Raw genomic sequence first — 225282 nt, 5'->3', positions numbered from 1 at the left:
TTTCCCCCTCATGGATTTCGTGTTACTATGAACTGTAGGGTCTTATATAGACAGGTGTGCCTTCCCAAACTATTTAGTTCAACACAGCTGGACTCAAACGAAGGTGTAGAACCATCTCAAAGTGAATAAAAGAAATTGACGGCCCCTGAATGTCACAGCAAATGGTCTGATTACGCATGTTCTCATGATATTTCAACTTTTCTTCTTTAATTTATTTGCAAAAAATTCTAGAGTTCTGGGTTTGTGCTGTCATTGTGGGGTGCTGAGTGTAGATTAATGAGGAAAATAAATCAATTATATGGATTTTAACATAAAGCTGCAACATAAAAAATGGTGAAAAATTGAAGAGGGTCTGAATACTTTTTGTATGCACTGTATACGTATCATTAATACTGTCAGACACTCTCAGATGCTGATGACAAAGCTTTTAAGATATTTCCTAAATGAGTTTATCAAGACATTGTTCATTATAAGTTTGTATAGAAAAAAGAGGGAATTAGAGGAAACTAAATATAAGAATCTATAGCTGCTCAAAAAAATGAGGTAATCAATTGGAATTGGATCAATGTGTACAAAGAAACAACAGTAGATAAGGCATATGAATTACTGTTAGATACATTCACAGATCTATATGATAAGCACTGCCCATGGATGACCAAGGGGCTTCAAAATGCATGTAAAAAAAAAGATTTGCATTTTACAAAAAAGAGTCATAAGGATGGTTCATCATGCTGGGTACCTTGCTCTTACAAATCCGTTGTTTTTAAAATCGGGTATTTTAAGATTTGAGGACCTAGTCAAATTCAAAACAGGTCAGATTTTGTTTAAAGCCTGGAACAGGTTGCTACCAATAAACATCCAAAAAATGTTTATGGTCAGAGAAAGCACATATGATTTAAGAGGGAACTGTAACTTTAAACAATCTACCATCCATTCTACCTTGAAAAGTTTTAGCATCTCTTTTTGTGGTGTAAAAATGTGGAATAGATTAAGATATAAAAATGTGCAATAACTTAAAACAATTGTACAAACATACACTCTTGGTCAGCTATAAAGAACTGGACAGCTAATTTGACTCTTTTTATTTATATGTAGGCTATAGTCATGGCCTTATTTCATATTAAAGCAATATGTTTTTAATCTTCTAAATTGTATGGAACTACAGATGTATGACATGAATCACAATGTAAGGGGGGGTGAACTTGATAAGGCAAGGAAAGGCAAGGCCATTTTATTTGTATAGCCCGTTTTTATAAACAGTTCGTCTCAAAGGGCTTTACATGAGCTTTGCTTCCTTCAGCCCCTTCTCAAACTTGCACAGTATAATAATTGTTTTTTTTTCTTTCTTTCTTTTTTTTTACATTATACTGTTTGTCTTTTGATGTGCTTGTTTGAGACAAATAAAAATCAAATCAAATCAAATCAAAATTAATACTGTGATCATTTAGAATATAATTATTGTAACTGCTACTGCAACGCATCAACCTGTCATTTGCAGGGTTAGTTATAGTTGTGCTCTAACAGTTGTTACTGTAGCCTCATACTCTTCACTTCATCTTGTAGAATAAATCCCTCCTCTTCCTGGTATGGTTCAGCACACAATAGCTCCTCCTATCTCTTCCAGCACAGCCAGTCCCATTCGTTCCAGATGTTTCCTGTTTCCCGCCTCTGTCACAGATCTGACTGTGTATGGATGGGTTTAATCAACATGCTGGTGAAACCCCCATTCACTGCAGATTAGCAGGCGGACATGAAGGGAGGGAAGTAAAGCTATCGTTATAGGATCAGTTCTTAGTTCCTACCCTGTCTGAGAAAGTGAAACTATTATACAGCCACAGTTTTTCTTTTGTGTTGAAATGACGCAGCAACAAAACCTGATGGATCATAAAAGACTCTGCTGTTCCATCTGTTTGGATCTACTGACGGACCCGGTGACCATTCCCTGTGGACACAACTACTGCATCAAGTGTATAAACAGCCACTGGGATGAAGAGGATCAGAGGGACGTCCACAGCTGTCCTCAGTGCAGACAGACCTTCAGACCCAGACCTGTCCTGGTGAAAAACACCATGTTGGCAGATTTAGTGGAGGAAGTGAAGAGGAGCGGGCTCAGAGCCGCTCCAGCTGATCACCGCTACGCCGGACCAGGAGACGTGGTCTGGGATTTCTCAAAGAGGATTGAGGAGAACATCTGTGCATCTCATCGTGGTGGAGCGACGAAGAGTTTCTGCCACACGGATCAACGGTGTATCTGTTACCCCCGCTCCATGGATAAACAGAAAGAACGGTGGGACGGGCAGGGCAAGTCTGGAACGAGTCAGAGAATCCAGGACAGAGAGAAAGACGTGGAGCAGCTTCAGCGGGAGGTGGAGGCCATCGATCGCTCTGCTGATGAAGCGGTGAGGAACACGGAGAAGATCTTCTCTCAGCTGCTCCGGCTTCTTAATAATACAAGTCTGGATGTGAAGGAGCAGATCAGGTCCAGGCAGAAACATGAGGTCAGTCGGGCCAAACGGTACGAGGAGAAGCTGCAGCAGGAGATCACCAGGCTGAGGAGGGAAGACACAGGGTCCTACCCCACATGTCTGAGAAAACATGCAAACACCCCCACCAGCAACATCTGTCCTCTGAGCTACTTTGAGGATGTGATGGCAGCTGTGTCAGAAGTCAAAGATCAACTGCAGGACGTCCTCAGAGATGTTTGGAGCAAGATCTCACCGACAGAGACAGAAGACATGGACGTCTCACCGCCACCGGCAGAGGCCAAGACCAGAGCTGCATTCCTCACATATTCACAACAAATCACACTGGATTCAAACACAGCAAACGCCTGGCTGCTGTTATCCGAAGGGAACAGAAAAGCAACTGTGATGAGTGAGAAACAGACGTACTTAAGCCACCCAGACAGATTCAGCGACATGTTTCAGGTGCTGAGTACGGAGAGTCTGAGTGGACGTCACTACTGGGAGGTGGAGAAGGGCAGATACGAGGTTTCAGTCGCTGTCACGTACAAGGACATCAGCAGAACGGGATATGAAAGCGGATTTGGAAATGATGACAAGTCGTGGGCTTTGGAGTGTTTCAACAACAGCTATGAATTCAGACATAAGAGTATTGTTACTTTTATCTCTGGACCCCAGTCCTCCAGAGTAGGAGTGTACCTGGACTACAGGGCCGGTGTTGTGTCCTTCTACAGTGTCTCTGAGACCATGACTCTGCTCCACAGAGTCCACACCACATTCACTCAGCCACTCTATCAGGGACTTGGTGTTTTTGGTTCACACGGTGGTGGATCTGCTGCTGAGATCTGCAGGCATTGAGCAGACAGAGGGGAAAAGGCAGTGAGTGCTGGAGCATGAATTAAAGGGATAGTAGTATTTTTTTAAAGTGGGGTTGTATGATCTACAAATAGCCCCTAAGTACTTTAATTGCAGTAGCAGACTCTCTGCACTCCTCCCGTTAGCAATGCCAGCCCATAGCCCCAAATAAAAACTGTGTTCTTCCTGCACTTTGAAGGGCTGGAAAAAATTATATTATAGCGAACAATGGAACTGTGTATTTTTTTTTCAGGTAAAACCTCTTTTAGGCCGTGAAAATAGGCCGTTTCTTTGGGTCTGTTCACAACAATGTATGTTGTAAATCTCTGGGCAGGGCTATGGGCTGGCGTTGCTAACGGGAGGAGTGCAGAGAGTCTTCTACTGCAATTAAAGTACTTAGGGGCTATTTGTAGATCATACAACCCCACTTTAAAAAAAAATGCTACTATCCCTTTAACGATTTGAGATAATTTCAGGCGTAACTTTATGTCATTAATTATTAAATTCAGGATGTAGAAATAAAGTTAAATCACTAAATCACCAAAGAGCCATACGAATACACATGTCAGTAGATATATTGTAATGGTTTTGGCTCACAACATACATGTACTCCAGGGGAATTTTACTTTGTTTGAATATTGCAGCAGTTCCTCTTTCTTTGAAACAACCTCCTTTAATGGGAGGGAGCATATTCATTTCATTTCGATTTATTCCATTCATGGTTTACATTTCACACGATTGCACATATTTACATGATGTACATATCACCATAAATGAAAAAGAGCAGGATGAAGAAAAACTTATAGTACCTGCCCCTTTCTATAGTTATAATTGCACTGACTTAATATCAACACCATACCATGTAGCTCACCAACACTATTTCAAAAAAGATGATGAAACTAATAATAACAAGAAAACAAACAAGCAAAATAGCAGTGGGACACAGCTCATCTATCTTTCTTTTCTTTTTTCCCCCTTTCTTTTTCTCTTTATCCTTTTTTGTAAGCACTTTTTTTTTCTTTTTTAAACATTTTCTTAAACTGAGATATACTTGTACAACTTGCTTTGTGAATGGCATAGTTTTACACCTGCAACAGAAATACACATTTGTTTTAAGCTTAACCTTGCAAATGTATGTTTAAAATCAATCATATTCATAAAAACACTCATGATTTCTCTAGTCTGTTGTCTGTATCTTTTTTTACTATTCAGCATTCTTTTCTGCAGAACTTTAAATGGATTGACTTTATTCATTTACTTGAACTAAATTTTATTAAGTTATAGGCATTAGGCCTATTATTATATAGCCTACAGTTAGAGCATAGTTGTTGTTATAGTGATTTAGTTGAAGGTGCAGAAACGTATCAATCAGAGGTGATTCAGTTTCACTAATAAACTCTTCTACTACAAAGTGTGAGTTTCAGGGATAAACTTGGAACTCGATGGGTATACTTTCAACAGAGCAAAAGCTTTGGTAAAGCGGTAATGATCAAATGACCATTCACACTTTCCTTTTCAAATGAAGTGATTCATTTTCATGATTTCTTTTTTGTATTAACTCAGATTTCAGTGTCTAAAAATCACACATCACAAATAAATTCAGTACTGACTTATGACTATGACATTCAAATTCCACTGTGTGAAAGACAATGAACAATGTGAAAAACAGTGAACAGTGGCCTTAAAGCTGTCAATTTAAGTTTTAAGACTTTACCTGAGGGGATTACCCACAATTCATAGTTCTGCTATGATAGAAATACAGTAGGAGATTGTGTGGAATATTTAGACACTTCAATATATGACTGTACATTGACAGGAGAAACAAAAATAAAGTTCTGTTTCTGGTCCGAACCCTCCCTGTCAGTCAGCTGTGAGTGTTATATTTCCTGGTTCAATGAAAAGCTTTGTCTTCAGATGAATCACCACATGTTGATGTCCTTTACAGCAGCTGCTGCTCAACCTCAGACTCAGAGACCAACAGAGAGACCAGGACCAGAGAGCTGGGGGAGGATTGGACTGTATATTGGACTGCCATTAGCAGCAGTATAGTATTAGCAATAGTAACAGTTGAACTGGTCAAACAAACATCTGCTACAAATCTTGAATGTTATGTTCATGTTACTGTGATTTTTCAATTAATTGTATAAATAATGTGCCTTTCATAAATAAACCTTTATTTTTGTGTGAGAAGTTATTTGATTCCTGTGTGTTAATATTTTAATGTCAGACCCCAAATTTCTCAAAGAAAAGACTTTGTCCTCAAACACAATGTATAAACTGGTAAATGTGTGTGAATGTTAAATGCTGAATCAGATCGTTAAAGCAATGTGGAAATAGCTGAAAACCTGCTGAAGAAATGCTGAAAACTGTGATCAAGACCTTCCCAAAAACATACAGGTCTTTTAGGAGTTTCTAGAGTAGAACGTGTGGATTTTTGATGGAAAACACTTAAGATGTGGATTCATTCTCCATTTTCAACATTCCAGTAGTTTGATATCTATCTGATTTCCTTTCTCTCCAGTCCTCAGCTAAAGAAGCTCCGTCCCCGGGTGGGCTGAAACCACCAACCTTTTAGTTAACAGGCAACTAACACTAACCGATTGACCCACAGAGTCACATCCAGGGGGCGTGGCCTTCATGTTCAATACCAACACCACCTGAATAGAGTGCCGAAGCGGAAGCAGGAAGTAACGGCGCCATGGGTCCTCAATTTGAAAAAAGTCTCCATAGAAAAGAACGGGAGTCCAAGTTTTATTTCGTGATCCGTTTGAATTGTGCCATGAGAAAAAAATGTCCTCTACCTGTTTAAAACATCACGTTTCATGAAGAGAAATCAGAAGTTTGTTGTAAAACTATTGTAGAATAAAATTCCAAAGAGTCCGTAACCAGAAAGACTACAAGTCGCGTAGGTGACGTCACCATGGCGACCACATGCCGCCCTTTCCCGTGTCAGTTGGTGACGTATTTTTTGTGGGACACAGATCTGTAGTCCGTAGAGCGTCGTCACACAAAATACATTCTTCTGTTGCCGTTTTACGATAAACTGCTGATTTCTCTTCATGAAACGTGATGTTTTAAACAGGTAGAGAACATGTTTTTTTCTCATGGCGCAATTCAAACGGATCACGAAATAAAACTTGGAGTCTCGTTCATTTGTATGGAGACTTTTTTCGAATTGAGGTCCCATGGCGACGTTACTTCCTGCTTCCGCTTCGGCACTATATATTGGATCTATATTCTAAAGTGTCTCTCTGTCTCCTGACATCACCTCTCCATGTCTCTGTCTTCATAACTCAGCTCAGACCTTGTAGCGGCTGGAGGAACAAACTAGAGGAGCTGCAGTCACGTGTTTCTGTCACAAGATGGTGCCACTGCTGTTCACACTGGAGTCACCTCACAGCTCCATGAACAGCTTCTCTCTGTCCACTCAGCCAGGGCCGTACGCAGGATATTTTGGCTATTTTATATTAAAAGGCTTCAATCTGGTGCACTTTGACGGATAAAGAACTACACACATCATATTAGATAAATCCCATCTTTATGATATTATCATCACTTGTGATCATCCAGAGAAGACCCAACTTCAGTGAATTCTGATGAGAACACACCATCTATTACAAACAGGAGACTAGCTCCTCACACTCCTAGCAGCCAATATATAACAATTATAATATAATATGTTTGCTACTCAAACATATTATATTATAAAGTTATATTCCAGCTCAAAAAAAAAAGTCTGAAATGCAATGTGAAGGTCCTGGTTGTTAACTCTTTGACTGCCAAAGACGAGTTATCTCGTCTTAGCGAATCCAAGCGTAGTCTGCCAAAGACGAGATAACTCGTCTTAGCGTTTTTTTAATGGCAACGCCATGTTGAATGTCTTGCCCTACTCCTCTGTGAAGATCAGACTTGTATCATCAAAATAAAGTGCAGAAAAACACATTTGGATTGAGAGATGTAAAAAATATAGCGTGTCCCCCCCCCCTCACGGAGCGGAGCGGGTGTCTGACTGCAGCGGCGCCGCTCCGTGACTCTGGCCGCTGGTGAGAGCTTCGGGGGCGGCGGCGGGGCTCATGGCGGCTCGGCAGCTCGTCGAAGCTCCGTGCAGCTCCGTGATACAAAGCACACACGTTAGTAACAACAACCCCGTTGATCGCTCGTCGTTAGTCGTCAAGAGCATTTGGAAAGTCGCCAGATTTTGCGAGAAATCACTCAGATAGCAGCTTGAAAACCCCGCGATCTACAGTAGTGTGGATGAGGAGCGGACGGCGCCGGCGAACGTGAGGAGAGGAGAGCTGAAGATGGTGTCTGTCTGTTGTGAGCGCACATGTCTGTGGCTGTGAGTTCAGGGGGCGTCAGCCAGAGCTGCAGGCTGTGTGTGTGTGTAGATGTGTGTGTGTGTAGATGTGTGTGTGAGACAGAGAGAGAGAGTGAGACCGCTGCCTGCTGACCAGAGGAAGCTGATCTGATCTAAAGCGCCGTGTTTCTGCTACAAAAACCTGTCGAACTGATCCGCGCACGCGCGCGCGTGCACACACACACACACACACACAGACACGCACGCACACACACACGTATGCACACGCACACGTCACGTACGCACACACACTAAAAAAAGGAAAGAAAAAGTTGTAACTCAAAGAAAAGAAGGAAAAAAGGCTGCAGTAGTGTGTGTCAGTAGCTAAATATTTTGTCTTTTGTCATCAAAAGTCATTTGTCAGTGTTGATTTTGTTGTTGTTTACAAGAGAACAACTGTACAGATGTTGAGGCATCACTAAGGCAAAATATAAAGGAGCCAATTGTACTGGTTCACCTGAAAATGACACCAGACACAAAAACCTCTTTTTCTCAAGATTTTGGTGCCAAAATGGCATTTTGGGCTAAAGTAACCTATATTCAACCGCCAATTTCACAAGACTGGAACAAGATAGAAACAAACAGTTTTTTTTGCTGGAAACTAGAGACCCTCATCTTTCCTTTGATGGGTTGAATGTGTATGTAGTAACAGTACATAATATAATGGTGGGCCTACGGAAATCAGTCAAAAAGCTGGAAAATGCCTGGCAAGCTGGAGGAAGCTGCTGTGAGAATGGCTGGCAGTCAAAGAGTTAACATAAAGATGAATGGGTTTCTAGGGTGAAGTGTGCACTCCTTTTATTTTATTTTATTTTATTTTTTTACCATAGCTTTAGTTAAGTTTAGTTTAGTGGTTTAAATATACAGAGACAATGCACATTAATAAACATTTCTGTAAACATGCCGGTTTAGCCAAGTTGGCTAATTTTCAACCGTATCTCTGGGGCAGGTGACTTGAGCACTACACTGTCTTTGGGGTGACTTCCTTCTGTGGTTCTCATTTTGAAACAGGCCCAGGAAGTTTGTTTGTTTTTCCCTTAGTTACCACAAACATACATCTGACTGCTCCTAGTTGCAGCAAATTTGGGTTTGTGTTATAGTACTTGGTTATTCACGTTGTTTAGCCTAGCTATGTAGTATTTCACATTTCTAAGCATATTTATTAGTAAAATATTGTAGAGATATACTAGCGTATTGCAAGCGCCTCGGTCCTGACCACATCACCGTCGTGCTAAAATGACGTTAAAGCACACCCTCTCGGGTAATATTGCTTAAATATACACCTGGGAAAAGGAATACAAATCAATCAATCAATCAATCTTTATTTATATAGCACCTTTCATACATGGAAATGCAACACAAAGTGCTTTACACACATAGAAAAATAGAAACAGAAAAAACAATTACAAGTAAAAACCCCTCCCTCCCACACTCCATACTGCACACACACACACACACACACACACACACACACACACACACACACACACACACACACACACACACACACACACACACACACACACACACACACACACACACACTCACTACTGACACTAGGGAGACATGGCATGACGCTGAGGATTGAGGAAGCGCTATCTTTGGGGCCGTCCACACTGGGAGGAGTCGCAGGCCGTGCCACAGGGGGCACCAGCGCCCAGGCCCCCCGATCCCGACAGACCACAGCCAGCCGAGCCGAAGGGACCCAGGGACAGCGCCCCCAGCAGCAGCCCAGACACAGCTCCCAGCGTGGAAGACCCCCCTGAGGAAACACTGGAGTTAAAGCTAAAAACTAAAAACATAAGATAGGATAAAAACCCTGAAAAAATAAGTTAACAGAGTAAACAGCTTAAAAGGATAAAAAATATTTACAGTAAGATAATAAATAAAATAAGTAAAACAAGTACAATTATTTAAGGTTAATAACAACTTTAAAAGCAAGATAGAAGCAGAAATAAAAACCAACTGGAAACAGAATTCAGCAACATGAACACCAAGCAAGCTTTTCAGAAGGTGAAAATCCTGACAGGATGTGAACCCAAATCCACATGCACAGTCAGTGATCCAGAAACCTTCACCAAAGAGCTGAACACATTCTTCATCCGTCACGACAACCAGGACTTCTCATCCGAGTGTCAGGTCTTGCTGAGAGCCCTCCCACCACCAGACCCTGAAGAACCGGCCCCTTTCACAGAGGAGGAGGTACGGCGCCAGCTGAGCCGTTGCAAGCCCGGCAAAGCTCCAGGGCCTGATGGCATCTCAGCCAGGGTGCTTAAGACCTGTGCCATGGAGCTCTCTCCAATACTGCACTCACTTTTCTGCCAATCTTACCGGACTGCCACAATACCCATACTATGGAAAACCGCCACCATAATCCCAATACCAAAGAAACCCAGACCCACAGAACCTAACCACTACCGCCCCATAGCCTTAACATCCATCATCATGAAATGCCTGGAGAGACTGCTGCTGAACATCATTCTCCCACTTGTCACCCCACATCTGGACTCCCTCCAATTTGCCTACAAGGCAAAAAGAGGCACAGAGGACGCTGTGGCCTGCCTGCTGCACCTCCTCCTCCAGCACCTGGACTCCCCAGGCAACTTCGCCAGGATCCTCTTCGTGGACTTCAGCTCCGCCTTCGACTCCCTACAGAAACACCTGCTGATCCGGAAGCTACACCACTTCAACATCCCCCCCCATCTGATCCACCTCACCCACAACTTCCTGACCGACAGACTGCAAGCAGTAAGGGTAGGCTCAACCACATCCCCTGTACTCACCATCAACACCGGGGTCCCACAGGGATGTGTGTTGAGCCCTTTCCTGTACACCCTTTACACCAATGACTGTCTTAGCATTTCACCCACCACATCATATCTCAAATACTCTGACGACACAGCCATCCTTGCACTTCTCTCAGACAACCAATCCACTCTGGACTATCACAACACAGTCACCCATTTCACCAAATGGTGCGCAGACAATCATCTCCAAATCAATGTCAATAAAACAAAGGAATTACTGTTCAGCCCCCCCTCACCCCAGCACCCCACCACCATAAACACCCAAACAGTCGAGACAGTGGACACATTCAAATACCTGGGAATAACTATGGACAACAAACTCACCTTTGATCAGCACACCACGGACATTCAAAAAAGAAGCCAACAAAGACTGTCAGCCATCCGCAAACTCAAAGGACTATACGTTGCACCTCACCTCCTGTTACTACTCTATCAAAGCATTATTCAACCCATCCTTCTGTACTGCTCCACATGCTTCTTCACCATGCTTTCTGTCACAAATCGGACCAAACTCACACGCATCACAAACACAGCTGCTAAAATCATTGGTCTCCCCACACCCAACCTCACAGAACTAAATGAAAAATCCATCAACCGCCTTGCAAACTCCATAGTCCAAGACACCACTCACCCACTGCACAAATACATCACCCCACTACCCTCAGGACGAAGATACAGAACCCTCAAATTCAGGAGGGCTCGCCTGGGAAAAAGCCTGATCCCTGCAGCTATAGCGGCCCTGAACAGCAGGCCCCGCTGATCAGTCTGTCCAATATTGAATCTGTCTGTCTGCTGTTTCACTGTGTCGTCATGTACTGTATGTTGTCACTGGTGCTGTGGATGTTGTATGTTGTGTATACCATTGTCTGTCTTGTGATGTATTGTCTCTCATTGTGCAGCCTGTGAAAACAAATTTCCCCATGGGGACAAATAAAACTTAAACTTAAAACTTAAAAAAACTTAGAAACATAAAATAAGATAGAACCATTAGAAGAATTTAAAATCTAGATAAAAGCCTGACTAAAAAGGTGTGTTTTTAACCTTCCCTTAAAATATTGCAAAGAAAATGAAATGACTGATTATGTATGTGAAAGTTGATGCCTTGCAATAAAGTATTTAAAAAAAAGAGTTGAGCTGATGTTCTCTGCTGAAGTTGAAGGCAACTGACTTCTTTTGGTTCTTTCGACGTTTCTAAAAAACCAGTGAGAGAGTCCCAGGTGTTTAACCCTTTAGGTGGAGACGACACCTTGGAGGTTAGAACTGAAGAAGTCTTTTGGATGAGAGGTGAGATGTCTTCAGGAATCAAAAGAAGTCCAGTTACCTTTAATACCAGCACTTAATGACTTCTGTTGACTTGTTCTGTCAGTGCGAGGGTCCAGTTGGTTCTGATGGATCCTTCTTTAAGGAGGTCAAAGGTCAAAGGTCAGACTTTTTGTGCAGTGAAAGCAGAGGGAGGTCTGTTCACTGAGGAACAGAGTTTCTACAGCAGTGGTTCCCAACCTTTTTTGGCTCGTGACCCCATTTTCACATCACAAATTTCTGGCGACCCCCGTCAATCAAGATGCACCAGCTCAGATATTTATATATGCTGCATTTTATTTGAACTCAATTTATATTTGAGAATGTGAAAGCATAGAATACTGTTGTTTAAGATTGTGTGTGATGTTTTTAATCATAATTTAAAAAAGAAGAATCATTAGTTTAAAAAAAAAAAGTGTTATTAGTCATTTTATTTGATCAAATACTGGACGTTTCAGGCGACCCAAGGTTGAAAAACACTGTTCTACAGGTTTTATCACTGGATCTATGAATTGAGGAGCAGCAGAGTTTGACCAGTAGAACTATTGTTACTACTGCTGCTACTACTAATACCAGTCCAACATAGAGGGCAGTCCTTCCTTGACTCGCTGGTCCTGGTCTCTCAGTTGGTCTCTGAGTCTCAGGTTGATCGACAGTTGCTGTAAAGAACATCAACATGTGGTGATTCATCTGAGGAGGAAACTTTTCACTTTTCAGAACAAATATTACACTGAATTTTATTTTATGCCTGTTTTTAAACACTTCTGCTGTTATCTTCAGTGATGTGGACTTACAGAATGTGTCTATAAATATTTAAAATGTGTTGAGAGGACAGTCTCACAGAGCCGTTAGCATGACTCTAGATGAACTGATCCAACTCACCAGTGACGTTCAGTCGACATCCATCAGAGCTCCTCTCATATTCAGTGTTGACGTGACACCAGTACCGTCCTGAGTCGTCGGTCCTGAGTCTGGACACATGAAGTCTGACTCGTCCGACTCTGAGGGCATCTCTGTCACACTGGACTCGTCCTGAAAACCTTTCATCTTGAATCCCTGAGACCTCAACACCTTCACGTAGATGATACAGGACTTTGGGGTCACTGTGATCATCAGCGTAGAGTTCACAGGTCACAATGAGTTTGTCTGCTGAACCCTGAGTGGTGAAGGTCCACTCCAGTGTGATGTTGTGGTTCTCCTCTGCCTGATAGGAGCTCTGTGTCACCTTCACTACAAATGTTGGTTCTGAGGAGACAGAGGGAAGTGAGGAGCAGACTAACTGAGGACTTGTATCAGTTTGTAGAGAATAAAGTGAAGGAGTCAACTCACCACAGACACAGGAGGTCAGTGTGAGGAGCAGCAGGAAGCAGCACATCATCTTCTCCCTGTCACAGGAGAAACTCACACATCAACAACTACATCTACACTGACTTCATCCAGTCAGGACCAGGCTGCTTCATCTTCATCATCCTGCTGCTACAACCTGACCATCAGAGGACAGGACGTCAGACCTCCATGCTGATGGAGCAACAACCAGATACAGGGACTTTACATTCACAAAAATAAACGGTCTGTTTCTACACCGTTACACATGCCACAAAAACTGACAGTAAAAAACATAAACCCTGGGGTTACTGGTTGTTGGCTGACTACCAAGATGCCAATAAAGACAATAAAGTCTTCTTATCTTTACAGCAGTAAAACATTATAAATGCACATCAGGCCTATAAACCTGTAAACCCTACATCTACACATCATTATAATAAATATACAGTGTTTTAAATGTTATTGTAATTCTAGCTGTGCATGATGTAGAGAACTTGTTAAAGCTTATTGTGAATGAGCAGATTGATTGATGATTACGATTACGAAAACGTTATTATCCACAGAGTGGAAATTCCTCTTTGGTGTCACCACATGTCTCCCAACAACAGAACACATAGCGACACAATAAAAACATTTCAAGGATAGAAAAATATATAAAATAGCCTACGACAGTAACTTTACTTCACACATCACACATTCAAGTACATCATTTCATAAAGCACACCACAGTACGAATGAAGTTTATAATTGTGGGTCTAAGACCTGCCTCATTCAGAGAAACCCTCAGGGTACCTAGCTACCGCATTCTGATTTATTGCGTTGACAGCTTCTGGGACAAAGGACTTTTTGTAAAGGTTCTTCCTTGCCATCGGTAGTCTATACCGCTTCCGGAGCTTCAGTCGTGTGTAGAGGAGCAAAAGAACACTGCAAAAACTCAAAATCTTTCCAAGAATATTTGTCTTATTTCTTGTCAAAATGTCTAATTTCTAGTCAAAACTAATCTCTTTCCCCTTTAAATAAGATTCATTATCTAAAAATGAACTTGTTTCAGATCATTTTCACTTGAAATAAGTAGAAAAATCTGCCAGTGAAAGTAAGTTTTTTGTGTTGTAATAAGAAAGAAAAACTTGTTCAGATTTTTCTACTTATTTCCATTGAAAATCTGCTTGAAAGAAGTAAAAAGTGTCTAAAAACAAGCTGCTTTTTATGTGATGAGTCTTATTCTAAGTAGAATTTGATTTGTTTTGACTAGAAATAAGACAAATATTCTTGGTAAGATTTTGAGTTTTTGCAGTGAACTGACTGAGACTCACCGCCTCACCTTGGAAATAAAACCATGTTTGTTTGTTCAGTCAATCACAGCGACATGTGCGCGTTTTCCTTTAAATAATCATTAAATCATCGTCATTAAACATTAAACACAGGTAGAAATTCAACTTCAACATCAAAACAGACTTTTTTTCCTTCACGTTCATTCATGACAACATCTTCGAAGATGAATGTATCTGATTGTCTGTCTAAAGTTGATCGATGTTGTTGTAATTATTATCAATAAATCAATCAATACGATGCTGACGTGTTTAAGTCATGAAGCTAAAAATGTTCTTACCAACGTTAGGAGCTGGTCCTGGATCCTCCAGCTTCCCTGGTCCCCGGTCCTCGGATCTTTGGCTCAAAGAATTAGAGGTGTGGATGAACAGCAACTGACTGTTCTACTGAAACGAATGGGAAGTGAGTATGTGTGGCAGGTGGGAGTGGGAGTGGGAGGGGGAGGGGGGCATCCTCTCAAGGAAAGAACAGGAATCTACCGACCAGAACAACCAGGACATCTCACCCTACTAGTTCTCCTCACTCTCTGCACACAGGTATGACTCTTACCGCACATACACACCTCTCTCTTTCTCTCTGTCTCAGTTCAGTTTCGCAAGCTCTCTTGGTATGACTGTTAATACAATAACGCCAAAGCATTACAACAATGGGACAAGAACACACTAATAAGTAAATCAACTTAATTTCTGGGGGGATTAAGTCATATCATTGGTAGGAAACTAAGTGAATTTTTCACATTCAAAGTTTAGTCTTAAGTCTAAGTCTAAACTTTGATACACTATGTTTGGAACTAAATTCTTTTTAAAGTGGTTAACAACACAGGCAGACAGACTTTATTGACGGGAACAGACACGCCCACAGAAACAGCCGGGGTGGAGACGTGTGGTCTCGGTATCGACCAAAAATAGTGCGAGCAGTTATCAATCCCGGGCAATGTGTTTTTTTTTGCTTTTTTCTTGTAAATGTTTAAAGATAGTCCAGTTCTTGATACAATATGTTTGGAACATTTTTTTTTGAATGGTTAAAGAAACACTCTCATTAAAGTGTTCCAGTTCCTACTGTCCAGATGTCACCTCCATGAGCTTCATAAAGAAACTTTGGCCTTTGTGTGTCTCTGTCTCATGTGTGTGTGTCTGTAATTCTCCACCACAGTAAGTTGTGATCATTGATCCTGGTTTGTTAAATGTTGTGTTGACTCTCTGAGACTCAGTGTGTTGATTCTGCTTGATCAATATCCATATTGATCTTTATTTCACTGAACAGAGAGAATCACATTTGACGTTTGACAGGTGTAACTTTGTGGTAATGAATGAGTGATGATCAACAGAAACAGTTGGTGAGCCTAGGATCTGCTCTGCCCAGCCTCCAGGACATCTACACTGGGCCATGCAGATCATCACGTTGCACAGTATGGGCACTTGCCTTTTTAATTGAATTGTTGAATGTTGTTGTTGTCTGTTGTTAAGTGTGTGTTCTTTAGCCTATGTCAGTGTGTTTTTTCAGTTTCCTTTAGTCAGATGTCTAAATGTCTTGTCATGTTTCTTGTTTTTCTGGAGTATTGCACATATCATTTCACTGCAATGATCTTGTAATAAATTCTCTTGAACTCTTGAACTTCTGAACCTTCATGCCACCCTGACTGCAAATTTGATTTAACTTTAGTTTTCAGATGCAATAGCGAAAGTCTGATGATTAGGCTACCACCTGATTCACCTGCAGTTTCTGAGCTGACTGTGGTTGCTTAGTCACGGGGAAACGTTGAGTCAGAAGAACAGCGGGGTATTGCACAAAAGTAGAATAAAGAAATCCAGGACAACTGGACGCACACAGGGCTTACGTAGGCTATAAATGGGAAACATCCCACAGGTAATTGTAGAAGTTTAGAAGAGTGTAAAGAGTATGAGAGGGGAGAGGAGGGAGTTAATAAGCAGCCCTGCAAAGGGAGAAAATTGGGTTTACGTTAGGAAACCTGTTGCAAAGGTCAGAAAATATTAGTTAGCATGTAAGGAAATACTTAAAGCAGTAGCCTACTAAAGAACTTTCAGTTTTGGTTGAGTTTGGCGGCGCCTGTGGACCAAAGCGGTAGTGTTTTGCCTGAAGGAAGACTCCATTTCCCATGAACACTAGCGTGAAGCCCTGTAAATATCCTGCATAACAGAAGACATCAAAACTAAGTTTCTGTTTCCAGTGGATCATTTCAAAGTGAAAACACAAACATAATCCATTGCTAAAGTGCCGTTTTGCCTGTTCCCTCCTTGTTGTGACTCGCAAAAGTGAAAGTGAAAGTAAAGTGAGAGCAGGGTTCCTACCATGCTCCTCAAAGCTGCTTAGTGCCAGAGAAAGATATACAGACCCCCTAAGGCCATAGACCGAGTCGGCAAGCAAGGAAACGTCACTTCCGGTCAGGGCCGTGGGGGATAACAAACCGCTTTCCCCATACACACTCATGCAAAAAGGCGGTATTTTAAACCTTTGTCAAACGCTTGTCCGCTGTCATTTCTTGGTTTGAATCACTTGTATATGCTGTCAAAGGGCTATATATTAAAAAACTTATCATGATCGGGTCGATTGTTGTCGTAATATAAATATAAATATAAATATACGGACAACAATCGACCCGATCATGATACGTTTTTTAATATATAGCCCTTTGACAGCATATACAAGTGATTCAAACCAAGAAATGACAGCGGACAAGCGTTTGACAAAGGTTTAAAATACCGCCTTTTTGCATGAGTGTGTATGGGGAAAACGGTTTGTTTTCCCCCACGGCCCTGACCGGAAGTGACGTTTCCTTGCTTGCCGACTCGGTCTATGACAGAGGTGTCATTCAACTTGTTGTAAGTCGATGTATCATCACAAAAGTTATGAAAATATTTTATGAAGGTTGAAAAGTTACTTAGTGCTGGTTCAATACTTAAGGATTTAATTTTTGTTTTGTTTTGGGGGGGGGGGGGGGGTGATTCTTTTCTTTTCTTTTGTTTCCTGACTGTTCCACACTCCAGTCCGGTAGGTGGCGGCAATGCACCTATAAGTTCGATGCCAGCCGCCAATCAAAATCAAAAGAAGAGGAAGTAGAAGCAGAAGGCGGAAGTGAAGCAGTGTTTTGCTCCTCTTCTCCTCTCAGCTGGTCAACATGGCGGTGAGCTCCGTGCACCTGGAGTCGGACGCCTTCCTGGTGTGTATGAACCACGCGCTGAGCACGGAGAAGGAGGAGGTGATGGGGCTGTGCATCGGGGAGGTGGAGCCCACGCGGATCGTCCACATCCACTCCGTCATCATCCTCCGCCGCTCCGACAAGAGGAAGGACCGGGTGGAGATCTCCCCGGAGCAGCTGTCCGCGGCCTCCACGGAGGCGGAGCGGCTGGCCGACGAGACCGGCAGACCGATGCGCGTGGTGGGCTGGTACCACTCCCACCCGCACATCACCGTGTGGCCGTCTCACGTGGACGTGCGGACCCAGGCCATGTACCAGATGCTGGATCAGTGCTTCGTGGGCCTGATCTTCTCCTGCTTCATCGAGGACAAGAACACCAAGACCGGCAGGGTCCTGTACACCTGCTTCCAGTCCGTGCAGGCGCAGAAGGGCTCCGAGTACGAGCGCGTGGAGATCCCGGTCCACGTCGTGCCCCGCGAGGCCATCGGGAAGGTGTGTCTGGAGTCCGCCGTGGAGCTGCCGCGGATCCTGTGTCAGGAAGAGCAGGACACGTACCGCAAGATCCACAGCCTGGCCTACCTGGACCCCGTCACCAAGATCCACAACGGCTCCGTGTTCACCAAGAACCTGTGCAGCCAGATGTCCGCGGTGAGCGGCCCGCTGCTGCAGTGGCTGGAGGACCGGCTGCAGCACAACCAGCACAGCGTGGTGCAGCTGCAGAGAGAGAAGGAGCTGCTGCTGCAGGAGCTGGCTGCTCTGTGAGCCGCTGCTGCTGCTGCTGTCACACCTCAATGGAACTCAGTTGGGTTTTGGTACCACACAAAAAGTCTTTCACCTAATGATCATTTACCTTACTGATATGTAGTAGCCTACAGAAGAGGATTAGGGCTACTGTGGGGAAAAAAAGTGAGTTCTGACTTTTTTTCCCCCTCAGAATTCTGAAAGAAAACCAGAATTCACTTTGTTTTTCACGGTGTCCCTAATCCTAAACTTCTGATTGCTGTTGGGTTTTTTTCCCTTCTTGTGTAAATGCCAGAACCAAACTGCCCATCATAACCTCTCAGAACATGACTTGTTTTTCTCTGGTGATGAGCTCAGTTGATCAGCTTGCTGTTTCAACCCTGTCAGCCTTGAAGCTGTTAACTATCAGAGCTGTTGTTGTTGTTTTTTTTATGTTATTCTTTGATCAGAAAATGGTTGATTTAAATACATTAAAGGGATAGTATCATTTTTTTTTAAGTGGGGTTGTATGATCTACAAATAGCCCCTAAGTACTTTAATTGCAGTAGAAGACTCTCTGCACTCCTCCCGTTAGCAACGCCAGCCCATAGCCCTGCCCAGAGATTTACAACATACATTGTTGTGAACAGACCCAAAGAAACGGCCTATTTTCACGGCCTAAAAGAGGTTTTACCTGAAAAAAAATACACAGTTCCATTGTTCGCTGTAATATAATTTTTTCCAGCCCCTCAAAGTGCAGTGAGTTGGTTAGGTCCAAATAAAAACTGTGTTTTTCCTGCACTTTGAGGGGCTGGAAAAAATTATATTACAGCGAACAATGGAACTGTGTATTTTTTTTCAGGTAAAACCTCTTTTAGAAAATAGGCCGTTTCTTTGGGTCTGTTCACAACACTGTATGTTTTAAATCTCTGGGCAGGGCTATGGGCTGGCGTTGCTAACGGGAGGAGTGCAGAGAGTCTTCTACTGCAATTAAAGTATAGGGGCTATTTGTAGATCATACAACCCCACTTTAAAAAAAAAAATGCTACTATCCCTTTAAAACATGGGTTAGGTTAATTATTCTGCTGATTATTTTATCATTTATCTGATCATTACTTGACATGGAAAGGAAAAAAAAAACCTTTACAATGTACCAGTGTGACCTCTGCATTTGCTTTTTTTTTGTCACATCTGGAAGCTAAAACTATGATGGTGTTTGATCCTCTCCTTTAGAAATAACTATAACTTCTAAAAAAGTGTTCTCACAATAGTCCAACGTTTGTGACTCTGTTTGGTCTGTAGCCTCAAACTGTTAGTTTCATGCCGGGGGAAGTTTAATGCTTCATAGTCTAGTTCTATTTGAGAATATTGTGCTTCCAACATTGTGCCAGCACAAGCCAAGTACACAAAGAAACAGTTTCCCTGTTTGTTTCCTTTCTCCAGTTAGTCCTGATGACCTCACTCAGTGGGAGAAAAACCTGCAGCCAGGATCAGTTTAGTTTGTTGTTGTTCAGTCAGTTCTTAACTAGTCACAGATTTAATTCTTCCAAAACTTCCTGGTTTCAGGTGGATGGAAGATGTTAACTGCATCACACACACACCCCTGTAGAAAGAAAACTGTAAAACATGAAGCAGTTTATGGTAAATGGATGTAAATAGTGAAAATTAGAGTTGTTCACCTAAAGATTTCTCTATCTCTCTGAATCAGAGGCTGGTGATGGACAAAGACAATGTGCCTTTGGACTAATGAAAGAGTTGATTGTAGATACTGTAAAATGTATATGAAGGTTATTTGTGTGGGTGGTTGTCTATCATAAAATCTATTTGACTTCACTGTTCATGCGTTCACTGTTGGTGTGCTTTGCCTTTTTGAGCTGCCTGGTCTCTTGACAGAGTCCAAATCCTGTGTTGTTTCTTTGTGAAATGTTCCTATCTGTAAAATAAAACCTATTTTGTTACTGAACCAGGACCCAGAGACCGACTTCACTGACTTCACTACAAATATGTGTATTAAAGCCACTTCATTATGCAGGCCTCCATACCTCACCTCCACAACACTGCAACACTAGACAGTGTCACTCATAATAACACACTGACAGAATTCATGATAACAGATGATTAATGAGCTCTTATCTTTGAGGTTTCAGTGATTTTCACACAAAGGAGTATGATAATACTATAACACTATATAATTATTTGGTTAAACAAAAAATACAACATTTTCAAACCCAGCAGGCATGTGTTTTACTTTGAAATTCAAGAATAATTTATAAGAAAGAAGTACAGCTCTGTGTCTTTCTGCACTCTGTTACATAGCTCCTTGTCTGCTCTGTGAGGTCTTTGTTTTGGCTGGCATCCTGGATGGACTCCTTGATCCCTGTCTGCCGGTGTTGGAGCAGGCTATGGAGGTGTGTAAGGGGGGCAGCGGGGGCAGCGGGGCCTGGCCGGGCAGCAGGACGTGGCCTCCCTCATGGTACAGCAGGTCGATCTCTCTCCTCAGGGCCTCGGCGTGCTGCGACTGGCTCTTCACCAGCTTCGTCAGTCTCAGAATCTGCTCCTGGTCTGCAAGTCTCCTGTAATCCTGGAACTGTTTGTCCTGGGGAGACACACACAAACACCTATTGGGGCATACAGTGTGTGTATGTGTGTGTGTGTGTGTGTACACGTGTGTGCAGGTTAAAGGGATAGTTCAACATTTTGGCAAATTGGCCCATTGCCATAATCCCTATAGTCATAGCAGTAGGTTTGTTACCTTTATTTGTCACTGCAAGCTATTTTTAGAACGGCAGAGCAGAGCCGTGAGCTGGGATTTCTTGGTTTTCCTCATCAAACTCATCAAAACACAATCCAACAACTCCAAAACGTTCTGGTGGACAAGTTGTGAGCTGCACATTCACCACGCTATGAGATAATAACACAACGTTACCAGACAGAGTTGTTTTAGAGGGAAATTCATGCAAAACCGCTGATGGCGTAGCCTTCAGGGACAGTTTTTCAGCAAGCAGACTCTGTATTTACCTCGAAAACAACTCTGTCTGGTAACGTTCTGTTATTATCTCATAGCGTGGTGAATACTTGACAACGTTGCTCTGTGGCTACTACATATGTAAATGTGTTACAATCTTCAGATGGTCATATGTCAAAGCTGTATGTCCATTGGTTTATTTTGGAATCTTCTACCTTCTACTGTACCCATTGGCCAAAAGATCTGTTGCCCCACTGTTCAACTGGAGAATCTACTGAGCTGAGAATTTGCACAGAAATTACCATTTTCTTCCGTCTGGTGTTGAGTTTCTGCTCCAGGCTCCTCTTCTGCTCTAAGAGGTTTGTCATGCTGAGGAGACGTTCTGTGTTGGTTTTGGTCACATCCATCAGTTTCTGACGAGCCTCCTCCACCTTCACCTGAACATTAGAAACATTTTGACTTTCAAGAAGTTTAGGGCAGACATCATCATCATCATCATATCATTATGTATCATTTCTAGTAAACCACTTGTATTGTCTACTGATGCGTACATCCCACTGTTGGATTTCCTTGGCGTATGCAGCTTCTCGAAGGAGCTTCTCCTGCTTCAGCTCCTCCAGGACCCGGTTTCCTGTTAACGTCTGCAGAGCCTCCAGATCCACCAGCCTCCCATACTTCATCATCATCAGCTCATCACACTGCTTCTCCAGAACTGCAATATCACACAGACACACAACAACAACAACGTACAAATCAATGAACAATGATTGAACCTACGATGTTGCTTTGTGGCTTTGGGAACTATCCCACTGACCACTGAAGGAAGTTTTCCTCTGCCATTTTCTGGTGTAACTTTACCACAAGACTAACATAGGGTTCCTACAGGTTTCTTCAAGTTAAATTCAAGTCTTTTTAAGACCTTTTTAAGACCATTTATATCAAAAATTAATATCTATTTCTATGTTTCTATGTTCTATGTCACTGCCCTATCAGCAAAGAAAAATAAAATCCTTGAATTTCGCGTTTACTTTAGATTAACGGTATCATCCCACTATTTTACTGCTCTTTGTGCTCTGCTAGGGATGTAACAATATCAAATTCTCACAACGGGAACCCTGTAACATTGTGTGTCTGTGGCTTGTTTGTGTTCATGTGGCGTCTGGATTTTGTGTTACAGTGAGTCTGACCCTGCATCTTAGTGTTCAACTCCTTGCGGTTGTGGCGGAGCCTGACGTGCTGCTGACGGGCCTGAAGGTAGAGATCTCTCTGCTGGTTCTTCTCCACGTGTAACTCTTTAATTCGCTCCTGCAGCCTGTTGACTTCCATCCTGTCCACCACCAACGCTGGGCTCAGATCAGATGGCACCAAACTGTTATCAACAAACTCAATCTGGTGAAAGAGGCAGAGAAGGTGAGAGGCAAAGGGGATTATTATTTGATGAATCAGGAATTCAATATTTAATTTTGGAACACAAAATTTAAAATTGAAATTCATTGTCATGTTTTAAAATGCAGAACCCTAGCATGATGATAGACACATTTTAAACTCGATCAAACTATATGATGATATTAAAGAAAAAGTCATTCATGATGGTCATTTTCATAATTGCAAGAAGAATTTTGCTGAAGATGTGCATTAAAATATATAAAATGGCTTTCCTCCATGTTGAAGTTCACAGATGTGTTGACAAATCAGACATAAAGGGATAGTTCAACATTTTGGCAAATTGCCATAATCCCTATAGTCATAGCAGTAGGTTCGTTACCTTTAATTGTCGGTGCAAGCTATTTTTAGAACGGCGGAGCAGAGCGGCGAGCTGCTCAGAGCTACGCTACGGAGGCTCATGGGATTTCTTGGTTTCCCTCTTCAAACTCATCAAATACACAATCCAACAACTCCACAACGCTGTCGTGGACAAGTTGTGACCTGCACATTCACCACGCTATGAGATAATAACAGAACATTACGAAACTGAGCCGTTTTAGAGGTAAATACAGAGACTGCTTGATGAAAAACTGTCCCTGAAGGCAACGCGTATCAGCGGTTTTGTATGAATTTACCTCTAAAACAACTCTGTCTAGTAACGTTCTGTTATTATCTCATAGCGTGGTGAATGTGCAGGTCACAACTTGTCCACCAGAGCATTTTGGAGTTGTTGGATTGTGTATTTGATGAGTTTGAAGAGGGAAACCAAGAAATCCCATGAGCCTCCATAGCGTAGCTCTGAGCAGCTCGCTGCTCTGCTCCGCTGTTCTAAAAATAGCTTGCACCGACAAATAAAGGTAACGAACCTACTGCTAGGACTATAGCGATTATGGCAATGGGCCAATTTGCCAAAATGTCGAACTATCCCTTTAAGCTTGAATTGGTTTTGTCTTGACTCTGTGGTTGAATGATCAGTGTTGTTCACCTGGTGCAGTCTCAGGGGAACCACCACGTGCAGTTCATTCATTCTCTGTTGCTTCTCTCTGTTGACTAACTCCAGGTCATCCTCTGCTGCCTTCAGACTGCTCTTCACTGCTTTCACCTGCAAAGCAAAACACATTGAACACACACAATCATACACACACACGAGGATTTTCCGGAAAAATGGAGCCATGAGGTGAGCATTGACCTTCTTGGTGAGGGCGTCACACTCCTTCTTCAGAACGTCAACACTCCTCTTCTCCTCCACCAGCAGTTCCTCCAAATCCTGACGACGCTCACGCAGCTGCAGTGTGTTCTCAAACAGCTCTGGCTCACATCCTGAGGCACACACACACACACACACACACACACACACACACACACACACGCTTAAAGATTAAGATACAGTTGAAGCCTGTCTCGGGCAGCATTCAGCTGTTATACCACATAAGACTCTTTACATTACCATAATAATCATTATTTGCACACCTGCACTTATACATTAAATTAGATTGCACAGTTGTTCATCCTGCACTAAATATAATTAATTACTGTAAATATGTTTTTATGTCTCCTTGTAATTTTATACAGATTTTGATATCCTTTTGTTATCTTTAATATTATTGCTAGCCCAAGTTATTTTATTCTCCTAATTATCGTATCTGTATTTTTATTCTATTCTATTATAGCTGCTGTGACACAATATTTTTCCCGCCAAGGATAAAGTACTACTCTATTCTATTCTTTACTAGTTGGGTCTATGTGGGTCCTCCCATCATGTCAAAAATACACAAAATGACAGAGATGAGACATGGAACAAAAAAAAAGCCTAATCTCCACTACAACAGTTCACCATGAATAGAAACAGATGAGAGGTACTGAGGCACTTGCTTGTGATACTTGCATTACGAGTCAGTTGACCTGTCACTACAGTTTCACCAGTTGTGCTGCATTACGGATGCATGAATTGCCTAATGTTATTATCAGTAAACTGTTGTTAGTTTAGCTTAGCTTAGCTTGGTTTGGTTTGGTTTGGTTAAGTTTAGTTTAGTTTGGTCTTGACATGGCACCTCATTGTACAATAGGAATCTCAACATAAATACAGCAGCTAGACGAGGTCTGGGGGAAAAGGTAAGACCAATAAGTAAATAAAGAAAGTGCACAATAAAAGGTGTCGGCTGAAGCTTAGCTTATTTTGCCTACCCTATTATAAATCAAGTTATATTAAAAACTATCAGCAAATAAACAGAGTAAAAAAAAGAAAAGCGGGAAAAAGAGAGAGAGAGAAAAAAAAGCAGTTCATTGCTCTAACTTATATGAATTGATCATCCTATTTTTGAGTGTTTTAAAAAAAAAATGAGATTATGGTACTGCATGTTTTTAAATCATTATCTAGATTATTCCATAGATTGACAGCTGTTACCTTTGTACAACTTAGTTTAGAGTTGGTTCAGATTTTTAACTTTCTAAATATACACACCCATCTGAAGTTGTAATGTCTTTGTCGTTTATTGAACATTTTCTGAATACAGTCGGGCAGCATGTTGGTAATCTTGAACATAAACTGTGCAGTTTTGAAGTCCACTAGTTCTTTGAATTTGAGTTCATATGTATTTATAAATAAATGATTGGTTGGTTGCTTATAGTCAGCTTTGTTATGAGCATAGAAAGATGCACTAAAGACTGATCAATGGAGATCATTATTATTTGTCTATATTTTTGCTGGATCTCACAGTCTGGTAGCAAACTTGACATCAAAGCATTTAACAGCACTGCCTGTTTACAGCAGGCGTACCACAGAATCAGACAGGAAGTGCTGTTTACTGCTTGGATACGTGATGTTGTCTGGACTGCATCATCTTTTCCATTGTTCCATGAGAAAGTGAAAGGCATGATGAGTATTTGTTACCACCATAGTTCCTGACCTGGAGGACAAACGTTGTCATCTTGGACGCCACCTCCTTCCTCTGTGTCGCTGTCATAAACATCATCATCATCGTCCGAGTCATCATCTTCATCAGAGTCTTCATCACTGTTTTCTTCTTCTGCAAACACACATTGGGACAATTAAAGGTACATTGTGTAGGAATTCCTCCCATCTAGCATCGCGGCGGTTGTTTATCACAAGCAACTCAGTTGTATTTTTCATGCTGCATTCACCTGAAATTGGACAGACGGCAGACGGACGACAGCCGCTGCAGGTAACGGCATAAACAAGCCTCTATGTAAACAAGTGGTCCGTCAGCACGAGGCAAAACAATACACGTGACAATATGTTGTCATGGCGATGTTGGATTGTTGACCTGACCCACGTTTTACCGGCTTTCTCTGGACTTCTGTGACTAAAATGACATCTGGTTTGTTAGCGACGGCCGTCTGCCCGACTGCAGGTGAATGCAGCATCAGTGTAACGCTCCGTTCCTCCTCACTGCGTTACCGCGGTGACTTTTCACAGACGCCACCTCCACCTGAGCCGACAGCTCCGGTGTCTCCGCTGAGTTTCCATGGTTTCCTACCGTCACGCTGCCACTGAACGTAAAAACATGGAGACACCACATGGCAGCAGCACCGAGCTTACCCGCTCCATGGAGATATGAATGATATGAACGGCTCATTCAGAGCTGAAAGGAACCCTTCAGTTTGTTGATGGGGGGGATTACTGGTTAATGAAAAACAGACTTTTGAATGAAATAATCGATTTTCCTGAATACATAGATAACAGGAGAAGTTACACAATGTCCCTTTAAGGACACATGGATACAAACTGTGTGAGTTCTCCTCACCTTCCTGTCCGCTCTGTTCCTTCTTCTTCACACGTTTGATCCTCTTCCTGAAGACTTTGGTCAGAAACTCTTCAAACTTGTGGTCTTCCCCCAGTGAAGCGTGGAAGGCTGTGATCAGAGCCTTCTCTCTCTCCTGCAGCTTGGCCATCTCTCTCTGTTTCAGCTCCAGCTGCTCCTTCCTCTCCTCCAGCTCCGACTGTCAGGAGACAAGAAATCATGTGTGAACAAACAAGCACGACGGCGTCTGCCAACAAACACGATTAACACCAACCCAAACATAAAACATAAATAAACAAACAAATAAATGTAAGAAAAAAGATGTGAAATATAACTAAGACTATTTATGTTGGTGGCATTCTGTCTTGTCAAAGTTGTAGTGTTGTTGTTGTTGTTGTTGTTGTTGTGAGCACTATCTGCTGCAGACTGGCTGTGATCCTATTGATTTTAATTATACCATGATAGACAGTTATAATTAGCTTCTGCCACTGACAATGCATGGGCAATTTAATGAATTAATTTGTCTTTGCAGAAAGCACGAGATCACTTGTATGATGTTTTTGTTGGAAATAGAACGTGGTGCTCAGAATTATAAAACTAAAGTTGTGGTTTCAAAAACTCGATATCAGCAAGCTCAAGTTTGTATGTCATTGTGATTGTGAGACTGCTTTATAATGACTCTTTTAAGACTATCATTCAATTCACCCCAGGGCTACAATAAGTGTGCTCTCATCAGCACATGTAGAAAATATGATTATGAAAATAATATCAGATCTCCATTCAGTTTACTATTCCAAAAGAATAATAACTAACTAAACTCAACAGTCCTGTCTTCTCTATTTCTCAGTCAGAGAGTGGGATCACATTTAACAAACTCTTGAGCAGCAGTTGAAAGATCAGTCTGCTCAGAAACACATCAGTGTGTGTGTGGTCTGTATGTAATTCAAACTGGAATTGCAGCTATTAGTATAGTGGTATATATAAAAGGAAGAATCTAGATAATAGAGGATCTGACAGTATTCTGGAGATCAGTATCATGGTTTGGTTTGAATGTGAAAGTACAAACATTGTTCAGGGTCAGTGAAGTTTATCCCATCTTGTCTGAAGTGAAAGGAAGTCTATTCATGGCACTGTAACAAACAACTAAGGACAAAAGTACACCAAATACTAGGGCTGGGCCGATTTTTATATTAATCGCAATTTTTTTCTGGCAATTTTTTTTTTTACATTTTTTTAAATTGTATTTTATTTTATTTTTGGGATCATGTATTCTGTGCCATTACACTCAACAAAGTCAAACCGGCCTGTTGTGTTCGTTTGTTCACAGATATCTATGTGAACAAACGAACACAACAGACAAACTGATGTGATGTGTGTATTGTTTTTGTAAATATGACTAATGATGTATAAGTGTTTGGTTCAACCTGCTCTTGTTTAAGGAAAGAAAATCACAATAATTGAAATATAAAATCGCAATACTTGGTAAAATCGAATCGCAATACTTGTTTAATAAGAATCGCAATTTAAATCAAATCGGGACCCAAAAATCGTTAGCGAATCGAATCGGCACAAAAGCATATCGGCCCAGCCCTACCAAATACCAAATATAGTAGTATTGTAGTATGCAAGTATCTAAGTAGGTATATAATTAGTGACTACAATGTAAAAAAAGACTGGTATGGATCTTTTAACAGAAACAGTTCCTCCCCCCACCATGATGCTGCTCTCCTCTTTCAGCCGTGTGTTGAACTTCTCCTGCAGGCTGTCCTCCCTCCTTTCAAACTCCCGGAGCAGCAGCAGCTCCTGGTAGAGAGTCAGCTGACGGAGGTCGGCCATCTTCAGTTGCCAGTCCAGACGTAACTTCTGGTGTCGCAGCAGCATCAGCTCTGCATTGAACCGACACACTGAACTCTCCATCTGATGATTTAAAAACCCACCAGCAGTAAATCACACTGTTACACAATGAGAGGTTAGATGTGCAGTTCATACCAGATGATATTCTGTACATACTTAAAACAACTTAAAGGGATAGTAGCATTTTTTTTAAAAGTGGGGTTATATGATCTACAAATAGCCCCTAAGTACTTTAATTGCAGTAGAAGACTCTCTGCACTCCTCCCGTTAGCAACGCCAGCCCATAGCCCTGCCCTGAGATTTACAACATACAGTGTTGTGAACAGACCCAAAGAAACAGCCTATTTTCGTGGCCTAAAAGAGGATTTAGAGAGGGATACCTGAGTTGGTTAGGTCCAAATAAAAACTGTGTTCTTCCTGCACTTTAAAGGGCTGGAAAAAATTATATTATAGCGAACAATGGAACTGTGTATTTTTTTTTCAGGTAAAACCTCTTTTAGGCCACGAAAATAGGCCGTTTCTTTGGGTCTGTTCACAACACTGTATGTTGTAAATCTCTGGGCAGGGCTATGGGCTGGCGTTGCTAACGGGAGGAGTGCAGAGAGTCTTCTACTGCAATTAAAGTACTTAGGGGCTATTTGTAGATCATACAACCCCACTTTAAAAAAAATGCTACTATCCCTTTAATGGCATTTTATCTGATTGACTCTTTGATGATGGTGACAGACCTGCTGCAGCAGAGAGTCCTGCTCGTACAACAGTCTGATCTCCTTCTCCCCTCGGAGCTCCTCCTCCAAGTCACTCAGCTCTGTTCCCTCCTCCACCACTGTGTTGTCTTCTTCTCTGCTTCTTCCTTGGGGGCTGGAGGTTGTCTCTTCTCCCCCCTCTTGATCATCTTCCTCCTCTCCTTTCATCCCTTTTTTCAGTTGTTCCAGAAAATCTGTTGATCCCCCTGGCTCCTCTGACTGCACTGTAAATCTATTGAAAAACTAAAGGTTAATACTGTATCTTGTGTATCATCAGCAGACAGTTATTTTTCTGCCTATTTTTCAATCAAAAGTCCCTAGTTGACTATATAAGGAAGGAATTTGGCTTCCACAGATGGAAAGCCTGCAATATATGCAGTTAAGGGTGTGGATGGATAGAAATAGTGCATTCCCAGGAAGAAGAAAAAGCAATACCATTATCCAAAATGTGTTTGTGGATGTAACTTATTTTTATTTCCAAAAAAAGAAACCCATTTAAAGGGATAGTTCACCCAAAATTGATTTTTCTTTTTTTTAATCTACTCACCCTCATGTGGACTAAGGGCTGGGAGAAGTTTCAGAGTCCTCCGTGGCTTCTCTGAGTTACAGGGGGTCTCGGCGTAGCAGTGCATGTCCATATAACGGTTGCAAATGGATACCAACTGTCTTCGTAACAAAAAGACACACCAAAAAACATCCAAATACCTCCATAGTGCTCATTTGTAATGTCCGTCTTGTATTGAAGTGTCTATATTTCAAGCTTGTTTGTAGCGGAAGCTCCTCCTCCCAGTTCGTCCAAATTTGATGAACCGGTAAGAGGAGCTTTGAGAAGCTTCCGCTACAAAACAAGCTTGAAATATAGACTTATTTAATTTTTTTCAGGACAATTTCACATTTCGGGGCTTCAATACAAGACGGACATTACATACGAGCAGCATGGAGGTATTTGGATGTTTTTTGGTGTGTCTTTTGTTACGAAGACAGTTGGTATCCATTTGCAACCGTTATATGGACATGCACTGCTACGCCGAGACCCCCTGTGACTCAGAGAAGCTACGGAGGACTCTGAAACTTCTCCCAGCCCTTAGTCCACATGAGGGGGAGGAGATAATAAGTGAAATTTCAATTTTGGGTGAACTATCCCTTTAAGGCCATCTTGCGCCGCCATGTTTGTACAACAGCCGGAACAGAGAATCCAGCCAGCCAGAGAGCACGTTTCAAGAGTTTGGTGTTCATAAATAAACCAACGAAGAAGAGGGAGGAAGGAAAGAAGAAGGAGGAGGAAACAGCAGACGTATGGTAAAATGGTTTAGGGGAGGGGTGAGTGCGAGCGAGTAAACACTGCAAACTAGAATCTGAACGCTGCATATCACGGTTTTACACCCATTTTACACACTGGACCTTTAATCACTACTATTGTATTATGATTGTTAAATTGGTTAGGTCAGAGAAATGACAGAATTTATTGGGAACTTTGGTCTTGGCTCATACTAAAACCTGGCTGCTGTACCTCTGTTCCCGTAGAGCTCTGTATTGCTCCAGGATGGAGCGGCTGCACTGCAGACTCTTCTCCGGAGTTTCTTCTGGCAGCACGGTTGGCAGGGTGGGTGGCGAGCGGTGGAGATGGGCAGCCAGGTGCTGCTGGACCTTGTGGAGCTGCTGAACTTTAGCATGCAACTGAGACACCAGGCAAACCTTGGAGTCCCGCAATGCCACAATAAGTCCATTCATCTCAGTCTGTTTCTTATGGATCTGACAAGATGGAGTGAAAAAAAAGGCATTAGTGCCCATCATCACCACCCCAAACCTCAACTTTCCTTCCAGTTCCACTTTGTTTTGTCTGAGTGAAGAGACTAAATTGCATATTTGCTTAACAAATTCAAATTCACAACTAATGAATCAAAACAAAAAATGATTAATGATTAATAAACAAATGGGAAACCACAGTTTCTTCAACAGGTTGAAAGACAAAAATATGGAAAATGTCTCTAAAAATATTGTTTTGGGTAACTTTATATGTATTTTGCATCCAGATTTGAATAATTTTTGCTTTGAGGGTGATTTATTTTTTCAGTCAACACAGAAGCTTTTAACTGGTCACTATGAATCCAGACCATCAGCAGAGGAACAACCATAAATCATTACTATATATCACTAAGAGAAGTTCATACTGTGAATTAGCTCAGATATCTATGAGCACATGTCTTTGTGTATGTGTAGGTGTAGGTGTGTACATTTTCCTCCAGGCGAATCAGCTCGGCCCTCTTGCTGTCAGTGTTCATTCTCAGCTGTTTGGGAACCATGAAGTCTTTGGCTGACTTCAGTTTTAAGTCTCCGATTTTCTCCTTGGCTTCATGGATGGCCTGCACGTCCAGCGGATCCTCACAGCCTTCATCTGGCTCCTCTGCGTATCTGAATAAATGATCATAAATGCATCACAGTTTTTCTTTCATTGCATTGTTTGCATTGCTTCACTTCATTATAGTCCAGAGAATCCAGGGAACACCATGAAGCACAAATGTCACATATCTTTAATTAGTAAAGAGGTAATGTTGCTGATCATGACACTCACAGTTGTTCCCATTCTTGCTTCCTTTTCTCTATTTTAGCTCGAGCTTGTTCAGCTTTCTCTGCAGCCTTTCGGAGCCTCTCCACTTGCCGATCTCCTAATTTAACCCCCGCTGCACGAGCCAGTTTAGGGTGTACTACCTCCTCCTCTGGAGAACACACAGGTGATATGGTGATATTTGACAGGTGAAACAAATGAAGCATGTGTCTGCAGACCCAGAGACCTGCACCCGCACATTCATACCCCTTGTTTTTTTTGCTACAGCGCCACCTGTTTTGTATGCTAATGGATACAGATGGCCTAATGTATACGAAATATGGACAATACGGATGGCAGTAGGCCCGTGAGTATCGAACGTGAATCACATTGTTCGTTTAATGTCATAAAACTTCTTGTTGAAAATGTATCTGACAGTGTAACGACCGTTTGACTATAATAAGTTTACAATTATCTTTTTGGAAGCTCGCTTGGCCGGCACATTTTGTTTAAGTTAATGAAACCGAGATACTTTTCATACTGTGTGCTTAAATTAAACAGAAATAAAATTATAGGCTATATGTGGGCCAACGTGTTCATAAAATATGAAATGTCATATTTTTGTGGAAACATTGGCCCACACTGTCACATACATTTTCTTTTTTCTTTTTTTTTTAATTCATAACATTATTTATTTTTTATTTTTTATTTTTTATATTTATAGTGCAATGCAGGTGATAAACAATACAAGTGTGAAAGTGTGTAAGACGGGTGAAAAACAAACATATATAGCAACACAGGACAAGACAATACACAGTGATAACTACTATAACCAATCAAATGAAATAACAACACATACACTTTCGACAAAAACTTTAATGACATTAAACGAACAATGTGATTCGCGTTCGATACTCACGTTCCTACTGCCATCCATATTGTCCATATTTCGTATCTGTCATATCTGTATCCAAAACCAATAGTAACCCCATCCAATAGAACATTTAAAAGCATTTTATTTCATTATAGACTATTAAAAAAAGTTGTTCACAAACAATTAGATCTTGCCGTTTTGTTTGGATTTTGCCCTGTCAAAAAAACATAGTGCGGATCCAGACTATGCAGTTGCAAATTTACAGTCAACCACTAGGTGGCATTAAGGGATCTGAAAGTGCGGGTCCACAAGTGCGGGGGTCTGACTGTGCAGGTCTCCGGGTCTGCAGCCATATACTATTGAAACAAACACACAAACACCTACTTCCTTCTTTCGTACCTTCTATCCTACTGCTGTCTTTTGCCGGCTCGGCTCTGGATTTCCTCCGTTCTGTTGCAGCGTTTCTGTCAATGTCAAGCTGGCTGTGTTTGCTCTGATGTTTGAGCTGGGCTGAAGGCTCGGCCAGCGTTGGCAAACGATAGGTAGAGACTCTGTGGTTGTTGTGGATGCCGATCACAGTGACCACGTTGGCCTCTAGAGAGTCCTTGAACCTGCAAACAAATAACACAAAGAAGTGTTTCATTTTGGTTGGAGGCTGGTTACCTCAACTGGTTAGCTGACTTTGTACATACAAGGGCAAAATGACAATTCAATCAAAATCCCAAGTTCAGAAAAGTCACCATGCTCCACTACTGGCTGTGTCCCCTCACCCTTACTTTTGGTCATCAATACTTTTATTGAGTTTTAGAGTAAAATGTATCCGAAACAAAGAATGTGATTTTTCATTACTGTACAAAGTTTCTTCCACAATCATCAAAGGCCTGTAACCCTCTTGGGACAGTCGTTGACGCCACATTAACCTTTAAGAACAACTGTGAGAGTTTGCAAAAAAGTCCCTCCTAAGAAAGTTGTCCCATTTCAACATTGATGTGACCACTGCAACACTCTTTTACTGAATCTGTGTTGTCCTTTTCCCTTGTCTCTTGGTTCAGTGACCCGTCTGTGCCAGAGAAAGCAGTGGGCTTATAGGTGGGTCATTGGTCAAATGTGGTCACTAAAGGGACGTTGTGTAACTTCTCCTGTTATCTATTCACGAAAATCGATTATTTGGTTCAAAAGTCTGTTTTTCATTAGTCTCGCTCGCCAGACCCTCCTCCAGAGAAGAAGAGTCTGGCTGGTCCGCCTATGATTCTGCGATCAGAGAAAAAAACGCTCCAGCCGTTTGGAATTTTTTCAACCAGTCACGATCGTTGCGGTCGGCGCCGTAGCAACGGTGCGCTTGCAAAATATTGCCGGTTGGAACCTGGATTTGGGTCCGCGGTGTAACGATGGCCGGCAACCATTGACGGTTATTTATTCTTTTGTTGGGTTTAACGGCGGTTGACAACCGCTGACGGATATTTCTTCCTCTGTTCAGTTCAAGACACGGATGTATAATAGATCCATGGTTCGGTTCCTGTTGTTGTTTGTGGATGTTTCCCTTTACCGGGCGACTGTGAAAGCTGCAGCACGGAGGCGGGACTTTCGCCGGGTGGTTCCGACCAATCAGAGGCTAATCACAGCAACACACTTCCGTCAGGCCAGACTAGTTTTTATCAGTAAGTAATCAGCCCCATCAACAAAGTGAAGTGTTCCTTTCAGCTCTGAATGAGCCGTTCATATCATTCATATCTCCATGGAGCGGGTAAGCTCGGTGCTGCTGCCATGTGGTGTCTCCATGTTTTTACGTTCAGTGGCAGCGTGACGGTAGGAAACCACGGAAACTCAGCGGAGACACCGGAGCTGTCGGCTCAGGTCGAGGTGGCGTCTGTGAAAAGTCACCGTGGTAACGCAGTGAGGAGGAATGGAGCGTTACACTGATGCTGCATTCACCTGCAGTCGGGCAGACGGCCGTCGCTAACAAACCAGATGTCATTTTAGTCACAGAAGTCCAGAGAAAGCCGGTAAAACGTGGGTCAGGTAAACAATGCGACATCGCCATGACAACATATCGTCACGTGTATTGTTTTGCCTCGTGCTGACGGACCACTTGTTTACATAGAGGCTTGTTTATGCCGTTACATGCAGCGGCTGTCGTCCGTCTGCCGTCTGCCCAATTTCACGTGAATGCAGCATGAAAAATACGATTGAGTTGCTTGCGATATACAACCACAACGCTAGATGGGAGGAATTCCTACACAATGTACCTTTAAGGGAAGCACCAAGTGCCACAGAGATAGTTTTGTACCAACAGTGATCGCACTGCTGGACAAATTGGAAGGAAAGATGCTGGTTTTCTGTCCCACTAAGGCTCCCGTAGAAGGACAGGGTGCAAGGGGGGAAGGTAAAGCACTCGTGGCTGCACTAGATTTTGCTCCTGTTTGCTGTATTGTATTGTGGTCTGTTTGAGAGTGTTTGTTCCGTATGTATCATGAATTGATAAGGTTGTGATGCCCTCTTTTTAACTAATGTTGTGTGTCTTTTGTTTCCTTTAATTGCTGGCCCCTCTTATTTACACACTACTAATTAAATAACTGAGTTCATTACTGATGAGGAAACATCTGACAAAAAAAAAAGAAAAAAGTCAAATGATGTCAGTACCAGTCCTGTAATTTGCTGTGTGATATGTGGGCGTGCTCCTCCTCCCAGGCCAGCTGCTTTCTGACATCCATCACCCGCTGGGACTTCTCCTTCTCTGCCTCTTTGCTAAAACACTGGTCCAGCTGCAGCTCCTTCACAAACACACACCATGATGAAAAGCATCTTGATTAACCTACTTCTGATTACCTGAGATAAAAAAAATTTGAACTGTAAGATGGAGACAACTTTCCATCAGTCCGGTATATTGTCAAACATACTGTATAAAGAGAGTGAGGAATACTAAAAATAACAATAACAGTGCAATTAACCACACTAATCGTTTTGCCTGTGAGTAGAGGTGGTCATAGTCAGCTGTTATAAGACATATGAAACACTGATTTTTCACTTCTGCTGTGTCTTAAGGTGAATCTCTAGGTTTTAGTGGTGTTCTGAAACAGAATCAGAGCAGCTACAGTGGAAAACAGCATGAACTTTTCGACCAGTGGATTTGATCCAGGTGTGTGTGTGTGTACCTCAGGTTTCAAGCGAACATGCTCAGGCAGACTCTGGTTTATATCCACCATCTCTTTAAACTTCTTCTGGAGCTCGGCTAGCTTCTTTTGCTTCTCTGCTATCTTCAACTCGGCCTCCCGCTGCAGACGGTCCTTCTCTAGTTTCTGTTTAGCTGTCTCTATGCTGAGGGCAGGGAAGAAAGTGGGGTTGAAGGAACTTTCAACATTTTCTGGAGTCAGAGCAACCCCAAGAACACTAGCATGTATTTTCTGAAGTGGTAACTGAAAAAAAATCTTTCATATGAATAATAATACAGTACAGTTGTCTACTTGAGAAAAAACACGGTAGCTGCACAGAGTAAGACAAGAAAGAGGCCAAATTATTGCTAAAGAGTGCTTTTGTATTCACCTGTAAGCTGCCGAGTCCACAATGTCCTGAGCCCCCGCTTTGTCAAGACCTACCTGTTGGAATAACATGTGAACAAAATGGCGCAACTTTATATTGGATTTTAGGCTTCGGTCTTCCAGTTTGCAACAGGCACTATATTGTTTGTTTTTACATGCCATTAATAATGGTGCCCTGCTTTTTCTGTAAAAAAAAGAAAAGAAAATAATAATCTTTTTTTTCTCCATCAAAAACATGTAAAAGCTGTGATACCTGGGTTAACACTTGACAGCACAGGCAGATTCCTTTTTAATTCAGTTTTAATTTGTTTGTTTGAATAGATAAAGAAGTGTGAAAACAAAGTGTTAATAAGATGTGTACTGACCCTTGGTGAAGGAACCTTGGCCTTTTTTCTCTGGAGGCTTTTCTGCAACTCTTCTGGAGGAAGCAGACTGAAGGAGAAGATGTTCCCATCATCTCCTGCAGTCAGCACAAAGAGGTCGTCATGGCTACAGCGAATGTGCCGCAGGTGTCCGTACTGGTTGTCGTGGACACTGAGAGACCAGTAGGCCTGCATGGAGGTGAGGCTGTGGTCAGCCGGTTCCAGCAGGTAAACTCTAATGGTACCAGAGTGCATGCCAAGGAACATCAGCTGCCTGTTGGAACTATGAGACAACAACGCACCAAGTTGAATATTTCGACTTCCACCTTAAACACATGATGCTGTTGTAGTTTAAAGGGATAGTTCAACATTTTAGCAAATTTGGCTCATTGCCATAATCCCTATAGTCATAGCAGTAGGTTCATTACCTTTAATTGTCGGTGCAAGCTGTTTTTAGAACGGCGGAGCAGAGCCGCGAGCTGCTCAGAGCTACGCTATGGAGGCGAATGGGATTTCTTGGTTTCCCTCATCAAACTCATTAAATACACAATCTAAAACGCTTTCGTGGACAAGCTGTGACCTGCACATTCACCACGCTATGAGATAATAATGGAACGTTACGAAGCCGTTTTCGAGGTAAAGACAGAGTCTGCTTGCTGAAAAACTGTCCCTGAACGCAACGCGCATCAGCGGTTTTGCATGAATTTCCCTCTAAAACAACTCTGTCTGGTAACGTTGTGTTATTATCTCATAGCGTGGTGAATGTGCAGGTCACAACTTGTCCACCAGAGCGTTGTGGAGTTGTTGGATTGTGTATTTGATGAGTTTGATGAGGGAAACCAAGAAATCCCATGAGCCTCCGTAGCGTAGCTCTGAGCAGCTCATGGCTCTGCGTTCTAAAAATAGCTTACACTGTCAATTAAAGGTAACAAACCTACTGCTATGACTATAGCGATTATGGCAATGGGCCAGTTTGCCAAAATGTTGAACTATCCCTTTAATATGTGAAGTTAAAAGAATACTGATTTGTTTGTTTTCCCTCCAGCTACCTGAAGGTGATGGAGCGAACAGGATCATCATCTGTGTTGTCAACAGGTCTGAAGTCAAAGGGCTCATCCTGCCGCTGATCTGGATCCTCATCCTGCTTCTCAGAGAACTTACAGTGATACAAGAAACCTGAGTCGTAGCCTCCCTACACAAGAGACAGAAAAGAGAAACAATCTGCCCTTAGATCTCATTCCTGGATAATGTCACTTTTATCAGCTGTTAAAACATCCTTTCATCAGCTACTAGTCATTTTTAGGCTGGTGGTAAGAGGGCAGCGATGTAGAGTTGTAAATCATGGACAATGTTTACTATCTACAGAATAGTTTTGTCATCATGATGCTATATCTCATAACTGTGCTCCATTGGTCTGTTCTGTCTGTTCATGCTGCCCTGTTAAAGGGATAGTTCACTCAAAATTGAAATTTCACTATCTACTCCCCCCTCATGTCGACTAAGGGCTGGGAGAAGTTTCAGAGTCCTCCGTGCCTTCTCTGAGTTACAGCGGGGACATATAACGGTTGTAAATGGATACCACTTTTCTTCATCCAAAAAGACACACCAAAAAACATCCAAATACCTCCATGCTGCTCGTATGTAATGTCCCTCTTGTATTGAAGCCCCGAAATGCGAAATTGTTCCGAAAAAAATTAAATAAGTATATATTTCAAGCTTGTTTGTAGCGGAAGCTCCTCTTCCTGGTCCATCCAAATCTCGCGAAATTTGCACCGGAGTCAGTGCGATTACTGACACCGGCAAATCCCGGCTTCAATACAAGACGGACATTACATACGTACGAAGGAGTATTAGGGCCAACCAAAAAAAAAAAAAAAAGCCAGCCAAAAAAAAAAATTCCAGGAAAAGGGGAAAAAAGCAGGCAAAAAAAAAAAATTCGGCACAAGAAAAAAAAAAATCAGCCAAAAAGGAAAAAAAATCCAGACCAAAAAAAAAAAAAGCCAGGAAAAAAAAAAAAAAAAATCCAGAACAAAAAAAAAAAAGAACCAGGTGAAAAAAAAAAAAAAAATGCAGAGGCTTGACCACGTACCACAACAAAGCGACAAGCGACTGACAGCTCAATGGCAGCAGCAGAGTGACAGACAGGCTGCCAAACTTTGCAGCGCCATAAAAGTGAACAATAAAGCCGATTAACTTTGATTCAATGCCGGAGTATGACAATGAAAACAAGAAAACTTAAGCGGTAGTCCTACTTCAGAATCGGCACACAAATCACTTCCGTGTCCAACCCCTGCTGCTAACGTACAGCAATCAGCAATGCATGTTCTTCATTGCTGTCCCCCATATCTATGGCTGCCCCCCCCCCCCCCCCCCCCCCAAAACAAACACACACAATCATTTATAAGTTACATAGAGACGTTATGAGCTAACGTTTAGCGTGACTAAACGTGACTGGAGACACCTCCGTGACTGGACCGCGATCCAGGTCTCTGCCTCCTCCTGTAGTATTTACAAATACAAATACTACACAGGATAGGCCTATCTCCTCTCCTCCTCTCCTGTAGTATTTGTAGTATTTACAAATACTACTACAAGAGCCTGTCTGTCACTCTGCTGCTGTCATAGAGCTGTCAGTCGCTTGTCGCTTTGTTGTGGTACGTGGTCATGCCTGCAGTTTTTTTTTTTTCGCCTGACTTTTTTTTTTTCTTGTGCTGGTTTTTTTTTTTTTTTTTGCCTGAAATTTTTTTTTTTTTTGTGCCAGATTTTTTTTTTTTACCTGACTTTTTTTTTTCTTGTGCCGGATTTTTTTTTTTTGCTTGCTTTTTTCCCTTGCGCCGGATTTTTTTTTTTTTTTTGGCTGTTTTTTTTTTTTTTTTGGCTGGCCCTAATACTCCTTCGTACATACGAGCAGCATGGAGGTATTTGGATGTTTTTTGGTGTGTCTTTTTGTTACGAAGACAGTTGGTATCCATTTGCAACCGTTATATGGACATGCACTGCTACGCCGAGACCCCCTGTAACTCAGAGAAGCCACTGAGGACTCTGAAACTTCTCCCAGCCCTTAGTCCACATGAGGGTGAGTAGATAATGAGTGAAATTTGAATTTTGGGTGAACTATTCTTTTAATGAAGAGTTCATGTTTTTGGGTAGTGTTGAATCAAGGGTCTATGGATAGAGTGTACAGATATGAAGCCCCTTGTGGCAAATGATGTGATATAGTGCTACGTGAATATAACTGACCTCACCCCTTGGACCTCCTTGTAAAAGTCCCCTCTTTATTGTGATGTGATGTGTTTAGAAATGTACTGATTCAGTTGGTTTGAGGTAACTGCCTCCAACATCCTAGGTGTTATTAGGTACATTAGAGACATATTTATGCACTGACAGGACACCTCTGCTTTGTGTGTATACCATGGAGAGCCAGAACTGGCCAGGTTGTGAGTAGAATCCACAGTAGAGAGGACTTGGAGGATCAGGGATGTAGATGGCTGGTAGTTCTTCCTCTTTCTCCTCTTCCTCTTGCTCTGCATCTGGCTGCTCTTTCAACCTCTCTTCTCTCTCTTTCTTCTTCTTCTTCTTTACAGCTTCACGTCTTTCAAGTTCTTCTTTTCTCTGCAACACAAACACACAAATATAACACCATAATATGCAATGGTCATTTTAAATAACACAACACATTAGACAGCAGGAAAAAAAGGACAGAAAAATGATTCAATGACATAAGGTAGTGTGGCATCTGCAACAACAATGTAGATTAAAATGTCTCTGTTGTCTAAAGTTACTGACTGGTCACGTGTTTCCTCTCTGGGGTGCAATAATCTTTGCCTATAGGCTCCCTTCATACATACTACGTATATACAATTTATATGTAGTTTGCTACTCTTCAATACAAGAGGTGGGAGCATGTCAGCGTGCGCCCAAAGCTAAATGCAATCCCCCCGCCAGTGAGATAACATCACAGCTGTCTTTAGTAAGGTCCGGCAGAGTGACAGTTCTACAGTCTATATCCACCAAATCAAATCAAATTAAACTTCTCAAAGAAGAAAGCGCTTCTTGGAGATCAGTAAAAGTTCAGTTTTTGTTTAAAGTTAAATGTGCTTTATAAATAAATTGATTTGATTTGTTTCTGCAGCTTTTCTTAAATATGTCCTGGACAGAGGGGAGTGATTGACCAATGATCTTCTCATATGCCTATTTTGGTGTTTGATACCCCCCCCCCCCCCCCTAGAGAAAACTACAATAGCCTCCACTGATGACATCATGAGTAACAATAATGTAGATTCCAAACACATCATATATTTAAAGGGACAACGAGGAGTTTCTCCATCGGCAGAACGAAAAATTCCGCGACAATAAAAAAGTCTCATGTTAATGTGGATGAATCTACGTTACCACTTGTTAATGGGCCCATTTTCGATAAATATATAGTTTTGTCTCTATCATTATTTTGTTATTATTAGTGGTGGCGGAGCATTTCCTTACTTTCGGTTTTGCGGACGCTGCCTGGCGAGTTATGAGAATAACGCCGCCGAATCACCGTTTATGGTCGGAACTACGACGGTATCTGAACCTCTTTGAACCTCTGACTTTAATTCTTGATGAATGAAAACATGAGTCTGTCTTGCGCCGGTCAAAGAATTTCACGGTGCGCGGAGGCTCATAAATGTAGTGTGAAAACGCTTTGCTTTTCCAAAACTCCTCGTTGTCCCTTTAAAGTCTGATAGATAGATAGATAGATAGATAGATTGATAGATAAACTGAGCAAGGACCTTGATTTCAGATTTGATGCTCCTGAACGTGAAGCATCTGCTGGGCAGCTGGGGCAGGTGGAAGGTTTTGGTTGGCTTCTGGGCCTCTGGGTCAGGACACTGCACCTCAAGCACGTGTCCAGTCTGACACAGGATGAGCAGGCTGCTTTCACTCTGGGTTCAAATATAAAAGGCATCAAAATAGTAACCTTCCATCAGAGAGATATTTGGGTGAAAGGGAATTAGGTAAATCATATTTGTCAGTGTTTCCTTCTCTGAGGGCAGTGATGTCCAGAGAACAGACTTACATGGAACTGAGGGGACCACTCCAGCCCCTGCACAGGCCCAGGGACATGGACAAAGCCAATGGGGTTATATTCTTCCCCAACAGTAAAGAAGAACACAGTGCAATCTGAACTCTGACGAACAAAAAGATAACAAAAACAGGAATATAAAAACCAAGTAAAATAATACATTACAGTATGTCACCCTTGTCTATAAACTTGATCAGAAAGTGAGAGAAATCCTCTACACTAGGAGCAGTGGCAGATTCATATCAAACCTTTAAGCGGGTATTTTAAAAACCAGACTGAGCAAGTTGTTATTCATGAGAGTAAACAAGCATTTTGACAAGCTGTCTCTCACAGAGTTAAAGGGATAGTAGCATTTTTTTAAAGTGGGGTTGTATGATCTACAAATAGCCCCTAAGTACTTTAATTGCAGTAAAAGACTCTCTGCACTCCTCCCTTTAGCAACCAACTCACATACCCCTCCGCCCAGGGTTAGCGCCCGCCAATCAGCAGTTGGTTAGGTCCAAATAAAAACTGTGTTTTTCCTGCACTTTGAAGGGCTGGAAAAAATTATATTATAGTGAACAATGGACTGTGTATTTTTTTTCAGGTAAAACCTATTTTAGGCTGCAAAAATAGGCCGTTTCTTTGGGTCCATTCACAACACTCTATGTTGTAAATCTCTGTGCAGGGCTATGGGCTGGCGTTGCTAACGGAAGGAGTGCAGAGAGTCTTCTACTGCAATTAAAGTACTTAGGGGCTATTTGTAGATCATACAACCCCACTTTTTAAAAAAATGCTACTATCCCTTTAAACATAGTTTTCCAGGAAAACCTCTTACCCCTGTGGCTAAAATGTGTCCGTTTCGCTCATATGCCAAAGCAGTGACCGGGGCATTGTGGGGTTTTAAAGCCTGTTTAAGGCGCAGTTCTGCGTTTCCTTTGGAGCCGAGCCCAGTGACCACATGCAGTCTCTGGGGGTTGTACAGCTCCAACAAGCGGACCACCCCGTCTTCAAAACCTGTGACCAGTAATCCTCCACTCTGGTCCACCTAAAGACAAACTCCAAAGGTCAGTTTTCTGTCACTATACAGATGATTGCATTATTCAGATTTCATACCATACCCAGGGGGCAAAATCCCAGTTTTTTGGAAAACAGACACAGAGCGTTGTAAAAGGTTTGACACCAGAAATGATATCTAGGAACTTCAAGGATTAGGCTAAAACCTGGGTGGACAACCCGGTCAACTAGCTGCTGGAAAGCTACAGGGGCCAAAACCCCTTTCTTGGGTCATTTTGCTGGCAAAATGATGTAAATGCAAATATTTAGGTACTACAATGGCATAAATAGTCATACTACTATAACATTTGGCAGAGAGTATCTTGACACATAGGGGCAGGCATGAAAAAAAGATTCTGGGGTTTGTTTAAGATATCACCCTCAACATCCCAAAAAAGACAAAAAAAAAGTACTGTTCGCCTGACAAATTCTCATGAAAATTATTATTTTTCAGCACTTTATGGAGAATATCTATGCTTAACATGTATATAGAAAATGTCCTCAATTCATAAGCTTCCATTTGAGTCCAAGATAGCCTTTCTATCTCCAAAGCCCCACTTGCTGTGGCCAACGGTCTTCTCTATCTATCTGTTCACTTTGGGGAGACCAGGAATAGAATGTTTTCTGATCATGTCAGTTAACATGGAGTTTTTCACAATAGGTGTTGCATTGTTTGGAGACAGCCTGTAGCTTTCCAGTAGCTAGTAGAAAGGCTATCTTGGACTCAAATGGAAGCTTATGAATTAAGGACATTTTCTATTCATGGGTTGCAGTGACGTCACGTCGAAGGGACCGCCGCCATATTTGTGTCCGATTTGACAGGTCTCCTCATATGACAGCATGCAAACCGCAGGATGGAAATGACAGTTTCTTGACAAAATGACAGGGTTTCATACATCCTGTCTGGGTTTATATCTCTATAACAACAGACAAACTCTATATTATCCCACTTATTACACAGTTTATGAATTCATTAATTAATTTTAGACGTAATGTTGATCAAAGTCCTTATTAGTCCGGTCACTTCTCCGCTGTTTGCTCCTCACCCTCCCCCCGGTCGACTCGTGTGTAGTTGTTTTCAACGAGCTTTTGATAATCAATCAGTAGATTGATGAATTATCATGTAAATGTTACAATGTGCGCATTTATGTCGTCCTGTCTGTCATAAGAGATGACGGTTACGGGACACGTTTGTGTCACAGACTCGCGGTGGCACAGACACAGCTGGTCACAGCTGTGACACTGCGCTGGCCCGTCCGCTCTGTCTGCTCTGATCGCAGGTTTGGTTCCAGCAGCGGTGAGGGAGGCAGAGAGCCTCCACTCTCCCTCTAACAAGCTACAAGTCATTTTTCTAACATCACAATTAGTCTGAAGAGCTGGTAAAAATGAAACACAAGGTAAAAATCCTTGATAGTTCTTCTGCCCTGCTCTGCTGATCAGAGCGGCGTCCCTAGCAACGGCCCCTTTTACTTAGCAACGGTCTGTTATAGGCTACAGAAATAAAAGACCCTAAATGCAGAATCAGTGAGTAATTAATAGGAAAGTAATCAAAATGCAGAATTCAATATATCCATGTTATTTAAAAAAAAAAGTGAATCCCCTCTTTTTGTGAGACTTGTCACAGCCCATGCTGTCACTGATAGACTGCCTGCAGTCAACTATTTATTCCGCCTATAACTTTACGTCTTTTGGGATGGGATAAAACTGCAGTCCGGGTTTTTTTTGGCGACTGCTATCACAGTCAACAGCACAATATAATCCTGGCATCTTTCAAATAACGTCAATTTTCGGTCTCTTGCTGATTTCCTCCTACTACTCCACTTGTTCTGGTAACGTGACGCTGTGATCTGTGCCCAGATTGCCCTGATTCGGACACAAATATGGCGGCGCAGAAACACAGTGACGTCATGTGAATCTAATGAATATACATGTTAGGCATAGATATTCTCCATAAAGTGCTGAAAAATAATAATTTTCATGAGAATTTGTCAGGCGAACAGTACTTTTTTTGGTCTTTTTTGGGATGTTGAGGGTGATATCTTAAAATTGAGTTGCAACAAACCCCAGAATCTTTTTGGCATGCCTCCCCCTATGTGTCAAGATACTCTCTGCCAAATTTTATAGTTGTTTGACTATTTATGCCATTGTAGTACCTAAATATTTGCATTTACATCATTTTGCCAGCAAAATGACCCACGAAGAGGAGTTTTGGCCCCTGTAGCTTTCCAGCAGCTAGTTGACCGGGTTGTCCACCCAGGTTTTAGCCTAATCCTTGAAGTTCCTAGATATCATTTCTGGTGTCAAACCTTTTACACCGCTCCGTGTCCGTTATTTTTGGTTTGCCCCCTGGGTACCAACACGCTTACCAAAGGTGGGGCCCAGATGAGAGTACTTCCACCGTGATTGTAGCGGCTAACAGTCAGTTCTGCCTTTGCCAAGAAATCAAAAACTCTGACTGAACCTAGAGAGCAGGGGGCGATGCAGAATCTGTTATTGCATGTGTGTGCTTGTGTGCGTGTATGTGTGTGTGTGTGTGTGACTTACGGTCGAGTGCAGTTGTGGCCATAAGGTAGGATTTGTTAGACACATCCAGACCCTGAATGGCTCCAGCATGGAAGGAAAACAGGCACTCTGGATCAGGGCTCTTCACACACAGTAAACATATCAACTGTCATCAGGCTGTGAGAGTGAACTGTACTTTTTACAATTTATTAACAACTTTAACAATTTATTATATTATATAAAATGGTATGTAGCGCTACATTGTGTAATAACACCACATTATGTAATAATGTAATACATTTTCACCTTATGATATAATAACGCCACATTTTGTAGTAATCTGCCACATTTTGTAATAAAATTCTTGAACACAATGTGTAATAAACTTTGCCGCATTTTGTAATAACTTGTTACATAATAAAAAAAAGTGCAACACCTGCATTTTGTAACAATTCAGTGCATTTTGTAACAAGTTATTACAAATTGCAGCGTTATTACATCATGTGGTGAAAATGTATTACATGGGCTGGCGTTTAGCTCACTTGGTAGAGCTGCTGCCCCATGTTGAGGCTACAGTCCTCACTGCAGTTGGCCCCGGTTCAAATCCCGCATTGGGCAGCCCTTTCCTGCATGTCATTCCCCCCCTCTGCCTCCCCATTTCCTGTCTCTATACTGATTAAAGGCAATAAAAAGCCCCAAAATATATTTTAAAAAAAGAAAAAGGAAAATGTATTACGTTATTACATAATGTGGCGCTACATGGTATGATTTCTGTTTTATTCAAGACATTGAATGGGTATTTAAACACACAAATAGTGACTTGCCATGGAGGAAAGATGCAGCTTCCAGATGGCGCCATTGGAATCCTACAGTGCAAGACCATATCAAGATTGAACTAAGACTTGATCATGTAAAACAAACGGGTTTAATAAGTCACATCTGTCCACCGACCTGAGCAAACCAGATGAAGGAGTCGGGCAGGGAGCTCTTCACTGCAGAGGAGAGGCAGACATTGTGTCCAACCATCACCTCATTCATGGGCTCAATCTCAAAAATGCTGGAGTCAATGCTACTGTCGGCAGCATCGATGCTCTCGAAGTCCCAACCCTGGACGGGGCAGAGGGAGTTTGTTACAAAGTCATGCTGAGTGTACAGGCACATGATCTTCCCTGTTCAGTCAGTGTTACTAGGAATGTGATAAAGAATCAACCATCTCTTCAAAATCTAAATCAGATTTCCTAACTTCTGTTGTGATTTGTCTAATTTCTATATACAGTACATCCAAATCTGTAATCATCTAATCAGCCAATTTTTCTTTAGCCTAAATATTTCTTTCCTTCCCTGTAATTCTTTAATTATAACAGTTTATATCCACATATTTGTCATATAATTCTATGTGCCTGTGTGTGTTTGTGTGTCTTTGTGTGTGTGTAGACTTAATCTGCCAGTGTTTTTGGTATCCAGCACTGCTGGTGCATCTGATCTGCTGAAATTGTCTAAATGTTAGTACCCAGCGGTTTAGGACATTACTGAGTTCTTAGAAAAACACAACAAAACACATAATAAATACATGTTAGCTATTAAATAAGTTATTGTAAGCAATGAAGACTGCTGCCATCAATTGGTCCAAAATGGCTCAAAATAAAAAAAAATCATCAGTAATGTGGAAACATTGACCATGGAAAAAGAATATTACCCGGACAGCTCCATCAGAGCCAATCGTCATCAGCTGTCCATCGTCAAGGACAAATGGCTGAACCATCCCAGCGTGGCAGCTGCGTCCGTCCTTTTGACAAATCTCCACCTTAATGGCATTTCCATCCCATAGCAACATGTTGCCCCGATCAGTTCCAGACACCACCTGAAAGAAGACACAGAGTGAGGTGAAAACACAGCTGGAAACACACTTCGATCTTGTTTGATACATTTTATACACACTGACCTTTCCATCAGGAAGTTCCACGTAGCCCTCAATATCAGTCACTGCAGTCTTTCCAAAATGTCCCATCAGCCCTTGCAATTTAGTACCTGTGAATGTGCTGGCCATTTTCCAGAACCTGATAATCAGAAGGAGAGACAATATTTTCACGTTATATGAACAACATAGGGGAATAATTCAACATCTGCAGTTCATTTACGTGACAGCTGTAGGGAGCTGTGCACTGGTAATGACAAGACTGCAGGAAGTCACTGACTCTAACCTGGAATAGTCACATTACAAAGTGTAAAACTATGATTCATTTGATCGTGTCTTATTATCATCTGGCTGCCAATAAAAGTTTAAATGACAACAAGTGTAAAATAATTTTTATACTTTTCTTGTCAACATTTTTACACAAATAAAAATGTCAAATATTGAACTTAAAGGGATAGTTCACCCAAAATTGAAATTTCACTCATTATCGACTCACCCTCATGTCGACTAAGGGCTGGGAGAAGTTTCAGAGTTATCTGTGGCTTCTCCGAGTTACAGGGGGTCTCCATGTCCATATAACGGTTGCAAATGGATACCAACTGTCTTCGTAACAAAAAGACACACCAAAAAACATCCAAATACCTCCATGCTGCTCGTATGTAATGTCCGTCTTGTATTGAAGCCCGAAATGCGAAATTGTCCCGAAAAAAATGTAATAAGTCTATGGTTCAAGCTTGTTTGTAGCGGAAGCTTCTCTTCCCTGTTCGTCCAAATTTGACGAACCAGGAAGAGGAGCTTCGAGAAAACAAAACAAAAACAAGCTTGAAATATAGACTTATTTAATTTTTTCGGGACAATTTCACATTTCGGGGCTTCAATACAAGACGGACATTACATACGAGCAGCATGGAGGTATTTGGATGTTTTTTGGTCTGTCTTTTTGTTACGAAGACAGTTGGTATCCATTTGCAACCGTTATATGGACATGCACTGCTACGCCGAGACCTCCTGTAACTCAGAGAAGGCACGGAGGACTCTGAAACTTCTCCCAGCCCTTAGTCCACATGAGGGGGAGTAGATAATGAGTGAAATTTCAATTTTGGGTGAACTATCCCTTTAAGAGGTGCTAGAAGCTGACCTCTGGACAAGCTAGAGTAGCAACACCTGGATAAATTGGGATGTGCTGGGATTTGAGGGTGATTCAGTAATTAGTTTACTTGATGTGGCCGGATCCTGATGATGTGAGCAGCTCTGGGTTGTACGGTGAGAAACTGGCTCGGTAAACCTCTTGAGAAACGGCCTTGCAGCTCAGCATCACTTCCTCCTGCCTCCAGTGCCAGAGCGTTAGCATGTAATCAGGTGCGCCACCAACGCTAACCAGCAGATTCCCATCACGGTTAAAGTTCACAGAGCTGTACATTCTCTCTGTGCCACCTAAAGACAGGACAATTAAGTGATAACCACCATGACAGTTCCCTGCCTGGTTTGTTATCCCTTCACCGAGGCCATGACATGAGTAATACACAACAGTAGAACAACAGAAGTGATTGCAACTGGGTCCCATTTACCTCTGAGGATGCGGTATGGTTGTAACGAGGGATATTCATACACTATGATGTTGGGTTGGTGTCCTTTCTCTGCTGCAACAAAGTAGGTTTTTCGAGGGTGTACCTTAACACACACACACACATACACACACATATATTAGTTAGCTGTGATCTAAAGTATATGTAATATCTAGTAATTGCCTGAAACACACAAAACCACTTTCATTGTCTACTTAGAAATACTACATGACAAATTTCAGTTTGAAAAATAACTAGTGCTGTGTTCACTTTGTGCAGGTATTCAGTAAAATAGCACAAAGTACCTTGTTATACTGCAGTGAATCCTTAAAGGGATAGTTCACCCAAAATTCAAATTTCACTCATTACTTACCCTCATGTCCACTAAGAGCTGTGAGTCCTCCGTTCTTTCTCTGAGTTACGGGGGGGTTTGCCCAGCAGTATTTGTCCATATAATGGTTGTCAATGGATACCAACTTTCTTCGTCCAAAAAGACACACCAAAAAACATCCAAATACCTCCATAGTGCTCGTCTGTAATGTCCCTCTTGTATTGAAGCCCCGACATGAGAAATTGTTCTGCCTGTGTCAGTGCAAATCAGGAAAAGCAGTGAACCGAGACACTGGGAGCTTCCACTACAAACAAGCTTAAAATATAGACTTATTTAATTTTTTTCGGAACAATTTCTCATGTCTGGGCTTCAATACAAGAGGGACATTACAGATGAGCAGTATGGAGGTATTTGGATGTTTTTTGGTGTGTCTTTTTGGACGAAGAAAGTTGGTATCCATTCACAACCATTATATGGACAAATACTGCTGCACGGACCCCCCCCGTAACTCAGAGAAGGAACGGAGGACTCTGAAAATTCTCACAGCTCTTAGTCGACATGAGGGTGAGTAGATAATGAGTGAAATTTGAATTTTGGGTGAACTATCCCTTTAAACAGCTTCTCAAGTGTGACTTCAAAGCTATTCTTCAGTAAATGTAAATAGACATTTCAGTGTTTTCTGATGTCACAAACAGCCATGAACCTCTTGTACATAACATCTCACCGTGATGGAGCCGATTCCTCCTCCGCTGCAGGAGCGGAGGTATCTCTGCTCCTTGGTGGAAACATCCAGCAGGATGAGCAGGTTACCTGCTATAAAGATCAGAGTTCTGTCATCCAGAAGCTGCAGGTTTGCTCTGCGCCCACTGTCGTAGCCAAAGGAGTGACTAGATGTAAAATGAATTAAGGATCGAGAGCAAATTCACTGTATTATATTACTATGTATTCAGTGTGGCTTGCAAGGTGTCTTACATTAGAATGTGCACCTGGTATTACATTGTAGTAAGTGGAGGATTACTGTTGTATTATAATCACCCATAGAGACAGGTTGTGATACTACATAACCACTTTTATCCCTGGAGTCATGCATCCATCAATCATCAATTATTGGCATTAGAACGTCAGTACCGGTACCTTACACTTCCAACTCCTCTTGCTCATGGTGTCATGCGTCTCTTTCTCTTGCAAACTAAGGCCCCATCCACACGAAAACGCGGCTTCACTGAATCCGATCTTTTTCTTAATCGTTTTGAAAAAAATCTCCGTAAACACGGCATCGTTTTCAGAAATATCTGCGTCCACACTGATCCAGTGAAAACGACCCAAAACGCTGTAGTACCTACATACTGCAGGCGTGTGTGTGGAGCTGCAGCGCTGCCTGCCACACATAAACACTTAAGACAGCTGAAGAAGACGGGAAGTCCCCACTGTAATTCAATAGAAGAAGAAGTCCCCCCGCTGTATTCAAACTCAAACATGGATTAAATGTTGACAGGGAGTCGTGTCAGAGTAAATATGATGATCAGTGATGATTAAACATGCGCGATTCAGCCGCAGCGTCTGAGCGACCTGACGGGAGTCGGCCGTTGTTGTTGTTACGTTACGTCCATAGACTGTCTGCGTGCAGCAGCTGCTGCAGCGGTGTGTGTCAGTGTGTGTGTGTGTGTGTCTCAGGTTACAGGTAGAGCGGCGGGGGGCATGACATCATCGTTTCTGAAAAAGTCCGTATTGGCCGTCCAGACGGATACGCTGGGGCGGCGTTTTCAAATTTTCCCACTCTGGGACCCGTTTTCAAAAAATACCGTTTTCACCCCCCGAAAACGCCGGATCCATGTGGACGCGAGGCCAATCCGATAAAGTATTTATCCGGATTCGAAAAAAACGAATTCGTCTGGACGGGGCCTCAGGCAACACAACAACGTTGAACAGTTCTCTAATGCAGGACTAATCAGTGCTCTGGAACATTTGGAGTACAACCTGGCTCTGTTCATTCGGGATCAACCGATTATCAGCATGGTCAATAATATCGGCTGATATTTGGAATTTCTATGATTCTATGAAGAATTGGCAGTACCAATACAATTAATTTATCTTTAAATATGCGCCTTTGGCACTGACTGGTTACACAGCACAAGTGATAGCCTAATGATAGCTTAAAGTCCATTATATACTCACTAAGAGCTTGCTGGGATAGCTCACCCACACAACCCCCAGCATGTCGGTTATGTCAGTTTGTTGCAGACCTCTTCTGTGCACCTTCTACCAGACAGCGGTAAATATGTTTTATGTCTCCTTATTAAACTTATCTCCTACGTTATTTTATTCTCCTAATTATCGTATCTGTGTCTTTTATTCCATTCTATTGGAGCTGTTGTGACAAAATAATTTCCTCCAAAGGATTAATAAAGTACTAGTCTATTCTATTCTATTAGGCTTCATGTGCCATGTATAGTAGGGGAATGTGAGAAATATAATGTGAGATGTTTCTCTTAAAGGATACGCGAGGAACAGGAGGTTCTCTGGGATTTCAGAGTCAGGCGTGATGGACGGTCTGGAGTGAATATCCTCATACTTGTAGTAGGTGTCTGCACAGAGCTGCTCCTCCTCAGTCTGCTGCTGCAGCACTGAGTGCTGAGGTTCACATACTGTAAAAGGAGGAAAGATTTGACAGCAGAGTTCATCAGCAACAACTTGTGCTCTTAGATAACAATTCTCTTGACATATTCTTTCGCCGAAGTAAGCGGAATATTTGTGTTAGTATAAGTCTTAAATAGTTGTATCTTCCGACAGCAATCACTTCTATAGAGTGTTTGGTCTGAAACACGGGTCTGTCAGTCACTCTGCTCTGCTGTAAGCCGAGGAGAAAACTTTCCTTGTATCCCACAACCTTTAGCCAATGAGGAGAGAGAACGGCATAAAGGGGCAGTTCTCTCTGTGTGTGCAGCCAAGGGATGTGCGTGCATGTGGTGACGTAGGGACGAGGGCGGGGACTGCTAACTCCATCTGCTGATAAGAAGTTAGCCAAAACGACCGGATGGCTTACTTCTGCTTTAAAAACGACAACCAGAGATTATTTGGTTTCTCAGAATGCACTATAAGGAGTTGCACTCCTACTTCCCACAATTGTTGCTTTCCAGTCAATTGTGATATGTTTTGGCATTTCAATTTGTCTGATTGTCACATTAAAATCACACTCAGCTCTCTATCTTTCTCTCTGATTGATAGTTGTTGAGGGTCACAGAGGTTAATCTCTACTGACATTTAAATTGACACCTATTTGAGAAATTGCATTTTGCTGTGCTTCGTCCGTCGCTGTGCTGCTCACTCTCACTTCAGCTGTCCCAGTCCCGTTTCAGAGGCAGTTTCCCAGAGCCTTCAGCAAAGTGTAACGTTTACCTACCTTTAGTGTTTTCCTCACATTGTTCACCGATATTTGCTTCTTCCGCCATTTATACACTGATCCGTGTCCTTAGTCTGTTAAATAAGCACATAATGATGCATGATTCAATTGTATGTTCAACTCGTCCGCATACTACCTAAAGCTCGTAAAGTGCAGGGTAAGTTATAGATGCAACATCTACAACGTTAGTAAGTAAATGTTAGATAATAAGTTAACACTTACACTCACATTTTAACAGTTACTACCATCTTTAAATTAAGTCTGGCTCGAACTTAATGGTTATTACCTTCGACGTGTATCTAACAACAACTCCGCTTTAGTTTGGAGGCGTTGCTAGGTAACAAGGGAAGTAACCAAGACTGTAAAAGAGGTAACCATTGGAAGTAGCCGCTGCTGGCTGACGCACAGAAAAATAATCATGATGATACTTATATTTATCTTTCAGTGAGCCAAAATGAAAATAAAAATAAAACGGCCGAAGACTTGGACTCGCCGCCCTGATCCCCGTTTAGGGGGGTAACGCTGCGTCGCAGAGCAGCCTACTGAATGAGTTGGTTAGTTCTAGATAAACGGCTTTTTCCGACTAACTTAGTTGAAGGACTGAAAAAATGTGTATAACGTACACTTAAACGGGTGTATGGCACTTCTTGAGTCAAGTAACGGCGCATTATATTGTCAGTAACGGTAAGGGCGTTATATAGGGGGAAACTGTAAATTTTTTGATTACTCGTTGCTGAAAAAAGTAGCACCGCAACGCCGTTATTCGCATCACTGCTAGTAACGTGGTTTATGGTCCGGCTGTCCCTTTAAATATCATCACCACGTAAACAAACATGGCGGCCTCATCATAGTCGCCGGAGGAACATGGATGTAGGAACCGTGAGAAACAACACTGTCAGAGTTTTAGGGCATTGAACTGAATCCAGTCGGTAAAGTGTTGGACTGCAGCGGCGACCGGACACTTTAAATGTGGTGATACCATAGACTGTAAAAGGAGACAGTAGAGCGTCCATGCCCTTTTAGCTCATAGCTTAGCCAAAGATATTTAGCCTACTTGACGTTAGCTCAAGAGTTGTCGTAACGTTTACGATTTACGACAGCTGAAGTTGAAGGTGATTGGACAGTTTGTACCGTAAACCGAATTTGTAACAGAACGCATGGGACATCGCTGTGGCAGCGTGTGTGTACATCTGATATGTAAGTTACCATAAAACAACAGTTTAAAACGATGTAACTATTACATTACCAGCAGAGAGAAACACCAGGGCCGCTTTGTGTTCGTGAACGTTAAGTAACATGTATTGATAAGCATCTTTTACAGCATTAACGGAGCAGTTTGGGCTGAAGTATCGATGGCTTAGTAAAGCTAGTCACACTGAAGTAAATACGTAGCATTAAAATGTAAAATAAATGATACGTCACACACTGATACTAATGTGGAATTTGTAGAAGCACTGCTCAGCCGCTGCTGCTTACTTGTATGTCTTTCTGACTGTTGTTGCCCTCATTTGACATTTCTCTCCCACTGTAGAATGGAGGCCAAATCAAAAAAAAACTTTTCTCCCAAAAGTGGAAACAAGCAGAGGCTACCACTGAAAGGAAAAGGTAAGTTTCACATTAAACAGCAATGTACAGCATCCGTTTCAACCAGGCTTGTCATTACTGGCTAATGAATGTGTCACTCTGGACAGATTCCATAGGGACAAAATTTGGTGGAAAACCGGGAGGAAAACCAGGCGGAAAACCAGGCGGTAAGAAGCCTTTCAAGCCATACAACAACACAGACAAGACGAGAAAGCTGAAAGGAAGAGATGGCGGCAAGAAAGAACAGAAATTTGCTTTCTCCAAAGCTGGGAAGGGGCAGACCAAGAGGAAAGTAAAAGATCTGGAAGAGGGTGAAGGTGAGAAAACATTTGTTAGTGGCTCTTTATTTTTGTAGAGGCTGTCTGATTACAACACCTGTGTAATAAAGAGGAATTAGTTAAAGTTAAAGAGGAATTTTGTAATATGATTGATTTTATTCTACCTAACTGTCAACACAACTCACCGTATGCAGTGGTCTATGTACCTCTAGCATCTAATGGGCAGGATGTCGATAACAGAGTGTGTCAAATCCCATATTACATTCTGTTCTTTAGTTCAATTATATTTTTCACTACTAATTATTCTGTCTTCCTGCATTTGGCACTAAAGATTGCCCTCCGGTGAAAATCTTTTTGCTGCATAATGCTACATTATGAACCGGATTTCTAGGGTTCCTGTCAATTTTGTGGATATAACGATAAAAGAAAATTACTAATCCAAAAATGTTGAACACATTAAAGGGATATTAGCATTTTTTTTTAGGGATACGTGAGTTGGTTAGCTCCACATATAAACAGAGTTTTTTCTGCACTTTGAAGGGCTGGAAAAAATTATATTCTAGCGAACAATGGAACTGTGTATTTTTTTTCCAGGTGAAACCTCTTTTAGGTCGTGAAAATAGGCTGTGAAAATAGGGTCTAAGGGAAAAGGATGTTTTTATGATGCCATGTAAAGCCCTTTGAGACAAACTGTTTGTAAAAATGGGCTATACAAATCAAATGGCCTTGCCTTGCCTTTACCTAAAGTTGAATTGACATTACATCAGCTGTTTATTGTCTCTGTGGTTTGTTTAAACAGGTCCAGTGGCCAAGAAGATGAAGAAAGGTGAGTTTAAGCCTAAGAAGGAGCTGACGGAGGAGGAGCTGAAGAAGAACAGGCAGCAGAGGAAGAAGGATCTGAAGACGAGCCGTCAGCAGGCGGAGAGGAAGGACATGTTCCAGATCATCTGTCAGTCCAAACAAGTGTGGGAAAATCTCAGGAGGTACACACACACACACACACACACACACACACACACACACACACACACACACACACACACACACCGACTTGGTCTTCCCATAAACCGTCCAAATAGATGTGAAAGTATGAACTGAATTTTGACAGGAGAGAAGGAATGTCCGTTTGAAGTTAAAATACATTGCAGTACTAGAGGACCAGAGGACTAAATGTTTTCCTGTCTCTGTGTGTGTGTGTCTGTGTGTGTTTTAAAAGGAAAAACTGTGACAATGACTTGAAAAAGAAACTTATGAAGGGCCTTCATGATCTGATCCGTGGAAAAGTCAAACAGGTGAGTCTCAGTCTGTGAATCTATCGGCTTACTGAAGCATCTTGTAAGGTGTTGTGTGAGCACTGCAAGTCAAAATGTTGAGATGTTTTGTCTCTATGGCAGAGGAGCATTGAAATGTCCCTCATGTCCTCCATTCAGTCTGAGCCCAGTCCTTCACTGACAGTGGTTACTGTACTATTTTTTTTGTCTAGCTAACAGAATACAGTTGTGTATAAAACTAAGGCTGCGATTATTTTCATTATCAATTAATGTGTCGATTATTTAAACGATGAATAGATTAGTTGTTTGGTCAATAAAATGCTGAAAAATGTCAATCAGTGTTTTTCAAACTACAAGACGACGTCCTCAAATGTCTTGTTAGGTCCACAAACCAAAGAGAGACTCAGTTTATTGTCATAAAGGAACAAAGAAACCAGAAATATTCACATTTAAAAAGCTGAAATCAATTTGGAGAATTTTGACTTTTTTTCTTTAAAAAACTACTCAAACAGATTATTTGATTATCAGATAGGTGGAGGATAATTTAATAATAGATTATTGTGCGATTAATCAATTATTGTTGCAGCTCTATATAAAACTGGGGAGAAAAAAATGATTTTAGGGTAAGAGTAGCCTCCAAGGTTGGACATCACACATTGCACTCATACTGCCAAGGAGATTGTAACCATTGTTATTCACACACATAAAGTAACTTCCATACATCAGAGTAAAAAGAAAATGTATACAGCCATGGATGCAAACAGCGCGCCGAAAAGCGAAACTCGCTTTTTTCATGACCAATTAGGTGACTTGTGTGAATCGTTCAGATCCGAAGAGTTTTTGTTTTTGGGGGGTGGGGGGGGGGGGGCTCAGCGTCTCAGCTGGGGTCAGTAAAATGTTTTTCTAACAGGCTGACAGTGACAATCACGTGAAACTGAGGCGAACTCATTCATGGCTGTCTCTGATTATACTGATAACAGCCTACCAGCTTGGACGCACTAGACGCGGAACCGAAGCGCAGCGCCCTGGAGCGGAGGGAGTTTCAGTTCGGCGCACATGTTAACCGGTCTGCCTGGCCGCACATCTCGCGCCGTGGAGCGCAGTGCGCGCGCCTGGAGCGCTTCAGTTCGGTTCATTTCTATTTTTCACGCGAGCCGCGCGCTCGAGACAAGCTGGACAGACGTGGTCGTACCAGACAGGAAGTCGGGCACAGAAAAGGCGAGAGAATCCGGTCAATTTTCAAAATAAAATAATTAAATGATGATTAATTAAGTTGTTGCTTGTCCATCTATACATATTTGACCGTTGCGTCTGCACATGAGACACACAGACGCATGTTTAAAATGACGTGTGTGTGGAAAACCGAGTGAATACGAGTATGAACGACTGCAGTCGATGTCTGACCGGCGCGGAGAGAGAAGTATGCTCCCAGTGCGACCACCCAAGCGCCCGAGAAGCCGCGCGCAGTGCGCGCGCCCAGCTTCCGCGTGCAGTGCGTCCAAGGGGTACCTCCGCTCCAATGTTGACGCGCGACGTGCGCGCTCATTAAAGCGGCGCGTATCCGCGTGCAGTCGGTGCGACGGCGTTTTTTTCCCCCCCGTGCGTGGTGGAGCTGTGCGCCGCGGACGTGCACGGTTCCCTACGTTGCTGTGTCAGGTTCACACCGGACGCGGAAGCGCCGTGAAGCGAAGCGGCTGCGGAAATCGCGCGCGAGCCGCGTCCCTCCAGTTCACACCAGACGCTGATTTCTCCGCGGCGGTCGCGAGCGCCTCTGCTCCTCAGCTGTTGTTTACTCACATTCAGAGCTGTGTTTTTTACATCATGGATAAGTAAATAACCTCATATAATTATAACACCGTGTGCTGTGGGTCAAACAACTCCCTGTACTTCACTTCCAAGATGAATTTCACGTCGTCCTTCACTTGACAACAACTCGTCTCTGCCTCTCTCTCTCTCTCTCTCTTTCCCTGTTTGTTTGTGTGTTTTGACCCCCCCCCCCTCCTCCCTCCTGCAGCCAGCCCACTCCGTGTCTCCCTATCCTGTGTGTGTGTGTGTGTGTGTGTTTTCATCTCTCTTGCTCTCTGTTGAGAGTCTGACATAATACGGTCGCATTTGTCAATCGCTGAATTTTATTTTGAAAAGTGTTTTATTTTGAAAATTGACCGGATTCTCTCGTTGTTTCATGTGTGACTTCCTGCCAAGATTGACGCGATTGCTCGCGGCTCGCGCACAAAATAGAACAGACGCCGAAACGATAAATGCACGGCGCGAGCAATCGCGGCGCTTCGCGGCGCGTCGCCTCTGGTCTGAACTACACAACCTGTTAACTTGGGCGCCGAAGGGAAGCGGTCTCCGTTCCGCGGCTATTCGCGGCGCTTCGGCGTCCGGTGTGAACCCGGCAGATGTCTCCCACGGAGCTCTGCCCCGTTTCAGAGGTGAAGGAAGCCCTGTGGAAAGACGTCTCCTCCGCGATGTAGAATGTGTTCAGTTCAACACATTATATAGGCCTATATGTCCATTACACACTGAATGAAACATCATATGTCTTTATTTATTCAGTTTATTTTAATAGTAATAATTATGACTAACATTCAGTGAAGACCTAAAAATCAGTATCTCCAAAATGGAAATAATGCAAAGGAATTTTTTTTTTTTAAGCATTTTTAATATAGAAATGTTGGCCTTCTGAAAACTATGTCCATCTATATGCACTCAATACTTGGTTGGGGTTGAACTACTGGAAATTGACTTTTCCGTGATATTGTAATGTACTTATTTGTTAATGGTGAGCACCCCCCCCCCCCCCCCCCCCCCGGGAAATTCCTCTCTTTTTTGGTCCTGACCCGTTTGCATCCCTGACAGCATAATATACTGAAATATTAACACATAAACAAAAACAAGAATCAACAATCAGTTTAGATCAATAAGATCATTGTGCTACTGCAGCTATCTGTACTGAATCATTTACAAAGATGTACGAAGACATTTGCGATTTGATGAAATCAATGAGAAATTCAGTTCTGTTGTGAAAGTTGCCAAGTAGTTTGGAGGTTTGTCCGTGTTGTTTCTGTCTGAAGAAATGAGCCAAACCACTGGAGAACAAGTGTAATGAAACTGCTGTGCATCACTCTTCCATCTTGTGTCTGCCTCCAGATGGCGTTTGCTCATGATTCAGTGCGAGTGCTGCAGTGTTTCATCCAGTTTGGCAGCCACGAGCAGAGACAGGAAGTGTTTGATGAACTTAAAGGTGAGGGCCAAGGTTTTCTTCTTCATGTGTGCTGTTTCTCTTTGTGTCTGTGATTCTCCTGTTTACCTTCTGCAGCTCATCAGTTGTTAATGAGTTTAAATGTAACACTGACTACAGAAGAAATAATTCCTCCACTACAGCAGTTACACCACTGGCCAACTTATGTTGGCAGCGTTGTCCCTCTTACATAACAGAAAAATTTCCAGTAAATTTCCAGAAACTTTCCATGGGAAGTTAAGCTGGGGAATTTAGGAAATATTCCAAATTGGAAACCTTCCTTGGGAATTATGGGAATTTATGGGAAGTAACTGGAAATTGGGGCCGATTTAAACAAACTGTATCATATCCAAACATAAATGTAAATATTTAGTTTTGTCATAAGCAGACATCCATGCAAAATAATACAATTAAAAAACATGACGTTTCAACTAGGGCTGACCCAAAAATGTCAAAGTTTCGAAGCTTTGTTCGTTGCCATGGTAATCGATCATGAAGTCCGGCTCATCATTGAAATGAGTATAGGCTACTTGGCCTGATAAATTTTGGAGACATGCAGTGTTTGTTTGCCATACATTCATTATGTACATACATTCGGATTTATTCCCATTTATTCCCGTTAATTCCCATATATTCCTGTTAATTCCCATGGAAAGTTTCCAACTTTGAAAATTCCCGGAATTTTGCAACCCTATGTGGCTGTGTGAGCTCAGCAGGGATCGTTCAACACAGTCACACTGTTGCTGCATGTTTGTGGGTTTTGAATCAATTGTACAAGTTTTATCTTTATTGATTTGTTTTTGTATTGGCATCGTAGAGCTCACTGGGTTGAGCAGGCGAGGCTGTTGTCCTCACTGGAGCGCTTTGATTCCCCAGCAGCCCTTTGCTGCATGTTATTCCCTCTCTCTCTGTCTCTCTAAACTGTCCTGTCAATTAAAGGCAGAGACCCCCAAAAAACATTTAAAAAAAAAACAAAAGAGTACAAGTTTTTAAGGTGCTGTGATGATACTTTGATGTGTGATTTAGAGTTTCCTTGGTGCCTGATCAGGAATATTTGTCTTTATTGACATACCCTCTCAAACCTTGGCCAATAGTGACTGTCGTTGAAAAACATTTCTAATGCCAACAACTTGTGTGAATTTACATCTGGAGCTGAGCTGTAGTTTAACTTCTGCTTCTGTCTTTGCAGCTATTTAAGTATTAAGTGTCTGTACTTGTATTGTCGTTTCCTCCAGATGACGTCATCGGTCTGTGTAAGTCTCAGTACGGCAAACATGTGGTGAAAAAGCTGCTGATGTACGGGTGAGTCGGCTCACTGATCTCTTCCTCTCGGTCCACAGACACACATCATGTTGAGTTGTACTGAGTGTTGGTCTCATTTTGTAAATGGGGCCAAATGACTAAAAGGAACAGAGCACCTCTGCAGTAGAGATGTCACGATTCTAAATTTTCTTGGTACGATTATTGTCAGAGAAATAATCATGGTGTTACTATTATTATATTAATAATATTTCAAGTGTCTATTAATATATGACAAATCAGTGTTTCCCCCAGAAAATGTGTTAGTTAAGGTGGTGTCTGTCCTGTTGGCGAGGGGCGGGGGGGGGGGGGGGGGGGGGGGGGGGGTGCGCTGTATTAAGTTTCGCTTTCACCATGCGCGCTGCTGTTATGCATGCGCGCTTCTCTGTGGTGTGTAGAGCAGGGGTCTTCAACGTTTTCCAGGCCAAGGACCCCCAAACTGATGGAGAGATGGAGCGGGGACCCCCTACTTATATATAGGCTATTGTATAAAATTGTGTTTTATATTTAACTGGTCCTGTAGTGCCATACAGGGCCGTTGTATAGGGGAGAAAGGTGATGATCATTATAGGGGCCCAGCGCCCAGTGGGGCCCACAAAAACCCCAGTAGTCTATCTTTGTATGACTGAATTATTCTGCATAAGACCCTGACTGATACTCATAGTAATGCTGCATTAGCATCAAAACAAAGTAGGCTAAATAAGAAATGATAATAGATACGTAAAAGTGGAAAAGTCAGGGGGCAGGGGCCCACTTTAGTATACTTTCAGGAGGCCCAGGATTCCTAGCAACGGCCCTGGTGCCATATGCCAAAAGTACCATGTTATGAACTATAAATCACGCTTTTTTTAGGAGTTTGGCTGGTCATGGGACTTTTCGAAGGGACTTACATAAAAAACATATGCCATGCCATCTATGATCACAACAGGTCACAACTACGCTCATGGTAACTGAACGCTGCTGCTAATGAAAGAATTACTAAACCATAAAAAGACAGAAAACACAAAGCAGTGTTTCCCCTACTTTGTTGTTTTCTCTGGCTTTTTATTCATTTATTTTGAAAGGGCAGCTGGAGAGAGACGAGGGCGCGGAGAGAAAGTGAGAGGGGGGGTTGACACCATAGACTGTAAAAAGAAAGGTTGACACGCAGCGATGGGACCGTCGGAGGGTCGCTGCAGCCGTGCTCTACCAAGACATATGACGCTCGCGACTCACCCCCAGTCGTCAGCGCCGCGGTCACCGGGGCTGATTCTGAGAACTTTTACACCGGGCGCGCCGTGTCATGTCTCGGTTCCACGGAGCGTTTCAGTGACGGCCTGACGCTGTTGCATTGTTGCTGCGCTATGAGCAGACGTGGCGGCGCGCGTTAATGTCACCGTCGTGTGTGTGTGCTGTGAATATCGCTACATTTTAATTTTTTTAAGACGTTAGTTTAGGCGGCAGCTCCTTGTTGTTAAGGCGGCCGCCTTAACAGGAAAGCGCTGCGGGAAACCCTGCAAATTATTAACCCCCAGGGGAAGAGTTTGAAATATTCAGGTCATAAATTATCATCTATACCAAATGTTTACATTTATTTTAATCGTGTTTTGTTTTGTTTTTTAATACAAATGACACTAACATTTAAATTCCTACCAATTCAATGTTATATTAGTTAAATGGACCAGTATCTGAGCATTTACCTTTATTTTGGAGCACATCTGCCGATATGGTTCCTACATAATCTTATTTGGGAAGTGATGGTATTTAGGAATCTTTGCGTTCTTTGCTTGGCGTTTAATATCACGAATAATTGTGAAAACCAGTAATGGTGACATCCCTACTCTGCAGTATTAAATGAAGTGCCTACTGTGTGAGTACAGCTCGTCTGTACATGTTTGTAAACGTGGCTGCGTGTTCGTTCTCTCCTCAGCAACAAGGAGCTGTTGGCGGGCGTGATGCAGACATTTAAAGGTCACGTGAGGTCGATGCTCCGCCACGCCGCCGCCTCGTCCATCATCGAGTACGCCTACAACGACAAAGCCGTGCTGGCACAGAGACTCATGCTGTCTGAGGAGCTGTATGGGAACACCTATGCTGTCTGCAAGGTACACACACACACACATGTGGAAGCAACAGTGTTGGCTGCAGTGAAATGTCTCAGTCTGCCATAGAGGTTAGAGATTATTGAACTGAACGTTTCCCTCTGTGTGCAGTCGACCGTGTGCAACACCATAGAGAAAGTGGCAGAGATGAATCCAGACAAGCTGAACGGCATCATCGATGAGATGAAGCAGATTCTCACTCCCATGGCCCAGAAGTAAGACCACTAACATCAAACATGTTGGAAAGCTGCATTAACATGAAATATTCAGTAAAAGTGGAAACTGTTTTAGATCAGATATATAGTGTTGTCTTGTTTAAAGATAACAAGAGCCCATTCTAGCTCCTGTTCTGTCTCATCTCACTGTGTCTTTAGTCACAAGACAAACTTGTGGCTTTCATTGTCAAGGAAGTGGATGAATAGAAAACTTCCTGTAGCTCATGCAGGAATCTTTACAATATCATGCTGGAAAAATAGACATTGAAGGTGGGAACACATTTGAAAGCTGCAGCGGTTGAAAAGCTTTGAGTTTGTAAAACAGTTAATTCAAGCTTCAAGTGAGTCAGATGAGCATTGAACCCCCCGTTTTCTGACTAACAAAGCGTTAAAGGGGACCTATTATGCTCCTTTTTGCACCAACTAAAATAGTTCCTGGGTGTCTTTAAGACATGTCTGTGACGTGCTTCGGTCAAAATACCCCAAAGATCAAACATCACAGCATTCACAAAAACAGGGCTCTGCAAAACGGTCTGTTTCAGTGGCCCCTCCCTTTAAATGCAAATGAACCACTCCCTCAGCATTGCGTTACCATGACGATGTCTACTACTAGTACCTATACTGATTTGGCCAAAATGTAGCATGCAAACAAAAGCTAAATCTGCAGTAGGCAAAGTGCCAGATCTCCAGTATGTATCTGACCAGTCTACACTGTGTAATGAAATGTGCCCATGACCTAGTCTCACCCTAACCAAAGATGGTATAGAGTAGTCTTTGCCATGTAGGCTACTGTAACCATGTAACATGTAATATAAAAATGCAAAAATAAATATAGCCTATAAAATAAATTAAAAATGTATGCAGAATGGTCAGTTCATTGTAAAACTGTTATTTATTGATGTAAATGTGGTGATTTGTGCACATAGACTACAGAGCTCCGCAGCACTGCTCCTCCTCTCCTCCTCCTTCTCACAGCTTCACTTTTCATTCAAACTGATTCAACTGCCACAAGATTTCATCAATGAGACCAACATTCTGCTAAATAGACTAACCACACGGCGGTAAACGTCTAAAAAACCTGCGGGTATGTTTATTAGCGATGGTTTTCTCTACCGCGATGAGCACGGGCGTCTGCCCGGCCAAGGAGGCCTGCAGACGGGCTCTGCCTGTGTGAGGAGCCGCTGCAGCTCCGGAGCTCCGGTGCTCCGTCGGTCCAGCCTTACGTCGGTCCGGCGAACAACGTCGCCCCGGCGGTACGTCGCTCCTCACACAGGTACAGCTTCACTTACATGAAACGTCCTACATAAAACTCAGTAAAGTGGCGCGACCGCGCTAAAACAGGCAGGGAAGAAGCAGGAAGTGCTCTCCTCCGCTCTCCGCTGTGACACCAGGCACAACAGAGCAGCATGGGAGGAGGCGGGGCCGGCTGGAGCAGAGACCTCGGCATGACCATGTAGGGGAGTCCGGCACGCATCGACGTAGACGCGAGCTCATGTCAAAAAAAACTCAGCGCAACCGAGTGTAACAGGTGTGCAGAGAAATCCCAATTATCTAGCAGGGTTTACCTCCAAATGCATTAACCTCAGGAAATGACACTTCCACGGCCTCTAGAACCATTATCCAACATTTTAAACACATATAAAAGTCTGAAAAGCTGGAAAAGCATAATAGGTCCCCTTTAAAAAGAAAATGGAAAGGCTCACACACCGCAGGGCTCCTGAATGCAGTCCATTTAATGTCAGGAACAATGTAACGTTTCGAGCAAAAGCTCTTCGTCAGACAAAGCGTAATTCAGTATCTTTCATTTTTCCCAGTAAATTTCTCTTTTTTTTTCTTTCTATTTTTTATGTTATGAATTTCTGTATTATCTTCTTACTTTGAAGAACACCACTGTTGTTTTCTTTTTACATAGGGGAGGGTATTTTCATAAGCCTTTTTTGGCTTCCACCTCTCCTGCACAATGTTTAATTTCACTATTTTCATTGTTTATGCAGGTTATATAATGTGCAAATAAAAAAAGTAAAGTAAAAGTAAAAGCTACATGTGATCAAGTTCCTCCACTCTGACATCTATTTAAATATTTACATTATGACATACATGACATACGTTTTGTTCATTTTTTATTCAAACCATGTGAAAACTGTGTTTCAGGGAACAGGTGATCAAACACTCTCTGGTTCACAAAATCTTCCTGGACTTCTTCCTGTTTGCACCGGACAAGCAGAGGACGGTGAGCACATCTCACATCATGTTGTTTACCACCAGAACATTTGTATAGTGGTGCATTTCCCTGCTGATGCTCTTAACACAGCTACAGTCAGGTGTAGAATGAGGACAAGACTCTTTAACTAAATGGAACTTGAAGTCAGACACATTTCTGAATGAAGCAAAAGTGTGAGTGTGTGTGATGGCACCACTGACGTGTCCTTGTGTGTGTTCCAACGGGGCAGGAGATGATCGAGTCCATCAGGGAGGCCGTCGTCTACATGGCTCACACACATGACGGAGCACGAGTAGCAATGAACTGTCTGTGGCACGGCACAGCCAAGGTCTGTAGACACACACACACACACACACCAACAGACACACTGATGACTGTACACAAGCAAAAACAATGAGATGAACTAATATTAACCCTATGTCGCCATTTGTATCAAATTTGACACATGAAAATACATGAGTTTTTCAGACCTCTACATCCTCACTGTGATTTTTGTTTTCCTGAAAAAACAGAATGTACAATCAGATACATGCAATGATCAGACAAACCACCAGGGTGCAGTTATCAGGGATGCAAACAGCGCGCCGAAAAGCGAAACTCGCTTTTTTCATGACCAATTAGGTGACTTGTGTGAATCGTTCAGATCCAAAGAGTTTTTGTTTTGGGGGGGAGGGGTCTCAGCGTCTCAGCTGGGGTCAGTAAAATGTTTTTCTAACAGGCCGACAGTGACAATCACGTGAAACTGAGGCGAACTCATTCATGGTTGTCTCTGATTATACTGATAACAGCCTACCTCCAATGTAGACGCACGACATGCGCGCTCATTAAAGCGGCGCGTATCCGCGTGCAGTCGGTGCGACGGCGATGCCGTTTTTCTCCCCGTGCATGTCCGTGGAGCTGTGCGCCGCGGACATGCACGGTTCCCTACGTTGCTGTGTCAGGCAGGTGTTTACCACGGAGCTCTGCCCCGTTTCAGAGGTGAAGGAAGCCCTAAGTGGAAAGACGTCGCCTCCGTGATGTAGAATGTGTTCAATTCAAAAAGTGAAACTAAACTAACACATTATATAGGCCTATATGTCCATTACACACTGAATGAAACATCCCATGTCTTTATTTATTCAGTTTATTTTAATAGTAATAATTATGACTAACATGCAGTGAAGACCTAAAAATCTAAATGGAAATAATGCAAAGGAATTTTTTTTTTAAAGCATTTTTAATATAGAAATGTTGGCCTTCTGAAAACTATGTCCATCTATATGCACTCAATACTTGGTTGGGGTTGAACGCCTGGAAATGGACTTTTCCGTGATATTGTAATGTACTTATTTGTTAATGGTGAGCAACCCCCCCCCCCCCGGGAAATTCCTCTCTTTTTTTGGTCCTGACCCGTTTGCATCCCTGAGTTATTTATGAAATTATAATTTCAAATTTTATAAAAACGAAGACATTCATCAGACTACACACACACACACTCCTCTTCCTCCTCTTCTACTGAAATATAATAGTCTGGTGTGCAGTGTCTAAGCTCTTGTTTTTCGTGTTTCAGGACAGAAAAGTCATCATCAAATCGATGAAGACGTACATGCAGAAGTTTGCTACGGTAAGTTCTCAGCACCAAGTAAAGACTAGAACCTTGTAAAGATAAAAGTTCTCCTAAGGAGTTTATTTTAGGTTTCTTGCCTCTCTATAAAATTGAGTAAATACTCTCTTTATTTCCTCAAACCACTGCTGTGGGAGCTTGAGAGGGATTGCAGACATGAGGAGCGATCATCTCGGCAATATATTCATTTTCATTACAATGTCCCACAATGATAAAGGCGGTGTTGTCCATCTCCAAGTCGTCCAAGGTCTTTCTTTCTAGAAGAAGTGGAATGGTCTCACTCTTAGACCAGTTTACTTTGTATCCATTCATCACTAGGAGTGCATTTGGTTTTTCTTTCTTTCTTTCTTTCTTTCTTTCTTTCTTTCTTTCTTTCTTTCTTTCTTTCTTTCTCTCTTCTGAGTTCTGCCTAGCAACAGGGTCAACCACACCTCCTCACTAAGACGACAGTTTGTGTCCAGTCTTGGATGTGAGTTGCTGTAATGTTTGTCTCTACGTTGTGTAGTAGATTGTGTTTAACTGCTGCTGTCGGTCCACAGGGGGAGTACGGTCACCTGGTTCTTCTGGCCATATTCGACTGTGTGGACGACACCAAGCTGGTCAAACAGGCCGTGCTGTCTGTAAGTGTGTTACCATGGGGCTCCATGATCATTCTCATCATTTATTTACATGGATTATATACAGTATACCATATGAAGTCACTGTCTACAAATGTGTTCTCTCTGGTCTCCGTGTGAGCAGGAGATTCTGTCGTCTCTGGACGAGGTCATCACTAACAAATATGGGAAGAAGGTTCTGCTCTACCTGCTGAGCCCCAGAGACCCAGCTCACCTGCTGCCGGAGATCATCAAGGTGCTGGAGCGAGGAGACGGGAACACTCACAGGTAACGGCTCTGTGACTGCTGATGGTTTGACTACAGACAGAACAATGTTTGACTTGTTGCATTTGCACACATAAGACACCACAGCTGACTGTTCTAGTGGACATGCAGCTGAGGTGTGTTTGTCAGCATCAGAGTGAAGAGGTTAGTTCAGAGTTACCAGGACTGTGTTGTGTTGTAAGGCTGATGAAGCCCAGCTGTGTCTGGAATGTAGTCATTTGCCAAAATGTTGAACTATCCCTTTAAAGCTGCAAGCAGCATTGAACAGGCCCTCGTACTCCTGCTCACTTGCAGCACCCACCAACAGTGTCTCCTTCACGATTGATTGATTTATTTTATAGATGACTTCCTGTATCCAGTAGTCATGACAGCGATTTGTTTTACCTCAGGATATTGTGTTTATCTGGTTAAAGCAGAAGTAAGCGATATTTTTGTGTTAATATAAGTCTTAAATAGTTGTATCTTCCGACAGCAATCACTTCTATAGAGTGTTTGGTCTGAAACACGGGTCTGTCAGTCACTCTGCTCTGCTGTAAGCCGAGGAGAAAACTTTCCTTGTATCCTACAAACTTTATCCAATGAGGAGAGAGAACGGCATAAAGGGCCGGTCCTCTCTGTGTGTGCAGCCAAGGGATGCACGTGAATGTGGTGACGTAGGGACGAGGGCGGGGACTGCTAACTCCATCTGCTGACAGGAAGTTAGACAAAACCACCGGATCGCTTACTTCTGCTTTAAGATGTCTGTGAAATCATTTCAGTTTCTATTGTTATTTGTGTGAGTTATTCTCACTCTGTTGAGCTGTTTTTATGGACGATAGAAATACTTCTAAATACAGTAGAATCCCTGCACCCTTTGACTCTCAGACCGTTATAGTTTCAAGAGTCTTTGCATCTTCTATTTGCACTCAGGCCCTAATAAAAACGTATATAAATTACAAAAAGGGTAATATTTCTTAAAGCTGTACAGAAAAGAAAATTGAAGCCCACTGTGGGTCTTAACATTAGTGTAATAACTCATCTTTCAGACGATGTAGGCCAAACTTTGTGCAAAGTTCTATTTTTGAGTAAATCCGGGATGAAAGTGTGTATTTTTTTTCTCACATTGGATAATGCAGGTGCACGGATTATACGTCACATTGCTCACGATTCATCAGCCACTGATATTGGATCGTCATCTGTCAATCAAACGTCTGAGACAACACACACACACGGAGCTCGGTCTCGCCCCAAACATTGAATATCCCGCCCACTCGATAACGACCAATCAAATTTGTTTTCCTTACTCGGGTAAACTCGTGTTGCAGCTCGTGACAACTCGGCGCGACAAACAGGACAAACGGCCATTTCTGTACACCTTTAAATTATCTTACAATGTATTGGTTAATTTACATAATTTACACATTGTGTTCAGTTGTAGTAATATGATTATTCATTTATAATCATTAATGGAATTATTTTATTTAAAATGTTTCAGTCTATGTCAGTGAAATGTGCATCTAAGGATGTTTCCATCTGCTCAGTTGTTCTGCTGTAGCTCCACCGCTGACCAGTAGAGAGCAGTAGCCGTCATGAATGGAACTGCAGTGTGTTGACGCGTGTGTTTTGTGGTGTTTTGTGTGGATGTTTGTAGCGGTACAACACAGTAACAGTTGTGTGTTCTTCCCCAGTAAAAAGGACGCGGCTGTTCGGAGGAAGGAGCTGCTGGACGTGGTCTCCCCGCTGCTGCTCCAGCATCTCTGTGAGAACGCTGACACCATGGTGATGGACAAGGCCACCAGCGTCACCGTTAGCGACATCCTGGCCTCGGCCTGCGGGGACCTGCGGCCCGCCATGACAGCTGTGGCTCAGCTGGCCAATCACGAGTTAGTGCCAGGAGGAACTGACGGACAGGTGTGTAGAAACACAATGAAAGAGTCAACAGACACAACTAAAGCAGGACATTCTAACTAGAGATCCACCAGTTATCAGTATGGCCCATATTCAGCAGTTTTGATAATCGGCATCGGCCACTTTTTTAACCGATAACTGATAAAATGAGTTTATTTTAAAACATGCTCCTTTAGTGCTGATGCAGCGTCTCCCTGCCTGAAGTCACCACTCTGGCTGTGTAATTCTAACAGAGTCTTCAGCAAGAATAATAAAAGTCAGTGATTAGTTTATCAAGACTAAATAAATCACACAGACTCAGAACTGAAAAGTGTTTCTATGATGAATTTCAGAGCCTCAGCTGTTCTCATCAAATGACTTGTTCTTTAAATATTGATTGACAGGACAAACAGTTGTACACGTTACTCCTGTGGTGCTGGTCGGGTTGCTACCCACACTGTTTCCTCACACACCCGTGCAAAGCTTTCCTTGAACTGGTTTGTTGGTGGTTCACTGTAATTAGTTTTCATCTCCCTGCAGCTTCACATGGCCGAACATCCAGCAGGACACCTGGTGCTGAAGTGGCTCATCGAGCAGGACGTGGCACTGGCACAGGAAGACAAGGAAGGTAAAAGAAAAACACACAGCACACAGGGCTGCTACCACTTCTCCATTAAATCAGTTCAAATTCATTTTAGTTTTCTATATAGTACATGTGAAGCAGTGAAAGTGGTAGAAAAATGTCATTTTTGACAAGAATTTGTCGTATGGACAGTCATTTTTTTTGTCTTTCTGGAGAAATTGTGGGTGATTTTTTTAAATAGCATGGCAGCAGGTCTCAGAAACTTATTTTTTTTACTTTCCCCTATGTTTCATGATACTCCCTGCCAAATATCATACACTTATGACTATTTGTAGTAACTAAATCGGGGCTTACAGTATTTTTACTGGGATTTTGGCGCTTTGGGCATCAAAAGGTTAATATTTAAAAATGCTCAAGGGATATCACCGGGCACCCTCTTGGATTTTGAAGAGGTACCCCCCAGCTACAAGAAACAGCAGAGGATCTCTGCCGAGCAGTTTAAAAAAACTTATCTTATCTCAGTTACTACAGTCAGAGTTTGGGGACATGTGTGATTAAAACTTTGTCATTAGAGAATGTGCTGTGTGCGTCCACAACACAGATCAGCATCAGGTGCAGAATGTGCTGACTTAATGACTTAAAGTGATAGTTCAACATTTTGGCAAATTGGCCCATTGCCATAATCGCTATAGTCTTAGCAGTAGGTTCGTTACCTTTAATTGTCAGTGTACAGTAAGCTATTCTTAGAACAGCAGAGCGGAGTGGCGAGCTGCTCAGAGCTACGCTACGGAGGCTCATGGATTGTGTATGTGATAATTTTGATGAGGGAAACCAAGAAATCCCAACAACTCCACAACGCTCTGGTGGACAAGTTGTGACCTGCACATTCACCACGCTATGAGATAATAACACAACGTTACCACACAGAGTTGTTTTAGAGGGAAATTCATGTAAAACCGCTGATGTGCGTTGCCTTCAGGGACAGTTTTTCATCAAGCAGTCTCTGTATTTCCCTCTAAAACAACTCTGTCTGGTAACGTTGTGTTATTATCTCATAGCGTGGTGAATGTGCAGGTCACAACTTGTCCACCAGAGAGTTGTGGAGTTGTTGGATTGTGTATTTGATGAGTTTGATGAGGGAAACCAAGAAATCCCATGATCCTCTGTAGTGTAGCTCTGAGCAGCTCACAGCTCTGCTCCACCGTTCTAAAAATAGCTTGCACCGACAATTAAAGGTAACGAACCTACTGCTATGACTATAGGGATTATGGCAATGGGCCAATTTGCCAAAATGTTGAACTATCCCTTTAAAAGTCCCAAACACTATACATTGGACTTTCCATCAAATTACTTTTTGTTTTTTATTATAGTTCATTTTTAACACAAGCACCATGATGGAGGTGAATAAAAGTTAAAATATTAAAAACGCCCATTTTCTGTCTTCCTCCCTGTCAGAGCGGTTTGGCAGGATACTGGTGGACACGGTGGGAACAGACAATCTGAAGAGCTGGGTGAAGGTCAACAGAGGAGCCATGGTGCTCTGCAGGTCAGTGCACTGGTTTATCTGCCTCATGTCTACGCTGCGTAGACATGAGCAACTGGAAACATTCAACAACCTCTTGGATATCTCTGAAGTCGCTGGAAGTTGTAATAAATAACATCTGCCTGTTTTGTGTTTGTGCAGCCTCCTGAACAGTTGTGACAAGACCGTGGCGACGGAGGTGAAGGAGGCGCTCAAGTCCATCACATCAGAGCTGAGCAGCATCAGCAACAACAAAGGAGCTGAGATCCTGCTGGAGAACCTGAACAAGTAGAGACTTTGAGGAGAAAACTCAACATGACTGAGTGTTGTTCTAGCTGAGGACATTTCCAGAGAGTGATACATCACTCTCATCACTGAGACTGTGTGAGGAATGATTGTGCCTGGCAGTCGAGGTTCAGGTACCAACATGTCTCCAACATGTCTCCACAGAGGCTGAAGGTTTGATTTTGGTAACCTCTTTTTAACTTGATGAGTGAAGACTGGGGCTGTGAGAATCAGTGAGTCAGTCAACTCCTTCTGTCCCCTTCAGATTTGTGGTTTTCCGTCTTTTTTTTTTTTTGTAATATTTTGTACTTAATGAATGATTATTGTATCAGAGGAAAATGTGCAAAATAAAGATTGTGATATCATGTTCCATTTAACTTTTTTAACCAGATATTAATTTAATGTCATTGTAATCAACATTTCTATGCAGGGAGTGTTGGTATTAAAATGAAATGAGAATGAAAGATATTTGACTTTATAGCTAAGACTGAGCTATACTGACTACACCTTTATAATACTACGACTTGGCTGGTTTACGATGGTGTAGCTATTTTTAGAGCGTTAATACTCTGACACAGTTCTTGACAGACAGACAGATAATGACAGACCCCTCTTCTTTCTCACAGAAAACTCTTTATAATCTCAGGACAGTGACGTCAACATGGCTCTGTCTCAGGTCATGACAGTTAACAGCTTGGTAGTGTTCAACCATCACCCTCTTCATATAATGATCACATAGGAAAGAACAGCAGAGGGTCTTTGTTCACTGTACTGTGATGGGATGGGATGGCTCCCCCACAGAACCATCATTGTGTAACCACCCTGTGGTGTCCTCTGCCTCTCCATTAGAACCATGACTTTATCAAAAGAGTATCAAGAATAAATAATAACAAAATGAATGAATAAGGTATAGAATTTGTAAATTACAAAAATTAAAGAGAAATTGGTAACATTTTACAATAAGGGTCCCTTAATCAACGTTAGTTAGTACATTATTAAGCATTAATTAAATAAAAAATGTAATTATATTAACAATCATTTTCATGTATTACTTAGGATTAGTTAACACATTAATTAATGTAGCCTATTGGTAAGCAGTTAATTAATGTTTACTACTCAAAGTTAGTTAATACTCAGCATTAAAGCTATCAGTAAGCGATCCGGTGGTTTTGGCTAACTTCTTGTCAGCCGATGGAGTTAGCAGTCCCCGCCCTCGTCCCTACGTCACCACATTCACGCGCATCCCTTGGCTGCACACACAGAGAGGACCGCCCCTTTATGCCGTTCTCTCTCCTCATTGGATAAAGGTTGTAGGATACAAGGAAAGTTTTCTCCTGGGCTTACAGCAGAGCAGAGTGACTGACAGACCCGTGTTTCAGACCAAACACTCTATGGAAGTGATTGCTGTCGGGAGATAGAACTATTTAAGACTTATATTAACACAAACATTCCGCATACTTCTGCTTTAATTAACACATAGTTTATATATTAATGCTTAATAATGTAGGCTACTAACTAACGGGGACCCTTATTGTAAAGTGTTACCGAGAAATTATAAAATGATGTATGATTTTTATCATTTCCAACATCCTTCAGACCATTTTATACCAAATCTTCAAACACCTTCCAATGACGACTTTTTTTTCACATTTTATCATGTCAATATAATAGATATAAGTAAATACAATGCAAGTCAACCTTGCTGTCTTTCCTGACCATATTTCTGTCAGAGGCACTTGCTCCTTCTCCTTTCTCTTGTCCTTGTTTTCATCTTAGATGGCAGTTTCAAGCCCAATGCAATGCATATCAATATGAACAGCCATAATCATCAACGACCACCCATCTTCACTATCAGGAATAAGTAATAAGTAACCATTAATAATTAGAAATCAACAAATAACAAAAACTGTATAATTTTCCCTTCCTTCATCAGTACAGATACACCATATGAGGTGAAATGAAATGTTTCACTCTGATTCCTGACACAGCCACTGAGAAGATAAAGTGATGACTCTATAGAACTGTCAGCATCAACATCAGCATCCTGCCAGGAATCAATAATATGCTGAAAACACTTTTCTGAGGATTTAAGTCTTGCCGGTTGGAGAATCTCCCTCCAGCCGTGAGGTTTTCAGCTGAACAACGTCCTCGCAGCACTCTGTGATCCTCTTGGCTGCTCTCCTGGTGAAGTGCACCTTCCCTCGGGCCTTGGTGACGGCGGCGTACTCGTGGGACTTGAGCTTGGTGTAGTAGTCGGAGAACTTGTTGTAGAGGACCGAGATGGGCATGCCGTTGAGGATGACGCCAAAGGAGATGCAGATGCAGGCGAAGATCCGGCCCAGGTTGGTCTCTGGGACCATGTCGCCGTAGCCCACCGTGGAAATACTCACCTGGAAAACCAGACACACAGGCAGAGAGATGAATGTCGACACGGGGACACTATTAGAGGATGAGACACATCGGTAACACTTTACTTGAAGGTATCGTCATAAGACTGACATGTCACATTAAAGATGTTTAGTGCTAGAGCTAAACATTGGCTTAAGCAGCAGCAGAAATGTGAACATTAACTTCTCTCAAGTCACTGTAATGTATTTAATTTGTGCAATTTCTTAATCTAAATTTTGTAGCTGTGTTTATTTATTCATGATATCTACAGTATTCACTGTAGTATTCACTGTATTTGTATTATTGCACTTATTGTATTCAGTATCTTTTATCCTTCTCTAGCCTGACCAGGGACAAAGACTGACCATTAGCTGAAGCTAGACGTCTTGTATGCATCACATTTTTCATTCTTTGTGGCAATGTTGTATGTATCGTCCCTGTTAAATAAACATTAAAATAAAAATAAAATGACACAGTCATGAACGTGTCATAAACATTATGTCAATGTCATAACGTCATTAAAGCAGAAGTAAGCGGTATTTTTGTGTTAATATAAGTCTTAAATAGTTATATCTTCCGACAGCAATCACTTCTATAGAGTGTTTGGTCTGAAACACGGGTCTGTCAGTCACTCTGCTCTGCTGTAAGCCCAGGAGAAAACTTGTCTCGTATCCTACAAGTTTTATCCAATGAGGAGAGAGAACGGCATAAAGGGCTGTGTGTGCAGCCAAGGGATGCGCGTGAATGTGGTGACGTAGGGACGAGGACCAATAGATCCATGACGAGGGCGGGGGCTGCTAACTCCATCGGCTGACAGAAAGTTATGGTGCGTTCAGGGCAACCCGTAACTCGTGTTTTTCCGACCTGTGAAGTCGTACCAGTTCAATCTGGTACGAGTTCACAGGTCAGAAGTTACGAGTGGCCGTTATAGTGACTTTCACAGGTAAAACAGGTCGGAGAAACACGAGTGGGTTGCCTGGAACGCTACTAAGTCGTAAGTCGTGACTTGAAGCTGTAATTTACGGTTTCAAAAGCCTGCCTGGAACGCAGCATTAGCCAAAACGACTGGATTGCTTACTTCTGCTTTAAGTGTCAATCGGTTAACCCTAACCCTAACCCTACAAAAACCGTATGACACTTAATGACAACGTTATGACATTGACATAATGTTCATGACTGTGTCATGTCAGTCTTATGACGATACCTTCAAGTAAAGTGTTACCGACACATCTTAGCCAAGGTTTTAACTTCATTGTTGCTGTTCCCACTTATTAACACAGAGTGGTGGATGACTTTATACACTAAAAAGTGAATATTTCTTGTGACCAACATGGATGCTCCCCTCAGTCTGGTAATTTCTACCAATCTATTTTTTATTTTTTTTTTTTTTGTTCTCCTAATTATCAACTTTGGGTCAATTGCACTATGCTAGTTTTAGACAAATCATTTGTGCTGTCATGACCTTTCCATCCACCAGGCCATGTGTGTGTGTGTGTGTGTGTGTGTGTGTGTGTGTGTGTGTGTGTGTGTGTGTGTGTGTGTGTGTGTGTGTGTGTGTGTGTGTGTGTGTGTGTGTGTGTCTCACAGCGGCCCACCACCATGCATGTGGCATGGAGGTGAAGTTAGTGTTGTAGACGTCATGCTCCACGGTGTAGACCATGGCAGAGAACATGAAGATTCCCATCCCAATGAAGAGAAGCAGACAGCCCACCTGCACACAAACACATCACAATGTCCATTTCCTCTATATGTTAAAGGGATAGTTCAACATTTTGGCAATATGGCCCATTGCCATAATCGCTATAGTCATAGCAGTAGGTTCGTTACCTTTAATTTAATAACAGAACGTTACCAGACAGAGTTGTTTTAGAGGGAAATTCATGCAAAACTGCTGATGCGCATTCGCATCCGTTCAGGGACAGTTTTTCATCATCAGTCTCTGTATTTCCCTCTAAAACAACTCTGTCTGGTAACGTTCTGTTATTATCTCATAGCGTGGTGAATGTGCAGGTCACAACTTGTCCACCAGAGCGTTGTGGAGTTGTTGGATTGTGTATTTGATGAGTTTGATGAGGGAAACCAAGAAATCCCATGAGCCTCCGTAGCGTAGCTCTGAGCAGCTCACGGCTCTGCTCCGCCATTCTAAAAATAGCTTGCACCGACAATTAAAGGTAACGAACCTACTGCTATGACTATAGGGATCATGGCAATGGGCCAATTTGCCAAAAATGTTGAACTATCCCTTTAAATGTGTGTTTGTTAAAGGCCAATTGATCTTGACTCATCTTTATGTCCACACAGACAACTACCCTCTCACATCACCTCAAATGGATTTCCCAGCATTTGCAACCCCTAACCCTTCCTTCACCCATCCTCCAACAACTATAGTCAAAGTGTGAGTGGATAAATCAAATAAAACAGTGTCTTCCTGTGGCTGGTGCAGTCTGACCTGCTGGTAGCACTGTCTCAGTGTGAAGCCAAAGGCTCTGAGGCCTGTCGAGTGACGAGCCAGCTTCAAAATCCTGAAGATTCGCATCAGACGCATGATCCTCAGCACCTGACCCACCTGCAGAGAAACACAGGTCAGATTAAAGCTGCACGCTGAAAGAAATGATTCAGTCAGTCAGAAGTTCCTTTCTGTTTTCAGCAGGTGGCGCTGTGGAAAGAGACACGTCAGTGCAGGTATCTCACCAAACATTTAGTTTGGGTAATATTCAACAATTTAAGAAATAAATAAATATTTCATTTTACTATTAGTTGGTGCTATGAGTATAACCAGAGAGTTTCTAATATTGAGATAGACGTCGTAGACCGGCTCTAGTATAACTAGTGATGCCCCTGAAATGGATGGGGTGGGTATAAAACATGACATCACTTCCTGTTCCCACAAGGGGGCGCTATGATGAGGAGTGAATATTAAAGGGCAACTATGCAAGTCTGGTGGCTTTTCCGCTGTTTTGCTAACCCTCCTCTCCTCCATGTGCATTTGTTTACAACGAAGCCGGCGAAAAATCAATGAATGGAGCGGTGGAAAACGTTACATAACATATACGATGTTACGACGTGTGTTTGTGTCTTTGAGTCTTAACCGTCATGAACAAAAGATTACAGGTTACAGAGCGCGTTTGTGTTGCGGTGCAGAGAGGAGAGCTGGGACATCGGGGCGGTGACCAGGTTCTACACTGATGTTACAAGGTTGGTTTTCAGCCGTAAGACGCCAGGTGAAGACAGAGAGTCTCACTCTCACTGTAACAAGTCACTAGTCACGTAATTAACTACAGGGTTCCTACGCAAGTATGGAAAGTATGGAATTTGATTTTATACATTTCCAGGTCTGTAAAAGTATGGAAAATGGAAACTATTGTATGGAAATATATTTATTTTATTTATCTTATCTTGGTTTGGTCTTATCTGAAGTTATTTGGGTTAATTATTTTATATGCGCTATTAGGCCTATACCTAGCTACAATCTCCTGGAAATTATTTGATTGCATAATGGCATACCCATTCAGAATAATGAAAACAAATGATAAATTGCATGCTTTTTTATATTATGCACCTCTATTTACTAAAATATCACAAATTATTTGATTTTTTTTTTACAGAGAAGTCTGGAAATTAGGGTCTGGAAAAAGTCTAGAATTTGGACATTTCAAATGTGTAGGAACCCTGTAACTATCACAATTACTCCGGAGCTTTTTAATGAAGGTAAAAATGTAGCAGAGCCACGGGAGAAATCCTGCTTAGTTCCTCTTTAACATATGTTTAGGGAAAGACAGGTTGAGGTCATTTGGACAGTGTGTGGTGGAGTGAGACCAATAAACGTAATGTTGAATTAACACTTTAAATCACAAAGGTCTTGAGGTGAGGTTGAAGAAGTCCCTCGGTGGAGTTAGTTTGAGTATGAGTTTCCCAAATTGCAATAACAGCAGCAGTGTGAGGGCCCGTTCACCGGTTCTTGCGTCTTAGATTTTTATTATATCTTGTCCGAACCTCTTTACCTTTCCAACGCGAGCCACTGTCTCGATGTCCCCTGAATGCAGGTGCATGTCCTCGTCCTCGAAGCACTCCAGGACCATCTGCAGGTAGTGCGGCAGGATGGCGATCAGGTCCACAGTGTTCAGGACGCTACGTCCAAAACACTTGAGGTCGGGGGTGGACAGCAGGCGCAGCAGGTACTCCAGGGTGAAGAAAGCGATGCAGAACGTCTCCACGTACTCACCGTAGAATCTGCCACTGAGCTGGCCCGACGCCGTCTGAAAGAGACAGGAAGTAGAACTCCTGTATTTGGACTGAATGGGTTCAAGAAAACAAGCTTGTCCTGAACATATCTAAAACTAACTGCATGATTATAGGCTCAAATTATAATATTGATAGAAATCCGGTATTGAATGTTAAAATGAATGATATATCTATAGACCAGGTAGATGAGACCAAATTGCTGGGAGTGACAGTTGATAACAAATTATCTTGGAAAAAACACATTAAAGCAGATATCAGTGGAATGTTTTTGTTAATATAAGTCCTAAATAGTCCTATTTTCCGTCAGCAATCACTTACATGAAGTATTTCAGCCTAAACACGAGTCTCTCCGTCACTCTGCTCTGCTGTAACCCGAGGAGAAAATTTTCCTTGTGGGATACAAGTGTTATCCAATGAGGAGAGAGAACGGCATGAAGGGCTGTGTGTGCAGCCAAGGGATGCGCGTGAATGTGGTGACGTAGCACGAGGACCAATTGATGCCTGACAAGGGCGGGGGCTGCTAACTCATGGTGCGTTCAAAGAAACTCGTACTTTGTGTTTTTCCTTCCTGTGAAGTCATACCAGTTCGATCTGGTACGAGTTCACGGGTCGGAAGTTACGAGTGGCCGTTATAGGGAACTTTCACAGACAACAGGATGGTAAAAACACGAGCTACGGGTTACCTGGAACGCTACCAAGTCGTAGTTGTGACTTGAAGCTGTAACTTACGGTTTCAAAAGCCTGCCTTGAACGCAGCATTAGCCGAAACGGCCGTGAAGCTGATATCTGCTTTAATAATATGATTGCAAAGATGGGCAGAGGTATATCAATTCTAAGAAGACATGCAACTTTTATGAATCCAAACATCTTGAAAACAGCAATCCAATCGATAATATTATCACATCTCGACTATTGCCCAGCAGTTTGGTCGTATGCCACTGGAGACGTTAAATGTTAAATAAACTACAATGTAATACAGAATAGAGCTGTCCGCATAATACTGAAGTGTGACTACAGGACAAATATCATCTCTATGCACAAGAAACTTAACTGGTTATTGTACTCACTGTTTATTGTTATTAGAAATATACCTGTCCTAAGAGCACCTGCTATTTTGTTTAAAAACCTTGCCTTTAGTGCAGAGAGCCATAAATATATCACAAGACATGCAGCCATAGGAAACTTTACAATACCTAAAGCAAGATCTAACGCCATCAAGCGCACTGTGCTGTATAGAGGTATGAAAGAATGGAATTAACTGCCTAAAAATATCAAACTAACCACTAAAATACTAATAAAAAAGTATTTAGCAAAATAGGAAAACATGGTATATTTATATGTATAATATGTTGTATATTTTTATAGATATATATAGGTTGTTATAATGTGTAAACTGCAGAATGAATCTATGCTGTAGAATGAATGTATATGCAATATGATATGAAGTGTAAGTTGATTGTGAAATAATGCATAAATATATAATATGTAGATATTATGTGTGTGAGAGAACCCGTTTAGTATGTGATGACTTACTAACAAAAAAATGGATAAAGCACAGTAACAAAGTGGAAACGCTCACTCTGATTTTGTTTTGTTAGGTGAGGCATATTGCTCACTTGTTTTTTGTATTTTCTTTGTTTTTAATTTTTTTTTTTAAATGTTTATATAATGTCTCTGTCTTTGTATTATTGAATGTATATTTGACACTGTTGGACCCCAGGAAGAATAGCTGTGGCTTTGCCGCAGCTAATGGGGATCCGTATAATAAACTGTCATTACTCTACATTGGCTCTGATGGTTTGTTCTACTTGGCCTGAAATCATCTGCTCTTCTCACACAGCCACAGATTAAAACACATACTTTGTACTGCATCTCCTCCACTGTGTTGAGAGTCATGGCGACCAGAGAGACCAGGACAAAGACGGAGGATGCAACACCCATCAGCTTGGCAGCGACCGAGGAGAACGGCTTCTCCATCAAGTCCCAGACTTTCTTCCGGGTCGGTCCAAAAGTCAGGCCATCGAACAACTCCTGGTTCTCCTCCATCTTCACCTGCAGATCACCGGACAGAAACACTTCAGTCACAGTGACAGGAGAAATGTCCCTGTCCTCGGACATAAGAGACATCACAGGCAAATCAAATAGAAACAAGAATACAATGCATAAAAAGTACGACGGCATAAAGCCTATGACAAACAAACAGAAACAGAAGATGTGCATTCACAATGAGGACAGAGCTAAATAACCACAACAGACTAAAATGTGAAGATCATGAGCTAAAAACCACACACTAAATGTCAAGAAAACAGAGTGGATCAGAGTGACACCTCTGAGCTGGAAACTGGGCCAAGACAAAGCTTATTCTCTCCATCTGTCAAGACAGCTCTGATTTCTAATGTAGGTCAGCCAGGCTCAGGGTGAAGCAGTAGCTACATCACAGACAAAATGCTACAGTACAGTAAAACCAAACAGCAGCAGTGAGGCTCAGAGGTCATGACCTCTGCAAATTCTTATTTTGCACCGAGAACCTGTCGGGAGGTGGAACCAACAGGTTTGCACACAGATTATGACTTGATGCCTTTGTGGCGTTGTTGTTGGTTGTTGGACTGGACCATTCACTGAAGTGGGACACAGGTTTGGAAAAGGCCTCGTCCAGAGAAGAGCTGATGATCATCACGCACCATCAACACACTCTGAAATGGTCTAACACATTTAGCAAACATGAACTGCCTTTAGGTTAAAGGGATAGTTCACCCAAAATTGCAATTTCACTCATTATCCGTCTTGTATTGAAGCCCCGAAATGCGAAATTGTCCCGAAAAAAATTAAATAAGTCTATATTTCAAGCTTGTTTTGTAGCGGAAGCTTCAAGAAGCTCCTCTTCCCGGTTCGTCAAATTTGGATGAACTGGGAAGAGGACGGACCCTGGTTCATCCAAATTTGACGAACCGGGAAGAGAAGCTTCCGCTACAAACAAGCTTGAAAAATAGACTTATTTAATTTTTTTCGGGACAATTTCGCATTTCAGGGCTTCAATACATTACATTACATTACATACGAGCAGCATGGAGGTATTTGGATGTTTTTTGGTGTGTCTTTTTGTTACGAAGACAGTTGGTATCCATTTGCAACCGTTATATGGACATGCACTGCTACGCCGAGACCCCCTGTAACACAGAGAAGCCACGGAGGACTCTGAAACTTCTCCCAGCCCTTAGTCCACATGAGGGGGAGTAGATAATGAGTGAAATTTCAATTTTGGGTGAACTATCCCTTAAACTTGTTAGCTACGGTCTCCCACACACTTCCCTGGGTTCTATGTTCCCCTCTTACCCTCTGTTCCCCTCATACCCCTGCAGAAAAGGTTCTATGTTCCCCAGTTACCCAAAAAAGGTTCTATATTCCCCGCTCACCTGAAAAAGGGTTCTATGTTCCCCACGTACTGAACAATGGGCTCTATGTTCCCCTCTTATCCAAAAAAGGCAGGAAACATAGCAGTAGCATTAATATGTTGTTTTAACATCTCTAAACACACACAACGGAACATAAACCCTAACCCAACCCTGCTGCGTTCAAAACAACTCGGAAGTCAGAATAAAACTCGGAAATTACAGGTCGGAAACGCGGGTATCATTTCAGAGCTCCGATTTTCCGACTTGATGTCACAACAAACATGGCGGCCCTCGTCTTAAACGGTTAGAATTTAAAAAAAAAAATATTTGTTGAGGTTTTAATGCATATATTTTGTGTATTATTGCAGCATATGAAATATGGGGAGCGTACCTATGTTCCCCATTTTTCCCAAAAAGGGTCGCAATACATACTGGGGAACATAGGACCCTTTTTCAAAAAAAGAGTCCTATGTTCCCCAGTGTTGGTTGATGGACTCTCTCTACTTATCTGGACTCTCTCTATCTATCTGGCCTGTCTAGCCTCTACCTGGTCTTTTTACTAAACTTAACCAACTCCTTTCTTCATTGCCTAAGCCCAACCAATGGGACAATTCCACTTCTCACTCAAAGTCACAACTCAACTTCTCACTCAAAAATAGGCAAAAATCTAAAATGTCACAACCCCACTTCCAGGTATGGGACCAAAAATTGCATGTTCCCCGGGTCCTTTTGGGGAAATGCAGGGAACATAGGACCCTCTTTCTAAAAAAGGGTTCTGTGTTCCCCAGTCAAATACAAAGCTGGAAACATTAGGACCCAGGGAACATAGGGATGATCCCCATAGCCCATTTTTTATGTAAAGATTCAGATTCATGAAGTGTTGACCTGATGATGGCACAAGAGCTAAAAATATCTAAAAATTTTACCAATTTCCTCCAGAACAGGAAGTGGAGTCAACAGTCTGTGACGAAGCTAATTAGCATCAGCCTGCACAGGTGATGAGTGGGAATGAATGATCAGTGATACAAAGGACCGAGTGACCAAAGTTCTGTCTATGTTTAAAATGTCAAAAGCTTGCTGCTACTGTTTCACAGATAATTTCATGGTCCAGAAATAGAAGCGCACCGTCCCACCTCGGCCATCAGCTGCTCCTGTATCTTCAGCTGCTCATTCAGCTCATCGTGCCTCTCCTCAAAGGAGATCCGGCAGCACCGATGGCTGTTTCTGATTCTGACACCCCAGTAGTTTATCTCCTCGAGGAAACTGCGGGGACACAGCTCGTCTTTGATCCAAAGAACTCCAGTTCTGATGGAGACAACAGAGACAGGAGAACATCCAGAGTTTTACAGTGGTCATGAATTAGAGGACACCTCACTGTGTGGACTTGTTCTGTTGTAGCTCACCTGTAAAAGTTGAAGATGTTGTGAAAGATTTTGGGATCTCGATCGAAGAAGAACTCGTTGGTCTGGACGATGTAGTCGTCACACAGGTCCAACTTCCTGCTGTGGTCTGGAGATGTGGCTAACTGGCCAATCCGTGTTTTTGGATACCGGGCGGCTAACCTGTAGGGTAGCTGGTACATCTGGAGGAAAAGGAGGAGACACAAAAACAAAGTGAAGTTAGAGGTAGAAGGGTAAAAAAAGAAAATAGTAAGTAAGTAGTTTGAACCATTGGGAGAATTTAGCTGTGGTACATAGCTGCACATTAGCTACTATGTCAATGAGCACAAGCAGCAGTGTTTGCGCTAGTCAAGTCAAGGTTCGGGGTAACAAAGAAAACATTTACTAAAGGTTTGCATGTATAAAAACATGTGCAAACTTGATATCACCTGCAAACAAATGTATCTACCACCGGTGCACTCAGGATCGCATCTTTCAAATGTGTAAAACAACAACTGCTGACCATTTATCAACTCTGCATTCATGAATAGTACAGCTTGACTGACATGCAATACGATTTACCTGCCTGGAAGTTAAAGGGATAGTTCACCCAAAATTCAGTCCCTTCTCTGAGTTACAGGGGGGTCCGCGCAGCAGTATTTTAGAAATTGTTCAGAAAAAAATTAAATAAGTCAGCGGAAGCTCCCAGTGTCTCATCTCACTGCTCTTCCTGTGTCCGTGCAAATCTCGCGTGATTTGCACTGACCGGCGGAACAATTTCTCATGTCGGGGCTTCAATTCAAGAGGGACATTACAGACGAGCAGTATGGAGGTATTTGGATGTTTTTTGTTGTGTCTTTTTGGATGAAGAAAGTTGGTATCCATTGACAACCATTATATGGACAAATACTGCTGCGTGGACCCCCCCTAACTCAGAGAAGGAACGGAGGACTCTGAAAATTCTCACAGCTCTCTAGGCCCCGTCCATACGAACCCGGGTATTTTTGAAACCGTGTGTTTCTCTACACGGTTTTGCCTTTCGTCCACACGTAACCGCAGAACTGGGCTCCTGAAACCGGAGTTTTTTGTAACCGGAGTCCAGGGTGAACTTTTTTGAAAACTCCGGTTTCAGCTTCACGTGTGGACAGGAAAACCGGACATTTTTCAGAAATCCCTGCCCTCCCTAGTTACTGTTGCTAGCACGTCAAGTTCTCGACGCTGACCATGCGCTGACCACTCAGACGCTCCTGTGAATATCAATAATCACTAAACATTCGGACACTAATACAAAACCGCGTGGTCACCATATGTGGTACATGCTGCTATTCCGACATGCCGCTATTTCGACATTGACTTCTAATTTTATTTTTCAAGCGTCCCACTATTCCTAGATTCTTTTTTTCATTGTCGGAGTAGGGGCACTTTACTATTTTTCAAACATTCCGCTTTTCCGACATTGATTGATTAGGCTACGTTATAGTCAGACCTGTCCTGATTTTTTTTCTTCATCTGAGACACTGTTTCTCATACACAAATACATAGGCCTATAAGAGAGAAGAAAAAACAAACCCTCCAAGTTTAAAAACACACCGGCAGCAGCACCCCTGATCTGCAGCTACTGAGACTGTTATTATTCTGTCACTGAAGTCGCTGAAGAGAGAATAACTTTGTTGCTGCTCCACAGAGCGCACATGGCTAATTAATATGCACGTGCTGACCATATATGGTTGTGTCCAGTTTGATTTATCCAAGAGAAATTGCGGAGAGTTGTGCATGCACAGTTTGATAGATCTGAAAAAGGTGTAAATATTTTGGGTGTCTTTTCTCCGTAGGCCTAAGCAAAACATTTAGTAGCAGCAGTTTTACACTGCTTACTTACAGTTTTGATAAATGAGGCCCCAGGCCCTAAGCCCAGAGCCCAGACGCTCACAGATGCAGCTCTCCGCTGTCCGTGGTGCTGAAGGTGACAGGTTAACTTGACAAACAAACTGCAGCATAGTTCTGTTTGTTTATCATGTGTGTTAGTTTTGTTTGCGACTTGATAGTTGAGTTGTTGAAATTAAGAACATCACTCCCTCATCAAACCGGTGACAGGCATGCTGAAAAGAAAAGAGAGAGAGACGCGCCTGGGTATCGCAGCTGTAAAAAAAAAAAAAAAAAAAATCGGAATAGCGGTATCAAAAAGTGTCGGACTACCGGCATGTCTAGATAGAGGGATGTCGTCTAATAGCGGGATGTCTAAATAGAGACATGTCGGAATAGCGGGCGGACCCCACCATGCTGATATGGCTAAAATAGGCTTTTATCAAATTGTAAATTGCGGTCACTTCCCCACTGTTTTGCTTCCTTCCGTCCTGTACATTTGTTTTAAATGAAGCCTTTCAGAATCAATCAGTGGATCGATGGATTATCGTTACGATGTGTGTATTTGTGTATTTTCGTATCTGTAAACAAGAGATTACGGGTGGGGTGTGTTAGTAGCGCGGACTCGCGGTGCCGGTCAGTTAGAGCTGTTTGAGCCTCCACTCTCTCTGTACAAGTTACAGCTGCTTTCCTGTTAGGAGTGATATCACCACGCTTTGGAATGCACATGAAGACGGATTTGCGGTTTCATGTGGACGGAGTTATTTTTTATCACACCGGTGGTGTGGACGCGAATTTTTTTTTAACCGGGGTCCAGAAAAGTTCGGTTTCAAAAATACCCGTGTTCGTGTGGACTAGGCCTTATTAGTCGACATGAGGGTGAGGAGATAATGAGTGAAATTTGTATTTTGGATGAACTGTCCCTTTAACTGCAGTGATTGTGCCCAGCATTACACTCACACAAATGGAGAGACACAAGCACAATGAGAAAGTAGGCCTATGTATAGAGAGTGAGTTATGTCTGTCCATGTCATGCCATTTTGGAACTGTTGGATGCACTAAAGACTGAGTTGGAGGCAAAACCTGCCATTCCAAGCTGCTCTTGCATTTCTGCATTCCCTTGCATCTGGCTCATTCCAATGAACTGTTGCTGTTTCTGCTGAGATCTCCCCTGAAAGCCGTTTTTTTGGGGAGTGCTGTCTTAAAGCTTTGTTGCACATCTCTTCTTCAGTGCTCTCCTCTCCTCCTCCTCCATTCCCCAGCAACCATCCGCTTGGATGCCTATTAATAACACAGCTGGCTGCCAGAAGGTGACAGAAGAGCTAAGGGGCAAAGTGCCACACACTTAACCCACATCTGGCATCTGTGGGTTCAGATGCCCCTGCTGTTACTGCTGATCCCCTACAGGTGGTGCCAGTGTGTAGCTGGAGAACTGATGGAACAGCTGCTGGAGAATCTGCTGAGTGAGTGAGTGAGTGTATGGGAGTAATTCAATATACAGTGAAGCCAAAAACAACTTTAGCATGTGTTTGAGTGGAAGTTACCGTTCCTCCGACATTGATGTTGAGAATGAAGTGTTTGGATGGAGAGATCAACAGATGAGAGGAAGGCGCTTGGAACTGATCCTCTTCCTCCTCGTATTCATATTCATCATAAAGATCATAGATGTCTCTGCCCAGGTTCTTCACAAATAAAACAAAAGCTTCATGTGGATCAATTCAACATTTGAACCTTTTCTACAACATAAATGAGATGTTTAAAAATCAAACTCAAAATAAAATGGAGAAAACGCAAATACTTAAATCACTAATAAAGAGTAGGAGAGAGAAAAATATTCAAAGAATAAAATGACAAGAGGACTCATTAGAAAGACATTTAAAATCTCATATTGATGCAAATAAAAATCAACAATATCGCAAAAATAGCTTTGATTTCATTTCATTTAAAATGGAACTGGAACCAATCCAGATCTGTGAGTTCTGATGAACATGACCAGTTGGCATCTCTAAACAGCAGACTCTGTATAACATCTTAAAAACTACAAATGAAATGAAATTTTATCACCAACAATTCTTGATATCACCCGCTTCCATTCTCTCAAATGTGACAAATTGAACTTTGGTCATATAGAGCAGATCATATTGACATGAAGACATGTAGAAAGTGTCTGACCTGCATGGAGCTCCATGGCTTAAAGGTGGAGGTGAATTCCAGATAGTCGACCAGCTCTTCCACAGCTTGAGTCTTGCTGCCGGGTTTGTAGCTGGGAAACAAACTCCTGCTCCGGGCTCTGAGGTGAGTCAACATGGTCGATGCTGAACGGTTTGAAATCTAAAAGTTATTCACCTGCATGGAGAGACATCCCAGCAAAAACACTCACACACAAACAAACAGTCACGTGGTTGGATCTTGCACATTTGCACAAAACCTCGATCGCAAATAAACAAGGCAAGACAAATGGGTAAGGAGGATGCATCAGCGGATGGTAAATGCTGCGGGAGAAGTCATGCAGACTGATTGTGATGGTGTGATGCAGCTGACTGAGATGATCTGGGTGCTTAAGTTTTAAATACTATTATCCGCTCACATCCATCTCTGAATCTCTCCCTCCCTCTGCTCACTCTGACAGCAAGTTACAATTCAACACACGTGGTAATCTGGGGCTGGACAGGTTGGTTGTTGTTACTGTCTCTCATTCATGAAGCATGAGCAGAACAAATTTGTGTGTGAACTGTTCGCAGAAGGAGATGTAGGCCTAGAACATTTCAGAATTCATCAGTATTTTAGTTGCTACTATCAAAATCTACACCCGATCGTGGCCAGGGCCGTTGTATAGGGGAGAAAGGTGATGATAATTCTAGGGGCCCAGCGCCCAGTAGTCTAATCTTTGTATGACTGAATTATTCTGCATAAGACCCTGACTGATACTCATAGTAATGCTGCATTAGCATCAAAACAAAGTAGGCTAAATAAAAAATGATATTACATATGTAGTCTAAGAAAAAAAAAAGTGGAAAAGTCAGGGGCCCACTTTAGTATTCTTTCAGGGGCCCCAGGATTCCTAGCAACGGCCCTGATTGTGGCGCTTGCTTGATAGTATTGGAAAATACAATTTTAATTTGTAATGCTCCCTGTTATGTAGCTGTAAAGACGACAGAAAAAAAAGAAATATTTGGAGAGTCCCTCTAGGTTTTAGGTTGATTAGTCATTTCTGCCGAGACTAACTCTGTTGCATTTGCAGCAGGGGTTTTGGCTATTGCCAACATGCCCAGTGTCACCCGTGCTTTGGACTGGACACACATAGGCTACGCATGAAGGCTCCATTTGACCATTCTTCGTCCAAAAAGACACACCAAAAAACATCCAAATACCTCCATACTGCTCGTGTGTAATGTCCCTCTTGTATTGAAGCCCCGACGTGAGAAATTGTTCTGAAAAAAATAAGTCTATAAGTCTATATATAAGCTTGTTTGTAGCGGAAGCTCCCAGTGTCTCGGTTCACTTCTCTTCCTGTGTCAGTACAAATCACCGGCGGAACAATTTCTCATGTCAGGGCTTCAATACAAGAGGGACATTACAGACGAGCAGTATGGAGGTATTTCGATGTTTTTCGGTGTGTCTTTTTGGACGAATAAAGTTGGTATCCATTGACAACCATTATATGGACAAATACTGCTATGCGGACCCCCCGTAACTCAGAGAAGCCATGGAGGACTCTTTCTCACATTCTCACAGCTCTTGGTCAACATGAGGGTGAGTAGATAATGAATGAAATTTGAACTTTGGGTGAACTATCCCTTTAACTGGAAAAACTTTCATAGCGCAGGTGGCACCTGGTTTGGAGGACAATTTTCTGTCCTTGTGATAGGCAATAAAGCTTTTTGAATTGAATTGAATTTGAATTGAGATGGCTGGTTCATCTGGAAGAACAGGGGCGGTTCTAAACACTCTAGAGGCCACAGGCAGGGGGCACCTTGGAGCCCCCACCCCAACAGGGGCCACAAACATTAACTGTTAGTTAATCATCCAAAAATCCCAGACCATTTATGATTCAATTTTGCATAACATAACCTGCCTGTACAACTTCATGTGATGATGCCAGCCATGCTCCTCTGCAGCAGACAGCGGCTGTAGTAGACTAATCTATGTTTGCATTCACATCGAAACCATTTTCGCTGTACTTTATCTCTCTCCATCTTTGTTTGCGCCAGGTTGCAGGTCGACAAGATGCACCTACCTACTATGCCCTTATGGTGGTCATTTGCTGTGCAAATCTACACACAGATTTATTACTTTTCATGAATTGTATTTAAATGTTGCTCTGACAGTGGCACAGCAACAATGTTGAGCTAAATGCAGATGCTAAAGTTGAGACACTCAGTGAAATGTGAAGGTCTTCTTTTCACATAGATGTTCAGTCCACAGGTTTGAAACATGGAAATCTGATAGTGACAGAGTATTGGCTAGTTACAGGTAAGTGAAGGTCTAAGTGTGGTGGTCGGGTTTGGCTTTCATAAAAATATATAGCATGTAACTTGCAAATGAAATCACAAATTGCAGAACTAATCCTGGATTGCAATCTGTGATGCTGTGTCTTGTGCATGTAGAATACTTAAGTATTTGGGTTTGCAGAGAGTGAGTTGGGCTGATGACTGATAAGTGAACCAGTCAGAAAGGTGGAGATTAGTCCTTTCTGTAGATTAATAGGGATAATGATCTGACAGAACCACATTCATTCCAAATTAAACCACTGGTGTCTCTCCCACCGCCTCGACCCACTTCCTTCACTTCAGCTCCGCCTCCTCCCGTCTCTCCCTCGGCTGCCGTGACCCCACAGCGGCAGGGATGTTGCACAGGGATTAAAAGCTGCTGCAAAGAGAAGGAAGAGGATTCATTGTGTCATTAGTTATGCAAATTCTATTGCTTTTGTTGGTTTCTGCCGTACATACACTGGAGCTGTTGTTAGCAGTTCCAGGTCTTTTTCTAACTGCTGCCCTTTTCCATCCCATTGTTGACCATTAAACTGCAGCTATAACAGCGCCACTTCTCTGAAGTCAGGACTTCCCACTGTCAGAAACCCCAACCAGCCACTTGAGTGTTAGTATGTTCAACACTGACGTTGACAGTCAGCTTTTCAGTTAATTCAAAAAGAAAAAAAGGTATGCAACTTGCCCATCGCGTGCACACACACACATCCTTGTAATGCTATCTTTGTGAGGACACTCATTGACATAATGTATTCCCTAGCCCCTTACCCTAACCTTAACCATCCAAAACACATGTCTAACCTTAACCATTACTCTTAAAGGGATAGTTTACTCAAAATTGAAATTTCAACATCTACTCATCCTCATGTGGACTAAGGGCTGGGAGAAGTTTCAGAGTCCTCCGTGGCTTCTCTGAGTTACAGGGGGTCTCGGCGTAGCAGTGCATGTCCATATAACGGTTGCAAATGGATACCAACTGTCTTCGTAACAAAAAGACACACCAAAAAACATCCAAATACCTCCATGCTGCTCGTACGTAATGTCCGTCTTGTATTGAAGCCCCGAAATGCGAAATTGTCCCGAAAAAAAAAAAAATATTTCAAGCTTGTTTTGTAGCGGAATCTTCTCGAAGCTCCTCCTGGGAAGAGGACGGACCCTGGTTCGTCCAAATTTGATGAACCGGGATGAGGAGCTTCCGCTACAAACAAGCTTGAAAAGTAGACTTTTTTCTTTTTTTGGGGGGGACAATTTCGCATTTCGGGGCTTCAATACAAGACGAAGGTGAACTATCCCTTTAACCTAACTTAAACCTAATTATAACCTAAAGTCTTAACCCTCTGCGTTGATTAACCCTCAAACAGCCCTTGGAAAAGTGAGGACCGGCCAAAATGTCCTCACTTCCCAAAAATGTCCTCACTCTGGTTAAAAACTCTTTCCGGTCCTCACAACGTAGTAAGTACAAGAACACACACACAAAATAGAGAAAGTCAGATGCCATGTTTTAAACAACGTTATGTATTAGGTTTTAATTCTGAAGTGATTTGCAAATCAGTTTTTTTCACAGATACAGAGCTGTTAAGTTTTAATAGTGTTCCCCTTCACTGTACAAGGCTAGAAAAAGTTCACAGCAACAGCACACAAACATACAAAATAGTTTTACCAAATTCAGTTGTGTTGTTTTTTTCAGCTTTTTCTTTCTTGTTAAATACACCTCTAACCCTGATACAATGCCCAACCATAGCAAAAAATTGATTTTAAGTCAAATGTATACAATCTTATTTACACAAGGAACATTGATCAAAGTGCATTGAGGAGAGTCCTGATTGACAGTCATGTCTCTGAGGGATGAAATATGTACAGTGTTTACAAATGCTGCAACCATGGTGATCCTGACACAGCCTCTACAACAACAATAATAATAATAATAATAATAATAATAATAATAATAATAATAATAATAATAATAATAATAATAATAATAATAATAATAATAATAATAATAATAATGAAATAACCTGTATGAATGAACTCCAAGAGGTACAGTAGGAAACAATTATCACACAAAAATTAAAGAAAAAACCTGAAAACTTATTTTTTTCTTTAGATATTACTCCCAAAATCCTGATCATAAATACATAGTTACATGTGAGCCTGTTGAATAAAGAAATAAAGTCTGGACCTGGAATGCCTCATCCCCTTTATGACGCTTGATCCCAGAGTCTCCCGAGGTGTGGCTGAAAACAGTGAGCTCAGATCTAGTTTCCTGTCCAGCAGATTTGATCTGTTTGCTGAGAGAAACACTGCAGCCTCTGGTCAGTTCAAGTTCAGTCTGAAATTCACAGAAATTCCTGGAAGAGGCAAACTAACAGTGGAAATTCACCGCATTTTTCTCATCGATTGTGGCAAGATGGCTTTGGATTCTTTAAAGAGGGTGGGGCAAAAAGAGTTGGGAAGTGATGCGTGCGAGGCCCAAAAATTTAGATGGAAGAAAAAAAGAAATCCTTAATACTTTGGACGCAAGGAGTGAAAACAGTTATGACATACTGGTAGTTCATTGTAGTATTCACATAAATAACATTTCCTCTGGTCATCCTCACCACAGATAATGACATAATGCACTTCAGAAGGCATGTGGTCGTACTGTAAGGGCTGCTGCTGCTGTTACAGACAACCGTCGGCATGGGAACGAGGAGGCGCCATGCAACACTACAGGCTGCTGTAAAAAAAAAAAAAAACACCAAAAACCTCCGAGACGATCAGGACAGATCATCATCTGTGCTCACTATGGAAATCTGGAGAGAGAGGGGTAGGGGGTGGGGGACAGAGACAAGTCATTCATTAAAGGTTTTATTTCACTGTTTCTTTTGTCCTAAAGTTAAGACACGGCTAGCCCAGCTTAGCATTAAGGCTAAACAGGTGGAACCAAAACCTGACACTGTCCCAAGTGTAAAGTGCTCTAAAGTCAGATCAATTCACATTCTTCATCTTGTTTTTAAACCATCTGTTATTTCAGGGAGAATCTGCGCTGCCACAGCTTCACACAGATCCTGCTGCAGCTGGGGAGGTGACGGCACCGCTCTGTGCCCATCTTGTAGCTCTGACCTCAAGTTAAAGTTAATCTGTTTAATCTGCACAGTCTGGGTGATGCATACTGCCAATAATGCACTACAGATTACTACAGGCCACAAGGTCAGGATGAGAGTGGAGGTCATGAACATCAAGTCAGCATCCTGGGATTATTCTACATAGTCAAAGTACAACGGCTGAACAGAACGCGAGTAGTCTCAACCTTCTCCTTCGACCTAAACTCTGCAGTTAGAGGATAATTACCGTTTTTTACAACCTGGACTTTACTTATAGCATAAAATACGATCATTTACTCACCCAGATAACTTTGGTGTCATTACAAGTCGTTCCGACGAAATTAGCTCCAGCTGAGAGCCGCGTATATCCACATAATGCGAGAACAGGGAGCAGCGCAATGCAGCCTCTAAATAACACATTATCCGCTGTGAAACTCGTTCATTTCACCAATATTTAGTTCTGATAGGCTAGTGCTATTCCCCTCTGAGTCCGGGGTTAGCTGTTATCAACATCCGGGGTCTGTAGGTTGACCTACTGACCTCTGACCTGGATGATGTCATCTCCGACCGCTGCCCGGCTCATTCTGATAATAATCATTCTTATTCCTACTTAGGCATTCAGGTCCATTTTTAGCGCAACTAGCCGGAGCTTTAGTGAGTCCAGGTTGTGGAGAGGAAGCCAGAAACACACAGAAACGAACCGTAGCATTAGCGATAGCAACAAGCCGCGCCGGGGCGGCGGTCGGAGATGACATCATCCAGGTCAGAGGTCAGTAGGTCAACCTACAGACCCCGGATGTTGATAAAAGCTAACCCCGGACTCAGAGGGGAATAGCACTAGCCTATCATAACTAAATATTGGTGAAATGAACGAGTTTCTCTGCAGATAATGTGTTATTTAGAGGCTGCATACCGCTGCCCAGTGTACTCGCATACGCGGCTCTCGGCTGGATCTAATTTCTTGGAACGACTTGTAATGAAACCAAAGTTATCTTGGTGAGTAAATGATCGTATTTTATGCTAGAAATAAGGTCCAGATTGTAAAAACCGGTAATTATCCTTTAATCAATTGAGGAGCAGAAGAGGGTGCATTCTGGGTTCTGGTGCTCTTGGGCTGTGTTGTTTACTCACGGCAGGGTAGGTATGTCCCACACTGGCACTATGCCGGGTGATGTCAATGTTGAGGTCTTCTTCTGTTGTCTTCAGGTAGACAGGGTTGTCAAAGTTCATGCTCTTCTGGTTCTTCAGCTGCCAGTTCCTCCACATCAAGTATCCGCCGGCCGCCGCCATCGCCAGCAACACTGAGCAGCAGGACAGACAGACACAGGTAGTATGTTAGTTTTAGACAAATCATTTGGTGCTGTCATGACCTTTCTATCCAGCAGGGTTGTGTGTGTGTGTGTGTGTGTGTGTGTGTGTGTGTGTGTGTGGTTGCTACTCACAGACGGGCAGTATGGCCCAGGCAGCAGCAGAACCTCGGGCTGTGGAGTTCACCTGGATCGATGTGCTCACATTGGCTTCTAGAAAACAACAATAACTCATCAGCCGAATAATCGAGTGTGGCATTTAAAAAAAAAAAAAAAGTCCAGTTCAAAAAATGGTTACTTATGAAAATGAATGAAAAGCCATTAGACATTCTACTGATACAGTCTTTTACTCTGACCAGCTGATGTCTGAATGCTGAGTTTATTAACAAAACAAACAGAGTAACTAGATGAGAAAGTGAATCTGCACCAAGAAAATTCATTTGTTAGGTGATGTGGTTCCACCAGCTCAGATGATCAATGGGAAACAGACGTGTTCTGCATGGAAAATGACCTGGCACATGTTTCCACCAATGAAAAGAACCAATCGGACACTTGAAGCACGACAACAATTATATTCAGTTAAAACAACTGAAACAAATATGATCATCTTGATAATGGCAAAAAAGGTTGAAAAAATAATACAAATTATTTTTCCTGTGAAAATGTCCACTCAGACAATGAAATATGAGTAAATAGAATGTTCAGTGCAAAAGTATCAGCCAGCAAATATTCAGTCAGTTCTGTATAATCAGCTGGTAGAAATCTGAACAATCATTTTCAGAGTTGTCATGTCCTGGTACTGAAGTTTGGTTCCCGTTGCAAGTTCAACTTTGCTGCAGCTGGGTGAAAACAATAATGCTTTTATTCCAAGATCAATATTATACAGACATGGGACAAACCTGACATGTTTTGGTACCATGATTTTTGGTGACAATTTAATCACTTCAGGTGTCCATAAACCTCAAACTAAGATGCAGGTTGGAGATGATGAGGTAATGTATGGTAAACCACAGTGAGTGAGTGGTTCCAATGTGTCTTTTTTTTTTAGGAAAAGGGTTAGAAAACAATGGTGCTCTTTGATAGTGTGCGATTTAGTGGTTTTGCGTCACTTCCTTGTTTTTACCACTAGGTGTCACCGCTGAGCTGTTGTGGCCGCTGCACAGTTGAGAGATGTTCTGAATGTAGCCTAATGTATCATACTGTGTGTGCAGTACACAGACCTGAGGACAATCTTTTAACATCATGTGTTGAACGCAACATGGAGGATCAACTGAGTGAATAGGAGTCATGGGTTTTGTAATTAGAAACCAACAGGAACCCATCAGCAAATGTTATCTGCACTCATCCCAAACAGCCTCTTTCAGGATTAAGTGGATTAGGATAAGGTTATTAAAGATAGATCAAGTTTACCAATTCAGTTTTATACTTTGGAATTCTAAAATGATAACGTCTGAAACCTGAGCTATGACAAGTGCCTCTGTGCCTGAGCTTTTACTTGATGTGAGCAAAACCAAACACTTGACAGAGAACCCCAGAACCAAATCCTCCTCAAAAAACACAACAAAATCAAACAGACTGAACCGTTTTCACTCCCTTTGTTTACAGGTGTTTCACATAGTCACTACTTGGGTCAGATAGTCATGCCATTCACATTTATTTTTCAGCTTCTGCTGATGAGTTTGTAAGTGAAAATGAATGGCTGGAGAGGGAGGCAGTTCCCATGGACACAACAGGTTCAGAGTCTGTTGGTATCAACTTGGATGGATTTATGTTTGTTGTGTATGTTTCAGTTTGGCTGATTTTCCTAAAACCTTTGTATTCAAGTGTCCAAATGAAAGTTATTCAATACTGTATAAAGGCTAGAGCTCACAATTCACAAGTTCAATAAAGTGAACTTTCTGCCAACAATCCACCATCATCTATAGATATAATAAACTTTAAATCTCAGTTTATTGTTACTTTTCATTGTGGTGAATCTGCACCATGAAGAGTTATCCTCTCAGTTCCTGTTTGCAGTGTAATCGTGTACAGAAAATAAGGGCATGTGTAAGTCCACAAAACCACCATGTGTCAGGTAATATCCAGTAATATCTGATGACCATCATTTGTCCAATACTCACTAATGAAATTGTGACAAAAGATGACTGCAGGGAATGACCTTTTAACGTCTTGCATTACAAAGTAAAGGTCCTTTCACACTGGAGATGTATTTTTCATGTGAATAATTCGCGAGTCAATATTTTTTTCGAACCCCGGTACTTATCACGAGTCCTTTCACACCGACCACGAATGTTACGCAGCGAAAATGCGACGTAATTTTTTTTCCCCCCGCATCGAGGTCAGTTCTTCTGAGCTTTCGCCTGGCGAATAAACGCATCAACCAATCATGTAGCGTGAAAAGGAGGTACATCACAACCCCCATGCCACAACACCATGACAACAATGTAAACAACCGGTGTCTCTCACCAAAGATGGTTTAGAAATAGCAATAGACTGGATCTATGCTCTCATCATCCCACAGTCTATGTTCACCACCTTGTCTTGTTTGACAAGGGACTCAAACTTTACAAAGACAACCAAATGGAGGACAGTGATCAGATATTGATTAGACAGTGATTAGACAGTGACAGTAGTTTTATCACACGACGGATTTAACACACGACGTGGAGGCGAAAACCCACCCGACACAAAGCAAAACTGAAATTGTCTGTTTGAAATTGTTGCGTCGCCGCCTGTGCGAAGGGTTTTTGATGCCAAATATTCGCCGCCGAATATTTCGCAATTTCATGTTGTTTATTCGTTATGTCCCCAGTGTGAAAGGACCTCTACACTCCTTCAAATCAGTTATCTGAGATCTGAGAAGCACCATGGCCTGAAATGTATCTGAATGTGTCATTACACAACAACAGGAACTTGAAGGGATAGTTCAACATTTTGGCAAATTGGCCCATTGCCATAGTCGCTATAGTCATAGCAGTAGGTTTGTTGCCTTTAATTGTCTGTGCAAGCTATTTTTAGAACGGCGGAGCAGAGCCGTGATCTGCTCAGAGCAAAGCTACGGAGGCTCATGGGGTTTCCCTCATCAAACTCATCAAATACACAATCCAACAACTCCACAACGCTCTGGTGGACAAGTTGTGACCTGCACATTCACCACGCTATGAGATAATAACACAACGTTACTAGACAGAGTTGTTTTAGAGGGAAATTCATGCAAAACCGCTGATGCACGTTGCCTTCAGGGACAGTTTTTCAGCAAGCAGACTCTGTATTTACCTCTAAAACGGATCCATCTGGTAACGTTGTGTTATTATCTCATAGCGTGGTGAATGTGCAGGTCACAACTTGTCCACCAGAGCGTTGTGGAGTTGTTGGATTGTGTATTTGAGGAGTTTGATGAGGGAAACCAAGAAATCCCATGAGCCTCCGTAGCGTAGCTCTGAGCAGCTCACGGCTCTGCTCCACCGTTCTAAAAATAGCTTGCACCGACAAATAAAGCTAACAAACCTACTGCTATGACTATAGGGATTATGGCAATGGGCCAATTTGCCAAAATGTTGAACTATCCCACATATATCCACATCATTACAGTAGAAGCTAGTACACTAGCTCATTACAGATAGCTAGTGTACACAACTGAGTTTTCTCATTCCATGTTGGTAGCAAATTTTGGAACAAGCTAATTCCAGCCTACATGCAGAGAATACTTGTGTGACAGTATCCACAGCCAAAAACACTTCAGAGAGACATTTTTAACAAGTAAAACATGAATACCCTCTTGAATCTGAGGGAGGAGAACAGTCCTAGTTTTATTTTTTTTTAACAAAGCCCAACATGCAAGTCACCATCGTAGAAACAGGCGACAGAACAGGCGATGAGGGACGGTTTGACCTGGGGGAGGTTGTATTAGAGCTTTCCCCTCATCCTCTGAGGGACCTTTGGCAGAGGGGTGTGCCACAGAGAGCTGAATGTCACGCTTTTGACAGCACAAACTACTGCATCTCTTTGTAAATTGCTCGCATTAAAAAAAAAAAAGGCCTGGTTTGAAAATAGACCAGATCTCAGGAGACTCACTGAACTAATATACGCTCCATAGATGAAAGCAGGATGCATTCTTTTGCAAGAAACAAATCGAAGCCAAGCCGAGCTCAGCGACGAGACAAACAGTCATGAAACCGTCTCTACGATATAGAACAGCAGCTACACGTCAACACAGCTTACTGCTTTTATGATACAAGTAAGATGCACACCGCCAGTGTCAGAGTGAGGTGACAACATCTAGAGGCAGTTTACAGGTTTAAAGCTACCAACCAAACTGTACACACCATCATGTACCATCATGAAGGACACCAGCTGCAACAGGAAAATCTAGGGATGTCCCCGAATTAATCACGTGATCGGAAATCGTTGTCGATCACGTGATTTTCAAAGGATCAGAATCAGGTGGAAAAGATCTGGATCACCGATGTATCAAAAATGTAACGCTACGTTGTCCAGGATCGGGACTCGGTATCGACAGATACTCAAAATAAAATGACGCAAAAACATGTGATTGGGACATCGCTAGTAAAATCCTTACAGGCAGATTGCTTATTGATAAGCACAGCAGTGTTGTCCTGTTTAGTGTAAAAAGACTGCTGTGTAGGGACTGGAGATGGAGATCAGACCTACTGCCATGCAATACAACATTAAGCTCAAGAAAGTTAAAGTCATTATTCATTATTGCAATTATTGTAGACTATACTCATGCTGATCCAAATGATATATTAGTTTAAATCAACACAAATTGATGACACACAAGAATGGTTTTGACGGTGCATGCATTCTGTCTGATGTAGATTTTGTTGGTCGACCAGTGGTCGTCACTTATGGCGATTATTCGACTAATCAATCGCTCTGTTGCTCGAGATGAGAAATCCCAACTCTCTGGCTGCCAGTCGCCTGTTGCTCAGCGCCGATTGGCTCCGTAATCCATGTGTAACTATGACAACTACTGAAATCATGCAAACATAATACAACTCAGAGCAAAGCAGGCTTGGCGTCGTACGGCGCTTGTGGGACTTTCACAACAGGTAAACAGCTGCAGCAGGTACAATGTCAGCCGTGCTGGACCAATACAAACAGGAAGAAAAGAGCGACTCAGAGCGAGGTGAAATTCAATCGCTTGAATGACGTCATCAGAGCGATCTGTTGTATCGTTCCAAAGTGACGAGCAACTGCAGCTGAGTGACAGAGCCATTTTTTTGGAGCGACAAAAATAAAAGGTCCGGTGTGAACGAAAAAAAAATCGTCACACTCAGCCATCGCCACACACACACACACACACACACACACACACACAAAGCAGAAGTAAGCGATCTGGTGGTTTTGGCTAACTTCCTGTCAGAAGTCCCTGTCCTCGTCCCTACGTCACCACATTCACGCGCATCCCTTGGCTGCACACACAGAGAGGACTGCCCCTTTATGCCGTTCTCTCTCCTCATTGGATAAAGGTTGTATGATACAAGTAAAGTTTTCTCCTCGGCTTACAGCAGAGCAGAGTGACTGACCCAAACACTCTATAGAAGTGATTGCTGTCGGAAGATAGAACTATTTAAGACTTATATTAACACAAACATTCCACTTACTTCTGCTTTAAGTTTATAAATCAACATTTCAAATTGATAGTTAGTATACTCAGTATACTGTATGGAACTGTGGAAGTGGAGTCCTAACAAATCCAGAAAAACCTTGAAAGCAGTTATTTCCCAGGAAGATTGGTCAGCCTGAAGGAAAACAGCCCCCGGTTGCCTCTTAAGACTGTTATATGAATCCCTGTGTGGTAGTTTCAGGTTCAGCCCTGAAGTGAAGAGCATTGCTTACTACTTCTCTCCCTAACAAGATTAGAGCTGCTCAAAGCTGCAACCACACAATGCTCCACAGTTTCTGTTGAGTCCAGCTGCATCGGCTGTAAAATGGGATAAATATGTTAGTTGGGGGTTTAGTAAAGAGCAACAAGGCCCTTGGCTGCAGCCCAACTAGGAGGAAGGTGGAGGGGCATTCAGCAAATGGCAAGCATCTCTCTTTAACCCCTTCCACACTATTCTTACTTTTAAGTAGCAGCAGAAAGAAAACACAGACTGGCATAGACACACAGTTAAAGAGAGACGCATGAAGACACTCACAAGACAACCTGAGCATTCACATGGAAACACACAAGCCCCGTGTGTTTGGAGAAAATCAAACACACAGACACTTTGCAGAGATAAAAGCACAAACACATCTTTCTGTCTCTCTCTCTCTCACACACACATCTTGGCAGTCTGGGTGGTACATTCAGTCATCACAGCAGCTGTAAAGAGCCTGGAGACATCTCCAGATTCCCAAACAGCCTCCAAGGAGGTGAGTCAGGCTATGGGATGTTCATTATATGAAGGATATTAGGCCATTGCAGGATAAACTGCTGCTCCAGTTCATCTCATCCTGCTGTACGACCAGAAATATACAGGAAATCAACATAGGTGCAGTCTTAAAGATGTTGGCAAGATCCCTCACCTTCCATCAAAGCATCTTTAATCTAAGAAACGAGCAGACCAGTTTAAAGGGATAGTTCAACATTTTGGCAAATTGGCCCATCGCCATAATCGCTATAGTCATAGCAGTAGGTTTGTTACCTTTAGTTGTCGCTATGTCGCAAGCTATTTTTAGAACGGTGGAGCAGAGCCGCGAGCTGCTCAGAGCTACGCTATGGAGGCTCATGGGATTTCTTGGTTTCCCTCATCAAACTCATCAAATACACAATCCAACAACTCCACAACGCTCTGGTGGACAAGTTGTGACCTGCACATTCACCACGATACGAGATAATAACACAACGTTACCAGACAGAGTTGTTTTAGAGGTAAATACAGAGTCTGCTTGCTGAAAAACTGTCCCTGAAGGCAACGTGCATCAGCGGTTTTGCATGAATTTCCCTCTAAAACAACTCTGTCTGGTAACATTCTGTTATTATCTCATAGTGTGGTGAATGTGCAGCTCACAACTTGTCCACCAGAGCGTTTTGGAGTTGTTGGATTGTGTATTTGATGAGTTTGATGAGGGAAACCAAGAAATCCCATGAGCCTCCGTAGCATAGCTATGGCAGTGGGCCAATTTGCCAAAATGTTGAACTATCCATTTAAAGATGTTGGCAAGATCCCTCACCTTTCCATCAAAGCATCTTTAATCTAAAATCTTTCAGAAACCAAAAAAAAAAGAGCAGACCAGCTTAACACAGCAACTGCACAGTTATGCAGAGGTGAGAAACAAGGCAGAGTCTAAACTTCTCTCTTCTTTATATTTTCCCAGAATTGGACCAGCAACTGTTTGTGGGCACCAGCAAGAACAACACCACCAACGTCTGGGGAAAGACTGAAAGAGATAGAACACTTTCATTCCCACATGTGAAGGAATGACAGGAGTAATAATTATACACATTGCATCAGATTAACTATTTGTTCCTGTGTGCACATGCAAACCTCACTCCATTTGGTCACAAATTCTACAACACATGAGAGAGCACTGGTCTACACTACCAAGCAACAATCAAACACATGAATATGTAAAGAAGGCTAAAAACAAAAAGTGGAATCTCCACTCCCACTTTGGAAACCACACCATTAACTGCATTATGGAGAGTGACTTCAGCTTCATTTGTGAGCTAAATGCTGACTGCGGCATGCCAAAATGCTTCATGGCACTATTTATGGTCTGATGCTTGTTATGTTTACTTGCTAAGATACAGCAGGCTTATTGGTGCTCATTAAAGCACAGATGAGGCTTGTGGAAATACATAATAAAATATTGAGCAAAGACATGGGCGTGAGAAAGTAAATGCAAATAGCTCTGCATGAAACTGGTCAGAATGAATTTACTGAAGAGAAACAAATATTCAACCAATGTCCCAGATATAGGAAAAGGTGAGGAGTAGCAGATAAAAGATTAAAAAAAGAGGGAATTTGTCTAAGAAAATTGTCCAGACTCTTTCAACAGTCGTATAGACAGTTTAACTAGGCAGACTTTCATTCTGGAGTTGTTAGGGAGACATCCCAGTGCTTTCTGTACACCAGTGTCTCACTCTGCAGTTTGAGTCCAATTAGGAAAAGTACTGTATGTGCACTGGATTCAGCCTTCAGGTTGGTATCTGACAGCTTTAGTATGAAAAGGCTAATCTGAAAGAGCACAGAAAGGAGCTGGACAGCTTGAGACAAAAAGACAAAAGACAAAAATGAGAGGAGAGCAGTTCCCACCAACCTGTTAAACCAGAGAGCAGGACTGCAGTTTGAGTTTCTTTTCTGAAAGCTTAAATCCTGTCACAGAAAATCTCCTGTCTGACTCTGGAATTAATGTTCAAACCACTACTTTGTTACTGAATGATCCACTTCTTACCAAGCACTGATTGAATTGGCAACTGACCCGTTACCAGTTAATCGTATTTGCAAAATGCTCCCTCAGCTGTTTCTTATAAGAAACACCTACTTCTACAGCCGCTTGTTGCCCTGTCCCAACTGTTTTGAGATGTGCCATCAAACTCAAAAATTACATTTCTTACAATGTCTTAGTTTAAACATTTCAAACAAAGTGCTAAATGGATTTGGCCTATTTAACATTGATGTTCTGGGGATGTTCTATATCGTCCATACACAAATCTAAATCTGTCAGCAGTTTGGGAAAGACCTCTTCCCACTGCCACCAAATAGAACCAAAGAGTAGCACTAAGGATAGAGGGAGTACTATGGAAGCACAAGAAGGATTCAACCTCAGGAATTCAGCTGTCAGGATAACACACTCTGAATGGCAGGAGGAGACGGAGCTGCAGCTGAGATGTGAAGGAGACTTACCAAAGAACCACTGAAAAATAGATCACAACGCCAACTGACTCAGCTACTGTTCAGCTGTCAAGACTAATAACACAAACGGACAGCTGGGTTTATGGCTGGGGTGGATGATGTTAGAAGACGAGCCTCACAGAGGGAACACACACACACACTAAAGAAACATGCTTGAGAAGCAGAGGAGAAAAGAGGGACTGACACAATTATTTTTGTATCAAACCCAGAGAATTAGACTGGATTTTGTTTATTACAATTTATTCTGTGTGTGTGAGATCCCATATGAAAAGGTGCAGTTCCCTTTTCCTTCACAGAATGGTCTTAAAAAAATGCTTTGGTGGAATGTGACCAGCTACAGGTTACCTCTGTTTGTTGGCCTAGCCATTAGTATACACTCCCAATCCACAAATACAGGTATGTTTATGTTATACCACAATACCATCCACACCATATCAAAAAACATCCAGTGGCAAATTTGAAATCAGTCAGATGGAATTTTGATATTTTACTATATATTTGATTTCCATTCATAAAGCTATCTTTCAATACATTTTCTCGTCATGTAGCATCTCTTATTTGTTTTACATTGTCCCACTGTATTTGCACATGTCATGTTCTTGTGCAGCTTTGTTTTCATGATGTGACTGGTCTCTTGCAACAGATCTCTCTGCAGCAGAATGGCCATGTGATTGTGGACCCATATGAATCAACATGTTCATATTAAATTGATTTATTTTGCAGCCCCACAGTGTCCACGCATGCTTTCAAATTATTAAAAGCAGCTGCCTTTTTCACAAAAGCAGTCAGCAAGCCATGCTTGTATGCAGATCACATGAAGCATCGTCACATATGGTTGTTGGATTGTTGGAGCAAACAGCAGATTAATTTGTGGGTCCTACAAGAGTCACTGTCTTCGTTTCACTTATACAAGTACCATATTTTCTGGACTATAAGTTGCGCTTTTTTTTTAGTAGGTTGTCTGGCCATGCGACTTACATATCAAAAATATACGCCATCAGTGACCACAAGAAGGCACCGTCTACAACTTGTGACAACTGAGCGCTGCTACTGCACCATCGAAACAAATACACGCCCATAAAAAGACAAAGAGAACACAAATAAAATGCCACCAAAAAGAAAAGGCTTCTTTGGAGATGGAGAGCACAGCTTCACGGCAACCGGCCGGATGTGCCATGCAACTTTCCAGCAAGTCATTGGATGGTCCCTCACCCAGGACGGGCAGACGTGCAATAGATGTTGTATGCAGACAAGAAAACAGTTCTATAACACAGAATATGGAAAAACATGGAAATGGAAAAATAAAGGCCGGACTGACTGATGCTGATGGTGAGTCTGATGACAGAGACGGGGTTTCATCTACCTCCAGAGTTGGAGGAATTGTTTAGAAGCAACACCGAGGATGATGAATTCAATGGATCCAGTGATGCATGTTGCATATTTGCTTGCATGTTCTCTGGGGTTGGTTGAATGAATAAAATGCCCCCCCCCCCCCAAAAAAAAAAAGCAACTCACCAGGTCTGCAGCGTAAGCCGTCAGCAGTCAGCTCTTGTCCCTCTGGACACACACAGGTGTATTTGGGCGAGTGTTTGTTGATTTGTGGAGCAGGTAGACACATGTAGCTACAACCTCCATTTTGCCCTTTTTCTGAGCACCAGTTAGTACCTGTCAGGGTCAAGAACACGCATTAAAAGTTTGGCATTCATATAGAACATTTCCAAACTACATTAAACAATATAAAAAATAAAAAACGTCCATCAACCCAGAGGTGATGGACTTTTGAGCATGAAAGACTTTCTAGGATTTTCCAGCTCAGACCCTTAATATCTGTCCATTCATCCCCCTGCTTAGTATTAATTAGCGCTCCACTCCCTCTCTTAGGTTCTTACCCGATAGCTGGATCAGCTCATGATAGACGATGATGTCCTGGGGGTCGTTCAGGTTGCTGGCCAGAGTCACCACGTCGGAGCCTGTGAACTTGTTTGCGCCGTAGATGGCTTCATTTTCACCGTCTGTCCAAAAGACTCGATCCTTGGGACGAGACAGAAAAACACAGCTCATCCCACAGCTCCATGGTGATCTGCCTACAGTCTGTCTACAGTCTGTCTACAGTCTGTCTACAGAGGACGTGAGGAGGAGCAGCAAGGCCCAGACAACATCCTGGACAGGTTGTGAGACTGTGTCCAAGGGCTGACTAAGATAGGGAGCTGTTAAAAACATCTGCCAGTACTTCAAAGGGATACACCAAAATTTTTTTTTTTACGTGTCATGCCTCACTCCCGAGTCCATGACCAGCAGATAGACACCATCCTTTCAACTGTGCGTGCAGTAACAAGGGAGATAGAGCCGTATCGCCCGTAATTAGCTTAGCTCAAACACTGGAAGTGTATAGGTAGTGTTAGCCTGCCTCCACCTAAAGTCATCAGAGAAACTCTTCAGCAACTCTAAACGGAAACCGGCGGGCCGATCTTCGTCTCAGAGCTGACAAAACTCTCCGGTAAGGCATCTTGAGCGGTCAAATGCCGCTAACGGGACGAGATCGGTCAAAACGGAGGGTTCAAGCAAAGACGCTTTATTTTGGTTCAAGCTACATCGAGGGTAGGTTAGCTTCCTATTTCAAAGTAAAAGCACAAATTCTATCGTCATGGTTTTCTGTATGTAAAGGGCAACGGGTGTTTTATTTTGTGAAACTAACCGGAAGTGCGTCGGTCACAACGGCTAGCTTGAGTAGCGCCGAATTCGTCCAAACAAAACTGTAAACAGCTGGTATTTAGACAGATTAACGACACACTGCTTTTTTAATTTTATTTATTTAACCTTTATTTAACCAGGCAAAATCAATTAAGAACAAGTTCTTATTTACTGATCTAAATGGCTACTTTCTCCCCTAAAAATGTTTGAAATGTTGATAAAGTGATATATTTACAGAGTTTAGAGCTAAAATGAAATCAGCTTCTGACTGCTGATTTCAGCTCAGGTAAGAGGCAGGCTAACACTACCCATAACCTTCCAGCGTTTGAGCTAAGCTAATTATGGGCGATACGGCTCTATCTCCCTTGCTACTGCACGCACAGTTGAAAGGATGGTGTCTATCTGCTGGTCATGGACTCGGGGGTGAGGCAAGACACAAACATTTTTTTTGGCGTATCCCTTTAATATGGACAGAGACAATTAATTAACTAGTGATGTCCCACATAAAGGACAGCATTAAAGTGGACCCCATCAGTGCACTTTTAGGAAGGACCGGTCCACATTTGAGGCAATTTCATCCGTCATCCACTCAGCCTTCACTCACCTGGAGAGCATAATAGACTGGTATGTCTAAAGTCTTTCAAATCTTACATGTTATTCAGTAGTCTGTGTTGATATTCTTCACGCACATTTCTGTTAAATGAGAGTTACTCCTATGGTGCAACCATGGTTACATTTTATGGGCTGTAAGTCTTGATTATTATGACCTGGACTCTTGTCCCATTTTCTGATGAAGACTCAAACTTTTAACAACTTTTAAATTTTAGACTATGGCTGCATCTTGGCAGGTTCTATGTTCCTACCAATTTTCATCAGAGTAGTAGCCCAACATGGTGGGGTTTGAGAAAATTTGTAGGTGTAGCCGATGTCATATCTGGCCCTCTGCGTTGTGTTTATCACGGCCTGCCCTAAGTGGGGTTCGATCCCGCGACCTCCCGCACCGGAGGCGACGATGCCAACCTCTTCGCCAAGAGGTTGACAACCACTTGGAGGGTTGGTTAGCACCTCTTTTATGGGTGGAGTGAGTGCACATCCGTTACATAGGCGCTATTGAGGCATTTTATAAAATACAATCGGGTCCTCACTCCCTTTAGTGAGCTTGGGCTCTAATGATGGGCAGCAACTGGATTATGAGACAAACAACTAAACAATAACAGAACAACTACTAAAATCAGCTACACAATAAGTGTGTGTGCCATTCACTATAGCAGCTGCCGTACCTCAAAAACAGTGAGAGCAAAGGGGTGTGCCAGGTAGTCTGAGGACTGCAGCACTTTCTTCCTGTTGTCTCCATTGAGATCAACACTGCAGAGCATGTGGAGCTTAGAGTCCACCCAGTACAACCTGCCTTTGATCAGATCTGGGAGAAGAGAAGGTGTTTTAAGAAAGAAGGAGAGGGTGAATAGGAGTAAAAATAAATGAAAGATGGAAATGGAAGAAATGAGAGGGGAAAAAAAGATTAATGAAAAGAAAACAGAATTACAGAATTGTTTTCTTTTTAATTAACACAGCTTTAATTATCCTCACAGGGAGAATTCAATCAGCTAATGTGAGAATGTGCTTGCAGTCAGGAGTCTTTAATCACTGGTAAACAAAGCTCATGAACTTGACTAATAAATACGCCACTACAAGATGTATATAAAACTAGTAATGTTCCCATTAATGCTGCAAATTGTAAAGACTTGTTATTACTGGAGCTGAATCAGAGTGTCGGCACTAAAAGAAAAGGTGGCAGTTTAAACTGAAGTACTGAACAAAATGCAAAATAGTGGATAAAATCTAGACACTAAAATGGAGTTGAGGTGTCAACAAAAGTCAGTTTGAAGGGTTGAGGGTTAAGCAGTGCAAATATGGACCATGAGAAAAGCTGAAGTGATGCTGAAGCATGGATTGAACAAACATACAATGGCAGAAAAAATGTAAACACCGTTAACTGAAGATATGTAAGTGGCATTTGAAAAAGAAAAAAGATTGAGGTGTAAAATGTCACTGTTAAATCCTGAAACATGTTGGTGGAAACGTTAAAAGCAGCAAGATGAAAAACATAAATACAGAATTTCAGGTGAATGGTAAGCGAAGGAAATGTACAGCCATGCTGAGGGCAAAAACAGCTCATGTGTGCGTGTGTGCAATCCTACCAAGAGTTATTCCATTAGGCCACTGGATGTCTGTTGCAACAAGAACCTGTCTGTCCACTCCGTTCATACCAGACTTCTCAATCTTGGCTGGTTCGCCCCAGTCAGACCAGTACAGAAACCTAGAGGACATGGACACACATGTATGTACACATTTGAAAATGCACACTGTCAATGGGAGAATAAAAGGTTTTCATCTGAGATAATGCAAACAACAAGCTTTCCACCCACCCTGACAGTGGATCCACGGCGATGGAAGCTGGTTCTTTAAGGCTTCTGTTGAACAGAACTTTCTGTCTGGTTCCATTGAAGTTGGACACAGAAATGGTTTTGGTGCTGAGATCAGACCAGTACAGGTTCTTATAGATCCAGTCCACAGCGATTCCAACTGGAGTCTGGACGTTGTCTATCACTTTTTTATGGGTGCTGATGTCCCCTCGTTTGTCTAGCACAGTGCTGTGATGACAGAGACATAGACAATGTCACACAAACTGTTCAACATACACTACTCACAAAAAGTTAGGGATATTTGACAAGAATATCCCTATAAAAAGTTCATGCTACAGTGATATTCTATCATGAACGCAATGGTCATTTCTTTATCTCAAACAAAAGCTAACGACAGTGGTGGCTATAGCACAACCAAAATCTCAATGTCTCAATAACTTGATGTCCCTCTTGTATTGAAGCCCCGACATGAGAAATTGTTCCACCAGTCAGTGCAAATCACGCGAGATTTGCACTGACACAGGAAGAGCAGTGAACTGAGACACTGGGAGCTTCCGCTATAAACAAGCTTAAAATATAGACTTATTTCATTTTTTTCAGAACAATTTCTCGTGTCGGGGCTTCAATACAAGAGGGACATTACAGATGAGCAGTATGGAGGTATTTGGATGTTTTTTGGTGTGTCTTTTTGGACAAAGAAAGTTGGTATCCATTCACAACCATTATGACAAATACTGCTGGGCAAACCCCCCCGTAACTCAGAGAAGGCACGGAGGACTCTGAAAATTCTCACAGCTCTTAGCTGACATGAGGGTGAGTAGATAATGAGTGAAATTTGAATTTTGGGTGAGCTATCCCTTTAAATTAAGTTCACCTGTAAAGGTTAGAGTGCATTTTAGGTGCATTCTGAAATTTAATCCAGCCAAACATCCCTACCCTGTGTATTAATCTGGAAGCTAATATTCAAACTCTTCAGTTCTAGCAATTCAGAAAAGATCCATCTCATTCATTCATATATTCAAAATATGAGAACCAAATGGAGAGAACTTGATTAATTCCTTTTCCCACATGAAAATTAAAGATTTTTCAACTTTTTTTTTTTTTTTTGCTGTCCCGTTTTTGTGGCTGTATGTCGGGTGTAATATACCTATATATGGCCTTCCGACCCAGGTCAGCCCAGAAGATCATCTGCTGGTCAAAGTCTGCGTCCAGAGCCACTGTGTTCCTCTGCTGCTCCACAATCTGAGTGTACTCCTTCCTCTCCAGACCCAGTCTACGGATGTCACGGCGGTTAGTAAAGATCAGGCAGGGTTCTTTACCTGAGGACAGGAAAGACTTTGTTAAAGAAGAAACAGAAGCTGAAGGTTCATCTGACAGCTCATTTCTTCAACATGGAGCTCAGGTTTCTCTATGCCTCTTACTGATGCTGGGCACTGCAGCTTCTGATAGAACTGGCCTGAGGAAATGTTTAAAACTGAACAAAATGTTGTTAAAGTGTGTGGTTTTTTTTTTTATGTCGGAGCAGAGCAAGTTTATGGTATGACAAAAAAAAATTCTAATTGAAAGAAGGCTTTATAGGCTGTGTTGCTGGTTTACTTGGAAAAAACATGGATACAGTGATGGCCTTTGTAAATGAGTAACAAAAGTCTTTTCATTGCAGAAACAATGGTAGAGGATCATTAGCCATCTGCATCTCCAGCTAAGCAACATCAAGCCTTTTTGATCAGATTTGGGTTATCCTTTATTTGCATATGGTTGAAGATGTTAAGGTCCATTTCTAAAAATTAGGGTTAGTATGTGCTGTCACAGTTAATTTTTTCACAACTACTTAAAGGGACAATGAGGAGCTTGCTTTTGGTTATAAAAGAGTCTCATGTTAATGTGGATGAATCTACGTTACCACTATCGTTTTGTCTTTATCGTTATTGTGTTATTACTGTAGGGGTCGACTCGCCCAGCATTTCCTACTTTCGGTTTCCCAGACGCTGCCTGGCGAGTCATGGGAATAACGCCGCCGAATCGTCGTTTATGGTCGGGACTACGACGGTATCTGATCGTCTTCAAACCTCCGACTTTCATTCTTGATCAATGAAAACATTCTTGGCAAGACGTCCGTCTTGCGCCGGTCCAAGAATTTCACAGTGCACACGGAGGCTCATGGGACACAAACACTTTGCTTTCCAAAACTCCTCATTCGTCTATTGCCATAATACCTACAATCATAGGGGTAGGTTGATTACCTTTAATTATCGGTGCATATTGTTTTGAGATCCACAGGGCAGAACTACTCAGCAATAAATGCTCAGAAATCGAGTATGTTTCAATTTAATAAGTTGTGGACTTCAGAAACCATCAAAAAGAAAAGAAATAGGTACCTGTTTTTAGGGCAAGATCTACTTGCTGTCTCAGCTTTTATGTGAGCGTCATGTGAATTTTATAGCTTTTATGTGAGATTTTTTCTGTGAGTTTTTACATGATCCCGCTCTGTCCCGGTTGCTGCCGTAGTGTCCTTGGGCAAGACACCTTACCCACCTTGCTCCTGATGGGTCGTGGTCAGCGCCTTGCATGGCAGCTACCGCCATCAGTGTGTGAATGTGTGTGTGAATGGGTGAATGTGATGTACTGTAAAGCGCTTTGGGTATCGTTCAGGTATAGTAAAGCGCTATATAAATACAAGACCATTTACCATTTACCATTTACATTGGTGTTTGTATGTCTAACTGTTTAGAGCCCAAACTAATGGCAATTTTCTGCCCTTGTGATAGACAATAAAGTTTTTTGAATTGAATTGAACTGAAATACATGAGGAAAAGTCACGGACTGGGAGACCTGCTGTGTAAACAAAGTTATTTTACACAAAAAAAAACCCCAAAACCATTCCTTTAACACGAGAACTGCCAAGACAGTCTGACGTCTTGGCAGTTCTCGTGTTAAAGGAATGATAAAAATACAGTGGATTAACAAAACGTCTTTAGTTTCACGAGAAGAAACCAGTGACAGAAGCAAAAAGAGGCATGTCTTACATAACTCCACTTGTTCTCTAAGTTTGAGGGCTGACGATCTTGTGCTACGTTCTCAGCTGTCCACTCACCAACAGCCTTGCAGACTCCTGTGGTGGGATCCATCTGGTATCCATTGTGGCATTCACACTTGTATCCTCCCTTCAGATTGATGCAGATCTGACTGCAGATGCCAGGATTCAGGCACTCGTTGATGTCTGCAAACAGAGGAGGAGGAGGTGAAGGGGGGAGGGGGCAGATGAAAACAGCTGCTGTCTGACATGTTTAATTAAACAGGTCTGCTGAATGCTTCGGTCTGGGTAATCAACACTCTGCTCTGATGCAAGTAAAAGATGAAAACCTGTCAAGGCGCAAAGTACACTGTGTTTTTTGGGACCAAACACTTTTTCTGTCATTCCTATGATTCCTGTTGCACGAGATTTAACTGCTGGGAGCCTGGGACCTAAAAGATTTAAATGATTCCTTTGATTGCTGTTGACTTTTTGCCAGAATGATCTCATCAGAATTAAGCGTACATATTCAAATATTTCCAGGAGTTTAGCTGTGATTTTACATCAGGGAGTAGATTAAGCGCTATTATGCAACCAGGGAGGTTCATTCTAGATGGGATTATTCACATTTCCCAATATTCAAAAGCAGCATTCGTGGCCAAGATTGGCTCAGTAACAAAACGTTCGGCTCAGCGCCTCCTGAACATAACAGAATTTCAGCTTTTAGAAAAAAGATTACAACATAGCCGATCGCATTACACACTAAATGCTTCAGAGGCCAGAAGTGCTCAATAAGCATATGTACTGGCTATAACTCGCACAAGCAGCCAACTTGATGTCTGACCCAGCAAGGAGGGTTAGTGAGTCACAAGAAAGAATCAATTTGTTTTATTTGCAAACAACGCAAAAATAGTAAATTCAGATTTTAAATTAATTTTGGGAGTTGTGAAGACATAAGGTTATGATTCTCCTCCGGTGCATTTTCCATCTCAGTGATAAAGCAAGTCTAAGAACCACTGTAATTAAATGGTTTTCTGGATTAACTGGTGATAAAATGTGTGGGAGTGAGAGGGATTTTAATTTTAATGGCAAATAGGCCCATTGACCAACACTCAAAATGGCCGACTTCCTGTGTGCTTTGGACAACGGCTGCCAGAGACTTTATGGTTTCCATCCACCAGGTTTAAAGGGATAGTTCACCATTTTGGCAAATTGGCCCATTGCCATAATCCCTATAGTCATAGCAGTAGGTTCGTTACCTTTAATTGTCGGTGCAAGCTATTTTTAGAACGGCGGAGCAGAGCGGCGGAGTGGCGAGTTGCTCAGAGCTACACTACGGAGGCTAATGGGATTTCTTGTTTCCCTCATCAAACTCATCAAATACACAATCCAACAACTCCAAAACGCTCTGGTGGACAAGTTGTGACCTGCACATTCACCACGCTATGAAATAATAATGGAACGTTATGAAACTGTCCCAGAAGGCAACACGCATCAGCGGCTTTGCATGTATTTACCTCTAAAACAACTCTGTCTGGTAACGTTGTGTTATTATCTCATAGCGTGGTGAATGTGCAGGTCACAACTTGTCCACCAGAGCGTTGTGGAGTTGTTGGATTGTGTATTTGATGAGTTTGATGAGGAAAACCAAGAAATTCCATCAGCCTCCGTAGTGTAGCTCTGAGCAGCTCACGGCTCTGCTCCGCCGTTCTAAAAATAGCTTGCACCGACAATTAAAGGTAACAAACCTACTGCTATGACTATAGGGATTATGGCAATGGGCCAATTTGCCAAAATGTTGAACTATCCCTTTAATATAACCCCATGCTGTTGGGGACATCAAGTGGGGTCATCTCATTTTCAAATCTCCTTCAATGCCAACTACCAATGACTCAACACATTTATCAAACTTCATACAACTCGTCTGGTAAAAGAAGTGCTTTCTACAACTGGTAAACATTGCTAATCAGTAAAATGATGCAGTGTTTAACAAAATCTAATTTAATATGTGAAGCTGTCTGCAATGATTTTAAGGTCACCTACCTCCACAGGTCTTGTGGTCAATGAGCTGCAGTCCAGGTGTGCAGTCACACTCAAAGCCAATCACCATGTCCTTGCAGATGTGAGAGCAGCCGCCATTATTTAGGAGACACTCATTTAGATCTGTAGCACATGAAGGAAACCGGCATCGACAGTTTAGAAACATTCATCTGAGAATGTGATAGTTATGGTCCAATATGCATTTGTCTTAAATTACCGCCAATTTCCTGTTAATTCCCATAAATTCCCATAATTCCCATAGAATTTTGCAACCCTATGTAGGATGCAAGGACACTCTCTACAAACATATTGGTGGGTCTTCTTTATAATACTGGCTGTGTTTCAGGTCCAGTTTGGGCCATTGGAAATGTGCACCCACTGGTACTTGAAACTGGCGACCACCTCCACAGCTGCTACAATCACCTCCTTTGTCTTCTCCACATTGATGCAGAGGTTGTTTGCTCTACACCAGTCCTCTGGTCCCCCCCCCTCCTGTCTGTACCCAGATTTGTTGTTGTGGGGAGATTAATCCCACCACGGCTGTGCCATCTGCTAAACTGACAGGGCTCCGGACACATTTCTGTGGGAGTCACTGTTGAAGGAGATGGACGTCCTGGACTTTGACGGTCTGTGTTGACGGTCAAATTGGAAACTTTCCATGGGAATTAATGGGAAATAACTGGAAATTGGGGGTAATTTAAACATATCCAAACATGAATGTAAATATTTTGTTTTGTCATAAGCAGACATCCATGCAAAATAATACAATTAAAATACATAACATTTCAACAGATCTATTTGTGAGTAGAACTTTACCAAGTTTTAATTCTTGGATGAGAACAATCAATTCTTTTGCTGAACAACAAGGAAAATCAAAAAGTAAAATGAGCCCAAAAGTGTGGCCTCCAGGGTTCAAGCAATCATCTGTGCGTGTGATGGAGGAATGCACAGTGCAGTAGGGGGCGTGGCCTATAGCCCTGCAGTTAGCAGTGTGCTGTGTGCATGTGATTGAGGAATAGCAGATATTCAAGTGTACTTGCATTAAATCTGGTTGTTTTAGCCAAGATTATGCGACAATATATTTTCCCCAACTATATTTAAGTTCCAACCTTCAATTTTGTAAATTACGGATTTATTCTCGTTTATTCCCATATATTCCCGTTAATTCCCATGGAAAGTTTCCAACTTTGAAAATCCCTAGGTCCAAGCAGCAGCAGTTTGTTGACTAAAGTCTGCAGGGAGACCAGGCAGTCCAGGAAGAGCAGTCTGAGTGAATGTGGTTGGACACTGATCTCTACTGTGCAGCTTTTATGATCAAGATAACTAACACGACTGCACACATCACTGGTAGACAGGACAAGTGCAATCTGTTTATCCTGAGTGCAGTTTACCCACAGCAGTAAAAAGCATGACTAGCGCTAGGTTACTTGAGTGTAAGAATGTGAGTACATAAGACAAGACATTTGGCTGTTCTTTCTCATGAGGAAAGACAAGTACAGATCTTTTTCTTTTGAGCTGCTGTTTGTTCTGGATTTACAAAGATACAGAGCTGGGTCTGCTGTGGACTATGCCCCATTTTCTTAGGAGTAGGACAATAGAAAAAAGTCTCCTCCCCTTAACTCAACACCAGTACCAATAGCTCAGCACCAACTGCACAATATCACAATGATTATTGACATATGCCAAGATATGACATGCCCTCTAGTTCAGATTCAGATGGTTCATATTCTGATGGTGCAAAGCAGAGTTTTTTGACCCATGAAGAATTATTTGACATAAATCCAACCTCATGCAGATTTTCTGTGTCCTGCAGTTCATTTCTAAAGTGCACATATTATCAGCATCCATGTGCAATAGAGAGAGATGTCATGTAGTTTAACCCAGTTTGTCTAGAGAACCCTGGTGTGCAGCGACCGCTTTATATAGAAGGAATACAGAAACGTCCGGTTCATACAATTCCAATTTCAGAAGTCAATGTTTTTTTATCATCAGCTCAGGTGCCATCTACACCTTTCCTGCACAAACCACTCTGCATCTCTATTTCCTCACTGAAGATTGTAGGGAGCTGCAAACAGACACCGTTTATAAACCGTTTACAACAAAAGCACAAATGGTCAAAGAGTGACGGTTCTTCCACTGGACAAAAGTCTTTGGTTTAGGATCGACACACTACTCTGCACCCAAGCTGTGTCTGCTACAGGTGGCGATGTTGGTGAAAAGTTTGGACATGTGAGCTTCACACAAACTCCACATTGTGTCTTTGTATGTATGTGTTTGTATATGTCTTTATATGTATATGACTATATAGAGAGATAAAGATTAGTGATAATATATTAGAATAAATCTATATATGTATATACTTATACTGTTTATCAGAGAGATAAAGATTAGTGATAATATATTAGAATAAATCCAGCTAGATAAACTCATAAATTAATTTATTGTATAGATTATAATGACAAGAAAGCTCGATAGATAATTTAGGAATAAGGGGTGGGAGTAAATAAGTTTTACTTCTTCCCACTCCTTTTCGGATATGAAAAAAAAAGAAAGAAAAAAAGAAAAAACCTAATTATCTTTATTTTCAATTATTTTATTTTTGTTCATGTGTTGTCTTTGCAAAGTTTTTATTTGTTGTGTCTGTCCATTACTGTATTATGTTTTATTTCTTTTAACATGTCCAAAATAAACTAAACTAACTAACTAACTAAAACTTCTATAAAAATAGAGAAAAAGCAGAAAATAACAGATTTCTATCACATTGAGATCTGGGAGTGACCTGCTCTACTTTTCTCTTAGACTTCTTACGGTACATATCTTCATAGCATGCCAAGTTTTTTTTAATTACTCACTGCATTCCTTGATGGGTTCATCACTCCAGTCGGGACAGTCCCGGGCCTTGTTGCACACTTTGCTCATCTCGATACACTCCCCGCTGCGACACTTGAACTTTTCTGGCCCATTACACTGAGTCACTGTAAAGAGACATCACTGGTTATTCACATATTATAATAGCTCACTCTTTAATGTCCTGTCTGTTACTGAACCAGGCTTTACTTCAACTAGTTTCTTCCTGGATCTGTCTTCAGAATTACCACAACATCTTGCTAAGAAAGCAAACAACCACATTTTCAGAAATCTCTAAGTGTTTCTTGACAGATTCATCGACTCTTCACAACCTGAACTTCAGCAGGTGTGAGATTCTACCGCAGGGTTGTGTGTGACAAAACAACATACTGTAACTACAAAAACATTATTGCCAACATGTATTCACTGATGAAAATGTCAAGCTCTGCTCAGTCTACATTTTTGTCTACAGTTTGTGTTAAAAACTTTGAAAAAACAACATTTCTCACAGCTGAGTGGCAGTCTGCCATAAACCTGTCACTCTTTAAAATCAGTTTGGAAACTTAACAGCAGGAGGTTTTTCTGGTAAATGAGCAAAAAAATAAAAACGCATAACAACACCAAGCAGTGGATTATGACTTTTTTTTTTAATCTGTGTTAAAATACATGTAGAAAATATACAGGAACTGTTTACTTGACCACCACATCTGCTGTATACTAACACACAGCATGTGAACCCCACGGTTAAATGTCAAAATAAACACACACTCAAAGATAAAGGTTTCTTGCCCGACAGTTGGACACACAACGTACTATTTTTGCAGTTGGCTTCATCTGATCCATCGCTGCAGTCTCTGGCACCGTTACACTGTCGGCTGCCCATGATGCAGTTTCCATCATCACATTTGAACTGATCCGCTCCACAGGTGCGTACAGCTGCCAAAGACACGCACACACACACACACACACAGACACACAAAGTAAAGCTGAATACATTTCTCAATTAGCCAACTGCTTAAAGGTCCAGTGTGTAATAATGGTCAAGGTTTACTGGCAAAATCTGAATCTACTACCCATGAATATTGTGTATAATCACTATAAAATAAAATTGGTTTGGTTTTCGTAGCCTTATAATTCTTCTTTTATATATATATACATATACAGTACTGTAACAAGGGTCTTGATTTAGAGAGTGTGGCCATCTTGCGCCGCCATGTTTGTACGGCAACCTGAGCGAGAAATCCAGCCAGTCAGAGAGCACGTTTCAAGAGTTTGGTGTTCATAAATAAACCAACCAAGAAGGAGGAGGAAACAGCAGACATGTGGTAAAATGGTTTAGATCTTCACCTCATGGCTCCATTCTCCTGAAATACTCCCAGTTGTGGTAAACACGTTTTTTTGTCACCGTCACTTTGCCGATGGGAGGGGTGATTGCGAGTGAGCGCTGTAAACTAGAATCTCAACACTAGATATCACGGTTTTCCCCGCATTTTACACACTGGACCTTTAAATCAAACCAACAGCTGTTTTTAATGTTCAATAATTCTTCTCAAATCTCAAATGTAAGAATTTGCTGCTTTTCTGTCTTTGTGGACTGTGGTTCTGAAAAACAAATAAGTCATCAGCTTGGGTTTGTGATGACACTAATGACTCATCACTAGTGTGTTTCAAAAGACCTGACAGTTGACAGTTTCCTTCTTCAACATGTCTTTTATCAATTGGAAAAATCTAGACTTCATGAGCATCACAGTTACAGTATACTATACAGTCTGGAAATAAACCCTATACATCAAGCTGCAGCTGCAACTTAACAGAATGTGGTAACTGCTTTAAAATGCTCCATGTCCAAAGTGTGACTGGTCATCTGTATTGTACATACGACAGTTGGCTTCATCGCTGCCGTCCTTGCAGTCAGGGTCTCCATCACACCTCCACTTCTTGTGAATACACTCTCCTGAGCGGCACTGCATCTCGCTGGACGAACATTTGGCCGGTGGCGTCGGGTGGCGGCCGCAACGAGACGGAGACTCGTCGGACTGGTCCTAGAGCAGCCGGATGACAAGAGAGATTTAATAGAGAAAGAGAATTGGATGATGCTCATTACGAAAAACAAGTTACCGTTTGCCTGTTTATTGTGTGTCATGAGAAAATATGAGGATGTAAGTGAGAATGTCTCGTTTTACCTCCACTAGCTTTTAGCTAAAGAGAAGCATAAGAGAACCCATGATGACAAATCAACCATTCTAGTTCTTCACATCACAATATCGGCCGTTGCATGAGTTTTTCCAGTGTTCACAGAGACATTCACTTACATTTAGAGCAAACCTAATTGACAGCATCCAAACAAAGAGATCATGGCCAGTCCACGCCGTTCGACAGGTGATCAAGGAGATGACAGCACAGATCAGAGCAGTAAGCGCTCACATCCCATAGATAATTACCCTCTTTAAAATTAAAACTGGGCACTCAGACAGAATGGGATCAAGAGGAGCAGCGGGAAGAGTTTCTCACACTTTCATCATCTCAGAGTCACTGACTCATGTGGGAGCAGATTAATGGACTGTGAATGTGGTGTGTGTGCAATGTTTGTGTGTGCTCTCCATTACTGTTTAACAATGACGCAGAACTGGCTGAGTGTGAGAGAGTACAGGGTGGGGAGGACAATGACCTTGTTATTGAAGACGGGGGCGTCAACGTTTGCAACATGTTTTTATTGTCTTGTTGGGTCGTCACAGTGTAACTACACAGCTGATTAACATGTATGCAGCAAAACACAGCAGCACTTGATCCGCCATGTGAAATGTTATTAGATCCACTGTGTGTGTGTGTGTGAGAGAGAGAGGGTTAGGATTAGAGAGAGAATGAGCAGGGGAGAGATTGGTCAATAACCACTTGATGCTGAACTTGTAGAGTCAGTGTGTGTGTGTGTGTGTGTGTGTGTGTGTGTGTGTGTGTGTGTGTGTGTGTGTGTGTGTGTGTGTGTGTGTCTTGTGATATAACCCTGAGCAATTCATTATGTTGAGGGCAAATTTACAAGAAAACAGGGGCAAGTGTGTTTATGTGTGCTGCATGTATAAAGTAATTAGTGATATGATAAAGTGATGCTCAATTTCCCCTAAAATACAGATTAAAATAAAACTTGATTTTGAGTTTTATATTTTTAAAAAAAGGTATCTTTGACTTTGTAAAGTCCCTGCATTAAACTCAAGTCATTTATAAGCTTAAGATTACGTTTTTGTTTGTTGCGATTGTAGTGCAAAGTAGAGACCTTGAGGTCAGGAAAAAGCAGACATGTTAACCATAAACTACTTAAAACAATTTGGTAACACTTTAGATTAGGGAACACATATTCACTATTAACTAGGTGCTTATTAATATGCATATAAGTAGTTTACTAGCTCCTTATTAGTAATTATTAAGCACGTATTAACACCTTATTCCACATAGCCTTAATTTCTACCTCTATTACACCATGAATTAAGATTTTTCCTGATATTAACTCCTAATTATGGCTTATTGTAAAATAATGCATTGTTGTTTCTGAATAATGATGTGAATAACCAGTGGGTTATTAGGGCCTTGTACAGGGGCAGTAGCACAACAACAGTAATTCTTCCTTTATCACTCTGAATTAGTAGTATTAATGCATTAATTTACAATGAATAAGCGATAATTAGGAGTTAATATCAGGAAAAATCTTAATTCATGGTGTAATAGAGGTAGAATAAGGCTATGTGGAATAAGGTGTTAATACGTGCTTAACACTAATAAGGAGCTAGTAAGCTACTTATATGCATATTAATAAGCACCTACTTAATGGTGAATATGTGTTCCCTAATCTAAAGTGTTACCAACAGTTCTTCTACTCAGAGGGAAGGTTATACTGAGTAGAGAACAGTAGCAAGGTCAAATGGCTCTCACACAGTAAGTCGTAAACATGAGAGTGTGAATGATGCACCACATCAACTCTAGTTGGCTGGTACACCAGTAGATGGGTCTCTTCTGAACCTCTGCATCACTGGTCACACCAGGTTCAACATGAGAAATCTGAAGAAATGTGAACCTCATAGCAATGTATCATGTTTATTCTTCATTAGCTGTGACCACAACTTTACCACTATATGACATGTATCTTCAGAGTCCATTCATAAAATTAGCTTAGGATCAAAGCTTATCCTTTTACCTAAGCGGTTTTACTGAATTTGCAATTCAGACAGTTGTCTTGACTTCCCAATGTTGGGAAACGTTAGTGTTTAGTGTGTGTTTTATGTACAACTAGCAATCTGCATGCCTGAATTTATGCTCCATGTGATTGACACTCACCTGACAATCAACATCGTCGTCACACACCCAGCTGGCGGGGATGCACGACGAGTTCCCGCACTGGAATTCACTGGGACCGCAGGAGGACGGCGCACATTCCACCTCATCCGAGCCGTCGCCACAGTCGTCCTCACCGTTGCACACAAAGTTTTGCGAGATGCAGCGGCTGCTGGCGCACGTGAACTCGTTCGGAGCGCAGGTGATGTTACCTGGAGGCGGTTGTGGAGGGAGAGGATAAAATGTGGGAGTTGTGGTTAACAGCTGTGTCGCAAAAACAGAAACAGCATTTACTTAAAGGGATACACCAATATTTTTTTTTTGTGTCTTGCCTCACTCCCGAGTCCATGACCAGCAGATAGACACCATCCTTTCGACTGTGTGTGCAGTAACAAGGGAGATAGAGCCGTATCGTCCTTAATTAGCTTAGCTCAAACACTGGAAGTGTATAGGTAGTGTTAGCCTGCCTCCACCTAAAGTCATCAGAGAAACTCTACAGCAACTCTAAACGGAAACCGGCGGTCGATCTTTGTCTCAGAGCTGACAAAACTCTCCGGTAAGGCATCTTGAGCGGTCAAATGCCGTTAACGGGACCAGATCGGTTAGCTTCCTATTTCAAAGTAAAAGCACAGATTCTATCGTCATGGTTTTCTGTATGTAAAGGGAAACGGGTGTTTTATTTTGTGAAAGTAACAGGAAGTGTGTTGGTCACAACAGCTAGCTTGAGTAGCGCCGAATTCGTCTGAACAAAATTGTAAACAGCTGGTATTTAGACAAATTAACGACACACTGCTGATCTAAACGGCTACTTTCTCACCTAAACATGTTTGAAATGTGGATAAAGTGATATATTTACAGAGTTTAGAGCTAAAATGAAATCAGCTTCTGACTGCTGATTTCGGCTCGGGTAGGAGACAGGCTAACACTACCTATACACTTCCAGAGTTTCAACTAAGCTAATTACGGGCTATCTATCTCTCTATCTATCTCTCTATCTCCCTTGTTACTGCACGCACAGTCGAAAGGATGGTGTCTATCTGCTGGTCATGGACTCGGGAGTGAGGCAAGACACGAAAAACACGAAATGTTGGCGTATCCCTTTAAGCAATCCAGCCTTTGATAATAACAATAATAATGTACATATATAATGAGAATCACATTGTACAGGCTTTTAGGGGGTTACTACTTCTTCTTCAGTGATCCGAGCTGCTTTATTCATATTTGATGATGCAGCAGAATATCATGATATGCAAAATCACCTTGGTCCAAGAAGAACCTGCTCCATGCATCTTGACAATCTACCGGTTGGAGTGTCAATATCTAATCAGACTCAAGTGTAAAAATACTTCAATTGCTTCAGTAGCTTTCAGTGGTTTTACAGTTTTTTGCTTTCTCTCTGTACACAGAGGTTGACAGAAGTACTTCCTTTTTAACTCTTTAATTATTTGAGCATCACTTTAAAAGCTCAAGACTTTTTCAAGCCTATAAAGTAGGTGCAGCTATGTCCACGTACCACAGTTCACCTCGTCCTCTCCGTTGTCGCAGTCCTTCTCTCCATCACATTTCCAGAAGACGGGGATACACTGGGTGGAGCCTGCTCCGCAACTGAACTCGTTCACACGACACGTCCTCATGTCTGCATGGACACAAACACAAAATACTCTGTCAATGTTGTTTACATTCTTGTTCTGTGTCAAAATGTTGGTTTTACTGCATTTTGCTCCTTTTCTTGGATGAAACATTAGCCTTGCTGTTTTAATTAACCCTCCTGTTGTCCTCCTGGGTCAAGGAAGGAAGGAAGGAAGGAAGGGAAAAACAAAGGAAAGATAGAAGGAGGGAGGGAACAGATTGGGTCAATTGGGCCAAGAAGGAAGAAGTAAGGATGAAAGGAAGGAAGGAAGGAAGGAAGGAAGGAAGGAAGGAAGGAAGGAAGGGAAAGATGAGAGGAAAGCAGGAAGGGGAAAAGGAAGGAAAGCTGGAAGGAGGGAGGGAACAGATTGGGTTAATTGGGTCAAAAAGGAAGGAAGGGAGGGAGGGAACAGATTTGTTCAAGGAAGGAAGAAGAAGGAAGAAAGAAGGAAGGGAGAGGAAAAGGATTGTGGAAAGAGAGATGGAGGGAGGGAACAGATTTGTTCAAGGAAGGAAGAAGGGAGGAAATAAGGAAGGGAAAAGGGAAGGAAAGAAAGATGGGAGGGAACAGATCAGGTCAATTGGATCAAAAGAGGAAGGAAGAAGAAGGAAGGAAGGAAGGAAGGAAGGAAGGAAGGAAGGAAGGAAGGAAGGAAGGAAGGAAGGAAGGAAGGAAGGAAGGAAGGAAGGAAGGAAGGAAGGAAGGAAGGAAGGAAGGAAGGAAGGAAACAGATTGGGTCAATTTGACCCAGAAGGACAACAGGAGGGTTAAATGTTTGGGACGTCAGGGCAAACATTCAATTCTGATTTACTGCAAGGATGAAGCTTTACATTTTCTTTTTCCAAGGTGACTGATATCAGGTACAACAAGCAACTGCCACTGGCCAAATGCAGATCAGCCCACAACCTACTCTGCTGGGTTTAAATCTGGACACCAGATTTTGAATCAGAAAGAATTCAACTGAGTTGTACCAACTGACCTATTAGAGGCAGTAATGCGCCTGTGAGGCCACCAGTCTTCCACATGGGTTATTACTAATAGAGGAAGAAAGCTGCACACTGACTTTTTTTCATCCGAAATTGCTGCACGTAAAAAAATAAAAATCAACCTCATGTTGTGTTATCATGTTTATACACCGACTCCAAAACTTTCGTCCATCATTAAAGTTTTCGGAACAGGTTCGATCTTCTGCGTTTTTCGCAACCGTGAACATGCTTTTTGACCAATCACATCAGTGTTTCGAGGCTGTTAGACCCCCGTGGACATTGGTCGTCTTCTTTTCAATGTGTGGCTCCAGTAGAGCTAATAATCAAACTGAACCACTGACATAAATATAAATAAACTATGGAAGTGATCATGATAATTCTGAATCTGTCTCCTCACTCTTGATGTCCTCTCTGGATTGGATGGAAACAATTTTTTCTTTTTCCCTTTTTATTTCTCAGTAAGTGAGAGAACAACAAAATAATCCTCAATGCATGATGACTCAGTGTATAAGGTGTCTGTGCGTGATATTTCTGTCGGGTGACGGTAGGGCTGTTTGATTTTGCCCAAAAATAAAATTGTTAAATCTCTTTTTTGGCCTATTTTGTCTGAGGAAAACAAGTGGCCTAATAAATATGCACACCTTAATATAGGGTGTTGATCACTTTGGCCACACCCTCCTTCAATACACAAATACACATCACCTCATAATGCTTAAATCCAACAAACATTCAAGTTTATATAGGTTGAAGTTGAAAAATATGTATAAAAATGATATTAATATCATAATACTCACTTGCCTAATAATTCTGCACACAGTATGTGCTTTGGAAACATACCTAATAACTAATGTGGGTCCATATTTGTCGCTTATACAAAAAGAGGAAGAAAAAAAAGAGCCAGCAGGAACAAGAGTAGTGATTAATGGTGTCATCCCACAGCTGCAGTGGCTCTACTTGTTGCCTTTCGAGTGCCTTTACCCCATGACAGCAGAACCAAAAATAACACAAGGACAGAACAAGGACGCGGGATAACCGTGCGCCAGAGGAGCTTGTGGTATAGTAAATGCAATGCTGGGCTGGAAGTTACCGCTCACAAGATGTTGTGGTTTCCTTTAGGTATACAGTGTTTTTTCTCTATTTGAGAACAGTTAGTGGAAACATTTTAAATATTCAGCAATTTTTGTAGAGTCTGGAGATTTTTGCTCAAAAATTCGTACCCGTGCAGGGAAGTTACATAGTGCAGTTTCAGCCGACGCGACCCGGCTCAGGCTGCAGCGGCAGCACCATTCATCCTATTAAACATTTTTCTACCATTGCAATGAGTCTGGAAACATTATTTTAAGGCCGAAAAACTCCGCAATGTTACTTTAAACACTGAAATACCAATAAACCCATGCATCTATGCAGGTAGAAATGTACAAAAAGCGCTATATAAATGTAAACCATTATTATTATTATTATTTTTATTATTATTAAAAAGAAGCAGCAAAGGTTATAGGAAGGTGTATTTCACAAAAATGCTGGAACATATTTATGACACTCTCAGTGTAATATCAGCACCTTAGCAGTCATATCAGAATATCTTATTTTGATGATTCTGATTCTCTGCTCCAGATGGAGAGCTGGCGCAGAGATGAATAAGGAGCATTTCTGACTGTCTTCATTGTGATTTAAGCGTTTTATTGTATTATTGCAAAGATTTTCACCCCACAGGAACGCATGTTAACACTAAAGACCCAGTCCTCCTAACTCGGTAGGACACCAGTAGAAGCACAACCAGGCTGTATGATCCCAAACTGCTGATCACTTCCTTAATATGACACTGACGCAAGGAAACATGCAACACAGTATGACTCCTTCACACAGAAACAAGAAGTGTGTACACACACACACACACACACACACACACACACACACACACACACACACACACACACACACACACACACACACACACACACACACACACACACACACACACACACACACACACACACACACACACACACACACACACACACACACACACACACACACACACACACACACACACACACACACACACACACACACACACACACACACACACACACACACACACTTCTTTAGATTCCATTCCATGCTGCCAAGTCACGTGTAACAGCTGGTCAAACAGTACAGTGATATAACAGCTTTAGTAGCTGGCTTGACCTGCACGTACACAGCGACAGCTATGACTGGAACTAAACACAACCTTAAAAAAAACACACACACGCACACAGAATATGGAGTCCTTCAAGACCTTCAGTTGACCGACACACTTCCAACCCTGGGCCTAGGTTGGATCATTTAATCTGCATGAGTACAGCCCCAGGTGGCAAGTTGCCAGGTCTAAAGAGGGAAACCTTAACTGGCACAGCAGGATTTTCACTCATTCAGCTTCTCAACAGGCAACTCAACTCGTGAATAATTGTGAAAATGTGGGTTGAAGAGGTAATCCAGATAAAATTAATCAGAAATAAACCTAAGAGTTCCGTCCCTCAGCTGGGATATGAAAGCAGAATTAGAAACAGATTGGTACTCTGTGACTGTATTTTCCACTCCATTGTTCGGGCTCCTTACCCACTTTCTTTTTGTCTTTGTTATGCTGCAGGAACACAGGAGGGCCTTGGCAACACCACACAACTAACTGCTTTGAATAAATTTGGTGTTTCATCGACTCCCCAAACAGCATCACTCCCATTTTGGTAGAGAGCAGCACAGATCCGTATCCCAGAGTGCAGCAGGGATTTGCCCTGACTCTAAGATGTAGTGTGTTCTTTTCAGCCTGAGGCAAAGAATTTATTTTTATATTGTTTTCAGGTTGGTGCACTCAACCTGCTTGTTGACACGTTGAGAGGCACATACACACAAGTTAGAGCTGGAGTCCATCCCCATCATGCACTGCTGGGCTGCCCCAGCAAACACAGATGAGGAGCGGTGATTCTCAGGCTCTGCTTTACAGCCAGTGTCTAGGTTCGAAAATTGGTTGTATTGTTCAAGATTTCATCCTGTTTTTGTGCATATTCTTTTCCATTCCATCTCTGGAAAGTCACATTAATTCGTTAAAGACAGCGTTGATAACGGTGCCTTTCTTCATGTCAGTAAAGATTCTGCTACAATATTTTTTGGGGGAAAAACACACCATCTCTAGCTCTGTGCATCTACTTACAGAGTGGGTTCAGGTGTGAAGTCAAACTCTGCTATTAGTGGCAATTAGGGCTGGGACTCGATTAAAAAAATTAATCAAATTAATCAGAGGCTTTGTAATTAATTAATCGCAATTAATCGCATTTTAATCGCATATAAATATTTGACCTGAGAACAGTGAGAAGCATTTTTTTTCACATGGATTTTAGTATACCATTGAATGACTGAATACATAAGCTTAAGCATTCAAGGTGGTACTTAACCAAGACCAACAGACTAGGGATGCAAATTATCGATTAATTCATTAATCGATATTTGATACATACAGATTAAATGGTCTTTCCTTCCAATACACTATGATGATTACTGTAGTATTTAACTAGGCTACTTAAATCACAGTAGCATAAACTGATTTGTTGAACTCAGCCTGATGAAACATTAATAAAACTCAGTAACCAATCACACAGCTCCATGTTGTCCCTGTGTGATGTTCAGGGACAGGTCAGGACAGTCTGAAGACAGACAGCTCTGAGGGTGAAGTCCTATCATAATGAGATGAGATGCACCTGTGACAGTGACAGGTCATAGATATAGCGCTGCAGCTGAGCAATTAGCGCTATATAGCGCATTTAGCGTGCGCCCGTGTCTGTGTATCTATGTGCAGGCAGAGATCAGAGATGGTGTTTTAAATAACCATGCTAGCGTTTCACCAGCTCTCATCTCTGCCAGTCAGCCTCTCAAACCGCTGCCTCTCTCGCGTGCGGGGGCACCGCACGCAGACACACGTGAGAAAAAAAAAATTAAAAATTAAAAAAAAAAAATTTACTAAGTGCGATTAAAATGCGTTAATTTTTTTAACGCGTTAATGTTTGTGTAGTTAATTAATCGTAATTAATGCGTTAAAGTCCCGGCCCTAGTGGCAATAAATAAAAAGAGATTAAAGGGATAGTTCAACATTTTGGCAAATTGGCCCATTGCCATAATCCCTATAGTCATAGCAGTAGATTCGTTACCTTTAATTGTCGGTGCAAGCTATTTTTAGAACGGCAGAGCAGAGCCGCGAGCTGCTCAGAGCTACACTACAGAGGCTCATGGGATTTCTTGGTTTCCCTCATCAAACTCATCAAATACACAATCCAACAACTCCACAACGCTCTGGTGGACAAGTTGTGACCTGCACATTCATAGGTTACTAATTACGAAAAAAGGAGAAGAAAAGAAAAACAATGCCAGTGGAGTATGAAAAACCTGAATACACAGTTCCTAAAACAAATACCAGGCATCAGCTATTCCAGTCCTGTAGGTGAGGATTGATGACATAACTGTAACAGTGATTCCAGCCCTTAAACATGCATGAAAAATTGAATGGCTTCATGCTTATTTGATGTTTGTGTTTTTCCAAATCACAGAAAATAAAACTTTTGTAATACAATCTGAGTTCAGGTCAGTGTGAAGAGAAGAGAAAACCATCTACTCACGGCAGATTTCTAAGCTCTCGTCTGACCCATCCTCACAGTCCGGCTCCCCATCACAGTGCCACCTCTTTGGGACACATTGGCCATTCTGACACACAAAGTCCATCTCTGCACAAGTCTTCTTAACTGGAGTGGGAAAGAAGAGATGAAACAGATTACAGAGAGAAGAGAGAGTCACAGGCTTTATTTCTAACGATTAAAGAAAAAAACATGAATAATGGGCAGGGAAATGTAGAGAGACCAAAGCCTTAACACACCCAATAAATATGAGTAGTTGTGACCTAACCCAAGCCTCTTTAAAAAGGGACAACAAGGAGTTTTGGAAAGCGAAGTGTTCTCATACTACATTTACCATGAGCCTCCACGCGCACGATGAAATTCTTGGACCGGCACAAGACGGACGTCTTGCCAAGAATGTTTTCATTCATCAAGAATGAAAGTCGGAGGTTGGAAGACGATCAGATATCGTAGTTCCGACCATAAACGGCGATTCGGTGGCGTTATTCTCATGACCCGCAACCCGCAAAACCGAAAGTATGAAAGTAGGCTCGCCCAGCATTTCCACCACTAATAATAATAATAACAATAACAAAATAACGATAGAGACAAAACGATATATTTATCGAAAATGGGCCCATTAACAAGTGTGGGTAATGTAGATTCATCCACATTAATGTGAGACGTTTTTACAACCAAATACAAACTCCTTGTTGCCCCTTTAACAGTTTGAGTTAAGGGAAACAATACTTAAACATTAAGCAAAAGCACAGACAATCAGAGCTTTTCTAGATGCATCAACCAGTCAAAGCTCTAAACACTTTGAGACACTGTTACCCATTCCACATACTCTAGTGATTCCCAACCTGTGGGCCGGAGCCCACTAAGTATTACTATACTCTGTCTAAATGACGGCCATGGTCATGCAGACTGGGAGGAGGCAGAGTCAAACCACCACCTTCATGAGCCAAGGCCACAGGTTACTGGGGCAACTAACCTAATTAGCATCAACTACAGTTGAGTAAACATGCCTCTGTGAAAGAATATTAAAAGGGATAGTTCAACATTTTGGCAAATTGGCCCATTGCCATAATCCCTATAGTCATAGCAGTAGGTTCGTTACCTTTAATTGTCGGTGCAAGCTATTTTTAGAACGGCGGAGCAGAGCCGTGAGCTGCTCAGAGCTACGCTAAAATGTTTGCCAAAATGTTGAACTATCCCTTCAGGGCCACTATAGGTTAAAAAAAATGTAAATACATTTGTGCCGGGGGTTGGGAGGTGGATTACTGACAGGCAGGGTTATGTACTGTATCATCACATCTTAGTCCCTGCTCTGCCTCTGTTTTGATCAGCTCTTCAGCCTAAGAGGCACGTTTACTCAACTGTCTGTAGTTGATGCTAATTTGTTGAGTTGCCCCAGTAACCTGTGGCCATGGCTCATGAAGTAGCCCCCTGATCTGTGAAGGTGGTGGCTGCCATCTTGTTATGCGAATATGACAACAACTGAACTTGTCATCATCTCACAGAGGCAGTGTATCCACTCTAACCTGTTCACATGTGCGCTGCGCACAAATGAAAATCATCACGTACGCATTTGCCTTAAAAAACAACTCTGTCCCGTAACGTTCCATTATTATTTCATAGGAATAAGATATCAGGCCTTCGAAACATCCACAGTGATAGAAATACATCATGAGTGAGCATCTCGTCAGACAAGAGAAGATTCCTCATGTGAAAGGGTGTCACGTGTTCAGACTAAGCTATATTTAGAAACAGTCAAACTCTACGTATAGTAGTATGTAGTAGTATGTTCTTTTACAGGGCACAGTTTGTTTTCTCACCACAGGAATTCTCGTCGCTGCCATCAGTGCAGTCCTCGTCTCCGTCACATTGCCAGACAGATGGGATGCAGCGACCGTTCCCACACTGAAACTGGCTGGCCTCACATTCTGTCTTCGTACCTACAGAAGAGGAGAAAGATAAGCCATGAAGAAAACGAAGCATATTACATTACACAAATAGTCTCATAATCATGCAATCAGTTTTTCTTGTTTTGTTCTAGAGGGTTCCCAACTGAGCTGTAATTGGAAAACAATTTGTTAAATAGAGCGAGTTGGCACTGGGAGCATCCACCACTGAGACACAATGGAGTCATGCCAGCTCCATGTGATGGATTACCTCAGAAAGTTTGACTTCTCATGTCTCTGCCAACTCATTTCACACTTTCTATACGTAAATAAAAGGAACAGGAGGAAAAAAAAAATCCTCAAATGATACTGTGCTTGAAGAACACTGAGAAACACACAGACACACAGCTGGTATCTGGACCCATATCTGTGTTTATCCTATCAGCCAATCAGCAGAAATCGACACATTTCATAGATGATGAATAGGGTAAGTTAAATATCAACACACACCCAAAATGTATCGTATGAGGTTCACAACCAGACAAAAATGGATTTCCTGGATTCTGGATTATTGTTTAGTTGAAACAAGACACTTGAGAATGTGCTATTGGCTCTGGGAACTTACATCAGCCAGTCTTCATTTCTGGTGTTTAGACAAACCAATAGATTAAAAGGGATAGTTCAACATTTTAACAAATTGGCCCATTGCCATAATCCCTATAGTCATAGCAGTATGTTTGTTACCTTTTTTTGTCAGTGCAAGCTATTTTTAGAACGGCGGAGCAGAGCCGTGAGCTGCTCAGAGCTACGCTACGGAGGCTCATGGGATTTCTTGGTTTCCCTCATCAAAGACACAATCCAACAACTCCACAATGCTCTGGTGGACAAGTTGTGACCTGCACATTCACCACGCCATGAGATAATAACACAACGTTACCAGACAGAGTTGTTTTAGAGGGAAATTCATGCAAAACTGCTGATGTGTATTGTGTTCAGAGACATTTTTTCATCAAGCAGTCTCTGTATTTACCTCGAAAACGGCTCCGTTTCATAACGTTCTGTTATTATCTCATAGCGTGGTGAATGTGCAGGTCACAACTTGTCCACCAGAGCATTTTGGAGTTGTTGGATTGTGTATTTGATGAGGGAAACCAAGAAATTCCATGAGCCTCCGCTCACGGCTCTGCTCCGCCGTTCTAAAAATAGCTTGCACCAACAAATAAAGGTAACAAACCTACTGCTATGACTATAGGGATTATGGCAACGGGCCAATTTGCCAAAATGTTGAACTATCCCTTTAATGTAAAAATGGTTAGGAATTTGCAGATAAATTGCTAATTAATCATTGCAGTAAGAAAGCATCAGTGTAAGATTGCCAAACATGTTGATGATTAACATGGCAAACCATGAAAAAAAAAAAGACAAAAAGGACAATGTAAATGGAATGAAACCATTGAAAGAAGTAGATCTAGAGGAAAAAAAAATCTTCAAGGTTTATTCCCCCTGAACACATGAATAACTGGATTTCTAGAGTCTGTCCTAGACAGTAGTGCTCACAGTGTAGTGTGCAGTTGTACTAGATGTGGCGACAACTCCGGGTCTTAAAATAACACCGTCTGACCTTGATGCCTGCTTCAGTCTGGACTGTGTATCCAGGTGGGGAAGTAGAGCAACGAGATGATAAAAGCCTCAGCTCACTGAGGGGTCAACTGGTTTTTTTAGTATTCCAAAAGGTCACAGAAACTTTTCAGATGTTTGCCAAAGAAAAGCAACTAAACGGCATCTAGTCACTGAATGCCATTATGAAGGAAAATGCGTTAAGTGGGTCAGCTGCTCCTTGAGGACACAAACAGCCCCCGCTGATTTGTTCTGAACCAGAGACATTTTTGCTACTGTGGCAGAACAGTATGACTTCATACCTGCATGAATGACACTGGGTTAAAATTAAACAAACTGACATGCAGCTCTGGCTGGTTACAAACCTTCATTATATCAAAACTGTGAACAGCTGATAGCTGATGTGCAGTAGGAATGTAAACAACTGCTTCATCTTGTGTTGATCAACAAGACAGATCTCCACAGGAAACAAAGTACATGATTTATCCATAATACTGCTCAACTAAGGTGCTTTAAAGATTCTGTAAAGCAGGAAAAATGTCAGTTTGTTATAGCACAGACAATGGCCATAAACCACCATGCCTAATTTGAATAAATAAAAAATTGCCAAATATATAAATGAAGGTTTCAAATGGGCCTGCACGGTATCAGATAAATGTCCAATGTGCAATGACACTGTTCAATATTGCGATGACAATATAAATATAGTGATGCAGATAAGCAAACTGTGCATTTTATGACTAAAGCATGAAACTTGCAGCATTTTCTCTACCACCTTCTTAAAAACAATCTACTGAATAATGGTTTTGGTAGTGACCTGTGTTTTACAAAAAGCGCTGTCCAATGTGTCAACTTGTCCACAGGATCTTTAAAGGGATAGTTCAACATTTTGGCAAATTGGCCTATTGCCATAATCGCTATAGTCATAGCGATTTTGGCAAATTGGCCTATTGCCATAATCGCTATAGTCATAGCAGTAGGTTCATTATCTTTACTTGTCGGTGCAAGCTATTTTTAGAACGGTGGAGCAGAGCCGTGAGCTGCTCAGAGCTACTAATGGGATTTCTTGGTTTCAAAATATGATAATCGGGACAGCCCTATTGGTTTCCCTCATCAAACTCATCAAATACACAATCCAACAACTCCAAAATGCTCTGGTGGACAAGTTGTGACCTGCACATTCACCACGCTATGAGATAATAATGGAACGTTATGAAACAGATTTGTTTGAGGTAAATTCAGAGACTGCTTGATGAGAAACTGTCCCTGAACGCAACGCGCATCAGCGGTTTTGCATGATTTTCCCTCTAAAACAACTCTGTCTGGTGACGTTGTGTTATTATCTCATAGTGTGGTGAATGTGCAGGTCACAACTCAGCCTCCGTAGCGTAGCTCTGAGCAGCCTGCCGCTCTGCTCCGCCGTTCTAAAAATAGCTTGCACTGACAATTAAAGGTAACGAACCTACTGCTATGACTATAGGGCTTATGGCAATGGGCCAATTTGCCAAAATGTTGAACTATCCCTTTAACCCGAGTCTACAGTCAGGGGGGGGAGCCGGCACTGTGGAAAACATCCTGGATTGTGCCATTACCAAAAATAACAGCTACAGACCAGTGGGCCATACTTAGCACTTGGAGCAGTTGATTCTACGCCCACTGAGACTTGAGGTCAAAGACAAACTCGATCCCCTGCACTACGCATTAGGGCTCAACCGATTATTGGCATGGCTGATAATATCAGCAAACATTCTGCATATTTACGATAATCAGCACCAGTCTTTTTTTTTTCACGAAGAAAATGCATTATTTCAAAATGTTTAAAATCCTTTGGCTCTGATGCAGCTGTTTCTCTGATAACAGTATACTGAGTGGTGACTTCAGGCAGTCTTATACCAGGTGTGTTATTCTACATTTTTGACACAAAAAGTTTTTACTGTTTTCACCATGTCTACTGCATATGAATATCGGTTCTAAATACTGGTTATCGGTTTCCTTCCTACCTATCCGTCCATCTCTAGTTTACAATGGACCCCAGGAGATCTGTTGCCCATTTGAGATGCTTTGCACAGAGATGTGCTCTTTCTATGCAAACATAGATAATCCTAACATGAAAGCCTAGTTTCCACAAGACAATGAAACAAAGTACTAAGACACTACTAAAGACTATCACTGCAGGGAAGAGGGTTGCCAGGGAAATTTGAAATCAGGTCAAACAAGTTTACTAGAGTCCAAGTCTAATTTCCTCCTGTTCATGAAAGACACTATGTTTCAAAAACTGGTTTTAGAGGACCTGGGGGGGGGGGGGGGGGGGGGGGGGACATCTGACTATGACAAATACATTTCCTAGGAAAAGAGGAACCAAGAAATGACACAAATTTTCTTTCCTGTTTGGATCAAAACAAAAAAACTTGGTACTCAGCAACAACAGTACTTCTACAGACCCACTGCACACACACTGTAGATCAGTACAGGACAGACCCCCAGCCTGTCTGTGCTGACGGAGACAAATGCTCACACACATTCACACCTAAGTTTCACAAATCAAAACCAGTGTGCTAAATATTTTTAATTCTGTGGAAAAGTGTTAAAGTTTTCCTTTGAACGTTGAAGACAAAATTATTGCTATAAATTAAGTTTCTCTCAACATTATAAGGATAAGGAATCAACTTAGCTGTTGGATGGCTAGTTTGCATATTTTAAGCAGTATCCTTTTAAAAAAAAAAAAAAAAAAAAAAAGCCAAACCACCCCCATATCAATCATCAGTGTTAAGGGTTGTTTAATACCAGGTTAGGTATCCTCTAGATCATTCTTTTATGATAACACAAACAAAACCAATTTACCTGGGTAGACAACTGTACAGTGATTAAATGGGTTAAATCATGAATTCAGATAAACTCATATACAAAATATATGAATGAAATCTTGGGAACTGTAAAGTTATGTACCACTGACAGGTCTAAATTTAGCAATGCAGCTATCGATCATATTATAATATTTATGTAGGCTCCAATATGTAATCTTACTTTCCTGATGACCTTAACTGATATTTTGATTTGGCCTATTTGATGCTGTTACTGGAAGCCGGCAGCAAGGGAGTGTGTGTGTGTCAAGTGAGTGTGTGTGCGCACGAGTGAGTGACAGTAAGCGAGTATGCCTCGTGAAATGAAACAAAGCTTCGATTCAAGCAAAATTGCCTTGATCATATTCTGAAATCAAATTATTCAAACCAAGTAATCATTTCAGCACCTTCATAAAATTATAAATAGGCTGTCTAACAACAATATTGCAGGAGGATAAATTAATCTTTCAAATGAATTTCCATGGACTTAAAGGGATACACCAACATTTTTTTTCTTTTTGTGTCTTGCCTCACTCCTGAGTCAATGACCAGCAGTTAGACACCATCCTTTCAACTGTGCGTGCAGTAACAGTAGTAAGGGAGATAGAGCCGTATCGTCCGTAATTAGCTTAGCTCAAACACTAGAAGTGTATAGGTAGTGTTAGCCTGCCTCCACCTAAAGTCATCAGAGAAACTCTTCAGCAACTCTAAACGGAAACCGGCGGGCCGATCTTCGTCTCAGAGCTGACAAAACTCTCCGGTAAGGCATCTTGAGCGGTCAAATGCCGCTAACGGGACGAGATCGGTCAAAACGGAGGGTTCAAGCAAAGACGCTTTATTTTGGTTCAAGCTAGCTACATCGAGGGTAGCTTAGCTTCCTATTTCAAAGTAAAAGCACTAATTCTATCGTCGTGGTTTTCTGTATGTAAAGGGCAGCGGGTGTTTTATTTTGTGAAAGTAACCGGAAGTGTGTTGGTCACAACGGCTAGCTTGAGTAGCGCTGAATTCGTCCAAACAAAACTGTAAACAGCTGGTATTTAGACAAATTAACGACACACTGCTGATCTAAACGGCTACTTTCTCACCTAAAAATGTTTGAAATGTGGATGAAGTGATATATTTAGAGTTTAGAGCTAAAATGAAATCAGCTTCTGACTGCTGATTTCGGCTGGGGTAGGAGGCAGGCTAACACTACCTATATACTTCCAGTGTTTGAGCTAAGCTAATTATGGGCGATACGGCTCTATGTCCCTTGTTACTGCACGCATAGTCGAAAGGATGGTATCTATCTGCTGGTCATGGACTCGGGAGTGAGGCAAGGCACGAAACAAAATGTTGGTGTATCCCTTTAAAAAGGGCTTTGCACTGGACCACCTTCTGCAGTCTGGAAAATGGCAGAGAAAGGCAAGTTAAGCATGGCAATACTTTGACAACGTTTTGAAATTCAAACTTTGTGTGGTGGAGTTGAGATACAGTGGTGGAAGAACAAAACAGATCAATCATTTGCGACCCCTTTTTTAACCTTTCACTCATTCCGTTTTTTCTCATTATCCCCAGGTGTTTTTCATTAGGCTAGGCTTTAGGCTACTGTATCTGTATTAGTATTATGGGCGGTAATACGGTAATAAGGTATACCGCAGTACCTTAAAATAGCAACGGTATCAGTTTCATTACCGTAATTTAAAAAAATTGCAGTGCACTCATATAGGGGCCTGATATATTACCTACTAAATATCATTTATTTTACTGCCTAAATAATAAGTGTATGTCCAGCATCTACATGTGTGTGGTTGAGTTTTCAGTTTTACTCCAATAGTATCATGTTTTCCTTTCGGGAGGTGTTTGATAAAGTTGATGGATGTGACGTTGTCACGTTGACAGCTCAGAGAAGAGAGAGTGGTCTGACATTGAAGCACTATGTTGCCATAGTTACCATGTGTCTTGTAGGCTTGTACCGATGTTTTTTTTCTTGCCGATGTTATAAAGAACACACAGACGCTGCTACAGCTGAGCCAGATGTGATGTGTCTCAGCTGACCAGCGCTCCAATGGAGGTTAGATCTTGAAATGTTGAACTCATTTTATAAATACAAAGTTCAGCCAAACACCAGGCTGAAGAGAGAGAGACAGCAGAGCTCCTCAGACGGCTCGTCTGTGCAGCTTCAGGTGAACCGGCTGAAAGGCAGCGCTTTTCCCCCCAGCAGCACCATCCACATTTTGTTTTAAGCCATTTGTACTGTACTGTACATGTTTTGTTATTGTGTCAGTGTTCGTATGTGGTGTCTGGTGGGCTGTTCCCTTTCTGAACGACATTTTGGTGACTTTGTGTGACTGGCCACAGTAATACTGTATACTGCGATAAAATGTGGAGGAGGTTTAATGGTATCAACATTTGGATACTGCCCAACCCTAATCTGTATGATACTATCTTTATGAGGTAGAACCTAAAGCAACACTTTGTAGTTTCCCGGCCTTAAAAAATGTTTCTAAACTCATTCAAGTGGTAGAAAAGCGGTTAACAGGATGAATCGTGCCGTCACTGCAGCCTGAGTGGGGTTGCACTGGCTGCAACTTTTCTGTGTGGGTAGGAACACAGTTTGTGGTGACCCAAAGGCATTGCTAATGTTTTCCAGCTCATTGTCACACATAAATGTGAGAGGGAAGCCTCATATGGGAACAAAATGGAACCATGTCTAGGTAGAAACTAACAGTTCAATTAACACCAAAGACAAAAAAAATAAATGTTGTAAGTTTTGTAAATGTATGGCTGTGTTTTTAACTGAACGGCTATTTCTAATTAGAAAATGTAATCCATTACAAGTCCACTACTTTGCGATACTGTGACGCCCATGTCAACCCAATAATTTGAAGCCAGATGTGAACCCTTACCTTTATCTAGTAGAGATTGGAGAATCTAATTTTCTTCGCTTTTCAAGCACAACTCACAACAGTGTCACGTTTTCAGTAACGTAACAATCTGCATTAAACTTTATCATTCAATAAGTAATGAGAAATGCTCACACTAGTCTTAATGTGGAAACAGTTCATGTCAACAGTAGAAGCCCTGACTCTCCACATCAGCCTGATACTGCTCAGTGTTTACATACATTAGTGGGAGAAGACAGAAAAGAAAAAGCCTGAGGCCGCCTGGATACAACTGAGGAAGGGCTGGATGTAGGGATGTCAAGATGACTTGTTTTCACAATTAATTGTGGTATTAAACGCCACAATTAATGTAATGTAAATAATTTGTAATGCAATTATATTTTGACTATGTTTGATTGTAGTGTTGTGAAATTAATTAATGCAAAATAATTGTGATAATCCTAATACCGTGATCATTTCTCTGACAATAATCATAACAAGAAAATCTATCATTGTGACATCCCTAGCTGGATGATGAATACAATTTTGATCATGATTTCAACTTAAAATCCAAATGATCTCAAAACATTAGTATGAATGATTATTCTGTCATTTTCCTTGACTATTGGTATTTTATTCTGAAAGGCACACACATGCGCAATTCCGCCCCGAAGGCTGCACTGCACTCACTCCGTCAATACTGTGAACGAGGCCACTTGTACGTGGTGACAGGCATTTAAAAATCAGCACAAGTGAAGATGGCAGAAGGAGAGTGGCTCCGTTTGGTCGACAATAAAGTTGGAACAAGTTCTCTAGTGTGGGAACACAAGGAGCAAAAACGAAGCAGAAGTGTTTCTGAACACTGCCAGCTGAATGAACGGGCAAGTAAAAAACTAAACAAATGGCAATGGGCCAATTTGCCAACATGTTGAACTATCCCTTTAAACACTAGATTAAATGACATAAAATTAAAAAGCAAATATACACTTAGGCAAATACATAATGAATATTTATCCATGTAAAGTATTTTTATGAATTGTGTATTTTATACTATGTATAATTTGTCCTGCTTTTTCTTCATTTTAAGGCTGCTGTCATGAACAAATTTCCCCTCGGGGATAAATAAAGTATAATCAATCAATCAATCAAGTGACCCATATCTGATATCTGCTTTTACACCTGCTGTGCTTGCGTGAAACAACCCACTGAACAGGAAATAAGGTAGTGATTTATTTATTTTTTTAAGACAGGAGATCGTCACGTTTTAATTCCATAATAATCATATATATATATATATATATATATATATATATATATATATATATATATATATATATATATATATATATATATATATATTTATATATATATATATATATATATATATATATATATCCATATCTCCAACACGTCACTGTTTACAAAGTGAACATCGAGTCTGTCCTTACTAAATAAAAGTTAGTGAAGTGGCTGTGGAGCGGAGCTGCTGTGAGATGAGCAGCTGACAGTGACAGTGACAGTTGTGCCACCGTCCGATCCTCTGTTGCTCAGTGAGGACAGGACAAAGCAAATCGTGTGGGCTCGTGAATTAATATTATCATTGATGACGTACGACACGCATTGCCAGGAAAGATCCGATCTGTCTGTTTACAGACATATTGGCAGATATCCGATTTGTATCTGATTTATTTCCATATATAACGGGAGCCTGAATCTGATCTGACAACATCTGATTCCACTCGTATTAGTCCCATTTACACGTTAATGTTACAGATCCGATCTGGGCCACTTGAGAGGAAAAAATCGGAATCGGGGCTTGAACCTTGTAGTGTAAAGACAGCCAAAGTAGTTTTAATGTAATTTAAATCACATTTTGTTCCTAAACTCCACCCTGAATCCAGTTGACTGCTGGGATCAAAATAATCCAGGTTTTTTGGATCAAAGTTGTCCCAATCCCCTACTACTAACACCACAAACTGAAGGTTTGATCCAGATTAAAACCAAGATTGGATTATATTATCTAATATATTATAATAATATATAATCTCAGAATCAATTTTTAGTTTTGAACAACCCATTTTCAAAATTTGATCCAATCTATCATCCAAAATCCGATCATATTACCTTTTAACAACAGGCCCCAGGTGTTTGGGCTGCACATTCCAGTTGGAAAACCTCTTGCTGTAACAGAAACCAAGAGAGTTCTAGAACCGCGAGTGTCTGGTTTGCAAATGCTTAGGCTAATTGTTGCCAAATTAAGCAGAGATAGCTTTGTAAATGGTGCACAGCATCCAAAACAAAACCACTGAAACCAAGAACAAAAGTTGCAGGGAATGATACAGTAAATTCAGATTTATTTTTCCTCTTTAAGGGTGTATTCTCTTGGGTTGCTACTGCCCTGTTTCTACCCCAACGACTTTCTGTCTGGAAAAATGCACACCCGAACGCTTTGATCCAATCAGCACAAAACCAGACTCGTGTGGCAACCTAATGGGGAAGGATTACCTGTACAAGAATACAGTGCAGTGTCAGACTGAATTTTTAGCTGACATTCAAAGTCTGAACTCTCCACAGAATGAGCACACGGGAAAGATACAGTATGCACCACTTTCTCTGCATTAGGTTCAAGTCAAGACAAAAAAAAACATTTTTAGCTTTGTGACGGACTAAATCAATTTGGAATATTATTATAAGACAAAGTGTAAAGTTTTTACTTGGTGATGTTATATTTACAGTCACAACAACTGCTCAATCATACATTAAATTGCCTCAGCATAAATTTGACAAAACTCTAGAAATCACAAAAGTGGCCCAGTATTATATAGGTCAAACCCCATATTAACTTAGGGGCCAATTATCTTGACACAGCTCTAAACTAAAGCTTTGAGTTTGAATTTTCACATCATTTCATATGATAATCATTCACCCACTCGTGGTAACCATGGGTTTGAAAATCATAGATTCAACCATCTCCCTCCCAAAATAGTAGGTCATTGTGCAGTATATAAATGCTGTCACACTGGAGGTCATGGTAATGCAATTTTCCCCAGTAAGAGAAACGGTTTCAGTGTACTCCTCCTCCTCCTCCTGTCCACCACCCTGTAAGCACACCCCCCACACAGCCCCTCCTCGTGGAACTGAGGATCTGGGTCTATCATAGTAACCGTAGAGGAAAAATACATCCATTTTAATCAGGGCAGCGCTGATGGTGTCCTCTTGCCGCTATCTCATTTTCATGACATCTAGTTCAAATAGAAATACAATAGAATACAATCTCAGTCTGTTTATACAAGTGTGTTTATGTGTTTAGGTTTGAGCTAAGATTAAGAATGAGGTGCTGACGCTTGTGGGTGCATATCAGAGGTGTGCACAGATTTCTAGCACTAGTTCTGATTCACTGACCCCCCCCCCCCCCACACACACACACACACACACACATTTCACAGTAGGTCGGAATTCAAGAGACTGAAATCAGTGCAAGACAAACCCTCTCCAGCACAGCTCCCTCTCTCAGCCCTTTTATAATTTAACCACCCTGCCAACTACTGTTTAAATAATTAGTAACTGCATTACTAAAATTATGCAAAAATTATGTAAATATTTTATGTGCCTGAGGCCATAAGGAAACCTTCACGACCTCCACCTCCTGTCAAAAGAAAGGCCTGACCCAAAAGAGTCACACTACGCATACAAGACCTTCAACATTGTAGTCACAGAGCAGCCCATGATATTAGTTATGGTGACAAACTTAACAGACTGGAACTTATCTTTTTAGCAATATGCAAGGTGGGAGAAAAACTACAGTATAAGAGTCAAGTAAAAAGACAATTTATCCTTATCAGGAAAGGCATCTTCAAATTTAGCCTACTTTTTTTTTTTTTTTTTACACTTTCTTTTATTTTGTATTTTCAATACAAGCCATGTCTTGTTTCTTTGCACTAAATTACAGATGTGAATCTGGTCTACTGGACAATTAAAGGGAAGATAAAGTTTAATTTATAGTAGGCTAGTTTGTGAGATTAATAAGTATAGCCATATAAATGAGTGCTTCAATAGTTACTTCACCAGTGATACATTTCATTTCCATTAAGAAATAAATTATCAATCATTTGCTGGTTCCAAATTCCCCACTGTGAGGATCTGCTGTAGGAACTATTGCAACTATATTAGGCTACTCGTAGTCAGACAAGAAATGTGAGAAATAGCCAGAAAAGTATATACCAGTAGGCCTATTTACCACATCTGAAAAGCTAAATCCAGGATTTAGACAGGTCAATCTGTTACTAGAGTAGTGCTGGCCAATTTACAGACACTGTATAGAATTTCACAACATATTCATCATGTCCTTATCATAATGCATTGAGAATGCACCAGCGCGAGGTGATGGCATTCAGGTCGTAATTAGGCATTCATTGGGATCACCTGCGCCGCTCCTGTCCCGTCATGCCCTCGTGCAGCTGACGCTAACCTCCGGGGACTGCGGTGATGCTCCCTATCCCTGTTGTCAATTTAACCACTCCATATCAATCCACTGTAATCCCTGTCTTTTCTCGTCGCTACCCCTTCTCCTCTCTCCCTCTGTCGAATTCCACTCCAGGGATAAATAAATTACGGTCTCGCTTGTGGTGGTGATGGCAGCGGAGAAAGCCACAGTGTAAGTGAATGGGAAATTTGGACACGCACAGCAGCCAACATAGCTGAAGAAGCAGGGGGTTTATCGGTTGGAGCTCTACGATTTCAGGATGAAATTAATTAACCACGGGGAATATTGGCCGCAAGTGAGCGCCGACCGTATAAACACAAACCAAATGGGCCTCTCCATCCTTCCATTTTCCCTTTCATTTCCAAAAACACGGACACTGAGCAAAAACACCGTGCTAAAACAGAGATTAATCAAATAGGGGGAAAACATGCCTCTAGTGAATGAATTCTAAGCACACACAGAAGATAAAAACAATCCATTTAACCCCCCCCCCAGGAAAGACGCTAGCTGTTTGACGGTTTAGCTCTCCCGAGAAGCAGAGCACGGTTGATTAGCCCAAGGTGTAGCCCAGCACGGTCACTCCTTCAAGGAGCAGCCGAGACAGGTGTACGGCTCGGTGTGTTAGCTAACGTTAACGTCACTGTGGACGGTGCGGTTCCCACGGACGGCAACAGCCCTCACACACACACACCATAACACACTCTGTGGACCGGAGACTTACCGTGGACGTTAATAACGTGCTGTAGACATAGAAGCACCGGCAGCAGAAGGAGCCCTGGGGTGGACGTGACCATCTCTCGCAGTGGAAAACACGGTTTGCTAGCTGAGCGCTCGCGGGTTGCCTCTCTGCCCTGCCTGCTGCCTTTCTTGTTGGCTCGCGATGGTTTGCTTGGTCTTTGATGCTGCCGGTTCACGCGCAAACCACACATACATACATGAATATATACACTCACACACACTCTCACTCACACACACACACACGCGCGCGCGGGCTGATGGTCACAGGACAGGAGAGACACAGGACAGGACAGCCGATCCGCAGCACGCGCTTCCGAGGACTGTGGACGTAGGCGGCCGCCGCGCGCACACCACGCTCCTTTTGATCTCGTCCTACAACCACGCGCCGTGGGGGCTCTGGATCCCTCCTCTAAAGCTGAAATCCATGTCCTAATATTGACTGTCACGAGCTGCTCCACAGGCCAGTCAGTTACTGCTGCCACACAGAGCCATCACAGCTGTGCTGCTGGATCTTTTTCCTCCTTCAGTCCCTATTTGTTAACCCCTCACTACCCGCAGGAAATAGTAGGCTAGGCTAAGGCAAGGCAAGGTATCTTTATTTATATAGCGCATTTCATACCAAGGCAACTCAATGTGCTTTACATAAAGACAGAACATTAAAAAAAGAAGCATAAAACAGAATAAAAACAAACAAAACACTAAAAACAGAGTTATATAGCCTATAAAGTCGACTTTATTTACTCGCAAGCCAAATTTAAAAGACATGGCAGTAATCATGTTGTCAAGTTTTATATCCCTTCTTCCTGGTCAATATTAAATTGACAGATATTGATTACAAATATGGATTACACGGAGGAGAATATATGTAAATGTTTTGGGTTATTTTGGGTCTGACATTTTCCAGAGTGACAAATCACCTGTCAAGAGTAACTATAGATCAGTTGCAATGCTCACGGTCCATGGTCTTTAGTGCCTTCATTTTATTTTTAACATTTCATTATTCTACTGTTAACTTTAACTGATCAGCGGCGCCAGTGGCCATAGGTGGTAATTACAGGATAGTGCTCTATATTGAATTTGTAGCCTATTTATCCCCAGAAGCCAGAACCCCTGAGAGCAAGTAAAACAGGACATATGATGTGAACATTAACGTGTGTCAATTGTTTTCAACATAACACCATCCAAGCGACGGTTTGATTCGATTCATCATGCACTGTATCTACACAGGAAAAGCCACAAATACCTGCTGTACCTCACAATTTAATATGTCAAATAACAGAAAATTAAATGTTATCATTGGGTAATTTATTTTCCGTTCCAGAGGCACCACATGCTCAGTTTTGGTTGAACATTTTGTAAGAGCAGATGTCTCATTTTTGTGAATTTTTGTGAATACAAAAATCCTGGAACAAACCTCATCTCCAACATTTTCTTTGCTGCGTCTGTCTGGTGCTATTTCTCCCCATTTTGATCACCAGGCCTTTGGATTTTCCAGAGGGGAGCTAGCATGCTGCCAGGTTTCACAGGCTCCCACAGTTCTTATCAGAGGATTGAAGCTCATCTTCAGTGATGGCTGATGGCTGCTGAGACACCCCAAGGCCCATTCTGTCCCAGATTTTTTACATACTATGAAAAACACACAATGTACTGTATAATTCTGTATGTGGACATCTTTTTGTCAGTATTTCTGTCAGCATTGTGCCTTCTACTCCAAGCACACACTAAAACATACACAAACTGGCTGTACATTTAAAGGCTGGAAGTCCACTTTCTTATGAAATAGGCTACAACTGTGAATCATTAGTTGCTGGCGCACCAGGATCCTATACTATTGAGGATAGAAGTAGCTCTAACTTGTGAAAAAAAAACATAGGCTACCTTTGACAGAATAATAAGCAGTGTGTTTTTTTTTTCCCCATGGCAGAAAATGGTCTGAGCCGAGGCATCGTTTAGCTCAGTTGGTAGAGTATCGAATCCTCACTCAGGTGGTCCTTCGCTGCGTGTCATTCCCCCTCTCTCTGCCTCACACATCCTGCTTCTCTCTCTCTCTCTCTCTGTCGACTATACTATCGATTAAAGGCAAAAAAGCCCCAAAATATACTTACTGGTCTGGGCTTATGCAGTTTTCCATGCAGTGGTTTATCCGCCCCTCACAGTAAAACATTATACTAGAATTGAATCATATCAGCTACTGTAATCTTATAACATCAATAAAGTATGCAGAAGAAAGACAGCACCTCACTGGTCTGGACATGTTGCTAATGGTAACTGTGAGACAATGAAATCCAGTCCATTCTGTTGAGTTTGAGGGCCCATCAGACACTAAAGCATGACATAGCAGTTTATTAAACTTAGAATTTCATTTCATTTTGATTTATTTCATTCATGGTATGTACATTCTCACATGGTTGCACATATTTACATAATGTACACATTTTCACCATGAATGAAAAGGAGCAGGATGAAGAAAACTTATAGTACCTGCCCCTCTCTGTTGTTATAGTTACATTGGCTTACTTCAACACCAAGATTATTCTCTGTTTCAAAATATTAAAGATGATGAAACATAGTAATGACAATAAAACAAACAAAATAGCAGTAGACACCACTCATCTATCTATCTTTTCTTATTTTTCCCTTCTTTTTCTCCTTCTCCTTCTTCTTTTTTGTAGATGCTTATCTTATTTTCTTAACCCTCAGGTGACCCTTCAGTCTTTTTCAATTTTTACCCCTGGACAAAAATTTCAACTTATAGTAAGAGACATTTAGACATCAGTTACTCCCAAAATTTTTGTGATACATATAAGGCTGGATCTTGACCTATCATAAAAATCACTTTTGACATGGGTTACACATTTTTTTAACCCCTTCCTGGCCAGTTGTTGTTGCAGCAACAACACATGAGTTCTCTATTTTCATTGATTTAAAAAAAAAATAATAATAATTTTTTAATTCTTTATTCCAGTCTGTATTATATTCTGAAGGTTTTTTTTCTGAGTGCATTGTTGATATATCATTCATACAGCATTTTATTCATACGCATATGGCGAAATATTATTTTTTTTTTTTACGTATTGACAGTATTTTCTCATTTACAGAGTGATAAAAAGAGATATCCAAAATTCCCTCAGTGAAAACTTTAGACACAAATATGTCAACAAAATAAAAAAAGAATTTTGAAAATAGCTTTATCCATTTCAGTTCTGGAAATGTAAATGTAAACAAATCAGTACATATTTCATTAGATATTGCCTCATTTACTATTTAAACATAAAATTTCAGAAAACTTGTAATACAAAAAATGTTTGTCTAAATGTGAGTAATAAAATTGGAACATTACATGGTGATACCTGTTAGTTAATTTTTTTTTCAAAAATGCATTAAAAATCCCATAGGCAGAGGTGGACATTTCCGTCCGACGAAGGATCCTTAACGTGTTTATTTTTCATTACGGGCCCAAAAATTGGACTATCATTCTGAAATTCGGGACATCCAGAGTTGACCCAAAAATACACCTCCTTGCCAAAAAAAGGAAAGAGTGCCAGGTGGACAAAAATGTCCAGGGGTCATCTACTGAGACATACTACAACTTTTCAATTCCTTGTTTTGTGAATGCCATACTTTTACACCTGCAACAGAAATACACATTTGTTTTAAGCTTAACCTTACAAATGTATGTTTAAAATCTAGCTTCAGTCTGTTGTCCCCTTCCTCCAATTTAAACAAGCTTTGTAAATGTCCTGGTAATGATCTTGAATTAACTTTATTGAGCCCCCGAGGAGGGAAATTTGTTTGTTCCAGCACCACATAACAATAAAAGGCAAAAACACAATATATATAAATAGACAGATAAATACCCTTGGCACACACACACACAACATTCATTCATTCATTTTAAATATGGTCAGCTAGACTGCCCAGGTCTGGAGGCTACATACAGTATGTGTTATAGAGTGTGATGGCCCCAGGCAGAAAGGATGTGCTGTAGCGCTCCCGTGCACATCGAGGCTGCAGGAGTCTTTGTCTGTGGCGGCTCCTCAGGCGTCCAGGCTGCTGTGGAGGGGGTGGGAGACGTTGTCCATGGTGGATTTGATCTTCAGCATTCTGTGTCCTGGTCCCCACAATTGATCCAGCCTTTTTTATGAGTTTGTTGTCCCGCACCCCCAGAAGATGGTACTAGCCAGTAGCCACTATACCGACTGGTAAAACACTGTATAATAAACTGCTGATCACTCTAAATTAACTTCTAAAAGATGCCACAGATTTCTATGTTTTCCCCTCTCATTTGTCACCCATCTCTGTACCATTCCTCCTACCATACTACCATTCCTCATTCACCCTCCTCCCTTCAGGCAGGAAGTACAAAGTCCCCCTGGCCAGAAAATCAATCCACAAAAAATCATTCATTCCATCTGCAGTCACAGCCCTCAACAGTAGAAGAACTCCAACTCCAACCTAAACAACCCAAAATGACTTGCTGCTATTGTGCTTCTTATTTTTTGTAAATGTTTTATTGCCTTACTGTGTTTTTATTGAGTGTATGTAAAGTGGTGAGCCCTGTCAAAGACACATTTCTGCTACCCTTTGGGGCAGACAATCAATCAATCAATCAATCAATCAATCAATCAATCAATCAATCAATCAATCAATCAATCAATCAATCAATCAATCAATCAATCAATCTATCTATCTATCTATCTATCTATCTATCTATCTATCTATCTATCTATCTATCTATCTATCTATCTATCTATCTATCTATATATCTATCTATCTATCTATCTATTAGTCTTGTTGAGAAAAGAATTGACCATTAAAGGGGAATTGCTGTTTTTTTTTTTTTTACAACCTGGACCTTATTTCTAATACGATAATTTACTCACCCAGATAACTTTGTACATTTATATACAGTATATTTGAGAGAGAGAGAAGGCTATAAAACCCTCTTCCTGTGTGTCCTTTTCTAATTCTCACATTCTTGGACTCACCCCCACCCTCACTTGCTGTAAAAGTTAGGTCGACTCACACATGCAGGAGACAGCAGAGATGTGCAGGTAGAGGGGTATAGGGCCGGTAAACTGCACTAATCTCCACTGTCAAAGTGATTGCCTGTGACATACTTAACCTCTGCAATAAATCAGTGGCATAAAATGACACCTTTGCACATCAAAATCAAGTTGTTAATTAATTTAACTTCTTGATCAGATAAACCATGTCTGGGTTTGCTTGGATCTCTGTTATGTCCAGTCATTTCTCTTTGACAGCTCCTGCCCCCCAGGTTTGTTACAGTATATTTATGCTGTTGTTTTGACTGGCTCTGTCAGGAACAGTTCAAAACAGCATTTGATATGATCACTTCTGAAACATGTCATTTTCTAGCTTGCCCAGTGATAAGGATCAGCACTGGAAGGTTACAGGCCCAGCAGACCCCCCCCCCCCCCCCCTCTCCTCATTATCACTCGCTCCTCATCAGTTGTCTCATGGTGATCATATGTCCTCCTCTGTGAGATTTGAAAACTGGTCACAGTGGTTGTTATCTGCTGTCATCTGGACTGTGCAGGGATGGTGATAGTAGATAACATTCCAGAAAAGATTCATTGGAGTGGCTTAAGGAGCATACACCTGTATGGCTATGTTAGATGGGGCAGCACTTCTGAGTCTGCTCTAAAGTATCATTGCTGTTTTAGTTGTGTCCATACGACTTTAACATGATAAAGACTGATAAAGACATACTATACATGTATTATGGTCTCTGCCAACAGAGAGACAGAATCGTGAAACAATTTAGAGGGATAGTTCACTCAAAATTCAAATTTCACTCATTATCTACCTACCCTCATGTCGATTAAAGGGATAGTTCACCCAAAATTCAAATTTCACTCATTATCTACTCACCCTCATGTCAACTAAGAGCTGTGAGAATTTTCAGAGTCCTCCGTGCCTTCTCTGAGTTACGGGGGGGTCCGTGCAGCATTATTTGTCAATGGTTGTGAATGGATACCAACTTTCTTCGTCCAAAAAGACACACCAAAAAACATCCAAATACCTTCACACAGCTCGTCTGTAATGTCCCTCTTGTATTGAAGCCCCGACATGAGAAACTGTTCCGAAAAAAAAAAAAAAGTCTATATTTTAAGCTTGTTTGTAGCGGAAGCTCCCAGTGTCTCGGTTCACTGCTCTTCCTGCGAGATTTGCACTGACCGGCGGAACAATTTCTCATGTCGGGGCTTCAATACAAGACGGACATTACATACGAGCAGCATGGAGGTATTTGGATGTTTTTTGGTGTGTCTTTTTGTTACGAAGACAGTTGGTATCCATTTGCAACCGTTATATGGACATGCACTGCTACGCCGAGACCCCCTGTAACTCAGAGAAGCCACGGAGGACTCTGAAACTTCTCCCAGCCCTTAGTCCACATGAGGGTGAGTAGATAATGAGTGCAATTTGAATTTTGGGTGAACTATTCTTTTAATGCTGTAACAATTTTGAGTGAGAGTCTTTGTTTAACCTTTGTGAAACCAAGTGTTTCTGTTTTTCAATTTGTCACTGGGCTGAGACTAAAATATCACACCTGAAAATAATCATCTATGTATTTTTTCTTGAGTTACAAGTGGTGTCTTACTCAGGTCTTTCAGTTGCTGATTTGCATAATGCTATTTAAAAAGAGGGCCGAGCACGAAGAGTCTCTAAATACATTTTTTAATACAATTTCAACATATATTCATGTAAAAAATAATATATTTGCAATTTTACAGTACAGTATTTTACAGTACATACAGCATTTACATATAAATATAGGGACATTTCAATTTAGAAAGAGAAAAACATGTTTACAAGCCCAGTACCATGATGAACAACCAATTTCAGTGGGGAAAGTACAGGACATTTTTCAATGGGCAATGGGCATTCTACAGTGATCATCAGTAACAATTACAGTGTTTGAACAGTGCACCTGGACAAGAAAGAAAGAAAGAAAGAAAGAAAGAAAGAAAGAAAGAAAGAAAGAAAGAAAGAAAGAAAGAAAGAAAGAAAGAAAGAAAGAAAGAAAGAAAGAAAGAAAGAAAGAAAGAGCACACCTAATAAAATCAATTCTGCCTTAATTACCCATATAATAGATGTGCAAAGTCAAAGGCAACTGTTTGTGATACGTCTTTGGGTCATTCAGTCTGAAATGGACCATTTGAAATCTCTTAGTGCACAATATGAAATGAGACAGTGGGTCTGTCCCTTTACTTACACCTGCAGTTTTGACACTTATGCAGATGTCATGTGCCACCAGGTGGTAGACAGGTGTGTCTGTGTCCCATGACAGAAAAATGTCAACAAGAAATTCCCATGCTGTCTAATAACACCTCAGAGTGGTATTTAGAGAAACCAACCCAACTCTTCACACTGGAAGTAACACACCAGACATGTAATAAAGAGACATGATGAATTCTGACTAAAGATAATTAACGTTGAAACAAGAATTTATGGCAGACACTAAACATATCAGTGATATATTAATCTTGATTAGACTATTGAGAATGTCATGGATGTCTGACACTGTAAAAAGTCTCTCATCCTACAAAATGTTTAGGACTAGTTTGGTATCTTCTATCCAGAAAAATAATACTCTATGTCTAGTATAATTGAAATGAATTTGTAATTTTATGGATATTTTCTGTCTGTTTGTTTCTTGTGTTTTTTCTTTATCTCTTTCCCTTCTTTGCTTTTTTCTCTTTTCTTTTTCTATTGGTTGATTTGTTTTAGTGATTTTGTATTGAGGGGGAGGATTTTTTATAAGGCCTTTGTGCTTCTTTTCCTCTCCTGCACAATTATTTGCCTTTTAATAAAATTCTTGTTTTATCATTGTGCATATGAAAAAAAAAAAATCGGTCTCCATCAAGATAATACGTTTTTTTTTATATACAGTAGGCTGAATGCATTGTTACTGTAATGCTACATGCTCTACATCTTTAAAGTAGAGACTTGACTTCTTGAAAATACTGCAAGTTTGAGAGTGAGTACTGGGATAGACCCTCATGAAAAGACATGATCATTAAAGACAGAGTCCCAGAGTGGTCTGGTGGTATTTTGTGTCACAGCGCCCTCCTGTGGACAACACACACACCCATCTGACAGGTTCTTGGATTGTGCCTCATCTGACTCCTCACATAGCAGCAGGGATGTTTCAAAAACACAGCAAATGTTTGATTAAAGAAGATTTTTCATCCATGACTAAAATATTCTATTAAGTTTGTTTGTGTCTAGTTTGTTTGTCATGTTGTAATTAATTGAATAATGTTCCACAAGCACAAAAAAAATAATCTGTTGATCCACTGAACAGTCAGAGGTAAGACTGGTTTTAACATACTGTGACAGTTATTGAATCTGTGTGAGTTTATCTCCACATGTTGTTGATGAGAATGGATCTCAGATGCACCGACGCCCTTTTCTCCACACCACACCGTTGTGGTTTGGTTGAAGTTGTGTTACTTTGTGAAGGGCTGCTGCAGGCAGAGCGAGCCGTGGTGTGGAAGAGGATGACTGTGGTAGTGTTCGATCAGAGCCGACAAAGTGGGAAAGGTCGCATCACTTTCCAGAAAGATGACGCCGTCCTGTGAGCAAGAGACTTTATCATTGTCATGTCTTTACACACATTTACACATCTTTACCAATACTGTAGATAATTATGTTTTATTTCATACATAGTTCACAATTTGATAGGCTGCAGGTTTCTCACCTCTTCAAACAGTCGATAGTTTCTGGCTTTGCCTATACTGACATCCCACACCACCAGCACCTGGAGAACACAAATGATTTAAATCCAAACTGATGAATATGAAGTAGTTGTAGCTGTAGAATTGATTTTTTACTTTTGTTGTTGCTTTCCTTAAGGCTGCATCATAGCTAAATAAAAACATTTGTTGTTGTTTTTACTTAAAAGCTTTTCATATTTTACCTTGGAGGTTTTGGTTCCAGAGTTCCTGATGCCATACAGTCCATCCTGTGGGGGGCTAAGTCCTTCTCTGAATAACCTGCAGGTCCAAACACAACAGATTAAAGGTTAGTCAGGGTCCAGGGATGTAAAAACATATGGTACCACAGACAAGCTAATTACAGTCTCTATTCTATTCTATTCTAGCTTCTTTCCACAGTCCACCGACATTTGTTTCTTGTCAATTCTCAATTGCTTGTAGGTGTGAGCATTAGTGTGTGCTTTGTTTGTCTCTATATCAGCCCTATAATAAACTGACGACTTGTTGAACCCCAATGTCATGTATGTGTACCATTTCATTTCTTATTTTATTGTCCATTGTATCACGACTACAGGCAAAGGCTTTTTTGTAAGATTTCTGTTGAAGATAGCCCAGATTTGTTCTCGATGTCTGATGAATGTATACTTAAGTATTTGTTTGTAGAAAAGGTGTTCCCATTGGCAAAGTTTATTTTGGAGGCATTTAAGCAGCAAGTTTTTCAGTCCCGGCAACTGTTTTTGCTCTGTGTGCGTATGTATGTGTGGATGTGGGCATGCATGCATGTGTGTTTGTGTGCGCATGTGTGGATATATAAAAATCTGTAGATGTGTGAGCATGCATGCATGCATACGAGCATGTATTCCTTATCTTCCTGTGTGTGCCGGTTTTTGTTTTTGTTTTGTGTTTGGTGTGTCTTGTAAGCCCATGAGGGCTGGGCACCTAAAGGTGCAAGACACCACGTTTAATAAAAACCAACCAACTACCAACTGTACCCCTGGGATTGGCTCCACCCCCCTTGCTACCTTTTACAGTCTGATAAACTAATAGAAGTTGGATGGATGGATCAATACCTCTTTCTCACTACTCATTTTAATTTAGATAATTTTGAATACTTCATTGGTGGACAACCAAAGATTGAACAAGAATACACAATCATTATTATACAATACTAGTTTTTTTAAAAACAGAAACTGTAACAACTGTTGCCACTAGAGGGCACACATGAATGAAGCACATACTTCTCTACCATGCTGGTTTCAGTCGTGTCGAGGAAAACGGAGTCTGGCAGCTGCACCTGTCCACAGAAACAGCAACATGTGAACAACGTGTTTATTGGAGTCTAAAAATGATTTAAAATCTAGACAAGTAAACCGCTTCTAGTCTTCAAATGGGCAAGTAATGTGTTGCTTTAGGATTATAATTGGTTTGTGGGTGAAGATGTCCAGTTTGGCGTCTTATTTTGGAATGAAACACATGATCTATTTCTACAGTTGAGGACAATGAGAGTTTCATTAGCCTGACACATCAAAAAACACTGTCAGTGGTTAGAATAGATAGGAATAATTCAACTAAGCAGAAAAACTGACTTGCATTAATGCATCATAACACAGTCCAATTTCTGTCTCTTACATTCTCGTAGTCGTCATCAGAGTCATGTCCTCCACCTCGTCTGTCTCGTTTCCCGGTCATCTCTGACACTGCCTCGTCTCCTGATGATCGGAAGCTCTGGCCTTCTGGAGATGCTCTTCTGGTGGGAAAACATGTCTCAGTGAGGTAGTCTCAGCCAGGTTCACCTGTTCCTCAGACCTCAGGGCCTCATTCACGAACATAGACGGCGCCAGGGTAGGGTTAGGGTTAGGGTTAGGCTATAGCCCCATCGAGAGTTGTGTTAGCCCTACCATTAGCCCTAAACAACCAAGAAAAAAAAAGGAGTCCAACAGCGCCACCACGTCGTAACGGCAGAATTTCGCCCTAATGGCTTTTGTGTTTGTTTTTATTCTGTTTTATGCTTCTTTTTTTAATGTTCTGTCTTTATGTAAAGCACATTGAGTTGCCTTGGTATGAAATGCGCTATATAAATAAAGATGCCTTGCCTAATGGTTGACGAAAGCAAAGATATCCGTAAAAGTGAATAGATTTCCAGTGTTGTGCGGTATTTAAGAACAGCTTAAGAAATCATTTAAGAAAATACTTACCCATTGTTTCCACCCCTTGAAATGAATTTGACTTAAAAAGTTTGGTTGTGTTGTCGCTGTTGTTGTACGAGTTTACACTTCTACTGCTTTCCTACATTTCTTCTCCTAGACCTAGGCTGTTCAATCATTTACATGACATGTTCATCACATATTGTAAATTAGGCTAAGTGCTCTGTACTGAATGCAGAGGTCTTATCCAAAAATCACAATTAACAATGTCTGTTTAAAGGGATAGTTCAACATTTTGGCAAATTGGCCCATTGCCATAATCCCTATAGTTTTAGCAGTAGGTTCGTTACCTTTAATTGTTGGTGCAAGCTATTTTTAGAACGGCGGAGCAGAGCCGCGAGCTGCTCAGAGCTACGCTACGGAGGCTAATGGGATTTCTTGGTTTCCCTCATCAAACTCATCAAATACACAATCCAACAACTCCACAACGCTCTGGTGGACAAGTTGTGACCTGCACATTCACCACGCTATGAGATAATAACACAACGTTACCAGACAGAGTTGTTTTGTTGTTGCCAAAATGTTGAACTATCCCTTTAACAATTATAAAACAGACATTAGGTTGATTTTTCAAGTTCAACTTACTGAAGCGAGGTTCCTGACTGCTTGGACTTGGACAGCGCTGCAGGCAGTGGAGGTTTGATAGTTGGTGGAGGAGGTTTGTGGATTCCTGACTTATGTCCTGGTTTGAGTAGTGGAGAGACCGGCGGGTGGACGGCAGATCCACCGACATTTGGAAGTGGTAGAGCTGGCTTGATGCGGAGATTACTCATCATCCCGTGGTGGTTGTTGCCCAGCGACTGGCTCCCTCCAGTAGTAAGGGGGCAGTGGGCAGGACCATTTAGGAGCATCCTGGTCTCTAATTGGTCACAGATGGGCAGAGTTGCGGGGGATTGGACAAAACTGGGTAAAGGCCTCCAGTTTCTCTTGTCATTCCCAAGTTCCTGAATAGACATTGCTCTACCCTGAGGACTTCTTTTGGGGTTTGGGGGGGGTGCTGGAGGGGCAGAAAATAAGGGCTTTTGTGGGCGGGGAGCAAAGGGGAGAAGAGGAGGTGGGCCCTGGGGGGGGTCCTTTAGTATCGAAGGTGGGAGGAAAGAGGGTAGGGGTCTTTTTGGGAGTGGGGCAATAGGGTCTCTGTGTTGTAATGGGAGGGGAGGAGCCGGCCCTTTGTGGAAACTTGTACTGGAGTCTTGACGGAGCTGGAAGGCAGCTGGTACTGGTGGAGGAGGGTAGGAGGGGGGTGGTCCTGTGGGTCGACCTGAGGAGGTAAGACAAGGACAAATCAGACTTGTTTCTGGTTTAGTTAAAGGGACAACCAGGAGTTTTAGAAAAGCGAAGCGTTTTCACACTACATTTATGAGCCTCCGTGCGCACCATGAAATTCTTTGACCGGCGCAAGACAGACTCATGTTTTCATTCATCAAGAATTAAAGTCAGAGGTTCAAAGACGATCAGATACCGCCGTAGTTCCGACCATAAACGGTGATTCGGCGACGTTATTCTCATGACTCGCCGCGAAACCGAAAGTAAAGAAACGTTTCCACCACCACTAATAATAACAAAATAACGATAGAGACAAAACGATATATTTATCGAAAATGGGCCCATTAACAAGTGGTAACGTAGATTCATCCACATTAATATGAGACTTTTTTATTGTCACGGAATTTTTCGTTCGGCCGATGGAGAAACTCCTCGTTGTCCCTTTAAGTCTATATTGATAAACTTCATTTCAACTGCATAATCTAATTATAAAGATTATAGTTTAAAATTCAAAAAACATGAACATTTGAACCTGTGTATTATTGGAATAGTTTAGTATTGAATGCACAGTGACAAGGTATGTTTATACATTGCACTAGGCCCAGTTTAATATAATACCCAATTTAATACAGTATACTGTATCTCTCCATCAGTGTGGGGTTCCTTGGCCTGAAGAAAATGTAAGACCCCTGCTATAAAACATACAAATAACTACACTTTTACTTGTAGTAATATGCAAAAAGTTTAGAATTTTCACAGGAAAAAGTTCCAGTTGTTTACAAGGGGATCAGTTTCAAGTGATTTTGGAATTTATGTCTTCAGCTTATCAGTGAACAAGGCTCTTTTGTGATGAAGGTTGGTTCTGTGCCAGAGTCACTCAAAATTAAATAAAATAAGTATAGTGAGTGCTACATGTGATTGAATACTAGATAAACAAAAATAAACTCCAGGCAGTAATGCTAAGCCTTGATGCAGAGAAGGCTTTTCAACGTGTTAATTAGGAGTTCTCTCCCACTTTAGCTTCTCTCCACTGGCTTCCTGTAGGATTTAGAATAGACTTCAAAATCCTCCTGCTGACTTATAAGGCTCTTAATGATAAAGCTCCGTCCTATCTGAAAGAACTAATCATTTCTTACTGTCCTACCAGAGCACTCCGCTCCCAGAACGCAGGTCTGTTAGTGACTCCCAGTATCTCTAAAAACAGACTGGGAGGTAGAGCCTTCAGTTACCGGGCTCCTTTACTGTGGAACCAGCTCTCTCCATGGGTCAAAGAGGCAGACACTCTAACTACATTTAACTCTAGACTTAAGGGTGTACAGAAATGGCTGTTTGTCCTGTTTGTCGCACCAAGTTTCCACGAGTTGCCACACGAGTTTAACCGAGTAAGGAAAACAAATTTGATTGGTCGTTATTGAGCGGATGGGATATTCAAAGCTTGGGGCAAGACCGAGCTCGGTGTGTGTGTGTGTGTGTCTCAGACGTTTGATTGACGGATGACGGATCCAGTATCAGTGGCTGATGAATCGTGTGCAGCGTGACGCATAATACGTGCGCCTTCAAGGCTGCATTGTCCAATGCGAAAAAAAATACCACACTTTCATCCTGGATTTACTCGAAAATAGAATTTTTCACAAAGTTTGGGCTCCATCGTCTGATAGATGAGTTATTACACTAATGTTAAGTTCAATTTTCTTTTATGTACAGCTTTAAGACCTTCCTTTATGACAGAGCTTTTAGTTAGGGCTGGTTCAGGTAGCTCTGAAGCATTTTATAGCTACGCTGCTATAGGCTTAGACTGCTGGGGACACATCTGGTTACATGGAGCCCTCTTTATCCCTTTATTTATCCTTTCCCTTTCCTTAATTGCCTATTATCTGCTGCCTCCTTCAGTTATATTGTTTCCCTCTATTCAATATTATCTTCTCAGCGTATTTCATTTCATTTCCAGAGCTGCCAGTTGATGTGTTTGATTAAAAAAAAGGACAATGATACTCCAGGACAGGGTTGGGTTTTAGTCTGAATCTCTGCATGTTTAACCTCAATGTTACCGGTTTTTATATCAGACAGCATTTTTCATCTTCATTGTAACTGACTATACACAAAGCTCAGTTCAGGTGGTGTGTGTGTTGTTACCTGTAGACGTAGGTGAACACTCGCTGTCCGGCTTCATGTAGTCTTCCTCGTCATCCTCATCATCCTCCTCAACATAATCTACACACAACAAAGAGTTACAAAAGTTTGAAAACACAATGACACTCATGTATGTTTTGTGTATTCATTTGTTCGTGTGGTCTCACCATCTTCTGCGTTGCTCTCAGTGTGTTTGATATCCATGGGCTTCTCAATTGTGCCATAGAAACTGTCTGCATCTGAATCAGAGTCACTACGGCAACAACAAAAAGAAGTTGCTGTGAATGAAAACATATGGACCATGTTCTACAACTGAGCCTATATTCGCTGTTGACAAAACTAGCTAGTGGGCGACTTTTCAGTATTCTGAATGATACCATCATCTTTATTAATTAATTTAAAGGATAATTATTCTTATGACGAACAGATTATTATTCTATATTTATATTTTCTGACAACAATGTCTGAGTTATTGTATGTTTTTCATGTTATGTGATTTTCCTATGTGTGGACCCCAGGAAGGATCCCCATTAGTGGCTGCGTGCTAATAAGCAAACAAACAAATAATCTCAGACTGTGTAGTTTGCCAGCTAGCAATGGCCAAGTCATCTGGTGCTGGGATAGTAGCATTTTTTTAAAAGTGGGGTTGTATGATCTACAAATAGCCCCTAAGTACTTTAATTGCAGTAGAAGACTCTCTGCACTCCTCCCGTTAGCAACGCCAGCCCATAGCCCTTCCCAGAGATTTACAACATACAGTGTTGTGAACAGACCCAAAGAAACGGCCTATTTTCGCAGCCTAAAAGAGGTTTTACATGGATCTAACCAACTGTGTATTTTTTTTCAGGTAAAACCTCTTTTAGGCCGTGAAAATAGGCCGTTTCTTTGGGTCTGTTCACAACACTGTATGTTGTAAATCTCTGGGCAGGGCTATGGGCTGGCGTTGCTAACAGGAGGAGTGCAGAGAGTCTTCTACTGCAATTAAAGTACTTAGGGGCTATTTGTAGATCATACAACCCCGCTTAAAAAAAATGCTACTATCCCTTTAAGACACATACACCATCACCACCTTCAGGGATATCACCGCCATGAATTTGTGTTGAAGCTAAAAAATGTGTTGTCATACTCTGTGTTAGACCACTAAAGGATGGCCGATGTGTATTTTTCTCAAATTACAAAAACATGAAATCAAACGTGAAAACATGAATCATTTTAACTTAATATCAAACCAGTTTAGAGAGAGTAGCGGGACTTACATTAAACCTAATGAAAAGCTATCAAATGAGCCTAGGCTTAGGGTTTTTAAGACTTGCTTAAATAAAGTTCTTCCATTGCATTGTTTCAGCATTTCATAGTAAACATAACCATAGTTTACAGATTATGTAATAACTGTGACGTAAAACATTATCTGTGATGTTAAGTTACCTGGGAATGTGGGACTCTTTCCGGTCGTTATAGTGATCTATCTCCCTTCGCAGGTATCGCATCCATTTCTGTAAGAGGCAGAAACAACATGTAGCAGATGTTTGAGTGCATGTGAAACTTTCATTTCATTTCTTACACTTGAGTCCACATTCTTTGTGAACTGTTTAGAGCAATAGTCGGTCAATTTATTATTAGTTACATGTCTGTACATTCGTGCAAGTGTTATCTCTAACATCTGAACTTGCACTTCCAGTAACTGCATGTATTACCAATATGTCTGCCATACTGAAGCAGAGTTAGCAATTACAAGTATAAAATATATTATATACATGATATTGTGTTATTTGTGTTATTCAAATGTATTTTGGTCAGTAAAACTTATAATATGGTTCTTCTTACCCTTCTCTCATCCTCACTGGCTGCAGAGAAAAACCATGTCCTGTGTTTTTTGCTGAAGTGGACGATCTTAAAAGGAAAAACGTTACTGGACGTCGTCTCCTCTGCTGCTCTCATCACCCTGTGGAAGTGGAGAAATGTCATTTCAACAACTTCTGCTGGAGATTATTTGTGTTGAACAATATATGTGTCTTAAAATATACATAATTACAAACACAGTCTGGTTAATGAAGAGGTATTTGTTGTTCGACTATTGTTTTTATGTTGTTATAGTCAAAGTCAATGATATCAACAGATCTGTGACTTTACACGGGAGTTGTGCACAAATTTAATTTTGTTAAACAACATGGAGGGAAAGCTAATTGTCTTGGTCTGCATTTCACAATTCTTTAGGATTGACTTTACTGTAACCTGGTGTGCTGGTGAATGAGCAGAAAATGAATAAAAGTAAGTATGTAATGCAAGTTACATACACACTATTTAAGGCAAACACACAATGTTCAGGCTTGTGAGATCAATTCCTAGGACTGCATGTGAATCCAGTTTAATGTGTCAGAAGTTATAAATAAGGTTTCTCTGTTTATATGTTGACAGTCTTATGTTACAATAACACGTTTGCAGGATGTCAGTAAACAGTGACCATGAAAACACGTTAAAAAACATCAGAACTGGCTGAAAACGAAGAAGTTCCACTGACCTGTTGTAGCCATTGAGAGAGAATGCCCCCTGTGGAGTGGGAGAGGTACTGCTCTTGAAATAGTACACACAGCCCTTATGAATGATAATGTACCTCAATGGCCCTGAAAGACAAGTGACATTATGATAAGAATGTTTCTATCCATCCACTGGTGGAACTTAAAGGGATAGTTCACCCAAAATTGAAATTTCACATGTGGACTAAGGGCTGGGAGAAGTTTCAGAGTCCTCTGTGGCTTCTCTGAGTTACAGGGGGTCTCGGTGTAGCAGTGCATGTCCATATAACGGTTGCAAATGGATACCAACTGTCTTCGTAACAAAAAGACACACCAGAAAACATCCAAATACCTCCATGCTGCTCGTATGTAATGTCCCTCTTGTCTTGAAGCCCCGAAATGCAAAATTGTCCCGTAAAAAATTAAACAAGTCTATATTTCAAGCTTGTTTGTAGCGGAAGCTCCTCTTTCCGGTTTGTCAAATTTGGACGAACCAGGGTCTGTCCTCTTCCCAGTTCGTCCAAATTTGACGAACCGGGAAGAGGAGCTTCGAGAAGCTTCCGCTACAAAACAAGCTTGAAATAGACTTATTAAAAAAAAATTCGGGACAATTTAGCATTTCGGAGCTTCAATACAAGACGGACATTACATAGGAGCAGCATGGAGGTATTTGGATGTTTTTTGGTGTGTCTTTTTGTTACGAAGACAGTTGGTATCCATTTGCAACCGTTATATGGACATGCACTGCTACGCTGAGACCCCCTTGTAACTCAGAGAAGCCACTGAGGACTCTGAAACTTCTCCCAGCCCTTAGTCCACATGAGGGTGAGTAGATAATGAGTGGCATTTGAATTTTGGGTGAACTATCCCTTTAAATCCCAATCACCCACATCACATGTTTTGATTGTATTAACTCACATTTCATGAGGCTGAACTGGCTGCCACCTTTCTTGTGGAGGTATCCTGCAGTGGAGACTCCTCCAGGCATGGTGAGGAGGTTCTGGGCCCCGATGGCTCGCATTGGTACCGGCCAGCACACCTCTGGAGATGACATGGTTCTACAGGAGAGAAGACAGGACAGAGTGTTACAGAGGGATAGTTCTGCAACACTGTGTAACAGATAATCTGACGGTAAAGATCATGGGAATGTAGAATTCCAGTAGAAACAAACAATGTTCTTGCTCCACTCTTTGTGTATCAAACATTGTTGTTAAACTTAAAGGGGAGAAGATGAAATATACAATATTTGAGAACTCAGAAACAACTTTTTTTTTTAAACTAAAGCAACTTCCTAACCAGTTAAAAGGATACATCCAATGGTTTACAATGACGAACGAACATCTCACAGCAAATTTCACACATAGTAGGAGACTTGGACACTTGGGTCAGTATAGATGAGCAGTATGGAGGTATCTGGATGTTTCATAGTGTGTGTTTTGGACGATTCAAAAGTGAGCTCTATCCGCCGCCATTATATGAAAATGGGTTGCCCCCCCGGAACTCCAAAAGCGTTTTGATGACTGCAAAAATTCTCCGAACCCTTCCTTGGCATGACGGTGAGTATACAAAATTGGTGAATTATTGATTTTGGGTGAAGTATCCCTTTAATCTTTCAGCGCTTTTGTAGCTACACCTGCTCAAGGTGTCAGAGATACTGGTACATTCATACCGGCTACTTACTTTTTAATGAATGAAAACACATTGACTGAACTTTACAAGTTCAGAGAAATGCAGTAAAAAAAAAACCTTTTTTAAATGATGTTGTTCTTTGTTCAGCGATACTAGTGAGTCAACATTCCATGAAAACCTGTGCTTCATGGGACTAGTGAACAAGTAGTGGAGGGATTTGTTATTCTGGGTGATGTCAGTAGGTGGCAGTAGCGCGCTGGACACTGGGTCTTCTAGCTTTGCTGTGAGCATAGACTGTATGACAGATCTGATCTGACACTGTCCTGCCATTACTATTTACATGTGTAAAGACTGTGAACTGTGTTGCAGATGTCCCTCCCTCCACAGGCGTCTACGGGCTCCCTTCGACTGGAGTACTGTTAAAGGGATAGTAGCATTTTTTTTAAAGTGGGGTTGTATGATCTACAAATAGCCCCTAAGTACTTTAATTGCAGTAGAAGACTCTCTGCACTCCTCCCGTTAGCAACGCCAGCCCATAGCCCTGCCCAGAGATTTACAACATACAGTGTTGTGAACAGACCCAAAGAAACGGCCTATTTTCACGGCCTTAAAGAGGTTTTACCTGAAAAAAATACACAGTTCCATTGTTCACCATAATACAATTTTTTCCAGCCCCTCAAAGTGCAGGAAAAACGCAGTTTTTATTTGGACCTAACCAACTGCTGATCGGCGGGCGCTAACCCTGGGCGGAGGGATACGTGAGTTGGTTAGGTCCAAATAAAAACTGCATTTTTCCTGCACTTTGAAGGGCTGGAAAAAATTATATTATAGCGAACAATGGAACTGTGTATTTTCTTTCAGGTAAAACCTCTTTTAGGCCGCGAAAATAGGCTGTTTCTTTGGGTCTGTTCACAACACTGTATGTTGTAAATCTCTGGGAAGGGCTATTATGGGCTGGCGTTGCTAACGGGAGGAGTGCAGAGAGTCTTCTACTGCAATTAAAGTACTAAGGGGCTATTTGTAGATCATACAACCCCACTTTAAAAAAAAATGCTACTATCCCTTTAACACTAGGGCGCTCCAGGGAAAGAGTAGGCCATCACCTCAACCTCCTGTCACCCTGAGCAACTCCAGAAAGAGACAGGGTCTCTAAGCCCCCTCCCTCAGTTTTTTCAGAAAAAAGAGTTTGGGTCCGGAGCCCAGCTGCTAACACGTGGCTTCTTTCCTGCCAGTAAGGTAACATTCCGCCACCAGGGCTACTCTTCCCCAGAATTCCTGCCCACGGTGGCGGCTCCCTGTTATTCTTTCGGGCGGTGCCCAACCGGTCCCGGCTCCTAGACAGCCCCCGCACCATCTGTCTGGCTCCAGGGTGGGTGGGGGTTCTGCTTCTGGCCGAGGTTACACTGACTTCACATGGTCTGCCCATCCAAGATGCCCCTAGTTCTCTCCTGCAATGTTCTTGACTGTAAAGCTCCCAGCATCAGTAGGACATTCAAACTTTTCCTACATGGTGGAGAGGCAACTTTTATGTAGGCCTACTATTGAGTGATTGTTGTTATATTACTTTCTCTTTCTTTCATTTGTAACCGGTTGGCACAAGTAATTAGTTCTAGTTAATAACGGAATTACTACATTATAAAAGTAACTAATTACCTGGAAAAGTTACTATTGCGTTACTTTCTTAAATATGTCAAAATTACTTGAACTTGCCCCCCCCCCCCCCCCCCCCCCCCCCCCCCCTGGACCTAACCAACTCCATACAGTAAGTATTCCTCCACACAAGCAGGCTCTGCAATGCAACTGTCGCATTATTTTACAACGCAGTAAATGCCATCACTGTTCAAAACTTGTTCCTGTGTAACCAACTTTGTGCATAGGTCCAGTTAATATCACGGCCCATATTGTGTCTCCAGAGTTACATTTCATATTAATTTTGTTAATACTAAATGGAATTGAGTGTACATAACCACTATTTCCTTATAAGCACGGCCTGTATGGTCTCATGCCTGGGACTTCAGCAGTCTACTCTCACTGAATCAAAGAGCAGATACTCAGCAACATCTGCTTAAGCCAGTCAATCAACCGTTAATTATGATCTCAATCCAAAAACCATCAATGTACAACTCAGTCAAGTAGTTAGACTAGTTAGGCACTAATGTCTGTGGTAGTATATCCTTATGAATTATGACTATATTGATGTTTTTTTATGTAAATGCCTATTTAACCCTTTAACAACCCCACCAAGAAGAAACCAGTGAAAAAATGATTTTTTTTGCATTTCTTTTACCCTTAGGTGAATCATAAGCACAATCAATGATTTTTTTTTTCAACAGACCCTGTGATTTCTAAAATATTGATCTCTACCAAACGGTTGAGATGTCACTTAATGGTTGAGAACTTCATATAATACCAGTGACAGTAGATTCATTTACATAAAATGCTAATTTATGAAGAAATAAACAACAAAAAATGTCTGGGGCATTGAATACACTCTATTTCTTTCAGTATGCCACAAAACACCCCTGGTTTTTAAAATATTTCTTCGAACAAAGAAATATTGCATTTCTATTTTTCCCATCTGTTATCTGTGTCAAAGTGCAACAGCACAGTATTCTCACATTCAATACACATCTGATTACGTGTAACAGTGAAAAACATTCATTTTTGCATTCAAATAGGAAAAAAAATAAAAATAAAAATTCCTCATGTTAATATCTGAACACAACTTGTCTGTGTTGGTGCACCAGCAGTCATGGTTTTTGGGACACAACAGTCACATTTCTGGTAGATTTTATAGCAAAAAATTCAATTTTACTTACGTTAGTTTAATTTGCTACATTTACCATCAAGCGACAAATCAACCATTTGGTTGAGCATGTTTTAAAAAAAATATTAGACATTTAACTTAGGTTTTTAGATGATTTCAAGTGGCATAATTCTGTTTAGTAAGGACTCTAAAACACATACAGTATATGTCAGAAAACTATCTGTACTTTTCAAATGTTTACAGAAAACAGTCAACATGTCGCAGATGATTTTTGTGTTTCGGATTTCCTGGTTGTAGGGGGTGTGAAGAAGAATACTATTTAAGAACAAAGTGCCCTCTAGTGGATTTCTTTAGCACAGCGTACCTCAACCGAGTGGTAGAGATGGCTTAACCAGGTTGAACCAATTCAGGCACTCCTTAGCTATAGTGACCCAAAATGAGCAGTTAAAGGTTAAAGCCTGTGGTGTGGACAATGAATTATCAACGCTTAACCAATGTCTAACCTTAACCCTAGACCGATAAGTAAATAGCTGTCAATGCTAACATTTAGAAATAGCTCCTTTAACCGCGACTGAAACTTTAAACCATCGGTCTAAAATCATCATCATCACCATAGTGACTGTGGCCTACCTCCTCTTGAGCCTCTTGCTGATGCTCTGAACAGCAACGCTGCTCCTCAGCAGGCTGACTGTGGTGGCTACCATTGGCAGAAGGTCCATCACAGAGAAACACAATCTATCACAAGCACGGACTATCTCACTTACTCTCTCTTGCACATAAAAACATCCCAAGTTAGATATTGCACTAATGCAAAAAGTGTACAGGGTAGTGTGTGTGTTTGTGTCGGAGAGAGCAGTGGTCTGAATAAACATCCCAGATGAAGTCCTTCCCACTCCAATCTGTAACTTCCAGTTTATCAAGAGAATCTACAGACCAGAGAGGGGGTGTGTGATGTGCAGAAACGAAGAGCTCCAGTCATTAGTGTAAATGGTTGTGTGTCAATGTGCGTAAACACAACAGCCTCCTACACATCTGTTGTGTATGCCAACAATGGCACTGAACTGCAGTTACTGCTATTACGCTGTACGCGCTTTGGGTATCGGGTATCAATAGTAAAGCGCTATATTAATGTAAACCATATTATTATTATTATTAAGTGACATGCTCATGTGAAAGTCAATTAAAGTGATAGTTCACCCAAAATTCAAATTTCACTCATTATCTACTCACCCTCATGTCGACTGAGAGCTGTGAGCATTTTCAGAGTCCTCTGTTCCTTCTCTGAGTTACAGGGGGGTCTGTGCAGCAGTATTTGTCCATATAATGGTTGTGAATGGATACCACTTTTCTTCGTCCAAAAAGACACACCAAAAAACATCCAAATACCTCCATACTGCTCGTCTGTAATGTCCCTCTTGTATTGAAGCCCCAACATGAGAAATTGTTCCGCCGGTCAGTGCAAATCACGCAAGATTTGCACTGACACAGTAAGAGCAGTGAACTGAGACACTGGGAGCTTCCGCTATAAACAAGCTTAAAATATAGACTTATTTAATTTTTTTCAGAACAATTTCTCATGTTGGGGCTTCAATACAAGAGGGACATTACAGACGAGCAGTATGGAGGTATTTGGATGTTTTTTGGTGTGTCTTTTTGGATAAAGAAAAGTGAGCACCATTCACAACCATATTATGGACAAATACTGCTGCGCGGACCCCCCCCCCCGTAACTCAGAGAAGGAACGGGGGACTCTGAAAATTCTCACAGCTCTTAGTCGACATGAGGGTGAGTAGATAATGAGTGAAATTTGAATTTTGGGTGAACTATCCCTTTAACTGTTGTGGTTACGGCCTCTGAGATGGAAGTGGAGCAACCAATCCTGCCCCACACAGCCTGTTCAAAATGAGTCTGATTTCTACAGAGCTGATAAAACATAGAAGGGAAACGTGTGCATGAGACACAATATATGATGAGGCTGGATGACATAGGCTACAGAAGCTATCATGTGGTTGGTTTTTATGACTGTCCAGTGTAAATGTTTTCTGATAAAAAGCTGACACAGATAAATGATGGACTGTGGACATAGCTACACACAGTGACAGACACACACAGCGACCGACAACCACCGTGAGAAGTGAGACAACATGGTGCCGTTGTGACTGTGCACTCAGCGTTTTCATCTTTTCTACAGGAAGTGGTCTGAGAGTGTCAGAGTACAGTATAGATGTCAGAGGAGTTGATGGAGGAGAAGACTGTGGATGAGAAGACGGACCATGTATCAGCAGTCAATCTCCCAACCAGGGCCGTTGTATAGGGGAGAAAGGTGATGATAACTCAAGGGGCCCAGCGCCCAGTGGGACCCGCAAAAAACCCCAGTAGTCTAATCTTTGTATGACTGATTTATTCTGCATAAGACCCTGACTGATACTCATAGTAATGCTGCAATAGCATCAAAACAAAGTAGGCTAAATAAGAAATGATAATACATACGTAGTCTATGAAAAAAAGTGGAAAAGTCAGGGGGCAAGGGCCCACTTTAGTATTCTTTCAGGGGGCCCAGAATTCCTAGCAACGGCCCTGCTCCCAACTGACACTTCTCTGGTCCACTGACATTTCAACTGCCTGCATCTCACACTCTCAACAAACTCTCACTTTAATCAATTACAACTGCTTCAACTTGGAATTGAAGTCCCTAATGTGTTCAATAATGACACTTCAACTGCTTTCAATTACTTTTGGCTCTTAAACTTGAAGATACTTCAAACACTTGGAGTGCTTCAACAATTACTACATCTCTAAGTATTTTAAAAGGAAAATTGTTTTAGTATTACAAAAATTATTATTTTTTCCCCCATCAATAGTGGCTGTAATTTGTGCAACTACACATTTCACAATCCACTCTTGGTGTAATAAAAATAATTCATATATTTTTTAATCATCTCGAAGAGTTCATTTGCAAAAGCAGATAACTCTAATTCTAGAATCTTCATTTTTTTATTTTGTATTTACATAAGGTGATATCAGTCAAACCAAAGTTGAGTGACTTTGAGATGCAACAAAACAGACATATCTAAAAAAAAAAAAAAAAAGTTTTATTGAAAACAACACTATGCAAAGAATAATTACAAAGCCTCAGCTCATTCTTTTTCAAAATGGCACTTATCTACTTTTGCAAATGAACTCTTCAAAGAGAGACATGTCTTCAAAGAATTGATAAGAGATTCTGTAAACATTGTCAGCCCAAATAAACTCTGCTGTCACTCATGATGAAAACTATCTGTCCCCACAGACCTGCAGACATTCTGTGTATTAAAGATTAGTTTCACAACAACATGCAGCGACCAGCATAAGAAGCTGCAAAGAGAGGAGTTACATTTACCTTGAAAATAACATGTAGCACTGAAGACATAAAGTTCACACAAGTGTTACTGTTAATAGGTGTACAAATCTACATGTACAACAACTGTGTCGTCCAAATGTTGGAAAAAAAAAAAAAAAAAAGTCACTCATTGCAGCTTTGAACCCTGTTGCCCTGGGGTTTTAGTTTTTCATCCTGAACTGTGCTGATGCTAATCAGAGAGCAGCTGTTTAACAGGAAGGGAAGCACAGGAGCTGCTTACATACCAGACTCATTCAAACATATTTCCTCCCAGGCCTGGACACACATACACACACTCACACACAATGACACACATGCCCTCTCTCTCTCACACACACATCATAAAACAATGTGATTTAAACTGGTGGCCACTTTGCAAAACTGAACATTATGCCTGTAGTGAATAATCAGTGGAAACAGGATCAGACAATCTCAGAGCTGTGATCTGCAACAGACAACACATGTACAAGAATATTTAAGAATGTACCGTGCTTGGGAATTCCACCAAGAGCCTGTTCTTGTATGAAGGTAGATTTGTGTCTTTATTATTCAATCAAAAAAAGGTTGCTTCAATCAAAAAATATATTTTCAATAAAAAAAAACTTCACTTCAATAAAAAAAAAACTTTTCAATCAAAGACAAAAAGTGTTTGAATGCAAAAAATATAGTTGAGACTCAAAAAAATGCATTTGAACACTGTTTTTCTTTGATTGAAAATGTTTTCTTTGATAGAAGTGAAGGTTTTTTTTGTTTGAAGCAACTTTTTTGATTGAAGTAATGTTGTTTTGTGTTTGGGCCATATTATGGGTAGGACATTAGGGGTGTTTAAACAGTGTTATGATCATCTGTATTAGTTCAGTTCAGTTCAGTAAACTTTATTGTCAATCACACAATGTAACTGACAGTTACACAGGGGATCAAAATTACGTTTCCCCAAACTCCAAATGTGCAATTTAAAAAAAATTAAAAATTAAAAAATTTCAACATAGGCTACTGTACATTTACCACACATATATCACATAAAAGCACTGATATACTGACAGAGGCCTATGATGTTGTGGGGAGATAATAAAGTGCAATGTGAAAAGTGCAAAGTGAGCGAAAATGACAGCAGTTCTGTGAAAGCTCACTGAACCTTCAGAGGGAATAAAAACTGCTTCAGGAACAGTCCTCACTTGTGCTTTAATATTATTGCAGGAGTGTGTTCACATACAGTTTCTGTAGTACAATGTGTTTGGAATAGTCAGAAAAATGAGTGTTGTTTCCTGGACACTATCAGTCGCCATTTATCAACAGTGTTTGATCTGGTCACTATACGTGACGTACAGTGTGCAGACAAGTATCTAATCTGACTCGATCTCTGTTGAGGGAAAGCATTAAACCTCCTACTGTATCTCTGAGAAGTCTGTAACTCCTGGTTACGAAGAGGGAGAGCTGTGGTTGACTTACAAGAAGACTTTGATGACAGCAGTCTGACCAGTTGCAGTTGGTTAGGGAAACTGAAAGTGAAACTAGCGCAGCGACGACGATGGAAATCCCCTGATCACTGACATAAGTGGATGCCATTTTTAACTGCATTTCCTCACAACAGTGAGTGGAGAATACTAGACAATATAATGTGGTTTTACAGTAAGTAAAACAGAGCTTTTTTTCCTTCTAAACAATGACTTTGAAAGTTGAGTTTGGGCCTCTTCATCTGAATGAGTTTAAATCAATATTAGGCAAACAGTACGTTCATGAGGTAGACTAATTGTAAATGAAGATATTAACATTAAGCTTAAATAAAGTCATTACTCATTGTCAGTCACATCCCCTGCAGTCGCCTGCTAGTCCAGTCATTTGAAAAAAGGTTGAACGAATTGCAACAGAAGCAAACTCAACTGATTTTGTATCCTCAACATGTCCTGAGTGAGGGAAAAAAAAGCCCAGAAGAATCCCATTAGGGGAAAGTTTAGAAAAAGACCCAAATATATCCCATTTATACGCCTATTAATTATTTTTCTCATGTGAATACGGTAAAATTTTGAACCTTTAGATATCTCCATGAAAATTACTGAGTTGATTACTTACATTAAGACAACCAAAAAATGTATTACAAGTTTTTTAAATTTCTTTGTTAACATGAGCAAATTTGCATACATTTGCATAAATTCCACCGTTTTGATGGCACATAAAGGTGCTGTGGTGGTACCAGCATGAAAATTGGAATGAGTTGACTCCCTCGATCAACCAACAAGAAACTGCTTTAAATTTCAAGATGACTGCAATTTTTCAGTCTTGTTAACATATTACAGTTAAAAAACTTAATATTAAGGTCTGAATGGAACCCATTTAGGCTATCAGGTGTTGTATATGCAAATTAGCCATACTTGGATTATGCACTGTTTGCTCATACCTGCTCTACTAAGGATGTGGCTGTCTTGAAAAATTGCAGTCATCTTGAATAATAGGCATATGAATGGGCTATATTTGGGTCTTTTTCTAAACTTTCCCCTAATGGGATTCTTCTGGGCTTTTTTTCCCTCACTCAGGACATGTTGAGGATACAAAATCAGTTGAGTTTGCTTCTGTTGCAATTTGTTCAACGTTGACCCCTTTTTTGGCCTAAAATTACTGGACTATGCTGTCATCAGTAGACTATTTCCCCTGCTGTCTTGAAAAAGCCTGAATGTGGTTATCCTCACTTCACACACTTGCTATATTTCTTTTCTTCTGTGTTCTTTGTGTTGTATGTTTTGTTGTATTTATATAATTATTGATGGACCAAAAACTAGTATCAGATTGGTGTGAACGTACCACAGAGCACCACCTGTGATGCAACAACTAGACAGCTGCCAGGTGTCTGCAGCACACTACTTGTGTGGCTAACCACACCTCCGAGTGTTACGTGAGCACAGTGTGTGTTGTAGGTTCCGATATGATGATCGAGCCCCCACCCCCGGCGCTTCTTCCCCGAGACCCACACACATGCACTCAAACTCTGACAGCTGCAAAGGTCACAGATAAACCGCTGTCCCAGCTGCAGCAGAGACAGGTCTTGGCCAGGAAACACGCAATGTCATTCAGTGTTCATTACCTACAGTATATGGGGATGCTTACAGCCCCCGTTGCCCCCCAAAGGCTGACCACAATGGCTCCGCTAACCAGTTCACATTTTCATTGCACTTAATTATTTTGGTAACACTTTACTTGAATAGGTATTCATAAGATTGACATAACACTGTCATAACCATGACATAACAGCTGTCATAAACATCAATGAATACTTATGACAGCTGTCGTTAAGTGTCATTCGGTAAGTTATGTCACTTTTGATGCAAAGTTGACATTGTTTGAGATGTTTTTGTTCTGACAACTTGACATCATTTTTAAAGTTTGGCAGTTAGGTCTGCTATGACAGTTTAAATTGTCTTTATGTCAAGTTGTCAGAACAAAAACATCTCAAACAATGTCAACTTTGCATTAAAAGTGACATAACTTACCGAATGACACTTAACGACAGCTGTCATAAGTATTCATTGATGTTTATGACAGCTGTTATGTCATGGTTATGACAGTGTTACGTCAATCTTTGTCTATTCAAGTAAAGTGTTACCATTTTTTTTATATTTTTTAAATATAGTTTTGCAGTAATGAAAAGTTCACTGTTCCACCTGGGGGAGGGTTCTGGATCGAGAAGATAAGATAAAATGTCAAATACATCAGATCCCTAACTTTATAATTTCTCTAAGATATAAGGCTGATATCTATCTGATATATGTGACCTTTGACTGTTCCCATTGGTCTGTCCCAATCACTAACATATCTTCATATAATCTTGTTGCATTAGGCAAGGCAAGGCAAGGCATCTTTATTTATATAGCGCATTTCATACCAAGGCAACTCAATGTGCTTTACATAAAGACAGAACATTAAAAAAAGAAGCATAAAACAGAATAAAAAACAAACAAACACTAAAAATGGAGTTAAAAGCAAGAGCAAATAAAAGTAAAATAAAAGAAAATAGACAAAGTTAGCTAATAGGTGCAGGTTTTAGCAACATGATCTCCTTCATTCATTATACTTCTGTAGTGCACCTACTTTGACCTTTTCTAAAACAAACAGTGGGCCATTTTGATTTTAATGTTTAATTTCGGTGCTGTTTTGGTAATTTGGGGACTTCATACTTAAACTAACTTCCCCTGGCGATTTTATTCAATTGACTTCATATTTGGTCAACCACATCTTAAGACATTTATCATTACAAGTTATCAAAAGCTTGACGTTATAGGGCATGTCTGTAGTCATGTGGGGAATTTCAATATGACTCAAAGAAGAAAAGATGTTTGCGTTCTTACTCACTGTCCAAACAAGAAACTCTCTTTCCAGGTGCGTAAACCAACAAACAACGGGGAAAAAGCTTGCACACTGATCAAAAATGGGAATGTCTACTAGAGAGGCATGTGTTAACCTCTGACAGGGCCGTTGCTAGGAATTCTGGGCGCCCTGAAAGAACATTGAAGTGGGCCCCTCCCCCCTGACTTTTCCTCGCCACTTTTTTCTTAGACTATTTATTATTTTATCATTTATTATCATGCATATTTCTGTTACTCTTTGTTCTTGACAGTGCCTGATGCAATATACCCAATTATTATTATTAGTTTGCGGGGAGCTACTATTGGTCTAGCATGGACTAAATCATTTTTATAAGAAAGTAGGGGGTTATTGCTTGGAAAATAAACTGTATTTCATGAATATTACATGTTTTGTGGCTTTGTTTTGATGCTGATGCAGAGTTTTAGTCAGGGTTATATGCAGAATAATTTAGTTGAAAAAGATTAGGATACTGGGAGTTGTTGGGGGCCCTGCTGGACTATGGGCCCCTAGAATTGTCATCACCCTTCTCCCCTATGCAACGGCCCTGACCTCTGATCATGTGTGTGAAAAACTCTTTGCTCAGCCACCTCTGTTTTGTCATTACAGACCCAGAAACATCAGGGACTTCCTCTGGTCAGGGCAGACACATACACACACACACACACACACACCCTCAGCATCTGGACGGCTCACATGCAGTCATTTTGACATCCCACCATTCCGACAAGGCTTTCAAAATAAGGAAATGTACATTACTCAACAGGTGACTCCTTCTATAAGACATGCTGATAGAGGAATACCCACATGGTTGTGCGTTATTACGCAGCAGAGCGCAGACAGGGACTAGTCTAGGCCTACAGTATGTCGGACTGGTGGGATGTCGGCATGGCGGTTTCCCCCCCGGCTTGTTTCCTTGTTGTGCCTGCACAGCGTGTAGGGATTTACAGTATGTAAACGTACACAGTTTCCTCATCACTAAACCTGGGCCACCCTCTGATCCTTCCTCGGGACAAAGTCTCTTGGACATACAGCGTAGGCTATATTCTGTGTTTTTCCTCTATGTAACCGTCTCATTTCAGTTTTTGCCGGTCAATCATCTGCTGCACCCGCTGTTTCTCTCACGCTTGCTCACTCGCTCACTCTCGATGCGCATATAAATGTTATAAAAAAAAAATAAAAAGGAAAAAACACAGACGCGCAAATTGAAATGACCTACTGTAGTGTAGTCTAACAATTCAATGACCACAGCTGATCACCAGCTTGTCGTGCCACACCTGTCACGTCTCTAAACACAACTACGGGCTTCTTGTATATGTGGTCATTGTCCCCACCACTTGTCAAAGTAAACTGACGCCCTTGAGTCCTCCCATTAAGCTGGCCTGCTCTCCCTGCCTTTCCTCACACCAGAAGCTTCCTTCTTCAGCTCTTGTTAACATTTCCATGTTTCCCACGTTCTCTGTTGTAAACTGTTTTCTTGTCTGTAACAACATCTATTGCACGTCTGTCCGTCCTGGGTGAGGGATCCCTCCTCTGTTGCTCACCCTGAGGTTTCTCCTGGTTTTCCCTGTTAAAAGGGTTTTCATGGAGTTTTTCCTCAGTGGATGTGAGGGTCTAAGGGCAGAGGATGTTGTTACGATGCCATGTAAAGCCCTTTGAGACAAACTGTTTGTAAAAACGAGCTATACAAATAAAATTGCCTTGCCTTGCCTTGCCTGCCCCGCAACAGATGAGATCACAACAACAACAATATACATCCAGAAATAGCTTTTAGAAACAGTGACCACAACAACGATGGATTCACTGAACATCCACAAAATTAGTACAATATGCACGTTTACGTTTGATTTTTCAAATTAATGACAATTGTTGCTGGTGTTGCTGCAAGATCTTCTGAATAGGCTACATCCAAACACCTTCTGCTACATGTGCAGTGATGATGATCAGAGCTGCAGTGTTAGAGATGGATTGGCTACAGTGGCCAAAGTCAAAGTGTGTTTCTTTAATAAAATCTCTTGCATTTCTTATCCAAAAAACGCCAAATTCTGCACTGCACCCAGTCGAGCCATTAACAAGACACCTGGCAAGTTTGAAGTCAGTCAGGCGAACCACTTGAGAGCTAAGCAACTAACTGATTAAAAAATAGATTGAAAATAATTTAGCAATAGACTCGTCCCTTTGCCAGCCATGTGACAGACCTCTCAGCACGCTAAAATACAAAAACAGAACAGAAACGTTTTTTACACACACACACCTGCAGCCGAGGGCTCATAGAAAGCTGAAATAGTAAAACCATGTCCTCTTTCTCTACCTGCCACTTCCCCTGTGCATAATCATTTCCTGTGTCCAAATATGGGCACTGAGATTTTGCTATGACCACACGCACACCCTCCACTCCCCTCTCTTTGACGGGGGTGAACATTTGAACACATTTCCTGTAAAGGTAGCTATTTCTATTCTCTGTATGTGACACCAAACCCACTGACAGTTGCCGTTGCTGCAGCAACAATTGACAGTTGACGTGACCAGAGGCCGTCTCATCTCCACTGGATAAAAACTAAATCTGTTTGTCCTTGAGGAAAGAATCCCAACACATTGATGTGATTTGTTTTTGGTACCTGTGTGAGGCTGAATGTGATCTATTGATTCAAATTTGACCAAACTAAGTCTTATTTCTTCATTATACTGTGATTTGTCCCCTTGATATACTGTACTTTACATACATTTTAATTAAAAATACATTTAATGGTCTTGTGAATCTCTCTTTAAGGTAGATATAGATATTTTTAGTACAGTATATACATGGTAGTTACACAGCTGCAGTGGTGGAAATCAACAAAGTACATCTACTCTGGTAGATATAATGAAATATTTTATAGTAAAGTTCATTGTGAGGGAACTTTGAGGTCAATAAAACATATTGTTTCCTCAATCCATGAACCTTAGTGTTTTTGTTGAAACCACAAAAACAATGGACAATTGTGTCTGCTGCTGGTGTGTGCATCTGAGGCTAGGCACAAGTGACCTTTGATGGTTTAAACTGTAGAACTGGGAGTACTTTTGCATCTCATATCTGACAGCTATAGAAATGCATTTCCATGCATATTAAAGGTGAACAATATCAATCATCTCCATCTCTTGTTTCGTATAACCATACACAGTCAAGAAGATCCATCCCTGCAGTAATGGCATGGAAAATCCAAATTAAAAAAGCATAAATTAGTGTAAAATTGATGTGCAAATGGGTAAGGAGTAAGGGTAAGCTTCTCCTTTAATCAGTTCACAACATGTTTACCATGGTCTAAACATATACATTTAAACCAGCTTCACCTTGACCAACAACAATGTGCTATAAATGAATAAAACAGATGGGTGTCTTGGTTCCAAATCTCTGGACTTGCACTGCAACTTTTGAGCATGTCACTCTATCACAGCAAAGAGGTGCAAGTAGGTGGTGATGGTTAAGTATGTGTTACTGCCCCTGCAGTGTAGGTGTTGCTCAGCTTGAAATGGACAATACATAATTCCATTTTGAGCAAAGCTGTGAAGTTGCTATGTGTTATGTGAAAATGCACACCGGTAAGTCTGATGTTCCAACTTCCTGGCAGGCTAAACTTGCTCTCATTACTATGAATTGAAAGGTGCTATGATACAGATATATGTATGTGGCCACCGCCAAATCAGTAGTTGAGGGCAATAGCATCAACAACAACAAAAAAAAATCAAATATGTGCATCATGAAAAAGGCAAATATTAAGATGATGTTAAATCCCCCATTGTCTCACTCACCACGTGTACTGGGGAAGAAACTTTGCCAAATCAAACAACAATCAATGACATGAATCTCCAGCTGAGAGGTTTTTTTTTTTTTTTTTTAACAAAGTATACCCTAGTAAAGACCAACAACTACTAAATGCCAGATATCTGAGACCAAATATTCCAGTTGTTAAGACTATATATACAGTTAGAAGTGTCATCAGACCAAGACAAGTTAGTAACACCTCCAGGCAGCTCGTCCGACAATACAATAAAAAACTAAACTCAGACAAAAACTAAAAGACAAAGTCAAGAACAGGGTATGCTATAGGCACAGCAGAATGAAAACTGACATATAACTTACATTTGTTCCCGATAACACATCTTGACGCTCGGCTTAGAGTTCCGTGCAAATGACTTCTTCCTCACGGATGGAGCAGACATGTCGGTGGACATGAAGGCAGCAACACAACACTATATACCAGCATACTTTTAAACTGCGTGGAATAGTTCTTTAAGGATGTATGGTTGGATGGATGAAGGTAGAATAGGTTGAGTCACAGATTAGAGACTAGAAGAGTAGGTCAATATTAAAGAAATGAATAAATGAAAGAAAAGGTGGAAGAACAAATGAAAAGCAGACGAGTGAAGGACAGGAATAGACTTTAAAGAGGCAGCTATAGAATAATCAGTGTTGTCGATCAGAAAGTCTGGTGGCGTTGTGCGCCCCTGATACTCTGGCTGTCGTTTCCGGGCGGGGCCTCCCTCCTTTAGCTTCTCCTTCGTACACAGCTGTGGTGTGTTCCTTCCTGCTTCCTCAGAGCTAGTCTGTGATTGGCTGCTGGTTTGCAACCCACACCACTGTGACTACACACACTAGGAGAGATGGGACCTGAGAGAGAGGCTGTGGGACTTTCCGTCACGTAAGGCTGGAACAATACAGAGGTCAAGCGTACACACACACACACACACACACACGCGCGCGCGCACACACACACAACCACACATACACATAAGCTCATGTCTACAAATGTAGCTTGAAAGGTAGCCTGTTGTGTGTGAGGATGGTTAACTTTCATGTTACTTTCAAGTTTGTAAAACAGTGACTTTGACTCTCTACAGTTTCTCATGTGTCTTGTTTGTTGCTCTGTTCGTGTTACTTTCAGTTTGTCTTTGTATGTATGAATGTGTTTGTATATGTTTTATATGACTATATGGAGAGATAAAGATTAGTAATCATATGTTAGAATAAATCTATATAAATATAATAATATATCAGAATAAATTCAGTTAAAGTTCTTCCCACCCAGTTTAGTTTAGTTTACTTTTAGTTTATTTCGGACATGTTAAAAGAAATAAAACATAATACAGAAATGGACAGACATAACAAATAAAAACTTTGCAAAGACAACATATGAACAAAAAAAAAAAAAAAATCAAATTATCTTTATTTTCAGTTATTTTATTTATTTTTTTGTTTTTTTGTTCATATGTTGTCTTTGCAAAGTTTTTATTTGTTATGTCTGTCCATTTCTGTATTATGTTTTATTTCTTTTAACATGTCCGAAATAAACTAAAACTAAACTAAACTAAACTAAAATCTATATTATGTTCTATTTAGGGCCAAAGGGTCTAAAGATAAAAGCACCCTATTGTTTACTCAGTGTACACGTGTGTATTACATATTTTAGGGCTCTCACACATAGCAAATGCCTCAATAATACATGTAGCACCTAGAAAATTTAAAAGGGGGTCAAGTACCCCTGACTTTTTACATACAAGTGTCAAAAAAATCTCTGGCATCTATAGTCTTAAACAGGAAGTCAGCCATTTTGACTGGCTGAACAGATCAATATCTTCATGGTTGTTTGATATATGTGCTGTTTTTTTTTCTATGTAAACTAAATATATCCATGTGGGCCACTGTCTTAAATCTCATTTATTCATTTATTAATTTTAATTGGGTGAGATTTCTGCAGCATTTCTACCTTCTGTTTGACCCACTGCCATCTACCATCATTGTGAGTGACCTCTTGTCACATCTGCATTTAAACATGAAAGTCTACTACAAAACACACTAAAAACATTACTCTGGACTGACGATGATTTCATTGCAGTTACAATTTCATCATGCGGTCTGGTTTGATGACACTCTCAGACAGAATCCATCGGCACAAGCAAATGAAATCTGCTTTACAGTGCCGCCCACTGAAAACAGGAAGTTACTTTTGACTTACAAACATTATTTTTATTTATTTATTTATTTTTAAATGTTGGGTGTCATGGTGTGTGGTGGCTCGTGGCCAGGTCTGTTGCTCTGGCTCCACCTGGTGGACACAAATGCAGGTAACACTTTACAATAAGGGTCCCTTAATTAACGTTAGTTAGTACATTATTAAGCATTAATTAACTGTTTACAGATATATTAACAATCATTACTATGTATTACTTAACATTAGGAAACACATTAATTAATGTAGCCTATTAGTAAGCAGTTAATTAATGTTTACTACTCAAAGTTAGTTCATAAATTATTAAGCATAATAATGTAATTGGTTATCATTATGTATGCATTACTCAGCATTAATTATACATTAGTTAATATATTAATGCTTAATAATGTGCTAACTAACGTTAATTAAGGGACCCTTATTGTAAAGTGTTACCCACAACATTTAGATGTATAATTGTGTTTTGGAGTTCTGATGCTTGCACTATCCACAATACAACACAGCTACCAACATTTGTTTGGCTTGCATTATGCTATTACTATTACCAGCTTAAAGCCTCGTGTCTCAAACAAACACGAATGGTGGGAAACAGGGACCTGAAACTCACTTCTGTCTAACACCCCCACCCTCTTCTTTTTCAAACTCCGTCTTCTGATGATGACTTGAGACATTACTTGACAATATTTGTCCCACTTAAAGGGACAACGAGGAGTTTCTATTTGGTTATAAAAAAAGTCTCATATTAATGTAGATGAATCTACGTTACCACTTGTTAATGGGCCCATTTTCGATAAATATATTGTTTTGTCTCTATTGTTATTTTATTATTATTAGTGGTGGTGGAAATGCTGGGCGAGCCGACCAGCGTTTCTTTACTTTCGGTTTCGTGGCGAGTCATGAGAATAACGCCGCCGAATCGCCGTTTATGGTGGGAACTACGACGGTATGTGATCGTCTTCCAACCTCTGACTTTAATTCTTGATGAATGAAAACATGAGTCTGTCTTGCGCCGGTCAAAGAATTTCACGGTGCGCACGGAGGCAACTCCTCGTTGTCCCTTTAAAGACCCACTCCCGTGAAAATCGTGTTTTTTGAGCTTTTCACATGTTCCTGTGGCATTTTTCTTGTGTTAGAGGACATATCAGCAGAAAAGGAAGTGCAAAATTGCATTTCTGAGTTTTTCTGCCTTCAAACTGCTGTGAACCAATGGCAGACGCAAACTGGCAGTTTCAGGGAGACTGGAGTTGAGGGTGTCACAGCTCCAGGGGAGGGCACTAGTGCTACAAGCTCCCGCCCCGCTCTGCATCTGGCTCAGAGGTGAAAGGCTTCACAGCTCGGTGTAACTGTCATGGTATGGCAAGTATAGCTCACCTGGTAGAGCAGCTTGCACTGTAAGCAAGGACTATGTTCCAGTCTGGGATGGAATCCCAGTGTGGAGTTTTGCGCTAAACACACTGAATCTGTAATTGTACAATGTCCAGCTGTCAGCAACCGGGGGGTGGGGTGCGAGGAGGTGGCTGGGCGGGTGCAAAACAGCGCAGTCTCCGCCCACCCCCCAGAGGTGCATTGCTAATGTGCATGGCTAATGAGCTGGTTTTAAAATGGCCGAAAAGGGTCGCGGGAGTGGGACTTTAAAGACACAAAATAACACATAATACTACTAATACTACAGATGAAATGAAATGGATGGAAAGTCCCATTTAGCATCCTTTGCTAAGTAGCCCTAATGCACAATAATTCTATGTAACCATTATGTTCAATAAATGTTCATAATCACACCATGGCTATCACTGTCACTATGGGACATTTGAACATGACAAAAGTGTTCTTGATGTAAATGTAACAACTGCGCCTTTACCACTGTCACTGAGCCTGCACACCAAGGAAGGCTGCAGAGGAAACTGTGGTGCCTGTCATTCTTGTGCGTCACAGAAGAATAAATAGTAGATAGTAAATGTGAAATTCACATATGTGAAGTGAAAGTGATGTGAAGTACATATTTTACTTTAGTATTTCCAGCTCTGCTACTATGGTATTTTACACTTATGTTCTGCATTTCAGATGGAGGAAATGTTCTTTTTATTTGACCAGTATCGATTGAGACTAGTTTCTTTTTTATTATTATTAACATTTCATAATTATATTTATCAGCTAACACTGTAAATACTCTATTCCAAAATTGCATTAGCTAACTTGCTCCTCCAGAGAGGGGGATTTCCCAGCATGCTCTAAGTTGATATGTCATGAACATAAGAGTACGGTAGGTACTGGGAGAGAGTGCACACCAGCCTTGATGAGTTGCTCACAACAGGAACGACAAACTTACGCAGTGAAGTGATGCTGCACACTCGTAACCAGGGCCGTTGTATAGGGGAGAAAGGTGATGATAATTCTAGGGGCCCAGCGCCCAGCAGGGCCCACAAAAAACCCCAGTAGTCGAATCTTTGTATGACTGATTTATTCTGCATAAGACCCTGACTAATACTCATAGTAATGCTGCATTAGCATCAAGACAAAGTAGGCTAAATAAAAAATGATAATACATACGTAGTCTATGAAAAAAAGTGGAGGGGGCCCACTTTAGTATTCTTTCAGGGGGCCCAGAATTCCTAGCAACGGCCCTGCTCATAGCCATCCATGTCAAATACTTTTAGTTTAATATAGTTGAACAGACATGACCAACGTTTCGACCGAGTGTCACTGTTCTAGAGAACTATTCCATGGTGTGCTGGGAGCTACACGTTGAATGACTGAATATGACTGCCTGAACCCACCTTGTATATAAGCCAACTACATAGATTGCAAGTTTCCCGCACTGTAACAGACATGGCATAGACAGTGAAATGCGTAGTGGGACATATGAAATCCATATTACTGAGGTCCACTCATTCCTGCTACACTGAGTCATCCTCCAAATCTGAAACCACATGCCTTTCGTTTGTCAGAAAGCAACACAAAACGAGAATCAAAGCAAACTCCCGACCATGCTGCTCATGCTGTATCCAGTTAATTCAGCTAAATTCAAATAAAACCAGAATCTGGAATCACTGACAATTGGTCGTGACTTCAGTAGTATTGCAGAAAAGGAAGCGTAACTCTCTATTGTCCTGTTGGTGTCACACACGGTTCAGTTACATTCAATGCTGCTGCTTTGTCAGTGGGTATGTTCTACAACAACAATGGAAAATAAAAACTAGAAATTGAATTTCCTGAAGGAAATACGTGTGAATGCTGAAAGCAGCTGAATTAGCAAACGCAAATTGTGCAAGTAATGATCAACATGCTAAGGCATGACCGAGGCAGGATTTAAAACCCATGATCAGTGAACCTTTACTCTGCCATATAGGCCACAGAGAGCACACAGTTGTTAAGACTGTTGTCATTCATTGTAAGGTGATGATGTACTTAACAAGCACCTGTAACCAACTGAAGGCGGGGGAGGGGAGGGGAATCTGAACAAAAAAAGAACTACAGTAGGGTAAATGGGAGCAGCAAGCTCCCTGGCTGCATTTGAAAAAATATTTAAAATGATTCTCTAAGTCTGTGCTTTTTTGACAACATTTTGAGACACAAGTGTGGCTACAAACTGTTTCCAAAATCTTGAGTTCAGTTCATTTTTCTTTCAGACCAGAGCTCCAGTTAGTAACTCGCTGTAAATGGCGTTATACTTTGTTTAAATTCACTCTCACACAGAAGTCCTCTACTTGTACTTCTGGCTTTTTTTTCTCTTTTTTTTTTACTACTTTGCCAAACATTCAGCTATCATTGAATGATCTCAGATTCATAACGGTGAAGACGTCTGATTGGCTGTTACTATAGTCCAGTGGTAAGGTGACAGCTTGCCAACCTCAAGGTCACTGGTTCGAATCCTGCCTGGACTGGATCTTGACAGGGCATCCTTCCTACAGTCACTCTCTTACTCAGTTAAGCACCAGACTTTATTCACAACACTTTCAACTATTCAGTGATCATCAGACAGGGTTTGATTTGTGATGGTCTAAAACTCCGTATGCTTCAGGTTCTCTGTGGTTGAGAGGTTAGCCTGCTGGGTTGGCAATCATGAGGTGTAGGGTTTGATTCCCGCCTCAGCTGTGTGTGTTGCTTGCCATTCCTGTCTTTGTCAATTTCTACTGCTAATTTAGCATGGCTTCAGCAACAGCTTTCAGCAGCATACACACGCATTTTCCGTTAGGAAATGCTCTTTCTAGTTATAGTCAATATCTGTATTGTTAACTCTGAACAACAGAATGACTACAGACAACTGGAGGTGGCAGAGGTGAGAACCACTGACCAGCAGGACTTGCTGTCTTTGACATTGCCTCTTGTGTTCTTTTACTTCAGCTCTGTTGTGAGAGAGAAGAGCTCACCACATTGCAACTTATGGAAACGTGCAAATAGACTAAACACAAACATATTTAGAATACAGATCAATTTGACAACATGTGGTGTAATTATAACACCGTTGAAGTGTTTTTAGAGGACACTAAAATTATATTTGCATTTTTATTTGTTTTTAAATTAAATCCATATATTCTTTAATAAAGTAAAAAAAAAAAAAAGACAGCTTGCTTTTAACATTAATATTAGATCAAGGATGCACCAGAATCTGTTTTCACATTTTGCAACATCTACACATAAGTCACACTACTCTCTAATGACACCAAGAGTGATTCTGGAGCATCTTTGGAGCTGAGCCAGAGTGACCTTCAGGTTGTCTTCTCTCTGTGAGACCGTATAGACATCACGTCCAATCAACTGACTATTCAACGTGTAGAATCATCTCGAAGTTGATCAAACGAAATTGGAGGCACCCGAGTGCTGTATTAATACAGAGATCAGCTGTTCAAGTCAGGCAGAGATAAACACACATGCTCTTGTGTGTAGGAAAATGGCAGCTCAAAGGTTAAAGAAAAATGTAGTTCCAAACTAGGGATGCTGCAATAATGTTTTATTTGGCAAGCGCACATGACTCTTACTCTTGGCCGAAGCTTCTTGAAGCTCCTCTTCCCGGTTCGTCCAAATTTGACGAACCGGGAAGAGGAGCTTCGAGAAGCTTCCGCTACAAACAAGCTAGAAATATAGACTTATTTAATTTTTTTCGGGACAATTTCGCATTTCGGGGCTTCAATACAAGACGGACATTACATACGAGCAGCATGGAGGTATTTGGATGTTTTTTGGTGTGTCTTTTTGTTACGAAGACAGTTGGTATCCATTTGCAACCGTTATATGGACATGCACTGCTACGCCGAGACCCCCTGTAACTCAGAGAAGCCACGGAGGACTCTGAAACTTCTCCCAGCCCTTAGTCAACATGAGGGTGAGTAGATAATGAGTGCAATTTCAATTTTGGGTGAACTATCCCTTTAAGGAATCTTTGAGCCAACTTTTAACAGGACGTGTCGATTAAGTTGAATGTAGTATATATTTTTTAAGAAATTCTTTTTTTGTAAAACATGTAACTGTCTTAAAATGACAGAAAAACTAGTCCATGCATTTGTTACTTCTAGGCTGTATCACTACAGTTTCTAATTGTCGTGTGTCGACTGTCATAGCAAGTCTCTAAAAGCATCGGCCAAATGACAGGAACGAGGAAAGGAGATAGCCTACTATTTCTTTCATATTTGCATCTTAATTGTCTCTATGTAAAATCTAGAATTAAATTCTAATTCGTCCTCACCCACAAAGCATCAGAAACGGTCACATCTTAAAAAAAACCTTATAGTAGCCTATTACCCAGCTAGAACATAGTGTTCCCACAGTGCAGGCTTACTTGTGGTTCCTAAAGTCTCCACAGTAAGAGACAGAGACTCCGGCTAGTGGCTCCTCTACTTTGGCACCATCTGCATGTCTAAGAGAGGGTTTTAACTTTCCTTTCTGATAAAGCTGATATTTACTTACTGTGAGCTTTAACCTACTTGTGCTCAAACAGGGACTTCCCCATATGCATCAGCCTCCTTTCTCCTCCTCTCCATCTCCATCTGTGCACATTCATGTCCCATTCATATACAGTATACATTGTTTTGTTTTTTTTAAACTTATCTTGTTCTCTCTTGTGTAGTTTTGTGCTTCCTCATCTCTCTCTGTGCTGCTGCTTTGTGTTTTTCTTTTTGTTGGCCTCCAAGTACCTTCTACTCCTGTGATCCCGGTCAGCAGCACTCACTGGTGCAAATATGATGACAAAAAGGGAGTTTTCCCTCCCCACTGTTGTCAAGTTCTTGCTCATGCGGGGAATGTTGCGTTTCTGCAAATAAGATCATACGGTACGTACGGTCTAGACCTGCTTTCAATGAAAAGTACCTTGAGATAACCTTTACTAGATGAAACTGACAACCAACAAACAGTAACACAACTGCTACAGCTTACAAACCAGACGAGGTTATCTGAATGCTATGCGCTACGTACTGTCTTTCTGGTTGAACAAACCCAGCACATATTATTTAAGAAGCAAAACGGTCCATACAGTGTATATGTATGTATATGTAACAAACTGTAGGCTAGTTAAAGCTGAATGAAACTTACCCATGGAGAACTGCATCAGCTGTGTAGCTCCTCTGTCTGTGTCTGTGTCATCGGGGGTTTGAGTCCTGCTTGAGCTCTGCTGCAGCCCTGTTCACTTCCTGGCATGGTGTTTTCATGCTGCTGTATAAAGTGTCATGACACCCGCCCTTCAACCACAAGAGAAATAGGCTGCAGCACTCATTCACAGACAGACAGACAGACCAGACCAGAGCAGTGATCTGTCATAAAAAAAGGAAACATGGCTCTACTTACCGGTGTAAAAGCTCTCCTCAGCAGTCTAACTCTTTTATGGTGCTATATAAAATCTCATTTGCAGGATTTTGGTTTGGTTTGGTTTGGTTGTTGTATTGTGTATGTTAAATTTTCACATGCTTGTATTACTGCAACCAGAATTTCATGAATAACTTCCCCTTTTACAGTGTAGATGGATCTTAACACCCGGTCAGCAATTATGTCATAAACAATCGCCCACAAACTAGTCGACCTGAAGCCTGCCTGCTGAAAATCCCAACTGACAGACAGGCAAATCAAGATGTTGTTATTGTTAGATGTGTTGTTTATTACTGGCAGGCATGAAGGTCATCCTGTACAGTAGGTGGCAGGAAACAGAAAAGGTCAGGAGAGATCAGAAAAAAACTTTTGTTTTTGAGAAATACAGAAACCAAAAGGAAGAAATATTATTTTGTAAAAGTGCATGCTTGATTTCTAACATGTTTTTATGTATTTCTTTTTTCAAATCGCTTGCAGTAGTATTCATTAATGTTAATCATACAAAGTTTAAAAATTATTCATCAAAAATGTTTTAAATTCTGCTCTGATTCATATTTTGTTTATAATTGTTTTCACACACAAAAGGTGAAAACATGGGTTAGGAGACTTCTTAGAATGGTTAACATGGTTAGTAGACTTGTTGTCAAGACCGCCTAAACCGAGACCAAGACATTACCAAGACCAGAGAGTATCAAGACCAAGACCAAGACAAGACCAAGTCAAGACCAAGACTAGTTCAGCTCAAGACCAAGACCACATACTCTCGTTAACTTTGAAAGTCTCATCACGGCTGAGAGTGCTGTCAACCTGTGGTGAACATTTTAACCAATGGCAAAAGGCATGTATGGGGCATGTATGCTCATGTTATTATTACAGAATAGGCACTATAGATAAAAGTAACACACCGCTGTTGATATGGCGGTCCTCAAGTCCCCCAGCGTCGGGGCCCCTGGCAGCCCAAGGTCCTTCCAGGCCGGGTAAAGTATTCACCCATTTTTTCCAATTCTTTCCCCGACCGGGTAAAGAAGAAAGTGGCCGGCTTCTTATAAGCCTCGGGGCAGGAGCGGCCTTAGCTCTGCGAAGGCCCGAAGGTGCCCCATGGTGACGTCTGAGACAGCCACCATGGCCGGCCCAAATGATTGGACCATCTTGTGATTTGCTTCCTGGGAAAGTAAGAAGTAGAAGAAATGTTTATGCAAAGCAACTTACATTTAGATGACAACTCTACAACAGTGTTATGCCCCAGAGAGTTGCTTGACTGAGAGGAAAAGTTATGGGTGGATGTTCATGTTCCGGAAAAGGGACTGGGGATAGTGCAGGTCCCTTTGGCACTCCAGTGCTGAGATCGGGACAGGGGAGTGGTCAGGCAAATCAAAATCAAATCAATCTTTTATTGATTAGGTCAATGAAAATTAGGCTTCGGAAAAACACTATACGACTGGTCGGTGAAAAAAAAGTTTTTAAACCTCTTAACATCCATATGATGTCTTATGATCTCGAGACCGGTCTCAAGATCACTTTTTTGTGGTCTTGGTCTTGTCACGGCCTTGACAGTCTTTGGTCTCGGCCTTGTCTCGGTCTCGGGTCGCTCGGACTGGCGGAGCGGTCTCGAAGGGATTTAATATTCAGGCAGTCACGCTGTTTATTTTTTATTTTTTATTTTTTATCATTATACGCCAACTTCAAGCGGTACCAATCACATGCATTTTGTGACACTAATCATGCAATTGCATCAATCTGTGAGACACCGTTCTCTACAGTATGTTATAGGGCTCTAATTTCGTGGCGCAACTCAGGGTGGCGCATTGCGACGAAGCCTGGCGCGGCCGGTGCAGTGGTAATTTCCTCCGGCGCAGCACTGTGCGCAGCGGATTTGGTAAATTGGCAGACTGCTGTGCGCCATCCGAGATGGGTGTGGCCGCGCAGCAGGGGGAGGTGTCGACAGATTCAGCTTGGCGCAGTGACAATTTCGTGCCAAAAAGCCGCGCCGAGAGTGCGTCGAAAGCTCGCCAGCTCCAACCTGGTCTACTCTCAGCGCAAGGCGAAGCGCAGCCAGCGCAGTGGTAATTTGACTGCCCAGAGCGCACACGTCACCAAGACCTCACAGGCAGGTTTCCACAGATCCAGGCACATTTAAATGCAATTAATAATCACAATAACCCCTATTTATTGTAACTATCTGAATCAGCACATACACGTATATCTATATCGATTGTCCCGTCAAACTGATGACAGATCAAAGGTTGTCGGCATGCGTAATGGAAACTCAGCCTGACTGATTAACACAGATGAAACCAGGGAGGGACTGGGGCAAAAAAGCAGATGTCCCAAGAGCAGGACAGTGAGGGTGGATGACTGCATGTCGCTGCTGTGTTGACACTACGCACTGTGCCGTTGCGATGATCCGCTATATTTATTTATTTACTTATTGATTTATTAGCGGGCGAGTGGCCGCATCGTCACGCGACGCAAAAGTGAACTGCTGGGGATAGCAACGTATTTTAGCCACTTTAAAACATTCACACAGATAATGAACTAATATAAATTCAAGTGTGTGCTAGATTTGAAATATTTTTTTTTACCACATTGTCATCTATTGTACTACTGTATCTCCTCTCACAAGTGCACTCTACTCTATGTATCTGCGGATCAGCTGTTTGAATGAACAGAACTAATTGGAATATGATTTGTTGCTGTGGTAACATCACTACAGCTGGTTGCATACGGGTGGCTGTGGCTGTGGAGGAAGGGCGGGTCGTTCCAGGCTCCTCCAGTTGACATGCTGAAGTGACTTTGGGCAAGACACTGAACCCACACGTTTGTGCATTGGGTGTGTGAATGTGTGTGAATAATTAGCTTGCCTGTGTTGTGCCTGTGAATGTGTGTGTGAATGTGACCACAGTGTAACAGTGTAAAGCACTTTGGGTGGTCCGAGAGACTAGAAAAGCGCTATGTAAGTGCAAGTCGTCTGTGTAAATTCTCATTTGTCCAGGTCAAAGGCATCTCTAGGCAACTGAATCAGGTCTTAGACTTTTTTAGACTGTATTTATTTGCACATAAAAAATAAAACAAAACATTTACTTATCTCTCTTACTAGTAAGAAAGATACAAAAAAGAAATGTGCAGGTGAGGTCTGAAACCCGAAAGGCTTATAACATGACCTCACCTTGATCAAACAAATAATTGAAGCACAGTCAAGAAATAATAATCACATACCTTGTGCAAGGTATAGAAATAACAAAATAACAAAATAAAAAATGAAAATACGGGGAAGATGTTGGTAGTAAAAAATAAAAGTAGTAGTAATGATAACAACACTAAATAAATAAAAAATAAATAAACGAAAAGAGGTGAGAAGAGAAAGCGTGACTGGCTAGTCAGTCTAGTCTACCCGTTGACCTGATTCAATTGCCTAAAGATAAGTGATAAGTCCATTTACCATTTATCATTTCAATACACTAAACCTGTTGTTGAATAAGCATGCTTCCTCATGCTACTTCATTATAGGCAGCTAGTTTCCTCCACCAACAATGGCCATTTAGTTGTTTCAGATTCAGGGCGGTTTTAGAGTATTGTTCTTATCTGATTCAATGTTACACTGTCAGTTATTACATTTAATTCAAATGTCCCACATTTGAATACAACAGGGATGTTGTTGATGTTACGGTATGCGGTTGGCCACACTGGGGAAGCTTCTAACATCTCTGACATGTGTATCCTGGAGCTCTTTTAAGCCAGTGTGTTCAATGTGATACAAACTAGTTATACTGTAAGTGTCTGCTATTAAATATTGTATTTGTTATTTATGTAACACAAAGAGGAAATGGCTGTAGTGTTTAATAAAAGGAGTGAAATGTTCTACCCCATAGTCTGGGTAACATATCCTTGGGTGAAATGTAACATTATTATACTTTATACTTTATACATACTTGTATACATATGTGATTCTTGAAATAACTACATTCTGTAAATATGCAGTTTTACAACTGTCACCTTCACATCTACAGTATACTGTGAAAAAAGCCTATTGCAGTTTACAAATGTGTCCCACTGGAGTCCAGGGCACTGCCTGCTGTGTTTAAAGGGATAGTTCAGCCAAAATTGAAATTTTGTAACAAAAAGACACACCAAAAAACATCCAAATACCTCCATGCTGCTCGTATGTAATGTCCGTCTTGTATTGAAGCCCCGAAATGCGAAATTGTCCCGAAAAAAATGAAATAAGTCTATATTTCAAGCTTGTTTTGTAGCGGAAGCTTCTCGAAGCTCCTCTTCCCGGTTCGTCAAATTTGGACGAACTGGGAAGAGGAGCTTCTGCTACAAACAAGCTTGAAATATAGACTTATTTAATTTTTTTCGGGACAATTTTGTATTTCGGGGCTTCAATACAAGACGGACATTACATATGAGCAGCATGGAGGTATTTGGATGTTTTTTGTTGTGTCTTTTTGTTACGAAGACAGTTGGTATCCATTTGCAACCGTTATATGGACATAAACTGCTACGCCGAGACCCCCTGTAACTCAGAGAAGCCACGGAGGACTCTGAAACTTCTCCCAGCCCTTAGTCCACATGAGGGGGAGGAGATAATGAGTGAAATTTCAATTTTGGGTGAACTATCCCTTTAAACATTGTGACTTTGAACAGATTAGTAAAAAAAATGTTTCCATGGTTCAACAGTTGACTGCACAAGCCCATCTGTATCGAGTAACTTTACTGCATGCCTCTGTCACAAACAACATCTCTACCATGTAGAGATTTAGCATGAGACATACTGTATGTCCTGAAGGATAGTAACCACCCCTGACCCCTGACCTATTGCAATTTTCTTCTGAAAACACTAACACTCTGGGAGACAGACAGGAGGATGGTGTAGGTGTATGTGCAAATGAGAGGTAGCTGTGTGGGGATTTGGGTAGAGTGTAGACAGGAACTGTAGGTAGGAGGACAGAGGAGTTAGAAACTAGTCAGGTTTCTCATGGTTAAGCAGATCGTGAGAACAGTGACAGATGCCACTTCTATGTATGGCAACTGCATTTGCATATCTATATATATAGTATATATATATATATATATGATTTATGCCGAAATTATTCATCAGTAAAACAATTTAGTAGAATTCATTTATTTAGTAGAATTAGTAGATACACTAAGATACACGGAGTTGGCATTTTCTTTCTCAAATTCAAGATGTTGCAAATAATTAAAGGGACAACGAGGAGTTTCTAATTGGTTATAAAAAAGTCTCACGTTAATGTGGATGAATCTACGCTACCCACACTTGTTAATGGCTCCATTTTCGATAAATATATCGTTTTGTCTCTATCGTTATTTTGTTATTATTAGTGGTGGTGGAAATGCTGGTCGAGCCGACCAGCGTTTCCTTACTTTCGGTTTCGTGGCGAGTCATGAGAATAACGCCGTCGAATCGCCGTTTATGGTCGGAACTACGATGGTATGTGATCGTCTTCGAACCTCTGACTTTAATTCTTGATGAATGAAAACATAAATGAAACTTATAAATGTAGTGTGAAAACGCTTCGCTTTTCCAGAACTCTTCGTTGTCCCTTTAAGTTTTAGTATAAAGTATATTTTTGGGCTTTTGCCTTCATTTGAGAGGACAGAAAATGGGGAGGCAGAGAGATGGAGAATGACCTGCAGCAAAGGGCTACCCAATGCGCCATTCGAACCAGGGCTGGCTGCAGCCAATCAGAAGAGAGACTCACAGGCCTATCTTCTTGTGGATCAAGAAAGTATAAAATATGAGACCTTTAAATTTAAATTCCCATAGCCTGAGCTCTCCTCCAGTGGTCTATAGGCAAGATGGTTCTGTACTGAATTGTTTGTTGAAGAGCTTATACACATAAAGAAACACCTCATGCACAGAATAGGACCTTGATCAAACTAACGGAAGACAAGGAGAATAGGAGAAAGCATCAGTTTGGCCTGGGATTGAATCATCGCAAACATCGGAGTAAAGGAAAAACAGATCTCAACATTTTCAAATCCTTTTCAGTGTTCAAAGCGAGTTTCAAAATATTTCTTTCTCATGGCTGGATGTGATATAACTTCTGAGATTGGTTTCAATGTGGTTTTAAATTTTAGAGGGTATATTCACTGCTGACTTTATTTCTATTTTCATTCAAGTGGGTGGGGGGTGTCATTCTGATGTATATTTGTATGTGTGTTTCCAGTGAAGAAAGAAAACGTACAGCATCAAACCAACCACATAATGACAACTTCCTGTGTTTGAAAAATGACTGCTGTGTCCTGTTCACATGGCTAGCTGACTAGCTAGGTGGATATACTGTGTAGGAGAGAGTAGTTTTCTTTTTCAGTTCTTTCATTCATCCCATCAAATTGTCAGCTTTGCCTTTTGTTGTCTCAGTGCCAAAATGCCTTTGTCTGTGATTGCACCTGATTAACAACATTTTAATTCAAACTTAAATTAATAACTTAAAATATTCACCAGTGTTAACTTAACTCTCCCTTAGTATTTGTATTTTTTCCTTCACCATTTGCAGGTTGGATAGTTTCTCATGTGCATCTTGTGGAATGACCATGATCTTTCACTTTGGCTTTTGATAGCAAACATGCAAACAAGTAGCTAGCAGTGGCCTCTTGAGCAAATGCAAAGCTCATCATCTGCAGCTACCTCAGGCAATAATAAAAACCACACTGAACCCACAAAGTATTTATACGCACAATGTGACTGCTAAATATCTGAAATTAAACAAATTAAAAGTGATCTCGGTCTCGAGATCACTTTTTTGTGGTCTTGTCACGGCCTCGACAGTCTTTGGTCTCGGTCTTGTCTCAGTCTCGGGTCTCTCGGTCTCGCAATGTCTCGGACTGGCGGAGCGGTCTCGAAGGGATTTAATATTCAGGCAGGCACGCTGGGGTTTTTTAAATTTATTTTTTTATCATTATATGTCGACTTCAAGCGGTACCAATCACATGCATTTTGTGACACAGATAAACATTGAAATTAACATTAAATGAGTTTTACTTCACATTGTTATAGAACAGAACACCATGGGAAAAACTATGCAAAATTAAATGAGCATGTGTGTTTGTCAGAACATAGAAGTAGTGTGTATGTATACCAGTGTGTGTGTGTGTGTGGCAAAGGGGATGTTACTGTTTCCCCTGTAGTGACAGAAACAAGTGGCCAACCCACGTGTCACATTACAGCTCCTCCTCCCACGCTTCTCACAGAGAGGAACAGACAGAGCTATTATTATCACTGACAGGAAACATGTTTAACCACACCAGCGAACTGAGCCGACTCTCACTCAATCTCCCGTCTCTCTGCCTCTGACTCATCTCTTCCTATGTGTTGTTTGCTGATGCTCTTTTCTTTTGTCTCTCTTTCAGTCTTTCTGCTTCAGTAACTTTCAGTTTTCTGGGAGTTTTTTTCCCCCCACATCTCTCTAAATCATTCTCAATGCATCCTCTATTCTTCCTTTTTATGCCTTGCAGTTGTTGTTTTTTTTACATGACCTGGAATGACCCACTGTTTATCTGCATTCTCCTGCTTTTCTCTGTTACCTATAATCATGCAGAACGTTCTCTTTGTTGTGTCTCTGTTTTTTGAGTATACCTCTCCGGGAACCATCACCTTATTGTGGTGGAGAGGTTTGTGTGTCCCTATATGAACCTAAGGCAAGGCAAGGCAAGGCATCTTTATTTATATAGCGCATTTCATACCGAGGCAACTCAATGTGCTTTACATAAAGACAAAACATTTAAAAAAAAAAGAAAATAAAGAGAGAAGCATAAAACAGAATAAAAACAAACACAAAAAACAGAGTTAAAAGCAAGAGCAAATAAAAGAAAATAGATGAAGTTAAAAGTTCTTAAAAAGAGCTCAGCCATAAGCACGTGAAAAGAGAAATGTTTTTAACCTGGATTTAAAAGTGCTTACAGTTGGGGCTGATCTCAGTTCTGCTGGTAGTTTGTTCCAGTTGTGAGCAGCATAACAGCTAAATGCTGCTTCACCATGTCTGGTCTGAACTCTGAGCTCCACTATCTGACCTGAGTCAGTAGATCTCAGAGCTCTACTGGGTTTAGACTCTACTAACATGTCATTCATGTATTCTGGACCTAAACCATTCAATGATTTGTAAACCAGTAACAGAACTTTAAAATCTATTCTGTAGCTGACTGGGAGTCAGTGTAAGGTCTTAAGAACTGGAGTGATGTGATCTGATCTCTTTGTTCTGCAGCTGTTTTTGGGGGGGCTATGTTGTCAGGAGAAATATGCTCCTTGTAGGGTCTCACCATGGCAATTTGGCTTCAGATGAGGGGCCAGACAAAGAATGGTTCAGGAAGACTCCATGAAGGCCCGGGATGTCCACCTGAAGCCAGGCCTGGACAGGGTGCTGGTCAGCAAGCAGCTGGTGGCCTGGTGGGCATGCCACGCTGCCCGGCCAGACACAGTCCCAAAAGATGATGTGGCAACCTCCCCATCCCTTGGAGCCACCACCCAAAGGAAGAACGGCTGGGGTCGTGTCCACTGGCGGTGAAGCCAAGGGGCCTCAGTGATGGGGCTTACCTCGATGCACTGGATCCAAACTCCTGGAGAGGGGCTGGATTTTATGTGGCGGGAGGCCGGGTGAATGTGTGAGTGGATTAACTGGACTTTATGACAATTTAAAGGAATAGTTCACTCAAAAGTGAAATTTCACTCATTATCTACTCCCCCTCATGTGGACTAAGGGCTGGGAGAAGTTTCAGAGTCCTCTGTGGCTTCTCTGAGTTACAGGGGGTCTCGGCGTAGCAGTGCATGTCCATATAACCGTTGCAAATGGATACCAACTGTCTTCGTTACAAAAAGACACACCAAAAAACATCCAAATACCTCCATGCTGCTCGTATGTAATGTCCGTCTTGTATTGAAGCCCCGAAATGCGAAATTGTCCCGAAAAAAAAAAAAAATTAAATAAGTCTATGGGCCCTAGTTTCGTCGACCAGGTGAAGTCTGTGATCAGCGCAGCTTCGCCACGTCAACGGGGTGTGGCCCAGGTCCATTTCGCAAGATTCGTGGGCCGCGCAGTCAGACTTAGACCGGCGCAACCCCTCCCCTCGTCCCTCCCACCGGCGCAAACGGCGAAGAGGGAGGAGAGAGGGCGGGAGGGAGACAGAAGGAGGAGAGAAAGGCGTGGAGTGGGTTTGACACAGCCGAGTCAGATCTTCACCAATCAAAGGAGCTCCTCTCCTCACCTTTAACTGCGCGGCGGGTGATGCGCGCTGCAAGTTTGTCATTTTATACTTTGACATGGACGGAGGAGACAGCGACGCCAGAGGCCGAACCTCTCCCCGGAGGAAACAGCTGTTTCCCCGGAGGTCCGAGCTCAGAGTGACCAATAATGAGTTTACTAATATACTTAACCAGGATTGATCTGATACACTGAGAACCCCTACGCAATCTAAGAAACAACAACTAATAAACTAATAAAGAAACTCACATTTATTCAAACCCTGTGTATAAGATCAGAGGTGTAGGCTACACTAATCACAACATAAACACACACCATGTGGATGAAATCAGCAAGGACGCGCTCTCTCTCTCTCCCTCTCTCTCTCTCTCTCTCTCTCTCTCTCTGTCCTCCTCTCTCTCTCTCTCTCTCTCTCTCTCTGTCCGTCTCTTTTTTTTTTTTCTGTGATAGAGATGCTGAGTACTGTAGTAGGCTATATACTGACTATCTGATACCGAGGCTGTTGTGCTGGACTAAGAGAGATGATGATTTGTGTTTTGTTTTCCATTACGGCCGCGTGATGCGGTCGCACGTGCTTATGAATTAATAAGTAAATAAATAAATACAGCGCATCACAAGGGCAGAGTGGTATCTCAACACGGCAGCGACATGCAGTCATCCACCCTCAGTCCTGCTTGGGACATCCACAGCTGCTTTTCAGTGCCAGTTCGTCCCTGCTGTGTTAATTCAGGTGGAGTTTCCATTACGCGCCGACAGCCTTTGATCTCTGCTTTGATCTGACGTAAGATGTGACGGGACAATCTATATAGATATAAATTCACGTGTTGATTCCGTTAGTTGCATTAAATAGTGGTTATTGTGGATATTTATTGCATTGAAATGTGTCTGGAACTGTGGAGATCTGCCTGTGAGGTCTTGGTGACGTGTGTGCACTGCAGGTCAGTCAGCCAAACTTGCACTGCACCTGCTGCGCTCCGCGCTGCGCTGAGACTAGACCTGGTTGGAGGTGGCGAGCTTTCAGCGCAACCTCGGCGGGACATTTTCGGACGAAACTTCCACTGCACCAAGCTGAATCTGTGACGCCTCCCCCTGCTGCGCCGCCACGCCTATCTCAGTGCAGCGCGATCTGCCAATCTTCCAATCTGACTTTGCGCTCGGCTGCGCTGGTCGAAACTTGCATTAGACCGGCTGCGCTACCTTGCGCCACCTGCGCTGCGCCAGCAAACTAGGGCCCTATATTTCAAGCTTGTTTGTAGCGGAAGCTTCTCTTCCTGGTCCGTCCAAATCTCGCACGATTTGCGCCAAATCACCCTAGATTTGGACGTATTTGGATGTTTTTTGGTGTGTCTTTTTGTTACGAAGACAGTTGGTATCTATTTGCAACCGTTATATGGACATGCACTGCTACGCCGAGACCCCCTGTAACTCAGAGAAGCCACGGAGGACTCTGAAACTTCTCCCAGCCCTTAGTCCACATGAGGGGGAGTGGATAATGGGTGAAATTTGAATTTTGGGTGAACTATTCTTTTAAACGCCTGGGGGAATTTCAGGACACCAAGGCCAACGTGGTTCGGCCTTGGTGTCCTGGTGTGTGTGAAGTGTGTGGACTTTTCTTCTGTTTATTCTGGTAATTTGTTTTTTTTAATCCAGCACCTGCCTTAGGCTACTTGATGAGCGGCTACTCTGCCTTTAACTCTAACCAGTTTGAGTAATGTTTAGTATTCAGCCTTCTGTGCATATTGACCATTTGTTATGGTTTTGAGGTTTTTAGCACAAAATGATTGCCTATAAATATGTTCCAGAAAATAGATCAGAGGATTTTATTCCTCACTCTCAATAATGATGAATCAATGAAAAATGTTCATGGATGGACAACAAGCCCTTTGTTATGGTATCAGGCACAAACATAAGTAGTGTAGTTGATAAAAAAAGAAAAAAAAAGAATGAAACCCCATAATTTGCATTTGTTTTGTTAATGTGTTACTGTTCTTTACTGGATAATTCTATAGTCTTTCCATGTACATAAGCATAAAAATTAGCACGTTTGAGAACAATATAGTCTTAATGTCCAATACAGTGGACAAATTTTGAATGAAATTAAGTTTTCATATATTTTTCTTTGCAATTTGTTCTCCAGCACCCCAACACTTACATTTATGTAAACAAACAAAAAAAATCTGAAAACTTTTTTTCCCCTGAGTCTCAGGAGGATGTGCCCCCCCCCCCCCCCCCCCCCCCCCCGTGACCTGTCCAGGGTGGAGCCATGTCAGCTGGGATCGGCTCCATCCTCCCACAACCCTGCACAGACGGGTGGCAGAGGTGAAGGAAGGAAGGACAGCCGTGTTTCTACAGCCCCTCGTTTCCATGTTCTTGTTCAGTCTCTGCACACAGAGAAAATAGGAAGAGCAGATGAACAGAGGAAAATTCACCTTAGTGAGAAAAAAAAATCCAATAAATCAAAAAGTCCAATGATGGTTGGTAAATTTTAGACTGTCTGTCTAATGGAAACCTGACAAGTTGACAAGTTACCCTCATTTTTTAGATAAACAACATGACAAAATCCTAAACCTAAATGCACCTTGTTATGTTTGACCAGGTTAAAGGAGCATTATGCCCTCTGGTGTCACATAGAGAGAACAGCCAAATGTTCCAAATAATGAGGTTTTTTCTTGAAGGGGTCTATTGAATGAACATTCTAATCCAGAACCAAACAATAGCACCATCTACTAGTTTACTACAGGTACTGCGCATTTTGACAGTTTGTCTAACAAAGACTACATGTCCCATGTATGTCAATGTAAACCTTAAAAAGGCAGAGCAGTCAAAATAACAAAACAAACAACAAAGCACTAAAATGGCTAGATGTGATAGAATGATGAAACAATAAATTATTAAATCAATCAAAGGCATCACAGATAAAGACAAAATATTATAATATAGGCAACTTAAATACAAAGAGAGTAAAATAAGGAAAGATCACTTTAAGATACTTGAAATGCTTTTCACACTGGACAACGGCCACTTTCAGGATCATGGTGTAGCTTTTCATGTTTTTGAGCTGTAGCTAACCACTTTGATGATCCTTTAATCTGTAATCTAATTATCGGAATTTACCTGGCTTTTCCATCAGCCTCTGCTTCTCTTAAATGGCTATTAGTGTGGTGGAAGAAGTAGATCTGTAAAAATACTGTTATGAGTAGAAGGGCGAGGCAGCAAGATTTCTAAATTTAAAGCCATGGTCTACAATCTGAAAGATTAATAATTATTATTAACACCATTTAGACAGTGGTTATGGCCCTATAGTACGACCTACACAATGTGAAGAGCTAAAGGAACAAAAAAAGTCCATTCTCTCTAGCAGCTGCAGGCCTGCAGAGAAATTGACCAATAGGAGCCATTGGTCAATTTCTCTGTTGTACCCTCCACCCAATGGACTCTATCTGGCCTGTCTAGCCTCTACCTGGTCTTTTTTTAAATACTAAATTTAACCTATTTCATCATTGCTTAAGCCCAACCAGTGCAAAATGTTTTGGGGAAAAAATATGCTATTAAAGTAATTGTCAGAGAGGCAGGATGTTTTAAAAAAAGAAAAAGAAAAAACATAGGAACCAAGAATTGTCAGAATGATGGGACATTTGATAGAAAATTAAGTGTTGCCATTTAGACAATTAGAGGCCTGTTTTTTTGTTTTGTTTTGTTTTGTTTTTTAAGGAGGACCTCCTGGCAAGGTGTTAAAAGCCATTAAAATGAACACAAAGGACATAACAACATAATTTCATTAAGACAGGAAAAACACAAGAAACACAGAAAATCGGTACACAGATTGGAACGTATCCAAACAGAAACCAACAGATAATAAAACTACAAAGAGAGACAGTTAACATGACACTACTATAAAAAACTAAGAAACAAACGAAGAAAAAAAAGAAAAGAAAAAAAAACAGGAAGTATAGTGCAATTTAGTAAATTTAGGTGAGATGGACTGTTTACGATGGATAAAACGGATGGAGATGCAACAATGCAAAACCAGAACAGGGTTTCTTAATGGAGTTGTGCTAGGATGGGTTGAGAACACAACAAAACCAAGTATAATACAGTGTAATAAAGTGCTACAGTGCGCAAAAAAAACTGTCAGGGATGGATAGATGAGATGGGGGTGCAGCAATGCAAGAACCAGAGCAGGCTCTGAAGGGGGGGGGGGGGGCTTTTTTCAAATCTTTCTCATCGTCTTTCAGATCGTAGACCATAGCTTTAAGTAAAAGTACAATTTTCCTCAGATATACTATACTGGAGTTTCCAGATTTCCAGATTTTTTTTTTTTTTTTTTTTTTAAATGGGAACAGTACATATTGATGGACATTGACATGTAAATATGTGGGATTGTAGCCAAGTGGCTAATTTCCATCCCCAGTTAGGCAGAGGTGTAAATGCTGGACAAGTAAAGCACGAGTAAATCAAAAGTACACTTAAATACAGGAAGGTGTACTTTGTTTTTAGACCAAACTAAGTTGGAATGACTTAATTAGTGTAAATGTAAATACTGTAAACAACCTCTGGCTGCCCAAAAACGTATCCTTCATCCCTCACTCCTGATGCCTCCTTCTTTGTCCTCTTCTGTCACCTCACTGTCTCCTTGGCCTTGGGTCATCTCATGCTCCTTGAAGCAGATTTGTTTACAAGCTTTGCAAAAAACTTTTCAGGAAATGGAACAAAGTCCAACTAGAAAGCCATTAGTGATTAAAATAGTAGCTTTGTGGAGCCAGTATAGTAACACATAAAATGAAAAAGCCTAATAAATCTATCAAAAAAAGCAGTGTTTCCTTGAATAAAACTTTTACATGCTGAGTTTATTCTGTAAACAAAATTACAGTGTAACTGAGAAATACATCTGTGTCTGGTATTATGGAGGACTGAATCCCTGAGTGGCTCTCACTCTATGACAGGAGGAGAGTGTTGTGAAAAATGGAGAAACAATAACTAATAACTGTTGAATGTTATCTGTAGCTTAGCTGGTGTTAGTTTGATGTTTTAGACCAGATCTTGAACATAGTTTTTTCCGTCTTTGGTCTGCTGCCTGGAAAGATTCTGTTTAAAGACATCAAGAAAATAAATAAACCCGCCTGAGAATTTTATTTCAGCTGTAGACTTCATTACTCATTTACTCATAATGATGACATTCACAATAATGTAATTACCTGTGACTTTATAAAAATAAGTGAGACAAGAAGTGACCTCTTTAAGAAAATGTTTATTCAGTCAGTATTTTTTGGGAGGAAACTCTTCCTGAGAGTTTGACCCGAACATGACGACACAGACCATCTAAATAGCCCACTCACAAAAACAAAGGTGAGGATTTCAGACATGGATCTAACTCCACTTAATGGAAAATGTCTCATAACATGGAAAAGGTGGTTGAAATAGATTGTCCACTGTCTGTGTTTTCTTTTCTTTCTTTCGTTTATTCTATCATCCTCTCCTCCTCTCTCCTGTCCTCTCTCTGTCTGTTATTGCTGTTATTCTGTAGTGTCTCCTTTTTATGGCTGTCTAGTATCAATGTCTTTACATCTAGTATCACTGTCTCACATAACTTGTTGTATGTCACTGTACGTCAAATGAACTGTCACTTTGTGGTATGTCATTGCTATATGTTAGGCCTACTGTGGGGGCGGGACTAGATAAGCTTTTGCTTCTCCCGCTTTCCCTTTCGGCCATGTGTATTGTATTATTTGAACTAAGATGAAGTGTGATGATGATGATTTAAATTGACATGCCCGAAATAAACAAATTGATTGATTGACTGTCTCTATTCTTCTTTTCTCTTGTGTCACTGTTGTCATTTGTGCTTTTATTGTCTATATTTTAATGTTATTCTCCCCTTTTCCCTTGCCCCTTAGGAGGTCTTCACCTCCTACCAGGCCATTACCCTAATAAGAATGTATTCTTAGCAATTCTTGCCTGGTTAAATAAAGGTTTACTACTACTACTACTACTACATGCTGTTGATTCTCTCTGTTTGATATTGTAGGGGTAAAATACATAGATACCATACCCTGACAAAGACCATCATGGTCGAAATGTTGGTCTTGTAAACACAACTTTATTATATCTTTTCCTGCATCTAAGGCTACGAGTGTGCCACGTCCTTTCTCCTCTGACACTGTAGGGCTAACACTAACACTGACTGTTCACACATGGCAGTTTACTAACCTGTCCTTCTGTCTGGTCACAAAGTGTGGAGGTCGTGTGATGAACTAAATGTTTGAATCAGAAGTACACCCTTTCAGCATTTTGGGTAAACCTCATTAAGGCCAAAAATAATGAAATTATGATCACCACACCTTACCAGTGCTATTTTCCAGACTGATGACTGTGGCAGCCTCCAGTCCTGTCTCCGCCCGGGCCGCAGCCTCCTGTCCCCGGTCCACTTCCTGCTCTGCCTGGGCTCCAGCCTCCACGGGGGGAGAATACGTCAGTCCGACCACCCATTAATCCGACTTAGATGCCCATTGCTCCGACCAACATAATCCCCATACTCCGACCAGGGCTAAATCCTACTATCCAGAATTCCGACTTTGGATAACACCTGTGTCTCGTCATTCATCACTGCAGTTTAAATACTCCGACTCATCTCCCAGTCATCACGGGATCATCCCTATGTTCCCCAGGTCCTATGTTCCCCACTTTGTATGGGACCGGGGAACATAGGACCCTTTTTCTAAAAAAAATTTTGAAAAAGGGTCCTATGTTCCCCGCTTTTCCCCAAAAGGACCAGGGCAACATGCAATTTTGTACCCATACCTGGAAGTGGAGTTGTGAGTGACTTGGCATATTTTTGCCTATTTTTGAGTGAGAAGTTGAGTTGTGACTTTGAGTGAGAAGTGTAGGCTAATTGTCCCATTGGTTAGGTTTAGGCAATGAAGAAAGGAGTTGGTTAAGTTTAGTAAAAAGACCAGGTAGAGGCTAGACAGGCCAGAGTCCAGATAAGGAGAGAGAGTCCATCGACCAGTAACAGTGGGGAAAATAGGACCCTTTTTTTTTAAAAAGGTCCTATGTTCTCCAGTATGTACTGCGACCGGGTAACATAGGACCCTTTTTTGTAAAAACGGGGAACATAGGACCCATTTTCAAAAAAAAGGGTCCTATATCCCCCTATAGGGGAACATAGAACCCGGGGAATATAGGACCCGGGGAACATAGGTACGCTCCCCCCATTACTAACCAGCGCTCTGGCCGTAAAACGCTTGTTGCTGTGTTTATGTTCCTCGTGCTTTGTGTAAATCAGCTGGTTTCCAGTCTGTGGTGTGCCCAGCTCCTGTATCCAGCATCCAGGCCAGTGGTGCATCCGGCTCCTGTCTTCAGTGTCCAGCTGGTACCATGACTGGCACCTTCCTCGAGTGTCCAGCCGGCTCCATAAATGCTTGTTGCTTGTTTTTGAGAGATTCAATTTTTTATATTCCTCGTGCTTTGTGTAAATCAAATTTGTCAAATCAAATGACTTGGGACGTACTTGCACATGTGTGACTTGGTCCCATATCTCCTGAGGAGAATCACACAAGTCAAGTGCCAAGTAACTAATTAGTTAAAGTACTATCTAGTAATGAAGTTACATCCAGACTGGTGACTGGACTGGACATTACTGTAGAAACCGAGTGGTTGCTTTGCTTAGCAATAATACACGCAGACGTAGGATACCGTGCTCTTTTACTCACATTGGCAGCTACATACTGCCTGTACACACATGGCACACATTAGCCAGCAGGTGGAACATTGTATGGTGCTGCCCTGAGTGTCCAGCCAGCTCTGTGGCTGTCTCATGTCTCTAGTGTTGAGCCAGCATCAAGCCTGGTCCCTGTCTTCAGTGTCCAGGGTGTCCAGCTCTGGTCTCCAGTGTCCAGTCAGCAGGGAGTCTGGTCCCTTCTCCTTAGCCAGCGAACCAGGCCAATGGTTCGTTTGTTCCTGCCACTTTCTGTTCCTGATCCCAAGTGGGAGTGGTCCATCTCTGTTCCTGCTATTTGCCTCCTTCCAGTTCTGGGTCGCCATGGCTTTACACTACAGGCCTTGATGCCCAATTCCGATTTGTTGCCTAAATCCAATTTTTTTGACTGTATTTACATGTTCTATCAGAAGTGACCCATATCTGATATCTGCTTTTACACCTGCTTTGCATGCATGAAACAACCCGCTGAAGAGGAAATAAGCTAGTGAACTTTTTTAAAGACAGGGGATTGTAACATTATAATTTCACAGTAATTCTAAACAAAGGTCAGAGTTTATATCTAACACATCACTGTTTACAGACTGAACATCTAGTCTGTCCTTACAAAATAAAGTTTGTGAAGCGTCCCACGTGGGGATCATCCCTATGTTCCCCACTTTGTATGGGACCGGGGAACATAGGACCCTTTTTCTAAAAAAGTAAATCTGGTGAATATGGTCCCTCTAGGTCTAGGAGCACGTGCTGAGAGTTTGGGTTCCACTAACTCTTTTGCATGTGGTCACCCTCTGCAGGTCTGGAGTGCATCTGAGTGCATCTTGTGAATGTGCTCAATGAAATGGGATTTGACACAACAGCATATCCACATTGTATTTAGTTTGATTTTTGACAGTCTGAACAGCCAAAAACCAACATGAGATCCGAAATCTTACAAACCTGATTCAAACCACATACGGAGGTGGTTTCAAATGCGATTCTGATCGGATTTGTACAGATTTGTTTCAGTGGGAATGGCTCCATTGCTCAAATAGGATTTCGAAGCATCTCGCAGCATGACATGGACAAAAACAACAATGATGACTACCCAATTCCAATAGGCATCGCTGATCCGCTTAATGACTGACTATCATAGACCGATTGGCAAATTATGTTATGATGCAATTGCAAAACTACCCTGTCTCCTCCAGAGTCAGAACAATCAGCAACACTTTCACTTCTCATAGCATATATATAAAAAGCAGAATCCATGCCTGTGTGTTCACAGAGATTACTGTAGGTTGGCAGCCAGCCAACAACACAGGCAGGCTTCAGGCCACAGGTCCACAGGAGTGCCCATGTTAGGTCACTTCCACCCCAAGAGCTGGGCTCAGTGACTGGGAGTGCCACCCTCCTCCACTTGCTAGTCTGTAATTACGCTACTGTAGTTTGGTTGAGTGAGGACCGGAGCCTCAGACAGCCAAGTTAATGTTAGTTCAGATGTAGCAGAAATCCATGCAAACATGTTTCAAATTACAGCTGAAACACACATGTGTAGCAATGTAATCACATGTTCATACAAAAAGACCACATGTTTAAACAAAATATATGCTTTCACTTGCCCATGCCCATGGTATGTGTGGGCATATAAATGTGCTGAAAATCCTGAATACAATACACATTATTCAATCAAAAGAGAGGCTTTCCCTCTGACCTGTTGCCAGCACTCCAAACACAACACATTCAATCTAAAATCTGGGAGAGGGAATTTAAATTATACTAAGGTGTTTTTTCATCTTTAAAACCAAAAACACTGTATATCTTCTTATGGATCAACACTTCAAATAAACTATGAAAGTGTAAAATATGGGGCCTTTAATCAAACACTGTTGTCTTATTCTTTCTGCTTGCAAGCATTACTAATGGTTGGTTAGGTGGTAGATGATATAGATAGATAGATAGATAGATAGATAGATAGATAGATAGATAGATAGATAGATAGATAGATAGATAGATAGATAGATAGATAGATAGATAGATAGATAGATAGATAGATAGATAGATAGATAGATAGATCTATAGTAGGGAAATTGAGGTTCCATCAAGCAGCACGGCACCGATCATACATTAAAAAGGCACAGATAGATATAAAAATATAAAACATAAAGTGCAGTTAGGGCTAAAACAACAGTAATAAATACATATAAATACATCTACCAAAAAAATAGTACCAAGTACTTTTACCAATTGGAAATGCAAAAATGCAGAGTCAAGTTAAGTGAGTACAGGATCGCCTCCAACAAGACCCTCATGCAGCTCCCCTGGGGCCACGGTTGTAAATGGATCTCGGTGTAGTCAGACCTGGCTCATTTGGAGCAGTTGTTTTTTTTTGTTTTTTTCATATAATTTCCCTGTAACTACCTGTACTGTACTTTCCCTGACAGTACAGATTAACAATGGGGACTGGGCGCTGTGTTGGTTTCTGGTGCACTGACTGATGCCGCTATAGTCTGGTCCCACCTGGGCCGCCCTCTCCTTTTCCGGTTCTGCTTGAGCACAGATTCTGGTAGAAATGTGCTGAGTGTTCCTGGAGGCACAGTTCAGCAGTTCTTTGGAGGTCAGTGGTCACTGACAAAGCATGTACTGTATATTCCTTCTCTTCTGAATCTCACTGATGGATCATGATAAAACATGCCTGAAAATGTGCAACCTCCCAAACCACAGGACAGTACAGACACCAGTCTGGGGGTGAATGGGATTACAACTGAGTCAGTTGCTAAATCTATCAGTGGTTTTTACAGTCATTTCCAAGAACAGATGGTTCTCCAGTTGACAGTGGTGAGGTCACTATTGTCTGAAGTACACAGGAAACAAGTAAAAATAAGTCACTCAAAATGGTCTTTTATTTTCTTATCTCCATTATTATTTTATCAGACATCTAGTCATACAGAATCTGTCCTGCCATGTGCAGTTATATGCACCCTTACTTCTCTACAAGAAGGTTCCTGGTCCCATTCCCTGACCCTTTCAGTTTAATTTGCATGTTCTCTCTCTGCCTGTGTGGGTTCTCTCTAGGCTGCCCGTGTGTGAATCTAAGTGTGTGTGTGTGTGTGCGTGTGTGTGTGTGTGTGTGTGTGTGTGTGTGTGTGTGTGTGTGTGTGTGTGTGTGTGTGTGTGTGTGTGTGTGTGTGTGTGTGTGTGTGCGCGCGTGTGTGTCTTTTTCTCTGCATTTATTTCTGCAATAGACTGGCAGTGATTCCAGGGTGTATCCCACCCTGTCACCTGGGATTGGCTCTGGCCGCCACTGCAACTCTGCATGGATGATAATATTACTGTAATAATACACTCTATTTGTAGGTGCCTTCCAATATATAGTATAAACAATGGATGGATGGAACTTTCACAATTTCCCATCCCCGCCTAACACACACACAAATAAAGGAGTCAATCAGAATATGACAATGTTTTCTTGAACATATAGTTTTGATTTAGAGAGCAATTTTATGTACCAGATAATGATAATCACTGAAACAGAGCTATTGCACCCCGAGGTTTCTCCAATTTTTTTCCCCTGTTAAACAGGCTTTCTTGGGAGTTTTTCATCAGTGGATGTGAGGGTCTGAGGGCAGAAGATGTTGTGAAGATGCCATGTAAAGCCCTTTGAGACAAACTGTTTGTAAAAAAAAAAAAAAAAAAAAAAAAAAAAGGGCTATACAAATAAAATGACCTTGCCTTGCCTTAATGTGTTTTTGTTTGTCCCTCTTAATCTTCATCTTTAAGAACAAAATAATTGATTAAAGTCTTGTACAGTCTCCGTATGAGTTTTCTACAACAGCCTGTCTCATTTCCTGTATTTCTACTGTTTTGTTATGTAGTGGTTAGCTGTAGCATATTTTTAACCAACCTGAAAGATGTTTGGAAGGATTGTTGCTGGACTGTACTCATGAGTGACTGAAGCTGTGTCTCAATTCAGGGGCTGCAGCCTTCGGAGGACCCAGCCTACGCGGTCTCCGGAGGCAACGGCTTCGGAGACTCCTCCGGGGGCTGCATCAACCGTCGGTAAATGGGACGGTCTAGCCTTCAGAGCATTTCCTGATCCGAACGTAAACAACGGCCGAACGTAAACAACGGCCGGACGTTAAACATTTAAAAGTGGCGCTTGCAACGGCTCTACCGCTCCTCCGCTCCTCCTCCTCCTCATTTTTTTTTTTTTTCAAGAAGTAGAATCAATACAAGGGCAGTTATCATTAATATACTAATAAACAAACCATTGAACAGCAGCCAGGGGGGGGGAGGCTTCAGGCTATTAAGTGAATAGAGAATAAAGAGCACAAGTAATGTGTTTTCATAGCTTTCTTATTAAAAGTTGTCACACACACCTCTGCTCCTCACCTGTGCAGCCAGAGTAGAGCAGAGCTCAGCAGCGGGCAGCCACACCTCCGAGCCGGTTACCGTGGCTACAGCACAGAGCTGCTACGTTCGATAGCTAACGGCTAGGTTGCTAATAACAACAACGGTGCAGCAAAGCATCTTGGGATACGGGAGGCCGCGAAGGATGGTAGCGATGCATCCTCCGAATGCAGGGGAAAGGAGGACGCATTTGGAGGCTGCATTTGGAGGACCCTTCGAATTTGGACGAATTGGGACAGCCTTCGCGCAGCGCTGTGACGTAATCGGCCTTCAAATGCACCCTCCGAAGGATGCAGACCCTGAATTGGGACACAGCTTGAGTTTATGTGAGGTCACTCGCAGGTCTGGAGGCTTCTTCACTTCCTGCATTATTCTAGAATGATGCATACAGAGCCCCTCTGTGGTCACAACACAAATTCTTGAGGCCATCCTGAGTTGCACCGGATACAGAGTGTAGGCCTACTTCTGAGTCTGCATGAGATGCCATGCTTATGTTTGCTGTGTTTCCTCTGCCTTTCAGTGCAAAAATGCCAACCCAACCCTCAGCCCTTCCATACTATGCAGTGGAATGTCATCGTGACCACAAAACATATTTTAATTCATATATCAAAACCACGGTTTTTGGTCTGTCTGAATATGACAGTTCTGTGTCCACACAAGTTGCCGTTAGACCAAGAGGAGTCATGTCAATAAAGGTGAATATGTTAGAACTGTTTACCTGAACCAATCAAGGGGATACTAGATGTCTGTAGAATGCTGTAAGGCTGGAGGAATACCCCACTCGTGTTTTGTCAGATCTAAATTGGTAGATCTAAATAACTATAAGTGACATTCAGATGCTGCCAGAGCAAGTAAATCAAAGTACAACAAGGCGTCAAATGTAAACAACAGAGTGGGTTGTTTGTCAGTTTGACATTTTCAAATAATCTCTCAGAGAAATGAATCAAATCAGGAGACAGCAACCTGCTGCTCGGCTTTTATACTGTTTAAAAACACAGACTAACTATGGAAATGTTCTTTCCCCACCAGCCACTCAACACACACTTATCAGTCATCAGAAAAGACTGAACAAATGTGTTCATATAATTGCATATGTGTTCCTTCTAGGCCTGGGACGATATTAAATTTTGCTGGACGATATATTGTCCCACAAATTATTGACGATAAACGATATTATTGACACATTTTTTTGAGAACAAATTAACCACTAATATAATAATAATATTTCATAATAATGCAAGTTGACCCTTTTAAATGATAAACTTTTATTTCTCATGAGTATTTTTTTTAACCATTGTAATTGGAATGACAAGAACTTATATAGCTACTATCCTAAATAAATAAAATAAAATAAAAATAATAAACAGTGCAGTGCAGCTCTTCTGTCCAATAACGTTACACACCTGAAGCTCCACTTTTCATTAAAACAAATTAATATGACTTCCACAGATGTAAGATTTCATCAATGAGACTAGCATTTATCTCCTAAAAAGTATTAAACCAGCCGGCGGTAAACCTCTAAAAACCTGCTGATAAGTTTTCTTAGTCGTTTTCTCCCCCAATGACGGAGGTTGACCGGCCGTGAGCTGCTGCAGACGGCTGCAGACTGTGGGAAGCCCCGCTCCTCCTGCTCGCTGCTACCACATTAGCTCCAAAAACGTCGGAGGACTCCCAACAGGCGATATGTGGCTGACTGACCACAGACTGGGATCTGAACTGTGACTTTCTGGCATGAAAAAATATTAAAACTTTAAAAAGTGACGTGTTAACAGCGCTGCAGCAAGAATTACGGTAAAATAGCTTTTAGCTGCTTAGCTTTACAGCTAGCGCTGCCGGTTGCTGCCAAATGCATTCTGGGAAACAAAGATCCTGGATGACTGAAAAGAGGGTTCACTCCTTTCATTCTGCTATGAAACAAACGGCCCAGGTGCTGAGACCGATGCACAGAGTGAAGCCTCTTGTCATCCAGCCTGGTTGGAGGAAAACAAATATGTGCGCATGCACATGGCGATTTATCGAGGCCGGAAAAACTATCGAATTAATTTTCATTTATCGTGCGATTAATTGATTTATTGATTATCGTCCCAGGCCTAGTTCCTTCATAATTTTGATGTCTTAAGTATGAATCTACAATATAGAAAGTAATAAACATAAAGAAAGACCATTGAATGGGAAGGTGTATCCAAACTTTTGACTGGTAGTTACAGTGTAAAGCGCTTTGAGTGGTCCGAGTGACTAGAAAAGCGCTATAAAAGTGCAAGTCCATTTACCATTTACCATTTACCATTTAGTGTGGCCGGAGCACACTGCAAAAACCCAAAGTCTTACCAAGAACATTTGTCTTATTTCCAGTCGAAACAATCTCATTGTACTTAAAATAAGACTCATCACATTAAAAAGTAGCTTGTTTTTAGACACTTTTTACTTATTTCAAGCAAATTTTCACTTGAAATGAGTAGAAAAATCTGATAGTGGAGCAAGTTTTTCTTTCTTATTACAAGCACAAAAAACTTGCTTTCACTGGCAGATTTTTCTTCTTATTTTAAGTGAAAATGATCTAAAAACAAGTAAATTTTTAGGTGATGAGTCTTGTGGAAAGGGGTTAGTTTGACTAGAAATTAGACACTTTGACAAAAAATAAGACAAATATTCTTAGAAAGATTTTGTTTTTTTTCAGTGCACTCCTCCTCACAGTGGGGCGCTGTGTCTTTCTGGTGCACTGATTGATGGGCGGGGAACGCACCTCTATATAGGCACCTGGTTCCACCTAGCACGCACTCTCTTTTCCTGTTCCGCTCGTCTTTCGTGGTGGCTGTGGCCTGACGTGGCGGAGCTGGCGTGGCTGTATTGGCGTTTTTGTATTGATCTGTAAATACCATGCTGGTGAGGCTCAAAAATATTAAAGCCATCATCTCCTGGACCCGCTGCTGTTTTGGCTCACTGGAACTGTGCTGTGTTTCTCCGGCTCTCCTGAGCTGTGATGGAGCAGTGATTGACAACACAGGCTCTTCACAGAGCTGGTGTCGGGGCTTTGTCGCGGCCCCAGGAATTTAGTTTGGTTTATTAATTATTCTTGCTAATGTGAATAAGATTTATTTTGTATTTTGTTAATTTTGTTTAACGAACATTTTACCTTTTTGTTTTGTTGTTTGTTTCCTTATTTAAAGTATATTGCTTTGGTGTGTGTGTGTACGAGTGTGTGTGTGTGTGTGTGTGTGTGTTGTATATTTAAACGCTGCATTTAACTGTGAGGCCTGTTTTACATTTCCCTTGTTCTTTGTGGACAGGGGTTACATGCTGTCATGTTCCAGCTCCGCCCCACCAACGCAGATCGCTCTACACCGACGCAACTCCATAACCATGGCTACCACAGACACTAATCAGGAGAACTGCGGTCCGAAGCAGCGAGGGGGGTACAAATAAACATCAACTTAAATCGTAACACAAATGATACTCATAAATAATAAATTATAGACGATAATAACCATTGAAGATTATAAATATCATGATGTGTTTGCACTTTTTTCCTCTCGTGACGACTGGTGGGGCACTGCCCCTAATGACCAGTCGCCACTGCATACAGTATGTTTATTTGCGTATGAATGGAGAGGTAAGATCCATTTACCAGTGGTCACTGGAGATGCATTTGAATGCACACTTAGAACTGTCCACTTGTGGTCAGATCAATAAAAATATCAAGGGTGATCCCACTTGGACACAGTCTAAGTAACTGTTTTGGACAAGATCAGACATAATGCATTATGTCAGTAAATATGGTAAATGAAACCTGGGGGTTTGGGTAAATATACTTTGCAGAGATTGAAACAAGCACAGACCCTATCTGCTCCATTTTCAACTTGTCTAACTCACAAACTCTATAACATTGTTGTTGTTTTAAATAGACTCAAATATAGCAGCAAAATATAAGACAGTTTCATAAAATTATAATTACACAGGCTGTTATGTCTTGTGGCAAGGAATAAAGACAATTAACCGTTCACAAATACGCATTTGATACCTTAAACATACACACACACACACACACACACACACACACACACACACACACACACACACACACACACACACACACACAAGACAAACATCAAAAGTACATTTGACATTTAAGGTTTTCTGCTGTTTTTGAGGATAGACTAATGAAAAAGGATGCGTCTGCTGTCATGTGTCACTGACCACACTTCTACCCGCAACACACACACCCAGACACACACATTAAATCCTTTGGTCTTTTTGCCCCAAATGATGAACAAAGAACCACAGTCACGCACAAGGCGTACAACGCCAAGTCACATGCATTCTAATTCTTACTAGTAGAGAGTCTTTGAAACTAAATGCAGATTAGGTAAAGGTGCAAACATGCAAAGTACACTACTAACAAAAAATGTTGTACTTTTGGTTTTTGGGTGAAATTTTAGGGTGTATCTAAAATGCACATAACCCTTACAGGTGAACTTAATTTGACCTTCTCTAAACTTTTGAATGCACATGTCCAAGGGTGAATTCCAATTCTCCCCTTGGCCCTAGCCCTTCGTTTTGCGCGTTCACGTGAAGTGGTAGGGGTGTCCCAATTCTGGTTCAGACGAGGGTTAGGGGGAAGGGGTAGGGCTATCTCGCCCTCGAAACGGAGATTTTTCAGGGGCACACTACGGACCGAGGACTATGGCAAGTTTCCCAGAATGCATCTTGCGGCAACCGGCAGCTGTTTTATTTCTCACTGTAGCGCTGTTATTACGTCATTTTGTTAAGTTTTAATATTTTTTCATGCGAGAAAGTAGCTGTTTAGATCCCAATGTGCGGTCGGTTTATCCACATGAGGCTGTCTAGACGTTTGCTCCGGTGTTTTTGGGAGAAGTGAAGCTCCACGTTGGAGCCTCCACCTGTGGAGCAGATCAACGGCTCGTCACAGAGACACCACCCCGTCCGGAGAGCTTGTCAGCCGGCCAACCTCCGTCGTCATCCCGGTAGAAAAGACGACCGCTAATTAACTTACCCGCAGGTTTTTAAAGGTTTACCGCTGCGTAGTTACATTCTTTTTAGGAGATAAATGCTGGTCTCATTGATGAAATGTAACAATTGTCGCATTAATTTGTTTGAATTAAAAGTGAAGCTTCATATGTTTAGGACACAGGAGCAGCACTGCCTGGGGGCTCTGTAGCCTACGTACAGAAATCACCACATTTACATCAATAAATACATGTTTTACAATGAACCGATCAGTCTTCATTAAATTTTATTTTATTTTATTAAGTTGACGTGGTTCTGAATAGAGGATTTGTGGCAAAAGCTCGTCACGTCTGCTTATGTGAAAGCCAGCAGAGACGACTGATGACGCATGTGATTGTTGAAGTGGTGTCCCAATTCCTAGGGGTTGACTTTCAACCCTACTCCTTGTAGCTCCGTTTCAAGGGCAAGGGTTAAGGGCTAGGGGTAGGGGTGAAAAATAGAATTGGAATTGGGCCCAACTGTTTAATGTTTCGGTACTACTGTAACATAACATGCTCTTCTCTAACAAGGTGATTAACTGTCTCACCTCTAACAAGGTGCTCATCACACCAAGTGTCTGATCCATGAATCCACCACTAAATGTTCTTCTTCAATGACAGTTTGTATTGAAACAGTCACCTAACAATCCATCTAAAGTACCAGGCCACTGCGAGGCTTCAAACAGGACATTCTCAGAGGGAGGTGTCCACTGAGCTTAGAATGTCATTAGCAGGTTTAACAGAGACTGGAAGAGTCACAGAAGGGCAGAGAAGTGGATGTCCTCTGGTCACATAACAACTTACTTAGTATACCCACCACTGCTTTTAGATTTTGTTTTAATCAGGTGCCTGAGATGAAGAAATGACCATTCCTTACTTCTATTTAAATGCCCTACTTTCATGATATAATAATACTGTAACAAGAACTTTTTTACATTCACTATAAATTACACCTGAAAGGCCTGAATACCCCTAACTATTTGTAAGTAGTGTATATATGAATCTAAGGCAAGGCAAGGCAATTTTATTTGTATAGCCCGTTATTACAAACAGTTTGTCTCAAAGGGCTTTACATGGCATCACAACATCCTCTGTCCTTAGACCCACACATCCACTGAGGAAAAACTCCACAGAAAACCCTTTTAATAGGGAAAAATTGGAGAAACAGAGGAGGGATCCCTCACCCAGGACGGACAGACATGCAATAGATGTTGTATACAGACAAGAAAACAGTCTATAACACAGAATGTGGAAAACATAGAAATGTTAACAAGAGCTTCTGGTGGGAGGAGGGCAGGGCAGCTTAATGGGAGGACTGGAGGGCACACTGGTTCATGGGAAGGGAGGGCAGGCCGGTTTAACAGCAGGGGAAAGGGGGGTGGTCCGTCCGGCCCCTGCCGCCAGTGTCCAGCTAGCACCCCAGCCCATCTCTGTCTTGAGACTCCAGTCAGTGATCAGCTGCCCTCTGGGTCTTCAGTAGTGGGCGGTCCGTCTCCCTCTGAGTCTCCAGTCCTGCAAGTCACCCACCAGCCCTGCCTTTTTGGGGGGCGATCATTACATTTATCTTTGCTATGTGCCATCTTCATTTACTCTTCACCAGTAACACATAAACTGAAATGTACACATCTCAGCAATTTCTCAATTGTTTCCCTCACTATGACACCAAAAGTATTAAAATAGACCTTGTGGTTGCAGAGATATACTCATTTTATTATGGATATGCAATTTTCGAGAAAAGGCCTAGAAAATAGGCTTGGTTACAGATGGTTTGGGAGACTATAAATATGTAAATAGAATCAGGCTGAGCATAGAGTTAATCTCCCAGCAGTGTGTGTTAATATTAGATTCACATTAAAAATGGTCACATATCATCCATAACAAATTTACCCACGAGATTAATTCTCAATGTGACCGTCTTTTTTTGTATCTCCTTGTTTCCACCAAACAATGCAACACAAATCTTTGCAAATATATTAAAAAGAAAAGATATACTTTTTATGTGGGCATAGAAGTTACAGAGGAAACGGTTTCTGACAGAAACATCTCATGAAACATACAAGTTTGTTTCTCATTCACTCCATCTCAGGCCTCTTCAAACAAATGACTAGGTTATGAAATAAAAACAGGCTTTGCTCTTGTTTCATTCTCTTCTTCTAGGAACTGACTGTAAAATGTAAACACATGGGAAGCTCAGCCCACTCACTTTGGTTTCTGAGGATTGGGTCACAGATGCTGTTGTGCTTTTGTTTTATTTTCTCCACCTCTTGTCTGCATCCTACCATGGCCACATGTTAACTGCTGTGATACTGTAGGTTTAAAAATAACTTGTGATATCAGAGAGATGTCCTCTTCAGAGAATAGCGACAGTATAAAAATAAAAGCAGGCAGAAATCGTAGCTAACATTCTAATTATCTTGCTCTTCTTCTCTGATAGTAGCTGTGTTCGAAATCATCCACTCATTCACTCACTCCCTATCCCCTAGTGCACAACATCATGAGTCATGAGTTTTTGTCTGTAGGTTAGTAATATATTTTGTCCCACCACACCCACTTTTCCGTGTCTACGTTTGGGTCCAATCTCCTCAAATACCTGACAGATACACATAGAAGACTTTATTTTCATTGTATAATTGTACAAGGCAATTCTGTTTGGCACTTCTCAGGCAATCAATACAGCATGCGGCATCTGCAGTAAATGCCAAAAATGATTGTGGATTGTTCGACCTCACTCACGGATGATTGTCATCTGTAACATGCACCTTTTTCAACACCCTCGCAGTAGCCACATGTGAGTGTGTAGGTAGTACCTGCTGCACATTTTTGGGCTTTTTCATGCCTGTATTTGATAGTACAGTCGAGAGAGACAGGAAATGGGGAGGCAGAGAGAAGGGGAACGACACGCAGGAAAGGGCCGTCGGATGTGGGATTTGAACCGGGGCCGCCTGCACGAGGACGGGTCCATGCCTATGTTCCCACAGCCTTATGTTCCCACAGCCCTATGTTCCCACAATTCTAAGATTTTTCTCAAAATTAGGCCCTATGTTCCCACTGGACTCTCTACCTACCTGGGCTCTATCTATCTGGCCTGTCTAGCCTCTACCGGGTCTTTTTACTAAACTTAACCAACTCTTTTATTCATTGCCTAAACACAACCAATGGTGGGACCAAAGGGCTGTGGGAACATAGGGCCTAATTTTCAGCGACAACAAAAGTTAGAAATGTGGGAACATAAGGCTGTGGGAACATAGGGCTGTGGGAACATAGGAATGACCCCACGAGGACAATAGCCTCAACACATGTGGCGCCTAGAACCGCCAACATTCCAAGTACTCCTAGAACCGCCAAGAGGTCATTTTGACCTCCATTCATTCTAATGCAAAAATGGTAAATGGACTGCATTTATATAGCCATATACAGTATATTATATAGCCAGCCAGACACACAGTTCAAAACACTTTATAGTAATGCTTCACATTCATATACACACACACACATACTTTACAAAAAATAACAATAGTCGTTGCTAGGCAACCAATATAGACGACTCATTCATTTTCTATTTTTCGAACAGTGTGTGTAGGCCTACTATATAAAAATTTTCAAAATTGTTACAAATTTCTGAATTCATGTCCATTTCTCATGAGAGCAAGGGACTGTCATTGCTATGTTCAATGTTTATGAGTAATGTTCATTTGTTATCTGTTTGACACTGTGTTCAACTGTTTGACAGCTTTTTAATATCTGAACTCGTGTTGTGGGATGAGGTCAAAATGACTAACTAACTAAATAACTATATCTAACTAACTAACTAACTGACAGTGACTAAATGGACATTATTTAGCCCAGAATGCAATGATTGGAAAATCAATTGTATACATTTTTATATACACACACTGTTCGAAAAATAGAAAAAATAAAGAGTTGTCTATATTGGTTGGTAGGTAAAATCACAATTTTTTTCGTTCTCTTTTATACTAGAATCATGAAAACGCATAAGATGATGTAGAACACACTTTTAGGAAAAGTCATCGAATGGGAGACATAGGGTTTTTACGCAAACAGAGTTACATGCATTTTAAGAAGCGAGAGAGGTCAAAATGACCTCACGGCGGTTCTAGTGTTAACCCACTGCACCACTCGGCGCCCCGTGCTGCACATTGTTGACCATGAAAAATTTAAGGGACACCTTAGAAAGCTCCTGAGAGCAAAATGCAACATTAGTGATTTTAAGACACTGATCTCACTGCATTAACTGCAGTGTGCCATTATCATGCTCAGCAACACATTTGCCACAGTGAAAATCCACAAATGACCAGCTCATAATGGTCAACTTTATTATATATATAGCATATAAACCCTGTTTATTAGAAATTAATTAATTAGCAGGAGCTGGTAGGAAATCTGATGTAAGCATTAAAGAGACGTGGGGTGACTTGGAATGAAAAGTGGGAAAGAAATGTTTATGGGGAGTGAGTTCAAGAGGCAAGAATCTTTATAAGTTTTAAATTAGGGAAAACAAGTTTTGGATGTGTGAATCATTTTATTTTTCTGGTTCAGTCCTTCATGACTGTGTGTCCACTAGGGATGTACATTATTCGGAAGTACCCATATAGTGCTTCGATCCAGAAGAGTTTTTCTGTCCGAAGTTTCTCCTCATTATACGGGAGCTTTTTTCTAAAGAAAAAGAAATGTTTGGATGCGTGTTTTGAGCATGATTTTGAGCCAACTACAAGTGATTAAAACAAAACTGAATAAAAAAACATATTGGTGCGTGTTTTGACCCAATCACATCGATGCATGAGACACTGTCACAGTTTGGTTTTGGTGAAGAGAGCCCTCAGGCTCAGTCCCTCACGTTATCGCAGAGGAGCAACAGCAAATAACCAGGGCCCAGTATTTCAAAACTTGTAATCTGGATCAGAATAATCCGGATAATGAAATCCTCCTTTTCTCAGTCTTGGATCACGGTGATCCTGCTGACTTTATCTGAGTATTTCAAAACACTGGCAGGGTGGATCACCGTGATCCCTACCTGGCCGGATATGGATTTCCAAATCTCAAGTCTCCGCCTCCGGATCTGAAACATGGCGGACTACTTCACCAAAGGAGCAGCTGGGAGCGCGACTTTCACGTCAAAAGTGTAAGTTTACTGCCGTCTAATGTGTAGCGGTTTTAAGACCATACGAACGCCAACCAACACATCATGCAAGCCAACTATTTGATTTGTCACCTACTTGAAACGAGAGCGTAACGATCCCTAATTGATCCACAGCCGTGCTAACGGGAGCTAACTCGGCTCCATTGACTTGTGTGTTAAGGAGCTAGCGGGCTAGCGACGTAGCTGCTATGTTGATCAATTTTGCGGACTTTGGTTTAATTTACAAGGGAATTAATCTGACGTACATCATACCTTAACTGTTTGACACTTACACCAACTTTTTCAGAGTTTATTAACGTTATGCAGGGGACGTTTTTTCTTTTTAAAGCAGGCTACCTGTGCTGTGTGCAGACCACACTGCTGTAGTAATTAGGAGTAACATTAACTTACACAGCACGTGAACAATACAGTTCATTCAGAAGTGTCAGTAATGCTGGTGATATCATGTTTTTGACCATTTCTGTGACTATTGTTTATTTCTGACTATGACAAAGATATACTCATACACCGTCTCTTTTTACTTTCAGAGCCCACTCACAGCCATAGACCACTCAGCAATGCCACTGAGGACAACAGTGCAACAAGAGTCTTGGAAATCCTTGGAAACCTTGGTGTTTGGATTTTGAATAAAGTGCTTGAAACTGTACTTGAAATAAAGCCATTGAAACTGCTTGAAATTGTGATTGCATTATTTTTCATAGCATAAGCCTATAGCTTGGTCAGTGACCCGATTAGAAACACTTTCCTCTTAATTTGTCTTCCTTATGTAGCCTAGAAGCCTCTCACTAAACATGATTACCGTATGTTCATTTATCGCACAATAACATTTGATTTGATGAAGTAAAATAATCAGTTTGTATACGAACACGTTTTGAAATACATTACTGCATGTTTAAAAATATCATTCACTTTACAAGCATTGTAAAAATGCATTTTCAAGTTTATTTTGAAGTCAAATTTGTCTTCATTAAATCAGAAGCATGAAAATATGCCTTGTAAATGCTTGGAAAGTGCTTGAATGTGATTTAAATTAATAAATACAGCAGTTTCAAGATGTATGGCCAAACAATATTTTTTTTGCCATGTTTTAAATTTCTTCAATTACTTCAATTATTTGTTAAAACCTAAAAACTAACAATTTAGATTAAGTGTAATGAACATATTGAGTAACAAAATCAAGGAAAGTGGAGCTGAGACATTGTCAATCCAAGTCAAATCCACCTCTGAGGTGGGATCAGAATGATCCTGAAATTTTGGTATCAAGTTGATCCTGATATCTGACTTAACTTTTGAAATACCCAAATCAGCCTTTTATCTGGATTCAAGGGAGGATTGGATTACCAGAGCTGAAACCCAGGGCCCAGTTGTTCAAAGGTAATCCGATCGGATTTTGGATAATGGATTGGATCAAATCTTGAAAATGGGTTGTTCAAAACCAAAAACGGATTCTGAGATCGGATTAGATCACGTAATCCAATCTTGGTTTTGATCTGGATAAAACCCTCAGTTTGTGTTGTTCAAAACTTTTCAGTAGGATCGGGATAACTTTGATCCAAAAAAACAGGATTATTCTGATCCCAGCAGTTGGGTGGATTCAGGGGGGATTACAGGAACAAAATGCGATTTAAATTAAATTCAAACTGGTCAAATAAACAATATTCATAATGTAGTATATATACATGTATTGATTTATATTTTGCACCTAATTTTAAACCACAACAGTGATTAGTAAATAATGTTAACTTTTGAATATTCTACAACTGAAAAACTTTTCACCAACTACTTTTCCCCAAACTGAATGTAATGAAATTTGAAGTTCGAATTTTAAAATTTGAAGTTTGAATTTTAAAATTTGAAGTTTGAATTTTGAAATTTGATGTTTGAATTTGAAACACATTTCCCTAATGTAGCCTACTGTATATTTGCTTTTTAAAATGTATTTTAACAGCCCAACCAGATGGAGTCTGGCTGTTTTGATTGATTGATTGATTGACTGATTGATTGATTGATTGATTGATTGATTGATTGATTGATTGATTGATTAGTCTCTATTACGAATATATTAAAAAAGATAAAGAAAGAGAAAAAAAAGGTCACATAAAATAAGTAACACATTATAGTGTCCTAAAAACAAGTCCCAAACAAGTATTTAAGTCATAAACAAAGTCTGGCCGTGAAGAAACAATAAAGAGCACAGAAAACACATGCACTTCGTTTTCAAATAAATACACTTTGAGTGACCTCATGCTGCTGTTCTACCTGTTGTTTACCGACCAATCAGCATTCAGTGTGATGCACAGTCCCATCTAGAGCATCATTATCCGGATTTGGTAATCTTGAAAATTTGGATTTGGATCAGACTGATCCAATCCAACTTTGCATTGAACAACTGGGATAGAAGTAAGACGGATTACGTGATCCTGGATAGCAAAAAAAGGGATTTCAAAATCCGGATAAATTTTATCCAGATTACACCTTTTGAACAACTGGGCCCTGATCTTCAGGATCAGGATTCTCCTGATCTGTGTTGAAATACCCAGTTTTCAGATCAGATCTAGATTTAATCCAATCCGACCAGGATAATCCTGTCAGATCACGTTTGAAATACTGGGCCCAGGTGACTCTGGTTCACACTCCAACACAGTAGGTGGCGGTAATGCACCTTAACTACAGTGGCTCTGAAGTGCAAAACACAACGGCAAATCAGACAACAACGGCAAAAGAGAAAACACAACACAAAAAGAGTAAACACAACGGCAAATCAGAAAACACAACGGCAAATTACTAAACAACGGCAAATCAGAAAACACAAAAGCAAAACAAGTTGGGCAATACATAGCGGCCTCTGTGCTCGTCCCGCTTGCACAGACCAGTTCTTTTGTCCAATCAGCGACGATTCATGTCACCCGAGGGTACCTACCTTTTTCCGGTTTGGTTAATGTTGTTAAACGTTGTGTTTTCTCTTTTGCTTTTGTGTTTTCTGATTTGCTGTTGTGTTTTCTCTTTTTGTGTTGTGTTTTCTGTTTTTGTGTTGTGTTTTCTCTTTTGCCGTTGTGTTTTCTCTTTTTGTCTTGTGTTTTCTCTTTTGTCGTTATTGTCTGATTTGCCGTTGTGTTTTGCACTTCAGGGCCACCACACTTAACCGGAAAAGAAGCGGCTATAAAACCATTCAGTCCAATTACATTTGGAAAGTCTAGAAGAGCTCCCGTTCTAGTTAGCTGAGAGCTAAAGCGGAAGTTAGCCAGCTAGCTTGGTGGAAGTCTCTAGTGCGCTAGGGCTTTGACATCGAACTTCGTTATTTGAATATAATTCGAATATTTAAAAAAGAAAGTTATATTCGAACAAATATTAGGGCAGCTCTAAATGTTCTAACCTGTAATAAGCATTACTTTTTGGAAAATGTGTTTGCCTGATCCAGATTCGAGGCTTTTCACTGTTGAAGTTGTTAAACACAGCTCATTAGCATTGATCACCTGGGGATCCTGTACTTATGACGTTACCACGTCGTTAGCGCCTGACACTTTTTCACTGATAAACAATGGCGGAGCAAAAGGCTGCGAGTGCGACCATAGATACTCTACAAACCACGGTGGGAGAAGTTGAAATATACACAGTGTTTCCTCTACATTCATTTAGGAGTGGCGGGCCGTTTTTTTTTTTTTTTTTAATTGTCGCAAATACACCACTGCCGCATGTCTTCTGTTCACATCTCCGCATAGCACTGTTTGTTATTGGCATTCACACACACACACACACACACACACACACACACACACACAGAAGAGCGCATGCATGACAACAGTGAAAGCGAAACTTATACGGTCCATCTATCATGTGTGAGGTGAGTATGCTATTCCAGCTCACCTTGGGTTAGAAATGTGGAGTCCATCAGTAACATGGTTCATGTATATGAACAAACAAACCTATGCCAACTACGACGAGTCTATCATATATCAGCTGCTGACCTTATTTTGGTGCCATGAATTTGAAATTCATTGGCAATTGTCATCAAGATATTTTGACATGATGGCATCTTGCTATCATGATATATCATAAATATCCTTGACAAACGCACATAATAACTTAATATTTTAAAAAGCTTTTTTTTTTTTTTTACCCAATAGTGTTATTTCCTTTTATTCCTTAAAGGGAAAGTTTAGTTTTTTAAGTGGGGTTGTATGAGGTACAAATGCCACAAAGTCTAATATCTTCAGCAGACAGCTCTCCCGCAGTAAGCCGTACCAGCACATACTGCAGGTATGCATGGCTAATTTTTTTTTTTCCAACCAGCTGATGCACCATAATAAAATTGCTATAACATAGGCTACTATTATTTTGAGATGGGACTTCTTGCAGTGAAAATACACTGTTAGTTTGGGTCCATTCACAGCTGTTTATCTCCTATGTCTCTGTCCAACACTATGCACTAGTATGGCAAACTGGGGGAGAGAAGAGAGCTGTCTACTGCAGATATTATACTTAGAGGCCATCTGTACCTAATACAACCTGACTTTAAAAAAAAATTTAAACTGAACTATCCCTTTGAGAGATACAAAATATAATATGTACTAATAAATTATAATTTTTACTATACTGGAAACATGGTGCCATTGTGTGAATATGATGTATTGTCAAACAAAGTGTATGCTGGTGAAGAACCCAACATATTTGATCTAATGATAGAAATGCAAGATATGCAGTATCTTTCAATTTGCCAACAATAGTCCTACTGTAACCTCAATATAGACCGAAGCTGTACAGTCAACCCACTGCAGGTCTATTGTCTTTTGGCTTGATTTTCCGTAACACACATAATCCTTGTGGAACAACAAAGAAGGGGTTTCCCAACAGCTGACAGCATTATTTATCTTGCAGGTTTGGAGAACAATAGACAGGAACTTGTGGCTAACATAGTCTGTACCACAATGATACTATATCACATGCCACAGTTGGTGGACAAGCTGGGTTATTATTATGAGGAACTGTAATGTTTACTGTCAGAAGACAAACTGCAGCTTCCATTTCATACCTTGCTGCCCAAAAAAGAAAGGTATTAACTCCTGTAAGACAGTCTAGTCAGACCCCCACCCTGAAACATTGCCTCTGAAACAATGGAAGTTTTACCCCAGACTGGATGAAACCAACCATCATCAGCTCATTCTACATTGAGTCGCGCACCCCAGTGTGTAGCAACAGGTGACATACTACACAGAAATTGTGGATTGGGATGACAGTGAAGCTCTTTTGAAACTGGATAGTTACTATTTCACAGAGAACTTTAAAGGGATAGTTCACCCAAAATTCAAATTTCACTCATTATCTACTCACCCTCATGTGGACTAAGGGCTGGGAGACGTTTCAGAGTCCTCCGTGCCTTCTCTGAGTTACAGCGGGGCTCCGTGCAGCACTGCATGTACAAGACACACCAAAAAACATCCAAATACCTCCATAGTGCTCGTCTGTAATGTCTCTCTTGTATTGAAGCCCCGACATGAGAAATTGTTCCGCAAAAAATTTAATAAGTCTATCTACTAAGCTTGTTTGTAGCGGAAGCTCCCAGTGTCTCAGTTCACTGCTTTTCCTGTGTCTGTGCAAATCTTGCGTGATTTGCATTTGTAACCCCTGTCTTGAAGCTGCTGGTTGGAGTAACAGCTGGTTTATTCTGCATATATGACAAAAAGGGACAGAAGTAAGAAGTAAGTAACGCTGTTCTCCCTCTCGTGGGCACAGTCAGTCTCTTTCTTTCAAATCCTCGTTTACATTTACAATCATAAATGAGATAGAGTTACAATTCAAATAAAATAACATAAAACAAAACACAATACTTTCAGGTTGATCGTATAGTGGTTTTTTGTACTGAAATATCTGTGAATAAAATAAAAGAGAATGTGTATAAAATAAAAATAAAATTGTGTATGTGCTATAAATGCAAGTTCAGAAGAATGCATTTAAAAATAAAATACATGCTATGTTTTTGGCATCTGGCTATTACCTTTTTCAAATATTTTTATACTCAACAAACCAGTAGTTGCATAAAATAACCACAAAATAATTTTTAACACACACACACATCTGCTGTCTTGGAACATTCACTCACATACCTGCATGTATGATAAAAAGGGACAGAAGTAAGAAGTAAGTAACGCTGTTCTCCCTCTCGTGGGCACAGTCAGTCTCTACAGAAGAGACAACATTGTGTTACGCTAATACTGTTAGCTCTATGCTACTCGTTTCTCTCGACGCCAATACAAAACAAAAACACAGCGAATCCGCGGGGAGCATGGAAAAATCAACAACAACGTACAACAAGTCAGTATACAGTATAATCTTGATGTTACGTGACTTAAACAACTGTAAATAAAGTTTTAGCCCAGGAGCCCGTGAGAAACGTTACCTTTCGTTCAAATCCTCGTTTACATTGAGGATTACCCATAATCCCTTTCTCTAAACCCGTTCCAGCGGCACACGCGATAGACAGCAGAGGGCGCTCATCCCACATTTAGCTGGATTTACACAGCTTCTTTTAACTATGTTACACATTGACACCCAGTTCACGGCTCCGCAAATCGCGCGAGATTCCGGCAGAGCAACACTGGGAGCTTCCGCTACAAACAAGCTTAGTAGATAGATTTATTTAATTTTTTTCAGAACAATTTCTCATGTTGGGGCTTCAATACAAGAGGGACATTACATATGAGCAGCATGGAGGTATTTGGATGTTTTTTGGTGTGTCTTTTTGGACGAAGAAAAGTGAGGCCCATTCGCAACCGTCATATGGACATGCAGTGCTGCATGGAGCCCCGCTGTAACTCAGAGAAGCCACGGAGGACTCTGAAACTTCTCCCAGCCCTTAGTCCACACGAGGGTGAGTAGATGAGGGAAATTTGAATTTTGGGTGAACTATCCCTTAAATTACTCATATTCCTTATTTGCTCTATCAAGTTCTTTGATGGAGCAATGGAGGGAGGGAAACATCTGCCACCTCTGCAGTTGTCTTTGGATTCAGGAGATACTGATGAGGAGCGGGACAGCGCCCTGATTTGCTTCTACAAGAGACAAGAGCATGTGGGCTGCACCTTTCTATTGTCAAATTTTAGGTATTGTATTCCACACACAAAAAAACATATTCATGAGAAAATTTAAGTTGAACATATTGACAGTGGGGGTTAATTAGTGGTTGTTAATATAATAATTTTTAGGGGATGCTGCAGTTGGTGTTGGTGTGATGAGGCACATTCTGTCCTCATCTATGTCAAAACTAAAACATGGATTTAAGAAGAACATGGGTTTGTACATTCATTTTTAACAAATGTATAGGCTGGTGAGAGACATGGGTACTACTGTAAAAAAAAAAAAAAAAAAAAAGTCCTGAACCTGAATCTGTCGTTCTCAATATGCTATATAAAATGTATCTACCTCCATGATGTACTTCACTTACCTTGACAGTAATTTTTGTGGAATACAGATGAATTGTGACCAAGGCTAAAATGTCATGTGGAAAGACAGTTGAATCAGGCATAGCTGAAACATAAATACAGTATGAAAATTAGACTGAAATTATGATTGAACTCATCTGTATTAATTTGTGCTGCAATCTGTGATTCCAACAGTTTTGATGTCGGCGTCTTTACAGCATACGTCACACGCTTACCTGAGTCAGCCAGTAGCAAAAAATAAGAGTGTAACCCCTAAAATACACTGCATGCGAAACGACTCCAGAATGGCTCTGCCACGGGGTCGGAGCCGTTACGTTTCAATTTTAGTCAATGTGTCAGCTCACACAATCTCCGGTTCCGCTGCGAAATTGCTCCGGAATGACTGCGGCGTCCGACAGCCCTCCGCAACACATACACAGAGCTTCTACGAAATACAAAATAAAACCCTGGTTGATTTTCAAAATAAAATACTCTGTGTTCACCGTGGATCAGGTTTCATTACAAGAACACGTCATAATGGGCGGGGCCGACCTGAAGTCAACAGGTTGGAGGTTTTCAGGCGTCTTTTCACCCCGTCAACACCATGGATGAGGAGAAACAAAAAAAGAGAGAGAGAAAAAAAAGGCTGTAGCACAGGACAGAGTCAATCTTCTACTGTATGTATGAATAAATGCCTCTTTTTTTCAAGAGACTACAGCCGGCAATATTGCGTGATTATGCGTGAATTCGCGAGATCTTGTGCGTTCTCGCAACGCTTGGTGTCTGGCGGAGCCGCACCAAACAGACCACAAACGAATCATGTGTGAGTTGGCGGACGGCGAAGTACGCTGTCGTTCCGGAGCAGAGTCGTTCCGGAGCCGTTCCGCATGCAGTGTATTATGTATTTTATGTTTGTAATGTAACTGCCAGTCAAAGTTTCCCCTAATGTTGTACAATGTATGTTCTGCAGTGAGGCAGGGTACTACAGGGTTGCCAACTTTTGGTCCTGGGCTGGAGTGAGATTCTGGTGGCGGTAACGGGGAGTGGGGGGCTGTCCATAATGGATGTTGATAACATGCCACCACGGGCTCGGAGGGGAATAGCACTAGTGTATCATAACAAAATATTGGCGAAATGAACGAGTTTTGCGGCGGATAATGTGTTATTTAGAGGCTGCATTGCGTGCCCCGTGCTCTCGCATTATACGCGCCGCTCCACTGGGGCTAATTTCGTCAAAACAACTCCAAATGACACCAAAGTTGTCTGGGTGAGTAAAATGATCGTATTTTATGCTAGAAATAAGGTCCAGGTTGTGAAAAACGGAAATTATCCTTTCCCCAGGATGTCTATAAAGAGCCTCCTGCGGTGGGTCTTCTTTATTTGCCATCCTGGGTACATGGCTATCCAAACCAGAAAGCCGTTCCAGCAGGAGATGTCCAGCATTCTGGAAAACACTGACACTGGCCACCTCCTGGTCTTCCTCCGGCACTTGTAGGTGCCGATAACCTGCATGATTAAAAAAAAAAAATGAAATTATAAATTCAAATGAAAAGTAATCTACCTGAAAAGGCACAATGAAATGACTTGACAATACCTTGTCAAGGTTATCCACGGCTCCCTTGCACCGGTTGTAATCCAGGATGACCGGAGGCTTTTGGTGTTTTTCCTCACTCACCACTGGCCGCCGGTGCCTGGTGCTGAGGAGCACCACCAGCTTCCTTGGTTTCGGGAGATAAGAGCAGATCACTACAGAGAACCTCCCTTTGCCAAAACCAAAGACACTAGAGAGAACCTCCCTTTGCCTCGTTTCCAGGATCTCTGGTGGGAGCTCTGGCTTGCCTTTACGGATGGTCCCGGTGAGGGGAGCCATCCCCCTCCTCAGCAGCTGTTGCCCAAGGTCAAACGAAGTGAAGAAATTGTCTGTGGTCACACTTCCCTTGAGGCCTGCAGTCAAGTCCAACACTATACGCTTTCCTAGGCCCTCCTAAATGAATAAAAAGAAGGAAATAAAGGATGATTTTTACATTTCTGTAATTTTGATATACAGTATACTGTAGTATCATTACCTCACGTTTGGCTGCTGGGGAGGGTTTCCCCAGATAAAACTGGAGATTCCAGCAATAGGAGGTGAGGCACTCTGAGAGGACCCACACTTTCAATCCATATCTAAATGTGTGAGTGAGAAAATGAATGAATGAAAGAAAGAATGAATGAATGAATGTAAATTTATAAAGGTTGAGTAATTAGAAAAAATGTTACTTGTCCGACTTGGAAGGCATATACTGCACGAAGGGACATCTCCCACGAAACCCTGGGGACACAGACGATGCTGATGAATTGTAGTACTGTAGCTAATTCTAGGATAGTTGGTAGCTGTCTGTTGTCACTGTCAAAAAAAATATAAGGAGTACAATACGAACCAATCAGCATCTCATCCACGCAGACCTCTGAACGAGGTAGCCACATCTTTTTCAGATTTGTGACCCAGATGTCCCAGATTTGTCTGATGGGTCCTAATTTGTCCTGGTCCCTGCAATAGCGCTCTTCCCTTGTTGCACGGTCATCAAACCTGATTGATTGGAAAAAAAGAATAAGAACAATATCACAGTACATCCCCTTTAAATTATTTGTCTGTGTGACGGAGCGCCTTTGAACGCCCGTCATTCCCTGACCGGCGCGCTCTCTCTCCCAGAGAGTGCCGGTGTCGGGGGCGCGCGCTGCGCCCTCATTGTTCCGGCGGAGCCAAGCTCCTTATAAACTGTTCCCCGCCGGCCGCATCTCGCGGTCCAGCGGTGGCATAAACTTTTCCCATGCCCTGAACTCTGTTCTCCCCACCGTGGGTCGTCGAGGGTGCACACTCGGCGCCTACGTGACACACACACACACACCTACACACCCGCTCACCTGCTGTTGCTGCAGAGGTCTGACTCGGGTTCACTGGCCGAACCGAGGCAGTTTCGGTCCACGTCATAAGTAGCGCACTGTGGCGCGCTACCTTGGGTCAGGTGACCACGGACTAAACCATATGTGGTTAATTGTTATAAAGTATTGTTAATTTATGTGTTTGGGGGAAAAGTGGCGTAGCCATATGAGGGGTTATTAGTGCCACAGTACTGGGGTTTGATTTAAAGGGGTTCTGTAAGTTTTGTGTATTTTTCCCAGTTTATGTTGCTTAACCCCTGTGCTTTGTTAATTGGTTTGCCCGGGGGAGGGGCCAAGGGGGTATTTAAAGAGAGCTCAGCTCACTTGAAGGTGTGTTCGGCTGAGGAGCATGTAGACTTGCTGCCTGATTCTTGTAAATATCTTTTGCCTCCATCCTGTTGTAAATATTCCTGCTGGTTATTTTTTGCTTTGCCACCTGTGAGTATTTTTCGACTGGGCCATCATCTTTCCATCCATCGCTACAAAGTATCGAACCCCGACAGTCTGGCTTAAAATTAAATCTAAATGAATG

The 225282-nt window shown here is 41.4% G+C and overlaps 6 protein-coding genes across 7 annotated transcripts; 2 read left to right on the top strand and 4 right to left on the bottom strand.

Annotated features, from left to right (window-relative positions):
* Window positions 1-17522: 17522 nt before the first annotated feature.
* Window positions 17523-18815, top strand: brcc3 (BRCA1/BRCA2-containing complex, subunit 3). The gene has a single exon (XM_083983476.1). The coding sequence runs from the start codon at window positions 17572-17574 to the stop codon at window positions 18352-18354; it is 783 nt and encodes a 260-aa protein (XP_083839602.1). The 5' UTR covers window positions 17523-17571; the 3' UTR covers window positions 18355-18815.
* A 1805-nt stretch (window positions 18816-20620) lies between these two features.
* On the bottom strand, window positions 20621-52239 carry cfap44 (cilia and flagella associated protein 44; the record flags this gene model as incomplete). Its single annotated transcript, XM_083982959.1, has 34 exons — window positions 20621-20908; window positions 21580-21714; window positions 21829-21989; window positions 22465-22666; window positions 23688-23804; window positions 23892-24022; window positions 25609-25728; window positions 26467-26662; window positions 28177-28380; window positions 29046-29295; window positions 30574-30815; window positions 31298-31475; window positions 31636-31780; window positions 32882-33093; window positions 35123-35253; window positions 35635-35797; window positions 36023-36075; window positions 36384-36663; window positions 37430-37572; window positions 39792-39992; window positions 41150-41302; window positions 41437-41547; window positions 42260-42469; window positions 44844-44938; window positions 45022-45119; window positions 45790-45845; window positions 45931-46086; window positions 46676-46840; window positions 46922-47036; window positions 48112-48328; window positions 48463-48565; window positions 49515-49677; window positions 51291-51435; window positions 52191-52239. The coding sequence occupies 34 exons, from the start codon at window positions 52237-52239 to the stop codon at window positions 20621-20623; spliced, it is 5388 nt and encodes a 1795-aa protein (XP_083839085.1).
* A 791-nt stretch (window positions 52240-53030) lies between these two features.
* pum3 (pumilio RNA-binding family member 3) lies at window positions 53031-71935 on the top strand. The gene is made up of 18 exons (XM_083983763.1): window positions 53031-53387; window positions 53722-53795; window positions 53882-54091; window positions 54852-55035; window positions 55269-55344; window positions 58477-58570; window positions 59803-59869; window positions 61776-61950; window positions 62059-62162; window positions 64314-64392; window positions 64613-64711; window positions 65933-65986; window positions 66526-66606; window positions 66728-66870; window positions 68535-68757; window positions 69274-69361; window positions 70772-70862; window positions 71001-71935. Exons 2-18 carry the CDS (start codon window positions 53723-53725, stop codon window positions 71128-71130), a joined length of 1971 nt encoding a protein of 656 aa, XP_083839889.1. The 5' UTR covers window positions 53031-53387; window position 53722; the 3' UTR covers window positions 71131-71935.
* A 1275-nt stretch (window positions 71936-73210) lies between these two features.
* kcnv2a (potassium channel, subfamily V, member 2a) lies at window positions 73211-86694 on the bottom strand (the record flags this gene model as incomplete). Its single annotated transcript, XM_083982958.1, has 9 exons — window positions 73211-73513; window positions 75097-75222; window positions 75961-76077; window positions 77513-77767; window positions 79614-79805; window positions 82279-82450; window positions 82549-82727; window positions 85932-86069; window positions 86560-86694. 9 exons carry the CDS (start codon window positions 86692-86694, stop codon window positions 73211-73213), a joined length of 1617 nt encoding a protein of 538 aa, XP_083839084.1.
* Window positions 86695-90992: 4298 nt separating this feature from the next.
* vldlr (very low density lipoprotein receptor) lies at window positions 90993-141430 on the bottom strand. The gene is made up of 19 exons (XM_083983755.1): window positions 141151-141430; window positions 128560-128679; window positions 126725-126847; window positions 120976-121098; window positions 119466-119674; window positions 117022-117184; window positions 115956-116078; window positions 115148-115270; window positions 112299-112418; window positions 110337-110462; window positions 108393-108564; window positions 107249-107473; window positions 107021-107139; window positions 106103-106242; window positions 104021-104162; window positions 103647-103796; window positions 93400-93477; window positions 93089-93258; window positions 90993-91666 (listed from the first exon to the last, which is right to left on the bottom strand). The coding sequence occupies exons 1-19, from the start codon at window positions 141356-141358 to the stop codon at window positions 91631-91633; spliced, it is 2670 nt and encodes an 889-aa protein (XP_083839881.1). The 5' UTR covers window positions 141359-141430; the 3' UTR covers window positions 90993-91630.
* A 6830-nt stretch (window positions 141431-148260) lies between these two features.
* sh3bp2 (SH3-domain binding protein 2) lies at window positions 148261-182700 on the bottom strand. Of its 2 annotated transcripts, none has more exons than XM_083983771.1 (13): window positions 182662-182700; window positions 158943-159082; window positions 158030-158132; window positions 157336-157453; window positions 156937-157004; window positions 155679-155764; window positions 155515-155592; window positions 152701-153376; window positions 151541-151658; window positions 151150-151205; window positions 150115-150190; window positions 149896-149955; window positions 148261-149770 (listed from the first exon to the last, which is right to left on the bottom strand). In XM_083983771.1, exons 2-13 carry the CDS (start codon window positions 159076-159078, stop codon window positions 149645-149647), a joined length of 1701 nt encoding a protein of 566 aa, XP_083839897.1. In that variant the 5' UTR covers window positions 159079-159082; window positions 182662-182700; the 3' UTR covers window positions 148261-149644. The 2 variants fall into 2 exon arrangements, with proteins under 2 accessions (XP_083839897.1, XP_083839896.1); XM_083983770.1 differs by lacking the exon at window positions 182662-182700 and adding an exon at window positions 174273-174616.
* Between the last annotated feature and the right edge of the window lie 42582 nt (window positions 182701-225282).

This window comes from Trachurus trachurus (genome assembly GCF_905171665.1).
Source record: "Trachurus trachurus genome assembly, chromosome: 12".
NCBI lineage: Eukaryota > Metazoa > Chordata > Actinopteri > Carangiformes > Carangidae > Trachurus > Trachurus trachurus.
This window is presented reverse-complemented; position numbering and strand designations above follow the sequence as displayed.

What these genes read in the sequence shown, in the direction of transcription:
- brcc3 (XM_083983476.1), top strand. Translation starts at nt 17,572, where the DNA reads ATGGCGGTGAGCTCCGTGCACCTGGAGTCGGACGCCTTCCTGGTGTGT.
- pum3 (XM_083983763.1), top strand. Translation starts at nt 53,723, where the DNA reads ATGGAGGCCAAATCAAAAAAAAACTTTTCTCCCAAAAGTGGAAACAAG. An exon ending in ACATGCAGAAGTTTGCTACG is followed by an intron (nt 65,987 to 66,525) that starts GTAAGTTCTCAG and finishes GTCGGTCCACAG; the next exon opens with GGGGAGTACGGTCACCTGGT. An exon ending in CAGGAGGAACTGACGGACAG is followed by an intron (nt 68,758 to 69,273) that starts GTGTGTAGAAAC and finishes ATCTCCCTGCAG; the next exon opens with CTTCACATGGCCGAACATCC.
- vldlr (XM_083983755.1), bottom strand. Translation starts at nt 141,358, where the DNA reads ATGTGTGGTTTGCGCGTGAACCGGCAGCATCAAAGACCAAGCAAACCA. An exon ending in TGAACCCATCAAGGAATGCA is followed by an intron (nt 112,419 to 115,147) that starts GTGAGTAATTAA and finishes CATGTGCTACAG; the next exon opens with ATCTAAATGAGTGTCTCCTA. An exon ending in TTGCTCTCACTGTTTTTGAG is followed by an intron (nt 104,163 to 106,102) that starts GTACGGCAGCTG and finishes TCTCGTCCCAAG; the next exon opens with GATCGAGTCTTTTGGACAGA.
- sh3bp2 (XM_083983770.1), bottom strand. Translation starts at nt 174,364, where the DNA reads ATGTCCACCGACATGTCTGCTCCATCCGTGAGGAAGAAGTCATTTGCA. An exon ending in GTGTTCACCTACGTCTACAG is followed by an intron (nt 153,377 to 155,514) that starts GTAACAACACAC and finishes TTACCTCCTCAG; the next exon opens with GTCGACCCACAGGACCACCC. An exon ending in CAGTCAGGAACCTCGCTTCA is followed by an intron (nt 151,659 to 152,700) that starts GTAAGTTGAACT and finishes TTTTCCCACCAG; the next exon opens with AAGAGCATCTCCAGAAGGCC.